General features: G+C 54.6%; 7 protein-coding genes, 1 long non-coding RNA gene and 2 other non-coding genes across 24 annotated transcripts; 6 read left to right on the forward strand and 4 right to left on the reverse strand.

The window, feature by feature from the left end:
* Positions 1–259: 259 nt before the first annotated feature.
* DHRS7B (dehydrogenase/reductase 7B) lies at positions 260–43198 on the forward strand. Of its 7 annotated transcripts, none has more exons than XM_059908562.1 (9): positions 260–275; positions 10831–10940; positions 14524–14659; positions 22276–22454; positions 27096–27205; positions 32255–32471; positions 32891–32983; positions 36307–36561; positions 40977–43198. In XM_059908562.1, the coding sequence occupies exons 3-8, from the start codon at positions 14538–14540 to the stop codon at positions 36510–36512; spliced, it is 927 nt and encodes a 308-aa protein (XP_059764545.1). In that variant the 5' UTR covers positions 260–275; positions 10831–10940; positions 14524–14537; the 3' UTR covers positions 36513–36561; positions 40977–43198. The 7 variants fall into 7 exon arrangements, with proteins under 7 accessions (XP_059764545.1, XP_059764543.1, XP_059764539.1 ...); XM_059908555.1 differs by lacking the exon at positions 260–275 and adding an exon at positions 35655–35807 and having other exon boundaries at positions 10834–10940; XM_059908560.1 differs by lacking the exons at positions 260–275; positions 10831–10940; positions 14524–14659 and adding exons at positions 294–371; positions 35655–35807.
* TRNAS-CGA (transfer RNA serine (anticodon CGA)) lies at positions 19058–19130 on the reverse strand. Its single transcript has one exon. It is a non-coding gene; the product is annotated as a tRNA-Ser (tRNA).
* TRNAW-CCA (transfer RNA tryptophan (anticodon CCA)) lies at positions 28761–28833 on the reverse strand. The gene has a single exon. It is a non-coding gene; the product is annotated as a tRNA-Trp (tRNA).
* Positions 37849–48279, reverse strand: TMEM11 (transmembrane protein 11). The gene is made up of 2 exons (XM_059908563.1): positions 48179–48279; positions 37849–38693 (listed from the first exon to the last, which is right to left on the reverse strand). The coding sequence occupies exons 1-2, from the start codon at positions 48241–48243 to the stop codon at positions 38177–38179; spliced, it is 582 nt and encodes a 193-aa protein (XP_059764546.1). The 5' UTR covers positions 48244–48279; the 3' UTR covers positions 37849–38176.
* Positions 48280–52385: 4106 nt separating this feature from the next.
* Positions 52386–62538, reverse strand: NATD1 (N-acetyltransferase domain containing 1). Its single transcript, XM_059907397.1, has 3 exons — positions 62312–62538; positions 56171–56289; positions 52386–54941 (listed from the first exon to the last, which is right to left on the reverse strand). Exons 1-3 carry the CDS (start codon positions 62415–62417, stop codon positions 54825–54827), a joined length of 342 nt encoding a protein of 113 aa, XP_059763380.1. The 5' UTR covers positions 62418–62538; the 3' UTR covers positions 52386–54824.
* An 18506-nt stretch (positions 62539–81044) lies between these two features.
* MAP2K3 (mitogen-activated protein kinase kinase 3) lies at positions 81045–103008 on the forward strand. Its single transcript, XM_059906584.1, has 12 exons — positions 81045–81236; positions 93037–93103; positions 93425–93473; positions 94230–94343; positions 94439–94558; positions 95176–95292; positions 96211–96262; positions 97423–97550; positions 97997–98074; positions 100237–100376; positions 101454–101499; positions 101980–103008. The coding sequence occupies exons 1-12, from the start codon at positions 81188–81190 to the stop codon at positions 102061–102063; spliced, it is 1044 nt and encodes a 347-aa protein (XP_059762567.1). The 5' UTR covers positions 81045–81187; the 3' UTR covers positions 102064–103008.
* Positions 103009–106132: 3124 nt separating this feature from the next.
* Positions 106133–121767, forward strand: LOC132355519 (uncharacterized). Its single transcript, XR_009499642.1, has 3 exons — positions 106133–106342; positions 108107–108321; positions 121553–121767. It is a non-coding gene; the product is annotated as an uncharacterized LOC132355519 (long non-coding RNA).
* A 34747-nt stretch (positions 121768–156514) lies between these two features.
* On the forward strand, positions 156515–205092 carry KCNJ12 (potassium inwardly rectifying channel subfamily J member 12). 3 transcript variants are annotated; one of them, XM_059907082.1, is made up of 3 exons: positions 156516–156800; positions 182757–182878; positions 189262–205092. In XM_059907082.1, the coding sequence occupies exon 3, from the start codon at positions 189324–189326 to the stop codon at positions 190605–190607; it is 1284 nt and encodes a 427-aa protein (XP_059763065.1). In that variant the 5' UTR covers positions 156516–156800; positions 182757–182878; positions 189262–189323; the 3' UTR covers positions 190608–205092. The 3 variants fall into 3 exon arrangements, with proteins under 3 accessions (XP_059763067.1, XP_059763065.1, XP_059763066.1); XM_059907084.1 differs by lacking the exon at positions 182757–182878 and having other exon boundaries at positions 156515–156800; XM_059907083.1 differs by lacking the exons at positions 156516–156800; positions 182757–182878 and adding an exon at positions 186012–186174.
* An 8483-nt stretch (positions 205093–213575) lies between these two features.
* On the forward strand, positions 213576–236619 carry LOC132354937 (disintegrin and metalloproteinase domain-containing protein 21-like). Of its 7 annotated transcripts, none has more exons than XM_059907078.1 (4): positions 213576–213804; positions 229522–229735; positions 231383–231499; positions 234101–236619. In XM_059907078.1, the coding sequence occupies exon 4, from the start codon at positions 234166–234168 to the stop codon at positions 236383–236385; it is 2220 nt and encodes a 739-aa protein (XP_059763061.1). In that variant the 5' UTR covers positions 213576–213804; positions 229522–229735; positions 231383–231499; positions 234101–234165; the 3' UTR covers positions 236386–236619. The 7 variants fall into 7 exon arrangements, 5 of the variants coding, with proteins under 5 accessions (XP_059763061.1, XP_059763060.1, XP_059763063.1 ...); XM_059907077.1 differs by having other exon boundaries at positions 229555–229735; XM_059907079.1 differs by lacking the exon at positions 213576–213804 and adding an exon at positions 223238–223329 and having other exon boundaries at positions 229555–229735.
* Positions 236620–257440: 20821 nt separating this feature from the next.
* On the forward strand, positions 257441–259969 carry LOC132355167 (RNA exonuclease 5-like). The gene is given in 3 exon segments (XM_059907398.1): positions 257441–258206; positions 258209–259144; positions 259183–259969. Coding segments are annotated over 3 exon segments (2319 nt in total). The 3' UTR covers positions 259800–259969.
* Positions 259970–279653: the final 19684 nt, after the last annotated feature.

A 279653-nucleotide genomic window follows, 5' to 3' on the forward strand; every position in this document is an offset into this window, starting at 1 on the left:
ATGGGGTTGATTCGCCATGGCCTCCGCAGCGAGCAGGTAGGGCGGCGGGCGGGGGAGCCTCGGTGGCTAGGGGCGTGAGGCCCCGCCCCGAGCTGAGGCGCGCGGCAGGTCCCGGCTCGAGCTCGTCTCGCCCGCTGAGGGGAGAGAAGTGGTGTGGAAGCCGAGCGGAGGCCGCGGACCCGGAGGGGCGCCCGCGCCGGAGTCCGGGCTCAGCGTTTTCTGGATGGGGAGCCGCGCCTTCGCTGAGCTTTGAACCTCGGTTTGCGCGGCTGCAAGTGGGTGTAGGCAGGCGGCGGACCCGATTTCCCCGATTCCGCGCCGTGCGCGGGCGAGACTGGCGGCACCTGGCCGGTGCAGAGTTAGCGCAGCAGGTACCTTTGTTCGGAGGCAGGGCGGGGTGCTGCCTGCTGCGTACCCGCGGGGTTGCCACGGCATCTCTTGCTCCTCCTGCCCTTGCTCTGCTGTTCCCAAGCTGTGCGGCTTGGACCAGTGTCCTCAACTGTAACTTTGGGAATAAAACGCCCCCCCCCCCCCCCCGCCCAATGAGGTTGTCGAGAAGCGTGGTGAGATTGCGCATGGGTGGTACTGAGCTAGCGTTTGGCACAGAATAGGTGCTCAACAAATGGTACCCGTACAACCCTCTTTTCAGTTTCCATTGCTATGGTGATTTGAGAATTGACGAGTTACTTTTGTTACGAAATAGTTAACGAAATAATTTTTGATCTTCCTATACACGTGTTTAGTGAACATAATACTTGCTTCTCTTAATGGAATTACCAGGAAGTGCTTTTCACGTCTTCCAACCTGTGTGTGGGGAAAACAGAGGAAGTCAGTTTCTAGAAAAGTGGCAGATAGAAAAAGGGATCCTCAACTTGGTGATACAGGGATAGAATTAGCAAAAGTGATCTAATTCTTAAGGATAGGCAGGGAACTAACTTTTTTGAGCACCCACCAAAATGACTGTTGTAGACATCTCTTATTCCTCAGCACGAGAGAGTATAGTGAGTGGTATCACCATATTCTCCAGCCCAGTTTTGGTTGCTGAGAGCACCCACAGCAAATAAGTGAGGGAAGCAGGCTTTTAAAACTAGGCTTCTGTATAAAACAAACTCATTCTAGTACAGGGGTTGCTTCTGAAGAGGTCCTTGCTCAAGAATTTATTTTTTTAAAATATTTTTTAAAAGTTTATTTATTTATTTTTGGCTGCGTTGGGTCTTCGTTGCTGTGCGTGGGCTTTCTCTAGTTGTGTCCAGAGGGGACTACTCTTCATTGTGCTCGGGCTTCTCATGGCGGTGGCTTCTCTTGTTGCGGAGCACGGACTGTAGGTGCGCGGGCTTCAGTAGTTGCAGTACGCAGGCTCAGTAGTTGTGGCTCACGGGCTCTAGAGCGCAGGCTCAGTAGTTGTGGCGCACGGGCTTAGTTGCTCCGCGGCATGTGGGATCTTCCCGGACCAGGGCTCGAACCCGTGTCCCCTGCGTTGGCAGGTGGATTCTCAACCACTGCGCCACCAGGGAAGTCCTGTCTTCATTTATAGTGGAAGAAATGGACTCAGAGATGGGAAGAAATTTAGCACTGAACTAGTAAGGGCAGAGCCAATTCCATGTCACTCCAAAAGCTAGTGCTTGTCTATGTATTTCATTCATTCCTTCACTTCAGAGATATTTATTGAACAGCTGGTCTGTACCAGCAGGTGCTAGGTGTTGGGGATACACTGATGGCCAAAGCAGACACAGCCCCTGTCTTCAGGTAGCAACTTGAGTTGAAGTAGCAACTCATAAGCAATGAGTCTAGCAAGGGAGACACACAGAAAATAGAAAATGACCAACTAAATATTGGCTGTGGTCGTGGTACCCGCCATAGGAGACAGTAGAGGGCGCTGTAAGAATATATAATGGGGTCAGTGGCAGCAGGCGGGGTGAGGAGGGACAGGTTCGCCTTTCCTGAGGCGATAGTATTGAGCTGAGACCTTAAGGACTGAGTTGGAGCTAAATTGGGCAAAGAGAAGAGTGAAGAGAAGGAGGGACGCACGTGAGGCCTCGAGGGTCGGAGGGGCTGTGTCTGGTAGTTTCCGAGCGACCCACGTGGCCGGCACTGGAGAGTGCTTCCAAGGCAGAAGCGGACACAGGTTGGATCCCATCCGAGCAGTGCTGCGCCCCAGGGTTTATTTGCTTCCCAGGACATATAATCAACTACACAAACCGTGTCTGTGTTCCAACTCCTGGCCTCCTTCTTCAGACGTGGTTAGGTCTCTGGTTGCCCTGGGTGGGGACGGATGTGCGAAGGGGCATAGACCTCAGTGTGACACTTGCTCAGTGTTGGTTACTTGCGTGGCAAAGCTGAATAGACAGGAGTGCCAGTATTGTATTTCACCCTATTTGTCTCTGCTTTGCAAAATTATTTAACAATTTTTGCAATGGTCCAAGTCCTGTGTTAGCTACCTAGGATACAAACGTGTAAGGATAGTTACTAATTTAATTCATGTTTTATTTGCTTTCCATTTAAGATGCTACAGTTGTTTTACCAATATTATTCTTCAGATGTGTTTGTTTACCATCTGCTATGTGCTAGGCACTGTGCTAGGGACATAGCGTGAGCAAATAGGCATGGTCTGTGTCCTCCTGGAGCTTAAGCTCCCAGCTGGGGCTGGAGGACGGAGAGGGAGGGGGAGCGAGTCAGGGAGATGGGGTTGGAGAGGTAGGCAGGGGTCGGACCATGCAGGCCTCACAGGTCATGCCAAGTATCTGGAGCTTCTCCTAAGGATGGTGGGAGGCCACTGAAGAGTCTCAGTCAGGGAGTAGAACCAGCAGTGTGTGTTTGTGAAAGATCACTCTGGCTTCTCCCTCGGCGGAGGCGGAAGTCGATGGGTGTGAGGGCTATTTAAAAGGTAGGATCAGTGGGACTTGGTAATAGGTTCACTCTGGGGTAAGATGGAAGAGGGAGGTTCAGGGCTGATTCATTTTCTGGCCTGTGTATCTGAGATCGGAACTCAGAGGAAGGACATGAGTTCAGTTTTGAGTAAGACGTCTTTGAAATGATCCAGGTGGGGTGTCACAAAGGCAGGGATGTAGGAGGGTCTGGCACTCACATGACCAGAATGGCTGAGTCTCTAAAGCTCTTGTCAGAGAAGAACACCTTTCCCATTTTTTTTTTGGGGGGGGGGCTGTGCTGTGGGGCATGTAGGATTTTAGTTCCCTGACCAGGGATCGAACCCGTGAAGCGTGGAGTATTAACCACTGGACCGCCAGGCAAGTCCCCACCTTTCCTTACTGAGGGAGCTGTCAAGGTGGGACCTGTGAGGTGGTCCAATGAGAGTAGAATTTCTCCACATTTATGTTGGGGAAAGGTAAAAATAAAATCTTCTGCCAACCTAGGAAATGCTCTCCACAAATGCGGAAAGAAAAGAATTCTGTTATTCAAGCATTAACCGAAAGTGGGATACAACACAGGTAATCTGCAAATGAGACTACAAAAACAGAAAAAAAAAAACCCACCATTTACAGCCCATTACATACGTAATCTCAAGATTAACGGTAATTTGTCCTCTTGTAAAAAGACTAGACAACACCATTTGCTGTATGTGTTTTCATCCTAAATTTACCTGGTGATTGGGGTGGCCGTCTGTGCTAGTCAGTTGCCTTTCTCTGAAAGAAAAATAAAACATCCTTAATTTCTGTGAGCAGGTAGTCGAGGTGCCTAGGCTAAACTCCCGTGATGTTACCTTAAGAGAGATGGCTCCCAGGCCCTTCAGAAAAAAACTCTTGGGTTTTACTTGTGGCTGGAGCTAGCTTATTTAGCCTTTAAAAAGGTTTGCTTACATACCAAAGGGGCAGAGGAAGGATTTACAAACTCTAGGTTTTTCAAAGAAATGCTCTAAGAAAAAGGAGAGAAAAATCTCTTTCCCTTTTTGCAACAGGGAAAAGTCAGTTTAAAAAATTTACTTAAACAGTGCAGTAAAATGTTGGACTGGAGCTCTCTCAGTATGGGAATTGTTCTGGAGATGATCTTTAAGTGAGTTCCATGTAGTTGTGCATAGCTAGGATGCCTGCAGGTGGTCAAATCTAGCCCATAATTTCTTGTACATTGATTGAAAGAAAAATATAGATCCAGATCCTGCTGGTTTCCAGCCAGAACTCTTGTCTATGGTAGTTAACCCTTCCAGGACTTGTCCCCTTTAATGTCAATAGTGTCATTTCTCACTCCTACTCATTGTTAAAAACATAAAATTCAACTGAGTAAATTTTTTTAAAATTAATTAATTAATATATATATTTTTGGCTGTGTTGGGTCTTCATTGCTGCGCGTGGGCTTTCTCTGGTTGCGGCGAGCGGGGGCTACTCTTCGTTGTGGTTCACGGGCTTCTCATTGCAGTGGCTTCTCTTGTTGCAGAGCATGGGCTCTAGGGCATGCGGGCTTCAGTAGTTGTGGCACGCAGGCTCAGTAGCTGTGGCACACGGGTTTAGTTGCTCCGCAGCATGTGGGATCTTCCCGGACCAGAGCTTGAACCCGTGTCCCCTGCACTGGCAGGCGGAGTCTTAACCACTGCGCCACCAGGGAAGTCCCTAACTGAGTACGTTTTAAAGATCTTACTGGCTTTCTTTGAGTCGTGTATCGGGCAGCCTCCCATCTAGCAGATAGAGAGGAGCTCCGAGGAGCTGTACAAAGTGAAAGACTTTTACAGGCAGAAGGAGCGGGAACAGGAAGCTCTACCTGGGAAAAAGCGGGTTGGTTGTGGCGAGGTCACCCCCCTTTAAGGGATGCAGGGGTCCGCCAGGCATATGACCTCACTGTGCTGACCAGGCGATTCCTGATTCCCTGGTTTAAGATTCCATTTCTGGGAGAGGCTGAAACTAAATAAGTGAAGTTTGGTGATGTGGGGCTCAGCATCGGTGACTCCACTTTGAGCATATTTTCTTGTTTTTAACACCAGTTCTTCATATATGAGATATTTGGTAGATAAAGTTAGGATTTTAATGCAGAAATGAACTCTCCACTAATCTATTCTGGAAGGTCATAAATGTGGGGATGGAAATTGAGATTGAATGGCATGTAAATTTAGCTTGGAAGCTGCTTTCCACTCACCGAGGTAGGAAATTCAACAAACTCTCTTTTAGATTCTACCTGAGCTATCCCTTCCATCTTCTTAAGTTCACAGTAACCTGAGACTTGGCCACTAAACTGCTTACTGGAGGGAGAGACCGCTGATGGCAGCTGAAGTGATTGAACATTGCTTACCAGTAGTTTGAACTTGTTTGCTGTAATCAGCCTTTTTTCATCATTAGTGTACAGGAATGCAAGAGATTTCTGTGCATTAATTTTGTATCCTGCAACTTTACCAAATTCATTGATTAGCTCTAGTAGTTTTCTGGTGGCATCTTTAGGATTCTCTATGTATAGTATCATGTCATCTGCAAACAGTGACAGTTTTACTTCTTCTTTTCCAATTTGTATTCCTTTTATTTCTTTTTCTTCTCTGATTGCCGTGGCTAGGACTTCCAAAACTATGTTGAATAGTAGTGGTGAGAGTGGACATCCTTGTCTTGTTCCTGATCTTAGAGGAAATGCTTTCAGTTTTTCACCTAGTATATCTTCTTTGGAAAAGAAAGTTTAGAGAAGAAACAGCTCATTTTTTATCTGGATTATCTTTTATTCTTGTGTTGCAAGAGTTCTTTTTATATTCTGGACACTTGACCCTTATGAGATACATGATGTGCAAATATTTTCTCCCATTCTGTTGGTTGTCTTCACTTTTTTGATAGTTTTCTTTGAAGCACAGAAGTTTTAAATTTTGATGTTCAATTTATTTTTTTCTTTTGTTGCTTTTGCTGTAGTGTCATAGCTAAGAAATCATTGCTTAATCCAAGATCATGAAGATTTACACTTAAATATTCTTTAAAGTATTTTATAATTTTAGCTCTTACATTTAGGTCTTTGATCATTTTGAGTTAATTTTTATATATTGTGTTCTGTAAGGTTCCAACTTTATTCTTTAGTTTGTGGATATCCAGTTGTTTCAGCATCATTTATTGAAAAGACTGTTCTTTGCCCATTAATTTACCATAATGTAAAAGTCAAAGCCATTCTTTAAAAACTCACTTGTTTGCTAAAAGATTTCTATTTCATTTATGGGAAATGGCTTATGAGCAGTCCTTTTTTAGGTAACTGCCTAATTCTCCTTGAGTGTTTTTTTTCCTTTTGTTTCAAAGAAAATAAAATGAGCAAGTGGGATGTATTCCATGAATGCAAGGTTGGTTCAATATTGGGAAATTGATTAGTATCTTATACAGCATTATTAAGTATTATGAACAATGATATGATTATTTCTCTAGGTGCCGAAAAGCCTGTCAAAAAATTCAATACCCATTATAATAAAAGCACTTAGAAAATAGAAAAAAAAAAAAGCCTTTATGCTGTTACATACCCTAGCAATAAACATGGTGAATGTACAAAATATGTTTTCGATTTAAGGTATTTTTCTTCTTTTAATATGGGCTCTGGAATTTGCCAAGTAATTTTTTTTCAATTCTGAAAAGGCTCTGAGAGAGAAGTAAGGAGGGGAATATGTATGGGGAAAAGTAAATCTGCCAACAGTGTTTGGTGAAATAAACAAATTGTTTGATGGCTTACTGTGGACATGTCCTGAGGCGCCGTGGCCGTGTCCTTAGGGAGCTATTTGGTGGGGTGCTGGGAAAAAGTGATAGGTCACCGGCTAGGCTATTTTTAAATGAAAGCTTAGAAGTTGGCTCTGGAAAACCCTCTCAGGTTATTATGCTTCCCTCCTCCTTTAGTCCTCCAGAACGTGAGATTCCTTTCCATGTGTTTTCTGGCATTAAAGTCAGGACACTCTAAGTTTTAAGTGGAAGCATTATTAAAAACTGCTTCAGAGTAAAGGGCATTTCCTAGTTAAATTTCACAATTATGTTTTCCAGTTCCAAAAATAACTTGGGGGACTTCCCTGGTGGTCCAGTGGCTAGGACTCCGCACTCCCAATGCAGGGGGCCTGGGTTTGATCCCTGGTCAGGAACTAGATCCCACATGCCACAACTAAGAGTTTGCATGCCTCCATTAAAGATCCCGAATGCCGTAACGAAGATCCCGAATGCTGAAACTAAGACCCGGCACAGCCAAATAAGTTAATAAATAAATTAATAATTTAAAAAAAGCCTTGGAGCTCAGAGTGAACCATCATCCTAAATAAACTGTCTAAGAGAGATAACAGTGGGCAGAGGCAAATAATTTATCCAAATTCATGAGGAAACTAATTTGTTAGAATTTTAAAATAATCTGATTTCAACCATGAGCCTAGTTGAAGTTAGACAGCATTTAATGTTTAATCCTTTATGAATGACACACTTAAAAATTTTTTTATGGTAATAAAATATACATAATTTGAATTTACCATCGTAACCATTTTTAAGTGTATAGTTCAGAAGTGTTAAATACATTTATAATGTTGTGCCACCATCACCACCATCTGTCTCCAGAATTCTTTTCATCTTGCAAAACTGAAATTCTGTACCCATTAAAAAATAACTCCCCATTTCCTTCCCTGCTCCCAGCCCCTGGCAACTCCCATTCTGCTTTCTGTCTCTAAGAATTTGACTACTCCAAGTATCTCATGTAAGTGGACTCAGACAGTATTTGCTTTTGTGTCTGGCTTATTTCACTGAGCATAGTGTCCTCAAGGTTCATCCATATTGTAGCACGTGTCAGAGTTTCCTTCCTTTTTAAAGCTGAGTGATATCTCATTGTATGTACATATCACATTTAGCTTATCCATGCATTGGTTGGTGGACGCTTGGGTTGTTTCTGTGTTTTATCTATTGTGAACATGGGTGTACAGATATCTCTTCAAGACCCTGCATTCAATTCTTTTGAGTATATACCCAGCAGCGGGATTGCTGGATCATATGATAATTCTATTTTTAATTTTATTGAGGAACCTCCATACTTTTTTTTCAGTGGCCATACTGTTTTACATTCTCACCCGCAGTGCATAGGGTTCTAATTTCTCCATATCCTCCCACTTATCATTTTCTGGTTTTTTGATAGTAGTCATTCTAATGGGTGTGAGGTGGTATCTCATTATAGTTTTTATTTGCATTTCACTAATGACTAGTGATATTGAGCATCTTTTCATATACTTATTGGCTGTTTTTATGTCTTCTTTTGAGAAATGTCTGTTCAAGTCTGTTGCCTATTTTTTTTTTTTTTAATTTATTGGGTCTTCGTTGCTGCATGCGGGCTTTCTCTAGTTGCGGCGAGCGGGGGCTACTCTTCGTTGTGGTGCGCGGGCTTCTCATTGTGGTGGCTTCTCTTGTTGTGGAGCTCGGGCTCTAGGCGCGCGGGCTTCAGTAGTTGTAGCACATGGGCTCAGTAGTTGTGGCTCGCAGGCTCTAGAGTGCAGGCTCAGTAGTTGTGGCGCACGGGCTTAGCTGCTCCGTGGCATGTGGGATCTTCCCGGACCAGGGTTCGAACCCGTGTCCCCTGCGTTGGCAGGCAGATTCTTAACCAGTGTGCCAGCAGGGAAGCCCCCTTTGCCCATTTTTGAATCAGGTTGTTTTTGTTTTGTTTTAAATTTTAGAAGTTCTCTATTTTAGATATTGCTCCCTTATCAGGTATATGATTTGAAAATATTTTCTGCTACCCTGTGGGTTATCTTTTTACTCTGTGAATAGTGTCTTTTACTGCACAACATTTAAAATTTTTCATGAACCAATTTATCTAGTTTTTCTTTTGCTACCTGTGCATTTATAGAGTCTTATCCAAGAAATCATCACCAAATCCAATGTCATGAAGCTTTTGCCTATGATTTCTTGTAAGAAATATGTTTTAGGTCTTACATTTACATCCTTGATCCATTTTGAGTTAATTTTTGTATAAGGGTCCAATTTTGTTCTTTTGCAAGTGGATATCCAGGTTTTTAAAATTTATTTATTTATTTATTTTTGGCTGTGTTGGGTCTTCATTTCTGTGCGAGGGCTTTCTCTAGTTGCGGCGAGCGGGGGCCACTCTTCATCGCGGTGCGCGGGCCTCTCACTATCGCTGCCTCTCTTGTTGGGAGCACAGGCTCCAGACGCGCAGGCTCAGTAGTTGTGGCTCACGGGCCTAGTTGCTCCGCGGCATGTGGGATCTTCCCAGACCAGGGCTCGAACCCGTGTCCCCTGCATTGGCAGGCAGACTCTCAACCACTGCGCCACCAGGGAAGCCCCTCCAGTTTTTTTTAAAATTAAGTTAAATTAAATTAAATTATTTATTTTTTGGCTGTGCCATGTGGAATGTGGGATATTATTTCCCCAACCAGTGATCAAACCCATGCCCCACGCAGTGAAAGCACAGTCTTAACCGCTGGACTGCCAGGTAAGTCACTGGATATCCAGTTTTCTTAGCATCATTTGTTTGAAAGACTCTCTTTTCCCCATTGAATGATTTTGACATTCCTGTCAAAAATTATTTGACCATATATGCAAAGATTTATTTCTGGGCTCTATATTCCATTGGTCTATGTCTGTCTTTGTGCCAACACCACACTGTTTTGATTACTCTAGCTTTATAGTAAGTTTTGGTATCAGGAAGTGGTTCTTCCAGCTTCTTTGTTCTTTTCCAAGATTCTTTTGACTATTCAGGGACCTTTGAGATTCCATGTGAATTTTAGGATGAGTTTTTCTCTTTCTGCAAAAGGCATTGTTGGGATTTTGATAGGGATTGAATTGAATCTGCAGGTTGCTTTGATTGGTATTGACATTTTAATAGTAATAAGTGTTCCACTCCATGAACATGGGATGTATTTCCATTCATTTATGTCTTGTTTAATTTCTTTCAGCAATATTTTGCAGTTTTCATTGTACAAGTCTTCACCTCCTTGGTTAAGTTAGTTCTTAAGTATTTAATTCTTTTAGTTGTTATTGTAAATGGAATTGCTTTTGCATGTATAGAGATACAACTGATTTTTCTGTGTTGACTTCGTGTCCTGCTACTTTGCTGAATAAATTTATTCTAACACATTTTAAACACATTTTTGTGGAGTCCTTAGGGTTTCCTACATACAAGATCATATCACCTGCAAACAGATAATTTTACTTCTTCCTTTCCAATTTAGATGCCTATTATTTCTTTTTCTTTCCTGATTGCTCTGGCTAGAATTTTCAGTACTATGTTGAATAGAGGTGGTGAAAGTTGGCATCCTTGCTTTGTTCCTGATCTTGGAGGAAAAGCTTTCAGTCTTTTACCATTGAGTCTGATGTTTGATGTAGGTTTTTAATGTATGGCTCTTACTGTGTTGAGTAGTTTCCTTGTATTCCTATTTGTTGAGTGCTTTTGTCATGAAAGGGTGTTAAATTTTATCAAATGCTTTTTCTGCGTCAATTGAGTTGATCGTGTGGTTTTTTCCTTCAGTTGACGTGGCATATTGTTGATCATCTTCATATGTTGTAGGATCCTTGCATTCCAGGAACAAATCCCACGTGGTCAGGATGTATAATCCTTTTACTATGCTGCTAAATTCAGTTTGTTAGTTTTTTTTGTTGAGGAGTTTGGTGTCACTCTTCAAAAGGGATATTGTTCTGTAGTTTTCTTACAGTGTTTTTTCTTGGTATCAGGGTAATGCTGGTCTCATGGAATGGGTTAGAAAGTGTTCTCTCCTAAAACGGAGGAGTCACTAGCTAGGGCTGCCCTGGGCTGGTTGTGTGCCATGTGGCCAGCACACCAGCTTGGGTGGTTTTGACTTTGAATCAAAGCTTCAGGTGAGGCTCGTCCTCTAGACAGGCCATCTTATCACAATTCCAGTCGTTTAATTTTTGTGTTTCTTTGTTTATCGCCACTCTGTCTGTCTAGGCGGTGAGCTTCATGAGGTCAGAACCCACGTCTCCTTGGTCCATCGCCCTGCAACCCCGGCCCCGCCAGCACCCGGTGTGAGTGGCACCTCCTGTGCCTTAGGTGAACAGGTGAGCGAGAGCCATCCTGGAGCTGAGAGGACGCTCGGCACGTGAGGTGTGGATGTAAAGTAGGGAGCTTGGTCTTTTTACGAAACGCCATTAAAGCTGCCTGTCTGGGGACTTACCTGGTGGTCCAGTGGTTAAGACTCCATGCTTCCAATGAAGGGGACGCAGGTTTGATCCCTGGTCAGGAAACTAAGATCCCACATGCCGCATGGTGCAGCCAAAAAAACCCAGCTGCCTGCCTGGCTGCCTTTGCTCAGTTCCTGCCTGAAATCCTCTCTGGAAATGCTTTATTGCTTTTTTTCAGTTAGCTTATGAGTCGGCAGGACCTTAGCATTTACAAAGTGCTTCCCATGTGGTTTCTCATTGGAATAATCACCCCCATTTTGAAGTTAGGACACTTAGTTGCAGAGAATAAACCTGCTTGCGTCACACAGCAGGGACATGACAGGGTGAACTTGAACCCTGCTCCCCAGTGCCAGCTTGGTGCTTTTTCTGCTGTACACCCACAGTGAGCGCCTTGTGTGGTTTCTGTCGAGGGGTCTGGGCCTCTTGTGTGCTCTGGGAAAGAGGGCAAGATCACTCAGGCATCTTCCAGTAACACTAAATTCATTTTATAAAGCACATTAGAAACCAAAATTGTGGGACTTGCCTGGTGGCGCAGTGGTTGAGAGTCCACCTGGCAATGCAGGGGACACGGGTTTGAGCCCTGGTCTGGGAAGATCCCACATGCTGCGGAGCAGCTAAGCCCTTGCACCACAACTACTGAGCCTGAGCTCTAGAGCCCGCGAGCCACAACTACTGAGCCCGCGAGCCACAACTACTGAAGCCCGCGTGCCTAGAGCCCGTGTTCCGCAACAAGAGAAGCCACTGCAACGAGAAGCCCGTGCACCACAATGAAGAGTAGCCCCCGCTCGCCACAACTAGAGAAAGCCTGTGTGCAGCAACAAAGACCCAACACAGCCAATAATAAATAATAAACTAAAAAAAAAAAAAAAAAAGAAACCAAAATTGTTTTTTGTGACAAGGTGTCTAGGTAGCTATCATAAGTGTTGTTTTTAAAAACTGAACAAAGACTCTGGCCCGTAATAAACGGCTAGCCTCCAGCGCCCTGTCCTCGTGTCAGGAGCCCGCGCTGCAGGGTCTGGTCTCAGCACCTCTCATCCCACCCTCCCAGGCTGGGCATGTTGTGCAGCGGGGGCCCAGCATCTTACTGGAGAGCAGTGCTCGCTTCTCCAGGACTGGGTGCTCAGGACCTGGTCTGAAGTACTCGCAGGCCTTCCTCTTGGTTCTGTCTTCACTAATGCCAGCCTGCACTCCTTTAAACTGGCGGCCCTAAGGCTGGCATCCCAAAGTACACCCCATAGGCCACTCGTTCATGGCTCGTTCCAGCACTCCAGGGAGGGCCTGCTCACCTGAAGGTATCCCCTGGCCTCTGGTCCAAGTTACTCTGCCCTGGGTTAAAAGACTAGAGTAGACATGGGTGCTGGAAACTGCCACTGGTGAAGTATCTGCTGTCTGAGGTAGGATGCTATCTTTTCTTTTCAGTCAGAGACGGCCTTAGCTGCTGCTTCTCATACGCTTGAGACCAAGAAAGAGTGGCTTTACTCTGCTTTTACTTTCTGGAATTAGATACGTATTTTCAGATATGGGTCATAAGCGTGACCTGTAGCTTGCGTCACCTTTGATAGAACAGCTGGCTGTCAGCGCTAACACACAAGAGTGGATGTGGGCTGTGGGGACTGAGCCTGACTGCTTTTGCTGCCAAGCCCTTCCTTGCCCTGTGGCCTCGGTGTCCTGCCGTCCAGTTGGAACCCCTCTCTGCCCTTTAGCCTGATTTTCTTGTGCATAACATGGCAACTTGTTTCATGACTAATCCTTCCAGACCTGAACTCATTATCATTTTTAAAAATTAATTAATTAATTAATTAATTTTATCTTTGGCTGCACTGGGTCTTCGTTGCTGTGCGCGGGCTTTCTCTAGTTGCGGCGAGCGGGGGCTACTCTTGGTTGCGGTGCGCGTGCTTCTCATTGCGGTGGCTTGTCTTGTTGCGGAGCATGGGCTCTAGGGGCGTAGGCTTCAGTAGTTGTGGCACACAGGCTCAGTAGTTGTGGCTTGTGGGCTCTAGAGCGCATGCTCATTAGTTGTGGCGCACAGGCTTAGTTGCTCCGCGGCACATGGGATCTTCCTGGACCAGGGATCGAACCTGTGTCCCCTGCATTGGCAGGCAGATTCTTAACCACCGCGCCACCAGGGAAGTCCCTCATTATCATTTTTCACTTTGGAGGGTTTTCAGATCCCCTCCTTTGGTTTTCAGATATAGCTCTTAATGGTTTAATTTCTATGTGTGGTTTCTGAGTAGATTCTAACAACTTGTTTTTATTGACGGTTCAATTTATTTTATTTTTGTAACTGAGAGAAGAAAGGAATCTTAGGAACAGATTCCACCTGTGAAATGCAATGTAGAATTTTGGCTAAAGGGTGGAGAATGGAACAGATGGCATAAGAGGTGACGTGCCTGCTCCGAGTTGGTTTCTCGGTGACGGTCTTGTTTCTAGTTTGAGGTTCCGAAAGCCTCAGTAGAAAGTAGGAGAGTAATGCAGACCCACAAACTTTCCGGCCGCCTGGCCCAAGTAACAGGCACCTGTGAAGGGGCTTTTCCACCTTCACACTCTTTTGACTGAGGTCTGGAGCTCCGTTGTGTGTGCTGCGAGAAAACACAAGCAGACACCTGGGCTCGTGACTTCCTCTCTCTGGTCACTTCCTGTGTGGGGGTGAGTGGGCGTGGCTGGTGCGGGTGGGCGGAGCCTGCCTCCCCTCTCTCCACGTGCCTGTCCTGCTTTTGGCTCTGGCTCACAGCACTGCTGGTCTGACTGTCCCTCTGTGCTATAAGCTCATCTCCAAATGCTGGGAATCGTGAGCAAGATTTTTTTCCCACTCCCTTTTTTTACCACCAGTCTTGTCTTCCAGTTATATCTGAAACTAGCAGTTTTAAGAAGCATTTTGGTATAAAATGCAAAATTTATAAGCATGTTATATGCCATTTGCAAAAAAAACCAGGCCCCTTTTGACCTTGCTTTACATAGGAGATTTATTTCCTGATCTGGAAATGTGGCCAGCCAAGACTTAGTTCCTCTCTTCCACTTGGGAGCTGTCTCTTTTGCTCAGAGCAGGCCCCCAGACACCACAGCAAGTCAGTGGGTCTGAGTTACTTCTTTGTCTAGCTCTCTTGGCCGTCATAACTGCGGAGGGTGAGACAGGAAGGCGTTGGCACAGCTACCTCTGAGAGTCTGGGAGACGCAGGGCCCATCGGTGTGGCCACGTGTACTGCAGAACAGAATGACAGGTGGGAGATCTTTAAGAATTTGAAAAACTCCCAGAAAGAGTTGAGATTGTCTATATTAGCAGCTTCACCTGGTCAGGGGAGTTATGCTGAAGTTGAACCTGACTCTAAAATTAGTGGCTTGCTCTGGGGTGTCTTTTCCCACCATCATCCTGAGTTACTGGGCAAAGCTGCACTGGTTTCTAGTTTACGTTCTGATTCTGTGAGAATTTGCCAGACTGAATGCAGATGCACTCTTCTTACAGAAAGTGGGCTGAGGATGGACCCCCTTAACCTGGTGCCGTATTTGCCTCGGGCAGAATGGTCCCTGGGGCCAGGAGACCAAGGCTGGCTTACGATGTTGGGTCAGGTGCTCAAGGAATACCAGACATGTACAAGACGGTGTGTGGTTTCTCTCTTTTCTTCATGTCAAGGGTTGCCAGCTTGGGCTTTGAACAGGTGCATGGAGCTGTGATTGTCTCAGTGGGGCGCCTTGCTGGGTGGGTTTATCTTCATCCTCTTCCTCCCCTGGGTATGAGAAAGGGGTGGACAGGACATTGTGGCCCTTGTCTGCTCTCTCTTTGCTGTGTTGGCCGCATTTTGTTTGTTTGTTTGTTTCTTTTTTATTTTTTTTAAGTTTATTGAATTGTAGTTGGTTTACAATGTTGTGTTAACTTGTGCTGTACAGCAAAGTGACTCAGTTATAGATACACGTATTGTTTTTCATATTCTTTTCCATTATGGTTTATCAAAGGATATTGAATGTAGTTCCCTGTGCCATACAGTAGGACTTGTTATTTATCCATCCTATATATACTAGCTTGCATCTGCTAATCACAAACTCCCACTCCTTCCCTCCCCTACCCTTCCTCCCTCTTGGCAACCACAAGTCTGTTCTCTATATCTGTGAGTCTGTTTCGTAGATATGTTCATTTGTGTCGTATTTTAGGTTCTACATATAAGTGATATCATAAGGGTATTTGTTTTTCTCTTTCTGACTTACTTCACTTAGTATGATAATCTCTAGGTCCGTCCATGTTGCTGCAAATGACATTATTTCATTCTTTTTTATGGCTGAGTAACATTCCACTGTTTGTGTGTGTGTGTGTGTGTGTTTGTGTGTGTGTGTATACCACATCTTCTTCATCCATTCATCCATCGATGGACATTTAGGTTGTTTCCACGTCCTGGCTATTGTAAATAGTGCTGCCGTGAACATAGGAGTGCACGTATCTTTTCAAATTATAGCTTTGTCTGGGTATATGCCTAGGAGTGAGATTGCTGGATCATATGGTAGCTCTATTTTTAGTTTTTTGAGAAACCCCCATACTGTTTTTTGTAGTGGCTGCCAATTTACATTCCCACCAACAGTGTAAGAGGGTTCCCTTTTCTCCACACCCTCTCCAATATTTATTATTTGTATACTTTTTAATGATGGCCATTCTGACCAGAGTGAGCTGGTGCCTCATTGTAGTTTTCATTTGCATTTCTCTAATAATTAGCAATGATGAGCATCTTTCCATGTGCCTGTTGGCCGTCTATATGTCTTTGGAGAAATGTCTATTTAGGTCTTCTGCCCATTTTTCGATTGGGTTGTTGGTTTTTTTGTTACTGAATTGTATGAGCTGTTTGTATATTTTGGAAATTAAGCCCTTGTTGGTCACATCATTTGCAGATATTTTCTCCCAGTCTTTTCATTTTGTTTATGGTTTCCTTTGCTGTGCAAAAGCTTATAAGCTTGATTAGATCCCATTTGTTTATTTTTGCTTTTATTTCAATTGCTTTGGGATACTGACCTAAGAAAACGGTACAATTTGTGTCAGAGAATGTTTTGCTTATGTTCCCTTCTAGGAGTTGTATGGTGTCATGTCTTATATTTAAGTCTTTATAGCCATTTCGAGTTTATTTTTGTGTATGGTGTGAGGGTGTGTTCTAACTTCATTGATTTACATGAGGCTGTCCAACTTTTCCAACACCACTTGCTGAAGAGACTGTTTTTTTCCTTATTGTATGTTGTTGCCTCCTTTGTCGAAGATTAATTGTCCATAGGTCTGTGGGTTTATTTCTGGGCTCTCGATTATGTTCCACTGATCCATATGTCTGTTTTTATGCCAGTACCACACTGTTCTGATTACTGTAGCTTTGTAGCATTGTCTGAAGTCTGGGAGGGTTATGCCTACTGCTTGGTTCTTTTTCTTCAGGGTTGCTTTGGCAATTCTGTGTCTTTTATGGGTCCATATAAGTTTTAGGATTATTTGTTTTAGTTCTGTGAAAAATGTCATGGGTAATTTGATAAGAAAAGCATTAAGTATGTATATTGCTTTGGGTAGTATGGCCATTTTAACAGTATTCATTCTTCCAGTCAAAGAGCATAGCATGTCTTTCCATTTCTTTAAATCATCTTCAGTTTCCTTTACTAATGTTTTGTAGTTCTCAGCATGTAAGTCTTTCACCTCCTTGGTGAGGTTTATTCCTAAGTATTTTATTATTATTTTTGTTTCGATGGGATTTTAAAAGGGATTGTTTGTTTACATTCCCTTTCTGTTATCTCATTGATGGTGTAAAACAATGCAACCAATTTCTTTTTCTTTTTTTTTTTAAATTAATTAATTAATTAATTAATTATTTTTGGCTGCGCTGGGTCTTCGTTGCTGCCACAGGCTTTCTCTAGCTGTGGTGAGCGGGGGCTACTCTTCGTTGCAATGAGTGGGCTTCTCATTGTGGTGGCTTCTCTTGTTGTGGAGCACGGGCTCTAGGTGCACGGGCTTCAGTAGTTGTGGCACATGGGCTCGGTAGTTGTGGCTCGCGGGCTCTAGAGCGCAGGCTCAGTAGTTGTGGCGCACGGCCTTAGTTGCTCCACGGCATGTGGGACCTTCCCAGACCAGGGCTCGAACCCGTGTCCCCTACATTGGCAGGAGGATTCTTAACCACTGCGCCACCAGGGAAGTCCCAATGCAACCAATTTCTGTACATTAATCTTGTATCCTGCTACCTTGCTGAATTTGTTTATCAGTTCTAGTATTTTTTGTGTGGAGTCTTTAGGGATTTCTATTGGGTTGGCCAAAAAGTTCGTTCGGGTTTTCCCATAACATGAAAAACCCGAATGAACTTTTTGGCCAGCCCAATATATATAGTATCATGTCATTTGCATATAATGACAGTTTTACCTCTTCCCTACCAGTTTTTTTAAAAAAATATTTATTTATTTGGTTGCACCCGGTCTTAGTTGCAGCAGGCAGGCTTCTTAGTTGTGGCTTGCAGGCTCCTTGTGACATGCGAACTCTTAGTTGCGGCATGCGTGTGGGATCTAGTTCCCTGGCCAGGGATCAAACCCAGGCCCCCTGTGTTGGGAGCACAGAGTCTTATCCACTGTGCCACCAGGGAAGACCCTCTTCCCTACCAGTTTGAATACCTTTTATTTCTTTTTTTTTTAATAAAAAATGTATTTATTTATTTTGACTGCACTGGGTCTTAGTTGTGGCATGCAGGATCTTCGTTGCGGCATGTGGGATCTTTAGTTACGGCATGTGAACTCTTAGTTGAGGCATGCAGAATCTAGTTCCCTGACCAGGGATCGAACCCAGGCCCCCTGCATTGGGAGCATGGAGTCGTAGCCACTGGACCACCAGGGGAGTCCCTTTTATTTATTTTTCTTGTCTGATTGCTGTGGCTAGGACTTCCAATACTATGTTGAAGAGAAGTGGTGAGAGTGGGCATCCTTGTCATGTTTCAGATTCTAGCGAGAAGGCTTTCAGCTTTTCACCATTGAGTATTATATTGGCTGTGGGTTTGTCATAAATAACTTTTATTATGTTGAGATATGTTCCCTCTATACCCACTTTGGTAAAAGAGTTTTTGTCATGAATGGATCTGGAATTTTATCAAATGCTTTTTCTGCATCTGTTGAGATGATCCTGTGGTTTTTGTCTTCTTTTGTTGTTGATGTGGTGTATCACATTGATTGATTTGCGTATGTTGAACCATCCTTGTGACCCTGGGATGAATCCACCTTGGTCCTGGTGTATGATCTTTTTTATGTGCTGTTGGATTCGGTTTGCTAATATCTTCTTGAGGATTTTTGCATCTATATTCATCAAAGATATTGGCCTATAATTTTCTTTTTTGATAGTATCTTTGTCTGGTTTTGGTATCAGGGTGCTTGTGGCTTTATAGAATGTCTTTGGGAGTGTTTCTTCCTCTTCAATCTTTTGGAAGAGTTTGAGCAGGATCAGTATAAGTTCTTCCTTGTATGTTTGGTAGAATTTGCCTGTGAAGCCATCTGGCCCTGGACTTTGTTTGTAGGGAGTTTTGTTTGTTTGTTCGTTTGTTTTTACAGATTTTATTTCACTTCTAGTGATCGGTCTGTTCAAGTTATCTATTTCTTCTTGATTCAGTTTTGGTGGGCTGTATGTTTCTAGAAAGTTGTCCATTTCTTCTAGGTTGTCAAATTTATTGGCATATAATTGTTCATAGTATTCTCTCATGGTGTTTTTTGTATTTCTGTGGTATCAGTTGTGATTTCTCCTCTTTCATTTCGTATTTTGTTTATTTGGGTCTTCTCTCTTTCCTTCTTAGGGAGCCCGGCCATTGGTGTGTTAATTTTTGTTTACCCTTTCAAAGAACCAGCTCTGGGTTTTACTGATTTTTTTTCTATTTTTTTTTAATCTCTATTTTATTTATTTCTTCTCTGGTCTTTATTATCTCCTTCTTTCTGCTGACTTTAGGTTTTCTTTGGCCACATTTCCTTTTCTTTCATTCTTTCTTTTTCTTGGCCATGCCGTGTGGCTTGTGGGATTTTATTTTCCCAACCAGGGATCGAACCTGGGCCCTTGGCACTGAGAGCACGGAGTCCTAACCACTGGACCATCAGGGAATTCCCATGTTTGGCCACATCTTCTGTTACAAAACTTGGGATATGGGATTCTGATTCCTGACAAAGTTGGGGTCTCTTTCTTCCTAGTTGTTCATTTAATTAAACCAGAGGGCTTATGAAGCCATAAAAATTAAATTATAGTGAACTATATGTTTAATGAGTATGCTTTGCGTCATAAACCAGGGCCCCTTTCAGACAACCTTGGAAATCCGATTGCTGGCTTTCAGTTAGTGATGGGTCGTGATGATGCTGGTGCCAGCCGTGTTTACTGACCTCTTACCCTGAGCCAGGGACTGCACACACACTTGTATGTGCTAATTCATCAGACCACAACAAACCTGTTTTTTTTTTTTTTTTTTAATTTATTTTTGATTGTGTTGGGTCTTCGTTGCTGTGAGCAGGCATTCTCTAGTTGCAGTGAGTGGGGGCTACTCTTCGTTGCAGTGCACAGGCTTCTCATCGCAGTGGCTTCTCTTGTTGCGGAACACAGGCTCTAGGCACGCAGGCTTCAGTAGTTGTGGCTCGCGGGCTCAGTAGTTGTGGCTCGCGGGCTCTAGAGCGCAGGCTCAGTGGTTGTGGCGCATGGGCTTAGTTGCTCTGCGGCATGTGGGATTTTCCCGGACCAGGGCTCGAATCCGTGTCCCCTGCACTGGCAGGCGGATTCTTAACCACTGCGCCACCAGGGAAGTCCAGTGAACCTGTTTTACAGACAGAGGTGCCGAGGCCTCAGTGTTGCGGCCCTGACCCAGGCTGGTGAGTAGCTGAGCCAGGATGTGAACCCGGCCAGGAGGCGAGGGCTCATCTTTGCAACCCCTGTGCTGCCACTGCCATTAGTTGGTGTTTTCCACGTGGTCTCTGAAACCTCTGAATTTTTAGAGGCAACAGGGCTGCGTATTGGGGCTTGACCCCTTGTAGCCTTCAGTGAAGTTCTGGCTCTGCCCCAGGTTATGGGTCTGAGACAGGGAGGCTCCACAGGGCTGTGGTCTCCATGGGCCTGTGTCCACCCACAGACCCAGAGGCTGAGCCGGTTGTCCTTTCCTGAGCAGTGTCCCCACCTCCCTGGGCTTCCTGGGCATTGTCTGGGCCCCGGGTGATTTGAGCCAAGCAAGGTGGTCCACCTTGGGACCTACGTGGTATAAGGATCTGGGATTGCCCTGGGGATAAAGCTCTTCCCGCACAGCCGTCCCGCTGGGCTGAAATGTATCCCGCAGTCTGCCGTCTTCAGGGGCTGTGCCCTGTGAAGACCCCTAGGCAGCACCCACAGACCCACGGAATGGCGGAGGTGCTCCTGCCTGCTCTAAACCTCTCTGAGTACTACCAGGTGCCAAACAAAGGATCTTTGTTTTTGTTTTTGTTTTTTAAATTAATTAATTAGTTTGTCTGCGTCGGGTCTTAGATGCGGCATGCGGGATCTTCCTTGCGGCACGTGGGCTTCTCTCTAGTTGTAGTACACAGGCTTCAGGGTGCGTGGGCTCAGTAGTTGTGGCCCACGGGCTCTCTAGTTGTGGTGCACGGGCTCTAGAGCGCAGGCTTAGTTGCCTCACGGCGTGTGGGATCTTAGTTCCATGACCAGGGATCGAACTCGCGTCCCCTGCTTTGGAAGGCAGACTCTTAACCACTGGACCACCAGGGGAGTCCCCAAACAAAGGGTCTTTGGGTCCTCATCTGTCCCCTGGGCCTCGGCCCTGCCTGAACGTCCAGGTGAGGGCAGGGCTTGGTGCCAGCGGTGCCGGGTAAAGAGCTCGGCGCTTCAGAATCCACTTGGATTGCCACGGCACCCACGTGCGGGCTTGGCACCGTGTAGGGCAAGAGGGAAATGTGTCCACTTAGCAGACAGTAGCGGCGTCTTTCAGAAGTAGATTAAGTGGAGGTTGATAGGAAAGCGTCATTTTTGCAGATGTTCGTCTAAGGATGTTAATTTTTTATAGTGATCAAGAATTTGGGTGTATTTGGAAGGGGAGGTGAAAACTTAAGCTAAATACTGAACTAGCTTAGTTGGTCAAACTGGAGCAGAACCTTTTAGCTTAGATCGGGACGGCCCCTCCCAAACCTGGACTTCAGAGTCAAAGCAGCTCAGGGCACAGGCGGATCCGTGCTGGGACCTGTGTGTTCTTGGCTTCGTGGTATCCACAGAGTGGGTGCTGTCTTGGGAAGGGAGCAGAGATATGTTTTTAAATATGCGGAGTTGAGGGCTTGGGAGGTGGGCGAGGGCTTTACGCAGTCACCGCAGTGTGATGAATGATTGAAGGCTGCAGGCTTGTTCGCGGGAGCTGTGCGCTTACTCCCAGCCCCTTCCTCCCCTGGAAGCTGACGTGCTTCTAACATCATAGTCCTGGAGGGCCGGGGGGGCATCTCAAGGCGGCATGCGTGGTGCTGCTCCCCCGTAGCTCCTCCTCAGCGTTCCTTTAACCCCGTGTCTCCCCTCTTGGCTGCTGCTCTGGGCCCGGGGCGTGGGGGGTGGGAATGAGGAAGGGAGGGGCAGCTGTAGAAGGAACGGGTGTTTCCTAAGCATGGACCCCGCGTGGTAGCGCTCACCACGCTCCCGTGGGCTCCTGATTGGTCAGGCTGACGCAGCTCGCCAGTGGCACTTGGTGGGCACAGGCCACAGTGCAGCAGGGCCTCCACTCCACAGCCTGAGTCTGCGCCCGCTTGGCAGAGGGCTGCTTGCCCTGCCATGAGTCCCCCAGGCATCCAGAGGCCCGTGGCCGTGGAGGAGACTGTCCAGGGAGGAGTGTAAGAATCGATGGGTATGGCTCCTTTTTCCTTTTAAAAAATGTTTTTAGAAAAGCCTCTCTAGTTTCACAAATACCAGGAATTGAAAATGATAGTGGGTGATATTAAGTTCCTCAAAACAGATTGCTGCAGGAGACTTGGGGCCTCCTTGACGCACTTCAGGAGCTGGTCCTCAGCTGCCTGGGCGACGTGCGTCTGCGCCCTGCCACCCGCTCGTGTCCGTGCAGAGAGGAAACTGGTTCCACCACGCTGAACGGTCCACACGGGGCGCAGGGCCTGGGGAGACACTGACGGGCTCAGAGCTGAGGTCCGCACGAGAGATCTGGGGTCTGTGTCAGACTTGGGGGAGGAGGATTGGTGAGTCCCTGGCGTCCTCCCACCTTGTCACTAATTTATCTGGTTTGTCTTCCAGAAGGAGTCTGCTGAGGGCGAGGGTCATGGACTTCGTCACCTCCACGGCCATCCTGCCCCTGCTGCTGGGCTGCGTGGGCGTCTGCAGCCTCTTCAAGCTGCTGCGGTGGCTGCGCACGAGAGCCTGCGTCCGGAACGCCGTGGTGGTCATCACCGGCGCCACGTCGGGCCTGGGCCGAGGTGGGTGGTGGGGCAGTGCTGGGGGGTGGGCAGCGGCGTGGCTGCGGACGCGCGAGGCGGGCCGGCAGCTGGGCAGCAAGGGCGGCACTGCCCTTGGTCCAGATGGAGACGGAGAGCTTAAGCGCAGTGAGAGACGGACCTGACCTTCGGCACCAGGGCCGGAGGCGGAAGCCAGGGAGGAGGCCGCGTGTGCACGTGGGGCGGCCTCAGCGCCGGTCGGTGTGGAAACAGGCACTTGTACGTGGAGGCTTTCAAAAATGGACACTAACTTAGGGCCAAACAAAACGTTCCTTTTCCTGGCTTAGCGAGCATCCCAGGTTTACGGCTTTGGTGTCACCTGCAACTTGCCGTCCCCTCACGGGGCCGTGCCTTCAGCCGTGCCCTGGCACCTTGGCAGGTGGGGACAGGATCGGTGAGGCCTCAGCTGTTCCTCAGCTGGGTTCTCCAGTTGAGCTCAGATCTAACCTAGTGGCCACGTGGAGCTTCTGGGTCCAGGCCCACCCCACGCGCCTGTGCTAACCGTGGCAGCGTACCAGGGCAGGTGCAGGTGTGTCAACATCTGTACATGCGCCACGCCACCCCTGCGCGCCCCCCATGCTCGTGCTCAGTTCCATGGAACGAGGCCGAGAGGCGCCCTGAGTTGGGGTACACCCAGCGCCCCTGCGTCTCCTGGCCGGTGAGAGTACAGCCAGTGTGGCCCTGGGCCACGTGCTGGCCCCTAGGCCAGGTGCTGCAACAGACGGATGTGAGGCAGGGTCCCTTCCCTCCGGGAGCCCGTGGTCTGTGCAGAGAGGAAGGACTTCTCTCCGTGTGCTGCCCTTTCAGGACGGGTGTTCCCAGCGGGCTGGCAGGGGAGGCACCTAGGTGCGTGCTGGCTTGGGCTCATCTCCCTGAGTCCTCACAGCTGACGCTCAGAGAAGGTGTGACTTGCCCTGGGACTTGTAGGCAGGAGCGCGAAGCCAGGACTCAAGCCCTCGTCTTGTCTCCCTGGGGGAGGGGGCAGGGTGGGCCGCGAGCAGTAGGGTCACGCAGGGGCTGCTGGCGCTTGAGAGCTGCGGGAACACAGAGGAGCAGATGGGGAGTGGCATGCAGGCGGCCAGGGGACCTGGGCAGACGGCAGGGAGCGGGGGTCCGTGCGTGCACCAGCATGGTGTTCAGGTGAGCTCTCGGGGGTGACCCAGGGTCTGTCATCAGATCTCAGGCCCCGAGCCATAGCCGGGCCTCTGACCTTACTCAGCAGCTAAATATAGGGTGTCAGCAGCCGCTGCTCTACCACAGAGAGAAGCCTTTTTTTTAACGTCCTTGAAGCGTGCCTGGGGGTTGGCTGTGAGGTCCGGGCACACTGCGGCGCCGATGCGCACACGCGTCACGGAGATGCTGTTCTCTCTTCACCCGCGCTTCCTCCTGTGACCCCAGGGCCGGGAAGGGGATGGAGGACAGAGCCGCGTGTCTGCGTGCGTCTGTGCTCTTCCCTCCGTCTCCTGGATTCCATCGGAGGGCCAGGAGGGTGTGTATCCCTCCCCCTCTGGCTGTCTCGGTACAAACACCCCTCAGCGACTGCCCAGGAGGCGTGGGGAGGAGACCCCGGCCACCCTCATGGCTCTGCCCACCCTGTTGGCCGCCCTGGAGGCCTGGCTGACGTGCTGAGTGTTCGGACAGCTCTCGTGTTTCTCCTGCCTTGTCTCCTGGCTTGTCCTTGCGGCCTGGCAGGACGCTGGGTGAAGGGACGTGTCTCGGCCCCGAGGCCACGAGCAGCTAGTGGACTTATAAGCCGGTAGTGCTGGTGGCCTGGGGACCGGCTGGCAGCCCAAGATAAATGTATTCCTTTTTCTCTCCACCCTCCCACCTCTTTGTATCAGCTTTTTCAAGAAATGAAAATGGAATTTTCTCAGCTTGTTGGCGTTTCTGTCATTCTCTACGCGAACTTTAATTTCCTCCCTTGGCTTTCCTTGGGAAGCAAAGCTTAAGCAGAACGCGGGTGACCAGTTTCCAGAGCTGTTCAGACACTTGCGTGTCCCCCACCTTGGATCTTGGTGGCACCTCACAGAATGTCCATCGTGGTGGCCAGGTCGGGACAAAATGGGGTGAGGAAGCCAGCAGGGCTTCGGGAGTGATTGGAAACGGACCTCAGGCACGCCTGCCCCCAGCCCCACCCCCGAGGAGGCTCCGCAGGGCAGGTGGGATGGGGGCCGTGACCCAAGCAGACCCCGGGGCCAGAGCGGGGGCTGTGGCTCTGTCTGGGTTTGTGCCCTCGGTCAGGGTGAGCTTCAAAGAAGACAACACCGCCCGCCTGGAAGTGCACCGGTTTAGTTGACTTGAACCTCCTTCCAGAAAGCTCCATCTGGGTCAGGCTGGGAGGCGCCGGCCCTGGGATAGCAAGTGAAGCTGCAGGAGGCGCAGCGTCTGGAAAGAAGGCTTTGCCCCCAGGGAGCCTCCTGCCTCCCTCCCTGAGGGACGCTGGCATTCTCCCCGCTTCGCTTTCAACGCGCTGGTGGGGGAAGGACCCCGCCTGGACCCCGGAGCCTCCTCCCTTCCTGGATCCCTGACCCTCCGGTGGGCTCCTGGGGCCGGCCTTGCCCTCCTAGCAGCCCGCGGCACCAAGACTCCGCTTGACCACCTGGCCCCTGAGACTCAGTCTGGGACCCGGGGGTGGCCGCATGGTCAGCTGGGGCCACGGGGGCTGCACACACCTGCTGTTGGGCACCTGAGGGAGACTAGGCCTCTAGTGAGGACAGACTGTGCCCCTTTAAGCCGCACGTTTCCATCTTCACTAACAGCCAGTCTTTAGAACATTTTAAAAAGGCAGCTTAGAAACACAAACGCAGCACTTGTGTAGCGCCTTCTCTCTGCGCGGTGCTGACCGTGGCCGCTGTAACTCGCTCAGTCCTGGTGCTGCTGACCTGCATCTACAGAAGAGGAAAGTGGGGACAAAGAGGTCGAAACTGCCCGCATCACAGGGCCAGTCAGGGTTGGGAGTCTGAGTCGGACACAGGAAGTCTCGCTCACGTCCGTCCTCTTGACCGCGGGGCTGTGCTGCTCTCCGTGGGCTGTGAGCTGCGGGGCACTGAATGCTCGGCTGTGTTTGGGGGCAGGGCGAGAGGACCTCACCCCCTGCTTCCTCCCTCTCCCTGGCCCCCCCGTTGTGGCCTTGGGATTCACTCATGACCCTGGCTGGCCCAGTCCTAGGGATGCTGCCCCCACCAGGGCTGATCTGGTCCCTCCCAAGGATTCTGCCACCAGAGCTTGGAGGGAACGGGCCAAGGGCACCCTTGTCTGGCCGGGGAGTGGTGTCCACGGGAACGCAGAGCTGTCTGCAGCCCCGGCCCCATCTGGTGGAGAGGCCAGGCTGGGAATGAAGTGGGGAAGGGACCTGCTAGCATTCAGAGAGCCTGGTTCCTGCTACCCAGGACCCTGGGCCGCCACCACTCCTGTTCTTCCCATCTGAACCATTCAGCTCCTTCCCTTAATGCTTGAGCTACCCTGGAATCCTCCTGATAAATCCTCTTTTTGCTTTGCCCCGGGTGACTTGAGTCTCTTTTCTTGCCACCAAAGAATATTGACTAAGAGGTGCCCAGATAGTTCTGGACTCCCCCGCCATGGTCTTCGTCAGTTGTCACCTGGATGCTGTAGTGACTCAGAGGAACCCCCAGCAGGAGGGAACCTTTTAACATGATGCCACCCTTGGGCTTCCCTGGCGGCGCAGCGGTTGAGAATCTGCCTGCTGATGCAGGGCACACGGGTTCAGGCCCTGGTCCGGGAAGATCCCACATGCCGCGGAGCAACTAAGCCCGCGAGCCACAACTACTGAGCCCACGTGCCACAACTACTGGAGCCCGTGCTCCGCACCAAGAGAAGCCACCGCCATGAGAAGCCCATGCGCCGCAATGAAGAGTAGGCCCCGCTCACTGCAACTAGAGAAGGCCTGCGCGCGGCAGCAACAAAGACCCAACGCAGCCAAAAAAAAAAAAAAAAATGATGCCACCCTTAATGCCGCCCTGCTGCGTGGGCGCTCGGCATACTTTAGCTCTTTAACCTCCTCGCAAGGCTGTCAGCCTCCCCACTTTCTGTCCCCGCTGCGTGTGTCCACGAGCCCTCGGGCCTGTGTACTCTCGGGAGGAACAGCCTGCAGGCTTCAGGCCTGGGGGGAGCCTCTCCACCCCTTCTCACCAGAGTCCTGTGGCCCCCGTGCGTCCACAGAACCACAGAAGCGGCCCCGGCAGGTGTGTGCCTGCTGCGTCGAGGTGACGGCATCCCCGAGCTGGCGCTGCCTGACCGTCGGGCACATCCCTGGCCTCACTGAGCTCCTCGCCATGCAGGTGGGGATACTGCTGTCAGGGTGGATCAGAACTGAAGGTTATGCTGGAAAGTTCTGAGCCTGGTACCTAACAGTCTGTCCCCCAGCTGCTGCCTTCCTCCTGCCCGTGGACGTCTGTCACAGCCCCGAACGTGGGCTCTGCAGTGGTGACAGCAGAGCTCCCTGTGCCGGGGCCCTAACCCTGCCCCACAGCCTTCCCACGGCGGGCCGGTGCCGATGGCTGGGGAAGAAGTAGCCCTATGGTCTGGGGCTGGGGAGCTGGGAGCTGAGCTGACGGTGAAGGCCTGGGCCTCCCCAGCTGCCACGCTGCTTTCTTCTTCCTCTAGAATGTGCCAGAGTTTTCCACGCTGCGGGCGCTAAGCTGGTGCTCTGTGGCCGGAACGCCGAGGCCCTGGCGGAGCTCACCCGAGAACTTGCTGCTTCCCGGGCTGCCAAGGTGAGCCCAGGCAGGGGTGTTTTTCGTGGGGAAGAGGTGCAGCCCCGGTCGGCCAGCTGGGCTCAAATCCACCACTTTCGCAGCGCCGCGAGGTTAGGGAGGCCCCTCTGTGAGTGCTTTCTTCCTCCCCCATGTCTCCGCTAATACCTGTGCACCTCTTGGCGGTGGGAGCCGGGAGGTTGGCGATGACTTTTAACATTTTAAGTTAAGATGACATTTAACATTTCCTTTCCAATTGAGGTGCCTTTTATCCTTTTTCTTGTCTAACTGCTCCGATTAGAACAAGCTATGCTGAATAGCTGCAGTGAAAGCAGACATCCTTGTCTTGTTCTGGAGCAGAGAGGAACACTTTCAGTCTTACACCAGTGGACGTGATGTTAGTTGTAAGTTTTTCATAAATACCTTGGGGAATTTCCCCTCTATTCCTAGTTTTCTGAGAGTTTTTATCATGAAAGGGTGTTGGATTATGTCAGATCTCTTTTCTGCGTCACTTGCGATGGTTACGTGGTCCTTCCCCCTTCATTCTATTAATGTGGTGGGTCATACTGATTGATTTCCTTATGGTAAACTACCCTTGCGTTGCTAGGATAAATTCAGCGTGTTCGTGATGAATAATCCTTTTAATATGCTGTTGAATTTGATTTGTTAGTGTTCTGTTGAGGATTTTAGCATCTATATTCATAAAGGATTTTGGTCTGTAATTTTCTTGTGGTGTCTTTATCTGGCCTTGGTATCAGAGTAATGCTGGCCTCACAGAATGAATCAGTAAGTGTTTTCTCCTCTTCGGGTTTCTTTTGTTTTTGTTTTTAATATTTATTTATTTATTTGGCTGCGCCAGATCTTAGTCGTGTAATGCGGGATCTTTTGTTGCATCGCGTGGGCTCCAGAGCGTGCGGGCTTAGTTGCCCCGCGGCACGTGGGAACTTAGTTCCCTGACCAGGGATCAAACCCGCGTCCCCTGCATCGGAAGGCAGATTCTTAACCACTTCACCACCAGGGAAGTCCCTCCTCTTCAGTTTTTTGGAAGAGTATAAGTATTGGTGTTAATTCTTCTTTAAAATTTGATAAAATTCACCAGAGAATTTGGTTCAGGATATTTTTTGTTGGGAGGTTTTAGGTCACTGATTCAGTTTCTACCTGTCACATGTCTGCTGAGATTTTCTGTTTCTTCTTGAGTCAGTTTAGGTAATTTGTGTGTTTCCGGGAATTTGTCCATTTCTTCTAGGTTATCTAATTTGTTGGCATACAGTTGTTCATAGTATTCTTTTATAATCTTTTTTATCTGTGTAAGGTCCCACTTTCAGTTCCAATTTTAGTTATTTGCATCTTTTCTTTTTTCTTTGGTCTAGCTAATGGTTTCTCAATTTTGTTGATCTTTTCAGAACACCAACTTGTGATTTCATTCATTTTCTTTGTTTTCTATTCTCTCTCTATATATTTTTGTTTTAAAATATTTTATTTATTTATCTATTTGGCTGCGGCGAGTCTTTAGTTGAGGCACTCGGGATCTTTATTGCCGTGTGTGGAATCTTTAGTTGCAGCATGTGGGATCTAGTTCCCTGACCAGGGATCGAACCTGGGCCCCCTGCATTGGGAGCGTGGAGTCTTAACCACTGGACCACCAGGGAAATCCCCTATATTTTATCTTCTTTCTAATCTGCTTTCCTTCCTCTGCTAGCTTTGAATTTAGTTTGCTCTGTTTCCCTAAGATGCACAGATATGTTAAAGATATGTTATTGATTTGAGATCTTTTTTTTTTTTTTTTTTTTCCCCAGCCATGCTGCACGGCACGTGGGATCATAGCTCCCCAACTAGGGATCGAACCTGCACCCCCTGCACTGGGGGCGCAGTCTTAACCACTGGACTGCCAGGGAAATCCCCTTCTTTTTTAATATAGTCATTTATAGTTACGTTTCCCTCTTAGCACAGCCTTCACTGCGTCCTGTAAGTTTTGGTATGTTATGTTTCCATTTTCATTTTCTTCTAAATATTCTCTAATGTCCCTTGTGATTTCTTTTTTGAGTCAGTGGTTGTTTAATGTCCCCTTGTTTCCAGTTTGCGTGGTGTTATTGGTTTCTAGTTTCATCACTCTGTGGTTGCAGAAGATAATTTTTATGATATTTATCTTTTAAAATCTGTTGAGACTTGTTTGCGACCTAACATGTGGTCTGTCCTGGAGAATGTTCCATGTGGGCTTGTGAAGAGTTATGTATTACACTGTTGCTCGGTGGAGCGTTCTAAATATGTCTGTTAGGTCCAATTTGTTTACAGTGTTTTTCAGGTCATCTATTTCCTAATTGATTTGTCTGGTTGTTCTATCCATTATTGAAAGTGGGGTATTGAAATATCAAAATATTATTGTAGAACTGTCTATTTCTCCCTTCAATTCTGTTGATTTTTGCTTCCTATGTTTTGAGGGTCTGTTATTAGGTACATAAGTGTTTATAACTGTTATACCTTCTTGTTGTAATGTACCTTTTAACATTATTATATAATGTCCTTCTTTGTCTCTTGTAACCTTTTTTGATTTAAAGTATTTTTTTGTCTGATATTAGTTTAGGCACCCTAGCTCTCTATTTGGTTACTATTTAAATAGAATATCTCTTTTCATCCTTTTCCTGTCAATGTGTCTTTGGATCTAAAGTTAGTCTCTTAAAGACAGCATATAGTTAGGTGTTTTTTTTTTTTTAATCCATTCTGCCAATCAGTCTTTTGATTAGAGGGTTTAAACTATTTACATTTAAAGTAATTACTATTTAGGAGGGACTTCTGCCATTTCGCTATTTGTTTTCTATATGTCTTGTAGCTTTTTTGTCCCTCATTTCCTGCATTACTCTCTTGTGTTTAGTTGATTTTTTTGGAGTGAAATGCTTTGATTCCCTTCTCATTTCCTTACACGTATATTCTATAGCTATTTTCTATGTGATTATCATGGAGATTACATTGAATATCCTGAAGTTGTAACAATCTAATTGGAATTTATACCAACTTAATGTCAATAGCACACAAAAACTCCACTCTGTCCTCCCCCATTTCTGCTATTCATGTCATAGATTACATCTTTATACATTGTTTGCCCAGTAACATAGATTAATAATAGTTTTTAAATGCATTTGTCAAATTATGTAGAAAATAAAGAGTAGAGTTACAATCCAAAGTTACAATACTACTAGGTTTTATAATTCCCCATGTATTTATATTCCTGGAGATCTTTATTTCTTCAAATGGCTTTGAGTTACACTGTATAGCTTCCTTTCATTTCAAACCTGAAGGACTTCATTTAGCACTTCTTGCAGGGCATGTCTAGTGGTAACAAACTGCCTCAGCTTTTATTTATATGGGAACTTTAATTTCTCCCTCATTTTTGACGTTATAGAACACAGATATAGAATTCTTGGTTGACATTTTTCTTCTTTCAGCACTTTGAATATATCAACCCACTGTCTTCAGGCCTCCAAGGTTTCTAATGAGAAATCAGCTGATAGTAAGGATTTCTTTTATGTGAGGAGTAGTTTCTCTCTTGCAGTTTTCAGATTCTCTGTCACTTGGCTGTGATTGTGATGTGTCATAGTGCGGGTCTCTGAGTTTATCCTACTTGGTGTTGAATTTCTTGGATGTGTAGATTCATGTCCTTCATTAAATTTGGGACTTTTTCAGCAGTTATTTCTTCCAGTGTTTTCTCTGCCCCTTTCTCTCTCTCTCCTCCTTCTCAGATTCCCACTATGAGTGTGTTGGTCCACTTGGTGGTGTCCCACAGATCCCTTAGGCTCTGCTCACTTTTCTTCATTTTTCTTGTTCTCAGATTTGAGAATTTTAGTTGTCCCCTCTTCAGGTTCATGGATTCTCTCTTCTACTTGCTCAGATCTGCCTTTGGACCCCTGTAGTGTATTTTTCATTTCAGTTATTGTACTTTTGAGCTCCAGAATTTTTTAATAATTTCTGTTTCTAGTGATATTCTCATTTTGTTATACATCAGTTTCCTGCCTTTGTCCACATCTTCCTTTAGCACTTTGAGCATCTTTAAGACAGTTGTTTTAGTCAGTTCATTGTCTGGGCTTCCTGAGGAATGTTTTTCTGGGGATTTATCTACATTTTTGAATACCAGAAGGCAAGTGCAACTCCATTAAACCTACTGGAAGCCACTTCAGCAGGTGGTGGTTAAAAGAGTGCAGCCTGCTTCCATGCTGCAGCTCGGCGATCAGAACAGCATCCACCATCAGAATGCAGTCCTGATATGTGGAAGACAAGGTCCTTATTGTCTACCTTGGCTCCTTCAAGCTGCAAGAGAAATGTGGGTTGCCTTTCCCACAGCTGCCCACCACAGGGGTGGGGCCACCATGGAGCTAATGGTTGAAATTGACCGAAATTGTCTATACTTTGCCAGCCGAGCACTCCCCTGGAAGCTGCAGGCGTTCAAACAGACTCCAGAGTCATGACGTCATTTCACTCCAGAGAGTTGCTGCCAGTGCAGCTGTCCAGGCAGAGGCAGGGCTCCAGGCACTTCGTTCTCGTGCTCCCTCTGACTCCACGTCCCCTCCCTCATCTTCTTAGGTTCTGCGACGGCCCCGAGTTAGACTGCTTGGCTCGTCATTCTCTTCAGTTACAGAATTTGTCTGTCTCCCCCCCCGAGACTGCATGCTTTAGGAGGACAGAAGCACGTCTATCTTGCTTTCTGCCGTGTCCCCAGTGTTGAGCATATAGGGGCATATAAGAATGTTCTGTGAATGAGGAATGAAACTGCGCTGGCCTGAGAAGGATCGCAGCTCTGTGGCGTAGGACAGTGCAGTGCCAGGCTGGCACCGGGCGGCCAGGGCAGCCATGCTTCCATCATACGTGACCCCTGCCCCGTGGCAGTTACAGGCAGTGAAGGAGAAACGCTGCCCAGGCCAGGTGCGACAGGGTTGGCAGGCTCCTCCAGGTCACATCCTTCAGAGGAGAAGTGTTGTGACCTGTCCCTTCACGGCCAGGCCCTCCCAGCGCCGAGAAGCAGGGCCTGTGGCTCCCACGCCCGTCGCTCTGAAGCTACGTTTGGCTTCTGTCCTCGCCCAGGTGCAGACTCACAAGCCTTACACGGTGACCTTTGACCTCACGGACCCTGGGGCCATAGTGGGGGCCGCTGCGGAGATCCTGCAGTGCTTTGGCTATGTGGACGTGCTCATCAACAACGCTGGGATCAGCTACCGCGGCACCATTGTGGACACCAGCCTGGACGTGGACAGGAGAGTCATGGAGACAAACTACTTTGGTCCAGTTGCTCTGACAAAAGGTAACCGTCTTGGGTGGAAAGGAAGACGAGCACAGGCACGTCGGCATTCTTTGTATTTCCCTTGGTTCCTTCTTCCTAGACCTGGCCTGTCCCATCCATTTGACCCTGGAGTCAGTGCTGTCCTTACAGCCTGCGTGTTGGCTTTTCTGGGCTTTTATTTGCATTTTCGTCAACTGCTTTACGGTCTTACGTCGAGATGTTCTCCTCAGCAACAGCCTCATCTGCACAGTGTTGGCTCCATGTCTTTCCACTGTGTCTGCACACCTACAGAGTGGGGCCTTCTGACGTCCAGCCACGGCTCTCACTCCAGGGAGAGGCCCTCCCTCCCCTCCTGGGCGCAGGGGGCTAAGAGTTCCAGCAGACAGTCCCCCCCTAGGCTCTCAGCATGAGCTGCAGTGACCTCTGCCCTCTCCCCACAGCGCTCCTGCCCTCTATGATCAGAAGGCGCCAGGGCCACATTGTCGCCATCAGCAGTATCCAGGGCAAAATCAGCGTTCCTTTCCGATCCGCGTGTGAGTACTTCCTTCTTCCTACGTTTCCTTTAGTGTTTTCTCCCTATTATAAAAACAACACGTTTACTGTCCAGAATTCAGACGTTAGAGAAACACTCAGCACAGAACGTGCAGGGATAAAATCAGCGTGTGCTCCTGAGCAGAGGCCTGGGCTCAGCCCCAGCTCTGCTCCTCGTGCCACGTGTGACCTCGTGCCGTGGCCCCCGTGCTGTGCCCCCCGAGTGTTGGCCCCTCTCAGTGCCACCACCGTTGGCCCACAGGTGCTGCCTTGCCACCACTTTACCGCATGTGCCTCCAGAATTCTTCTACATGGGATCAAATGTGCAAAACTGGGGCACGTTGTATGTAGTTTTGTGGTTCGCTTATTCCATTTGACAGTGTATCTTTCTGCATCAGCACATATGGATTTACCTAGTTCCTTTAGGTGGATATACAGTCATTAATCGAATGGATGTGGCATAATTTCCTTAGTAGTTTTCGTGACACGTGAGGATTTGCGTCCCTTCAGTCGGTGACCAGTAGCAGTGATGTGCTGTGTACACCATCCTTCAGTATTTTTATCTCTGGGCGCTCATGGGAGGGTTTCAGTAAGATTAGTTCCAAAAAGCGGACATAGGACCAAAAAATTAACGCTGCCAGCTTGACTTCAGTTCCGACTCTCACCCCCCTGCATGAATGGCTACGCCAGAATGTTGAGATTGCGCCATCACGAGCACCAGCAAGCAGATTCTACTTTTGTTAAAAGATTTGAAAGGTGATTTCACAAACTGTCCTGGGAACTGCATTCTTTGCTTCACCGTCTGCAAGGAAACACTCAGCTGTAACAGTCTCCCCCTCTCCAGATGCTCAACGTAGCCACGGGAAGGGAGGGGAGGGGCGAAGCCGCCTCTGCACCGTGAAAGGACGGCCACGCACACCCAGCTCACGACTGGGAACCACCTGTCAGCCCGAACGCAGCGCGGCCATCCTCCTGGTGCCGGCCGTGTGTCTGGGTCAGCCGTGGGACTTGTCTGAGCCCGCACTGCCCCCTCATGTCATCAGACAGTCTCCACGGCCGTGCTCAAGACAACGCGAGACACCCGCCGTATCCGTGCTTGTTTCTGGGGTGGTTATTTCCCTTTGCCAGTCTTCTGTTTCACTTCGCTGGCACAGGACAGCCGCCTGAGGAATAGATATGCAGGCATCACATGTGACAGAGCAGATGAGGCAATAACAGGGAGAAGGATATACAGGGTCAAGGAGTTCTTTGTACTGAATTATTTCCAAACTTCACTTGGATTTAGTCCCACTGAGTTTTGTCCTCCTCTTGGCCGTGACTGCGTAGGTCACACTTGGTTGTTCTGGGTGCTTTATAACCACCAGGCCGGACAAGGTGGCGCCTCCTGGGCACGTCAGCCAACCCAACGGGCAGCAGTCTCCCCACTCGTGAAGTGGGGGTGGCTTCGTGCACCTCTCGGGGCTGTTGTGAGGCTGAGTGGGAGGATCCAGGAGGTGTGTGGCGCACGTGGAGCCCTGGGGAGCACAATCACGGCGTTTAGGTTAGCACAGCCTGGCCGAGGACCTACATACGGCCCGAGAGCCGTGGAGACCGGGGGTCAGGGAGGCCCCCAGGTGGCTCAGTCCTCTCGGGCCTCGGCCTGGGCCGTGCCTCTGGAATCACGGCTGGTAGGAGCATGTCTCGAGCCGCCCACCCGCAGAGCGTTCGTTCAGCCAGGCCGCTCCTCCAGTGGCTCTGCGGGGTCCGGACGCTGTTGGGCTGCTCACAGGACCTGCAATTGTGTGGCTGATGGGTGCCCTTTCCTCAGGCTCGAACGTGTGGACTCCAAATCTGGAAACCGTCAGTGGAGATGCCGTTTCCCAGCAGTGCCATCGTAGGGTTCCTCTGTCCCCTCAGAGCACCTGACGCCGTGCAGTGAGGCCGTTGCTGGGGAGCGGAGGGGGCCCGGACAGCTCTTCCAGGTGAAAGGCCATCCTGTTCAGAAGCTGTCAGACAGAGACGTGAGGCGGCCAGAGGTGGTGTGTACACACGCTCCTGCACGCGCAGGGAGCCCCCCTGGACGCACTGTCGCAACGTGGCCTGTGACCACAAGGAGCATGGCCGCCGCCCCGTCCGTCCCCCGCTGGAGAGAGCTACGTGCAGGAATGGCACGGAAGCAGGCACAGCGTGAGGCCACGTCCGCACACACGGGCCTTCTGTGTCGCATCCCGTGTAGGTACCTGGTGACGTGAGAAGTGAATACTGAGGCACCGGCAGCCTGGCTTCCTCTGGGGAACCGTATGGAAGGCACAAGGAGGACCTTCGCTTGGTGACTCTGTTTCCTCCTGAGCTACTTGAATATTTTACCCAGTAGGCATTAAGTGTTTTTTTTTTTAAACTTTTAATTTAGATGAATTTCACACTTAAACCTTGCAGGAACAGTACAAAGAACGCCCACGCACCCTTCCTGCACATTGCCGGTGGTTCACGTTTGACCACGTGCGCTGTGTCGTGTTGTGTGTGAGCGTACCTGTATGTGAGTGTATCACGTACAGTGTTTTCCCTGAACCACACGAGGGCAGGAGACCTGACACCCCCGCGCCTGTCCAGGGCCCAGACCGGGCACCTCTGACTCAGGGAACGAATGCGTCCCGCCCCTCACTCACCTGCCTCTCTGGCCACCGACCTTTGCAGACGCGGCCTCCAAACACGCGACCCAGGCCTTCTTCGACTGCCTGCGGGCCGAGGTGGAGCGGCATGACATCGAGGTGACCGTCGTCAGCCCCGGGTACATCCAGACCAGCCTCTCCCTCAACGCCGTCACGGCCGACGGGTCCAAGTATGGAGGTTAGGCCCTGGTGTCGCTTTTTTTCTATGCAGAGCTACCTGATGATTCTGTGGTCGTTTTCATTTTCTTTCAGAAAATAAGTTTAATTTTTATTTATTTATTTATTTTTGGCTGTGTTGGGTCTTCGTTTCTGTGCGAGGGCTTTCTCTAGTTGCGGCAAGTGGAGGCCACTCTTCATCGCGGTGCGCGGGCCTCTCACTGTCGCGGCCTCTCTTGTTGCGGAGCACAGGCTCCAGACGCGCAGGCTCAGTAGTTGTGGCTCACGGGCCTGAGTTGTGGCTCATGTTGCTCCGCGGCATGTGGGATCTTCCCAGACCAGGGCTCGAACCCGTGTCCCCTGCATCGGCAGGCAGATTCTCAACCACTGCGCCACCAAGGAAGCCCCAGAAAATAAGTTTAAACCTAAACCACTTGACGTGTGGGTGTTGGTCGTATATACTGACGACTGACCTCACTCGGCATGAACCCGAGCTCAGCGAGTCTCCCGTTTCGTTTCAGTGATGGACGAGACCACGGCCCAGGGCCGAAGCCCCTCGCAGGTGGCCCGAGACGTGCTGGCTGCCGTGGGGAGGAAGAAGAAGGAGGTGGTCCTGGCCGGCGTGGCGCCTGCCCTGGCTGTTTACCTGCGCACTCTGGCCCCCCGGCTCTTCTTCAGCCTCATGGCCTCCCGGGCCAGGAAGGAGCGGAAGCCCAAGCGCTGCTAGTGCCTGTGCGGGCAGGTGGCGCGGCAGCACCGCTGCTGCACGGCGACAGGTGTGTCTGCGTGGCCTGTACTGGATTCTTGCCCCCCGGGGAGGGGAGGGGAGGGGAGGGGGGGAGTCACGCCTCTCCCGCAGACCCCCAGCCTGTCCTGCTGGAGGAGGACAGGCTTCCTCCGGGGGAGGGGTAAAATGCAGCTGGGTCTAAACTCTAGGACATGAAGGAAAGGGTTGAGCTGTGGAGCCGTGATCCCCGAGGGCAGGCAGAACCACGCCTCCTTTGAATTTGGGTCTTGAGATCAAAGACATCCTGTCATCTGAGCCAGTTCTCGTACTTGACTCACCTAGCGCTGGGGGCAGAGCCCATCCCTGGGGCTCGGGGAGAAGGCTGCTGCTGCCTTCACACCGTTCACAGGGTCCCCCAGCATCTTGTTGAGCGCGGCCAACAGTCAGCATGGGACTGGCTTCTCGACGTGTCCCGTCGTTCAGTGTGCTGGAGCCGCCCATCCGCACCTGGCTTGTTTCTGGTGACAGCTTCTGCTCAGCTGCCCCAAGGTGGCCACAGCTTGTCCGTCTCCAGCCGCCTCACCCATGAATCTGATCTGCAGGCAGATCACAGGCTCCCTTTCCAAATCTGGCCTGTTTATTACAGAAACACCTCCCAGTCCCACCCAGCAGGCTCAGGAGGGTGGTGGGCACCGCACGGTCAAGACAGGTCTGTTTAGGATCACTGCCAGTTTACCCTTGTTCCAGACCATTTGCCACCCAGCACCCAACTGAGGGACCAAAGTTTCTCACTCTTCTAAAATTTCTGGCTCTCCCCCTATAAACAGATGGCCCCATCACCCCCATACACCCTTTTGACACCTTCCCTGCACCCCTTGTTACTCTCTGGTGTCTGATCTTCCTGAGGGATCCTTTAAAACTACGTGAACATCAGTCTGGTTGCCGCTTAGAAAGGTGCCCTTTAGGGATGACTGAGCAGAGTCTCGGGCCGGCATGGTCCCCTTGTCTGTGGAACACGAGGGGGGCAGCAGGTTGAACTCAGGACACATCAGGACAGCTTCAGTGCTTTAAGAAAAATACAGATGTTAGTTTGTGTTCTCCTAAATCAGAATCTGTACAAGAGGTCCCAGGCCCCAGCTCTCCAGGGGAACCCAGTGGAGACCCAGTGACCGCCAGGCCTCGCCACCTACCTGTCCTGCCACACCCCCGAGCGGCACTGAGCTGCGCCGCCTTGGGCCAAGGCCAAGGCGAGGCGTGAGGCTGCTCTGGGAGGGGCTGGCCCTGCCTGTCGAGAGGCCTGTTCGCGGACCGTCACGGAGAGAGCGGACACCTGGAGTTGAAATTCTCATAATTTTAATGGTCAATAGCTTCTGGTTGGCTCTGGATGGTACAGTTAAACAACATACTTAACAACCCCCCAAGCGTGTTCACATCCCCTCAGTAGCGTTGCTTCCATCACATCCAGCTGCCTGGTCGGCCTTCCACAGCCTCAGGCCCCCGTGGGTTACGGGAATCCACATCTTAGTGTGATGAGCTGAAAAAACCCCTGGTACACTTGCGATGTGTTATTTCTTTAAAATAACAAACGTGCAGCCAGATGCCTTCCCGGGCTCCCTTCCGCCACCTCGCGGGCCGGGCTGCCTGCTCGCCCTACTCCGCCCCGATCATACGGCGCAGAGCTCGTAGATCTTCTTTACACAGTACACCAGGGCCGCCAGTGCTATCGTGTTGTGCAGTCTCTTTCTGTGCAAGTCGTCCTTCCGGACCAGCACCACCGGGGAGGAGGAGGTGAGTGTGTGCAGGGGCAGCCGGGACAGTCTGTAGGCGTCGTACTCCACCTGGTACTTGCAGCAGGGGTCGAACTGCCAGGAGATGCCGTAGAGGGTGCAGCAGGCCAGGCTCAGCACGCCCGCGGGCAGGGAGATATAGTGGGAGTAATCCAGGGGCAGCGCCAGCGGGGTGAAGAGGCAGGCGGTGCCCGCCAGCACGGTGGTCTTGTGCAGGCAGTTGCCCACGGTGATCCAGCGGGCTGTCTCGTCACCGATGCGGGTGGGCTCGATCACGATGTACTTGTACTGGGCTTCCAGGGCCTGCTCCAGCTCGTACTCAAACTGGTCTTGGGCATTCTCCCCGTTGTAGATCTCATGCACAATGTAACAGTCTGTGGCCGACAGGCTCGCCCTTAGGAGGGAGGGGTGGGGAAAAAGAAGAGCAGGTTAGAGGCTGCTGCTCTGCGGAGATGCCATCCCCCGCGTGGAGGCCCCTGCCCTGCGCACGCCAGGCGGCTGCTGGGAGCGGGGCTCGGAGCTGCCTGGTCAGCGGCCGCACAAGGGGCCGCGCGCGTAGGGACCAGGGAAGGCTTGTGAAGCGAGGTCACCCCAGAGCCTCCAGGGTCAGCATTTCCTTCAAAGAGGAAAGCTGTTACGCGTTCAAAGCAGCGGAGACCGGACTGTTGGGCAAACTCCTGGGAGGACAGACAGGCGAGGGAGAGCCGGCCACTGGTGCCCGCCCTTTCGTGCTCCCAGGGGGATTTTTTTTGGGGGGCCGTGCTGCATGGCATGTGGGATCTTAGCTCCCCAACCAGGGATCGAACCCGTGCCCCCTGCATTGGAAGCATGGCGTCTTAGCCACTGGACCGCCAGGGAAGTCCCCCTCCCCATTTGGTTTTTTTTTAAAGAATTTTTTTTTTTTTAAGGCATTGTTTACTTTGTTTATTTATTTATTTTTGGCTGTGTTGGGTCTTCGTTTCTCTGCGAGGGCTTTCTCTAGTTGTGGCAAGCGGGGGCCACTCTTCATCGCGGTGCGCGGGCCTCTCACCATCGCGGCCCCTCCCGTTGCGGGGCACAGGCTCCAGACGCGCAGGCTCAGTAATTGTGGCTCACGGGCCTAGTTGCTCCGTGGCATGTGGGATCTTCCCAGACCAGGGCTCGAACCCGTGTGCCCTGCATTGGCAAGCAGATTCTCAACCACTGCGCCACCAGGGAAGCCCTCCCCATTTGGTTTTAACTCAGAAAGGAGACAGGCTCCCAGGTGGGATCCAGCACCTTACGAGGCACCTTAGCAGACAAGCAAACCTAGGAGGCGGGCCTCACTCCCGGCAGCAGCAGCAGCCCTGGCGCAGAGATTTCCTTTGTGTTCTCCAGTTCATCAGCCAAGACAGGCACAGGGAGAGAAGCACGGGAAAAGGGAGGGTCTGTGCCGCCCCGCTGACCGTCAGAGTGAGGCCAGGGGACGATGCCTCCCTCTCGGCGTCCAGGGTGAGCTTTCGGGCCACAGAGTCCCTCTGGAACGCTCAGAGCAAGACGCGGGTGTCAAGGCTGGGATTAGAGAACATTCTTGCCCAAACCCTAACCTACCTGAGTGCAGTGACAAAACAGGCCCAACAAGAAAGTGCCAGTTGAAGCCCCAGCGTCCAAACAGACTGCTCCATCTCGGGGCCACGTCATGGGCAGACCCCACCCTCACCTGGTGCTCACCCAGGCCTTCCTGTCTGCCCCGCCCTCGCCTCTGCCGGCGCGCTGGCGCCCACCCCAGGGGCGGGCTCCCGGTTCCTCCCACAGCGTGCTGGGCGAGCCCATCTCCACAAGTTGGTGGCTGTGCCCACAAGTCCCTCCAGGCTGCTGGCTCAGCCCTGATGGCACGGGGGCAACTACCAGTGGACACGGGCAGTCGGGACAGCACAGCTGAGGGTGTGTGGATGGGGAGCTCACCCACCAAGGCCACCTGGAGCCCCAAGTCTTACGGTGGGCCGGTCACCCCACTCCTGTCCGTCACCGCCAACCAGTGAACAACCTTCCACAGCGCGGAGAACCCTCCCAGGCGCCTTCCAACACACTTAGGCTCAGGAGCCAGCCCAGCGGGCACACCACCCTGGGCTCACCACCAGTTCTGCTTTAGAGGCCAAACCTGCTTTACCTGCTCAGGAAAAGATGGACCGTGACACACACACAAGCAGATTTCCAGGACTCCACACTGTGCGGGGAAGGGAAGCAGCACAAGGTCCAAAACAGACCCAGACCCACCAGCAGGCGTCCCCTTTGTCAGAGGACCCACCCCGCGGTCAGCACCCACAGCCCCACCCGCTGGGGGGGCCGGGGCACCCTCTGCCCTGCAAATGTAGTTTCAAAGGCTGTCTGGACCACCAGATTCAGTCCTGCAGTTGACAGGGACTGTTGCTTCTCAAGCCAGGTGGCCGAGGACTCGAAAGTGAGCCATGGCCACCACTGCCCAGCTACCCCAGCGCCCACTGCGTGTGGCCTGCTTTGTTTCTGGGTCAGAAGTAACCCAATTAAGGAAAGAACCCAGTCAGAAGGTTGCCTTGAACCATCTCAGAGCACCACCAGCCAACCCCCAACTTGACCCTGTACACAAAAGCAGATTAAAAAAACCCAACAACTAATAGCTAATTGGGATCCTTTGAGTCCTGGGCTTCCTAAGCGACTATATTTTTGCATTTTGTTGCAGGTGTGAAATGACCAGCAAGAGAGCATAGTAAAAAGGGTTCATGTTGAAAAATAAAACTGAGCACGCCAATAACGGAAAGGTCTTTAAAGTGAAAAAGTCAAGTACAGAACAGTGTGTGTAGCCTGTTGATTTCCAGTGCATTTCTGAGAAAGCGTACATTTGCTTTTAGATGCACAGAACGTTTCTGGGCGGATATACAAAGACCCAAGAGTTACGACTGTCTCTGAGGAGGGGAATGGAGGGGCTCCAGAAAGAAAGGGGCCCCTTCTTACCAAATGACTTTAGAACCCTTAGAATTTGGCAGGTTCCATGGAGCTTACGGGACGGAACTGGCCTGCACAGGAGCACAGCCTGCCGGGCCACAGGGGCTGCTGCAGGCGCTGCCTCCGGTCAGGGTCACGGGCTCTCCCTGGGGGCTTGTGAACCTGCCTCCAGCTGGGGTCAGTCTCCTCGTCCGAATCGGCTCCAGCAGCACCCAGGAAATAGTCCTCAAAGGAATCCTGGGGAACCTGGCAGCCAGCACGAAGAGCCCACAGAACAAACCTCATTTTGCCAGCACAGAAGCCGGCCCTGGGGATCCCACGCCATCTTGAAGCCTGTCTTGAACCTGGGATTACAGGAGCCTCAGACACGGGACCCACAGAGTCTGGAGACAGCTCCAAAAGTCAGGGGTGCACAAGAATGTTCAAAGCAGCACTCCGGTGAGAGCAGAGAGAGAGAGACCGTGACTCGGCCACGGGAGGGAAAGCCGTGGAGGCACAGTCACCCAGTGCCTCCCGACCCTGAAGGGGAAGTGGGCGCACAACACCCGTGAACGCCTCACACACACACGCACGCACGCACGGTTCAGAAGCGTGCAGAACCAAGCACGTGCCGTCACGGAGACGGCGGAGGATTCCGGAGTGAGGTGGCCGCTGCCTGCGCTCGGGAGGGCAGTGTGGGCCAGGGAGACGCTAGCGCTTGGTTCATTAATTGTTTTCTAAATTACGGTAAAATACACATAACACAAAATTTACTATCTGTAAATTTTGTGTTATGTGTACAGTTCAGTAAGGTTAAGTACACTAAGACACTGTTGGGCAACCAATCTCCAGAACTTTTTTGTCTTACAAAACTAAAACTCTGTCCCCATTAAACCACAACTCCCACCCCACCCCACCCTTCTACTTTCTGTCTCTATGAATTTGGCTGCTCAGGGAGGGACCTCATGTAAGTGGAGTCACACAGTATCTTTTTTTGTGGCCGGCTTCTTTCACTTAGCATAATGTCCTCAAGGTTCATCCACGTTGTAGCAAGTGTCAGTTTCCTTCCTTTTTAATGCTGAGTAATATTCCCTGTGTGTACAGACCACGTTTCGTTATCCATTCATCCATTGATAGGTTGCTTCCACCTTCTAGCTATTGTGAACGATGCTGCTGTGAACACGGGTGTAAAAATATCTGTTTTAGTCCCTGCTTTTAATTATTTTGGATATATACCTAGAAGTGGGACTGCTGGATCATGTGGTAGTTCTATTTTTAACTTTCTGAGGAACCTCCACGCTTTCCCACAGCGGCTGTACTAATTTACATTCCCACCAACACTGCACAAGGGTTCCCTTTTCTCCGCATCCTTGCCAACACTTTTATTTTCTGTTTTTTCCATAGTAGCCATCCTAGTGGTATGAGGTGGCATCTCGTGGTGGTTTTAACTTGTGCTTCCTAAATGACAGCTTTATTGTGATAGATTCACCCACTTAAACTGCACAAGTCAGTGGCTCGACACTTTCACTGAGTTGTGCAACCAACACCACGATCAATTTTAGAACATCTTCCTCACCTCAAAAAGTAACCCCGTCACTCCCCATTCGCCCCTGACCCCCGTCCCTGGCAATCTCCAGCCAACTTTCTGACTGTGTATCTGCCTCTTCTGGGCGTTCTGCAGGAATGCATCACGGGGCACGTGGGCTTTGGGGCTGATTCCTTCATTTAGCCTCGTGTTCCCAAGGTCGTACATATGGTAGCAAGTGTATAACTTTTCATATGGTAGAGACATACTTTTGATGGATTTAACATATAATTTTTAAAATTCCAAGACAAAATACCCGGTGGGAAGCATCAAAGATGCTCTGCATAAAAAAAGGCCAATAATGGTTTTCTCTGGATGGTGGCCCAACAGGTAACTTTTAAATTTTAGTTTTCTGTATTTTTCAAAAACAAAAAATAAACGTGTTTCTTTTATAATGGGAAAATTAATTATAAATTTTTTCATAAAAAGAAAAATCCTGTCCAATAGCTCTGTATCCCTTGAGGTGGAAGAGACCAGACAGGGCAGGCCCTCCCAGCCGAGGAGAGGGGGCCCCCCTCCTGCTCCAGTGGCTTCCCAGGCCGCAAAGGGGCCGAGGTGGTCTCACACTCCTGCAGTCCGTTTCCCTGTTCCACTCCAGCGGGCACTGGCCCTGCAACCCACCACCTTTTCTGGTCATGCCGGAACCAGAAGAACCGACCCAAACACTGCTTTAAGGCCCCTTCCTGGAGCGGCGCTGGGCTCACAGTCTCAGCTCAAACACAGGAGGAGGTGATGCCAAGCTCCTTGAAGGCAGTGACTGTTTTCATCGCAGTCTGGTCCGCCCCGCCCCACCCTGGGCCTGAATGTGACAGGTTCCCAGCAGACTTAGAGGAAGGACGTTTGAAAGGACTGACAGATGAAAAACAATTAACAGTAATTAAGGGCACCTGTGGCTGAAAATTAAACTAGGTCCATGCATCAGGTTGCCTTCCACCCAATAAGCACAGGGTCACGTGACCAGCTGTGACATGCCAGGTGGTGCCACCCCCGCATCCCCGGTCTAGGGAAACCCACTTCTGGCAAACCCCAAATCACTTCCTTGGGAGCCAAGGAAAGCAGTAAACTCCTATGCTGTGGATTCAAAGGCCAGTTAGGACTGAAAAGCACAGGCTTGTAGCTCCAAATACTGAGGACATTTCCAAACTGGCACCTGACGTTCTCGTTGTTTCAGAGGAAGCCACGTGCCAGGGAACAGGCTCCCCGTGGTGGTCCAGGGACCGGGCAGCTCTGCTTTGGGGACAAGACCACGGTGCACCAAGAGTGGGAGCCGAGAGGCCTGGATTCCGGTTCCTCTCAGTCACTCCCTGGCCTTGTGTCCAAGGACAAAACCCCTTGCTGCTCTGAGCCAGCTTCCCTCATGTCAAATGGTGCAAAGGCCCCGGCTCACAGAGTGAAGATGGGGCGAGATGGGATGGGCCGGGCATGCAAACAAGGTGACAGCTGCAAAGCACCACCCAGTGTAAGACCCAAGCACTGTTTAAACTTAAGTAAAATTGAGTGAAATTTAAAATTCCGTTCCTCAGACACACCAGCCACATTTCCAATGCTTGACAGCCACAGGTGGCCAACGGCTGCCCTAGTGGACAGCCCCGAGCGGAACTGCCGAGACTGGCCGGGCGCCGGTGCAGAGAGGCCCGGCTCGGGACACAAGACCACCCTCCCTCCTTCAGAAAGTCAGGCCTGAAGGACTGAACCACAGAGGCACGAGTTACCGCCGTTGGAACCCGGACGGCTTGAACGAATCAAGGAAAATGGAGATTCACCCCAGGGAACACCTCAGCAGACCCTAACCTACAACATCCAACTTCCAGGATCAGAACCTTCTGGCAGCCAGCTGAGAGGGACCCACACCCTCAGGCCTGCACACCCGTGGACCTGGGTGCAGATGCTCTACTGGCACGACTCATATAGACCAGGAGGAAAGAAACTCAGGAGAAAGAAAACATCCAAACCCCCTGGAGGTCCTCAGCTCTAAAGGAAATGACCAGGTCAAAATGAGGGGAATGTCGCCCTGGGGATGTCAGCCACCTGCCCACAGGGCTTGTGGTCCACCTGTTCTGGGAACGAAACCCTCCAGCAGCCAGCCAGAACCACATCCATCCCGTTCAAAGATTACAGCAAAGCTGTCCAAGAGGAGGGCCCAGTCCCCGGGCATGAAGTGTAGCACAGAAGATGCGGAAGGAATCCCACAGAACTGGTTGCCTAGAAACGCTGGAGCAGACGCCTGCCCGAGCCGGGGGGGGTGGGGGGGGGAAGGCCACAAAAAGCGGTTTCACCCTAAAACCTGAGCGTTCAGTGCAGCACGCCCGGCCCCCTGAACGCTCCAGGCCTTTCAGCAGTGCTGCCGCCGCACATCGTGATCAGAATCAGATCCCGTGCGCCCTCACGGGCTGCGCTCACGTTCAGCAGTCACGGAGAACTAGGGACACTCGGGGGCCCTCCGGGAGGAGGACAGGCAGCCCACATGGGACGGAGGGGGGACTCTGTGAGCTGGCCCAGGTTGGCACCCAAGCGGCAGAACACACAGATACCTGCACCACGCCTTCCCAGATGGGCAAGTTTGTCTCAAAGAGGCCGACAGGACAAGCGGCCATCTGTTTGCTGTGCTTGCTGCCAGTGTGTGGAGTTTTGGACAAGAATTCAGGTTACGGCTCAGGGTCTGATGTTCTTCATTACAAACACTGTGGGTTCCCTAGATCTAATGGACTGAAGAGAAAAATCAACATGCAAGCAGCTCTCATTTTGCTATTTCCACCCCTCTCCTATTTTGGTCTAGACCAGCGCTGGCCTTTCTGTTCTCTATCTGCGCTGTGCAATATATTAGCCACGAGCCATGCGTTGCTACCAAGCACTTGAAATGTGAATAGTGTGACTGAGGAGCTGAATTTTTCACTTTATTTAATTTTAATTAATTTAAATTTAATTGCTGCAAGTGACTAGTGGGCACTGAATTAACACAGCTCTAGACTCAAGAACCAGGTAAATCAAGAATTCACACACTATGTATTCTAAACTGGACCGTCATTAACACACAGCTGACAACAGTAACTCCTGAGGAAAGTCTGGCACCAAGCAGGGCCTTCAAATACAATGCAGGCTTCAGAGTTTGCAGCCACAGGCAAATCTGGAAAGTCTGCCCAAAGCGTTGCTCTGCTCCAGCCAATGCCCCAAACTAGACGACGTTTCCTTGGGTGTCAGCATGAAGCAGATTCCAACCAAGTGTGTGCAGCAACTCGGGAAAGTGGTCTTAGAGTGTGGAGCTGAAATCTGAGTCAGCACAAACGTGACATGGAACAAAGTCATTTAAGACCACCATAATCAGCCTACTTCGGTCACAGGAGCCACTAGGTATGCTTGGGCCTCAATCTGTGGTGTGGGCATCAATCCAGCCTGCCCACCCGAAAGTCTTCCCACCCACTGAGCAGGAATGGAGGTGTGCCCAGGCTATGTTTCCATCCCCTACTCGGCATGGAGGATCTCAGGGAACAGCCCTGGCAAACACTCCTCCAAAAGAGCCCAGCTAGGGCCTCATGGCAGAGGCAAACAAAGGGGTACGCCCCCCCCAGCCACTCCATGTTATCTGGAAGGATGACAGATGGTGCCACCCAAACCACAAAAGCAGACGCCCCATCCCTGGCTGACACACGACATATGCATGTGCAAGCAGAGCCTGCCGTTCAGGCCAAAGGGTGCAACCTGAACACCTAAGGAGACCAGGCAGGTAACTGCAATGAGTCAAGCTGTCAGGTGAGGAATGATGAGCACCTGCCCTGACCAAAAAGAGCCACCACGCAGCTTTTCAAGGGGAGTTTTATGTGAAATCTTTCCATTTATAACCATTGGCAACTAACTTAAATTCTCTTAAAAACTGAGGATCACAGTCAAGGACTAGTTTCAGCCTTTGGGATCCTGGTTTGCAAACTCAGTTTCGAATTAACACTTGTCTTAAACCAAAGAGAGAGAAAAAAAAAAAAACAATATCTAATTTCTTAGATCAGTAAAAGCGTAACTTTTGCTGGCACGGCCCCTGTATGGTGTCTGGGGCGTCCTCATTTGGCCCTTTTTGTTGTTTTTATCCAGTAAGGAGGAATGCTTTTCTCTCTGCAACTGAGTCTTCTAAACCAGTTATTTCCTATTACTAAAGGATTAATGTTTGCATTAAAGATCTTGAAAATGTTTGCTAGTTTTTAAGGCCATCTGGAAACCATCGAGATCACTTCTTTAACTTTTTATGGTCCCATCTAAGAAAAAACCAGGTGGGAGGTGGAAAAACAAAAATACTTGCTGGCCATTCACTGCTGCTTCTCCACGAAGAGGAAGTGCAGCAGGGACAAGGCTGGGTAACTCCGAGCTCGAGAATAAAATGCAACCTGGAGGGGTCTATCAGCACAGCTAACCAAACAGCAAGGCGACCACAATGAGTATGTGATGCAATCAAAGAAAGAGAATAACGCAGAATAGTCGAGAGAAAAAGAGAGCGGGGCGGGAGGCGAGGGGAGGAAGGGGGAAGAGGAAAGAAAGAGAACTTTTCTCTTCAACAATCCTCACCAAAAAAAAAAAAAAAAAAAAAAAAAACCCAAACCCGGCGATCCTGCTGACCTATATCTACCGCACCAGCCCACTCGTAACAGAATGGTCAGGACAGTGCAAACCGGATGACTCCACGAATACACATCCTTTCCCAAACTTCTGGTGCCTGAACAGCTTCTAGTGGCTTCCACTAGCTGAAACTGTTTTCCAGAAGCAAAAACTGTAAATTCAACACGAATCACGAAACCGATTCCAATCTCATCTTCTAAAAATGAGTCCTTCAAATCGAAATCCACCTTGTTAGAAACAAGCTCCCGGCTCCCTACTCACGCACCGTTCGTTAGGAAAGGTCGCTGCAAAGGACTTGCACGGCAGGGGCGATCGCGGAGACGCCTCCAAAGTCCCAAAGATCACCCCCGGGGGAAGCGGCCGGCTCCCCGTCCGGAGTCACAGCGCGGAAGGCTGAGGCCCCTCGGTGACCGTGCGAACCTCCCCGCCCGCCCCGCACCGGCCCGCGCTGGGAAGGCTTCCCCTTCCTCCTCCGTCCCAGGAGCCGCTCCTCGCTACGGCTGAGAGGACCACGCGCGCGACCAGACGGCCGGGGGCTCCGGCGCCGCTCGGCCCGCGGCATCCAGGTGGGTCCCGCAGCGGCCCGGCCGTGCCCAGCCCGCCATCGCCCCTTCCTGAGTCCTCCGCGGAGGCCGCGTCGGCCAAGACCGGGACCCCGCGCGCCCGGCGGCTGACCGGGGCGGGCCGCGGGGCGGAGGCGGGGACGGCGCTGCAGCCTGAGGAGCCCCGCCGGCTCCCAGCCCCGACTCGCTCGCAGGGAGCAGCCCGCGCCTCACCTCTCTCGGGCGCCGCCGCCGCCGCCGCCGCCCGGGCCAAGACGCCTCCTTCCCCACGCGGCCATCTTGGAGACTCCCCGCTCGCGAACGCCTCACGCCGGGCGGCCTCGCGACACCGCGCGGGCGGGAGGGAGTTGTAGTCCGGCCGCCGCCCCGGACGGCGCGCCGGCTGGGGATCGGGCCACGTGGGACTATAAGGTCCACAATACACTGCGCGCCGGAAGCCCACCCCGAGGCCGCCTGGGAAAGGCGGGCCCAGACAGGAGGAGCTGAGGGCCCACTTCCGGACTAGCCGCCGCTAGGCCTCCTGCGCTTCGAGAGCTTCGACCGCCGAGGTCACCGAGGGGCCACTCTCGCTCATCCCCCAAATTCTCGGGAGGCGAGACGGACGCGGTTCCCGCCGCCAGGGGGTCCCTGCTGGCAGGCTGTTGGCAGAGAGTGTCTGGAAGCGGAGAAAGGGGAGAATTTAACGTGTGATGACTGCTGGGAGAGACAGGGGCCCGCGCACGTCGCACCCTCGTCCGGCCGTGGTGGCGAGGACGCAGCCCCGCACTCGGGCGTCTTCGAAGGCGGGTGCTAGCCCCTCACCCCGCCGGCGGGAGCCCTGCCTGGACCCTGCCGAGTCGGGAGGGCGGACGGAGCCCAGTGACTCCTGCCCCCTGTCGCCTCCGAGCAGGGGCTGATCCGGGGGACCCCTCGCAGCTCTGAACTTGTAGTCCCTCCCCTGCTTCTGACCGACAGCGTTGCTAGACATATTAATTGGTCCCATAAGCATTTGAGCAACTCTCATGACGAAATCAGCTCCGTGTTCAGAGAGGGGAGAAGCACGGCGCCTGCTCTCAGCCCCCGGGAGGCGCTCAGCCCCCGGGTCTGGCGTAGCCGGGTGAACCAGGGCCCGAGGGCTATTGGGTGTAGTTGCGGCTCCCATTGTTGAGGATTCCTCAGGATTTCCTTCCGGCTCACAGTCTACAATAGTCTTAATAGTCTGTCACGGGCCCTCAGTACCTACAAGATGCAACTCAAGCTCCTTAACGCAACCCAGAAGCCCCTCCATAATGTGGAGGTTGCTCCCCTCTCCAGCTTCAACTGCCTCCCTTCCCTGCCCAGAGCCAGGTTAGCAGATTCGGAGGGTTCGGGGGTCCCCAGACGGTCCATGCTGTGCCTAAAATGCCTTTCTCTCCCTGCCAACCATCCTTCAGCAGTACCTGCTCTTCCTGTTGGGTCACGATCCCGCCTCCAGGTTAACAGTGTGCGGCACTGCTAGAGACCTCCGAACAATGACCATCTCGCCTTGTGATTATCTGTTTTCTCTGGACCAGTTTGCTGATTCAGAGGGTTTCTAGGGATTCTACAACAGTTGGGTTTGAAGCATGGATCTGGATCTGGGGCTGCTTGTATAACCTCTGTTTCTCAGCCTCCCAGTTTGTAACCTGGGCGTGATACTAGCACCTCTCCTCAGAGGACCAGTATGAGCATTACACAAGGTGACACCTGTAGGAACTCAGAACAGCACACAAGGTAACAATCAACTGACATTTAAGTCAGGCCAAGCCCTGTTCTAATTATTTTAAGTGATTAACTCTTAATTCTTCACAACAGCCCTGTGAAAGTGATACTGTTTTTATCCACATTCTCATTTTGCAAATGAGGAGGACCTACCTGAGTGACTCGCTAAAGTCATGCGCCAGGATTTGAGCCCAAGCTGTCTGGTTGCCGAGATTTCGCTAGGCTATGGTGTCTCTCAGGAAGGCCAGGATCTAGTGCACAGAGGAAAGTGCTCAAGCAACTGTGGGCCTGGGACCATCTCCCCATCTCCCTGCTCTTGCACTTAACTTCTAACAGGCCATCTGCCACGCTAAAAGAGGTCTTTTTAGGGTGAAGTCTGCTGACTTGAGTGGAGACGCCCAGAATGTCACCTGTTCATCACTGCTAGTGCACAGACACCTTCTGGAAGATTCATGGGCAGGTTGATTCCCTCAGCGTGTAGTAACTGAGCTCCCACTGAGGGCACAACCTGAATGGTGGGAGTTGAAATTCCTGTGGGCGCCCAGAGAGCCCTGATTGCTGGCGGAGAAGCAGCCAGCAGGAAAGGTGGGTCCTAGCTGGTGCTCGGAAATCTCTGCCGCTTCCCTTACTACTCTTTTCATTCATTTTTATAGCAAATAATTGTGTGCACAGTCAGTACCAGGTACTCTCAGGCACCAGAGGCACAGCATTTAGTAAGACAAACACTTCCTGGTCTCATGGAGTTTCCAGTCCAGTGGAATAAACAACTAAGTAACTAAGTATTTTCAGTGAATGATAAATACTGACAAGAAACTAAGCAGGATGATGTAATAGATGACTCGGAGATGACACCTGGCTAGAGGTCTTTTCAAGAGGTGGCATCTGCATGGGGCCTGGATGAAGAGTGTGCAAGGAAGAGCTGGGGACAGCATTGTGACCCAGTAATGGGACCAGGGTGACAGAGGAGAGGTACTGGGTTTGCCTTTGGTTAGTCGTTTCCTCTCTTTGAATGTCACTTTTCTCAACTGTAAAATGGGGGTAGTTTTATCTATATTAATCAGTGTCTAATTAGGAAAAGAAATCCACCCGAGGTATTTCAAACAGAAGGGATTTAATACAGGGCATTGTTTGTGGAGGTGCTGGGCAGGCTGGCTGAATCACTATCTTCAACACCTGAAACTTATTTAATATTGTACATCAACTATACCTCAATTAAAAAAAAAAAAGAAACTACTTTCTTTTACCCAAAGGCTGCATGCTGTGCCTGCAGCTCTGTCCTGCCATCTAACTCCAGGCTTTGAACCTCCCAGGACCACCTTGCCAGCCAGGCTGCCTTGAGGGGACCCTGCCCCATGCTGTGAGCAAAGAGCCCTCCCCCAATCCAGATCCCAGTGGGGGTGCGTTTTCCTCTCTCCCCATCCAGGCCTCAGAACGCAGGCTCCTTGTTTGTATGGCTGGAACTCACCCGCAGCCTGCCCTACAGCAGTGCTGGGGACATGAGGGGGCCCTGGGCCCCGTCCTGCCCGTTCCACAGCTGGATGTGGTCGGCTTTGGGGATGGGGACTCTGCAGGCTGGAGGGGACATGGGCCCCCGAGTTGCTGCTCAGAGGAAAGCCTAGTCACACCCACGTGGTCAGGAAAGAGCCGCAGAAAGTGTGCCGACGACTCCTGAGAGGTGGCCACGGGGAAGCAGGATGAGGAGGGCTGGGTGGGCAGGGGTCACTCAGCACCCACGACTCCTGCCCCAGCTGCCGGCTCCTGCCCTCCCTCCTCCTGGTAGGACCTTTACTGGGTCTGTCCTGTCCCTGCCCCGCCGTTTCATTCTGGTTCAGGGTAGACTGAACCTTGGTTTTACTTCTAGACCCCAGGCTGCTGCAGGGCAGTTGCTGGGGGTGTCCCGGGGAATTGCCATGTGAAGTCTCCGCCACGGGATGTGGACGTGGAGGGGCAAGAACTGGGCGTGGGTCCTGGTCCCCTCGCCTTCCTGCAGCCTTGTGACACCCCCCCCCCGCCCCCAGGCTCTGGTTCCCAATACCTGGTGTCTCATGGAGCTGCTGTGGGAGCTGAGCTGGCCACGATGGAGGGCTGGCGACCTGGTGACCGCAGAGCCCCTTCCTCTCCGTCGGGGCAGAGATGTGACCCCCGCCCCCCCCCCCCCCCCCGCCAGGTGGACCTAGAGGAACACGCCCCATCCAGGAGTCCTCAGGCTCCAGACACCATGCCGGAGGCTCTCCATCATCTGTGTTCTGAGTCACGCTTGCCCCTGGCCTGTGCCCCCTGGGCCAGGAGCTCCAAGGGAAGGCTTCCTGGGGAGAGAGGGACAGGGCTAAGAGCAGCAGCTGATGTGACCTGATGGCCTCTTCCTGGTCACCCCGTCCAGCTGCTCCCAGCGAGGGGAGCCAGTGCCCGGGGCATGACTGTGGCCTCAGAGGGGCCCGTACCTGGGAGGAGGCACGGGCCGGGCCAGCAAAGCCCCCAGATCCTGACGCCACCTGCGCCTCTCAGAGCCTCGCTTCCCCTGCTGCCAGTTAGGATGCGGGAACGCAGAGCACCTGCCAGGTCTGCCCTCTTACTCCTCCCTCACACCTGAGGGCTCCCCCACACACACACCTGGGTGGAGCCCGACTGTCATGGGGGTGGGGCAGAGGCAGGGGTGGGGGGTGGGGAAGTGCCCCTGCCCTTCCAGAAGCAGTCCTGGAGCTGCACTGGGTCACACCTTTTATTGAAATGTATGTCATGCAATCCGTCTGGAGACCAGCCCTGGCCCAGACGCCACCTGCAGCAGGTCCTGAGTGGGAAAGGCACGTGAGTGACCACCTGTCTCGACCGGGCGAGAAAGAGAGACCCACAAAGTCAGCTGTGGCAGGAGGGCACGGGGCCTCGGGGGTGATCTGCCTGGGGGGCCTGGGTGGGTCTCTTGAGTGTCCCCCTGCCCTGCCAGTGGCACACAAACTGGCCCACGTGACCTGCCTCCTGAGCAAGAGTTCCCCAGGTGTCCTGGGATGGGTGGGGTTGGGGGCCGAGGCTGGGATGCCAGTCAGTCAGGGTAGCACCGGGGTGGGGGTGGGGCGGCCAGCCACAGCGGGATGGGGTTGGGCATGCTGGCAGAGGGGGCTGGGGCTCCGGGGCAGGGGTCTGCAGTGGACCCGGCCCGACCTGGGAGAGTTGGCCGTTGCTGCCGCCGAGGGCTCTAGCGGGAGCAGCGGCACTTTAAGGCAGCCCAAGGCAAGGAGGCCCGGGTCGCACCTGCAGAAACTGGGGACAAGCTGTCCCTGGGTCCAGCGCTGCAGGGGCCCTGGAGACCCCGCACATCCCCTGGTTCAAGTACTAAGTGTTTTGTCTGTGTGCCGGCTGGGCACCAGAGTCACCTGCTGTTAGAACACAGGTGCAGGCTGGGCCGGGGGTTGGCGAGCCCTGGTGCCACCCAGCCCTCCGCTCCTCCACAAGCTGCTTGCCCTGGGGTCCCCTGCGCCACCGCTGCGACACCCTCCCAGGGACAGCGCCTCCTGGAACGGGGCCACCTTGCCCCAAAGGCTGCAGAGGGATCAGCACCAGCTCGCTGAGCTACTGGAGAGAAGTTCTCATGACAGAGTCTGTGCTTGAACTTGGGGAGGGATGTGTGGACGGGGAGGGGGTGGTGCTGGAGAGGGAAACGGCTCAGAGCCTGGGCTGCCCATCAGTCCGCTCTCAGGCCTACAACCCACTCTTTCCTTATGCTGGACCGGGAAGGGGACACCCCCGGGCTCGGAGGGGACCCAGCAGCCGAGCCCACCTCCTGCCAGCACAGTAGAGGCTCAGGGGCCTCCCTGACTCCCCCAAAAGCCCTTTGCAAACAGAGCTGGGAGTGCGGTGGGTGCCCTTGGCCCTCTCAGGAATTCCTGGAGGCCAGAGGGGGGCTGGGACCTGGGGGCTGGGGCCTGGGGGCTGGGGCCTGGGGGCTGGGGCCTGGGAAGGGTGGGGGTGCCGAGGACGGTGACTCTGGGGCTGCCAAGCCTTCAGGCACGCAGACGGAGATGTTCCCGCCACCAGGTGAGAAGGCATTTGGGCACAGGTGTTTGGGGGCCCCAGGCCACTGCAGTGGAGGAGTGGGGCTTGGTGCAACACTGGAGCGGACGAGTGGAAAGAGGACACAGGCTAATGCCTGCCGAGGTCAGGCAAGGGAGGCGTCACGGGGGCAACCAGCCCACCCTAGCCAGAGGCCTGGAGGGGCCACGTCACTCACGTCTCAGCCCCAGAGGAACCGGACTCCTGGGCTCCCCTCCAGCCCCACAGAAGAGCAGGCGTGGATTCAGCCCTTGTGGGGAGCACGGCAGAGGAGGCTGGTACACTGAGCCCTAACCAGCCCCCAAGAGGAAGCCCCCAGAAAGGCTGGCCCCACAGGACAAAGGGTGCTGGGGTGCTTGCTCCCCAGACTGTTCCCAGGAAGGCCGTTCCGGGCGGGGCCCCAGGACTCCTGACGGGCCACGAGCTCGCAGGAAGGCAAAGACGCTCCGATGTCTGGCGGCTGCACAGGAAATCCCTCTGCAGAACTGCTTCTTCCTCTTGGGTGGTGCGGATGGTTCGTGGAGGACGGTTTTCTCCCTCCCACCCCAGCTCTGAAGGGCCCTCTCTGAGAAAGCTCAGCCACAGCGAGGGGTGGGGATCCCCAAGATACTCGGGCTGGAAGGGGGAGGGCAGCCACGGGGGGCCTGCCTCTTGGAGAGCTGTGGGGGCGTTGCAAGGAGTAAGGAGACGTGTGCGCGCATGCGCGCTTGGCCCTACGCCCCCAGCAGTTGGCATACAAGGTTCCTCGTGGCTCCTCATCTGCGCAGAGGACCCGGCCTGGGCATGTCGGCAGGGCCCCAGATCAGCCCCCCTGCCCATCACGGAGCGGGGAGCAGCAGGTGGGACCCAGAAAGGCCAGAGGGCCGCCCCTGTCCGCGTTCCAGTCCTGACTGCGGGCCCTCACGGTGTCTGCAGAGCAGGAACAGCCGGGCCCCGTTCGCCACGGCAGCTGGACCATGGCCACAGATGAGCGTCCTTACAAAAATAACTCTGAGTCTGTCCCCGTGGGGACCAGGGTTCCTGAGAGCACGCAGAGGCCGGGGCGAGGCCCGGAGGGAGGGTCCGGTGGGCGGGCTCGGGCCCCGCGGGGCCGGGGCTACGGCTGCAGGCGCTCCAGGTACTGCGGCAGGGGGTTTTCCTTGACGAACTTCTGGATGTACCAGCACGTGACATGGGCCCTCAGGTCCTCCTCCACTACGAAGTCCAGAGCGGCCTGGCAGCCGGGCAGAGAGAAGAGCGGTCAGGGCCCCCAGCGGCACCTCGGCTCGGAGGCCCAGCCCCTCAGGCCCCGGGCTTTCCCTCGGGTCTGCGTGGAGCCAGGGGTGCTGCCGCCACCGCCGTTACAGTCGGGAAGCCGGGGCAGGAAGCTCTGGTGAATTGCCGGAGGAACAAGGCAGGGAAGAGAGGGGCCAGGATCGGATCCGCCCCGGGAGAACCCCGCCCGCCCGTCTCCACAGCGAGCCGGGGTGCCCACCAAACTCCTCCGCTAATTCTTCACTGGATGCTCCTTCAGGAGCCTCCCCTATGGGCTGGGTCAGGGCGCCCGGGGCTCCCTCCGCCCCTGGCAGAGGTCACTCAGTTTTCACAGGGATCCCAAGAGCAGCAGCCGGGGGCGGGGGTGTCAGCGTGCAGTTGTCGTCCTGGTGGGTCTGGTGACCTCCCTGCCCCAGCGCCCTGCACACACTGGTGCACAATGAACGCTTGCTGAAACAGTACAGCACAGTCTGGGTGTAGCTGGAGGGTCTGATGACAAAGGCCGAGGGCCGACTAGGCGCCTGGGCTCCTGGTCGGCCGTCTGACCGTCCGGCCCCCCCCCCAGTGGCCCACACCTGACCCCGGGTTTCAACCCGAGAGCCTCTAGTGACAGGATTCCAGGCTCTTCTCCCATTTTGCGGATAAGCGCCCTCACCCCTGGCAGATCCCTTCTCCTGTTACCCAGGTAGCAACTCTGGGTTCCTCGCTTGTAACGGGGTGGGCCCACAGACCAGCTCGGTGGGCCCACAGACCAGCTCGAGCTGCTGCTGAAAGACACCTGTCCCCGGCCCGGGCCAGGGGGGAGGGGGCGGAGGGAGCAGCGGGGCAGCAGGGGGAGGGGCTGGGCCCCAGCAGCCGTCAGGGGAACGCAAGGCCGAGCTCTGCTCCAGGTCAAAGCCCCTTGTAGCCCAAGCTGCTCTCCTAGCGGCTGGGGACGCAGGGGCAAGAGCCAAGTCACTCCAATGTCCGTCTGTCCACCTGTTCAGCAAGGGTTCATGGAGCACCAGACACGGGGTCCCGGCAGTGAGCTCCCGGCACCAGGCAGGTGTGTGCGTGTGGTGGTGGGGGGGGCCGAGGCCCGGCCCGAGAGGAGGGGAAGGGGGTGAGGCAGCCGCAGCCCCGGGAGGGCGGGGCCCGGCCCCCAGGGCGTGGTCTCCTCTGAGTGGGGGGCAGCCCCCACGCCCCTACCTTGGCCAGGTGCTTGGCGATGCCGCGCCCGCGGTAGGCGTCGGGGACCTCCGTGTGCTGCAGGTCCACAATCCGCTTGCCCACGTACTCGTAGAGCAGGACAGCCCGGTCGTGACACCCTGTGGGGAGGGTGGTGGGCGGGTGAGGCCCGAGCCGGCACGGAGGCCTGGGCCTTGGAGGCGCAGGCGTTTGGAGCCCGGCTGGGGAGCTGGGTCTGGAACAGCCTCTCTGCGCCTCAGTTCCGCGTCCATAAAGTATGGATGTAACAGAACGTTCCTCATTAGAGTGTGTGGAGGGTTAAATGAGGCAATTTCCATACAATGCTTAGAACAGCGCCCGAACACACCGAGCCCCGCGTGGGCCTTTCCTGCTACCCTCCAGCCAGCATCCCAGGGCCCCCGGCGCCCCCCAAAGCCCAGCTCTCTGCATCCCCAGCGGAGCACCTGCCCGAGGGTCTGGGAGCCCCAGGCCCAGCGCTGGATGAAGAGCAGAGCTCAGCAAGGCGCCAACTAAACCAGAGCCAGAAGAGACAAGAGAGCAGAACCGCCCACCGGACCCTGGGGAAGGGCAGGAGGAGGGCACACAGGACAGCCACGCCAGGCACGGGAGGCAGAGCAAGCTGGCCTTCATGCCCTCTCAGGCCTGGAGCTCTGGTCCACCCTGGTTTCCTGCTGGAAAAACATTTAACTGGAGTTCCTCCAACCAAAGTCCTCAGTTCCTCATCCGCCTGTCTGTCCATCCAACCACACACCCATCCACCCATCTGGCCCCCATCTGCCTGCCCATCTACCTGCCCAGGCACCCCATCCACCCATCTGGCCACCTGTTCCCCTTGACAAAAGTTCACTGAGCCCCAGACACTGTTTCAGGAGCTGAGGACAACGCCACGGGTTACTATTTCAGGAAGTTTCAAGTGTATGAAGGAAAAAATAATCTGGGCCAGGGGAGGCGGGCATTTAGCCAGGGTAGTCAGGGGAGACCTCCCAGGAGGAAACCTCTGAGCTGAGGGGTAACTGGGGAGCAGGAGGCGTCTGAGGGAAGAGCAGGGGAGGGGTGGGCAGAGGGCACAGCCAGCGCAAAGGCCCCGAGGCGAATGTTTACGCAGGGGAGCAGGCCACGTCGGGGGCTTCACGGGCACTGAGCAGACCTCCGCTTCTGCCCTGTGGCCAGCCCTGCGGAGAGGGGGCGGGGGTCTGGAGCCCTTGTCGGCCTGCTCCCGGCCCCTGTTTACTCGCTCACCCAGCGCCTCCGTCAGCATTCCTGCGTGACCACTGGGGCCACAGATGGACCAGATCCCACGATGGCCTGGGGGGTTCTCTGCCCCTCCCACCCCGCCAGCTCCTGGTGGTCCCAGGGGCTCGGCCACCACCACATCCCCAGTGCCCAGCCCGGGGCAGATGCCCAAGAAATACCTGCCCCACAAACTCCTGCTGTTCTCTGGGCCAGACGCACAGCAGGAGTTGGAGGCCGGCTCGTGGCTCCTGCACGCCCGGTACCTCCCCGGAGCCCGACCCCACGCCCTTGGGGACACCAGGACAGGACAGCTGCAGCGCACACCGGTGGGGTGCACTCAGCCCCTGCGCACACCAATCCTCACGAGAACCTTACAAAATGGGCAGGGTTCTCACAGCCCCGTCGACAAACAGGGAAACCGAGGCTCTGAGAGGCTATCGCGCAGCTCGGCACGTGTGGAGCTGTCTGGGGACCCCGGGTCTCGCGGCCGAGAGGAGCAGAAGGGCATCGGGCCGCGGGGCGGACGTGGGCTGCGTGTGAGGGAAAGGGCGCGACGCTGACCCCTCTCCCCGCCCCACACCTTCCCGGGCTGCGGAGGAGCCGGACGCCAGCGGACAGCCCTGCAACACCTGGGCCTCAGGGTGACCGCAGAGGCCACCCAGCCCCAACTGCCCCACGCTGCCTGGAGACGGCCACCCCCCGAGGCCCTTCTCATAGGTCTCTCAGCCTCTGCTCTGACCTCTGGCAGGCCTGTGGGCACAGCTTTCAAAACATGCCCGGAATCTGGCCACTTCATACCTCCGCCGGCCCCTGCACCCCCCCGTGGAAGCCGCGTCACATCCTGTCCGTCCTCTGCTCAGGGGCCTCCTCGTGGCCCCTCACGTCCACCCAGCCTCAGTCGGGTGCTCCCTCTGCCTGGCGCCTCCCGCCGGAGACCACCCTGACCTGCCCCCCTGGGCACCACGGCCACCCCATCCCCGGCATCTGGGTCCGTGGATCCCACAGTCTCCGCTCATGGCAGCCTGGCTGGACCCCAGGCCCTCTCCGGGCTGGGCCAGTACTTGCCACCTGCGGGCCACGGAGCCAGCCAGGGCCCCGGCTTCCGGTCCCAGCTCTGCCAGGAGACCTCAGACCTCACCAGGTCTGGGACAACCGCTACTTCCCTCCTGGGCCTGAGAGTCGCGTCGAGATCATGGGCTGTGACTGGTTTTGAGAAAAGTTAAAGCAACTTGGCAAATGAGGAGCCCTTCCCTCGGTCTCCGCCCTGCCTGCACCAGTTCCGAGAGCAGGCCCAGCAGATCAAAACGCCTGTTATACAGACGATGAGGCTGAGGCAGAGGCAAAGCCAGAACCCAGGCCCTCTGCGCCCTCTGGGAGGTAGCTGGCCAAGGACAAGTGGGCGAGGGAGCCCAGGGCGGGCGGCACCGCCTGGCTTCTCTGGGCCTCTCCACCTGCAGAGCCTGGTGTGGGCAGGGGCCACGTGCTGGTGGCTCAGAGCTGGGAAGCGTGAGAGGGCAGACCCTGGGGGCCGCCCAGGAAGCCCACCCACAGGCCCAGCTGGTCCCATCCCCCCCCAGGCACCCTGCCCAGGGACCCGCTCTAGCATGCATCCCAGGACGTGAAGGGCATGAGGGTGCCCTGGGGGCACAACGTGTCTCGTGCAGGGGCCTCCTGCCCGGGAACTGGGATCCGAATGTAGGAGGCCTCTGCTGCCCAGGGCCTCAGTCTTCCCATCTGCAAAGTGGGGGCTGGGGAGGATGTGGAAGGCGCTGGGTTCCAGGACCCCCAAATGACCCTTCTTGGAGCAAGTGGGACGCTCGGCACTGGCTGGGAGGGGAAAGCAAAGGCCAAGGGTGGGGCCGCCCAGGGGTGGGAGCTCAGTTCTGGCTTTGCGCTTTCACCCCACTGGTGATACAAGCTAGCTTTTCAGACCCTGGATCTGGGGACCAGACAAGCCTGGGCACCTGCGCTCTCTCACAGCCCACATCAGCAAGACCCAACCACGCTTCTTTCAACAACCATCCAGGAGCTGGGATTTCTCCCCTCCTCTCACACCGCCTGCTCCAGAGCAGTAGCCATCCTTGCTCCTGTCTTGCCCCAGAGCAGCCAGAGGGAGCCCAGGACATCCCACCCGCCCTCTGCTCAGGACCCTCCCAGGCACCCACCTCACCCGGAGTCAAGGCCAAGTCCTCACGATGCCTTCCACGGCCCCGCACCACCTGCCCCCAAGACCTCTTGACGTCCTCTGCTATGAAGCCTCTCCGTCCCCCGTCCCTGCTGCTCCCGATACACACCAGGCATCCTAGGGCCTTTGCACTTGCCGCGCCTTCCACGTGGAGTGCCCTTCCCACCGTAGCTCCCTTCCTTGCCTCCTTCGCAGGGCGGCCCTCCCAGACACCTGACTCTAAACAACAGCCCTTGGGACTTCCCTGGCGGTCCAGTGTTTAAGACTCTGCGCTTCCAATGCAGGGGCCACGGATTCGATCCCTGGTGGGGGAACTAAGATCCCACATGACGCTCAGCGCAGCCGAAATAAACAAACAAACAAAGAAGAGCCCTCTCCTGACACCTGACCTTATTTCTCACCAGTCTTGCTCTCTAGGACGCTCTACACTTTATCGTCCACTGCCCCCCAGACGGTCTGTCCCAGGAGCCCCCAGCACCTACAACAACGTTTCGCAACACACAGTAGGTGTTCAATAAGCACTTGTGGAATGAATCCTAGTTCTTCTACCTCCAAGGTGCGAGCCCCTGGGCACGTCAGTCACTTTCCCTGCCTCAGCTTCCTCCTCTGTAAAATGGGCAGAGCAGTTCGGACAACACCGCCACCCCCCACCAACAAGGCTGAGGATAAAGCGACTCCGCGTGCGTGGGGCCTCCTGAGGACTGAATGCACACAGCCGCTCAAACCTCTTCCCTCCCCAGACCTGGAGCCCGCTGGAGGCGCATCAGCCCAGCTCTGCCAGGGGATGGCCGGTACACACCCGCACCTGGAGCCCCAGGGCCGCTCTGCCTCTCGGCCTCAGTGTCCACATCTCTCAGTGTCCGCGTGCAGTGAGCTGGCCTCCGGGGCCTGCCTGCAGGTCAGGCGACACCACGGCAGGCCGTTCCCCTCCCTAGCTGGGGCGGGGTGGGGTGGGGGCTTGGGCACAGATGACTCCCCGCCCCCCATATACACCCAGACCAGGTCCGGCCCGGCCGCACAGCCCCCGCCTCGCGGGTGGGCGAGGAGCTACTCCCGGGCTTGGCTGGGGACCCCGGTCCACTTTACAGTTAGCCATCCGAGCAGCAGGCAACAGAGGGGCAAGTTTAGAAAGACGGCGGGTCACGTCCAGCTCTGACCACAGCCGAGTCTAGAGGGGTGTCCTTTGGCTGTACTCACTAGGGAAAGAAAGAAGGAAAACCCCAAACATTCCCTTTTTCTTCTTCCTCTGAGTGTCTAGGGTCTCCTGAGCCCCCCCAAGGGAATCTAAGGCCTCTCTGGAGCCTCAAAAAGAGGATTTGAAAAGCCATGGGGCCTCGTCCAACGACAGCAGCGGGGCCCGGAGAGTCACGGCCGGCCAGCCAGCCGGGCCACTGCAGGCAGCACGGAGGAGGAAGGACATGCCTCCAGGTGGAAAGACACGTGTTTGAGTTCTGGCCTGAGCTCCTCCCCTGCGCTGGCCTCGGCTTACTCCCCTGAGCTGCGGTGGTGATGCCCAGGTCACAAGGGTGTTGTGACAGCGATGTGCTGGGCCCAGCTCAATGCACAGCACAGCCCAAAGGGGGAGTCTGAGGACGGTCCGCGCTCCAGGCCCCAGCCCCTCCCGGGCGTCCAAGTGCAGGTGGGAGGAGTGGGCCCAGGTAGGACCCCATCCAGGCTCTGCACATCCCCCCCACCTCAGGAAGCCTTTCTCTTCCCTCCTCACAAATGGGCCCCGTGGCCCATAAGGGCCCTTCCAGCTTGGACACTGCCACAGGGGGCCCAGCTGGGAGGGAAGAAAAAGTTACTAAGGCAGAAGGGGTGGGACACAGGGATGAAAGTTCACTCCTCCATTTCATAATTCCACTTTCCATCCCCAGACCTCTTAGGCGGAGGGAGTGTGGGCTAGTAAGTGGTGGAACCTTTCTTTACAGGAAATGAGGACTTCACTTTGCTTCTGGTTTAAAAAGTAATGCCCAGGGACTTTCCTGGCGGTCCAGTGGTTAAGACTCCGCACTTCCAGTGCCTCCACTTCAGGGGGCACGCGTTCAATCCCTGGTGGGGGAACTAAGATCCCGCATGCTGCGCCTCTTGGCCAAAGTAATAATAATAATAATGCCCAGTCAATGCTCACCAACATTTACTACCTGCCGCAGGCGCTCTTCTGAACCTTACTCTTACTGGGGCATCTGGTCCTTACCACCAGCCAGGAGTTATGCGCTGGTGTTAACCCCATTGCAGAGACGGAGAAACTGGGGCGCACAGAGATGAGGCAACTTAGCCAAAGTCCCAGAGCCTCTGGGGTCTGATGGCGACACCATCCCTCTACACCCCCCGCCCCTCCCAGGCAGAAGCCCCTCTGTCTGTCAGCCCCGGGTCGGCCCAGAGGATTCTTCCAATCCCCTTGGTGCAGAAAAGCTAAGGTTCCCAGGGGCAGCCAGAAGCCATTCAACACCGGAGAAAGGGGAGGTGGTGGCTCACCACGCTCCCCAGGACCTCGGCAGCAGCCCGGAAAACAGCCAGGCCGAGCAGGTGCGGGTTCCCCGGGGCCGAGGCGGGATCGGAGCTGCCCGGCGCCTGCCTCCGCCTCCCCGGGGCCCTCTCCACCCCGGGCGCCCGGCGCGGGCTCGACTCTCCCGGCAGCCCGCCTCCACCCGGCCCGCGAGTGCGCCCCCAGCCCCGCGTCGCGCAGACAAAAGGCGGGGGCGGGCCGGGCCCCGCGTTACCGTTAAGCCGGACGGTGAACTGGCGGCGCCTACGGTCGTGCTCCACGCGGATGGGGCAGCCCTGCTCCGGCGCGCCCGGCGGCACGGCGGCCGGCGAGTGCGCCATGGACGCTGGGACCCGGGCTGCGGGCGCACGGCGGGCTCCGCGAGAGGCGCGCTGACCCGCACCGTGGGCCGACCGCAGGCGGCGGCGCAGAAACTGACACTCGGCGGCGGCAGCAACAAAAAGGGGGGGCAGGAAATCAGCTGTGCGGTCACGTGCAGCGCGCGGCCAGTGAGCGCGCGGCCGCTCTGTTTTGGTGCATTCCGTTTGGCTCTTAAAGGCGCCGCGCCGCTCACAGCTTCGCGCCAGGGCCCTTGGGCCTCTGGCCTCAGCCGGCAGGAGACTCTGGGGCCCCCACGGACCCCTTCTCAAAGACACGTGACGACCTGTAGGGCAATTCTCACCGTCCCCTCGCAGCCACCACTTGTTTTTTTAAAAATTTATTTAGTTTTGGCTGCGTTGGGTCTTCGTTGCTGCCCGCGGGCTTTCTCTAGTTGTGGCGAGCGGGGGCTACTTTTGGGGTGCGCGGGTTTCTCATAGCGGTGGCTTCTCTTGCTGCGGAGCATGGGCTCTAGGCACGCGGGCTTCAGTAGTTGTGGCTCACAGGCTCAGTAGTTGTGGCTCACGGGCTCTAGAGCACAGGCTCAGTAGTTGTGGCTCACGGGCTTAGTTGCTCCACGGCATGTGGGATCTTCCCGGACCAGGGCTTGAACCCGTGTCCCCTGCATTGGCAGGCAGATTCTTAACCACTGCGCCAGCAGGGAAGTTCCTCGCAGCCACCACTTATTAAGCGCTTGCTGTGTGCCTGCGCTCAGCAAAGCCCTAGCGAAGCCTGGGAAGTAGGTGCGCTTAACCCCTTGTCACCGGGAGGACAGGGGGCTGCGTCTTACAGTCAGTGTACCTTGAGTTTTATGAGGACTTGCCAGGCCTTTTTCCAAAGTGGTTGTACCATTTTTACACTCCTGCCAACAATTTTGAGAGTTATGTTTGGTGCTGTCAGTCCCTTTAGTTCTAGCCATCTGATGAGTGTGATGTCGTCACTCACTGGCTTAAGTTTGCTTTCACCAGATGACCCATGACGTTGAACCTTTTTCATCCACTCCTTGACCGTTTGGATATCTACTTTTGTGAAGTGCCTGTTTAAGGTTTTTTTTTTTTTTTTTGGAGTTCTTTTTATTGTCTGGTTATTAGTCTTTTGTCAGATATATTTATTGAGAATATCCTATCCTAGCAGATTTTAAAAAAAATAAGTGTGTATTGTGTCACAGAGTTTGGAAACGAAACAAGGCTGAGGAGTGAGTCATCACATACAAGGAGATAAAAAAGGATCCTGGGGTCAGAGGGGGTCTTGACTTGAGCTGAGTCAGGGCTGGCTGCAATCCTGAGCAAGACGTTAACCTTGTGTGTGTCTCAGGTGATTTCTTTGTCTCCAAAGAACTTGAGCGCTGTGGGGAAGCCAGAACAAGTTTCTGGAAATTCCATCAACTGGCTCTGCTGTTTCCCATGCTGGGCCTTGGCATGCGCTGCTGTGCAAGCATCACCTGCCTTGGAAGGCCCTCATCGAAGCTCCTCAGCCCTCCTGGGCCCAGGGGAGATTCCTGGCAGGGCCGAGGGCACACCGGGTCCACCATAAGAGCCCAGGGTCCTCCCTGTTTTTGATTCCCTTCTTTCTGTCCTAGTTTAAAATGTCTATTATCTTGTTGGGGTCTTTAAACCTTGCGGAAATCCTTTGTGGAACAGGCAGTGGATCAATCAAAGAATAAAGCAAGCAATCAGTCTTTACAGAGTTGAAAGGACTTGCCTCTACCTTTCAACCCCAAAGCATGCTGGTCATGGAGGAGCCTTGGGGAGGGTCTCCTGAATGAACCTGTGACCACCCCCCACCAAAGTTAGAAAGCAAAGCTGGGTCCCAGCAGTCCTGGGGAGATGGGCCCTGGGTCATGAAAGCCCCAATGGCCAAGCCTTGGTGGGGCCACACAGAGACCGGGTCCCATGTATTGTGTATAGGGTATCATTTATTCAGTCAGCCATTAATTCATTTAGCAAATATTTATTGAGCACCTACTACGTGCCAGTCACTATTCTAGGGGCACCCAGGGAACAAACAGACCAAACTCCTTGCCCTTCAGGAGCTGACATTCTAGGGGAGGGAGAGGCACCAAGAAGGAAATAAATCCGTGATCCGTCTCACTGAGACAAGGGCCCAGGGAGACTCAGTGGGGGGGAGGGGAGGAGGTGCCTTTGGAGAGGTTTCAGAGGGGGTATCGAGGACAGACCTCTACAGACCGGGCTTTTTTAATGAAAGACTTGAAGGAGGTGAGGGAGCCTGGTCCAGTCAGTGAGAACAGCCAGTGCAAAGACCCTGAGGTGGATTTAAAGAACTGAGGCCATGTGGCGTCTTCAGCTTTTATTCTGAGCCAGGAGGGGCCGTGAGAGGGTTCTGAGCAGACCAGGGATCTTAGGTTTTTTGTTTGTTTGTTTGTTTGTTTGTTTTGCAAGTGTCTGAGCCGAGTCCCGGGTGCACGTCCCACAGCTCAGGGAAGCGCACCGCGCGCGGGGACCGGCTCCTGTTTGTTTGTTTTTTAATATTGGAAAATTTCAAACACATATGTAAGTAGAGAGAATTATAAAATGAAGCCCAGCGTACCCATCGTGGCTGTGGTGTTTGTTTCTGTGTTTTTTTCTTTTATCAAAAAACATTTTAGGTAGTGTTTACATATAGCAAAAATTACCCCTTTTTATAGTTTTGACAAATGTGTACCCCGTGCAGCTGCCATCACAACCCAGTTGTAAAGCACTTTTATGACCCCCGACCCCGTGCTGCTCACCAGCCCCTCATGCTCCCCGGGGAGCTCACCGTCCCCTCCCCGCCTCCACCCTGGGACGGAGCCTCTCCTGTCCTTCCTGCCTGAGTGGATGCACGAGGGACCTGACTTACAATCTTCCGAATAATCAGGAAAATATCCAGGAGACCGAGCCCCTCCGAGGTCCACGGCCGGCGTGGCGTGTCCTCCTGGGTGACTTCTCCTCCTGCGACGTCATTCCTTCCTTCCTCGTATGGAGCAAGTGCCCCGGTTCTAGAGTCTGGGAAATCGGCAAATAAGGCACCAGAACTGTTCATGTGAGCTCTTTACACACAGGTAGAGTGTTTCCTCCAGCACAAGTGGACTCATATTCACTGTTTTGTAGTCTTTTTTCCCATTTAACAGTATACTGTGAGCAAGTTCCTTTGTTAATATATAGGAAACCACAGAATCATTCTTTAAGAATACTCTTATATTTAATTTTTGATTATGTAATATATTCACACGTTTCCAAAACTAAAACAAAATGTACACAAGCCCCAGGGGACACTCAACCTCCCTCTCCCACCTTCCCCATCCTCCCCCGCCTCACAGAGGGAAGCATTCTCACTTGTTATGAATTTTTCCAGTTTTCCACACATAAACCCAAGTAAATACAAATGTATATTCTTTCTTCCCATTTGAACCCCAAAGTTAGCATATAAACCCACAGTGAAGCCTGTCACTGAACCATAGGCCCTGCAGCCAGGTCGGCGCCAGCACATGCCAAGGACCCGCCCTCCGCCCAGTGTGTGGTCATCCTCTGAGTGGACACCATGACGTCAGTAGCAGATGACAAGGCCCTGGCAGCCCCCCCCCCCCCCGCCCCACGGCCCTTTATTGTCGGGCACTTGAGTCATTTCTAAATACAGCTTCTGTCGCAACTGCGGCTCTTCCATCTTAAGGAGACAGTGATCCTCTGAACGGCCCCCTGTCACTGGGCCGTTGGCTCAGGCGCCAAGCTCTCACTGCACTGAGTGTGCGCTGGGTGCTTCCCGGGCAAGGCCTCATTTTCTCTCTCCCCCCCCGTGTGGAGCCAGGATCCATCGAGCGAGAGCAGTGTGCTGCTGAAGCTCTCTGGGGGGAGGCGGTGGAGCCAGGGCTCAAACCCGGGGAGGCTGAGTCCAGGGCTGACATTCCAGGCGGAGGACGGGACGGGCCGCCGGGCAGGCCTGACCAAGGAGCCTCCCGAGACGGCCCGAGGTCCTGAGGCCCTTGGGGTAGATCGGGGTCGACAGTGCAATGGGGGCGGGCCCAGGCCTGCTATGGTGCAGGGACTGGGAAGGCAGGCGGGTGCTAGGCAAAAGGGGGCAGTGCGGAGTGTGGCAAAGTGGGGCTTCCTGCCCTGCCTCCCCGACTGGGGCTGACAGCTCACGTGGGAAACCTGGCCGGGTCTTCTGATGTTTCAGTAGGAGCTGGAAAGAAAAAAATGAAGTGAGGCCCCCTAATGCTTAAATGATGGCAACTGATTAACTGCACAATTACACGCGGCTGCTGCTTACTCTTAAATGGTTAGCGGAGAGAGACAGAGGATCTGGCAAATAAAGTCTGTCTGCATGCTCATTGCAGGAGTCAGGCCATTTTTCTGGAGATGTAAATTTTTTTAAATTAAAAATGTGGGGACTTCCTTGGCGGTCCAGTGGTTAGGACTCCGTGCTTCCACTGCAGTGGAAGCACGGTTCGATCCCTGGTCGGGGAACTAAGATCCCACATGCCACTCAGCGCGGCCAAAAAACAAATTGTGGGAAAAAAGAGATAAAACCAAGTAGAATATGTGAATCTTGTCAGATCCTGGCTTGAAAAAAAAATCAGCCATAAAAAACATGCGGGGTTAATGGGGTTCTTGGATGTGGCCTGTATATTAGGTGTCTGTGGCATGATGGCTTTTTTCTTAGGTGGGATAATCGTGTTGTGGTTATGAGGAGAATGTATTTGTCCTCCAGGGACACACGCTGAAGGGCTCAGAGAAAGGTTATGCCAGCGAGAGAGCCCAGCGGCTCCGCGGGAACATGGCTGGCCCAGGCTGCTACTTCCTGTGTGCTTTAAACTTTGCATAATACAAATTGGAGGGGAAAGGGGGGAAAAGGCAGGCATGGAGGTAAAGCAGAATGTGTGCCGGTGCTAACTGCGGCCCCCAGTTTTCCACCTGTCATTTAGCCAGTTTGCTCCCATGAGCCGGGGAAACTGAGGCCCAGGGAGGAGGGAGTGTCCCCTCCGGCCACTGACCTACCTTCCTGATTGGTTTCCCCACCCAGCGTGAGAGCAGGTGTCGGCCACGTGGGGACGGGGCCCAGGCAGCGCTTTCCAGGCCTTCGTCTCTCTCCCCCCACTTCATGGAGGTGGGAGCTGTGGCCCAGAGAGAAGTGAACGGACTGGGCTGTTCATCAAAGGCCTCAGGCCTCCCGTTTTCCCTCTGTCCCCAGAGCAAGGACACTAGCTTTGGAGTCAGCAGGTCCGGCTCTGTCACCGGCTTTGCTGTGTGACCTGGGGGACTCACCTGACCTCTCTGAGCCACAGCTTCGGGTGAGAAGGCTCCTGCCCGCTGCCCTGTGCACACTGGTGCTGTCACATGTCCCTCTGCCCTGCGTCCTTGAAATCTCAGTATCTCCAGCAGCCTTCCCACAGGCTGCGCTGGGCCTGAGCCCTTCCCTCCACAGCCTCGGCTCCCGCAGCCCTGGCTCCACCTGAGGCTTTCCCAGCGGCCTCTCTGCCGGCCTATCCACACCCCCTCAGGTCAGCGTTCGCCACAAGCCTCGGAGCCACCCCGGCACCTTCTGAGCCCCGGTTTCCTCATCTGAAACAGAGCAGGGACGGCCCAACAGGAAGGGAAGACAGGCTTCCCTCCACCCCACTCCAGCTTTAATAAGGTATAATTTGCATACAACAAAATTCACCATTTAAGTGTGTTTGACAGTTTTTGGCAAATGTATACAGTTACGCAACGACCACCACAAGCATCATTTCCTTTATCACAAGTTCCCTTGAGCTCCTTTGCGGTTAACCCACCCCCCCCCCCACCCCGCCCTGGCAGCCACGGCTCTGTCTTGTGTCTAGTTTTGCCTTTTCCACAATGGCATTCAAAGGGAATCCTGCCGAGTGTCACCTTTTAGGTCTGGCGTCTTGGACTCAACGCCCTTGGGACGCACCGTGTTGTTCCCATATCTGGAGTTCGTTTCTTTGTTTCTGAGGAGTCGCCCATTGACGGATTGACCACATTCGTCTGTCCATTCGCAAGTTCTATGGGCATTTGGGGTCTTTCCAGGATTTAGTTATAATGAATAAAGCTGCTATTAATACTTACATACAAGTTTTTTGTGTGTGTCTGTGTAGGTTTTCATTTCTCTTAGGAGTAGAACGGCTGGGTTGTAGGTAGGTATAGATTTGATTTTATGGGAGATTGCCAACATGTTTGTAGCAGATGTAAGCTTTTATATATAGGATGGATAAACAACAAGGTCCTACTGTATAGCACAGAGAACTATATTCAATATCCTATGAAAAACCATAATGGCAAAGAGTATGAAAAAATATATATAAATGTGTAAGTGTATCACTTTGCTGTACAGCAGTAATTAACACAACATTGTAAATCAACTAGACTTCAATTTTTAAAAATCTTTGTATAAAACAAAATCTTAGCCGTCCTAACAGGGGTGCAATGGACTCTTTCCGTGGTCTCAGTTTGCATCCCTGGTGACTGGTGGTGAAAGCATCTTGTTTGCTGTCTGGATAGCTTCCTTGGTCAGGCGTCTGTTCAGGCCTTTTGCACATTTTTTATTGGGTTGTTTGTTTTCTTATGATTGACTTGTAAGAATTCTTTGTATATTCTGGCTACAAGCCCTTTATCAGAGATGTGTTTTGCAAATATTTTCTCTCAGGGTTGTTTTGAGGATTAAATAACACCATAAACACTAAGTAAGGGGGTACTCTTATCATTATTATTCTTTTTACTACTGTTATTTATCACTCTGTTTTGTCCCATGGATAGAATAAGACCTCACACCTCTCCGCCCAAACTCCTCGTGGCACCTGCAACAAGGCTACCCGAACCCCATCCCCTCAGGTCCCCTTTGCTGGAACTCCCTGAGGGGGCCCAGCCTCCACTGGAGCCCAGGACATCTGTGTTGTTTGTTGTTTACATGTTCACTTATCAAAACTATCCAGCTGGCCCTGGCCGCTTGGCTGGGCCCAGAGGAGCCTGCACAGATGGCCTCGCCCCACCTCTGCCCCACTCTGCCCGCAGGACAGAGCCACATCCCTCCCATCTCCAGCCCGCACTCCTCGTGCCGGCATGCACAGACACGCCCCTCATTCGAGCCTCATCACAGCACCCAGGGTCCGAGTCCCATGTGCCAGACGAGACAGGGGAGGCTCGAGGAGCCAGTGTGGCTGCCCAGGGTCCAGAGCCCGGAAGGGGTGCTGCGGAGACCCTGGCTCTCGTGCCCTGAGCGTGTCATCGGCAGCAGTGTCACTTGGCAGATGTCCCCCCAGGCTGAGCGGAGGGCCAGCGGAAGCAGACAGGGACTACTGAGCACCTGTCTCTGCGTGAGTGATCTCCCTCCAGGGAGTAGCTGTTATGGTCCCATTTTACAGATGAGGAAACTGAGGCTGAGAGAGACCAAGTGACTCAATAAATCAGTGGCAGAGTAGGATTTGAGCCCAGGTACCCTGTCCCCTCAGCCTGAGTGCTTGACTGCTGGGCCAGGCTGAACCCATGGCCTCTTGTCCCTTCTGTGGGGCCTGCCCCAACTGGGTGAGGGTGGCGTGCACCTCATTGACCGTCACGATACCCGTGGGAAGTCAGTCACGCCACCCCCACTTCACCCATGACTCCCCACTTCCCTTCTCCCTTCAAGCTCATTGTGACCCCCCTCCCCGTCTCTGTACCCTTGTCTGGGCCGGGCTGCTTCCCGACTGCCCTCCCGACCCGAGCACCCCCTATTCAGTAGACCCTTCCCCGTGGACATGGCTGGCTCAGAGCCTCTGCTGGCCCCAGAGTGCGGAGGGCAAGGTAGCCACATCTGGCTACATGAGGAGCGTGTGCCCTTTCCAGCCGCCCCCTCGGGACTGTCTTCCTCGGATACGCTCATGCGGGTGGGAAATGGTGTTTGCACGAAGACATTCATTGTCAGCGCAGAAGACCGGAAGGCACCCGAATGCCTGTCAGCAGGGGACTACTGAGTGCCTTGAGGGGGGAGTCACCCTGTGGACACTCTGTCGGCCGCTGTGACGAGGACGGGTGCTCTCCCCACGCTGAGCTGAAAGGACACTCGGGGCCTTGGGACGTTGAGTCACAAAGGGACAGTGTGTGGAGAACAGAGGCTGCCTTGCCCCGCAAAGATGCACACGGGCTACATCCCCGGGGGGCACCCGGGCGTCGGGGAACAGAGCCGGGGACACTTTTCACTCTATGTCTTATCACTGCTTGAATTTCGAACTGAAATTTCTCCCTCCTCGGGAGGCCACCTCTGATTCCACCCCCTGAAGTGTCCCCACCTCAGTGCTGTTTTGAGTAACTTGGGGATCAGGTGACGAACCCCCCTTTTCTAAATCTGCTGCCTGCCCACGAGTTCTTGGGGAGCGCCTCCCACCAGCCCTTCCCTTGTGGCCTTTGGGTTACACCGGGCACCCCTGAGGGAGGGGCCTGGCATCCAGCTCAAGACCCTAGGTGGCCACTGAGTTGGCCCAGATCCTAGGCCTGTTCCTGCCTGACCTCAGGAGGGGGCTGGCTTCTGAGCCCAGCCTCGCTGAAGCGCTGATTGTGTGCTGGGCACATTCTAATCCTCACCCTGACTCTTAAGAGTGAAGACCATTAACATACCCACTTTACAGAGGAGGAAACTGAGGCTCAGAGCAGTTCAGAGATCCCTTCACTCGCCTGGGGTCACACACTAGTGAGGGAAGAGCCGGAATTCCACCCTAGCGAGGCTTCTGGCAGCCCTTTGAGAGATATTGCTCTTCCTGGTGCTGCGAGGTCCCTCAGCCTGTAGGTGCCTTTCTCCTGCCCTGGATGCAGCTGGGGCCCCAAAGATGCACCGTCCTGGGACTGAGGACTCCGAGCCAGTGTGATGAGGGCAGAACAGGGCTTTCGGGAGCCCAGAGGAGGGAGCAGTAATTCCACCTGGAGCAGCGGGGAGGGCTTCCTGGGGAAGGTGGTGCTGGCGCTCAGCCTGCAAAGATGAGGTGGCCGTCAAATCTTCAGTCCAAGGTGTTCCCACCAGACTCACTATCTTCTCTTCCCACACCTACTGCCCCACCCCATTTTATTTGATGACTGACACCCTCCTCCAGGCCCTGGAGGAGGCTTCGAGCCTCCCTGTAACCCTGGCCTCCTCCCTTGGCCTCTACCCTCTTCCTACCAGCCACTAAGGCTTCCGGGTCTTTCTCAGATCCCTTCCGCACCTTCCAGCCCCACTCCTGTCCCACATGGACTTGCTCCAGCCTCCTCACTGGAGGAGGAAGTCCCCCTGGGGCCCTGCCCTATGAGTCACGCTGTCACACTGGGAAGTGCAGTAGGTAGCTCTGTGAATGGTACTGCCCATGATGAACTGCAGAAGGGGTGTGGAGGTTTTGAAAAATGGCTGCAAGTTCTCTGTCATTCCACTCATGGTGGGGCAGGGTCGATGTCTCCGCCCCTTAAAACTGGGCGGGTTGCTTTGGCCCATAGAGTCAGGCAGCAGCAACACCAGCAGAAAGGATTATGCAGCTTCCACCCTTCGTCCACCCCGTGTGAGGAAGCCCTGGCCAGAGACGGAGGCTGCGTGGAGGCGCTCCAGCCCTGGAGTCCTTCCAGCCCAAGTGCCAGACTTGGAAATGAATGGAAATGAAGGGCCTCCGGATGAATCCAGCGGAGGCCCCAGACAGGAGGCCCCAGACATCGTGGGACAGAGACAGCATCGTAAAATAGTTGTTTAACACCAGTGAGTTTAGGGAGGTTGGAATGCAGCAGGAGATAAGCAGAGGGGGATTTTGTGACTTTCCCCATCTCTGATGTTATTCCTTTCTCAACACATTTCTGCTGGGACCTCTGAGGGGCTGGGGGCTGTGGAGGTGGTGCTGTCTTGGAACTCGGCCCAGGGTCCAACCCTAGAGCCACTGTTTACCCCTTCCCTGTGAAACTACGGGGCTGGATTAGAATCAGGGGACATTGGCCATGACCATCTGCTTCCCCCAAACCACTACATACACCCAGCCCCTGACAGCACTGGAGTAGAGTCTTGGGTCATTAGGTGGTGTCAAGTCTCATGAGGATCAATTTGGGTAATCCAGGAAGGCTGCATGTAAGAGGCAGGATTTAGTTGTAAAGAACAGAGTCAAAAATAATGATGCCATTTTGCTTGTTTACATTAAAATATCAAAATAATATAATTACATTAACTGACTTTTTAAACATATTAAAATACTATATATTTAATTTATATTAAAAATAACAAATAATTCTTGGGACTTCCCTGCTGGCACAGTGGTTAAGAATCCGCCTGCCAGTGCAGGAGACACGGGTTCGAGCCCTGGTCCAGGAAGATCCCACATGCCACGGAGCAACTAAGCCCATGCACCACAACTACTGAGCCTGTGCTGTAGAGCCCACAAGCCACAACTACTGAGCCCGTGAGCCACAACTACTGAAGCCCGCGTGCTACAACTACTGAAGCCCATGCACTTAGAGCCCGTGCTCCGCACCAAGAGAAGCCACCACAATGAGAAGCCCGTGCACCGCAACGAAGAGTAGCCCCCGCTCGCCGCAGCTAGAGAAAGCCCACGCGCAGCAACAAAGACCCAACACACCCAAAATTAAAAATAAATAAATAAATAAATTTATTAAAAAAAACAACAAATAATTCTTGCAGAAATGTTTGACAAGAAAAGCATAATGAAGATAAACACATTCCTTGTGAACTTAGGCCCAGATATCATTATGGCTGGCCTGGTGGAGTATTTCCTACCTTCCCCCCTTGCAACTGGGACCAGGCTGCAACTTTGGGCAAACTTTCCCGGTGGTTCAAACAAGGCACAAACCAGCTGGCAGAAGCGGGTGCTCCCACCAGCAGCAGAGGAAGCCAGGCTTGGGGCATGTGGTCCCGGCCGGCGTGGAGCCCTCCTCCCCCGCCCCTGCCCGGCCACCAACAAAAAGGTCATCATGCAGCTGGTGCCCTGGTCATTCACAGAACAGCCCTGTGGAGGGACACCTCCGAGTGTGCCAGACCCGGCATCCTTCCTGCCACCTCTGGGCTCTCTAAGCCCCAAGCACAATAACCCCCAGACCCAGGGCAGTGGAAGCCACTTGTCAGAGGAGCTGGGGCATCCTGGGGGCCGCTCAGCAGGTGTCAGAATCAGTCTGAGTCCTGGGCCTGGGGAGGAAATGAATTCCTTCCTCTGGGCATCAAGGCACCCTGCCCCCAGCAGCCCGAGGGGGGAGGGGGGGAAACTCTTCTTTCTACCCGAGGGTGTTTGTGACCCTCCAAGGTCAAGCACTTGAACTTGTACTGTCTCTGGCTTTTCAGAGGACGACGTGTCGGCCGCTGGAGAGGGTCTGGGAGCAGGACGTTCCTCGCAGTGGGGCTCCGCGGTCTCAGGGCGCCAGGCCGCGCCCTCGCCCTAGGCCTGGGCAGCCGGAGGGAGACACTGGTGGAAAAAAGTCGACATTTATAGCATTTTCTGCTGCAAAGCGCTGGTCACAGTGCCCCGTGGGGTACTACGCAGGACGGATCTGGGGCTCGACTCGGGGTCTGATGGATGGTCGGCCCGGATTCCTCTCCGGTGGGCCCCTCGCGGGCCCCGTGCCCACACGACCAGCTCCGCACTCGGGCTCCGCTGGAAACCAGGCTGAGGGCAGAAGGGCGGCGCCGGGCGGGGTCGCAGGGCCACCACTGCCGAGGCTGTGGGAGGGTGTCTGGCCCGCAGGGCTCTGGGGAGACTTGTGTCTTTGTTCTTGAGCGGGTGGCTGGCAGGCCGGACAGCCCAGATCTTCTAAAAATATTCCATTTTTGGCTTTCCACGCCCCGGGCCTGCTGACCTCATAGCCTCAGGCCCTCACTCTGCGGTCCTCCCCTCCTGCTTGGGCTGTACTCTAGACACGCTGGCCTTTAAGTGTTCCTTCAAGTGACTTCTAATTCTTATTAGATCGATGCAGGCACATAGTGTTAGAAGTCAGACAGCACTGCAAGGCCTATGGGAACAGGAACAGAAAACCAGCAGCCACCTGCTTGCACCCATTGACAAACAGGAACTGAGCACCTACTGTGTACTGGGCTCTAGGCACTGGGGACGCAGCAGAGACCCAAACGGACCCTCCCTCAGCTGACATTCTGGTGCGACTGCTTCCAACCCTTGTAGTTCCCCCTTACTTCTCAATCACATGCTTGCATTGCTATTTCTTTTCTCTCTTTTCAGTGTTAGACAGTATCTGATGCTTCCTACTGCAGACAAGGACTTAGTCCCTTACACACGGATCCCTGCACTTCCCCTGCCCCAGCGCTCACTCTCTTTTCGTCACAATTTTTGGATATATCAGCATTTGATGTTTTGGTTTACATATTGTGATTATGTAAATATTGTTCCCAGCTGAGCTGTGCAGTACTTTATGACTACATTTTCTTTAAAATAATTAATTAATTAATTAATTAATTTTTGCTGTGTTGGGTCTTCGTTGCTGCACTCAGGCTTTCTCTAGTTGTGTCAAGCGGAGGCTACTCTTCGTTGCGGTGCGTGGGCTTCTCATTGCGGTGGCTTCTGTTCTTGCAGAGCATGGGCTCTAGGCACGCGGGCTTCATTAGTTGTGGCACGGGGGCTCAGTAGCTGTGGCTGGCAGGCTCTAGAACGCAGGCTCAGTAGTTGTGGCGCACGGGCTTAGTTGCTCCGCGGCATGTGGGATCTTCCCGGACCAGGGCTCAAACCTGTGTCCCCTGCATTGGCAGGCAGATTCTTAACCACTGCGCCACCAAGGAAGTCCCAATGACTACATTTTCTATTTTGTGTTATTTGTTTTTCCAGGAGTTGATAATTGCCTTGTTTTCTTCTTACATCCAGCTGGGCATTGAGGGGGGTCCTTTCAATCTGGGAACTCATGACCTTCGTTCTGGGAAGTTGGAAGGCATAACTCCTCCTTTCACAAACTCTTAGCTTATTTTCTTTTCATCCCTGCCTGCCCTTCCACCTCCAGAGGGACCTGGTGTCTCCCAGGCTGCTGTTTCTAGGTGCTGTCTGTAGGTGGTCTGGCCGCAGATTGGCTTCCTTCCCTGTAGACTTTCATTTCACTTTCCTCTACTCTACTAAGTTGGTTACCATTTTTCTATTCATTTAACAGCTTCAAAAGTTTTATAGATTCTGTCCCTGTCATTGACTTTCCTGTTCTCTTTGTCCTTGTGAGTTTGTGCCTTAAAGTTTTCTTATTTTACTTTTATTTTAGTGGAGTTTTGGGAGAGAAGGGAGAAAAATACCCCTGTTCAGTTCATGGTTAATTAGGAGTCCCCCTCACCTTCTCTTTGACCACCTGCTGTGTGCTGTGGACTATTTAAAGTCAGCTCCTACACCCAGTTTCACATAGCTCTTTTTCTGTCACCCAAGTTTGAGCTCAGAAGAAACCTCCTCCAGGTAGGCCTCCTTGGCCACCCATCTAATGGAGCCAGCCCAGTGCTTCTCTATCATGTTGCCCTGCTTTACTTGTTTTTAGCCCTTATCATTATTTGAAATTAATTTATAGATTTACTTTCATTGATATATTTGTCTTCTTTTTCAACTTCCCCCAGAAGGCTTGCTCCATAAAGGCAGGGACCCTGTCTGTCTTGTTCTTCACTGCCCCCTCAGCATGTAGCATGGTGTCAGGCAAAAACAGATGTTCAGGAAAAATGCGTTGAATGGATGGATGGATTTGAGCCTGGGATCTTCAAGAGGCAACTTCAGCATAACTTAAGGAAGAAGCTGGTAATGGGCAGAGTTTCCTGGGAATGGAAGGTACTGCCAGTGAGAGGGTGAACCCCTCATCAGGGAAGGGATGTAAGCCCAGGCTTGGGGATGGCTGAAAGGGGACACAAACTCTAGTGAGAATGGATGTGATCACCTCCAAGACCTGGCGGAGACAGGTGATTGGCTTCAGGTCACTCATTTCCATCCTGGTGGAGCCAGGACTCCCCTCAGATTGGAAAACAGCCCTTTGCAGGCAGATATTGGCATGTGTCTGGGTCGTGGAGTCAGCCCGGTCTGGACACAGTTCTTTCTCTCTTCTCCCTGGTCCTGTGGTCTTGGGAACGTGGCCTGTCTCTGTGTTTGCAGTACTTCTCCCCCAGTCCACAGTGACGAGGACAATTCTCACGTCCTGGATCCTGGGTGACAGGCTTGAGCCTCTGCTAGTGAAGTGCCTGATACATTGCAGGCTGTTCCTGATCAGGGCTAAAAGCCTGGCTTTGTTCTACCTGGCAGTGGGACCTGGGCCAGCTGCTTGAAGACTTGGGCCTCAGTTTCCTCGTCTGTGAGATGAAGGTCTAACCACACTGGCCTTGCCGGGTCACGTCAAGTCTTGGGCTTGGAGTGTAACGCGTGTCAGTGAACCCCTGGCCCTGCCTCCCGGGCATGAAGTGCTATGTGCGAGCGCCTGGGGACAGACAGGCTCCGGGCCAGGGCTCCTGGGATGCCCTGAGCCCGTGGCTGCCTGGAAGATGTCCTGGGGGAAGCCTCAGGGTTTCTGTGCAGCCGTGAAGCTCCTGGGCAGGACAGACCCGAGGGCTCAGTCAGAAGCGAAGCGCTTGGCATCTTCCCAGAAAGCGGTGGAGGGAGTTCAAGGGCGATGTGATTTGCCCAGAAGGAGGCTGTCGCAAACTACTTTAATTAATGGAAGCTTGCGCAGGGAAAACTCTGTCTCCATCTGACCGTTCCAGCAACAGCTCTGCCATTGCCAGCAGCCTTCAGCCCCTCTCTGAGCCTCCGCTTCTCAGCTATTCCACTGGGATGACGATAACAGCTGCCCCTTGCTGCAGTACTGTGAGCCTTCCTCCTTTCCACAGCTGTTCACTGCACACCTGCAGTGTGTGGGGACACTGCGGTGACCGGAGCAAAGTCACGGCCCCCATGCAGCTTGATTATAGTGAGTCCACAGAACCATGAGCTTCAAGGGACTAGCGCATAGTAGGTGCTCTAACAATGGCACTTGCTGTTTTGCTCCTGGAGCCACCTAACTGGTGTGAATTCACCCTTTGATATTCAAGACTGATGGCGGCTTAGATAGAGCAGGTGAGCTCCCGCCCTCCCTTGAGGTTTCCTTCTTTGTAAACTGCAATGTCAGGGCCTGACCCTGAGGGAGGCTCCCACCTCCCTCCAAGCTCAAGGACAATTACTTACTGCACTAAAGCACCACCTCCAGCCGGCCTGATGCTGGGCCAGAAAGAACTCAGCCCCTGCCTCGGAGCAGCTTGATTCTGCAGGAGACGCAGGTGGGGTTTCCGCCGCTGGCAGAGATGGGGTCCCTGGGGGCAGTGTCAGGGAGAGCCTCCCCTCCATGTTTCAGAAGTGGGCCTTGAGGGGTAGGAATGAGTCAGGTGGAGAAGGCAGGGAAGGGCATTCCAAGCTGAGGGAACAGCCTTTGCAAAGAAAGGTTCAGGGAGGAGAGCTGGGGTTGGGAGTCGCTGGACTGGGGAGAGCCTGGGGAGGTTCTCCGCTGAGTGACCTCAGCAGGGTTTGAGCTTGGCCGGCCGTGTTCTGGAAGGCCCTCTGGCTGCTGTGGAGGAACTGGGGGCAGGAAGCACGGGGAGGGGGAGGGGGAGCAGACGAGGTCCCGGAAGTGCCCAGGGCTCCGTAGTGACCAGCTCATGTCCAGCCGCCATGCCAGGGCTGGCCACCAGAGGGCACTGTGGGCGCAAGCTGAGGGGGCCCTTGCGGAGTCAGGGCCGTGTGTGTGTGTGTGTGTGTGTGTGTGTGTGTGTGTGTGGTATCTGTGCACGTGCCTGAGCCTCCGTGGCCGCTCCGCGGGCAGGTCCATGCTTGTGCACCCCGCCGTGCTCACGAGCGTGTGCATGTGCATCAGGGGTGTGTGAACTTGGGTGTGAGCTGGGGGGTGGGGGCGAGGGCGTGAGTGAGCACGGGCAGGGGTGCACATAGGTGAGAGCAGGGCCCTCATCCCCCGCTGCTCCCGCCTGTTCCTCCCCCACCAGCCGCCCACCTCAAGGCCTTTGCACACGCTGTTTCCTCCCCCTGGAGTGCTCTTCCCCCCACCCTCATGACACCTCCCTCACCTGCTCAGGTCTTTGCTTGCATGTCACCTGCTGGTGAGGCTTGTCCTCCCTTTTTAAAATTACAGCCCCACCCTCAGACGCACGCCAGTCCCCTTCCCTCCTTTCCCGGTAGCAGATCCTCCGGCGACTATAATTTAATTCGGGCATTTCGCTTGTGTGTTTCGTCCACCAGTCACCCCCCCGAGGGCAGGGCCTTGTGTCCGTCTCTTCAACGTCGTGCCCTCAGCGCCAGGCACACAGTCAGTGCTCACTACGGAGCTGTCGAGTGAATGAAGGGATGAGCTCCCGCCATCCCGGGCGCCGACATCCTCTCTCCAGCCCTCCGTAACCCCAGGCCCCGCCCACCTCAGCTCACACCCAGATCCTGATCTGACCACACCCCTTTCCCTGAGTCCACGAAGGGTGTTGGGGACTTATCTTCTAGGAGTCAGGGCAAGAAGCAGCTTGTTACAGGGACCCTGTCCAATGTCCCTTCTGGTTTCTGAGTGGTCATGGAGCTGCAACAAGCGAGGAAGGGCCGACGGAGCCCTGCCTCCCCGCCGGGCCCTCACACGGGGCCCCTTGCACAACACCAACCCTCTACAGGGAGACTGATTCTCGCTTCTCTGCCTGACGAGCTCACGAGCTCCTACTGGTCCTTAAAGGTCCAGTCTCAAAGTCACCTCCTCTGAGGAGCCTTCCCGACCTCACGCAGGTGGAGCCTGGCACCGTCCTGGGACTCTTGCTCATGCATCTATTTATAGCAGCCCACATGGAGTTCTGTGATTCTTGGGCTGTCTGTCAGGCTCCCTGACTAACCGTCACCTCCTCCAACGGCAGGGCCTCGTCTGAGTCATAGGAGCAGGCCAGCATGGGACTAGAGTTGCTTCCAATGTCTGTGGCATGCTTTCTGTCTGTCCTTTGCTCATTCCTCAAGCATTTTTCCTGGCCTACTATGTGCCAGGCCCTGGGCTGTGCATCAGGAATGCCCCTCAGGGAGTGAGTTGGCCAGATTCCTGCCCAGGAGGCACTGACGGTCCAGATTAAGAGTCAGATTAAAAGCAGAGGAAATAGGAAAGGCACTGGTGGCACGAATGCTGTGCAGAGAATTACAACTGATTTGGGGGTATGGCCGGAAAGCCTCTTAGGGGAGTTCATTTAAGAGGAGGCCTGCAGGATGAAAGGGACCAGCCCCAGCAGCCACGGTGGGAGGGTGGGGGAGGAAGATGTTTCAGGCAGAGGGAACAGCAGAGGCACAGGCCGTGAGGCAGGACCGGTATTGGCGTGTACAAGGGGCGGCACTGAGAACCCTTGCATATGGCATGGAGCGGAGGGGGCGACGGGGAGCACGGGAGGAGCAGGAGTCCGAGTGGTTGGCAGGGGCCTGAACCCAGAAAACCCACCAGACCAGGCCTGCAGTCCCACTAGGGAGGTATCTGCTGCTGGTGCCCATTTTGCAGATAGATAAGCAGCAGGACCCATTTTGGACCGAGCGCCCTGGGCCACTCCAGACACCCAGGTGTGGTGAGGCCGGGTCAGCTTCCTGTAGGAATTTTAGAAACATTTGCTGGGCACCTAGTGAGTGCCAGGACCTAAGCCAGGCACTTCCAAGCTTGCACTTGTGAACCGATTTCAGAGAGGGCGCCCTGTCCCCGTGGCACAGGTACGTCAACAGGCACGGAGCGGCTCAGGACGTCTCTGAGTGGCAGGGTTGGCATTTGAACCTGTAACCTGCTGAGTTCATAGCTCATGCCTTTCCTCCCACTGCCTGGGGACGCAGGAGGAAATAATGACAATTAGCAGGCCTCCCCTTATCTCATCTGGCCCCCCCATCACGGTGTGGATAGGCCCAGCTGTCACCCCATCTTACAAGTGAGAGAGCTCCAAGCCTTTCCAGCAGGTGGTGGAACCTGCTTCCCTCATGTGAGGCTCCTGGCAGGTCACACACTCACGCCCGCGTGAAGCGAGGGGCTGACCCCGTGACCTTTGCTAGGCTGTCCATCCTAGTGACCTGGTCCCACTGCCAGATTGGTCAGTGGCTCCTGAAATCCTCCAAGGCTCCACGTGGGAGCAGAAGGGCTGGCCCGTCCGGACTGAATAGTCAACAAACACCTCCTGAGTGTCCGCGGTAGCCCAGGTCCCTTTCCACCAGCTGCGACCGGAGGCGCGGACGCGAAAACAAGCTCCGGGGTGACCTGAGTTGCCCACGTCACCCCGCTAGGAAGTAGTCGAAGCGGGATCTGACGCTGGCCCCACCCGGGGGGCGCACTTTGGCCCCCGCAGCACCCGCCTTCCCGCTCCCCGGGGCCGCAGCTGGACGGGCCAGGGGTACCCGCGGTTTCTGCGCACGGGAGCCAGCGCGCGCGAGGCGGGGCCCGGGGGTGGGCGGGGCTTGCGGGAGGGACCCGCCGAGGCCTGGGGGGGCGGGGCCTGACGGGTTTCCCGGTGGTGGGCGGGCTTGACAGGCGGTGGGAGGAGCCGTACCCCGGGCCAATGGAGAGCGAGGCTTGAGCTTGACGGGCAGGCCCCGGCCGGCGGTTGATAGGCAGGGGCCGGGCCCGGAGACCGGCGGGCCAATGGGTGCGCGGGGCGGGGCCTGCGTCGGCGCCGTCCGGCCGGGGCCCCAGTCGCACTGCCCAGTCTGGCCCCGCCGCCGCCCGCCGCGGACGCGTACCAGCCGACGCCCTGCTAGCCGCCCGGGCCGCCCGCCCGCAGCCATGAGCGTGCTCCGCCCGGGCCGAGCTCGCCGCCCCCTGGACTAGTCCCGCCGCCGCCCCGACCCGCCTGCACCATGGAATCTCCTGCCGCGAACCAGCCCGCCGGGGTGCCCGCGTCCAAAGGTAGGAACGCCCGGGCTGCGGACCCGACCTCTGCGCGGTCCCCCGGCCCCGACCTCTGCGCGGTCCCCCGGCCCGGCCCGCACCCGGGCAGCTCCCCTGCCCGGAACGCCTCCCTTAGGTCCCGGGCCCAGCCGGACCCCAGTTTAGGCCTTGGGGCTGCACCCAGGCCCGAAGTCGGGAGAGGGTCTCGTTCTGATCACCCCGCTCCAGGTCAGGAACCTTGCTTGGACCTCCCCCTTTGGGCCTTAACTGCACCTTGGACAGGAACTCTCCCAGTCTGGGTCTCTCAGCTGGACCCAGGCGGGATTCACTCTGATCTTGCACCCAGCCTCCTTCCACTCCCGGGTCCCAGGGCTGTATCCAGTCTGGGCCCCCAGTGGTGCTCCCCTGCTGCGGATCTCTCTGTAAACGCCCCCTCCCGTGTGGCTGCCCTGGCTACGGTCCAGCTCAGAACTCCCCGTCCTCTCCCCCAAGGCTCTCCACCCTCCTAGGTCCCACATTGCCCCATCCCTGGCAGCTGCACCCCGTCCTGCAGCTCTGTCTGCAGCCCTGTCTTCCGGAGAACCTCTCTTGGCCTCCCACCCCACCCTACTGCATGGCCTCTCCATCGGCTCCCTCATCTGGACTTGCAAGCTTCTCTGTGCACGGGGGCGGGCGGGGGGGGGGCGGTGCTCACCTCCGACGCTGCCTGTGGGTCCTGGGCTGTCTGCCCGGTGGGTGCTGGCCGTGCGATGGGCTCGCTCTTGTTTTCTCCAGGCAGCCGGCCTTCCTGGAAATGTTTGTGAGGTGGCGGCTGCGGCAGCAGGGTTTGTCATGCAGAGGGGGAGGATGAGACTTGGAGGGCGAAAGGGGGATTTTTTTGGCAGGAAGAGGAAAGGGTGTTTTTGGCATGTCGGAGTCTCAGCGGGCTGGGCTGGGTGAGAGAGTTACAAACCGGACGCAGCCGTAGTGAATGGGCTGCCCGCGGCTCCCTAGCTTGCTGTCTCTGGGCCTCGGTTTCCCTTATCACACCTACCTTCCGTGGACTCCTGGCGTAGGATGTGAGACGGTGAGTACTAAAGAGCTCTAGGCAAGTGCGGGTGATGAGATGAAGAGCCCAGAGGTGCTGGGGAAGGGGCACTTGCTCCGTTTTATTACTGTTACCATTCTTGCTGGAAAGGCCTCAGCCATGTGGGATCCAGGCCTTGCCTCTGTTGGGCTGTAGCTGCAGAGTGAGGGGGAGAAAGGTAGCAGCTGGCACTTAGGGGGCCCCTAATCAGGGGTTGCCTCTGCCTCTTTTTCTCTGCGCTGGGGGGGAGCCCAGGCAGCTGGAGGGCTTGTGGGGTCCCGGGGAGGGTGTGGGTCCTTCGCTGCCCCTGCTCCTGGCGGCTGCTGTGGCTGGGGCCAGAGCCCAGCCGGCCGGGTGGGCAGGGTAATTATGTCTTACATAAGTGGGAGGCCGGATCCCTGACCGTTGCCCAACCACTGTGAGTAACCCAGGAGGCACTCGAGGGGGAAGACGGCTGGGGAGGGACTTGGACTGCGCAGACCTCGTGGAGCTTGGGAACCGGGAAATCAGACACTTCTTTTCCCCAGCTCCAGGTGTAGGCCTGGCCTGGCCAGTGCTGTGAGACCTCGGGCAGGTCCATCAACCTCTCTGGGCCACAGTGTTTTCATGGGTGGAAAAAAGAGGTTGGAAGCAGTGTTTGTTTTTGAAGGCCCTTGAGCTCTTCCAGGCAGGGAATGCCTCATCAAAATAAAAATTACAGTTGCAGGGTTGGGAAGGGAGAAGGGTCATGGGTGTGAAGGAGTAAAGCACTTTGGGGAAACACTCATATGCTGTGTGACCTGAGTCCTGGCATTGCCTTCTCTGAGCCTCTCTGCAGAGAGAGGGCCAGGATGCATTTCCAGTCTGTGGGTCCAGGTAACAGATGATGTTGGGTGGGGACGCTGTCAGCCTCTTTGGGGTCTGTGGCAGCATGTGGTGGGGAAGCCACAATGACCTCTTGCCAGAAATCCCAAGAGCTCCCACTTACCAAGGTTTTTCCATGTGCCATGCGCTAGCCCATTTATTGCTCACAGCCCCATTCACAGACGAGGAAGCTGAGGCTCAGAGGCGCTCATTGCCTTGCTTGAGGTCACACGGCTGTGACAGATGGAGCTGCTGTTCTAGTGCTCAGTGCTCCTCTGTGTCCCATTTCTGTGATGGGTGCTTGGGCTGAGCTGGTGGGATACTCCCTCCTCCCGCATCACACCTCTGTTCTGAGGCATCTCCTCTAGCCCATGCCTGACCTGGAGGACGGACTGAGCAGAGATGATGTCTCCTGTGTGCAGAGCCCTTTACAGCTGGCACATTTCATACTCACTGCGGTCCGGCCCATTTGTCAGGTGACAAAACTGAGGTCAGAGGGGAGGAGTGGCTTGACCCAGCCCTCCGTGTCCTGGGCACAGGCCACAGTGTTGTCCTTCTCGCCACCTTCTCGAGGAATTTGGACCAAGCAGGATGTGGTTGGCACTTGACCTTAGGGAGCTTCACCTCTAAGCTTCCCGCCCTGCAGGGGTGCCCTGCCCCGTCCTCCATGCCACAGCCCTTGGGAGTTTTCCGGGAGTGCGCGAGGCTCCGGGCCCTACAGCCCTGCTGTTTTCCCCGCTTCCTCGCCCACATGCCATCTCTGCCTGGGATCAGAGGCCGAGGGCAGCTGCGGCCAGAGGGCAGGGGCGCGTTTGGTCGGCACAGTCGGGGTCTGCTGCCTCCGGCCACGTTTGTCCTTGGGGTGCCCCCACTGCCCCGTGAGTGCTGCCCCCGTGGGCACTTCCTGGTTGATCCTCAAGTGGCTCCTGGATGCCTGACGGGGACACTGAGGCTGCAGGAGCCCCGTGTCCCGGCCCTTCCTGCTGTGCAGCTGCCCTCCCCTGACCTGTCCCGTCCTGTCCCGGCTCTCGGAAAGATTGGAAGGTGGCACTTGGGGACTTCCCCACCCCTGGCGTGACGCACAGGAAACTATCCGCCAACCTGTGGCTCAGGGCCTGAAGGGAGCAAAGTTCTCAGTCGCTTGTGTGGGGAGAGGGCCGGGGCAGCGGAAGGCTTCCGGCGTGAGTCAGCGGGCACTGGGCGCTGACTCACCCGTGGGGCACGCCAGCCGGCTGGCTGCAGCTTAAAGGGCCAGTGCCTGGCCGCTGGTGGGCGGGAGGGGGCTGGGAGTCCCCACCTCTCGGGCGGCCTGTGGCCCGGAGCTGGGCACGGAGGTGGCCCCCCTCCTGGACCTGGGATGGAGCCCGGAGCCCGCTCCTGGCCCTGCGCCCATCCCCGCAGGAACTTCCCCTGTTAGGCAAGGGCCCTGCTTCCTCTGTTCAGGGAGCAGGAGCGGGAGCAGGTGACGGCGGCTGTTTACCGCCCTTGGCCTAGGGCCGCCTCCGGCTCCGATGTGCTCCCGGGGGCCGCGGGAGGCCGAGGAGCAGAGGTGGGGCGGGGTCCCCTGGGCTCCCAGGAGACAGGGCTGTGCAGAGGTGAAGACTCTGCTGTCAGATCCCAGCTCAGCCCCTTCGCTGTGACATTGGACGTCCGCTGCCTGCTGTAAATGCTTTCAGTCCCCTGGCACTGCCCGGCTCTTGGATGTGAGGCCTCGGTTTCTTCACCTGCAAAATGGGAGTGGGAACCCTGCGTGCCGTCTTGCCGGCAGCCACGAGGACAGGTGTAGACAGCCTCATTCCACTCTTGCTAAGTGTCAGGTCCTGGGAACAGCGAGACTGCCCTCTGCCCACGGGGAACGGAGAGGACGGCGTGCCTGCCTCGGCCTGCACATCCGCGTCCCCTGCAGCATGGGGGCGTGTGGGACCGGGAGTTGGGAGGGTGGGAGCCTCCTAGGCCAGCCCCTCAGTGGGTGGAGCTCCGTCAGGGCCAGGCAGGGCACCTGCTGCAGGAGCGCAGGGCTGGGCGGAGAGCGCCCCAACCGTGGAGCGGAAGGAGGCCGCGGGGGAGGTGGTTCTGAGGGTCCAGCTCCGAGGCCTCCGGGTCGGTGGGCGGCAGGGCTGAGCTGAGTGGGAGCAGCTGGGCGGGGCCTAGGCCGCTGTGGGGAGCATCGTCCGCGTCCTGGGAGGGGTCACTGTTGGGTCCCAGAAGAAGAACGCCCCGCAGGGCCCCGTCCCAGCCGGGTGCGGCGACGGGGCGGGCCTCCCTGAGCTCAGCTCCCCATGCTGGGGCTCATCGCCCTCCCGGGACTGGCCGGGCCTCTCGGTGTGGCCCCTGTGGTCCGGCCTGCTTCCCCAGCAGTGGCCGTGGGAAGCCCCCCGAAGCCTCGTATAAAGGGCGTGAAGAGCAGGCAGGGCTGGGAGGCAGCCCCTCTGCAGCTCAGACCCCACGCTTGGGCCCACGTCCCACCCCAGAGGGGGTCACCAGGCTCACCCTGACAGGGCTTCCCCCTGCCCCATCCCCCCAGTCCTGGGCACAGGTCCCTGTCACCCTCCCCCTGTCCTGAGGTCCTCTCTGGGGTGTCCTTGCAGGCTGAGCTGGCACCCAGGGGCTGCCCTGGCTTCTCTGGGAGGCCGTGTCCAGTCGGCCCTCTCCCCCGGTGCTCGCCCTGGCCGCTCTGCACTGGCCCTTCTGCCCTGTCAGGGCAGACAGCGGAAGGATATGTAGAACGCACCTCTACGTTTTAAAGAACAAAGAAAAGTGAATTCTGTACACCCGATACCCAGCTGAAGAAGTCTCACCTTGCTGTGCCCCCGCAGCTCTGCGGCGCTGCCTCTCCCTGACAACCTTCCTGACGCGTGTGCACGTCATTTCTGTATTACTGTTTCAAATCGGGCCCTAACGTACGTGTGGTGTAGTTAAGCTCCCCGGCCTGCAGGAGCCCCGGGCCAGTGTCCACACCATGGTCCGTGGCACCAGCACCGGTGTGTAGCGCTGTTGGGGGAAAGGCTAGAGCTGGCTGGCGATCAGGAGCTGCACTGCGGGGGTGATACCGGGACCTACGTGGAGGAGTCAGCGTGTTAACACGTGGCAGCACCAAGTACGGGGCCTCAGGGTTAGCGTGTCTGAGTGTCTGCAGCTGTTATTACTGTTGCTTCAAGTGAACGTAAGCCCAAGTGGTGCAGTGCTCGGACCGCGCAGCTGTACCACAGCCCTGAGTTTCCTCGTCTGCGTCGCTGGGCAGCTTCGAGGGTTCGTCTTAAGGTTTGCACGAGCCAGTGGGCACGAAGGGACAAGTGAAGGGCCTCGAATGTCAGCGGAGGTGTTTGGGTACCACCGGGGAGTAAAAAGGGGGCCAAGGGGCATTGCTGTGCCTCCAGTAAGTCGGTGCTTCCTCGGTGTTGGCGGTCAGCGGCTGCTGAGGCCTGGGTGGGAGGCCTGCGCGAGACCGCTCTGGGCGCGGGGGCTGGAGAATGTTTCCTGCCCTCTTTGTTCTTCTGTGCACCTGGGTCTGGGCCTCTGGCCCACCCCATCCCCTCTGACTCCCGCCCAGCTCGTCCCGTCCCGAGTTGCCCTGCGCAGACCCGGATAGTGTGGTGGGACCCTTGCTGGGGGAACCCGTGGGCACTTCCAGCCCGAGCCCCCTGCCTGGATTCCCCTGCTGCAGAGCTTCCCAGGTTGCCTCCTCTTCCCCGTCCGCCTCAGCTCGGATCTCCCCTCCGCAGGGTCCCCTGCTTCCTTTTTCTTCAGAGCACTTAGCGCTGTGGAAATCTACGTGAACGGTGTGTACCCGGGCTTTGTCTGCTAGCTGGCTTTGTCTGTGGCCCTGTCTCTCCCCGGCCCCGAGCGTCTAGGGCCGGATCGTTCTGGCTTGTGGGGCAGCGCCTCTGGCCTCTACCCACCAGGTACCAGTAGCACCCCAAGCTGTGACAAGCAGAGTGTCTTCAGGCTTTGCCACGTGGCTGCGGTTAGAGGGAGGTCCTGGGAGGGCAGGGCCCTGTCCGCTCACTGCTGAAGGGGCGGGTGCTGTGAGCTGGGTGGGCTCGGGACCCTCCCCACGGGCTCTGCAGATGAGAAGGGCCCTGGAGGTGGGGGGGACGAGGGATGCCGAAGGCCTCTGAGGCCAGGGCCTGGCCCGGGGGCCACTGTGCCGCTGGGGGGGCACAGGGCAGGGCTGCTGAGTTGAGCAGCCCCCCGCCCCGCCTGTCACTCCCCTGTGGGCTCGGTGCTAAGGGCACCGTGGCGGGTGCGGGCCCGGCCCGTGGAGGCTCCCGGGAAACGGAGCGCCCTCCCCTCTGCGGGACCCTGGGGAGAGGCCACTGCAGAGCTGGGGAGCCGGTGTGAAGGTGAGGGGGCGTCCCTGCTGTGCCTGCCTCTCCGTGTCCTCGCCCGGACACGCCCTCAGAGCGGTAACGGGGGGGTCATGATATCAGGGGGTGGGGGTGGGCCTTGGCTTGGCTTGGCGATAGACATTGACTGTGCAGGTGAATCTGCTGCCCCCCCGAAAGCCTCCCCTTCTCGGGGCCTCAGTTTGCCCACCTGAGCAGTGGGAGTGGGTTGGCCTAGTTGGTCTCTCTCTGTGGGACCCCCACAGGATAGAGGTGGCCAGCTGGGGGCAGGGCCAGGCGGGGGCGGGGGCGTCCTCGGACATCTGGCCTCCGACACCTCCGTGGTGGCACGCGCTGCCTTACCTGATGGGCACGGACCCGGGGGACCCAGGACATCTCCAGCAGGATTGGAAAGCACGAGAAGCACCCCAAATATCCAAAAGTAGGAGGCGGGAATAACAAAGTGGGAGCCGGAGTTGCTTTTATCGGGGAGGCCGCGGATGAGACAGAACGTGGCGGGGTGTGCGGCTCCCGTGTGAGCGAGGCCCGGCGGGGTCCGTGGTGCGGGGTTGTCGGCCCTGCGCCCCACCCCCCCGGACGGAGCCTGAGAGCCGGGCACAGCCGGTTTGTTGGAATCTCCCCAGGCCCCACTCAGGGTCTGCTCCCCACCAGATGCTCACTGTGACCTCGCCTGGCGCCTCCTCTCTGACCCTCTTGGTGCAGCAGACCCGTGAAGACACTTCCGGGGCTGCTGAGGGTGTTGACAGAGTGACCGTCTGGGCTGCGGGCCCGGTGTTAGCTTGGGTCCCACGCGTTTCCAGATGGCTCAGTCTAATCTTCCTCGCGCCAGGACCACTAAGGCAGGGCACTGGCCCGCACTGGATGCGCTGATACCCATGTGAGGTCAGTCCGTTGTCCCCACGTCACAGCTGAGGCCGTGATGACCAGAGAGGTGAAGTCGTTTGCCTGAGGGCACCCAGCTGGGAAGCGGCAGCCTTGCGGTCCGAGCCCAGGCTTCCTGGCTCGAGTCAGAGCTGCCTCTGAGATGTAACTACAGGGCCGTGGCTTGTGAGGAGCCGGCTGGACACGGGAGAGCCAGTTAACAAGGGCGCTTAGCTGCACGACCGGGAGGGCCTCTCTGGACAGGCAGGAGCTGAGGCTCACGCATCAGCTGGGACAGAGTTGCAGGGAAGGGCGTTCTAGGCAGAGGGAACAGACCCGGCAAAGGCCCTGAGCTGGGAACAACGGTGGCTCATTCAGGTCATGGCTGGAGTCCTCGTTGCCTCCTGTGGCTCCCCTGGAAGGCCGGAGCCGACGAGGACACAGACACCCGGTACTGTGCCCTCCTGCACCGGGAGCCCCGCAAGCCGAGGCTGGCGGGCTCGTCGTGCTTTGCCGGGGGCAGCCCACAAAGTCTGTTTGTCGTGGTGACAGTCGCCACAGTGGCCTGCACCTGGGCAGCCCCGGCCCGGCGCTGATGGCTCCGGTAGACGGTGGGAGGGGCCGGCAGCCTGTTTCTGGCCGCCCCGCAGACCCAGTTGTGTCACCCTAGACGTAGGCCTGGGGACCCTGACAGGCAGGGGGTCCTCGCCCTCTTCCCCTCCTCCCACCACCACCGCTGCAGCCACAGGCAGGGAGACTGAGGCTTGTCAGGGGGACGTTCCCAAAGCCCAGGGCGGGCCGTGGGTGTGCAGGCTGAGCCCAAGAAAGGTGGAAAGGGGGCTGAGAGCAGAGAAGGTGCAGGAGGGCCTGCGGCTGTGAGCCCCAGAGACCCCCACGTGGATTGTTACCTTTTAACTTAAAATGTTTTATTTTCTGGTTACAAAATAGCATCAAGTCAAGAATAAAAGCCACCCACATTTCTCATTACTGAGGACGGATTTTTTCACCTGTGCAGAGGCGCTGATGGTCACTGTGGTGTCCGCTTGGGGGCCGTTAGAGGGCCACCTGCTGTGTGCCAGACCCTCGGCCTTGCCTTTTAGGGCGGCAGGTGCACCTCCGAGCGGGTGAGAAGTAGAGGTGCGGGCAGGAGGGCGCTGTGCTGGGCTCCAGCCAGGCTGCAGAGCTGGGCTTCCTTTGGCCTGGCCTGTGGCCTCCACACGCCGTGGACCCCTGCGCCACCTTGGGGCCTGGTGGTGACTTAGTCTGATCCGGGGGCAGCACAGAAGTGGCCTCAGGAACTGAAGCCCCGGCTTTTCTGTTTTCCTCTTGGCGTGTGGAATGTGCTGGCTTCCCTTGGGGGGGGGCGCGGCAGGCCTGTCCCCTCCTCCCTGCCGGAGGGGTGCTGTGAGCCGCTGGCCTGGCCTGTTGGGGTCTCCAGGTGTGACTCCTGGCCAGACCTTTGACTAACGTGCAGTGACTCCACCTCCGAGCCTCGGTTTCCCCCAGTAAAATGAGGCTAAGAGCTCCTCCTCCAGGGTCGTCGGGGCGTCTGGAGGAGATGGGAAGGGCCCGTGTGTGAGTGGCAGGTTGCCTCTCTCATGGGCGAAAGGACTTTGGAGGGAGACCCCCCACCCTGGCCTCTGACAACCAGCCACCTTGCCTCGTCTGTAAAACGGGATGAAATCTCTCCACACACGAGGGCATGACTGGGCAGCTGGCACAGCCCCGTGCTGGGGGCAGGCGGTGGCGCCGGTCAGGTCCTGGACAGGCCCCTGGGGGTTCAGAGGTGGTGAAGTAGCTCGATGCAGGCTGAGCGCTGTTCTAAGTGCTTTATCTGATAACTCTACAGGGAGGTGCTGTTTTTTGTTTTTGTTTTTAAATTTGGTTGTGCTGGGTCTTAGTTGTGGCACGCAGGCTCCTTAGTTGTGGCACGCAGGCTCCTTAGTTGTGGCATACGAACTCTTAGTTGTGGCATGAATGTGGGATCTAGTTCCCTGACCAGGGATTGAACCCGGGCCCCCTGCATTGGGAGCGTGGAGTCTTAACCACTGTGCCAGCAGGGAATTCACAGGAGGTGCTGTTTTTGTCCTCATTGTATGGACGAGAACGCTGAGGCTCAGAGAGGTGTGGGCACTTGCCCAAGATCACCCAGCCTGTAAGGGGCAAAGGGGATTTGACCTTGTGGCAGAGAGAGCCCATGCTTTTGGCGACAGGGTTGCACGAGAGCCGAGCCTGGTGTGGACTGAGCGGGGGCCCCGGCTCTGGGGCTGTGGACTGTGCCTTCGGAGCGCTGACTCGGCTGCAGGCCCAGGGCCGCCTGGGTCAGGGCCTTTGGCCAGGACTGAGACTCTCCTGCTGGCCGCCAGGGCACAGACGGATGCACCTCAAGCCTGGCATCTGGGGGCCCCTGGGGGTGCTTCTATGGAGAGGCTGCAAGTGTCTGCCCACGTCACCCACCCTGGGGTAGATGCTGGGACCCCACCCCCACCGGACTTTTCCTGGTGGTTCACCCAGCCCTCAGGACGGCTGGGCCCGGGCCTCGTCTTCCCGGGGGCGCTGAGAACCCCTCCTATCATGGACAGTGGTGCCGGGGCCCCCCCCGCTGCTGGGCCCGAGCGCACGGGCCTGTCTGGATTCACAGACGAGGCGCTGAGTCTGCACAGCAGGGTGTGCTGGAGGCTTGACCCGAACCCGGCTCGGAGGTGACTTCAGGAGGGTGTGCACAGGGTCTCCTGGTGCCCTGCGCACCCCTGCGGCACGAGGCACGGGGCCTTGGGCGGGAGGCGGGAGGACGTGCCCGCAGGAGAGGCACATGGGCACCGTTTCTGCTCTGGGTGGTTTCGGGACGTCCTGGTCGAGTCCCAGGTCCGCCCAGCGCTCTCGATGCCGATTCTTCTTTAGCACCGACCGTGTGCCGGGCACCGGGTCGCGCTCTTAGCTGGCCAGAGAGGCTTGGAGAGGAGACACTTCTTGTCAGTCCCTGGGGGTGAGGGGTGAGGGAGGCGTTGCCTCGGGACTCAGGCCCACCCAGCACCCTGTGGGGTGGGAGTGGGCTTCCTGGGGCTGCGTGGTGAGAATGTGCGCAGGCTCCGGCCTCCAGGGTGAGTGGGCCCAGCCAGAGCTGGCCCTGCCCGCGCCTCGGGTGGTCCTCCTCCCGTGGGACGTGGACCCCGCCGGGCCCCTCTCACCTCCCACCCTGTTGGCTAGAGCTGGGGGTGGGGCTCCTCACAGATGGGGATACTGCAGCCCAGGGACACTGCAGTGTGCCCGGGGCAGTGGGCAGGGGTGAGATGAGGCCGTGGGTCCGTCCTCCAGGCCTGGGTCTGCCCTGCTTTGGCCCCTGCAGGCCTGCTGGGCTTACTTCCCGCTTCCCCAGGAAGGTGGGCCCCCAGGAACCTCCCCCGCTCCCAGCCTGGCGTGAGCCTGGGCGGGGAAGCCGACAGCATCAGGTGTAGCTGTGGGTACAGGCACCCCTGTCTCGCCGCCTGTCCGCGGGGAGGGCTGTGGGGAGGGCTGGGGAGCCGGCCCCGGGCACAGGCGGGCTTGGCGGCGGTGGGAGCCCAGCCGGTCCAGCGCCCTCACTCCACAGGGGACGTCCTGCCCTGCCCTGCACACCCCCGGCTGTGGAACCAGCAGACCTGGCTGCACATGTGGTCCTTTCCCGACTCACCTTCCTGCCCTTGGCCCTGCCCCCGTTTTCCAACCTGAGCCGGGGGCCGATGCCCTGGCAGGTGGTCCTTGTCCTCGTACTTTGTCCACCCGGGGCCCCTTCTGGGGAAGCTGAGGCTGAGAGAGGCGGGGTGCCTGCACACAGGGTCCCGGCCCATGGGCCTGGCTGTGGACATCCCTGGCCGGGTTGCATGTGATGCCTGCCGGCAGGGCCCCCAGCCTACGTCTGCGTTCCAGCATGACGGGTGCGGACGTCGAGGCTCAGAGGCGGGTGCCCCCCCACCGAGGTTAGCACTGCATGGGGGTGGGGTGGGTAGAGGCCCTGCTACCTTCCCAGGCTGCGGGACAGAGCCCCACACGCTGCGCGGCTTCAACACCGGAACCTCCTGTCCCCCGTCTGGAGGCCGGAGCCCATCCAGGTGTTGCAGGGCTGGTCCTGCTGTGGCCACGATGGGAGGAGCCGCCCCGGCCTCGTCCCCGGGACTGCAGACGGCCGTCTTCCCTTGATGCGTGTCTGTCTCTGTGTCCAAATTTCCCCTTTTTTAAGGACACTTGTTGTGTTGGATTAGGGCCTCACCTTAATGACCTCATTTTAACCTGATCATCTCTGTAAATCTCCAAATAGGGTCATGCTCGGAGGTACTCGGGGTTAGGACTTCAGCTTTCAGGGGTTAGGACACAATGCAGGCCTTCAGGGCAACTTGGGACATAGGACTCTGCGTGGGTGGGAGCGCGGGGGCCTGATGGGGGCCGTGGGGGCCGGTCTGTGACGGTGCGTCCTCCTCGGAGGCGCCGACTTTTCTCAGGTGGCTGTGGGGCGACTGTTGCAGGAGGACCGGCGGGGCTCAGGCCCTCCAGCCCAGGCTGGGCACGTCCTCTGGGCTCCCGGAGGCCCCGGGGCCCCGTCACGGCGCCGACCACGCTGACCCTCGGCGTCTGTGTCTGTGCCGGGCCCCTGGGGGCCCTGCCTGTCCCGGGAGACGCTGACTGAGCAGTGGCTGAGCGGACGCTCCTTTCTCTCCCTCCCATTTAGGAAAGTCCAGGAGGAAGAAGGATTTACGAATCTCCTGCGTGTCCAAGCCGCCGGCGCCCAGCCCCACGTGAGTTGGCCTCGGGTTTCCCCCGGCGCCGCCCAGACGGCCTCCCGAAGGGGCCGCCGTTGAGAGCCAGGCCCCTGCCTGGGCAGCACCTCCTCTGGGCAGCTGCGGGGGCCATGGGCCTCGCATGTCCGCTCAGGGCCCTGCTCTCCCGTCGAGGACGGAAGGCGAGGCCCCGGCCGTGTCCGCGTGCTGTACCGCGTGCTGCCCCGCAGACGCTCGGTGGCTGGGGGGTGGGCGCTCCCGGGCAGGATGTGCGCCAGGCTGGGCTGCCCGCTCAGGAGGGCGTGCCCCCCGGGCTCACGGCCCCGCTCCTCCCTGCAGGCCCCCCCGGAACCTAGACTCCCGGGCCTTCATCACCATCGGGGACAGGGTAGGTGTCGTCGGGCCCTGGGAGGTGGCTGTGGGTGGTGGACGGAGCTGGGCTGGGGCGGAGCGCTGGCTCCCTGCTGCTGACCAGTGGCCCGTCTGGGGCAGAGGTGGTGGTTGCCTCCTGGGGCCCTGGTGAGCCGGAGCCGGCGTGGAGCTTCCCGACCTCAGAGGAGTGGTGCTGAGCGCGCGGATCCCTGGCCCTGCCCTCAGGGCCAGTGCCCGGGGGCCTGCATTTCACTCGCGCTTCCTGATGGCTTGGGAAGCCCGGCTCGGGGCCCGTGTGTCCACCACAGGACACGCCGAGGGGGCCCTGTTCGTCCCCCTGTGCGCTCCCTTTTTTGGCTGCTCCCTGTGAGGCGAGGCCTTTCCGTTGTCCTCTCTGTGTCCCCGGTGCCTGAAACAGGGACTTGTGCACAGTAGGTGCCGAGTGAGTGATTCAGTCTGGCCACCTGAGTGGGGCGGGGCGGGAGGGAAGGAGCATCTCTCAAGGGCCCCACGCCGCTGGGAGCACTTCCCAGACCGGCCTGCTGACACCTCGCAGCAGCCCTTGGAAGTAGGTGCTGTGCCTGCTCTATAGAAGGTGAGGGGAGGCTCAGAGAGGTTAAGTGAGTTGCCCCAGGGCACACAGCAGAAGTGGTTGGGGCAAGATTTGAGCACAGGTCTGACCGGCTGGCGGTCCTCTCTTCCTGCTGCCCCAGCGTCTCCACTGGCGCCTGACTTGGCCCCCGTGAACCCTCTCTCTTTTGTGTCCCCCGAGAACTTTGAGGTGGAGGCGGATGACCTGGTCACCATCTCGGAGCTGGGCCGAGGCGCCTACGGGGTAGTGGAGAAGGTGCGGCACGCCCAGAGTGGCACCATCATGGCCGTGAAGGTGAGCGGGGCCCCCAGCCCAGGGCTGTCGGGGCCGGGGGCGCCGGGGGCCGCGGCCCTGCCTCCCAGCCCCTGACCGCAGCCCTCGCCCCGCAGCGCATCCGGGCCACCGTGAACTCGCAGGAGCAGAAACGCCTGCTCATGGACTTGGACGTGAACATGCGCACGGTCGACTGCTTCTACACCGTCACCTTCTACGGGGCCCTCTTCAGAGAGGTGGGCCCTCGGGGGGCGGGCCCGGGGCTGGGGGCTCAGCCAGGCCCAGGCCGTGGCAGGGGAGACACTCCAGCCTCACCACAGGCCGGGTCAGAGCTGGCAGGGGCCCAGGGGCTTGGGGGTACCCCAGGGGGTGCTGCACCCGGCCTTCTCGGAAGGCTGTCTTGGGTAGGGGTGGGCGGTGGGGGCCTGGTGGAGGAAGGACCCGTCTGCCAGGTTCAGAGCTGGGACGAGCCACGGGGTGGCGGTGGCGGGGGCGGGTATGGGGCTGAGGCAGGAGGGGTCTCAGGGCTGGGGCATGGAGCTGAGCTGGCACAGGCGAGTCCCAGAAGCCCCCACTGGAGGGACTCAGTCACTTCTCTCTGGAACCTGCCGTGGAATTAGGGGTCAGATAGGGGAGAGCAGAGGTGACAGCGGGGGGAGGCTGCCGTGTGGGCCCAGCAGAGTGGGCACGCCTCGGGGGAAGGGGGCGGAGCTGGGAGGTCGGGGCATCCGCAAAGGCTGAGGGGTGGACGTGTGTCGGGGGCGCCGGCCGGCTCCGGGGAGGTGGGCACGGGAGGACGCCGGGCCGGGCAGTCCTGGGCGGGCGTGGCTGAGTTCCGGACGCCCACGTGCAGGGAGACGTGTGGATCTGCATGGAGCTCATGGACACATCCCTGGACAAGTTCTACCGGAAGGTGCTGGACAAGGACATGACGATCCCGGAGGACATTCTCGGGGAAATCGCTGTATCTGTAAGTGGCTCAGGCCCTGCTGGGGTGGGGGTCCCGATGGTGTTGTCTTGGGCAGAGTCGGGCTCCCAGTGTGGCCCCCAGCTGCGGCCCTGAACCTGGGCAGCTGCCCCTCGGAGCCCAGCTGCCGCCACCCTGGACCAGAGCCTCCCTGCTGAGGAGACCGGGGCTCCTGGAGCCGCGCAGCTTCCGCAGAGCCAGGCCCTCTGGGCCTTTCTGTGCAGCTCCTGAGCTTCTAGGCCACGAAAGAGGACTTAGTGTTTACAGCTCCCGCATGCCGAGGACGCTCTGGGGCAGCTCACGGAGGCACAGTGTCGGGGGAGGGGTTCGCATCTGTGCTCGCCTCCTGAGCTTGCATGTGTCTAGGGCAGGGCGGCAGCTCTGGGCTTGAGCACCCCAGCAGACAAAGCAGAAAGGGAAATGGAGTCAGCGAACCAGCGGTCCTGCCTCCTGACCGCACCTGCGAACGTGTGAACATCCCCCCTGGCGTTGAATCAGGATCTTTGGGGTCATTCCTGTGGGGAATGGCTCCGAGCATGTAGCCCACTGACTGGTGAGGGAGGGAGAGGAAGCAGGGAGGCTGCAGAGGGCTGGGTTCTACCAGGAGCCTGGCAGGGGGAAGGGACAGCACCCTGGGGGCTCATAAGTCTGGGACTCTGCAGGGTCCTGGGCATATCACCTGAGACCCTTGCCCACTCAGAGCAATGCAGGAACCGAGTGCGTCTGCACCAAGGTTGCTGGGACCCCACAGCAAAGGCTGGGATGTGGGCGGGAGCCTAGGGTAGTGAAGGGTTGGGTGTGTACCTGGGAGAGGGCGACGGATGGCCCTGGGTGGGGTGTCTTGCAGCTCTGTCATTGTTGATGCAACCGGGAATCACAGCCATCCGGTCTCTTCCCCCCTCTTCCTGTTCCAAATGCCAGATTGTGAGGGCCCTGGAGCACCTGCACAGCAAGCTGTCCGTGATCCACAGAGGTCAGTGCCCAGGCCGGCCGGCGGGGAGGGGCCTGGGTGCCCGCACACGCGCTCTTGCCCAGGCCTGCTGGGCCCGCACCACCGGGGCTCAGAGGCAGCCGGCTCTGACGTGCCTGTTGGGTCAGGAGCTGAGCCTGTTGGCCGGTCCGGCCCACTGTGCACTCCTCCCAACCATGCTCCTCAGCCCCCAGACCCAGTCCCAGTTCCCTTCGCTGGTGCTGAGAGCACGGATGGGGTGGACCGTTGTCCTGGGGGGGCTGAGCCATCTTGTTCTGATGTGTTGTTTATGTGTTGCAAGACACGCAGGGGGTGTGTGTGCCACTGCGTGGATGTGATCGTTGTTTACGCTGTGTAAGCCCCGCCCATCGAGGTGAAGGTGTTTCCAGCCTCCCGCTCCCTCCCAGCACGGTCTCAGCCCGTCCTGCTCAGTCCCGCCCCCGCCCCCCGCCCCCCACGCCCTGGAGCCACACTCCTCTGATTTTCCCGCAGTGGGTTGGTTTTGCTTGGTCTCAGCCTCCCGCTTGGCCCGATGATTCTGAGACTCACCCAGGCAGTGTACGTCCTGCCTCTTCGTCTGTGTTCTGGGTGCTCTGCTTTTCCAGACCAAGTTCATTAGGCCAAGCCCCCTTGACCACTCAGGGGCAGGTTGTCACGGAACCTTCGGTCCTTTTTCTGTGCATCTGTATCCACACAGAAGTCCCCATAGAAGGCGGGAGAGATGCGTGTGTGTCCTGTGTGTGTGATCGCTGGATGGTCCCTGCTGTGCCCTCCAGCCCATTCCACATCCACCTCGAGTCCTGGGGCTCTGGGTTCTCCCGCAGACCCATCTCCTGTGTTTTAGCTGCTGCCCTGCGCTTCCTGGGCAAATCTGCCGACCCCTCTGGGTGGACACGGGGTGGTTTCCAGTGCCCACACTGTCAGTGATGTGTCCCCCTGGAGCCTGGGTGGGCCGCAGAGCTAGAGGTTGTGCCTGGGAAGTGGCGGCCCAGTCCCGGCTGGTTGGCTGCAAAGACGTGGTCCCGGGCGAAGCCCCAGAGCCCTAACTTCCTCCCCTACCTGTGGCTGGAGCCCGGGGCTCCTGGCTGTGTGGCCACCAGCTCTGACCTGGGCAGTGGGGGCCCCACAACCAGGAGCTAAAAGGCGTGTCCTGCCCCTGGCAGACGTGAAGCCGTCCAACGTCCTCATCAACAAGGAGGGCCACGTGAAGATGTGCGACTTTGGGATCAGTGGCTACCTGGTGGATTCCGTGGCCAAGACGATGGATGCCGGCTGCAAGCCCTACATGGCTGTGAGTGGCTCCTGGGCCACCCCAGGAGAAAACAGCCGGGCTTGGCCACCCCGGCCGTGTCCTGTGTCCATCAGGGATGAGGCCTCCCCAGACCCCGAATTTCCTGCCGTTGCGGGCAGAGGGCTCTGCTGCCCGGCCCTCTCCACCCCTTTCTGACTGGCCCCGTGGTGCCCATTTGGGTAATAAGTCTCACCTCAGGGAGGTGGCTGGTGGGGCCTGCGGGGTCCCACCCCTCCCCCAGTGTCCCGAAGGTGGGACCCCCAGGCAGGGCAGCTGCGTGGCAAGACTCGGGCCTCCACCTTGAGACCCTGGCCCTCGCTGGCCTCAGCTTCCTCATTTGCCCCGGGGGAGGTAGGGTGGGTGAGCCCTGGCCCCTCGGTTTGGGGTTGGGGAGGCCAGACCCAGCTGAGGATGCCTGGGCGACCCTGCTCTGGTCCCTCTTACAGCCTGAGAGGATCAACCCGGAGCTGAACCAGAAAGGCTACAATGTGAAGTCCGACGTCTGGAGCCTCGGCATCACCATGGTACTGCCTGGGGCTCCCTTGCTATTTGGGAGGGGCTGTACCAGGTCCTCGAGCTTCCGGGGCCTGTGAAATAGTTTAGCCTGGGACAGAAATGTTGGTTGGCTTCACAAACTGAGGAGAGACTGTATCATCAAAAATTACGGTGTCTTAAGGGGAGCATCTGCAGGTGCCTTATGCCCGCCGTGGGGTGAGGGGCAGCTTTACATAGTTCTCGACGTCTCTGATGACTCGTCCATTGGACTTTACCCAGCGCTCACGGTGCTTGTCGAGAAATCACAGTCAACCCCAAATTAGGTGAGTTCCTTGTACACGTGGCCCTCACGATCGCAGTGAGACTCAGCCCTGGCGCTGGACGGTCGACGTTTACTATCACAGATGACATCGTACTGTGCATCTCTGTGCCCAGAGGCTGTTTGTATTTTTCTTTTTTTGAGCTCTTTAGAAAAAATTACCAGGAAAGGAATTGCGAGGTCCAGGGTTTGGACACTTCTCTGTTTTCCTACTTGTAAACTCTGGTGGTCCTTTGCTGCTGCCCAGGCAGGGTCCTCACTTCTGTGTGTCGGAGTCATTGGAAACTCCAGGAAAAAAAGCAGGCTGACTTTGTCCTGTGAAGATCCAGGGTCACACCCACACCCACCGCACTGTGCCACCTCCATCTGTGGCCTGGAGTCTTGCATTTGTGTCTTGTGATGCATTTGTGTCTTGGCTGGAAAGGGGCCTTTAGCCTAACGGGAAGGTGCTTTCTTAGCACAATGACTAGCGATCTGTTTGGGTGCCAGTCACCACCAACAAGAAGCGTTCGCTTGAGCTGAGGTCTCTTCTGTTCATTACGGTGATCACTTGTCAGGGAAAGGGGCCTGGGTGGCCCTGATTTGTGTTTTCATCTCAGCAGTCAAAATCGGAACCCAGAGTTTGCTGTGAGCTGCCAGTCTTTTTTAAAAAATTAATTAATTAATTAATTAATTAACGGCTGCATTGGGTCTTCGTTGCTCTGTGTGGGCTTTCTCTAGTTGCGGTGAGCGGGGGCTATTTTCGTTTTGGTGTGCGGGCTTCTCATTGTGGCGGCTTCTCTCGTTGCAGAGCACGGGCTCTAGGTGCGCAGGTTTCAGTAGTTGTGGCGCATGGGCTCAGTAGTTGTGGCTCGCGGGCTCTAGAGCGCCGGCTCAGTAGTTGTGGCGCATGGGCTTAGTTGCTCTGCGGCATGTGGGATCTTCCGGGACCAGGGCTCGAATTCGTGTCCCCTGCATTGGCAGGCGGATTCCTAACCACTGCACCACCAGGGAAGTCCCGAGCTGTCAGTCTTTCCCACAGATGACTCCTGCCAACTGCAAGTGAGGCACCCAGGGCATAGGGAGGTCTGGGTCTAGTAGGAGAGATGAGGCCATGGTAGCCTTGTGTCCAGGGAGTCAGGGAGACACAGTGATGAGGTCAGAGCCAGAAGGCTTCCCGGAGGGGGAGGCATTGGAGATGCGCCTTACAGGTATTGATGGCTGGGCAGTGGGGGCTCTGTGGAGGAGGAAGGGCCTGTAATGTAAACTTCATTTCCTAATGGAGTCTGGTGGATTGTTGCACAGTCCAGGAGATGAAACTCACGGTCAAAGGCGGACCTCACAGTCTAACATTCCTTCTGCAAACACATGAGAGTCATTTCATTTCCTGTTTGCCCTTTCAGTAATAACAACAGCCCAAATAAATGGCAGCAGACGCTTAAGTCATTGTTGAGACATTAGGGAGTGGGGAGTGGCCTGTGGCAAAGGAAAGGGAAACTGGTTGCCTATCCGAGTTCCTTTGCTGGCGGCGGCCTGTGGGAAAGCATCCCCAGGTTGCCAGCTCCTCTGATTTTTCCAGATTAGCTGAAACCTGGGTTTTCATGTACAATCTTCTGAATTCAGATTGTTTGAAAACCTGATGATAGCTAAGCCAGTCAAAACTCAGGGTTGGATTTGCTGAGCTATGAGCCATAGCTGCTGGTTGGGTCAGAAGAACTAACTACTGGTGTCCCCTTGGCTTTCATCTTTGGTATGATGTCACCTATCAGCCCCTTGACCTGCCTCACAATCCAGCTCTGGGTGCTGGACCAGGACAGGCAGGATCTGTGAAGGCCCTGCTTCCACGTGCAGAGTGTGGGTGCATCTGACCCAGTGCCGCTGTTTCCACTGTAGATCGAGATGGCCATCCTGCGGTTTCCTTATGAGTCCTGGGGGACCCCGTTCCAGCAGCTGAAGCAGGTGGTGGAGGAGCCGTCCCCGCAGCTCCCAGCCGACCGCTTCTCCCCCGAGTTTGTGGACTTCACTGCACAGTGGTGAGTCTCAGCCCTGCCCGGACCTCTGGGCCTCCCCAAGCCCAGTCAGTACCCCTCCCTGTCCTGGCCAGATCCCAGCTCCTCCCTGGGCCTGGTCTCCTCCTCCTTTAGCAAATAACCCCCAAACAACATAGCATCAAAATAAGTAAGGCAGAAATAGTTTGAGTACAAGGAAAATTTGACAAACTATGGTCCTAGTGGGGAGATTTTAATATAGTCCCTCTAGAAATGGACAGATCCTGAAGATGGAAAAAGAAAACAAAAAGCATATGGAGGATTTTAATGCATAACAAATTTGCTTTCACTGATGTTTAGAACTTCGTATCAAATTAAAGAATGCCCACAGGATCCTTATAAAAATTAATTATGTTTGAGATTACAAAGGAAATAGGGGAAGAGGCAGAAGGCAAAGCCATATAGGCCATGTTCTCTGACTGTAATTAGCTGGAACAGGAAATCCATAACTGAAGAGAAAAAAGCTACATGCAAATTAAAAGTAAATTCTTCTAATGCACTCTTGGGTTATGAGAGAGATTTAAACAATAAAATTATGAACTAGTCAGAAGTGAAGACAATGAGAATATAACATGTCAACATCTATGTGTTGTGGCCAAAGAGATATGCAGAGGAAAATTCATAGCCTTTATTTCTTTTATTGGAAAATAAGAAAGACTGGAGACAAGTGAGCCTGGCAGACAGAGTCATTTTCTCCCAAGACCCGTGGTAGGGGTATCCCGATTAAGGATACCAAGTATGTGATTGTTAATGGTAGCATTTTGGTATTGGGATCATTGCAAATTCCCTAGATCACTATAGAGACAAGAAAGCTGACACCCCAAGAGGCAAAGAAACTTGGTCCAAATCTCTGTAGTTTGCACCATGGATCCCACTCCGCCCTTGGAAGCCCCCCAGAACAGTCCAGCCCCTTCTTCCCTGAGCCCGAGGAGCATGTGTGTCCCCTTGCTTCCCGGGCAGGGCTGAACCCAGACTGGCTTGGCTGGCCTGGATGGGCTGGACTCACTTCTTCCCTGCCAGTCTGGCCCCAGCCTGCCCTCAGCCTGCCCTGTTCTGTCCTAGCCTGAGAAAGAACCCTGCGGAACGCATGAGCTACCTGGAGCTGATGGTGAGTGTGGGCGGGACTCTCTGGGAGAGGGCTGCACCTGTGCACAGCGGTGGGCAGCTCCTCTGGCTTGCCTGTGCATTCATTCACTCCTAGGAACTCCGTCACTCATTCACTCACATGTACCCTGGCTCCCTCCTCCCCCCTCCATGCCAGGCCCTGGGGAGGGAGGCAAAGGGCAAGGGGGCCAGGTGGACCATTTTCTTTGGAGGCATCAGGGAAGGCTTTGCAGGGGAACTGGGCCTAGAAGGGTGAATAAGGATTTACCCGCTGAGGGACAGAGGCCTAGCGTGCACGGGGAAGAGTGAGTTGAGGGCGGCTGCGGGAGGGCTGAGGAGGAGGCCACGAACGCTGCCTCTAACAGGAGGGCTTCTGGGGGGCAGAGGTCCTGGAAGGATGACTAGGGATTTGCTGGGCAGGAGGAGCATGTGGGGGCACCTCCACCTCGCCCCCTCCAAGGTGACTGCCTTCTGTCCCCATCAGGAACACCCTTTCTTCACCTCGCACAAAACCAAGAAGACCGACATCGCTGCCTTTGTGAAGGAGATCCTGGGAGAGGACTCGTAGGCGGCGGGGCCTTGGACCCACTCTGGCCCCGCGGCGCCCCGCAGCCCTCTGCTGCGGCAGTGCTTGCCCACACCCATAAGCTACTGCCAACCTGGCCTTGGGCACCCGGGAGAAGTCCGGGGGGCTGCTCCTGCCTGACAGGCTGTTGGTCCCAAGTGCCAAAGAACCAGACCATCGGGGCCCTGCAGTGCCTCTGCCCCTGCTGCTCCAAGGACTCTGAGACTCTGGACTTGGGGGGGGCCAGACGCCCCTCACAGAGAAGGCAGTGGTGCCTTGTACAGGCCGCTGCCTTGGCCCGGCCCTGGATGCCACCCAAGTTGTATATTTTTTTATCTCTCGACTGAATGGACTTTGCACACTTGGCCCAGGCTGGCCACACCTCTGTCCCGGCATCGGTAGGGGGACCCAGTAGGGGGATGAGCCATGTGAATCCCCTGGAGCCCCCATGAGGCAGATGCCAGAGCCACCGAGGCCTTCACCCCAGCACTGGCAGACAGGGCTCTAAGGGCACCGGGGCCACCTCGCCCCTGCCTGCCGCCTCTAGGGGTGTTGTTTCACTTTTATTTTTTTAATTTATCCTCTTGATTTTTTTCTTTCGCTTTGTGGGTTTGGCTGGTTTTTCTTGCATGGTTTGGAGCCGATCACTTTTCTGTCACCTGCTAGGGGACCAGCAGGCTAAGACCTGCCCTCTCTGCTCAGGCTGGGGTCTAGGGGGATGGGCCCAAGGTCTCTGCTCAGAGAGGTGCTAGGGGAGCCATCCAACTCACTCTCCTTGGGGACCGGCTCGACGGGCTGTGGATTTGCTTTTGGTATTGTTTTAAAAAAAAAAAAAAGAAAATATATTTTTTTGAAGAAAGGACTGCCCGTCCAGGGTCCTGTCCCTGATTGGTTGGGGCAGTTGCCTGATTGCTGTTTTAATTTAAAAAAAAAAAAAGTGGGACAAAAGGTCGTGTGAGACTGTGTGTCATAGCGGCGAGCCCTCCTCCTGCTCAGTGACGGCTGGTGGCCCTGGAGGGGGGACCCCTTGCCCCCGGGACAGGGACACGGCAGTGTGATCAGGGGAGTGGGGGCCTCTCACCTGCCGGGACCCTGCACTTCCACATGTGAGGACACGAGGCTGCCCCCAAGGGCCGTGACGAGCTGCCAGGCCCTTGCTGAACACTGGACAGAGCGGCAACACAAGCCCAGTCCCCTGAGGGGCCACCTGTCCCCCGGGCACTGACGAGTTCATCGCCAGGTGCAGCACCTGGGCCTGGGCCGTCACCTCACTGAGGGGTAATGTCATTATTCCCAGCTCACAGGTGAGAAAACAGGCCCAGAGAGCCGAAGTCACTTGCCCGAAGCCACATGGCTTGTGAGATGGAGAAACAGGCTTGGAGACAGGTAGTAGCCCCTACGGAGGGAGTGGGGCAGCTGGAGGAAGGCATCCGTGGCAGGATCCGGTCTTGCTCTGTCATCCTTGGGGCCTGGGCTGGGGCAGAATCGGGTAGAAGCCCTCTTCCATCAGACTGAAGCAGAAGGGGATTTAATTGCTCATGTAAGCAGAACTGTGTCTGGCTTCAGGCATAGTGGGATCCAGGAGCCAGGTTAATATCCTGTGGAACTTAAGTCTGCCTTAGCTGTTTTCTCTGTCTCAGTTACACACTCCCCACATGGGGCCATGTCAGGACTCAGTGGCTCCCACCAGCTTAGCAGAGGGGCCCAGAGCTCCCACTGAAGTCCCAGGGCTGGCTCTTCTCAGCTAGGAAGCATCATATGCTCATCCCCAAGCCCATCTCAGGCTAAAAGGACCCAACACAGGAAGAGTCAGCCTCCCTACATCCCAAGGTCTGAGGACTAGCCTTGCTAGTCCTCCAAGGGAAATGGGTGTGTTCCCACAAGGAGACACGGATCCCTCTGGGGTCCATCTCCCCTCTGCCTCGTCCACGAGTCCTCCCAGCCTCAGTTCAGCCAGAGGCAGAGTCCGATTCTCGTCCCCAGGTAGCCTCAGTCTGGGACAGCCTCTGCCTAGAACCCTCCCTGGCACAGCATTTAACAGCCCCAACCTCCTTCCCACGTGAAGGCTGTTCTCACCTCGGGGCCTTTGCACTGATTGTGGCCTCTGTGTGGAACGCTCCTCCCCATCTCCTTGTGGCCCCCTGCTCACCGGTTCCTGGCTCCCCTGTCACTTCCCCAGGGAGGCCCGGCACCTGGTCCCATCGGTGTACTAACCTCTCTCTGATTTATCTGGGCCGATCGGACCCGCCACCATCGTGTGCTCAGTGCCCGCATCCGGGGAGCGCTCAACCTGTGTTCAATGAAAACACTAGTGAATGAACACACGAAAGGATGAGGGCGTGAGTCCTGAAGGTGCGCGCGTGGATGTGTGCGTGGGCGGATCGCCCTGCGTGCGAATGTGGCTCCGTGTGCACACACGGCCTCACACACACACGCCCACGAACGCACGCACGCACGCACGCACCCGTGTCCTCCGCGCGCGCGCAGGACCAGCCGACCCAAGTCCCGGCCGCGGCCCCGGTCCTTCCTCCCTCCGCGGCCACCAGGAGGCGGCAGAGCCCGGGCTTCGACCCCGCGGCCCCGGAGCGCCCGCCCCCAGCCCCACCCGCGCTTGGGCTTGGAGACGGCGGTGTCTGGGTTGCGGGGAAGGGGTCGGGGGGACCCTCGCCGCCCAGCTCTGCGCCCCGGACCGGAGCCCAGGCGGCGGCCCGCGCGCGTCCGTCCTCAGCGTGGAGGCCCGGAGGGGAGCCCGGGGCCGAGGGAAGGCGACTCCTGACTCACGTTCTCCTGGGCGCACAGCGCTCTACAGCTGGCAAGTCATCTGCAGTGTCCAAAGGACTTTGCGGTTTACAAAGCCCAGAGCTGTTTACAAAACACAGCTTACAAAGTAATTTATCGTGCACAGGGCCTCCGCAGGATTATGAGGCGCTTTATAGCTCAGCAAGTGGTTCCCAGTTTGCCAAGCCCTGGCCATATTAGAACGTTAGCGTTTGTAGATTTCCTCTTGGCATTAGTGCAAACACGGTTGTTTAGAGGTTCAGGTACTATTTAGGGGACGCTTCAGCTTTTACACAGGGTGTCCAGGCATCCAAGTGGGAGAAGCCAGTGTGCAGGTCACTGACATTTACAAAGCACATGCCGGTGCCCAGGCCCTTGACAGTTTATTCAGCCCGTGATTGCCCCAAGTGGCAGGGCCCCCTTCCCTGTCCCTAGGCTGTGGGGTGGCGGTCATGGGCACAGGGACCAGATGGGCAGGCAGGGGCCTATCCCAGACCTGGGGTGAATGAGTCTCTCTGGACTGACGGACAGATGGTGGAGGTTCCTGGACTTTCTGTTTCAGTTACAGCCACGAGAGCCTCCTCAATCGCCAGCTTTAAAAATACAGCATCTGGGCCTGGTTGGGAGCAGGAGGTGGCCTCTGAGGGAGAATTTGGCGAACTCCCTTCTGGAGGCCAGGAAAGGCAGCTTTGCTTGTTAGACACGAGCTCGGCCTCCCCTCTCCTCAGAGCCCTGCTGTGGCTCCCGCCTCCCTGTGTCCAAGCCTCCCCATGGCCCCCACCAGCCAGCCCTCCCACCCCACCCCCCTCCCCTGCCCACACTCTCCCTTGCTCCCTGTGCTGCAGCCGTGCCGTGCTCACCTGCCTCAGGTCCTTTGCACTAGCTGTCCTCTGCTGCCCAGAACGCTCTCCCCCAAGACATCCTCCTGGCTGGCTCGGGACACCTCTGCTCACCCCCTCAGAGATGCCATCTCCTCAGTGAGGCCTCCCTGACCACCCTGTCTCTCTCTGTCCCTTTGCCCTGCTGTATTTTCCTCAACCTATTTATTCACACTCCTGTCTGCTGGGCAGCTCCCTCACTAGACTGGGAGCTCTTCTAGGGCTGAGATGGTCTGTCTTGCTCAGAGCCTGGCATGGACGAGGGTCAGGCAATGACAGAGGAAACAGGGCAAGTGCAGGGCAGGTGCCCTCCGGCCCCAAGAACGATCCCAGAACCAATGCAATGGGGCCCAGGGAGCAGGGCCCTGCCAGATCTGTGCGAAGGCTTGGGCTGGGGGTGGGGGTGGGCACTGCAGTTCTATTTATTTGGGGCTGTGGGTCCCAGGAGGGCTCTCTAGGACCCAGGCAACCCCCTGGTTGTACTGAACGGGGACGCTGTGCGTCAGAGAAGGGAAGCGATGAGCTCGAGACCACACGGCGAGCAGCACCAAAGCTGGGACCACGTCGGGGTCTGAGGCAGGGCTGCCTGCGTCACTGCGGATGTCAGCACAGCAGTCCCGGGAGCGGTAAGGCTTACCCACCCATCCCCCCACCCTTGCTCCAGTTTTCAAGTCCGTTGGGATAACTCTGGCTCAGGAAAAGGGGAAGGGGCCAGCACCTGGCTCCTACCACCAGCCCTACCTCCGGCTGCATCCCTGACTGCTTTGTGGGCAGGGGCAGTGGCTGAGAAAGCGGGGCTGGTGCCCTCTTCTCTCCCAGCAGGGACTTAGCATCTGGCCAAGCCTCTATCCGTTGCAGGGATCCCTCCCCACTCACACCCCCGCCAGGGGCTGAGGCCTCTGCTTGCACACCTCCTCTGATGGGGAGCTCATTCTCATTCAGACGTGCTTCTTGGAGGGATCTGAGATTCTTCTTGTCCTGGTTCTACTCCCCGAGGCTTGTGACGTGGGAGCCTCATGTGTAAACTCTGGCACGCTCTAAATGTTCATTTCTTTGCCTCTTGTGAAAGCCGTTTTGGATCCTTTTGGAAACCAAGTGGGAGGGTCTATATATACATCAGCTGTGCTATTTTTAGTGTAGCTCGTTCATCCTCAGGCCCAGGGCGGTCAGGCTCTCCTGGAGGCCACAAAGCCTCTGTGAGGGTCCAGGCTTGCCTGAGCCCCACCAGAGAGTGCGCCAGTAACCCAGGAGTCCTGCCCTACCCCCAACTCCCACCCTGAGTGAGCCACCTGCCGAGCTGCGTTTAGCTGCATCCACCCGCTCCAGCCTTGCAGAAGACGTGGGCTGCTCTATTTCTGTCCTGGGCTGGCCTGGTGGCGGGACTTGGGTGGCGAGAGGCTTGGGAGGCAGCAGCAGCTGCCAGCTCTGGTTGGGGATGCACCAGCCCAAGAAGTTCTCCTTTCCTGGCTCCCGAACCCTCCATGGCTCCCTGTTGCCCACGGAATCCAGGGAGGGGAGGCCCAGCACCACCTTTCTACGGCAGAGCCTTGTCTGGATTATTCTCTGCAGGGCTTGGCACATGGAAGGTGTTACCTGAGCACCTACTGTGTGCCAGCAGCGTTCTCAAACTGGAGCTATAGCAGGACCTAGACAGACCTGGCCTACCCTCCTTGAGCTCAGAGGGCATCAGACAGAGCATAAGCAAACTCATAAATGCTTACAGCAACGTTTCCCACTTTTTTTTCCCATTATCATTCCCTAAGGAGAAACATTGACTTATTAAATTAAATCATTTAATTAAACTTGATTACAATTGAGTAACTCAATTTAATTAAGTAAATTATTTAATTTCTCCCTAATGAGAGATACAATACTAATGAATGAGATTTTGTCATGTGGGGCCACAAATAATTGTAACATCTATTTTTTCAGTCCCCCAAGAACCAAATTTTGCCTCCCTTGAAAATGCACGGCTCAGAGGATTATAATCTGTGCTCAGTGGGGTGAAAAGGAGACACACGAGGTGGGGGGAGCCCTTACTGGGTGCTTGTCTTGGGGGGCGGCCCACAGCCTCACAAGACTCCCAGTGAGCGGGTAGGGCAGCGGCAGGAGGACTGGGAATCATGTAGGTGAGGGGTGGAGAGAGCAGATCAGGAACAGCCTGTGTAAAGGCCCTGGGGTGGGAGGGGACGTGGTGCCACCGAAGAGAATCGGGTGGGGGGCAGATCACGCAGAGCCATGGCAAAGACTCTGGACTTTATTTTCAGGGGGTAAGGGAAGTCGTGGTAGGGTTTTAGGCAGGGGAGAGATGCAACTGGATTTACGTGAAGAACAACAATAACGAGAGGATCACCTTTCTGAAATGTCCTCATGTCTTTTTGCCTTCCAAGCCCTGTTCCATGCCTCCCACCCCCAGCTCTTGGGTCAGACAGCCCTGAGCCTGGCTCTGTCACCCCAGGCAGTGTGACCTTGAAGACATCATAGCGTCTCTCAGACTCAGTGTCCTCTTCTGCACATTGAGGGTACTAATGCTGACCTTACAGGATAGCAGGTGGCTTCCACGAAATGCTGGAGTGCGCAAGGCCCATCACGATCCTGGCACACGGTAGGTGCCCAGTTCATGAACCTGTCCCTCCAGTTCCTGGGCCACCCCTTGGGCCAGGCCCAGAGTGTGAATCATGAGCTTCAGTCACTGTATTCCACGGCTCCAAATTCATTCTCCGCCTCACAGTTGCCTTTAAAACAAAGCTTCCTTCCTCCTTGTGCCCCTAGGATGTACGGCTGTGGCCGAGATGGGCTTGCCTTTTAAACCTTGGTCTCAAGGTCTTTCCTTGGGACTGTAGGATTTCAGCCTGCTGTGGCAGGTGGGGACGGACCTGCCCATCTCGGGGTGCTGGAGCCCCTGACTGGAACAAGGGCAGAGCCTGGCCGGCATCTAACCCTCTGTGGGCGACCTTCAGCAAGTCACCACTTTTCTCAGGGTTCAGCGTTGTTGGTTGTGAAATGGATCGGAGAGGCCGACCCCCGTCCAGCCTGCCCCCGTGTGATCGCGATGGTCTCAATAAGGGAAGCTTGGGGGAGGAGGGCAGGGCTCGGGAGCAGGGCCTGGGGGCCAGGATCACTCATGCAATCGCTCCCTTCCATTTCTTGCTTATCTGGTCTTTCTGCCAGGATTTCCCTACAGAGTTCTTGGCTGCGAGCAACACAAAGCAACTCTGTCCGCCATAAGTAAAGGGGGGCATTTCTTGGCTCAGTCTCAGGGCTTACAGAGCGGACAAGAGAACTTTCAGGGGCTAAGGGGGCTACAGGGTCCTGGGCATCAAGGCCAATATGGTCAGGACTCCCGTGTCACCATTGCCCCAGATATTAAGCTTCAAAGTCCCAGGCAGGAGTGGCCTCCTGACCAGACCAAAGTCTGGCCCTTTCAGCTTCTGCAATGGGAAATAGGACCCTGCCCACTGGGGGCTGTACACAGAAGGATCCCTCCCAGCTAAGAAGGGGTTTGGGTGCTGGAGAGCCACCCCACCCCAACACACATATCCCCTACACCCCCCTTTTTTGCTGGTGAACTCCTTCCTACTCATCCCTCAAAACTCACTTCCACAGGTACTGGTCACCTCCTTTGCAGGGTTCCCCCCAGCCCCCTGCTTGCCTCCATCCAGCCCCAGTCACACAGGTGGCCATGTCCATGTCCGAGTCTGCTTCCCACACTGGATCTGCTGCCTTGAACCAGAGGTTGGTCAGCATGTTTCCAGCACTCGTTCTGTGCCAGGCTCATCCCCAACCCATGCTCTTTGCAGGAGTTATGCATTGAACCCTTAGGAGGTGGCTTCTGTTACCTTTCCCATTTTACAGATGGAGAAACCAAAGCACAGAGAAGCTAGGCAACTGTCCAAGATCACACAGCTGGTAGGGGGAAGACCTGGGATCCAAATCCAGCAAGCCTGGCCCGAAGGGCTGGGGAGTGAGTGGCTGTCCAGTCCCCCAGGGCTGACTCCATCCGGGTGGGATCTGGCACTTTGCTGCTCCTCCCCTCTCAGGTGTTTGAAGACAGTGACCTTCCTCCCCCAGAGTGGGTTAATCAAGTGAGTAGATAAAATGCCAATGTTCAAATGAAAAGCTCTACGTCACTCAATTCTTGAAGTTGTTCAGATAAAGAAGGCACACAGGTCTCAAACATTGGCATGCTTTATTTATTCATTTATTGGCTGCTGGGCTTGTGGCATCTTAGTTCCCAGGCGAGGGATGGAACCAGGGCCCTTGGCAGTAAAAGCGCGGAGTCCTAACCACTGGACCGCCAGGGAATTCCTGCTATTTCTAGAACTTAGAGGGAGAAAGTGCTGGAAGGAGTGGAAGGATTTTTGTGCCCAGGGCCAGAGGGGCCACAGGAAGCCCCTCGCCTCTGTGAAAAAGAAAGTAGGAGCCTCAGCTGGTGCAGGAGTGTCGGCCCCGCCCCGGCCCCAGGCTCCGCCCCTGTTACCCGGCCGCGCCCCGGCCCGCCCCGGTGCCAGGCCCCGCCCACGCCCGGCCCCGCCCACAGGTCCCGGCCCCGCCTCGCAGACCCCGCCTTGGTGCCGGTGCCGGCGCGGCCGCCGCCGCAGCGCCTGCCCCCGAGCTTTCTAGGGCCCGCACGGCCCCCAGCTGCCCCAGCTGGATGCAGCTCCAGGCGCTCAGGGGAACTGTGTTGAGAACACGCCCTGTCTCGCTTTCCTGTGGGCCTTTCCCAGGATTTCCTTGCACCTAAATCCTCCTCAGTGTCTGCTACCTGAGAGGGAGCACCTCTGCGAATGAGGGTGGGGACGCAGGCGCTAACCGAGGTCAGGTTTTCAGTCCGTAGATGTGCTCGGTAAGTGACACCTGCAGTCATTACAGGGATCCTCCCGCGGCGCTGTCCCCTCCCCATCAGCTCTCCTGGCTCTGCACAGACTCTGGGGTCTACTTCTCCCGGGTTCTCTCAGGGCTTTTCTGTTACACTGCCCCTCCCCTGGCCCACCCACCTCAGTCCCTCCACTTCAGCTGTGTGGCCATGGGCAAGTCGCTGCGCCTCTCTGATTCTCTCTGTGCTGGGACTTGTTGCCTTTTCAGGGCAAACGCCAGCATGGCTTACTGGGCAACCAAATCCCCGGTGTCGTGGCATCTGCCAGCACTCTTGGCTGAGGGTCCCAGGGAGGTGTCTGTGGGGCCGTTACCTCGTCTGGGGCCACAGTGTGAGGAGGGTGGAGAGGCGGACAGGATGGGAATCGCAAAAGGTCTGGGGGGCTTCCTTCTGTGTGTGGAGCCCTGTCGGCGCCTTGCCAGAGCCTGCAAGGGAACCTCATACCTGGTCCCCCCACTGTTCTGGGCCTGGCAGCTGGCCACTCACGCCTCAGACCTGCTTCAGAGAGTGGCCCTCAGGCCCCCGGAGCTGCATTGCCCTGAACAGCTGGCACGCCTGGGGGTTGACACCTGCCTCCCTGGGCACCTCCAGCCCAGCTGCTGCAGCGGGAGAGCCCAGCCCCTTGCCTGGAGCAGCACAAACTCAGAGGTGTGATGGCCACTGCAGAGCTCCCTGGGGTCGGGCCATGGCCAGGACAGAAGTGCACCCTTGGTGGGCTTCTGCTGCTCTCTCCTGTTCCCCTTGCTCCGTACTGGATTCTGCTGGGAGAACTTCCTTCCTGAAGCTCGGGCACCTGAATCCTTGCCTCAGGTTCTGCTTCTGGGAGAATCTGACTAGACAGCCTGCTGGCACTGGGTGCCTTGGGGGCATTTTAATCAGGCGAGTTTATTGGTTAGGATCGAGGTTTGGCGGCTTATTAAAAACACCAACAAAACCAAGCTAATGTTGGTTTAAACCAGATAGACGATCATCTCTCTCTCCTGTAACAGTTTGAGGGTCAGTGGTCTGTAGCAAAAGGGCCGTTTCATGGAGCAGGGCCTAGGTTCCTTCTGTCCTGGGTGTTTGATGCCGTCATCCACATGACCCGAGATGGTCCCCGGCACCAGCCCACGTACTGGGCGGCAGGACGGCGGGAGAGGTGGAGAGGTGGCACATCCCTTCCCTTGAAAGGCACACGCATCGTTGGCTCACATCCTGTTTCAGTCACATGGTCACCACGCTGCAAGGGAGGCTGGGAACTGTAGTCCATACAGGCAGCCCAGCACCCACCTAAGCTTCAGGGGCTCTATGGCCTGGGAAGAGGGGGATAGAAATGGGGGAAGTCTGTTTATTCTCAGCACACGTAAGGAGGACAGGATATTACTCTAAAGCTGGAACAAAATTCTTCCTTCAGAGATAATGGTCTCTGTTTAAGGAAATATGCTTAGGTTTCTGTGGCAGTAAAGGGGCTCCTGTTCGGGAGGGCCCGTGGGTGCAGGGGAGGTTAGGGCTTGTGCGGTGCAGCTGGGGCTGGGCAGGCAGAGACAGGAGGGGGCCAGGAGGAGTGGCCTGTGGGAGGGGCCCCTCCCTGTGTAACCCACCAGCGTCCACTCTTGGGTGGAAGTGTGCCCTACTGCAGCCTGGGCGGGGCTTGTCCGCGGGCAGAGGGGAGAGTTGCAAAAGACAAAGCTGACCTGGGGATGTGAGAGACACAGGCCAGAGCAGGCTGGGTTTGAGGGCTTCTGGAGGATCTCAGGGAAAGCCGATTCCCCATGAGGGGCCAGGGTCAGGGCATCTTAACACGCTTCATACTCACGGCGTGTCCCATGAAGCTGATAAGGGCTCTGCTCATTTTCCACGTATGTTTGCAAAACTGGACTCCTGACAGACGTACAGACGTGCATCCTCGGTGCACCCAGCGTTAAGTCCACCAATTTCCGTTTTGGTGGCAGCCCAGCGGTCCATCGCCATGATGTCCGTGCTTCGCCGACACGACCCCTGTCGCGGGATGTGGCCCCCAACGCCAAGCTTTCACCCCAGTAACTGAGCCGACGTGGACACCCTCGAGCAGGCAGGTCGGCTGGCGTTTCGGGTTTAGATGCTTTCCCCGGGCACGATTCCCAGAAGAGAAGTGAGGCGGAGGGAACCACATTTGCCTGTAAGGGCACGGCTTGGGCAGCCAAATGGCTTCCTGGCTGGGTCTTGCCAAGGGGCCCACCCGCCTGCAGAGCCCCGGGGAGAGGGAGCCAGTTTGGTTTAATCTTTCTTTACCAGATTTTTAAAGTGCTATGTGTTCATTGTAGAAATTTTAGAAGATATTGAGCAATTTAAAAAGAAAATTTATCTATAATCCCATCTGCCAGAAGTATTTATGGCTAGCATTTTTTAGAGTTCATTTTCACTGAGATACAATTGACATAGAACATTGTGTGAGTTTAAGGTGTACAGCTAGTATTTTGATTTCTATCCTTCCAGCCTTTTTTTCTATATATAAGTTTTTATTGTGCAAAAATTTACATACATAAAGCTTTTATTATGAAAGGGTCAAACGTATACAACATTAGGTTGAGTAATGAGCCTTCAGGCACCCAGCACCCTGTTTCAACGGTGATCAGCACACACCAGTCTGGTCTCATCTCTGCCCTCGCCACTTTTTCCCTCCCAAATTGTTGGGACAGTCGTCCTGTTCATCCCAGACATTGTGTAGTTTCATCCACAAATATTTCAGAGTGTATTTCTGAAAGGTTATGACTTAAAAGACAATATCATTGTTTAGAACTTCATATGTAACAACGATTCCTTAATATCAGCAAATATCCAGTCTAATTTTACAATTGTCTGCTAAATGTCAAAATGAACAAAACATGGTTTGAATCAGGACCTGAAAAAGGTCCCCATGTCACACTGCCTGATGTAGCTCCCAAGTATCTTTCATCTAAAGGCTCAGCCCCTGTTTTCTTCCTTGTAACTTACTTGTTGGGGAAGCTATATTCCCCCAGTGGGAGGCGTGGCGTCCTACCGTCTCTGCTGTGTTAGCAGCTGATTCTCAGCGCCTGGATTCACTACTTTATTAGTGGTTGCAAACTGGTGACATTCGAATTCTACCATTCCTGCCTCATTTGTTAGCTGAAATGTTTCTTGGAGAGAAAGTTGCCCTCCCCAGTGTTTGGCTACCTGGTGGTGCAGTTTTTTTAAAAAATTTTTTTAAAAAATTTATTTATTTATTTATGGCTGTGCTAGGTCTTCATTTCTGTGCGAGAGCTTTCTCTAGTTGCGGCAAGCGGGGGCCACTCTTCATCGCGGTGCGCAGGCCTCTCACTATCGCGGCCTCTCTTGTTGCGGAGCACAGGCTCCAGACGCGCAGGCTCAGTAGTTGTGGCTCACGGGCCCAGTTGCTCCGCGGCATGTGGGATCCTCCCAGACCAGGGCTCGAACCCGTGTCCCCTGCATTGACAGGCAGACGCTCAACCACTGCGCCACCAGGGAAGCCCCAAGTGGTGCAGTTTTATAGAGGAAAGGCAGGATATATGCTTGCCTTGTCCCTGTAACAGTTTTCTGATTAAGTTGGTCTTCCAGTGGTGATCAGGTAGGGATTAAAAAAACAATTAGGAACACATGGATTTAAAGATATTTTATGTGTTTCAGCTGATTGTGATAATCACCCTTATTGAGGGTCTCTCCCCTGTATGTAACCATTAAAAAAAATGGTTTATCCTTGGTGGCCATTGTAGTTGTGAAACACAACTACGAGTTCTTGGACACACGTCTCATTGAGAAGTGTGGTCTCTGTCCCCGCCTTGACTCTGGGGAACTTGGGCCTGCTCCAGCCACCGGCAGCGTGTGGCTGACAGGCGCTGGGGGCCCGCAGGGCTGGGTGTACACGCCGCAGAGCCGCGCTCCGCGGAGACCCTGTGCTGGAGAGCCAGGTGTAGACACACCAGTCCAGAGTCCCCGCGAGCCCAGCCTCCAGGCCAGCCTGCCCTCCAGCTGGATGCCAGTGAGGGACATCCGTCAACGCCGCGTGGAAGAGGACCCACGCGGCAGGCCCGCCTGGGCTCCTGACCACGAAATCGTTTACACAGTGAACTGATCGTCTGAGCCAGCCATGGGGTGGCGGTGGGGCAACAGGTCATCGGAACTCTCTCCCCCGAGCTTCGAACATTGGAACACGAGCTGACACCTACCGCGTGCGTCCCCCCCTACGGCACAGCCGCTCCCTCCGCCTCACTTTCCCTGGATGGCGGGCTCTGGCGGTCACTCCAGCTGTGGGGCTTCCTTTCTCAGCCAACCTGAAAATCTGTTTTCTATTAATAGGTGAGTTAAGACCGATCGATCAATATGTTTAGCCTCAGTTCTGCATGGTGTTTTATGTTACATTTATACCTACCTGTGCAAGACTTTTAAACAATTTGTCTTTCAGTGTGGTTTTGATTTTCTCTCTCTCTCACTGGACTTTATCTTTTTGGTACTTAGGAAAGGTTCCTATTTTTGTTGCAACTGTTACTTTTACAGTAATATCTGTATGCAGTATTGGTCCTCTCTTTTATTTGTCTGTTGGTTTCCTACTATGAGCGATATTGAAACTTGCTACAATCCTCTGCGCACAGCATCTGATTTGAATTAATATCCTTTTACTCTCAGACTTCAACTACAAGGCAGTCAGTAAGCTTATTCTGTTTTTTCCACGTTCTTCCCACTTTCCCTCAAATATACTCTATCTGGTGTGTCCATCACTGGTCTTAACTGTGTAAGTTCCCATGTGTTCTACCCATTTAGTACTCACAGTCAGACCTTAGGATTATGTTTCTCTGGTTGTCTTGGTTGTTTGAGACCTGTTTTCTGGTGGGTCCTCAGAGGGCATGTGGAAATAACGTCCTGGAGTTCTTGCCTGTTGATAACTGTTTACGACCTTTGTACTTGAAAGTCAGTTTGGCTGGACCTGCCCCACTCTGCTCCTGCCCTTGGTGTCTAGATGTGCCCCTGGGGCTTCTGGCAGGAAGGGCTCATGTCGGAGAGTCTGACGACAACCTGATTTTCCTGGAAGTGACTTCAGTATTTTTTGCCTGAATTCCCAAAGGCAGCCGTAGAATATGTTGTAGAATATGTCTCTCTGTTGGCTATTCTGGATCAGTTTTTCCAGATACCCGATGCTGTTTCAAGTTTTTGTATATTTCAGGAAAGTTTTTTTCTTTTTTTTAATTACAGTGTTCAGCGTTTGACTAAACACTTGGACTCCTTCTTCGTGACTGGTGTTATACACGTTAGATCTTTGCCTGCTCTCTACGTAGTCACTTTCTCTTGAATCCTACTTCTCTCTCCCATTTTTTTATTGTTTAAAGATGTCCCTCCATTCTAACTTCTGATTCTCTTAGGCATTATCTCATAGTGTTTCGTTGTGTTGTACTCCTTCTACTGCAGTTGTCGTTCTGAAATGCGTTTTTTTCTTTTCTTCCTAATTCTTTCCTCAGTTCTAGCACATCTTTTCTGAGGTCTTCTCATGTTGATTTGTTATTTTTTTGTATCTTTTCTTACTTTTTTTGTTGACTCATGCAAAAATTTTAGGATACGTTCTTTTGTTTGTTTCTGGCTGTGGTCTGTGGTGTGTGTCTCTGGAACGCCTTCATTATCCGTAGGGGCACTGCTTAGTTTTCTCATTTCTCCAGTAACTTGGTATGGGACTTAACCGTAATCTTTTCTGTTGTTCATTTTTATCTGAAATGCCTTTCGGAACTTTCAAGAGGAGGACTGGGTCAGCGTCATAATCTTTAGTTTCCTTTTCTGCTGTTTTCATGAAACGTTAAAAAAAATGGTCTTGTATTCCCTCCTTCCTCCCTCCCTCCATCCCTTCCTTTCTTCCTGCTCTCCCCACTCCCGCACCTTTCAGTTCTAGTTTTTGGCCCCTCTTGTGTCTGTTCTGCCCATTTTGGACTCTGTTCTCAGCACCTCCTTCTCAGTGTAGGGCCCTGCCCTGGAAGGGAGTTTAGTTTGTGTTGAGAGTTGCAGGCCCGCCGTAGCTCCTTCATACATTGCCCGCTTACAAGCACACACACCTGGGCGTGTGCAGCGAGCCCCCCCGGTTCCCAGGCTGCGTACACGGTCTCTCCACCTCCGTCACTGCTGTGTTCTTCTTGGGAGGCAGAGCTGCGTCGGGAGGGCCCGGACCCCCCATCAGGCCACACCAGACCACGTGGGAGCCAACAGTGAACTTTTAGAGTGGGAAGCCTTTGAACTCTAGGGCTCATTCCACAGCCTTCCCCGTTCTGACTCACAGAGAAACCAGCACGGAGGAGAAATGCTGGCACTGCAGACCCGTGGCGGGGGGCGCCGGCCTAGCTGAGTGTGGCCAGGCGGCCAGGACACCGACATCCGGGGCTGGAAAGACAGAGCCGCGTCCGCAGAGGCAAACCATTTGCAGACCAGCCTCCTATGAGGGTTGGGAAGGTGCACGGAACGGCTCCTGAGTTCCTAGTTCCCGGGGAGAAGTTGGAAAAGAAGGGGTTGGTAATGTTTCTTTGCTGCCCTCAGCTGCATTTGGCAAGGGTTACAGGAAGGAAATCAGCTCAGAAGGAATGGAAAGGTGTTGGGGTGAGTCAGAGGTTCAGGACAGAGCAGGGCTGGGACACTCGGGGGCCTCCTGGTTCCTGACAGTCAAGTGGGGTTTAAAAAGGCTTTGGGCCAGAAACCCAGCAACATCTCTTGCTGGGTAAATGTTAGAGTGAGGAGTTGGCTTTCCCAGCTCTGTTTCAGATAGATTCAACCAGTAACTAGAGAAAGAGGCCCATAGATGATAAAGTGAAATTGTGTAGGTGAGAATTGTTTTCTTGTGAAGAAGAAGTTCAGGTGTAGTCACTGGCACGTGGGGCAGACCTGAGGCGAGTAGGTCAGAACCTGCTAGGTTTCCAAAGGGAGTGGAATTCCAATGAAATCCCATGCCTGGCCCGCAGAAGCCTCGGTGGCTGGAGACTTGAAATGGGATGAGGTGGCCTGGGGACTTTCACTCTCCCTGGAGACGGGGAGAGGGCTGAGCAGTGAGGAAAGTCACTCCGGATGCGGCCAAGAAGGGAAACGAGATAGGAGAGAAAGAGGAGCACCCCAAAAGGCAGAGCGAGGGGCCACAAGGACGCGGCTTGCGGCGCAGAGAGGGCTCAGGGCTTAACGCCTCAAGACGGGGCTGCACAAAGTGTGCCTGGTGGCTTTGAACTTGGGAGTGTCTTGATGGGCTCCAAATGGGAACCTTACTGTTGTTGTCTGATGCCTGTATCTCGTGTGTGCGTGTGGAGAGGGTCGATAACCCACTGTTTTAGTTCACGAGGCTCTGGAGTAAGAGGGGCCGCCCAGACAGTGGCCACTGCACGTCCCCAGAGATCCCTTGCTCTGAGCTGGAGGCCGTGCTGGACGGGACGAGGGGTGTGGTCTCTGTGTAGGAAGGAGGGAGCAGGCGTGTTCGGAGGATTACAGCAGAGGCCACGAGCGTTCCCTGGAGGCCCGTGTTTCCGGTCTCCCTGGCCATTGGGTTGGGGCCACGTGACTTGCTTCGCCCACGGGCTCTGAGCAGACGTGACACGTGTTAGTTTCAGGATGACACGGGTGGGAGCTGGCGCGCCTCCCTCCTCCACCTTTTGGACAGAAACCCTGCAGGTCCTGAACGAGACGGTGGAGGCTGCCCGGACACCAGCTGTAGTCAGCGCGCAGCGGAGAGCAGCCGCGGCCATCCGCCAGCTTGTTCTAGGCTGGGACGTGAGTTTGAGAAGCGTAGTTTGGCTCACCCACCAAGACTGTGGGGTTTTGTCACCCAGCGTATCCTAGTCTGCCCTAACCAACACAGATGTGTACTGTTTTTTTTCACACAAAATTGAGGCCCTACCAACCATGTTATTTTTTTTTAGTTAATCAATTAATTAATTTATTTTTAGCTGCATCGGGTCTTCGTTGTTGGGTCTTCGCTGCTGTGCACGGGCTTTCTCTAGTTGCAGTGAGCGGGGGCTAGTCTTCGTTGCGGTGTGTGGGCTTCTCATTGCGGTGGCTTCTATTGTTGCGCAGCATGGGCTCTAGGTGCACAGGCTTCAGTAGTTGTGGTGCGTGGGCTTCAGTAGTTGTGGCTCTGGGGCTCTAGAGCGCAGGCTCAGTAGTTGTGGCACACGGGCTTAGTTGCTCCGCAGCATGTGGGATCTTCTCGGACCCGGGCTCGAACCCGTGTCCCCTGCACTGGCAGGCGGATTCTTAACCGCTGCGCCACCAGGGAAGTCCCCAGCCGTGTTATTTTATAACATTCTTTCCAAAAAGGCTGTTAACAGTCTGCTTTATTGAGGCATAATTTATAGATAATAAAATCCACCAATTTTAAGTGACACCCTGATGAGATGGATAAGTGTCGGCAGCTGTATAATCGCCGCCTCGATCAAGGTAAGGAACAGCACTTCCTTCGTTCCCGAAATTCTCTCTGACCAACTGGCAGTCGACCTCCTGTCCCACCCCCGGCTCCTGGCAAACACTGGTTAGTTTCCTGACACTGTGGTTTTGCCTTTTCCAGAATGCTGTGTAAATGGAATCCCACTGTATGTGGCCTGTTATGTCTAGCTTCATTCACTTAACGTGGTGCTTTTGAGATTTACCCGAAAGTCTGTTCCTTTTTGTTGCCAAGCAGCCCTCCACAGTTTGCGTGACTGCTCCCCTGCGGACAGGCAACTGGGTTCCTTCCAGTTTGGGCTGCTGGGAGGAAAGCTGTTATGAACATTTGTGCCCAAGTTTTGTGTGGTTGTGTTTTCCTTTCTCGTGGGTAAATACCTAAGGGTAGAATTGCTGGGTGGTGTGGCAAATGCATATTTGACCCTAGAAGAAGCTGCCAGGCTGTGTTCCAAAGCGGCTGCACCACATTGTTTCCCAATCAGCCGTCTATAAGAGCATAACCTGCTTCTAAAGTTAACTCATATATCAGCAATATTTCCCTGAAATAGGATTTCAATGGCTTTGATAATTCAAACCATCCCCTGTTGTTTAGCATTTAGGGCACTTGCATTTTTCCTCATTACAGATATGGTTGTGAAGGACCTCTGTGTGATGTTGGTACACATCTCTGGTTATTTTCTAAGGCAAAAATTCCTAAAAGTGGGATTACTAGGTTAAAGGGTCTAAACTTTTCTTTCGACTTTTGGTATATATCAATGCGTATCGCCTTCTTAAACCGTGGGACCAACTTCTATCAAGACCAGCAGTGTGAGAGCGTGTTCATCTTTTCTTAGCTGATTTGGAAGGGCCCTTCACATAGTGGTGATGTTAATCTCTTCTGCCTTACGTTGTGAATACTTTTCACAGTTTTTGTTTTGCCGTTATGACTCTGCTTCGGGCATATTTTATCCACAGACGTTTTTAACTGTTTTGTCATCCGGCATGTCAGCCTATTCCTTTGGGGCTCTGTCTTTGGTGTGATGCTTGGAAAGTCCTTCCTCAGCTGAGGATTATAAAAACAGTTACCTAGATTCCCTTATTTATTTTTTTTAAGAACTCCAATCTTTACATTTAGCACTGTATGTATTTATTTTTAACTGTGAAACCTATGAGACATACCAAAGAGTCTATGACACGAATGCAAGTTTAACAAATAATGGTAATAAAAATGCCTACCCCAAAAATAACCAGGAGAAAAAGAAGTGTCAGAAGAGATATCGCATTTGCTTTATTTATTTTAGTTATGCAGAGGTTATAACTGAACAAAGCTGAACTGTCTGTTGTTTAAGAACATGCCTGGCAAAAGTGTAAAGGAAAGCAAGGACGTGGTGAACACAGCGTCTAAAGGGTGGTTTCTTCTAAGGGATGGGGTGAAATCAGGCAGGGACGCTCAGGGCTTCACAGGGACTATGGGTCTCTATTTCTTCAGATGGTTTGGGCCCACGGGGGCTCATCCTTGCATTCTGGTTTAACCTGGACAGTCATTTTATGTACCCTTCTGTATGTGTATATCCCACGTATCATTTAAAAGCTTTAAAATTGTGGTAAAATACATGTAACGTAATGTTGAGTATCTTAACCACTTTTAAGTGCATTTTTGAGTTCATTCCTGCTCAGTACATTCACTTGTCACGCAACCAGTCCCCGGAACTCTTTTCATGTTGCGAAGCTGAACTCTGTCCCCAGCATAAAACAACCCCTCAACCCCCGCCCCAGGCCCCGGCATCTGCCTTTCTGCTTCCTATCTCTGAGTACAAGTATGATATTTGTATTTTTGTGATTGGCTTAATTTCATTTAGCATAATGTCCTCGAGATTCACCCATGTTGTAGCAGGATTTGCTTCCTTTTTTTTTTTTTTTTAAGATTTGTTTGGTGTGGACTGTTTTTAAAGTCTTTATTGAATTTGTTACAACACGGGTCCACAACCCCCGGACCATGGACCGGTACCGGTTTGTGGCCTGTTGGGAACCGGGCCACATAGCAGGAGGTGAGTGGTGGGCGAGTGAGCGAAGCTTTGTCTGTGTTTACATCCGCTCCCAATCGCTCACATTACCGCCTGAGCTCCGCCTCCTGTCAAATCAGCGTTGGCATTAGATTCTCATAGGAGCACAAACCCTACTGTGAACTGCACGTGCGAGGGATCTAGGTTGCACACTCCTTAGGAGAATCTAACACCTGATGATCTGAGGTGGAGCTGAGGTGGTGATGTTGGCACTGGGGAGAGGCTGCAAATACAGATTATCATTAGCAGAGAGGTCTCAGGGCTCCCACTGATTCTGCATTATGGGGAGTTGTATAATTATTTCATTATATATTACAATGTAATAATAATAGAAATAAAATGCACAATACATGTAATGTGCTTGAATCATCCCGAAACCACCCCCCTCCCCTCCACCACTCCCCCCACCCCCAAACCCAGCCCCGGTCCGTGGAAAAACTGTCTTCCACGAAACTGGTCCCTGGTGCCAAAAATGCTGGGGACTGCTGTGTTACAATATTGATTCAGTTTTATGTTTTGGTTTTTTGGTCAAGAGGCATGTGGGATCCTAGCTCCCCAACCAGAGATCGAACCTGCACCCCCTGCACTGGAAGGGGAAGTCTTCACCACTGGACCACCAGGGAAGTCCCAGGATTTGCTTCCTTTTTAAGGCTGAATAATATTCTGTTGTATGCATATACTACATTCTGTTGATCCATTCATTCGTCAATGGGCTCCACATAGAATTTTAAAGAAATAAATAAAAATATGAACCGTTTGCTTCTGCATTTGACCCTTTAATTGACCAGGACTGTATTTGGGTAGATGGTATCAGGTAGGGGTAGACAGCTCACTTGGAATTTCTCCACTTCTTCACAAACTTTAGTGTAAACATACACCACGTGTAGGGCATGGTGGAGATGCTAAGATAAAGCATCTATTCTTTTTTTTTTTTGCCACACCAAGTGGCATGCGAGATCTTAGTTCCCCGACCAGGGATTGAACCCATGCCCCCAGCAGTGGAAGTGCGGAGTCTTAACTACCGGACCACCAGGGAAGTCCCAAAGCATCTATTCTTTCTTCACCAAATATTAATTGAGTGCCTACTACTCGCCAGGCACTTTTGTAGGGTCTGGGGGTACAGCTCCATGAGGATGGATAGTGACCCTGTCCTTGCTCTGCCGTGGGTTGGTGCCAAGTGCTGAAAGATGGGGACCAACCTATGGGTTACAGGAAGAAGGGGTCACTTCCTGCTTTGTGGGGGATGTTAAGAGAAGGTGGCCCTTGATCTGGGCCCTAAAACATGGCTGGGATTTGGAGAGAGTTGAGAAGAGGGACCTTTCACTTAGAAGGAACAACTTAGAGGCCTGGAAGTCGAATGCAGGTATTGTTTCATAGTTTATCAGTTAGAAAGTACTCAGCTGCAGGTGACAGAAATCCCCAACTACAGCTGCTTGAATAATAAATACATTGAATTATCTCATACAAAGAAAAGTTCAGAGGCAGCTAGTTCCAGTGGTCAGTGGAGGCCCAGTCTCCTTCCATCCTTCTGTTTTGCCCCCTGCTGTGTGTTGGCTTTTGTTCTGAGACTTGTTGCCTTATAGCTGCAAGAAGGCTGCCTCAGCTCCAGCCTTCACATCCTTTTACTACAGTCTTCAAAGGCTGCAGGCAAGGGGTGGGTAACCAATGTGTAAAGTGTCTGCTTCTCCCATGTCCATCCCTTTGTACCAGGAGGATCATCTTTCTCGGCCTTCCCTTCTGTCTCCCTGTTCAGTAGAAGAGACCAGCCACTGGCTCTGGGGAATGGGATGCTATGACTGGTTTAGACCCATCAGGATTCATCCTCTAGAGCTGAGGACTTTCTGGGAAGGTGGAAATGCTCTGGATCTGTGCTGCCCGGTGTGGCCGTGGCCGCACGTCGCCACTGAGCACTAAACTATGTAGCTAGTGAGACTGTGGAACTGAATTTTTATTAAATTTAACTTTAATTAATTTAACTTTAAAAAGCTACGTGTGGCTAGACGCTCCTGTAACGGCCAGCACAGCCGGAGTAAAGTCTGGGTTCAGGGATCCGGGGAGAAGGCGCTGAGAGGGTCAGCGAGGGGACTGCTCGGGACGGCCTGTGAGCAGATGAGGATCAGGTGTGTGTGTGAAGGGTGAGGCCCCGTGGCGGCAGGCGCTTCCGTCTCCCCCCAGGCGGGGAGCTGGGGAAAACTCACCCGTGGGTGGGTTGGCCGGTGCACTGGGCTCACGGCTTCCGGAACCTCCGGTCCCACCTCGAGCGCTGTAGAAAGTGCAGCTTCCCATCTGGCGTCTCCTCTGGCTCGGACTTGCAGCTTCTGGTCGATGTCCTGACCCCTCTTCAGGCGTCCAGCTGAGGCCCTGCTGCAGAGCACACGCATTGACTCGGCAGCACAGTGCCCACGGCCCTCATCCTCTGCTGGATCACGCTCTGAATCTGTGTCACCGCAGGCCACGGTGTGGGGACCAGAGGAGCCGGGCGCACATGCGTCCAGGGAAAGGCCACGTGGACCCGCGGGGGCGGGGCGACGCGAGCCCATTTCTTGGGGAGGAGAGGTGAGGTGGTCCCACTGGGCTGAAAGGCGGGGTGTCACCCGGCCTGGCTCCTCCAGAGCCTGCAGGGCCTCTGGAGTCAGAGCTGGAAGCAGCTGCAGACCCCAGCCCGTAAGCCAGGGAAAGTCAGTGGGAACATTGTGTGGGTGTGTTTTCAGCCTTGCTGGCCAGAGCCAGAGGTTGGCGTCTGCCCAGCCGTCAGGGAGGATGCATGGGCTCGGCGGTGGGCAGAGGCCTCGGGCTGCTGGGCCTCCCGAGAGAGTCGGGGGGCGGGGCGGCGTGCTGAGCCCAGAGGGTGGTGACGTGGCCAAGGTCGCGCTGTGTGTGGGGCGGAGCTGGGACGTAAAGCACCTGGGGGGTGGAGTCCTGGGCTCTGGAGTGAGGACTCAGCTCCAATCCCGGCTCTGCCTCGGGCTGGTTGCTTTACCTCCCTGGGCCTCAGTTTCCTCATCTGCAAAATGGTGTCACAGCACTGCCTCGGGGGTGGACGCGAGCCGGCCACGGCCCACGGCAAATACTCAAAAGCACTAACATTTGTGCAGCCAGTTCTGATCTGAGCACCTTCCGTGCCAGCCTGCGCAGGACAGCTCCCTTCCGGGGGGCGCGGCGCGGACGTCTGACCCCCGGTGGGCGGCTCCAGGCTGCGCTCCTTGCCGCGACCCTGCAGGCAAGGCTGGTTCCGGGGCCATTAGGGCAGCGCCGTTCTCCTCAGTCCTGAAGCCCACGGCTCCCGTTCTCCGCTGGGGCCCGGCCCCACCCCCTCGTCCCGCCCCGCCGATCACTGCCTCCGCTCCCTGGAGACCTCCCGGCCTGCCTGTGGTCTCGGGAGATGCTGAGTTTGGCTGCACGTGCACTGATTCACTGTCTTGTCCACTCACTCATCCAGCACGCGTCCACCAGCCCCCGCTGAGAGCAGGCTGTCGGTGGATGTGGTCCCGAACTCGACCTGCCCCGGGGGCTCAGGCCGGGAGGGCGAATAGATGGCAGAGAAACAAGTCATCCTAATCACAGCCACAGGAGGAGTGAGGCAGGGGCAGCTTTCCCAGGGTTTGCTGAGCCATCTGGGGCCCCCCAGGGGAGGTGACATGAAGTGGGCGGAGATGTGGACAGCAGTCCTGGCAGGGCAGGTGCAAAGCGCCTGTGGTGAGGAACAAGCAAGGTCTGTTGGAGGAATGGAGAGCGCAGCCCTCTGGACGTCCAGGCTGGCAGGGCCGGGGGTGACTGTGGTTAGAGTGCAGCAACAGGGCCTGGGGGTCCCCTCGGAGGACGGTGGTGTCCCTTTCCAATGGCTGACTTGGCTTGACCTGGGCCTGCAGTCTCTGTGGGGTCAGAGGGAGGCCCGAGGCTGCGTGGCTGGGAAGGGGCAGAGCCAGAGTGAGCCCAGGTCTGAAAGCCGCTGGGGCAGGTGTCTCTACAACACCAGGGTTAAGTGGACTCATTTTGTCAACCTTTTCTTCGTGGTTCTGCTTAAATGAAGTGTGTGAGTGTGTTCACGAGTCCGCCACGTGGCCACCGCCCGGCTCAGGCCCCGGCACCCCACAGGCAGCCCCACTCCGACGGCATCGCCGAGAACCGACTGGCCCGTTTGGAGGCATGTGTGCGGCTCTGCATCTGGGCCCCTCGCTGGGAACGCGTCTGCAGTGCTGGTCCACGTGACGGGTCCGCGTCGCCGCTGCGCTGTGTGCCGCCGTGTGGATGTGCACGGCGTGTTCATCCTTCCTCTTCTTGATGGGTTGCTTCCAGTTTAGGGTGATTCCGAATAAAGCAGCAAGAACGCTCTGCTGTGTACCTTCTAGTGGATTCATTTCCTGTGGGTTCACACCCAAGAGTGGATCTGCTGGGTCACAGGCGATGGGCATCTTTAGCAGATGCTGTCAGATGGCTTCCAAGGTGCTTATCCTAATTACACTGGTACCCACACTGCATGGAAGTTAACAAACCCATTGAGAAAGAAAGAAAGAACGTGCTCCAAGCCCCGATATGTAAAACAGATTGGAAGCTGGAGCAGGGTTCAAGGTGGAGGGGGCCTGTACCTCGTGTGCCCGGCACCCCTGTGGATCCGAGGGTGCTCTGGGACCCAGTTTAAACCCCGGTTCCAGCCCGGCCCTTCCCAGCCCTGGCCGTGGGTAGGAGTCATGGGCACAGGCAAAGAGGGCAAGGCGTGTTAAAATACAGGTTCCAGAGCCCCATCCACACCGTGTTTGATTTGCAGTCTGAGGCGGGACCCCCCCCCCCAACCCCCCAGCGCCCCTGGACCTTACCCAGTGACTCACAATCTTGACCGGGTTTCAGATGGCTGGAATGAGTGGACACAGTGCCTGGGAAATGCATTTTCCTGGAGAAGTGTAGTCAGAGCTGGTGCCTGAGTTTTACTTCCTCTAACTTACCTTAATTCAGGTCAAATCCCTGCTGGGACCTGGCCTGTGCGGGGCTGGAGGACAGGGTGTGGACAGAGTGGCTTCCGCCCTCGAGAGGCTTCTATGCTGGCGGGAAAGATGCTGCTGAACTGACCATTTCAGCTCAGGGCCCGGGCCTGGGGGTAGGACACAGAGAGATGGATCCTGCCTGGAATCAGGGCCAAAGAGGACATTAACGTGGCTGGGCTTTGAGGGTTGCACACAAGTTGGCCGTGGTCTGACAAGGAAAGAGGAAAGGGCGCACCAGGCAGAGGAAGCGACAGCTGCAGAGGTGTGGCAGGTGCAGAAAGTGTGGTCAGCCTGGTGCGGTCGGGGCTGCAGGTGCATGGGAGACCCTGCCCGCCAGCGGGAAGCAAGGCAGGCTCTGAGCTCCCCTCCTCCCCTTCCCGTTGCCCCCACGCAGGCCACAGCAACTCTCAGATGGAGGAGAAGACCCCTCCTCGCGGGCCCAAAATCAGTGGGGAGGGGACTGATGCTGGTCCTTGTACCCTTGTCTGCTGGGCCAAGCTGCCCCTTGACCAATGAACAGCCGGTGCAAAACGTCAGGAGGGCTGAGAAGGCGCCCTTGGCGTGAGCTTTATCTGCAACAACACATCTTTATCAGTGAGCAGCCAAACTGCTGGCAGAACTGTCACAGCCGTCCATTCCCAGGGTGTGCACTCTTCATTCACTGCGGCTGCATCCCCTCAGTTCCTCGTGATGGGACAGTGGTTAGAATGCCCCCTTGCAGATGGAGATGAGGCCTGGAGATTTGGCCCATTGAAACCTCAGATCTCCTCACCTGAGAAATGAGGATATGATGTGTAGCAATCAGCTATTGCACTGTAACATACATCCCCTAAACGCAGGGGTACAAAACGACAGTGCTTTTATTTTGCTCACCATCTGTGGGTTGGTGATTTGCGTTGGGCTCGGCTGTCCTCCACTGGGCTTAGCTCACTGTTGGCCAACTCAGGTGGGGTGCCTGGACCTCACTTCCAAGAGGCCTCCCGCCCTCCAGCAGGCCAGCCCGGGCCAGCTGACCAGAGGCAGAAAGCTGCAGGCCCTTGGGAGACCTAGCCTTAGTCCCGGCCCGGTCTCACCTCTGCCTGTCCTACAGCTACTGTAAAGCTCACGATTCAAAGCGACGGGAGACAGAGTCCATCTCCTGATGGCAGTCACTGCGAAGAATGTGTGGCCATATTTGCAATTTACATGTGGTGAAAAGCCATCATGCATTCAGTCAGTAAACGTGTTCTGAGCTCTCAGGCCTTATGTTGGGTGTTGCTGGGGCCACAGAGAAATCAAACTCAGTTTCTGCTCTCCAGAAGGTCTGGTTTGATGGAAGAGGCAGACACAATCAGATGGGGGACTAGAAGTTAGGGTGCTAGAAGCTGATGGAAGTTTTGACCTGACAGAAATGAGGTCATGGAGGTGGGATGTGGGGAATAAGCTCTAATGGGCTTTATAAGATAAAAAGTGCTGATTTTGTGCTTGTTATTCACCACAGGTGTTCGTGAAGTTCTTATTGGCTCAGGGCTATTAGCTGAGGCCCAGGCAGCTGAGGTCACTTAGCCTGAGGTCGGTCCTGGCCCAACCGGCTTTGACCCCAGTGATTCAGTAGGTGAGCCACTGAGCTCAGGTCCCAACACGCAGGTGTGTGTGCCTGGACTGGACCCCCTCAGAGCCCCCAAGCCAGGCACGGTGAGGGCCTCCAGCCAGGCCTGCTCCCTAGCCCCGCTTGCTCTGGCTTTGCTGCTGACCTCTCCAGCCGACTCACAGCCTTCCTTTCCCTTCTGCTATGTTTGTCGTGTCAGTCGTGCCGGGAAGGGGGTGAGGGAAGGTTCTCCCTGAGGACAGCTGCAGGCCCTTGGACAGGATACTGGCGTCCCCTGCATGGAGGGGCCCCGCCAGCCGCGGCAGCAGCAGTGATGGCGCCAGCGTCATTTGCTGGGTGCTGCCCTGGTCTCACCTCCCTTCCTGCTCACGACAGCATCCCACGCTAGGCGTTATTAAGCCCGTTTTGTGGATGAGGAGACCGAGGCAGAAAGGCAAAGAGCTTGCCCAAGGTCACACAGTGAGTCAAGGTGTGGCCCTAGGAATGTCCGACTCGGCGGCCCTGCTCACCTCACTGACTGGCCTCAGAGGCCGGGACGTCAGGCCCAGCCAGACGCATCGTCTGTGTCACGGCCCTGAGCTTCCACGACAAGCTCTGCTGTGGGGCCGATGCCGCCAGCCACAGGGGGGACGGGAAGGCCACCCGTCACAGTCGTGTGGCTAGAAGCGGGGGGCCGGGGTGAGCCCCGAGTCCAAGCTGCCTGGCGGGGAAGCGTCTGGGCCCCAGGGCCTGTGGCTGGCGGGTGCTCGGGGAGCGGGGTCTCCGGGGCTGGAGAAGCCATGTTTCTCCTTGGGGAGGGTCCCCCCCCCGAACCTCTGCTCCCTGGGGTCTCCTCTGCCTGGCCGGCAGGGCTCTGGCAGACACGAGACGGTGGGGGCAGAGCCCCAGATGCGCCTGCTCAGAGGGCCCCGAGGGCCCTGGCTCTGTGGACCCCCGTCCTCCGCTCGGTCTCAGAGACGACTGTCGTCAGCTGGGCTCTTGCGAAGGGCTCCGCGCACTTTGCCTCACTCGGTCCTGGAGCGGGAGCTGCTGCCCCACGTCCCGTGGAGGAGAGAAGAGGCGCAGGACCCGCCTCCCCAGCCGGCGAGAGGCCGGGCCGGGCGGGACCTGGGCCTTGCTCTTTTCCCCTCGGAGCCGTCGCTGCTGAGGCGCGGAGGCCTGGGGAGAGGACGGGTCTCACCCTGGTCCCCCGGTGCCTGAACGAGGAGCCGGGACCCGGCACGGTGACGGAGCGATGAGGACGAGCCCACGTCCTGGGCAAGCCCTCCGCCTCCCCGGGGACTCGGTTTCCCCACCTGTCAGACGGGACGCGCGGGGCATCTCCTCAGGATGCAGAGCGGTTTGAAGGTGAGGTGAGTTAAGACACATCAAGCATCTCAACAGCACCTGGCACGTGTGACGCCGGGTGAAGCCACTGTCACGGGCGTGTTCGTAACTGGCCTGGCTGTGGTGCTGGGTGTCGGTTCCCACGGAAACCCGACGAGGCAGGTTACACCCTTCAGTTTACAAGCCTGCTCCCAGGAGCAGGGTCGAGGCGATGGCCTGAGGCCCCTGAACCAGGAACGCGGGGATGTGGCCCCGTCACCCCAGCCCCGCCAGCGGCGGGCGTCCCCTCACCGCATTCCCTGGCCTCAACCGGCGCCGGCCCGGCGGGGACCGGACGTGTGCCTCGGACACTTTGGGGTGACACCCTGGTGGCCAGTGGGGCTGCCCAGCGGTGAGGGGCCCCCTCACGTTTCGCTGACCAGAAAACTAACAGCGGTGATAAACACGCGCGTGGCCCTAACGCTGCACCAGGCTCGTTCTCACAAGCACATGGGGCTGCTCTGCAGGGGGACAGTTCCACGGCTGGTGGGCAGCAGGGGCTGGGCTTGAACCCTGGGCAGGGGGCTTGGAGGCTGTACCTCAACCACCCCCTGTGGGGCAGGTAGTTTTATCATCACACATTTACTATTGGGGAAACTGAGGCACAGAGAGGTCTTGCGTCTTTCCCAAGGCTCCCAGCCATGAAGTGGCTGGTGGAGGTTGCCCCGGGCCCCGGCCAGCCCCCTCGAGCCTGTCCGCTCACCCCTCCCTATCAGCTCGCTGGCCACTTCATGCGTTCACCTCAGGACCAGGCCAGCGTGTGTGACCTTCGGTGGAGGGTAACCTCCCCAGGCCTCAGTGTGCCCGCCTGAGAAGTGGCCTTGCAGCCCCACAGGGGAGGACGGGGTCTCCAGGCCTCCCGCTGCACCCTCCCGGGCCCAGACACACCTGGCCCTTCCCGTCCTGCGGCTCCCTTGCCCCCCTCCTCCCCCCGCCCCCCGCCCCCCACTGCAAGCCCTTCTCTTCCCTTTGAACTGTCTGTCTTGCTGTGGAGGAAGCTATTCATAGCTGAGATGATGCAAAATTTATAAAGCATGGTTGGTAGGGCTGAATCCGCCCCCGGCACAGGCCACGCTGCCCGTCCCCTCCGGGCAGCTCTTTCTGCGTGTGTCTGTGTGTGAGCGTGTGTGTGTGTCCGTGTGTGCGCGTGAGGGCCGGCTCCCTCCCCCGCCCTCTCCCCCCAGCCCCCTTCCTTCCTGGCCTCCCCTCTCCGCCCAGCCCACCTGAGTCTCCACTCTGGCGGGGACTTGGGCTTAGCACAGCCAGTCTGCCTGGCGTGGAGCAGCCCAGCCTGTGGCCCCCATTGCACGTTCCAGCCTGACCCTCTGTCTCTTCACCTGAAGAACAGGGGTTGTGAGACTTAGACGTTTGACCCACACCTGTGGAGCTAGTGCCATGAGGCAGGACTCATGCAGGCCTCCTTGCACCCCACAGAGTGACTGCAATTATTACCCACATTTACAGGTGGGGAGACTGAGGCAGGGAGCCACTGACTGTGGCAACTGGGTCCCGAGGGCGGAGGGCTGGGCAGTGGGGGAGCTGGGATTTGAGCCCTCCCCTCTTGCGTCATCCCCGCTGCTGACCCCGTGAGGCTCCGGGAACAGAAAGGTCCTGGGGCTGGGAGCTCCACAGATGGCTGGTATCGGGTCCCTTCACAGACAGGTGGGCAAAGCCCCAGACGAGTGGGCAAAGCCCAGGGACGAGACGCCAGCTGACCAAGGACGCCGAGGGATGGCCGCTGTGGCTCAGATCTTGGCCACTGGGGGCGGGGTGCCCGTGGCCGCAGACATGGTCTGGGGCAGCTGGGGGCCTCGCCCCCCCAGGGCAGCCAGGCTCAGGTGCTGTGGCCCGTGCTGGTGGCGGTAACGTGGCAGCAGGCCTGCTCCAGACACGCACACTTGTCCTCCCCGCAGTCCTGGAGCTGGTGTGTTCTCCTCTCCCCACAGGTGGAGAAACGGGGGCTCAGAGAGGGAAGGAACGTGCCCAAGGTCACACAGCCGGCAGGTGGCAGGAGGCACTTGCACCCCGGCGTCTGCTCACCGTGTCACCTGCTGTTGCTGCCACGGTCCTGCCGTGGCCCTGGTGGTTCCCCCCTTTTTATTGAGGTAAAAGTTACATGACATGAAATTACCCAAAGTGTACAGTTCAGTGGCATCGAGTATATATTCAGTGTCGTGCAAACGTCTCCACGCTCTAGTTGCAGAGCATTTTCACTCTCCAGAAGGAGCAGCCTGTGCCCGCCAGCAGTCACCCAGCCCCGGGCAGCCTCTAGGCTGCTTTCTGTCTGTGGATTTGCCTGGTCTGGTTGCTGCGTGTAAGGGGTCATGGTCTTTGTCCTTTGCGCTGTCTCAGTTGGCATAATGACCTTCAGGTTCATCCACATTGCAGCCTGGCCAGAACTTCATTCTTTCCGGGATGGAGTAATATTCCACCGTGTGGACAGACCACCTTTTGTGTGTCCGTTCATCTGCTGACAGACACTTGGTTTGTGACCCACTTTGGCCATTGTGGGCAGTGCCGTTCTCAACCTTCTCAGATGGTTTTTTTTTAAAAAAATTTATTTATTTATTTTTGGCTGCATTGGGTCTCCGTTGCTGCGTGCGGGCTTTCTCTAGTTGTGGTGAGCGGGGGCTACTCTTTGTTTCAGTGCGCGGGCTTCAGTAGTTGTGGCATGCGAGCTCAGCAGTTGTGGCTCACGGGCTCTAGAGCGCAGGCTCAGTACTTGTGGCGCACGGGCTTAGTTGCTCCGCAGCATGTGGGATCTTCCCGGACCGGGGCTCGAACCCGTGTCCCCTGCATTGGCAGGCGGATTCTTAACCGCTGCGCCACCAGGGACGTCCCTCCCAGATGGTTTTGTGTGAACACAGGATTCAGTTCTTTCGGGCAGAGACCTTGGAGGGGCGTTGCTGGGTCACGGTCCCTGGTGTTTGGAGGGTTCAACCTCCTTCTGTCCCCAGCAGGCTGCACTCTGCTCCTTCCTCCCTTATCCGGGGGACTGCGGCCGGGGACCCAGGGCTCTGAGGGACCAGGTCACAGACAGAGAGGTCGGGGACCACAGGGGCACAGGGTGCGGCCCAGTAACCAGGGCCCACGGGCCGCCCGAGTCCTGGCTCTCCCGCTGTCACTGTGTGTCACGGGCGGCCTTACCCCGGAGAAAGCCAAGCTGCAGGGCACTCAACGGCCCATCTTCTTGGGGCATCGGCTTTCCTCGAAAATCCAGGGCAGGACGTGACACTTCCTGTGAGAACAAACCTCGGGCAGATTCTGCAGCGGAATGCCAGCCTCGCGTGGGTTTTTCATCATCAGTCAGAGGCATCCAAGAAACGTCAAGACACACGAGGGACAGGGCCCTGGCTGCTCAGTGGCCGGGGTGTGATTGACACTCCGGACGGGCTCCCGGGATGCGCGTGTGGGTGGGGTCTCTGCATCCCCTTCCTCCTCCAAAGAGAGGCGTTGCCCGAGCTCACCTGGCCTCCCTGAAGCCTCAAGGTGGCAGGGCAGGAGACCCGCCGGCACGGGCACAGCCCCCCGCCTGCGGCGCCAGCGCGGTTGGGACCGTGGCGGTGACGTTCCTTCTTCCAGATCCCGGGCCCCACGCAGTGTGCAGCTCCCCCGACCCTTCTGATCAGCCGTGGACACTTGGTAAACATCGAGCTGACCAATGAGTCTGTCCCCCTGGCCTGGCCAAGGGAGCCCCTGAGTGCCCCCGAGGGGCTGTATTTACCACTCCCCTCGCTGTGCAGGTGGGGAAACTGAGGCCTCCAGTGGGGTTACCCACTAAGGCTGAGGGGTGGGGATGGGCCTGGTGAGCGGCTCAGGATTCCGGGCAGGGGTTGTCCGCCCCGTGCTCGGTGGCCGTGAGCTGGTGTTCTCACTGGGGAGACAGACACAGTGAAACGCCAGGCAGAGGCGAGCACCGCGGGAGTAACACCGGGAAACGGGAAGGCGAATAACACAGGGAAGGAAGGCCTCTCAGAGGAGGTACCACCTGAGTGGATACCCGAACACGGCGAGAGGTCTGGAGGAAGAGCTTTCCAGGAAGGGGAGGGCGAGTGCAAAGGCCCTGAGGTGGGCATGGTTGAGGAAGTTGCCCACGACCCGGCCCCGTGGCAGGGACGGGTGAGAACGAGGGCTCCAGGTGGTTTGCGGCCCAACTTCCAGGCCTGGGGGGTCCGCCCTGCTGGTGTCCTCCATCTCGTGGACACCAGAGCCCTGCCCAGTGGGGCAGAGAGGGGCCTGCTGCACCCATGGCTCCAGGCTCACCTCGACGGTCCTGGCGTTCCAGGGGTGACCCTACCTCAGAGAGGAGAGAACCAGCTTTGTGGAGGGCACGCACTCTCTCAGGGCCACCAGTGAGGGGGTCAGGGCTGCAGACACCAGCTGCCAGACCTCTGATGATGTCACACCTGGTGGTGTCACTTCCGGTCTCTCCTGGAGGGGCTGGGACCAGGGCAAGTTCAGCAGGCAGGCTCAAGGGCGTCAGGAGGAGCCAGCCCCCGCCCCCTGCCCTGAGCGCGGCGCCCGGAGGCCCCTCGGTGGCGCCTCATGCGTGCAGGGTGCATCCTGCAGCCCCAGCAGACACCCCCGAGGTCCGGTGTCCAGGGCTGGGCGCTGCCCACCCAGCAGCTCGGCGGCTGGGAGGGAGACCCCGGCCCTCCAGTCTCTGGGCAAGAAGACTGGCCCAGCCAGCAGCCCTGCCTTGACCTCGTTCTCCTGCCCTCTGGGAAGCAGGCGTGCGGGTCTCCGGGCCCTGGACCCGGCACCCCTCCTCACTCTTGACGGACTCGGAGACTCGCAGCCCTCAGGCCTAACTTACTCCCTGAGCCCCGCGCGTTTTTAGGGCCAGGTGTGTGGGGCTCAGAGGGTCTGTTTCGTGGCCTCAACTCTGCGTCCCAGGGCTTGTAACTGAGGCCAGCCCTCACTGGCAGGGACTTCTCACCCCAGCAGCTCCGGGAACCCTGAAGGGCCTGGCCCCTGAGCTCACAGGGTCCTGTCACGCGCCCTGAGCAAGTCTGCCCAGAGAGGCTGAGCCACTTGCCTGGGGTCACGTGGCACCTGCCCGTGCTGTGCTCTGCCTCCAGCCCCTCCCAGCCCCCACTCCTCTCCTCTCCTCCTCTTTGCCCGGAAGCTCGGGTCTGGGGGGCCAAGTGGGTCCCAAGCGCTCAAATTGAATGTGCCCATTCTGCCTGGGGTCGCCCGGCAGGTGGGACCCCAGAGGCCGCGAGTCCGCCACCTCTGCGGGGCTGGGTCCTCAGAGGGCAGCGGCGGGACCCCGTCTGTGGAAGGAGGGGCGCGGTGTGGCGTGTGTGGGTGACTAGCCTTTCAAAGCTCCTCGCAGCCCCCGTCTGTCCCCCCACCAATTTCTCCGTGTGGTTGTGAGACTGGGAGATGTGGTGGGAGTGTGTTTCTGTGGGGCCGATTTGGTTGTGCGGGGATGGGGGGGCCGTCTCTGAGCCCAGAGCGGGGGCCGCTAACGTGCGTGGAGCGACCGGCTTCAGGGACGGCAGCCTGGACGGTGGGCCAGTGGTGGGGCCTGAGCTGGGTCTTTCCCTGGTGCCCAGCCCCCTGGTAGGGACAGTGACGGCCAGATGTGGCCTTGTCCTGGAGGAGCCCGCAGGAGGGGCCTGTGTGCAGGGTCACGCACAGGACAGCACGTGACGCTGCTGGTGGCCCCTGCCCACGAAGCCCAGGCTGTGCTAGGGTAAGCTCGGGGGTGCCGTGGGGGCCCGGCTCAGCCTGGGGGGCCGTGAGCCTGCGGTAGGGCCTTTTTTTTTAAAATTAATTAATTAATTAATTTATTTTTGGCTGTGTTGGGTCCTCGCTTCTGTGCGAGGGCTTTCTCTAGTTGTGGCAAGTGGGGGCCACTCTTCATCGCGGTGCGCGGGCCTCTCACTATCGCGGCCTCTCTCGTTGCGGTGCACAGGCTCCAGACGCGCAGGCTCAGTAGTTGTGGCTCATGGGCCCAGTCGCTCCGCGGCATGTGGGATCCTCCCAGACCAGGGCTCGAACCTGTGTCCCCTGCATCGGCAGGCGGACTCTCAACCACTGCGCCACCAGGGAAGCCCCGGGCCTTTTTTTTTTAACATCTTTATTGGAGTACAATTGCTTTACGTTGTTGTGTTAGTTTCTGCTGTATAACTAAGTGAATCAGCTGTACATATACATATATCCCCATATCCCCTCCCTCTTGCGTCTCCCTCCCACCCTCCCTACCCCACCCCTCCAGATGGTCACAAAGCACCGAGCTGCTCTCCCCGTGCTGCGCGGCTGCTTCCCGCTAGCTCTCTGTTTTACGTTTGGTCGTGTATATGTGTCCACGCCCCTCGCTGGTGTAGGTCCTTTTACCCCCACCAGCCGTACACGTTCTCAAAGACACAGAGAAAACAAAGGGAAGATACCAAAGATCTGGGCCCAGGGCTAAGCTTGCCCTCCAGACACTTCTCTCTGCACCTGAGCACATCTTACTCTCCTCCTTCTGTGGTACCTGCAGTCTGCCTTCCTGCTCACTGCCTGTGCGGGGCGCCGTCTACGCCGCTGGGTCCTTCTGTGCGGATGGCGGTCAGGGCTGCCACAGCCCTGCCGCACACATGCCAGACACTGTCCCCTCCTTCTGGACGTCGGGCCCTTTCCACCTCTTAGCCATTAAAACAAACCCCGAGTTTACAACTCCACGTGTCTTAATTATTTCTAGAGGGTTTGTGCACTGTTGTAAAATCCCTGGGTCAGTGGGTCAGCAGGTTTCATTTTTACACCGAGTTTGCAATGGACACATGGGGACGGAGTCTGCGGGAACAGCGTGGATGCCTCCTGCAGCCCCCCACTTCTCCCTTCTAGAAGCAGCCACTGGGTTTCTCGTGTGTACTTCCGGAGGCTCCCATACACACGCAGCACTGATACAAAATCTTTTTTGTGGTTCTTATCTTGAACAGAAAAATAGCGTGTGTGAATGCTGTTCCGCGCCTTATATTTTTCTTCACTTGTTACCTCTGGAAGCGTCTCCTGTCCCGGGCGATCGGCTCTGTAACATTCTGTGTCTGAGGGCACCAGTGTTTGTCCCATCAGTGCCCTGCAGTGGATCCTGGCTGTCCAACCTTCTGTTCTTGCAAACACGCTGCAGCAAGCATCTTTGCTCAGGTGTTTCGCACATGTGCAAGGAAATTCATGAGCTGAAGTCTTCAGTGGGTCGGTGGTTTCTGGTGAGCTTGCCTAAATGGCCCTCTGTGGCGGCCGTTTGACCAGCGATGAGTGTGGTGCCCACTTCCCCGTGCCCTGCTGAGGTCTTCGGAAATCTGCTGGTGAAAATGGCACCTCCAGGTAGACTGCATTTGGCTTGCACCTCTTAGAGCTGCCAGAGTGGAAGGGGGTGGAGGGAGGGACCCCTGGGCGAGGCAGCCAGCTGTCACACGGGGTGGCCCTCTGTGTCAGGGGCAGGCAAATCTTCCTGAAAGACTGACTTCATCGGGCCCTTGAGATGGGGGGTTATTGCCCCAGGTGAAACAGAGGCGGGGCCTCCCAACAGGTGAATCACTGCGGGCAAGGCAGCGAGGTGTGAATGGGAGGGTGGGTTTAGGGGGCAGTGAGGCTGTCAGCTGGGCAGCAGGGGACAAGGACAGCCCTGTGACAGCCTCGGTGTGGACGCGTGTCCTCTGGGCGCTGGCGAGTCAAACAGGAGAGGGAGAAGGGAGGACCCAGGAAGAGCGGGCGGGGCGACCCTAGCCTACGAGGCCTTCGCAAACACTGGGCCCAGGGCGGAGGAAGGCAGATGTTTTATTCACGCCGGTGCAGAGCCATCCATCACCGCCAAGCCGCCCAGCCCCGCCACCTCCATCATCCTGCCACCTCAGGCTATTTTGGGCTTGGCCTTGGCCTCGCCTTCCCCGTCATCGAGTCCCCTCTCCCTGCCTGGGGTGGGGGCACTCGTCCTGGCTCGAGGTGACAGGCCAGAAGCGTGGGTCCACTCCCGCCTAGCACTTGGGTAAACTGAGGTTCAGAGAGGCGTGAGGCGTCCACTAGTGCAGCCAAGGACCAGGGCCCTCATCTCCCCGCACAGCCCCCGAGGCAGATGGGGCTCGCTCTTCCCATTTGACGGGGGAACTGGGGGACCTCAGGTGCTGTGCGACAGCCACAGATCACACGGGGCATCAAGAGCGAGAGACGAAGCTGGCGCTGTCCCCAGCCGTCACCGCTTTTCCCAGGCTCTGTGTGCCCAGCAAACTCCCTCTGGGAGGGTCCCGCTCCAGGGCTGCTCCCTCATTCGTTCCATAAACGCCCCCAAAGTTCTCCTCTGTGCTAGCCCTGTGCCGGCTGGCCACTGAGGCCACGGAGAGGGGCAGCTCTGGGGCACTGCTGGGGGCTGCACAACGTCCCACCCCATCTGCTCGCCACAATTGGTGAAATCCTAGAATCTCAGGGATCCTGGCCGAGCTCCCTCTAAGGACCAACTAGCTCCAGGCTCAGAGAGGGAGGAAATCCACCCAAGGTCACACAGCATGGCGCTGGCAGGGAGGGGAGAGAGCACATGCAATCTGTTCTTACTCTGTGCCCATGGTGTTGAGGCCACACGGCTGCCTGAACCTTGGTCGATCCTCACAGCAACCCCGGAGATCTCAGGGATGAGCCTGAGCCACCGCCAGAGCAGGGCACCCGGCCCTCCCGGCCTGGGGCTGAGGGGCCGGAAGAAGCAGAGACAAATGTACGTGCACTTGCTGCCGCTTGGAGATGCCGTGAGCGGGCGGAGCGGCAGGAGCCACGGAGCTGGCTGCGTTGCTGGGGCCACAGGCTTCCCACAGCGGGTCCCCCGGCTCCCAGGGTGGCCGGGGCAGTTACTGCACTCCAGCCGTGGGCGCACCACATTCCCACATGGCTGGGGAAACGTCGGGAGCGCTCCCCCAGTGAGGTCCAGGGCCGAGACAGCCCCTGAAGTACCTCGGCTCAAGGGCTATGTCTCATCTGGGCAACTCAGGAGGCCAGTAAGGCTGGAGCCAAGTGGATAGCAGATGAGGGGTGGCAGCGAGGTGGCCAGAGGGCTTGGGGCTGGCTCGTCAGGGTCTTGTCACCACACGTACGCCAGCTCCTGAGCGAGCCCAGGCAGAGGACAGGCGGGGTCCACCCTGCACCGACCCCGGTGTGCCAGGCCTGGGGCATCAGCCAGCACCCCGTGTTCTGCTTCTTTCCTTCCCGGCCCTGAGCACGCCTAAGCCGTCCCATTTTTCATGGCCACACTGGCATGTTTATGTCTCGTCTTCCCTGGGGAGTGTTGCTTCCAGGACGACAGGGACTTTGTCCGATGTGCTCACCCCTCCATGCCCAGAGCAGTGCCTGGCACATGGTAGGCGCTGGATAAACGCTGTCGAATGAAGGAATTGGATGAATGAATGATTGTCAGTTCTGTGCTCACTGACTTCTGCCCCCCAAACCCATTCCCTGTCTGTCTTCCTGAGTCTGTGACACTTACTGGGCATCTATGGTGTGCCAGTCCCTGTGCAAGGGGCTAGGGACCAAGTGGTGACAGAACAGCAGCCCCGCCCTCATGGAGTTGACATTCAAGTTGGGGATTAATAAATACCAGGAGGAGACAGTGCCTTGGAAAGAAAAAGGCAGGAGAGAGGGGCCCATACTGCTGGGGTGGAGGGACTGCAGGTTAAAATCAAGCAGTCTGGGAAGGCCTCCCTGAGCAGGTCACAGCCGAGCAAAGACTAACAGGCGAAGGACTGAAGGAGAATCCATCTGGGGAAGAGCATTCCTGGCAGCGGGAACAGCAGGTGCAAAGGCCCTGAGGTGGGATTTCACCGCTTGCTTCCGCTCGCCCCATGCCCCGCCCCTCAGGAAACCCCGCAGTTCCACCTGCTAAATTCCAATCCTCCTGCCACCGTCGCTTGACTGGATGTGGCCAGTGGCTGCCTCGTGGCCTCCCTGGGCCACACTTGTCCGCTAACCTCCTCTTTGCATGGCAACTGGGCACATGACCAGTGTCTGGGAAATGTTGGGGTAACAGGGGCTATTTCCTGTCCTCAGGCCTCTGGCCCTGAGGAGAGATCACGGCGCCCAGGGCTCACGTCTGGGTGGAGACTGTTTCAAACACAAGACCAAGGGTCTGTGGGAGCCCAGATGAGGTGCTGAGCCAACCCTGAAGGACTTCCTGGAGGAGGAGAGGGTGAGTGGTACAGGTTCTGGAAAGGGTGTCCCCTGCAGAAGAAACCACCTGAGCATGGCCCTGGAGGCGGGGGAATGGAGACCTGAAGGCTGAGCCAGGCTGGAGGGAGGTGGGGAAGAAAACAGGGCCCCCAGTGAGTCATCAGGCCTTCCTCTGGGGCCCCATTATGACTTTTAAGCACCCCAGGCACTTTTGCCTTCATGAGCCCCGTCCTCCATGAAAAACAATGAAAATTACATTCTATGACTGAATGGGTATAAAGATGAATATTAATCTGTTCATTGTCTACTCACCTGTTCATCCCTCCCTCCCTCCCTCCCTCCCTCTTGACCCACCTGCTCACCCCATCCAGTTGTCCATCCTTCCCTTACATACACTCACCTATCTGTTCGCTCATCCGTCCACATGTCCATCTGTTTTATCTCTCCATCATTTACTGTGTCAGTCTCTACATTCCTCTCTTGTCTCTAGAGATTTTTCCAGCATCCGACCCCAACCTTCCCAGCACAAACCCCCTGTTCACCTCCTACTGCCGACAGATCCAACCCAGACTTCAAGCTTAGCTGGGCTTCAAGGCCCTGCCAAGTTACCTCTTCTCTTCTCTCACTGCTCCCACCGTTGATCCTAGAAGCTTGGGGGCCCGAGGCACCGCAGCTACTGTGCCCAAGGGGTAAGCTGTCCTCAGATGTCCCCCTCTGGCCTGGGTTGGAAGCTGTTCCTGAGGGTCTGTGGCTGGTCTCCTGCAGCCCAGAGAGGAGGCGTGAGCCATGATCACAGGGGCTGGAGGGGAGGGGATGAATGGAAACAGGTTCGTGCACTGGGCCTCGGGTTTCTCACTTGTAATGAGGGGGAGAAGGGCAGTGTCGTCCCCGCACATTCTAAGCTGGTTTCTAGACTCCCTAGGCCGCCTGAGTACCAGGGTGGTGGAGGAGGGGGGGCTTGCTCTTCCCTTCCCTCCCTGCCACTTATCCACTTAACAGCCCAGGAGGGGAAGGCCTGCTTCTGGAGGGGGCATCTCAGCCCCATTAACACTCTTAACAGCCCCAGGGGAAGCAGCGGCCACCAGGTCGCAGTTGCTTGGCCATTAGCCCCATCCCAACCCTCACTCCAGCCTTAGGACCTGCACTTCCTGGCAGGGCTTCTGGCCCCTGACACCAGAGGGGCCTGCAGGCCTCAGAGGCCCGCACCTCTGGTCAAGGACCGGTCGGCCTGTACAGGGCTGTGGAGGACAAAGGCAAGCGAGAGCCTGGCAGGTGTGAGCCGGTGGCTGGACCCACGGAGCAGGTGGTGATGGCAGGTAGAGAGGTGTGGGTCGTGGGGCCAGCGACCCAGCACAAAGCCCCCTCTGTCCCTTTGCCAAGTAGGAGTTGTACGCTGTTCTCTGCTTTCTCCCCTCCAGCGTATGTGAAGTGCCTTTTATTCAGGAGCAGCTGTGCCAGGTCAGGCAGTCAGTCAACAAACGCCCATTGAGCTAACAGCCAACAAAGTTCTATCGCACCCTGCATGTGAGGACAAGACTTAGGCCCCCCTAATTACAGAATTCATTCATTCACCAACACATATTTATTGAGCACCCACTGTATGTCAGGCCCTGAGCACAGGGCCTGTGAAAGAGACAAATATTCTGGGCCTGGGGGATGAAAAATGAACATGTGAAGCAACAAATGGGACAATTTTTGAGAGGAAAGTGCCATGCAGAATATAAAACGTGGTTTCACGTGAGACAAAAACGGGTGTCTTCTGTGGTCTGAGGACTTGTGGGGAGGCTCTTGAGAAGGACATCTTGGAGCTGAGGCCTGGGTGGTGCGGAGCCTGGTGAGCGGAGAGCTAGGGGAAGAGTGCTACAGGCAGCAGCAACAGCACGTGCAAAGGTCCTGAGGTGGGGACGGAAACAAGGAAGCCAGTGAGAGGGAGAGAGAGAGGTGGGAGAGGGCACGGGGAGGACTGAGGGGACCCAGGAGTCTGGCTTCCTGTTACGCACAGGACAGCTGCTGGCCAGCTCAGAGCACGGGGGACACGCTCCAGCTCAGGTTTCCTGGGACCCGTCTGGCTGTACGTGGCTGGAAGGGGGCCTGCAGGGAGGCTGGGGGGTGGCTTCTGCCTGTGTCTTGGTGAGCCTCACGGGCTCCAGCCAGCAGGGAGAGCGGAGGGTGGGGATTGCTTGGACTTGCTTGGGCTCCCAGTCGTCAGGAATTAGAAGCCTCAGGAATCTTAGAATTAGACTCTCCCACTTAGGGCTAGAATGGGAAGCCCCGCAGCATCTTGGCCTTAGACGCTGGCAGGAAGCTCAGGGGGACCTGGTCCCTTGCCTTGTGGCCTCCGCCCCCTGGGCCCACCCCGACCAGCGTCCCTCACGGCGGGGGACGGGGGGGCGGCCCGTGGACCCGTGTCCCTCACGGCGGGGGGGCGGCCCGTGACCAGCGTCCCTCGTGGGAGGGCGGCCAGTGGCCCAGGCTGCCCGCGCTGAGCGCTTCGTTAATATTCCTTCAGTGGCTCCTCGTGAGGTCCTGGCGAGGTGCGGGCCGCTCTCCTGCCGGCTTCGTGGAGGAAGGAGCCGAGGCTCAGCGAGGGTCCGGATCCGGCCTCCGCCTGCCCGGCCGACCTCAGGGGACGGGCGGCGGAGCAGCGTGAGTGGGCTCGGCGGGAGGGTGGCCGCGTGCCTGCCCTGCCTGCGGGGTTGCGGGGGGCGGCAAGACGGTCTTGAAGGGAGGAGGAACGTCACGCGGTGTCTAATTGGGATGCTCGAGGAGAAAAACTGTTACAAGTGCTCAATTATTTCACACCGAGCCCGCCGGTGCGAGCAGAGAGCCCCGGACGGTGGCAAAGCTGATGTGTGTGTGTGTGTGTGTGTGTGGGGGGGGGGCACGCTGGTGTTTGGGGCGGGAGGGATGGAGGTCCTTCCTTCTGGTTGCGAAGCCAGGAGGGTCTTCCTGCCCCACAGTTCACTCCCTCATGAGCCTCTGATGCAGGAATTTCAGGCGTCACGGGGGACACTTTGGTGAGGATTCCAGACCCCTCTCTCCTTGACGGCGCTGGGTGGAAAGGGGGGCACCCTGGGGAGGACAGACTCCCGTTTATCTCTGTCTGGGTCACTACCAGCTTAACACCGTCCATGGCCCCCCAGCGCCCTCCCGATAAGGTCGCGGCTGCACCGGCCTGGGTGGTCCTCACAGCCTCGCTCGGGCCCTGCCCACTCCCTGCTCTGAGCCACTCTGATGCTTAACCAGGCCTGGGGGGTTCCTGCTGCCTGGACCTCCACCTGCCTTTTGTTCGTAGCTGGAGAACTTGACGTCTTCCTTCCTGGCTTGGTTCAACTTTTCTCCTCAGTAAACCGTCTTGTGTATTTCACCTGCTGGCAGGAGTCCCTGGTGTGTCCTTGGGTAAATCAGCCCCTGCCAGGGCCTCACTTACCTCATCTATTCAACTGGGGCGGGGGTTGGACTGAAAATTCGGAATACTGAAGTGCCTGTGCTGGGAAAGACAGGATCTCCAACCCACAGGCCCCGAGAAGGTTTCCACAGCGGTTGGCCAGAGCTCAGGCACCCTCAGGGGCTCTGCCCCCAACAGAGCCTGGCCCTTGGCAGGTGGTCAGGATGAGTGAGGCAAAGCTGAACATTATGGTTCCCATTTTACAATTAAATTTTAAATTTCAAACCAAGTTTTTAAAACATGATTTTGCCTTCACAAATATGTCTGGGAATGGAACAGTGGCTGGGAAATGGGAACCTGATGGAGAATCATTGCTGGGGGCTCTCAGGAGCTAGCCCCAGGGACCTCCACTTCTCCATCTGTGAAATGGGAACACCGATTGTCTCCTTAGTCCTGGGGCCAAGATGAGGCCTCCAGGGACCGCTGAGCTCTATTAAAGAGGCTCAGTGCTTCTGACGGTAGCTGTAACGGTCTGGGGGCAGAATGTGTGAACAGCCCTGTGCCTCAGAGGCAGGGCTGGGGGCTCCTTGGAGTCCTTCCTCATATCCCTCCCTGGTCCACGATCCGCAGCCTGGGTGCAGCTGCTGGAGCAGCAGGAAAGGGGCGGGAGTAGGGTGCTGCTGGAGGAAAGCACACGCCCCCAGGGGCCCATGCAAGCTAACGGCTGCAGCGTGAGGCTGCCGGGGGCCCTGAGACCTGCAGCCCCGGGTGGGGGCATTGTGCCATGTTACAGGTGAGCAGTGGGGACCTCCGCTGTCAGGGAAGAGGAGGAGGGCAAAGAGGAAGAGCAGAGACCTTTATGCTCTCCCTTCCCTCCTTCCCTCCCTCCTTCCTTCCCTCCTTCCCTCCCTCCCTCCCTCCTTCCTTCCCTCCTTCCCTCCTTCCCTCCCTCCTTCCTTCCTTCCTTCCTTCCCTCCTTCCTTCCTTCCCTCCCTCCCTCCCTCCTTCCTTCCTTCCCTCCTTCCCTCCCTCCCTCCCTTCCCCCTTCCTTCCTTCCTTCCCTCCCTCCGTCCTTCCTTCTCTCCTTCCTTCCCTCCCTCCCTCCCTTCCCCCTTCCCTCCCTCCTTCCTTCCCTCCCTCCCTCCCTTCCCCCTTCCTTCCTTCCCTCCTTCCTTCCTTCCCTCCTCCCTCCCTCCTTCCTTCCCTCCCTTCCCCCTTCCTTCTCTCCTTCCTTCCTTCCCTCCTTCCTTCCCTCCCTCCCTCCCTCCCGCCCTCCTTCCTTCCTTCCTTTCTTGTCTTGTTCACATCACCCCTTCTTCCCTCCCTTCTTTATTTCAGTAAACGTTCCCCAGCTCCTACTGTGCACCAGACAGCTTGCTGAGTGTTGGGGACAACTGGACAGACACAGGCTCTGCCCTTAGGGCCCTGCAGCTGGGTGGGGGGGAATGGGGAGAGGCAGATTCTCCAGCACCTTCCAGGAACTGTGGATGACAATCCACAGTCACAGCCACCAGCCCCCGTGAGTGTCCTGGGGGAGGAGCCAAGGGGCCTTGCCCGGCAGGCTCACTTGTTTGCTCCAGAGGCTTCTCCTGCCGCCCTCTTGGAACCTAAGTCAGCTCAGGTCACCCCTCAGCTCAAGACCTTCCCATAGCTCCGCCTCCCTCGGAGACAAAGGCAGAGGTTTCTCAAGGGTCCAGAGGAGCCCCTCCCGAGCCCCCGCCCCTCTCGGCCCCTCTGCTCAGCCCCTGGGCTTCTGGAGCTCGCCTGGCGGGTCGCACCTCAGGGCCTTTGAACATGCTGCTCTCTCTCTGGTTATCCTCACGGCTCCTCCCTCACCTCCTTCTCAGTGAAACTTTTGTGGCCCAACCTAAAATTGCACCCCCGGCCCTGCTCTCTTTTTCTCCATAACGCTTGACATTCTAAGTCCTCACGCAGCTTGTTTATTCCCTGTCTCCTGCACTAGAGCCCCAGCTGCTCAAGGACAGGGGTTCTGTTTGTTTTGTTATTGCTCTGTCCCCAGCAGGTGACACAGTGCCTGACACACCATGGGTGCCCAACAACTGTGACTTGAATGAATGGATGGTTGATTGATTGATTGACTGATTGCCTCCAGGGCACCCTGCCTGCTCTAGTTGCCAGTCTGGGCTTAGCTGGAGAAGAGTGTGAAGGGCTGAGGGTGGGCAGTGGCCCTCCCTCCCCCTCTGCCCTCTTCCACCGTGTCAGCCCCAAGGCCTCCACTGGGTCCAGAAGGTGGAGACTCAGGTAAGTTTGAAGTGTGGGTCTGACTATGTCAGCAGTGAGTGGCAGAGAAAGGGTTTGTACTGGGAAGGTTGAGGTCAGATGGAGGTGAGAGATGAGTGAAAAAACTGATGCTCTAAATGATGAAGAAAGGAAACCGATGGAAAGGTAGGTGAATGAGGGGGCAGATGGATGGACAGATGGATGGGTAAATGGATAGATGAATGGATCAATAGGTGGCTGGATAGACGGATGGATGGATAGATGGACAAATGAGTTGATGGATGGACGGGCAAATGAATGGATGGATGGGTCGATCGATGAGTGGTTGGGTGGGTGAACAGATGGCTAGGAGAAGGGTGCGTATGATGAAGATGAGAAGCAGCTGTCATGTACCGAGGGCTTCCTGTGTGCCCTGCCTGCATTTCACACAATCAGTCTCATTTAATTCCCATTACAACCTTGTGAGGGAGGCATTTATGTCCCCATGTTACAGACGAAAATAACCGAGCCTCAGAGATGTGAAATGACTTACTAAGACCTCACAGCTGAGGAGAAGTTGAGGCCAGATTGGTACCCAGGTTAGCTTAGCCTTAAGGGCCGCCTTGCTCTCGATGGGGTCACCACCACACAAGCGGGCACCCTCTGGGGACAGGCAGCCCATCTGGGCATCTCTGAAGCTCCCTCCAGCTGGCCTCTGGGGGGGGAAGTCTCTGTGAAGACCTGTTGGCTCCAGTCTGATGTTTACAGCGTCGTTTGGCCCCAAAGGAGTGAGGTAGTGAGAGCAGCCCACCCGCAGCCAGGTTGTCACCCAGCGCCCTGCCTACAGGAAAGGGGGTGTGGGTGGGGGGGCAACAGGCGTGGTTCGCGGCAGACAAAGGGAGCCTGTTCCATCCGGCCCCGCCACCCCAGGGCCTGTGCTTCAGGCAGCCCCACAGCCTCGGAGCCCCGAGCCCCAGTGCCCAGTGGGTACAACAGACATCCTACTGCCCAGCTTGCTCCCTGGGACGTTGGGAACGTACTGTGAGCCGATGAACGTGAAGCGTGTGGTACGCAGTCGGTGCTCAGCTTCCACTGACGATGATTCCAACCAGTTCTGCCGTGTCCTTGCCGGGACCTCTGGCCCAGTCACTTCTCCCTGAGCCTGTTTCCTTCTCTTTAAAACAGGGGTGTGGATGCCTACTTTGCAGCTTTATTAAGAAGATTCTATTCGTTGAACAAAGCTTTATTTCCCCAGGTAACTCTAGGTGCTGGGAATGCAGCAGTGGATAGAACAGACAAACGTTCTTGCCTTTGGGGCGAGATAACATAACAAATAAGTAAATTACATACCATATCATGTGGGGTTTAGTGGTATAGAGAAAAGGAAAAGGAAAAGGGGTGGATGGAGCTGGGAGGGGTACAGTTTTAAGTAAACATCCAGAAAGGCATATCCCTGAGAAGAGACACGTGAACAGAGACCTGAGGCTGGTGAAAAAGTGAGCCATGCGGAGATGTGGGGGAAGAGCATTCTGGTGAAGGAAGCAGCAAGTGCAAAGGCCTGGGGTGGGCAGGACCTGGTGTGTTCTAGGAATAGCAAGGAGGTGTGAGAGGAGGGGATAGGAAATAAGATCCGAGAGGTAGTGGAGGTCTTGAGGCCGTGGCTGAGATGGGAGACGTGGGAGGGTCTTGAACAGAGGGTTTCACAGGCTGCCAAGTCTGTGATGTGTGAGGAAAGGGCCATTTCTCCCCAGCAGAAGAGCCCCTCTCCGGGGCCTTTCAGAGGCTCAGCCCTGCCCTCCCGGCTCTCACCCCATCCTCTCACCCCCGGTGACCCCTGTGGAGGCCGCAGGAAGCTGGAGGCTGCCCCTGACCAGGGCTCAGGCGAGGGCTGGCGTTAAGAGCCCACGAGCCCCGGGAGCCAGGTGGAGACAGCGCCTACATCAGCCCCTCACCTGAGACCCCAAGCCTGCAAGGAGGAGACTGCAGATGGGCAGGAGGGCAGGTGCCTGGAAGTGGCTGCCCAGCTCCACGCCTAACCCACGTAACCCAGTGTCCCCTTCAGGAACTCTATCTTTTCCATTTGGAAATGGTTCGTGGTCCAGGTTTTTCCCGAGACAGAAACCCCTAAGGATGTGCCTGTCACAGCCAGGCATAAACCGAAACGGTTTCTAAAGCAAAACGACAGAAATCCTTTCTCAGTCTCCCTCTGCCCTCCTCAGATGATGCTGGGGGTAGGGGTGTGCCCAACCTTCAGAGCCCCGGAGACTGGCGAGGCTGAAAGGGGCCCCAGCCAGGCGGGGGGGCCCGGGTGGGGAGCAGTGCCTGCTTCGGCCAGTGTGAGCTATGTGCTGACACAAAGCCCTGAATTCCGCATCTTGCTTCCCTCAGTGCTCCCATTTTGTGCCTAAGCCCTGGCTCGACTGAAGGCCCAGGAGGGATCCCAGGACAATGGTGCCCCGGCTCTGGGCACTGACCTCGTGGCCATGCATGGGCAGGCTCAATCTCTGCACGCCCCACATCCCGCTACACACACACACACACACACACACACAGACACACACAGACACACACACACACACACACAGACACACACACACACACACACACACACACACATGAGACAAGTTGACCAGAGTCCCCGCCCAGACGTCTGAAGCCTGATGCTCGAGGACAGAAGGGTTCTGGCTACTTGCACACCTCTTGTAATAGCGGCACTCACTACCCCTCGCGGCAGCCGTGTTCGGCTTTGAGCTGCTAGGGTCGCAGGAAGGCTTGCTCGCTCTTCTGCAGAAAGAACTCAGCAGAAAGAGGCTGAGCTTTGGCCTCCAAGAGACCCTGATTCCACACACACTGCCTGGCCCCACCACCAACCCTTTGTCCTTACTGTTCTCTCTGCCCCCAGTGCCCTCCCCGCTCCCGTTCATACTGTAATGCTGGACCTTTAGGCACCCGAGGACTGGGGGGAACTCGGACCCTGAAACTTCATTCCTCGGGGAAGCGAGCAGTGCGGCTGTTCTGAGCATCGAGTCTGGAGTCAGCTACTTCGTGGCTGTGTGACGTTGGACTTCACTTCTCTGTGCCTCGGTTTCCCTCAGCGTAAGATGGCCAAGATGCTCCAAGTGGGAGAATGGAGATGTGGGTGGAGAGGCTGCCTGGAGAATTCAGTGTATGGGACCCAGGGATGAGCTGAAACACCCTGAGGTCTCGGGGCGTCCCCAAGAGGCAGGGGTTTTGGGTCTCCATGTTCAGCTGAGCCGCCTGCGTTGGGAATTCGAGGAGAGGGCTGCTTTCTCCCCACAGTCCACCTGCTCCCTTCCAGAGCCCCTTATTGTGGACGGCTCCTGCATCTTCCCGGCCTCCGGATTGGGAGGGGCTCCCCCGCCCAGACCCTCTCGTCACTCTCCCTGCCTCGTCTTCTGAGAGCCAGTTTCCGGTGCTGGAGATGCTGGCTTTCCAGGCGCTTCTGGAGTAGCCAGAGGCATCAGGAGCCTCGGCCCAGATGCCGGGGAGGGACTGAGACCCGCAGCTGGGGAGGAGGGCTCCCTGGCGGCCTCGGAAATGGCGAGGCCAGGAGTGAATGCGTGAGGCCTCTTAGGCACCCCCAGTGACAACACCCCCGCCCGGCCCCCGGCCCCAGGGCTCAGACATCCCCTTCTTGGTCTGACCCCCTGCAGGGGCGTAGGGACACTGGAGCTTGTGCAGATAGGTGTGCAAGGCCCAGATCAAGGAAGGGTGAGCTTGGGGCTCTGAGGCAGGTGGCCACAGGCCTAGGACTGGAGTTGTGCAGTCTCGGCAGGAGTGTGGTCGGTGGGCCCAGCACCATCGTGGTGCCGTCCCTCTGGGGGCTTCTGGCCCATTCCTGTGCCTCGGCCCCCTCCTCCGAATCTTGGCCTTAAATGCATCAAGTAACACCCAGGATTCCAAAGGAGCCAGTTGTCACAGTGGCTAAAAAGCACATATGTGATATGGTACGATGTGTGCTTTTTCGTGAACGCATCGATGATAATGTTGAGTGGCAGATTTAATCCCAACCATAATTTGGGGCCAGAGATGAATGTAAATGACATTTGCAGAGGTCTGTAACACCAAGAGTGGGATATGAACGCATCTGTGACTTTTCTTGGTGATGAAGTCCTAGGCGCTGCTGCTGATACCAGCGTTTGCTGCCTCAATTTACAGTTGAAGGGAATGGTAAATTTCAGCTGTGCCTGGCAAAAATAGTGATACTCTTCCCATTCAAACACACGGGCCCCGAGTTCCATCCCTGACATTTCGCCTGCTCCCGCCCTCCCTGCCGGGAAGAGCAGCACCACCAGTAATGCCGCAGTCAGTGATGGGCGGCGACAATTGATGACCACTGGTCTTTATGGGGGCTTTGCACTGTGCCAGACACCGGGTGAGTGCTTTCCTGCATCTTATCCTCACCACAGCCCTGCAGGGCAGGCACTAGTATAGTCCCCATTGTGCAGAGGAAGAAACTGAGGCACAGAGAAGTTAAGTGACTCGCCCAAGGTCACACAGCTTGTAAGTGATGGTGTCAGGATTTTAACCCAAGCCTGTCTGACCCCGGGACCTGTGGTCGTTACTGAATCCTCTGTGTTCAGAGGGACATTCCCTGGGGCTGGGCTGGGCTCCGTGGATATGCAGCTGATTCTGTGTTTGTCCTCCCCATCCCTAGGCAGGCTAATGGACTTCAGACGGAGGCGATACGATTGTCCCCGTGCTGTGGATGGGCCGGCCTGCTGGGAGGGATTCCTCCAGCTCTGAACAGAGACCTGCACTGAACCTACTGCCAAGATGCCAGTAGGGGTGGCGCCCCGGGCCAAGGGAACAGGGGGGCAAAGGTGTGTCAGGACCCTATAGACCACCGGGGGACCGTGCACGTCCCTCAGACCAGCAGGTCCTCCTGGCCCCTGGCACTAGGCGAGGCTGTCCCCGAGGAGCTTCTGTGAGATTCAGGTCATCACAGAGTGCTTATTAATCCCACAGACAGGATGGGGTCGGGCAGCTCCTCAGGGAGTCTGGAGCAGAAGAAGCCGGTCATGGGAAGGAGTGAGGGGGCGGGTTCAAGACAGCTTTCTGGACCAGCCTCCTGGGCAGCTGAGAGCCCCAGCGTGGGGAGTCTCCCTCTCCCCTCAGCTCTGGGCTATTTTTTAACTGAATTAATGTGGCGGGGAGGCGCACGGAACCCTTGAAGGTGGTGTAAAGGCACAACGAACTCACAGAGAGCAGTTCGCCTCCCTCCTGTCCCCTAACCTCCCAATTCTCTTCTTGGGAGCCAGTTTCTGGTGTCTTTCCAGAAGATTCTATCCAACACCCTAGGGGGTGTGTGTGTGTGTACATATCCTGCTTAAATAAAATCCCAATGATGGCATTCAATCCCCTCTCTTCCGCATTGTGCTTTTTCACTATATCTTAAAGAATTTGCCTCGTTAGATCCATTTAACAAATATTTATTGAGCAGCTACTAAGTGCTGTCTTGTGGCCGACAGACCAGACCTCTGTCCTCATGGAGCCCAGTCGTCACTCCCCACAGCTGTGTGCCCGCCGCACCGGTGCCATGGTGTCCTCACCTCTCCAGGGAGCAGTGCAGAGTGCTGCTACTACAAGCGGGAACTTCTGAGGTACGTCTCGGTACCCGTGTGCAAGCACGTCGGTGGGATGAATTCCCAGCATCAAGGGATGTGTCTTCTTAACTTGGCCAGCTGTGGCCAGATCGTGGTTGAAATGTCAGGGCCTGGGCTGAGGCAGGGAGGTGACCCAGGCTGGAGGTGATGCCGATTCCGGCGGAGAGGGAGATACGGAAGCTGGAAGTGGGACGTGTTGGGGGAGGGAAGAAGCCCCCTCTGGCCTCAAGGAGCCCCCGGTGTGAGGGGTAGGCGGGCTTGGAGGCTGTGGGTGCCCAGAGTAGGTGTGGGACCCGGCCTGGGAGGGCGGGGCGCCAGGGAGGCCGCAGGAGCCCCCACTGTGCTGGGCGTGTCCGGGCACTGTCCCCGGGAGAGCTGCGTCCTCTGTCCCCTCGTCCAGTGAATCCCCCAAGGGCCTCCCAAGCACCAGGCACCGTACTCGGGCAGCACTGTACCCATTCTACAGCAGAGGAAACGGAGGCTTGGACGGGGAAGGCAGGAGCCGAGGCCCCAGAAACCCAGTCTCCTCCTTCCCCCCACTCCGCCCCCCATCCCTGAGAAGAGCCCAGGCTGTGGGTGCTCCTTAAATAGGAGCTTCCACCCAGACTGATCCCTGGAGCTGGACCTCAGGACACCAGGGAGCTTTGTCCACCCCGTCGCTTTATTACATTTACAAGATCACCTGAGTTAAAAAATGCTGACGTGATCAATGCTTTCTGCACAAAGTTAAAAAACAAATCAAAACCAGCCCTGAAGCCCACCTGTCCTAAGTGTGCAAACTACTCTCGCTACTCGGAGTGGAGGTTGAGCCCCTGCTGAGGTGTCCAGCGGGGAGAGCACAGGGGCAGGGACCCACCAGGTGGGCCTGAACCCAGAGCACTCAGGAAGCAGGTGTAGACATTTGCTTCCACACAGAAGTGAATGAGGGGAAAAGTCTCCAAACCTCCAGGTTTTTGGCTTTGCTGATGCAAATATATCTGTAGTTTTTCTTAACATAAATAGGATCGTGTAATAGGCCCTATTCTGCCTCTTGATTCTTTGCGAGGGGCTGCGAGGAAGGGGAGACAGGGTGTCTTGGCCAATTCACTCCCCGTTGTCAGGCCTTACAGATCTATATCGGAGTCAGGCCCAATTCAGAGAAGAGACTGAGGTAGACGGCTCCAGCCCTGCCCCCTTGTAGGATGGAGAGGGGAGGGGCTGGTCCTGGGAACAGAGGCCCCATCCGTGGCGATCTCGATGGGCAGGCCACGGAAGAGGCGGGCAGTGCCCACCTGGGGTGGAGGGGCTGGTGATTGGCTGGATTATCCCAGCGGGGAGGCCTCCTTGGGGAAAGCTATTTTTAACTCTGAGAGCTGAAGCGACTTCCCTCTCTCCCTCTGTTGCCCTTTATTCCTGTCATCCTGGGGCCTGCAGGCCATCCCCGTCCCTCTGGAGGAAGGGAGAAGGTGAACGGGAAGGGCAGCAGGTGGCCTTACCTGCACCAAGTCCTTTACCCCCACGGTTCTGCCAAGGAAGAGGAAAGAGAGGTTGGGGAAGTTTGCGGGGCTTTGTGGAGGCCTTGCTGGTCTTCTTACATCCACCAGCAACCCCTCGAGGGCATGGAGAGGAGTCTTAGAACCTACCTCAAAAATCTCTCAAGTTACAAAAGGGATTATTGCCATTGCAAAACTCGAAGTTCAGGGGTGGATCTAAAGGGCCCCATAGGCCATGTCTGGAGTCTGTTTCTTGCACCCTCACCTCTGCTTTCCTCTGGGTGGGGGTCCTCTCAGGTGGGCTCAGCCCACGTTGGGGCAAAGGTGTCCCCAGCAGCCCCTGGGCACAGAGTTCCTTTCCCAGCTGATCCAGCCAAAGTCTTAGGGCTGGTTCTCCTTGGCTGGCTTCGATCACATGTCCACACCCCCAACCAATCACAGTAAAGCTCACAGCCAGGCCTGGGTCACCTGCCTTCTGGGCCGGCTGTGGTCCCAGCCATCCCTCCAGCAAGCAGATGGTAGAGGGCATGGGTAGGTGTGGGTAAGGTTCTCAGGAGAGGGGCTTAAACAGTGGGAGAATGTGGACCACTGATGCCTCCAAAGTGGCCCAGCCAGGACAGCACCCGCCCAACGCACAGAAGGTATTGGATCGAGCGGCCTTCACCCCGGTGCTGCCCCCTGGCCTCCAGACAGCTGCAGCTCCAGGGGCGCGGGGAGGAGGCCGCGTGCAGAGCCTGTGCAGGAGGGAAGCGTCAGCGGGCCAGCTCCAGGCTGAGATCGATGCCTGCTTCCTGACGGGGTGGGCGGGACTCAGTGTCCTGTTTCCAGGGCTGCCCTCCATTCCTGAAGTTCTGCTCTCCTCAGATCGATGCCGTAGGGTCAGCCCGGGGCCTGCAGGTGCCTGGGGACGGGGGAGCGCAGGGCCGGGAGCTCGCAGGCTGTCACTTTCTTGACCTCTCCCTGCCATCATGTCTCCACAGCACCCCTGACAAAGGGCCTCGGCCTGCACACCTGTCATGTCTTCCCCAGGCAATCCCTTCCCACTATTCTGGGGGCCCTGGGCTGTGAGCATGCTGGGCGGACGTTGCCCCTGCCCTCGTACAGCTGACAGACCTTGGAGGAGACAGACAGTAAACGAGATGCCGCAGCAAGTGGCCAGCTGGGAAGAAAGTGAAACGGGGGATGGGAGACTGTGTGCAGGCCTCTCCAAGAGGGGCCCTGAGCTGCCCCCGAAGGAAGAACAGTCTGGGGAGAGATCCCAGCAGCAGAACCAAGCTGGTGGTGTCTGAGGCCTGGCTGGCTGGCCGGTGTGTCGGGAACAGGGGGGCTGAGGAGGGGGCACACTGGGACTTTGGTTCTCAGTCGTGCCCTGGGAGGCCATGAGCCCATTTTATGTTGCGAGGGTCTCCTGCTGAGGAGGGAGAAACCCGGGCAGGCTCCTGGGAGGAGGCAGCCCTCGGGGCTGTGGAGCTGGGAGGGGTCTTGGGGGCATTGAGGCAGCAGCCTGACGGGTGGGGTGCGCAGTTTTCACATCTCAGTCAATGGTTAATTTATGCTGGTGTCATCATATTAAGATATAAGTATTACAGGAGCCGACAGCTCCGAGCGTGTGGCCACTCAGACCAGTGAACCCCAGCCTGCGGGGGCCCCCTACCCACCCCACCCCTGCTCCTCATGGCTTTGTGGCCTTGGGAGCAGCCTCCCCTCTCTGGGCCTCACGTTCCTCAAATGAAGGAGTGGTTCCAAATGGACCAGGGGCCCTTTGCCTCCTGGCCTGTGGCTCTGAGAATGCCCAGCTCAGCAAACGTTTTCTTGAACAGCTACTGTGTGCTCCGCCCAGGGCTGGGAGGGCCTGGGCCCCACCCTGGAGAGGAGGAGAGAATTTCAGGGTACGGGAAAGCTGGGCACATTCACAGGGTGCTGGGAAGGGCCGTCTGTAGCCAGAACTCCTGCTGTGTGCAGGGCACCTACCTCCTCTGTCTCGCTGGCTTCTCATGCAGTCCTGGGAGGGGGGATATTTTACAGAGGAGGAAGTGGGACCTCACAGGGAACATGTCCAAGGTCCCTCTACCGGCCCTGCTTGGCCTTCCTCCACACCACAGGGAGGTGTGATGCCCCCCACTGCTCTGGGCAGTGCCCTGGGAGGGCCGAGAGCCCTCTGCCCACAGACTGGAAGCCCTGGGCCCCTCTGTGCTCCAGTTCCTGCACTGGGACGAGGGAGAGTCCCCCGCCCCCCCCCCCCCCCCCCCGGGAAGCTGGTTCCCCTTGTTGTCCAGCCAAGGACTGTGTGTCCAGGGAACATAGCGCCTGCTGGTGGGGTGCGTTCAGGGTTAGGAATTGAGTCCCCGCCCAGCTGGTGGGTCAGGAGGGAGGGATGCAGAGCCTGAAGGCCAGCAGCCGAAGGAGTTAGGCTCACACCTCTGTGGGACCTTCTTGCTGGGTGACCTTGGGGAAGATACTCGCTGTCTCTGTGAAATGGGTCTGATAGTGGCTCTGGGGGAGGCTTGGGGCCCAGGGGGATGACCAGCTTGCCTCACGCTGGCCCTCTTGGTGAGCAGCTGGGTGAGGGCTCTGTGTGTGTGGGGGGTGTTCTGGGGCTGAGGATGCCCTGGGTACACCCCCTTGTCCCAAGAGCTGCCAGAATCCTAGACCCAGTGTTGCCCCAAGGTACTCCCGTCCATTCCCCAGCTGAGACCATTTGCTGGAACCATCTCCCAGCTGAGGGGCATCCCGGATCCCCTGGGGACCCTGGGTGGGGTCTCACAGGGTGGGTGTCTTGGGGCCCCTTCCTCCTACGGTGGAACCGTGTCCTCTGTCTTCTGGGGAACGGGGCAGGGGAGGGTGGGGAGCTGAGCCACTGCCCTCCTCGGTCACTGTGAGGGAGAGGGAGGAAAAGTTTCCTGAGAGCTTTTGGTCCCCTGGGAGCTGGTCTCTGAGGAGGAGAAAACCAGGACACCGTGTACCAGTCGGGCAGGACAGGTTGGGGGCATGGGGCTGGAATCTACTGGGATGCCCCTTCTCTCCGCCGCAGCCCCTCGCAGCCGTCAAGGCAAGGGGCAGGGGCTCTCATACTGGGGACAGATATGCTCCTGAACTTGTGAAATAGGGCCACTGTGGTGGTGACAATGAAGTGTCTTCGCGAGCGAGCGCCTGGCCAGCGTTCGGCATCTACCCAGCCGTGAGCCTGCCGAGGGCGTTAGGTGTGCTCTGTCCTCAGTTCTCACTGCAGCTGCAGGACGAAGGCGAGGAAAGTGAGGCACGGAGAGGCGAGGCGATCTGCCTCCACAGCTGGACAGAGGACCTGGTGTGGCTCCAGCCCTGGACAGCCTGGGGTGAGTTTTCCGGGTGGCCTCGGCCAGGCCGAACCCACCAGCTGCCTGGGGCCGGGAGCCTGGGGCCGGTGGGGACTGCAGGCCGCTCTGTCTGAGCCGTCAGCGATCTGGGCGGTGGCCAGAAAGCCATCCTCCTTGGTTAGAACCCTGCATCCAGTCTCCCTGCTGTGCAGACACATAATTATATTTCACATTAAAGGGGAAGCTGGAGGCTGAGGGGGCCAGGGAGCCCTTTGAGGCTTGCGCTCTGAGCACAAACCTGCCTCCTTGGCCGAAATCCGTGGCCCCAGAGCTGAGCAAGGGGTCAGACTGGTGATAAAATGGGGTCTCCCTAGGCCAAGGCCCAGCTGGGCAGGTCTGTCTGCCGGGATGAAAGGCCTGGGCCCTGCCCAAGGCTGAGAGATCTGAGGCCCAGACAATAGGCCCCAGGAGGCTTGGAGGGCAGGGCTTGTGGGGACAGGCTGGGAAGAGGCAGAGGCAGGGGTGGCAAGAGAAGAGGGTCACATGGGGGTCAGGTCTGCAGAGAAAGAGGGCAGGGGGAGGAGCAGAAAGAGAAAGCAAGAGAGGAAAAAGCCAAGCAGAGCACAAGATGAGGAGAGAGATGCTATTGAAGAGGGGGAAACGCTTGTGTCCGAGTGTGCATGCCTGGGGTGCAACGGGAAAGGAGTCCATGGGAATGTACAACCTGGGACCTGTGTGCACATGTGCCCTCCTGCAGCTATCCCCCTTGCACGTGCATGTATGAGTGTGTATTGCACCTGCAACCATCATGCACGTCACGGCATGCATTTTGCATGTGTGGATCCAGACGCCTGAGCTTGTGTACTCGGCTGTGTGCACACGTGTGTGTGCAAGATTTCCTTTCCTGTGTGTGCGCTCGCCATGCACCTGTGTGGGTCTCTGGGAGGACATGCCTCCCTGTGTGTGTGTGTGTGTGTGTGTGTAGTGTGTGCACGCGCGCGCGCGCTCCAGTGCGCAAGTGGCTGGCCGTGTGTCTGTGTGTGGAGGGGGGCCGGGGCCGGGGACGCCGGGCCAGGCCTGGGCTGGGTGGGCGGGGGCAGCGGCGGCGCGGCGCGGGGCGGGCGTTCTCTCGGCGGAGAGTTAGAGTTGTTGCCGAGCTGGGTTCTGGTGACAGCCGGGCGCGGAGCTGGGTGCGCGCCGAGCCTCAGCTTCCCGCCGCCTCCTCGCCCTCCATTCCGCTCTCCCCGCCTTCTCCGGGCCTTGCCGCTGCCACCGCCTTCCCGGGAACAGCAGCCGAGGGCGAGGGCGACGGGCCGGAGGGGCCGGAGGGGCCGGAGGGGCCGGAGCGGGCGTGGAGACGCGGGGCGCCTGGGCGTGGGGGAGCGCGCCCGGCCCAGCCCGGGATCAGATAACAGCCGGCGGGGGAGGGGGTGGGTCGGTCGCACGCGCCGCGGGACGGAGGGACGGACGCCAGCCGCGCCGACCGGAGCGTGCGCCCCGCGACCGGGGGCGCCGTCCAGGCGCGCGCCCCCGACCCGCGACCGGACCGGGGCGATTGGCGCCCCGCACCGACGCGCCCCTCAGCATGGAGCGCCCCCGGGGGCTGCCCTGAGGCGGCGGCGGCGATGCAGGCAGCGCGGCGGCTGCCGGGGCCAGAAACGGCCGCCCGGAGCTCGGAGGACGCGGAGCGCGCCGCGCCCGGGGCACTGACCGAGGTAAGCACCGGGGGGCCCGGCTCCGGCTCCTCGCGGGCCCCCTTCCCGGCCGAGCGGGCACGAGGAGGTGCAGCAATTGGGAAGGTGGGGCGGCTGGGTCTGTTCGTCCTCTCGTTTTCTGCTTTTTTTTTTTTTTTTCCCCCTCCCTGGTGAGCGTTAGGAGGAAATGCTGACTGCGAGCTTTTCTCCTCTGCCATGTCTCCAAACCACCGCCGCCAGGGAACTTTGCTCCTTGCTAACCTTCGTCCTGGGGGCGCTCCGGGAAACTTTGAGGCGCCCTCGGCCCCCCTCTGGACGCCTCGCACGAGGGGGCTCGGGAGGGAGCGTGGGGAGGCGCTTCCGCAGGCGGCGTCAGTCTTACGAGTGACCTTCCTCGGAGACCCCCCGACCGGGGCGGGGGTGCCGAGCGGGGCGCGGACTGCGGGCGGCCCGGAGAATGCCCCCAGGCCCAAGGGCTGCGGGTCCTTGGAGTCGTCGGTCTTTCCCACCTCCTGCGCTCTATTGGAGTAAAGATATTCTGGAAACGGTGTGGTCCTCTGGCGAGTGAGCCAGCCGAGGAGTCCAGCCGCACCTTTTTTCGCTTGTAGAACTCGGCCTTGATCGCTCAGGGGTGGTCGCTTGGCTGAGAGGCCCCGCGGGTTTCAGGGCCGGGGTCCCCTCACAGTGCTGACGTCTGCTCTGGATGTCCTGGGGCGCGGGGAGGGGCGCGGGGCGGGGGAACCAGCGGCAACTGGGTGGGGAGTTCCTGCGGGGCTTCAGATGGGATTTGAGGCCCCAGTGGGTGTCTGTGCTGCCTGTTCCGATGGAGTGTGCACATGTCACGTGAACATTTTAAAACCTGTGTTCAGAACCGGAGGTCACAGGCAAGTGTCTCTTTGGAGGTGGTCTTTGGTTCTGGGAGGTTCTCCTGCCTCCGCGCGGCCTGGATCTGCTGGGACCGGGGCCACCCCGCTCCCCGTTTCCCCAGCAGCTCTTCATCCGGGAGCCCTGCACCTCCTGGGACCTTTGCTCCTTTCTCCTGTGCTTCCCGTGCCCAGGACGGACCCTGGAATAAAGTGCTGGGGACCTCCAGCCCCCCATATCCGCGTCGCGGAGCCCGGGTCCGCAGGCTCCGTCTCCGGGGAGCGCAGAGGCGCCCACACGCCGCTGAAATCAGCAGCCGCCTCCTCGAAGGTGCGAACCCAGAAGGCGGTAGCCTCCAGCCTCCCCCTCGCCCGCTCCCGAGGTGCAGAGGACGGCCAGGCCCCGGCTGCCGCCCCGTTCGGACCTCAGCCTCCGCTTGTGCTTCTCCGCAGCCCCTCGTCGCAGGTCTCCGCCCTGGACCGCCACCACGTGGCTGGAGAGCGCCAGGGAGGGGAGAACCCGACGAGCGGTGGGGGCGTGTGGTCTTTTTGCGGCCAACCCCTCCCCCCGTTGTGAGAAGAGCACCCTCCCCGCTCGCTGGGACCCCCAAAGAAACGCCTCGGCATGATCCGCCCCTCAGCTTTCTGGCGGCCCCTCCCCTCCAGCTAGGGGGCCGGGTGTCGGCAGCTCCAGGAGGGGGCCTCGGAACGGCTCCAGTCATGTGGGCCCCAGACCCCTGAGGGAGAGCAGGGTGCAAGGGGGCAGGGGCTTGCTTGGGCACCCTTGGGGACAAGAAGGGGGCTCCAGTGTGCTGGACAACAGGGGAGGTCCCTCCTCTCTACGGGTGTACCGCTGAGCGCATATATTGGGCAGTCTATAGATGTTGGGTGTTGGCACACACCTGGCAGACCTGAATTTCCAGTCCCGGACTCTCTCCTTGTGCCCCCCTCTCCAGGTGAGGGCACAGCAGAGCCCCCTCCCAGCCCTGAAGGGGATGGACCTTCCCTCGGGCAAAGGGGCAGAGCCTAAGTTTGTCGGTCTATCCCTGGACCCCCTCCCATGCCCAACTGCCATGTCAGACCCCCATCAGGCTTCAGGTTGCTTAGGAGGAGACCCCCTCCTCGAGGTATGTGCCTGGTGGACGGATGTTCAGTGAACTGTGCTGTGCTGTGAGGAAAAGGTGCCCAGAGAGGGGCAGGATCTTGCCCAAAGCCACACAGCAAGTCAGGGGTTTGAGAAGACACCTCCACCTAGCTCTCGCCAGGCCAGAGGGCTGCCCTGACAGGTTTCCTGCTACAGGGCCATGGTGTCCCTCCTCTCAAGTCTGCCCAGAGCAGGACAAGGTAACCCTGGTGGCCCTGAGGCAGTGCAATAATAGTGACAGCAGTGGTAACAGTAACAACACTAACAGTGACAGCAGCGCCCTGCAGTTATGCCGCACTGGGACCAGCTCTGCCTGTGGGCAGTTTCCTCTGGCCTGGCGAGGCCTCTGGTGCCCTGGGCCACGGCTGGCAGCACCAAGCCCGGCACCAGGAGGCCTTGGCACAGCGTCTAGGGTGGAAGCAACTGCACTGTCACTCCCAGCAACCTCAGTGGCCCTTGTCTGGCTCCAGGCCGGAGGCTGCTGGAGCCCCCTCGGGGCCCACCTGATGTCTCAAGCTCGCTGCTCCCAGCTCGGGCCGGGCCGTCCCTCCGACAGGTGCAACTGGCGCCTGTTGCTGGGTCCCTGCCGGGGCTTTTGCTGTGAGTGATGCCTGGGCACACCTGCCCCTGCCCTGGGGCTGCGGCTGGAGCCCTGTCTCGGGCTGGCATGGAGGAGAGGCTGGGAGAGAGGCAGCTCGTGAGCAGCAAGAGGGATAGAGGCTGGCTGGCCACTGGGAAGGTGTGTGGGGTGTGGGCTCGGTCCACGGGATGGCTGCTCCAGGGGAGTTGGCAGTGTGGCAGGGAGACAGCCAGGGGAAGGCCAGAGATGAAAGAAGGCCAGCCTGAAACTGGGCCGCAGGCAGGGCAGGAGGCCCGGAGGCTTCAGAGGAGCCGTGGGGCTGGGGCTGGGGGTGGGGCTGGGCAGGCAGGAGGGTTTTCCAGAGGATCTGGGGCCGAGGGCAGAACTGGAGCCCTCGCTGGGCACTGGCTGAGGGCCCAGCACTCTGCCAGCTGATTTAATTTCCTAATGGTCTGCTAGTGCAGAGGATGGCAGTAGCTCCGCGAGGCCCAGGGAGGCTCTGGGAGAGACGGGAACGCGGCTCGGACCCAGAGCCCACCTTCCTGCATCCCACAGACAGCCTGCGCAGAGTGCATCCGCCTGCCAGGCTGTCTGTGGGGGCTGCCGCCCCACCAGGGCTGGTCCCCTACAGGCCCTGGTGCCTGCCTGCCATCGCAGCTTCCAGGTTGCTGTGTCCTCGGGACCTGGTTAAGGCCTGGCATGTAGTAGGTGCTCAGTAAATAACTGGTGGGTCTGTGTCTGGGCTGTTTTCTCTGCTGCTGAGGCCTCACTGGGGGCTGTGGTGGGCTGTGAGCTCCTGGGGTGGAGGCCCTGGTGCCCCGCTGCTCAGCTGTGGCCCCAGAGCAGTGTCTGGCATACAGAAGGTGCTTAATAAGTGGGTGTTGAGTAAATGGAGACCTGGCCCTTGACCTAGCGCCTTCTCGCATTCTTTCGGGGGAGACTTTAGGGCAGACAGCTAGGGTGAGCGAGGCCGGGGGTCTGACTGTGGCCCAGTCACTTCTTCTCTTGGGTCTCAGTTTATCATCTGTGAAGTGGGATCAGAGCGCCAGGTGGGGAGGCTTCTGAGAGCACCCAGGATGGGAGAGTGGAAATGTGAGCCTCTGTGTGTGCCTTTGGGGGAGTCTCAACAGAAATGGGGTGCGGCAAGGAGGGGCTCCATGAAGGAGGGCATGTGAGCCTCTGCGATGCCAGAGCCTTGATATCTGCCATTCAGTCCAGCCTTCCCTTGGACAGGGGGGAAACTGAGGCCCAGAGAGGGTAGGCGAGGGTTCTATGGGAGAAGAGGGCCTCCCCCTCCTAGTGTGTCAGCTCTACCCCCTCCCCAACCCACTTCCTCCTCTCACCCCACCGATGTTCTGCATCTCGAGGCTTCCTGCCCAGCTGCTGAAGTGGCAGCTGCAAAGGCCGCGTGAGGCTGTGGGCGCCCTGGGGACCCTGGTCCAGCCCCTGCTTAGCCTTCAGCCCTGCAGCGCCGGCCATGTTTCCCTTGGCGTGGCCTCTAGGGTCTTGGGGTCTGGGCCCTCCTCACCCTGGTCCGCGGAGCCCGCAGTTTGGCCCTGTTGCCGCCTTCACTCCCCACTTCCGCCCAGGCCACCGGCCTCCCTCCCGCGGTGCCTCCGATGCGCCAGGCCTCCTCCGTCGGGCCTCTGCCCCGTCTGCCCCCAGCTGCCCTCTCCAGAGCTCCGCAGGGCCCTCCCCCATCGCTCTCAGCTCTTGCCCGAACGCCGCCTACTCCCCACGCCTCTCCTGGCTCCCTGGGCAACACGGCAGCCTCCCTTTCCCCACTTCCTTCTCCTGCTTTTCTCTCCGTGGAACTTAACGCCGTCTGCCACGTTATGTTTTCTCTTGTTTGTTGTCGGTCTCCCTTGGGTGCAGGGCAGGCTGTGTCTCCTGAGCTCCCCTCTGGGGCGGAGCCGGGCCCCCTCCAGCTCGCCTGGGGCTGTGGCCCCCACGTTGTGAGGGACGCCCCCGCTGTGGGAGGGGGCAGCCTGCGGCCCAAGAGGGACAGCCCCAGCCAGAGGTGGCAGCAAGGCGGGGGACAGCGGTGGGGACCCTCTGCCCCCGAAGCCTCCTCACAGCTGCTCGCTGGCTTCCCCAGGAGAGCTGGGCCGGTGCGGGGAGGGGGGGGGGTTGGCATGTGGAGGTACCGAGCTCTGTGTGTGTGTGCACGCACGCGCGCGTGTGTGTGTGTGCGTGTGCGTGAACGGCCGAGGTCACGGAGGGGCTGTGTGTCCCCCACCCTGCCCACCTCCCTCTCCTTCCAGCTGCAGCCCAAGCCCCCTGAGCTGGCGGCTCCAGCCCTGCAATTCTCCGGCACTTAAGGCAAAAATAAATCGCTGCCAGCAGCTGGCGTTCTGGGAGGTAGCAGCCGCGCCACCCCCCTGCCCCCGACCCTGTGCCTGTGGGCTCTTGGTTCCAGGCCAAGCCGGGCCAGGGGGGGCCGAGGAGGACTGGGGGCCCCGCGGGGAGCTGGCTCCACCCGGCCCCTTCGCAGGGCGAGAGGTTGGCCAGGCCCAGAGAGCGCGGGGCCTGGCTGGGTCGCGCGGAGAGCAGAGGTAGATAGACGCCGGCAACTCCCGAGGGGGGCCGGGATCCGGGGCAGGTGAGGGGGCTCAAAGGTGGGGCTTCTCAGGGGCCTGGCCCGTGGCCTTGTGGAAGCAGGGTGTGGGCAGGGCCCTGGACCCCCTTGCACAGCGCCCTCGGGACCAGCCCCTGGACATGTCTTTTCTTGCTGGCCTCTCCCTACCCTTCTCAGAGAGCCCTAGAGGTCTCTGCCTGGTGAATCTTAGTGACACTGGCCCTGAGGAGGTCAGAATTCAGCATTATTCATGCTTTTGACTATTGAGTCTGGAGCAGGTACCTTTGCTTTACCCTGTGCCTGGGGCTGGGGGCTGGGAACTGATGTCTGGATTGGGGGAGGGTAAAGAAACCAGTGAACAGACACTTAAGGAAGCATAGACTTTGTCATATTCTCTTGCTAATTATCACAGTTTTTAATGACAGGAGTGTTACAGGCTCACGGTAAAGCATCACACGATTGTAAGGACAGAAAATGAATTTCTTTTTCTCAAACCTTGTCTCCCGCTCACCCCCGCCCCAAAGCTTTATGCTTTTGAGGGGACTGTCATTAGAGAACCTTTTAGATTGTCTGAGTGCTTAACAAACATGTGGATGCGGTTGTGCACACCTGCTAGCAGCTGCAGTGCCCTCTCTGTCTCTCTCCCCCTCCCTGTTTCCGTGTTTTCTCATCTTCCCGTCCCTGCCGTCCCTGCTGGTGCCCCAGGCCCCATACTCAGGGGCTTCGTCCTCTCTCCTTGGATTGACTTGAGGGCTGAGTCAGAGTCTTGGGACCACAGCATCTTAGCTGTGGAGTCTAGGAAAGCACTCAGCCACCCAAGTTCCTGGGCGATGGGCTCTGAGTCATGGAGTTGTGGCCTCTTTGGGACAGAGAACCTGGAATTGCAGAATTGGCGTGTCTTAGTCCCGGGAGAGCTGCTGGATCTTTGCTGGGGTACCTCCTTCCTCAGACCCCTCGGGAAGCAGTTGGAGAATCCAGATCTCCTGGCTCTGTCCCCAGAAATTCTGGTTCCGAGGGCCTGGGGTGGGGCCTGGGGTGGGGCCCGGGGTGGAGCCTGGGAACCTGCACTTTTCAGTCTCCCCAGCAGTGTAGCCACCGCGGGGAGCTCACCCTGCTGCAGCCCAGCCCTTGACCCTGGGCTGGCCCCGTCCCCTCTGGCCTCAGGGACCGCCCGGCCCAGCATGGACACATATGAGGCTGAGGCCAGCGCTGTGCTTGAGCCCCGCAGGGAAGGCACTGGCCAGGCTGCTCGTCCGAGGTCCTCGGCAGGGGCAGGCCTCTGCTGGGGACTCGGTGCCCCCCGACCCACCTCTGAGCTTCCTGTCGGGTGCCAGCACCGCCACACCTGTCACCTGGTTTGAGAGGCATCGGAAGGACCGTCCCCTCAGGCTCCACTGAGGGCCCCTGTGGAAAGGGTCTGAGAGGCTAAGTTTGAGAGGGTGTTAGTCACCCCTGTGCTGGTCCCGAGCCTCGGTCTCCGCATGTGTGAAGTGGACGTGAACATCATGCCCCGCCTGGGCATCTGTTTTCTCATCCCTTTTCCACTTCAGCTCTGCGGTCAGGGCGGCCAGGGCAGCCTCCGCTCTCCCTGCCCCCGGCCCCTCTGCCACACAGGCCGGAGGCTAACCCGCGCCCATCACCTCGGCCTGCTGTGCCTCAAGCTGTCGGGAGCACCTGCCCGGCTGGGGCAGCCAAGTTCCCCCCACCCCCACCCCGGGCCCCGGGAGCCTTCAGGACCACTGGAGGGGGTGCCCCCAAAAGTCCCCGGACAGCCACGGAACGGCCCAGCCCCTCCCTTGGGGCTTCACAGCAGAGGAGACCCGAGCCACCCTCTTCCTTTCCTCTGCCGGCCCTGCCAGCTAGAGCCTTGCGGCACCTGTGGGGTCTGGCCCCAATCCTACAGCAGATGCCCCAGCCCTGAGGCTCCAGAGCCAGGTGACCTGGCTCTGGGTCCTGTCCTGACCCAGCTGCCCTCCTGGTGGGCCTCAGGGGTCCCCCACTCACTCTGCCACGGATCAAGCACTGGTGGGTGGGGATTGACGGGGAGCAGCCCCCCCCTGGGAGCTGTGACCCGAGCCTCTGGTCTCAGTCTCCTCCTCTGGGAACTGGGAACCCGAGGGGAGGTGGTTGAACAAACCCACACCCCCGACACGTCTGCACTGCCCTGCCAGGGGCAGCCGTCCTATGGGATGGTCCATCAGCCAGGTCCAGAGGAGGAAACAGAAGCGGGATGATTGGGAGCCGGTGGGGTCTGTACTACTTTCTTTCATACCAAGTCACCACAAACTGGGGGGCTTAAAACAAAACAGATTGTTGTCTCTCAGTTCTGGGGGCCAGAGTCCGAAATCAAGGTGTCGGCAGGGTTGCTTCCTCCGAGAATCCTCCCCGGGCCTCTCTCCCGGCCCCCGTGGCTGCTGTGACCCTTGGGGTTCCTTGGCATCCGTCCAGTCTGCACCTCTGTCTTCACGTGGCCTTCTCTCCCTGTGTCTTCTCTCCTCTCATGAGGACACTTGTCATTGGATTCAGGGCATCCTTATCCAGGATGGTCTCATCTCCACATCCTTAGTTATACCTGCAAAGACCCTTTATCTAAATAAACTCACATTCAGAGGTACTGGGTGGACATATATTTTGGGCGAGCCATCACTCAACCCATTACACATGGTCAACCTGGATATGCTGCCCTGTGTCTTGACTTTTTTAAGAAAAAAAAATTTTGTAGCAACATATCTTGGAGACACAAGCATATACGGTATGCTTGGTCTGTGCTACTTACCAGCTGTGTGTCCTTGAGCAGATTGCTTGACTGTTCTGTGTCTCAGTTTGCTCATCTGCAAAATGGAGGCATTAACGGTTCTTCCCCCCATGAGGCTGCTGGGAGCGATCAAAGGAAATGCACAGGAGAGGTGTAGTAGATGACCCCTTTGATTAGTACATCAATGAGCAGAACGGTTTTAAGGTCTGCCCAGTATTCCCTTCACTGGGCTGGATTTCTGTTTCGTGAGCCTGCTTCGTTCTGGGGCACCTCCAGCCCTTGGCTGTTATCGCATGTAACGCTGCTATGATCACCTGGGTACTGAGGTCCTCGTGCCAGCTCTGTCCAAGCAAAAAGTCCAGAAGCGGCCCTGCTGGGTCGGAGGACTCGTGCCTTTGTAGCTTTTTTTTTTTTTTTTTTAAATGGTACCTCCTTATTACTTTAAATTTTATTTATTTATTTATTTATTTATTTATAGTTGTGTTGGGTCTTCGTTTCTGTGCGAGGGCTCTCTCCAGTTGCGGCAAGCGGGGGCCACTCTTCATCACGGTGCGCGGGCCTCTCATTATCGCGGCCTCTCTTGTTGCGGGGCACAGGCTCCAGACGCGCAGGCTCAGTAGTTGTGGCTCACGGGCCTAGTTGCTCCGCGGCATGTGGGATCTTCCCAGACCAGGGCTCGAACCCGTGTCCCCTTCATTGGCAGGCAGATTCTCAACCACTGCGCCACCAGGGAAGCCCGCCTTTGTAGCTTTTAGAGCTGCCACCGCTGTGCCCTCCGGGGGTGGTCCCCGTCCCTTGGAGAGTTGAGCGTGCCTGGATCCCACCGTGGCCTCCACTGCCTCTGTTTTAGAGCCAGTGGAGTGTTTCTTCCTGCTGAAACACCTTTCTGTCATTCCCTTCCCGGCAGCTGCCAGCTCCTGCAGAACGGTTATTTCCCTGACCTTTGCCCTCCCCCAGGTTGAGGTCTTTGGGAGTTGGGTGGTGCTCCTGCCATATGCGGGGCCCTTTCTCATCCTGTTGGGCCCTCATGGCTAGCCCCAGGGATGGGGAGCAGCTGCCCTATTTCCAGATGCCAACACTGAACCTCAGAGAGATCGCATGGCCCCAGCTCATCGCCAGCAGTCCGTCTGCGCCTGGAGCCCGAGAGGCCTCCTCGGGTGTTGTGGTTTCCCTGCAAGCTTCCCTAGTGGCGCAGTGGTTAAGAATCTTCCTGTCAAGGTAGGGGACACTGGTTCGACCCCTGGTCCGGGATGATCCCACATGCCGCAGAGCAACTAAGCCCGTGCGCCACAACTACTCAGCCTGCGCTCTAGAGGCCGCGAGCCACAGCTACTGAGCCCACGTGCCACAACTACTGAAGCCCGTGCGCCTAGAGCCGGTGCTCTGCAACAGGAGAAGCCACCGCAATGAGAAGCCCGCGCACCGCAACGAAGAGTAGCCACCCCGCTCGCCGCAACTAGAGAAAACCTGTGGGCAGGAACGAAGACCCAGTGCAGCCAAAAAGAAATAAATAAATAAATTTATTAAAAAAGCAAAAAGAAACCCAGCCTTCTCCTCACTGGAGGGAGAGGGCTGGGTTTCACTCCTGCTGGCCCCCCTGCCCTGGCCCCATCCCTGGGCCGCCAGGCAGAGTCCCTCTGGAGATGGCTGGTGTGCTGACAAACCACTGTGGTACCCTGGCCTGAGGCCACGTGCCCCGGGGGCCTGGGTGTCCTCGGCCCCCTCCCTTGGCTCCTGGCAACCGTCAGGATATTTTGGGGGCTTCAGCAAAATGCCCGCCTTGGTGGTGAATTCAGCAGCCCGTGGTGTCACTGGGTGCCTTTATTTCTCAGGAAGTGCCACGATGTTTCACTGAGACTTGGCACCCAAAACAATAATGAAAACGACTGTTTACTCGGTGTCTTCTGGTGCCAGGCGCTGCGCTCAGTGCTTTGCCGAACATCATCTCATTTAATTCTCAAAACGTACTGGCCGGGAGCGGAGCAGGGATTGAGAGATGATGGGGTCCTGAGGGAGGCAGGCGGCCAGACCGAGGAGCCCCACGGCTGGGCCCCCGGTGCCTCCAAAGGCACGGAGGCCTTTAAGAAGGGCTCTCCCTTGAGGGCAGGCCGAGACCTGGGCTGAGGATCTGGGAGGTGCGGTGTTGGGCATGAGCCAGGTTAGCGTGCATTTAAATGGGGCGCCCCCCGTGCCCCCCTGCTGTGTGACTCCAGGAAACCAGCTTCACCTCTCTGAGCCTCACTTCCCTACTCTGAGAAATGGGGCCAAGTCTGTCCCGTTCAAACTGTGATTGTGTGTGCCCGGTGTTAGAACGGTTTCAGAAGTCTAGATGATGGAGGAGGGTTCTCAGAGTCCCGTCCACTTTACAGGTGGAGAGACTGAGGCCCCAAGGGGGGAGGGACTGAATGACCTGCCACCCTCCATCCCCTGTGACCTCAGCCACAGGACGCGGGGCTGGTCCAGTCTCCCTCGTTTTTACCCTCACAGGACTAGGATAGAAAGACCATTATCTGAGTGCCCACTCTGTACTGGGAGGCTCATGCAAGGGAAAGATTTAGGCCAAGGCCCTGCTAAAGTTCTCAGCGTGTGGGTCATGCCCCCTCTGTCCATTTCTTAGGCAGTGGTGGGGCTCACATCTGTCCGGGAGCCACCCCTCCCCCCCCGTAGCTGCGTTGTGGGCACGCTGGGCTTTCCACAGACCTGCATGCGAACCTTTGCTGCTTGGGGAGACAGCAGGGCGGCCGATTCACTCACCACTCGACTTTGGACGCGGGGGAAGTGCATCCACATGGCCTGAGCGAAGTCTCTGCAGAAGTGGGGATGCCGGGGCTTGTGGAGCAGAGAAGGTGCCCCAGGGGAGGGGCTCTGGCCTGGCCCCGCAGGAGGCCTCCCAGGGTGAGTGTCCAGCCAGTGGACCTTAGAGAGCCCTTCAGAACCACCCCTGGTGCCCTGGTCCCCCACCACCTGCCTCCTGAGCCCACCCTATCCCTCCTGGACATGCAGGAAACCAGACTTAAAGGATGTGAGCTCCTGAGTCCAGTTGCAGCCTGCACTGCCCTGGGGCCTCATGGACCCCTCTCTTGCTTCCAAGCTTGGGGCTCTGGCCCCAGACCTCCTCCCTTTCCACCCAGAACCTGCCCTCTTGGTCCCGGGGCCCTGCCTCCTGAGACTCTCCAGGGTCCTGGAGTCTCAGCCGACTGTGTGGCCTCCTCATTACTGAGAAAGTCAAAGGAGAACCTTGCAGCTCCCACCTCCCGCCACCTGCATCCCCTCACCATGCCTCCATCCCTTTCCTGTGGATGGATTGTTGTCCCCCACGGCCACTTGGCCCCTCTGCCTTCACCTACCCAAGGCCATTGCTGTGGTGTCTCCCTCTCCCTGCTAGCCCCTTCCCTGCACCCTGCACCTGTTCCTTCCAAAGGAGATCACGGAGGGCCTGCCATGGGCTGGCACTTCCTCCAAGCACCAGGACACACCAGGCGACAAAACAAAGCCCTGCCGGCATCCGTTTGCAGTAAAAACTCTCAGTAAACTAGGAATAGAGGGAAACTTTCTCAACTTGATAAAGGCACCTACAAAAATCCTGGAGCTGACATCATACTTAATGATGAGAAACTTGGCTTTCCCACTAGGATCAGGAACAAGGGAAAGAAGTCCTCTCTCACCAGTGCTTTTCAACATCGTACTGGAAATCCTGGCTAATGAGATAAGACAAGAAAAGGAAATAAAAGGTATACATATTGGGGAGGAAGACACAAAACTGTCTCTATTCACGAATGACATGATCATCTATGTAGAAAATATGAAAAAATCGACAAGAAAACTCCAGGAACTAATAAGCAGTTATAGCAAGGTTGCAGGATACAAGATTAATGTACAAAAGTCAATCACTTTCCTATATACCAGCAGTAAACAAGTGAAAAGTGAAATCTAAAATTAAAATCACAATACCATTTCTATTAGCACCCCCCCCCCAATAAACCACCGACGTATAAATCCAACAAAACCCTGATGAATGAAATCAAAGAAAAACTAAATAAATGGAGAGATAGTCCATGTACATGGATAGGAAGACTCAATATTGTTAGACATCAGTTATTCCCAACTTGATCTATAGATTCAATGCATTCCCAATCAAAATCCCAGAAAGTTATTTTATGGATATTGACAAACTAATTCTAAAGTTTATACGGAGAGGCAAAGGACCCGAAACAGCCAACACAGTACTGAAGGAGAAGAACAAATACACTAACTGACTTAAAGACTTACTATAGGGACTTCCCCGGTGGTGCAGTGGTTAAGAATCCACCTGCCAATACAAAGGACACGGGTTTGAGCCCTGGTCCAGGAAGATCCCACATGCCGTGGAGCAAATAAGCCCATGCACCACAACTACTGAGCCTGCATGCCACAACTACTGAGCCCACATGCCACAACTGCTGAAGCCCATGCGCCTAGAGCCCGTGCTCCGCAACAAGAGAAGCCACCGCAATGAGAAGCCCGCGCACTGCAACGAAGAGTAGCCCCCGCTCGCCGCAACTAGAGAAAGCCCGCGCACAGCAACGAAGACCCAACACAGCCAAAAATAAATAAATTTTAAAAATAATAAATAAATTTATTTCTAAAAAAAGACTTACGATAAAACTACAGAAATCAAGACGGTGTGGGGTTGGCAACAGAACAGACAGATCAATGGAGCAAAGTAGAGAGCCCAGAAATAGACATGCACAAATATAGTCAACAGATTGCTGACAAAGGAGCAAAGGCAACACAGTGGAGCAAGGATAGTCTTTCAACAAATGGTGCTGGAAGAACTGGACGTCCACACGCAAAGAGGTTAATCTAGACACAGACCACACACCCTTCACAGGAATTAACTCAAAATGGATCATAAATGTAAATGTAAAACACAAAGCTATGAAATTCCTAGAAGATAGAGTAGGAGAAAACCTCGATGACCTTGGGTATGGTTATGCCTTTTTAGATACAATATCAAAGGCATGATCCATGAGAGAAATAAGTGACAAGCTGGACTTCATTAAAATTAAAAACTTCTGCTCTGGGAAAGACAATGTTGAGAGAATTAGAAGACAAGCTACAGACAGGGAGAAAATATTTGCAAAAGGCACATCTGATCAAGGGCTCTTATCCAAAATAAAGAACTCTTGAAACTCAACAATAGAGAACAAATGACAAACAGACAATAGGAAAAAACGGGCCAAAGATGTGAACAGACACCTCAGCAAAGAAGATATACAGATGGCAAGTAAACATATGAAAAGATGCTCTAGGGACTTCCCTGGTGGGCCAGTGGTAAAGAATCCGCCTTCCAGTGCAGGGAACGTGGGTTTGATCCCTGGTCAGGGAACTAAGATCCCACATGCCACAACTACTGAGCTGCTTGTGCACATCAACGAGAGAGCCCGCGTGCCGCAAACTACAGAGCCTACGTGCTCTGGAGCCCGCGTGCCACAACTAGAGAGAGAAAAACCTGCACGCCACAACTAGAGAGAAGCCTACGTGCCACAAAGAGAGACCCTGCGTGCCCCAACGAAGATCCCGTGTGCCTCAACTAAGACCCAGTGTGGCCAAATAAATAAATATTAAAAAAAAAAAGAAAAGATGCTCCACATCATTTGTCAGCAGGGAAATGTAAGTTAAAACAACAGTAAGATACCACTGCATTCCTTTAGAATGGCTGATGAGGACGTGGAGCCGCAGGAACTCTCATCACAGCTGATGGGAATGCAAAATGGTGCAGTCGCTTTGGAAGACAGTTTGGCAGTTTCTTACAAGACTAAACATACTTTACCGTATGACCCAGCAACCCTAACTCTAACCCTTGGTATTTACCCAAGGAAGCTGAAAACTTATATCCACACCAAACGCTGCACGCAGATGTTTATAGCGGCTTTATTAGTTATTGCCAAAACTTGGAAGCAACCAAGATGTCCTTCAGTAGGTGATGGATAAATAAACCGTGGTCCGTCCTGACAATGCAGTGTCTTTCAGCACTAAAAAGAAATGAGCTGTCAAGCCATGGAAACACATGGAAGAACCCTAAATGCATATGACTAAGTGAAAGAAGCCAGTCCTAAAGGGCTACCTGCTGTGTGATTCCAGCTATATGATATTCTGGAAAAGGCAGAACTATGGAAACAGCAGGCAGATCAGTGGTTGCCAGGGGTGGAGAACGGGAGATGGACAGGCGGAGCCCGGCATATTTAGGGCAGTGAGCTGTTCTGTGTGGCACCGCCGTGGTGGATACAAGTCTTTGTACATTTGTCCAAACCCACAGAAAGTGCAGCACCACGAGTGAGCCCTGAGATAAACTGTGGACTTCGGGTGGTGTTGACCTGTCGACGCAGGTTCACTGATGGCAGCAAAGGTCCCGCTGTATTGACGGATGTTGCCAATGCGGAGGCTGTGCACGTGCGGGGTCGGGGTACGTGGGAACTCTGTGCCCTCCCCTCAGTTTTGTTGTAAACCTAAAACTGCTCTAAAAACCACTCTTGAGAAAAAAAGAGAATCCCTGCCCTCACATGTCCATGGGCAACTGAGCATAGATTCCTGAATTAGTGAGCAGGGAACATGTGAGAGGGTCGGGCCGTCTGAGCAGAGACCCTCACGGGATTGGGGAGGAGCTGGGAGGGGGCCTGGGGGAGAGGCCGGGGTGGACGCGGCTCACTGGGCTCGAGGAACAGCAGCACGAGGGCAGCAGCGTGAGCCCGGAGGAGCTGGCCGGGGTCTGGCAGGCTGCACTTGGGCTCATGTCTCTTTCACGTGTCTCCTCATAAAAGTGGATCGCAGTGAACCAAGGTGATCTGTGTCGAGGGGCTGAGCCCCCCGGGCCCCGGGTCCCTGGGCGTGCCGTGGGAGTCACGCCACCCACTCGGGGTCCCGCAGGCCTGGCACACAGTAGGTGCTCAGTGTGTGCTCAGTGGAGGGGCACAGATGTGGACGTGTGTGTGCCCAGCAGGCATGGGCTCTCCGGGGAAGGGTGGGTCTGCCTGCTGCTGGGAGGACAGAAAGGCCGGCAGCGGACAGGAGCCCCCCCCCCTGCACCCCACAAAGGCTGCAGCTGCTCCGGGTGGGAGGCGGGGGCCCAGCTGACCCCCCCACCCCCCCCCCCACCCCCCGTCAGCCTGTCAGCGCCGAGGAGCCTGCAGGAGCTCCCATCAGGGCTGTGCCGGTGGCTGGATTCAGAGGGAGTCCCAGCCACCTGGCTCCCCGTGGTCTGGGGGCTGGTGCTGCAGGAGTGGAGGGTCTCGTGGACCCCCACCCTCCTTTCTGTGCCCCTCCTTACAGCACAGCATGCTCGGGGGTGGAGCCCAAGCACGTGGGTTCAGAGGGTGGGCCTGGGGCCAGCCGGGTAGGCGGGGTCAGGCCGTCTGAACGGCAGACTGTGTAGAGCGGTGTGGACGGTGCGGGGTGCTTGGCTGTGTGCGCTGCGGCCGTGCAGGACCCTGACTGTGTGGCGGGCGCGTGTCTGAGTGTGTAAGCGGGCATGAGGAGCGCGTGTGCTGTGACCAGTGAGGCGGGTATGACCGATGGCACAGGTGGGCAGGGCCGTGCCGCCGTGCGTGGGCAGCGCGGGTGGGTTTGGCCCCCACCGCCCCGTGCTCTGTGTTTTGACCCTCGGTAACTTTTAGGTCCCCGTGTCTTCCGTTGTCTCCTGTCCCATCGCTCTGCTCCCAGCGTCTCCCCGGCTCGTGGGATCTATGGCTCTCCTGTCGCGCCCCCCTGGCTGGAGGGAGAGTGTGGGCTCCGGGGTCTCAGGAAAGGACGTTCCTGGAAGCTCGTGCTGCTTCGGACTTCGGTGGGTGTTGACACATTGCTTTCCTGTGGTGACCCCGGAAGGCGCCAGTACTCTCTACCCCCGTTTACAGAGGAAGGCATGAGGCTCAGAAAGGTTAAGGGATTTTCTGAGGCCCAAGGTGCTCCTCTGAGCCTCAGTCTAGGAGTCTGGCTGTGGCTGATGGGGCAGCCGTCAGAAGCCCAGCTTCAGGGCCCCATGCGGTCTGCCCCCGCGTCGCTGGCTACTCTCAGGGCTGGCCCTGCTCACCCCCGCCCCTGTGCCGCCCTTCCTTGTGGGCACAGAGTCTCTGCAACTCCCTGCCTTTGTGCAAGGCCTGGGGTGCCTTTTCTTCCTTGCTTATGGGGCCATCACTGTCTGATGGCCATCAATCTGGTGCTGGGACCTTGAATGCCCCTCTGGGGGTCTCAGACCCCTGTCTGGGTTGACCTGCCAGTAGGAGGTGGAGGCCTGAGTGGCGGGAGACTGGTGGACCCTGGGCCGTTAGGGGCCCTTCAGCCCTCCCTTCCATAGCTGATGGCTGAGTGCCCACTTGGCCAGGTGCCAGGCTTGTCCCTACCACCCATTATACAGATGAGGCTGCAGAGGCCGGGAGTGCAGCCCCCATGCACCTACTACTCCACCTTCCAGCTGCCACGCCGAGCACTGAGGGCCCTGCGTTTGGGCCAGGACGTGGCTTCCCAAAGCTCGGGGCCGGGGGTGCCACCGAGGGTCAAGGGGACCATCCCCACAGAGTCAAGGGAGCCGTCCCCACTGCAGCATTGCCGGTCACTAGTGCTGGCCTCTCCTGCCACCCCACAGGCGGAACAGAGAAGGGGGTGGGGTCTGGGCTGCAGCCCACATGGTCTCCAATGTTCAGAGGCCGTCTTCCTGTGCCTCGGTTTCCTCCGATGTCAAAGCAGGACTCTCATGAGGCTTAAATGAGAGCATCCAGGTAAAGTCCCCGGGTTCCAGGTAGGCGTGTGGTAGGTGCCCAGAGAGCTTGCGCACTCCTTACCGACATCTGCCCTTGCTCGTGCCCGGCCCTGTGCTGGGTGACAGTCAGATCTAGAAGCTCAGGACTCCAGGCTGGGGGTGAGGAGATACGTCGTGTAGTCGCTCTTTGGGCCCCCGCGGCCAGGCCCGGGCCGAGGTGTCGCTCAGAGGTGCCAGCTGCCCTGGCCTTGGAGTCGGGTGGGGTGAGGGGCTATTTGGCTCTCAAGTGCTCGCTGAGGCCGGAGCACACCTGGACAGGCCCTTGGGGAAGGCAGGGACACCAGGGCTCAGAGGGGGGCTGCCAGGTGCGTGAGACACACAACCAAGGAGTCAGAGTTGGAATTTGAACTCAGAACTGGCACCCCGCGAAGCCCGTGCAGCTCTGTGGTTCAGCGGGTAGGCTGCTTCGTGCTTTGCCAACGACGTGAAAGCCAACGGCATGACCACTTGCTGAGGGGTTCTTGTGTGAAGGCCTTGTGCTGGGTACCACGTCTGGAATGCCCCCCCCCCCCCCCCCGAGGGCCTGTTAGTGCCTGTCTCACAGATGAGGGCGCTCGGGAGCCGAGAGGTGGCCGCACCGCCCTCCGGAGCTCTAGCTGGCTCGGTTCCCAGGGTCTCAGGAGGAGCCAGGGTCGCGGGATGCCCAGGGGGTGGAGGTCGGCAGCGGGTTTCCAGCGTCCCCTGCTCGAATGCTGATGTGGCCGGGCGAGGGGCCCCTGCTCTGTGACGGTGATGACCAGAGGTCAGCACTAGGATTCGAGGGCCCTTCACACTCGTCCCTGTGCTGGTAGCTGGGTCCTTGGAGGTACCAGGACCAGGCAAGCTGCCCTCCACTGGTGTCTGGAAGGAGGGCTGGGCGTTGAGGCAGGGCCGCCTCACAACGTGAAGGGGCCCCACGTGGCTTCTGCTTCAGGTAGCCGCGGGGACAGACTGCTCTGAGCCATTCTCATCCCCCTGGGGCTGTTCCCTGCACGCGTCCGGGGGTCACGCAGGGCGTGGATTGGGGCGCGTTATCAGTCAGGGTCACACATCTGGCTTCCGTTCCCGGCTGTGTGACCCTGGGCAAGTCACTTCACCTCTCTGAGCCTCAGTTTCCTCTTCTGTAAAACAGGAATCATAATGATGCCCCCCTCAGAGGGCTGCTCTGGGACTCAGTTAGGGAGGTCAAATGCTGTGCAGTACAGGCCCAGGCTTTGGGGCGGCTTGGCTGGGTGTGGTCCCCAGCTCTGCATCCTACAGACTGTGTGGCCTTGGCTAAGTCACTTCAGCTCTCCAAACCTCAGTTTCCTCATCTGTCAGATGGGGACAACAGCAGACTCTTCCTTACAGGGCTTTCTCAGGACACAGGGAGGCAGGTAGGGCAAAGCCCCTGTAGGTGTGAGCGCAGGTCCGGCGGCCCAGGCTCTTGAGCAAGGGTGTGAGCACCTCGCACTTCTGCCTGATGCAGCCCGTGTCGGGGTTTCAGCTCCTGGCTGCTCGCGGGGCGCGGAGCACCGGCGGTTTCATCCCCGTGCACGCTGTCTGATGAGATATAAATAGCGTGCAATGTTTGCGAGCGAGATAGGGAAGCGTCTGGCCGGGCCCTCCCTCCCCACCCAGCAGAGGCAGCGAGGCTGCCGAGCTGGCCTCGGGGATGGGAAGGGGATAGGAGCTCGTGAATCAATCATCACATGATCTGGGCTAATGCACTGGCCACGGGGCAGCGCATGCAGTTAGTGCGTTCATTGTCCAGAGAGGGTGACTGTGGGCGGCTCGGCCCAGCGTCCCCTGGTTTGCAAAGCGCCTGGTGTCTAGGGTGCCCTCTTCCGGGGCTCGGTGAGTCTGCAGAGTGGGGCCCGCCCAGTCCCTGACTGCTGCCATCCCGGTGGGCTCCCCGGGACTCTGAAGGGACCCCCCCACACCAGGGACTGTCCGCCCGCTGCTTCCTGGGACCTGTGTCCTGGCTGTGGCGGCCCTCGCTGGGTCAGGACAGGTGGGTGGGTTGCGGTGGGAGCCGTGAGCGGAGCCTGGGGCTGAGCCTCACCCTCACAACCCTCCAGCTCCTTCTCCTCTTTGTGTTCAGTGGTTTGATTTTTTTTTTTTTCTTTTGAAGCAAGGCTGCCCAGCTTAGCCAGTTACCAAGGTGACCAGACCATCTCCACCACCCCACGGCCACGGCCAGGGTTGGGTGAGGGACTTCGGTGCGTGCACATGCACGTAGCCTGAACATGTGTGCATGCCTGTGCCATACCTTGTGCACACGTGTGCGCACACACAGCTCCCACATACGCATACACATGTGCAAGAGCAGGCGCACGGAGACTCACCCCATGTGTCCAGCCTCGGCGTGACGTAGGCACAGATGCATTCCTGTGAGGACACAGCCCACGTGCCTTTGCGTGTGTTCCCGCGGGGGAGCAGGGACGCACAGACGTGCGCTGCCCGGTGTGAGCAGCGGGCCGCCGGCTTCGTACCTCGTGCCCTGGTCCCTGTGTGAGTGCCGCCTGCGGCTGCACAGCTGTGGGATGAAACGCAGCATCCAGACTCCAGGCCGCTGCAGCCCCGCCTCCCATGGCACTCCCTTCCCGCTGCTGCCCTTCCCTGGTCACCTCTCTGGGTCCACCTCCCAAGTAAACTACCTGCCCCCAAATACTAGACGCAGAACCTGTTTCTGGGGAAACAAAGTGAGACCAGGTGTGTACGTACCACGACGCTCCTGGAATAACACGTACCCACACCCCAGGCCGTGTGTCCATGCAGGATGTGTGCACCCACGAGCATGTTTGTGTGCTGGACCCGACCCTGCGCCCTGTGCGTAGACTAACAGCTGTACTAGGCAGGCAGTAGAATTGGGCCCCTTTTACAGATGTGGAAACTGAGGCAGGCATTAGTCATGTAAACACGTGCCTTAGAGGTGGAGGAGGGCAAGGTGGAGCTGGCGGAGGTCGGGACCAGGTGTGGGGGGGTCCCACAGGCCCCCAGCCGCTGGTGGTGCTGGCGTGAAGGTGAAGGCCGGAGCAGCCTCACCATTCCCCCGGCTTCTGGCCACGCACCCCGGCCACTGGGTGCACACAACCTCTCCAGGACTCCCTGCCTGAGGACGGCGCAGCCCCAGGCACTGACTGGCCTGTGGCCTTGGGGCACTGCATTCTCTCTCTGACCCTGTTGCTTCCTCTTCGGGCAGTGTCTCATAGGATTGTTGAGAGGCGCACACAGTTGGTGCTAAATAAAAGCTCCAGGTGTGAGGAAGCTTTTCCTGGGGCTCTCAGTGGCCACCCTTCCTGCTCTTGGGGCAGAGACCTGCTGCTCACACCCCCTGCACCAGGAACCGCGCCCCCCCGCCCCCGCCCCGCCGCAAATCTACCTCCTCTTCCTGGGCGCAGGCTCAGAGAGGGCTGGTGGCTCAAGCCAAGGTCACACAGCACATCAGGGCCTAATAGGATCCAGACACCAGGCCCTGCCCCACCAGTCTTGGGCTCTCAGCGGCCCCTGCCTTCCCACAGCACCAGTTGGCCATGAGGGGGAGGCAGCCAGACAGAAGGCTTCCTGTAGGAGGCGGTCCTGAGCCCCTTGGAGAGACTGTGGTTTCTCCTGGAGACACCAGGGCCAGACATGTGTGGTCAGTTCCCGGGTCTCTGTTCCCATGGCCCTGAATCTGGGTTCAGATGATTCCCACCCAGCTCTGGGTGGACCAGCTGTGTGGCCCTGGGCATGGCGCTCACCCTCTCTGAGCCCCGGTCTGTTGCGACTGTCTGAAGGAACCGCAGTGTGAGCTGAGGTAGCACGTGTCACAGTGTTCACGTGTACAGTTCAAGTTGTGGGGTTGGAAAAGCGTGTGTGGCATTGAGGCCACAAGCGTGGGAGGCCGCGGTGGGTCAGAAGGTCGGGCGCCCTCCAGCTTGGTGCTGTCCCACGCTGAGCCTCGGTCTCGTGCAAGGCAGGAGGCGGAAGCGTTTCCTCTGAAAGCCATTTCTGGGATGTGGATTGTAATTGCCGCTGGCAGATGAGAAAGAGGCGGCTCGGCTGCCCCCATCGGCCTGATGGCCGTGTGTCCCAGGCAGGGCGGTGCTCCCTCTGAGCGCTCCCTCCCGCGTCACCTTCTCTCCCTTCTGGCACCCTCGGCTCCAGCCCCACTGCCCCCCCTTGAGTCCCTTGAACACATGGAGCAGTGTTCCAGCCTCAGGGCCTTTGTCCTTGCTGTTCCCACTTCTGGGAACACTGTTCCCACATTCTGTCCTCCTGAGGCCTCGAGTCAAATGTCACCTCCTCGGAAAGGTCTTCCTATGCCCACGCTGCCTCTGGAGTGACGCGGGTTCTTTTCTCCCCAGCGTGTTTTTTGTCTGCCTTGTCCCACTTGGATCTCGGCCCTGAGCACCGTGTGTGCACATAGCGGAGGCCCAGCAGGTGTCTGCAGAGCGAGTGAGTGCCGAGTGCGGGTCCGGTAAGCAGGTGGAGGCCCAGGCCTTGGCAGTGCCCCCGGGGCCGAGCTGTCAAGGGGACCCTGGGTGGAGTGGTGGGTTGTCCGGAAGCCCACCCTGTTTTCCCAGACTCCTGATCTCCGAGCACAGCCTCCAGCCCATGCCAGGGTGAACCCCAGCGCTCAGAGGTCTGTCAGGCCCTCCCAACGAATCTTCTGTTCCCAAAATAAAGCCAGACTTACACAGTGAGGAGGGGAAGAGGAGGGAAGCTGAGAAAACAGCTGTCCCTGTGCTCCCCCAGCAAGCGGCGGGGGGTCAGGCCGTGTTCTGCCTGCCTTTGCCTGGAAGGCCTCATGCTGGGCCCAGCCTGCTGTGAAGCTAGGCAGCCCCTGGCTGGGAGGGCCCCTTAGGAAGGAGGTGGCTGGACGCAGAGGGACAGAGGCAGGACCCCTGGATGCTGGGCTTGGAACCGTGGCTCATAGCCTGGTGACTGTGGACACAGTGCTCTTTTCCGTGACTTACTTCCTCCTTGGTCAGAGACGCTTGGGCCTTCTCACCTGGAACATTCTCAGATGCAATGCCAGGCACTCGGCAGAAGCTAGGCGTTTGGTGCCAGGGGTCCAAGAAAGATGTTGTGGGGACCTGGCAAGGAGCGGGAGGAGCTCCAGGGAAATCTTGGAAGGCTTCGTAGAGGAGGCATGCTTTGAGCTTGAAAGATGGAAGGCAGAGCGGGGCCTTCCATGGTGAGGGGCCAGCTCACGCTGAGGCTCTAGGTGTGGACATTCCTGAGACGTCACCCACTGAGGATCGCGGGATCACATGATCATTCCTACTGTGTCCTTTTTTCTTGTTGATTTATAAGAACCCTTTATATATTAAGTACATCAATCCTTTTTATAACAAACATCTATCATTTACCTTTTATTTTGCTTATAATGGGTTTTGATAAGCAATGTCATAAATATTTTTATGTTGGCAAATTTTCCAGCCTTTTCTTTCATGGTCTTTCTTGTCCCAGGCTGTTTCTTGCCACTATCTCAGGTCCATGCTCTCCTCTGCACACTTAGAAAATGTCTGAGGCTTGAATTAAGTTGAAGCTTGAAAAATTACAGCTGTAAGAAAAATAGACACCGTGGTGCCTTTGCTCACTGGGTCCCTCCCATCCTCTCCATCTGGTCTCTCCTTCCTGCTTGGAGGTAAGGTCCAGTCCAGGCCCTCCAGGGACCTGTGGCCCCTCTTCAGAGTGAGTCAGGGGCTCAGAGATGTGATGAGGGGAGGGCGTGGGGGACCAGGACATTTCCAGCTCCTTGTACTAACTTGATGAAACCCCATGATGAACCCATAGACAGATAACATTATTAATCCCATCTCACAGGTGAGAAAACTGGACTCAGAGGGGTTATATGACTTGCCCAGGGTCACCCAGGAAGGGACAGAGACAAGATTTGAACGCAAGCCGTATTGCCCCAGAATTTATACTTTCTCTGGCACCCCAGTGCCCTTGGGGTCAAGTCCAAGCTCATTAAAATGACTCACAGGGCCTCTCCGAGCCTCCGTTTCTGCAGGCGTCAGTGCAATGCCTGTGCCCACAGGCACTCAGCACACCTCCGCCCTCACTGGTATTAGGGTGACAAGGGGTGCCCCTGCCTGTCTCGCTATACCCGCCTCAGACCCAAATCCTTAGGATCCTGAGTGCTGGGACCGGAAGGGCCAGCCCCCTCGTTTGCAGGTAGCAACAGGGAGGCTCGGAGTTGGGCGGGGCTTGCCCGGGGCCCAGTGTGGGAAGAGCAGAGCCGATGTGCACCCTGACCCGTGGGACCCGGAGTGCCCTGCGCCGCGCTGTGGTCGGTCTCAGCCGGGCTCTCTCCAGGGAGGCCCTGCCCCCGACTGGGTCACACACCTCCCCTGGGCTCCAAGGGCTCTGACCGCGGCCCTGATCCTGCCTGTTGTGTCTGCTGCGTAACTCGCTGTCTTCCTGCTCGGTGGGGGCGCCCCTTGCAGGCGGGCACTACTGGTCCATCGCCAAGTCCCTGGTGCCCTCAGGAAAGCTTGCCTGCCAGAGAGAGGCCCAGAGAGGGACAGGGGCCTACCCTAGGTCACACAGTGAGTTTGAGCAGAGCTGGGAACCCCAAGAAAACCCCAAGACCCTCCAGGTCCCACTTGCTCCTGGGACCCAAGGAAGCCCAGGGATGGGGCACTGTGTGTAATGGCCACTCTAGCAAAGGGCACCAGGGGTCTATGTCCTCTGCTGCTTCCAGGGGCCTGGGGCCAAGGACACCCTGTCTCTCTCCTGCCCCTACCCCCCAGGGAAGGATGTTCTCAAGATAAAAATACCCTCGGAAACATTCCCTGGTGCCTGGCATGACCTGTCATCCGCCGTGGGGGCCAGAACTTCCTGCCCTGGCTTCACCTCGGGGCTCAGAGGGTGGACACCTGTCCCTCCCGGCCGCTTGGTGCAGCCTATCCTTGTGGTCAGTGCGTGCAGCCTGTCTCCAGGCCATGGAATCTGAGGGGCCTGAGGGGCCGTGGTCACCGTGGTTGCTGTGGCCAGCGTTTACTGGGCACCCCTGCCGGCGATGACACCCGTGGCACAGAGGCGCGGGACAGCCAGGCCCCTGCACCCGCAGAGCTCAGGCTCTCCTGCTTCGTTGCCTGTTGGACGCGTCCTGAGAGCATCACACCAGGCCGCACGGCGGGGGGGGGGGGGGGGGGGGGTCCGGGATGCCCCAGCTTCCCGTCGTGTCGGGCATCTGGATGGTTGTCAGAGCAGGAAGACCCCTCAGAGAACACTGGGAGGGCTGGTGCTTACCGCGTGTCTGCTGCGCACCGGACGCTGGGGCAGGGCCTCGGTCTACCTTCTTCACGGCCTCCCCAAGCAGGTGGGATCTACCCATTTTGCAGATGAGAAGCCTGAGGCCCAGGGAAGTTCCCACTGGGAGCTGGGGAGCGATCAGGCCTCGAATGCAGGGCTGGGAGCTCACTGGACCCTGGGCCCCGCCGCTCCAAGGGAGGCTGTGATGGTGGTGACGGAGCCACGTGGTGCCGGGCCTGTGCTCAGCGCACACCTCCCCCCCAAGTTGAATTTCACAGGCACATCCGTGGGGAGGCCGGGCAGGAAAGGGAAGTGCCTCGCCCCTGGCTGACAGGATGGCCCTGGGGGAGGAGCAGGGGCCCCCCTCCCTTGCTGGGAGGCTGAGGGATGGTCTCACTGTCACATCCGGTCACCCCTGTCACCTGCAGACCTTGCCCCTGCTCCGGCCTCCCCTGTCCAGGACTGTGACCGCCACCCAGGAAAGCGTTTGGTGAACTCCAGAGGGTTGGGGTCACGTCTCATGGGCCATGGCCACTGCAGGGGCAGGGGGAGCGCTGGACGGGGTGTCGGATCCTGGGCTCTTGTCTCCAAGCTGCCACTCACTCCGTGGCTTTGTGACCTTGGGCAAGGCCCTTCTCTGATCTGAGCCTCCGTTTCCTCCTGTGTAGGATGGAGCTGGTTTTGCTTCCCTCACAGGAGAAAGCCCCTTCCCGGAAGCAGGGAGCCAGAGGCTGAGAGGGCTTGGGGCAGGCGGGCTGAGTGACCACGGGAAGTGGGGAGGGCAGGTGCTCTACCTGCTTACCGCCCCCTTCCCTCCCCACGGCCCTGTGACACCTCCTCTGCTCAGAGTTCCAGCTCTCGGTGACCCGGCGCGAGTCACCTCACCTCCCTCAGCCTCAGTTTCCCTGTCTGTCCCTCAGGGTGGGCTGCAAAGGTTGGAATGACTGAAGCCGAGAGCCCAGCACACAGGGCCGGGCACAGTGGGCGTCCACTCCAGGGGAAGGATGAGAGTCAGTGACCTGGGAACAGGTCCTCGCCGTCGGGAGTCCAGCTGCATGGTGGGGGTCTGGGATGGAGCCTCCATTGGCTTTAGAAGGAAACAGCTGAGAGGGGCTACGGCAGGGCCGCTGGCTGCTGCTCTAGGAACAGTGAGGGTGGGGAAGCAGGGGCTGAGGACTGGGCGTCTTGAGGTGGGAGCCTGGAGTGAAGCGGGACCAGCTAGGCCACCGCTACCAGAGCGAGCAGAAGCCCTGAGCCGGGGAGGGACGCACCCACGGTCACACAGCCCGTGCGGGGCGGAGCTGCGACTGGAGCCCAGGTCTGTGCGCTTCTAAACCCACGGCTGGCACTGCCCCAGGAGGCTTGTGCTGTGGGCTGACTCACAGCAGTTCCCTTAGTCCCAGCCGGGAAATCCAGTGCCACTGTGGACCCCCGCCGGCGTCGGCTGCGAGAGGGCGGCCTGCATGGGGGCCGTGGCTGGGGGGGCAGGGGTGGCGGGGCATCTTGGGCTGGCTCACCTCCAAGGCTCCCGAGCCCCTTCCCGCTGCTCTCTGCCCCGACCTCGCGGCGCACTGCCGTGGAAGGCGGGGGCCGTCCGCCCACAGCGGGGCCCGTGGGGGGCGTGGGGAAGGCTCTGCAGGTGGCCAGGCGCGCAGGCTGGGCCCCGAGGTCCTCCGTGACCTGAGGAGAGTCCCCGCGTTGCCCATGCCTCTGCAACGGGAACAGCAGGGGGTCCAACTTCTTGGGGCTGTCGTGAGGCTTACCTGAGTTGACGTCCGTGAAGCAACTACCAAGTGTCTGGCATGCAGAGGGCACTCAGTAGCTACCAGCGGTCGTTTTCTCTGGGGGCCCGCCTTGTTCCGCCCTTCTCTGGGTCCGAGGGGTTGTTGTGGACAGGCTCACGGGCTGTGAAGCTTTGGGGCATTGGGATGGGCTGGAGGCCCCCTCTACCTCCCCTGGGGTCCTGGGCAAAGCAAGCAGAAATGGGGGTTTGTGTGGAGGTTTGTGACCGATGAGCTCCCCCAAGGAGAATGGTAATTGTGCTGTGTTAACTTCAGGGCCTTCCAGCCGTTGAGTCCTCTCCAGCTGCTGCCTGGGAAATGGCAGCTGCTGCTCGTGCAGCCTTGAAGACAGTCACTTGCCTGGTGAGCACCGTCACTTAGGAGACAGGATTCCAGAGGTAAGATTAAGGTCGCGGATATGCACCTGTCCACGCAGTCATCCGTCCAGCCGGACGCTCATCTGTGCCCCCTCCCACCCACTCATCTCTGTGTCCACCTACCCACCCACCCATCCACCCGCCCGTTTGACCTCTCACTCACCCATTATCCATCCATTAGTTCCACACATCCCCCCATCCATCTAACTATCCACCCACCCACCCACCCACCCAACCCAGCCAGCCATCTTTCCATCCATTCATCCCCCCAGCCATGCAGCCACCCACCTACCCATCCATCTATTCATCTGTCCATCCACCCACCCATCCATCCGTCCACTCAGTCTATCCATCCATCCATCCATCCACTCATCCGTCCATTCACTCACCCGTCCGTCCGTCCGTCCATCCGTCCATCCATGCATCCATCCATCCACTCAGTCTATCCATGCATCCATCCATCCACTCATCCGTCCATTCACTCACCCGTCCGTCCATCCATCCATCCGTCCATCCGTCCGTCCATCCGTCCATCCATCCATCCATCCATCCATCCACTCAATCCGTCCATCCATCCATCCATTCATCCATCCATCCATCCATCCACTCAATCCATCCATCCATTCACTCATCCATCCATCTATTCATCCATTCACTAATCCACTCGCCCAACTCATCTAACCATTTTTCACCCACCTAAACGAACCATCCCTCTACTCACCCTCTATCCATCCATCCCCGTCCGTCAGCCCTGTTTATCCATCCACACGCTTGACCACCCACCTGTACATGTAACTGTCTCCCCATTCATTGATTCTTCCACCTCCTCATCCATCCCTCTGTTCAGCAGCTTAATCCCTCGTCTTTGTCTGAACAGTGAGCATTTCCTGGGTGCCCCCACTGTGCCAGGCCTGCACCAGCCTCTCTGGACCTCTGAGGTTGGCCAGAGATGGGGCCCAGGCAAGGCCAACTCTCACACAAGGTGGAAAGTAGCTTCTGGTCCTAACAGGAGAAGCCCAGGGCCAGAGAATGTAAAAGGGCTTCATGAAAGCGGGGGGCTTCTGCTGATTCCTGACTGATGGGAGGATTTCCAGCATTCCCATTAGCTGTGACTTGGAGGTTGGCCCGCACGGGGCAAGGCTCACCACGGGAAAACCCTCAGGAGCCTCTTGCTGTGTAGATAGGAGTGGCCTGCACAGGACGTGTCTGTGGGCGAGGAGTGGGCGGGCAGCTTTGATCATTCCGGAGATAAAATACACAGGACCTGGGAAGGGAGTGGACTTGCTTGTGGCTGGGGTAACTGGGGAAGTGGTTGGACTGCCCAGTGACCCCCTAGGGGTGGAGGAGGAGGGGGAGGGAGAAAGAAGGAGACTCGGTGGGGAGGAGTGGAGGGAAGGGGGAGGAAGCTTTGGAGAAAAGGAGAAGCATGCCGGCCACGTGGTGCTGTGGGACACAGCCGGGGAGCTCGGGTTCAGGAGTCTGCGCTGTGGAGGCGCCCCCGAGGCCTATGAGGAGGGCCCAGGAGCTCAGGGGCCTTGGGAGGCCGAGAAGAGCAGGTGCCCCGAATATGCCTGTCGTGGTAGGGAGCTGCTCCTGGGGCATTAACTCCCTGGCATGCCGGTGCATGGGCAGAGCAAGCTTTTGGGTGGGAAGACTGGTGTTGGTGGTTGGAAACCGGGCAGGTGGGCCTCGAAGTGGTGAGGGCCCGGGGCCAGCCAAGCACCGGCCATTCCCATCCCCAGCACAATGTGACACGTCTCTCCTCAGGCCTCCCAGGGGCCTCGCAGGGGCCTGGCCCAGAAGGCCTGCACAGTGTTGACCCCAAACGTTTGCAGGCCGTGGGTGACCGAGGCCGGCTGAATGTTTGGGGGAGGGGGAGGGAATGTGTCTGGGAAAGGTGGGCGGGCACAGGAGATGGCCGTTGTCTCCCCAGAGTGTGAGAACGGACGTGTCGGCCCCCTAACCCTCCACCTCGTGTCCAGGCCAGCTCTTGGCTCTCCCCAGCCGGCCTCAGCCTCCTCACTGGACCCTGAGGGGCCAGCCTGTTCTCCCCTCCCCACCGGGAGTGCCCCCCCGCCTCTGTGCCACAGTCCTTGGAGCCTGCCGCCCCGGAGCTGCCCGGTCTCGCTGCAGAGCACCTCCAGGCCTGGCCCGTGCCCCTCACTTCCTGTGCGACTGAGCAAGGGCGCCCTTCTCGGAGCCTCCGTCTTCCCGCCTGCAGATGAAGGATTGGATTTTGCAAGCTCTCGTGCTAAGTCTGCTGGGTAGTGGCTGGATAAGATGCCGAGGCCACCACAGGGTGCAGTGAGGAAACGCCCTGTGAGGGATCAGTACGTCTGCCTTGGGCACGGGCTGGGGAGGAGTTGTAGGCGGCTGCACGCTGGCTTTCCCTGAAACAAGTGATTTTTAAGGATTCTTCCGAGAGACCATGGACTTGGAAGGACTTGACCATGAGTAGTGAGTGCCCTGTCCCTGGATGTTCCAAGCAGGGCCTGAATGGCCACAGATCAGGGGTGCTGGTGAGGGTCTTACCTCTGCTTTCATGTGCTCAGATTGGGGTTATTTGTGTCTTATCACCACGTGGCATTGCAGGGACCCTGAGGACTGAGGCTTGGAATACAGTGTCATGTCCACAGTCTGGCCTTGGGGCCTAGGGGAATGGGGGGTTGAGTTCTCTCCTACCCCCCAGACTAGGAGCTCACTCCTGAAAGGCTGTGTGACCCTGGGTAAGTGACTCAAGCTTTCTGAGCTTCAGTTTCCTCATCCAGAAAGTCATAATAAGGGATTGCGTGAGCTACTTGAGCTCTCAGTGCCTGGCAGGTGCTAAGCACTTGATAAACACTGGTTACTCTGCTCATTCATCCCTATGAAGGGGTCCTGCCACCTGGGAGGCCCCCCGAGGGAGGGGGACATTGAGCTCCTCCTCGGTGCCCCCTCCATTGATCCGACTAGCCAGTGCTTTCTTGGCCTTGCCCTGGTCTCCTCCGGACGTTGCTGAAACCTGAGGCCCAGAGCCTTGGGGGACCTGGCATGGGGTGTCCCGCTCCATCCGGGGGCACTTCGCGATGACTCTTGGCCCGCAGGTCATGTGTTAGCTGCCTCCCTAAAAGCTCCCAGCCCAGGCCCTGCTGGTGCGCCAAGCCTGCCAGGTGCCGGGAGGCTGTGTGCACAAGCGCTGTGGTCGGCGGGGCAGGGACGCGGGCCCTGGAGACGCCGGGCTCGGGACAGCTCCCCCTCCCCTCGGAGTCTCTGGGTCCAGCCTGCTGGGCCTGCCTCACTCCCAGTCTCCAGTGCTGAAGTCGCCTAGGCTGGCTCAGGTAGGGGACCTTAGTGCCTCGCTCCCCTTTCCCTCCCAGCAACGCCTGGGACCCCCACTGGCCAACCTGGGCGTCCGACCAACGTAGTCTTAATTATTGTCTTTACCATCTATCTCATCCTGGCCCACAAGGTGTTTTGTGACCTGGGACAAGTCTCAGCCTCAGTTTTCCCATCTATAAAATGGGGAGCCGGCCTCCTTGCTTGCTAAAGCCTCTTCCAGCAAAGCAGATCTAATTTCCTCTCTATCTGATCTAACTGTATACGCCCGTTGAGCAGGAGCCACATGGGACCGCACGTTGCTGGTTGAGAATCTTGTCCGTCATTTCTTTTTCTCTCTTTCTTTTTTTTGGTCATGCTACACGGCTTGCGGGATCTTAGTTCCCCGACCAGGGATCACACCCAGGCCCCCTGCAGTGGAAGCGCAGAGCCCTAACCACTGGACCGCCAGGGAAGTCCCCACATTTCTTCAACCGAGCCCTTAAAGACCACAGAGCCCTGTAGCCTTCTTGCCTCGGGTGTGTGGAGGGTCCCTGGACGTTTGGCGGGTTTGTGGTGCCGGGGCTGCTACCGTGGCTCCTCTTCTCGGCCTTCCTCTGTGGTGGTGTGTCCACCAAGCGCCCACGAGGTACCCCCCCCCCCACCCTTGGCATCTCATGCACGCATACGTATGCACACACGCGTGCACACGGAGCCGCCCGCTGTGTCTCTGCTCCTTGGCTTCAGGGGACTTTGCACAGGTGACTTTGCTCCGAGTACCAGTTTCCAGCTCTGAGAAGTGGGGGAGTGGCTGCGAATGTGATCTGTTGATTTCCGCTGTGGCTTTAGGAGGAAGACCAGTAGAAGAGGGGTTCCCAGGACCGTGTAGCACAGTCTGGGTGCGGCCCCGGCGCCCAGCCCAGGCAGAGGTGCCAGTGGTCACTGTGGCACGCCCACCTGTCTGCGAGCTGCCCAGCTGCTGGGAGCAGTGTGCCAGGCTGGGCTCCTCTGGCCTTTGAGTCTTGCGATTCTGTCCCCCGCAGGCCTCGAGCTGCTCAGAGCCCCACCTGGAGCAGCCATGACCCGCTGGATGTCCCTCAAGGCCTCCCGGCCACACAGACCTGCCCCGGCGATCCAGTGGCCTGCTGCTGGCATCTGCGTGCCCCTGGAAGGCCCAGGAGTCTAGGGCTGAGCTGTCCTCCTGGCACAGTCTACGGGGTTCCCACCCCCACCGGCTCCTGGACCAGGCAGGGGCCGTGTCCACCACTACGGCCTGAGGCCTCAGCGCCTCAGACCCAGGGGGAGGCTGTTGGCTGGAGCAGCCGTGGGGGAAGGATGGCAGCCTGAGCGGAGGCCGCCGCAGAGCCTGGGGTCCCCGCGGTGGGAGACCTTGTGTTAGACAGCAGTGGCCCTGAGCCCAGCTCTCCTGCCTCGTGGTTGTGTGGCTTTGCGGAAGCCGCTTGACCTCTCCAAGCCGCCATCCAGAGGGTCGAAGTAGCCATGGTAGCTGCCTCCTGGGCTTCTGAGAGGGTGACACAGGAGCGTTTGCTGCCATGTCTGGCCTGCTGTCCCTGTGGGTGGGTAAGCTGGTCCAGGCAGCAGGGAGCGCCCTGTGCCTGCCAGACCCGGGGACCCAGTGACACACCCTGGGAGGGGTCTGCAGCCTGGCTGGCCGTGAGTGTTTGGAATGGAGGTCAGAGGTCACCCCGTCCCACAGACCAGGGCGGGTCCCAGTGCCTCCGCCTCCTCTCTCCTGGCCGGGCCGCCCTGGACCTTCTCTGGGGCCTCGGCGTCGCATCACACGTGAGCACTCTGACCTCGTCGTGCCACTGGTGGGGGTTGGGGGGCGTGGGGTCCATCCGTAGGGGGCGCAGGCCCACCTCTTCAGCGCCCTGCCACGCCATTCCCGCGGGACACCCGACGCGGACGGCCAGACGGCCTCAGTGCCCACGGGGCCAAGTGGTGTCGGGGTCTCCGGTCTGCAGATGCCTCAGCCGGGCACTGACAGGCCAGCCCAGAGCCAGCGGGGCACCGGGGGAGGGGTGGCCACCGGCCTGCGCGTCTGGGGCCTGGGTGCCTGCCCCCAGCCGTGAGACCGGGCAGCGGTGTCGTGGAGCGTGCCCTGGGACCGCCCCGTGTGTGAGTGTGTGTGCCAGCCCGGTGCTCTGGCGAGTGGGCTGAGGACAGGGGTCTTCCGAGTGCTCCCCACCTGCTCTTGTTTAGCGCTGAGGAAGGCGGGGTGGCGGAGGCCCCCGGGCTGAGGTCCGTAGTCAGTGAGCCCCCTGGGTGCTGACTCATGGGCCGCCTCCTAGCCACGTCTGGTGATGGGGTGGCCACGAGCATAGCACATGGGCAGCGAGAGTGGGCACCTGCGGGGAGAGCGTGAGCCTCAGGAGGATGGGTGGGGCCCGGCTTGAGGTGTCTGTCATGCCCAGGTCTAGGCCCTGGGGGTGAGACAGCAGCGAACAAACAGCAAGCCCCCTGCGCTCAGGGACTCATGGTCTCGTGCTGGGACGGTGGGTGCAGCCCCAGCGAGCCATTGCTGTTGTTATTACTACCGCTACGAGGTCAGAGGTCGGTGCAGTGGGATTACCGTGGGGTCCTGGGTGGGGTGCACAGTTTTCCCAGACGCAGGGAGGCCCTGAGACACCCTTGTGGCATAGAAGCCAGGGCCTGGGGGGAGGGTGTCCAGGTGGGCCTGGGGGCGAGCAAGGGCGAGACTGGAGGGATCTGAGGGGCCCCAGCGGAGGATGGACTGACTCCTGGTGGCCGCCGTGGGCACTGGCACCGGGGTGGGAGTGGGGAGGCTGGCGAGGTGGCCATCATGCTGCTCTCGGCGGGTGATGCCAGGGGCCCAGGCCGGGAGGTAGAAGAAGGGCCTGGATCCTGAATATCTTTGCAAGCAGAGCCCTTGGTGGGAGAAAGGGAAACTGAGGAAGAACCCAGGCTTCTCGTCTGGAGCAGCCGGGAGAGTGGAGGTGGCCGAGGAGCTGGCTGGGGTGGAAGGGAGGGCCAGGAGCTGCTTGTGGGTGAGGCCGGGTCGGGGCGGAGGCGCAGGCGGGGTGGCCGCTGCCGGCCTCACTGCCAGCCCGCTGTCCCCTCTGTTGCAGGAGCTGTCCCGCCTGGAGCTGGCCCGGGGGCGAGCTGGGGTCCCACCGCCCCCGCCCCCGGGATGACCGCATCTGGCCGTGCCAACCCCTACAGCATCGTGTCGTCCGAGGAGGACGGGCTGCACCTGGTCACCATGTCGGGCGCCAACGGCTTCGGCAATGGCAAGGTGCACACTCGGCGCAGGTGCCGGAACCGCTTCGTCAAGAAGAACGGCCAGTGCAACATCGAGTTCGCCAACATGGACGAGAAGTCGCAGCGCTACCTGGCCGACATGTTCACCACCTGCGTGGACATCCGCTGGCGCTACATGCTGCTCATCTTCTCGCTGGCCTTCCTTGCCTCCTGGCTGCTGTTCGGCGTCATCTTCTGGGTCATCGCCGTGGCCCATGGGGACCTGGAGCCGGCCGAGGGCCGCGGCCGCACGCCCTGCGTGCTGCAGGTGCACGGCTTCATGGCGGCCTTCCTCTTCTCCATTGAGACGCAGACCACCATTGGCTACGGGCTGCGCTGCGTGACCGAGGAGTGCCCGGTGGCCGTGTTCATGGTGGTGGCACAGTCCATCGTGGGCTGCATCATCGACTCCTTCATGATCGGCGCCATCATGGCCAAGATGGCGCGGCCCAAGAAGCGCGCGCAGACGTTGCTGTTCAGCCACAACGCGGTAGTGGCGCTGCGCGACGGCAAGCTCTGCCTCATGTGGCGCGTGGGCAACCTGCGCAAGAGCCACATCGTGGAGGCCCACGTGCGGGCCCAGCTCATCAAGCCCCGGGTCACGGAGGAGGGCGAGTACATCCCGCTGGACCAGATCGACATCGACGTCGGCTTCGACAAGGGCCTGGACCGCATCTTCCTGGTGTCGCCCATCACCATCCTGCACGAGATCGACGAGGCCAGCCCGCTGTTTGGCATCAGCCGGCAGGACCTGGAGACGGACGACTTTGAGATTGTGGTCATCCTGGAGGGCATGGTGGAGGCTACGGCCATGACCACACAGGCCCGCAGCTCCTACCTGGCCAACGAGATCCTGTGGGGCCACCGCTTTGAGCCTGTCCTCTTCGAGGAGAAGAACCAGTACAAGATCGACTACTCGCACTTCCACAAGACATATGAGGTGCCGTCCACGCCCCGCTGCAGCGCCAAGGACCTGGTGGAGAACAAGTTCCTGCTGCCCAGCGCCAACTCCTTCTGCTACGAGAACGAGCTGGCCTTCCTGAGCCGCGATGAGGAGGACGAGGCGGACGGAGAGCAGGACGGCCACGGCCCCCAGGCCAGGCGCGACTTTGACAGACCCCAGGCCGGCACCGCCCTCGATCAGCGGCCCTACAGACGGGAGTCCGAGATCTGAGCCGCCAGCGGCCAAGGTGCAGCATCCGCCCCGCCGGGGAAAGGCCCCGAGTCCCGCGAGGGCCCCGGGCCAGAGCGGCATGGGCTTGGGCCCTGATTGCAGACTCAGTAGCGTTTTAGATGTTTTACATTTCTTCACAGTGGCCTGGGAATGTTGGTGGGAGAGCGGGTGGCCTGAGTGGCCTCTGAGGCCAGAGCAGGCCTGGGGGCGGGGAGGTGGCCTCCAGGGGAGGGGGGGGAGGTGGCCGGGCCACAGGAGCTGGGGGCTTCTGCCTCAGGGGGGAGCCACAGCCTCTCCAGAAACGGCTCACCAGCTGCCCGGCCTCTGTGGGCGAAGGCCCGCAGGCTGCAGTGCACCTCGCTGGTTTTTAACTTGGGGAGAAACACCGGGTTTTGGCTTTCTCAACCTTAGTTTAAGACTGTTTACAAAAAAAAATTAACATGTGATTGAAAAAAAGTTTTATAATTTGAGGGGGGGTGGGAAAGGACAATTAGAATTCCATTAGTCTGCCAGGATGCAAGTAGCTGGGTGGGGTTTCCAGAAGGTTCCCGAGGCTGGGCTGGCCTCTCTTCCATGAAGGCCGGGCACGTGGCCTGAGGGCAAGCACGGAGGTCAACCCCGCCTCCCCACCCCGTTGTGCTCTGTGCTCACGGGGTGAACTGGATTTCCTTTGTGATGGCAAAACCAAGACCTTGTTAATGATCATAACAAAAGCTTTTCAGTGTCACTGGGGTGGGAGTCAGGGCCGGGAAGAATCCAGTCTGAGCTTTTTAAGTTTGACTCTGTACCTCCTTTGAGGTGCATCTCAGGGCCAGGATGGGACCTGCCTGCGGTGGAAGGTCTGCTCCCCCCCCACCCAGCCCCACCCACCCTCCATGACCCCAGCCCGCCGGATTCTCCCTCCTTTTCTGCCCCGTGGCCTCCACCCCCTTCCCCAGAGAGGGCCAGCTGGGGAACGTAGGGGTGGATGTCTCCACGGGAAGGGGGGCCAGCTTCCCCGACTCCAAGGAAGTGTTTCAGCCCGTCCCCGCGGGGCCCCAGCATGAGTCGTGCCTTAGAGACCCTGGGGGGTCTGGCTCCAGTTGTCACTGTTTTTATTGGACTCACCCATCCTCCCTGCTGCCCCCGGCTCCACCATGGCCCTCTGTCTGCGGAGGCCAGGCCGAGCCGGCACCCATCCCGCCAAGGTGGGCAGCAGAGGTGAGCCTGGGTGGGGCCCAGCCAGGCTGTGCCCTGGTGCCGAACGCACAGGAACGTCCTAGGAGAGCTGTGGGCTGGTCAGCAGCCACATCTGGGCACCTTGGTCAGGGAGCGGCTCGGGCCCCCTGATTTGTCACTGGCTCTTGCCTCTGCCAACCCAAGAGCTGCCCAACGCAGGCTCGTTCCTGGCGAAGGAAACAGCTGTCAGGGCGGAGCCTGGGCCCCTCCCAGGACTACTGAGAGCGCTGTCCTCACAAATGACCAAGCCGGTCAGTCATTAGAGAGCCCCAGCCTGCCTATCCAGGCCGCCGCGGGCCAGCTCACCACCCGGAGATGCCAGGGCTCCGGCCCAAGTTAGGAGACAGAGGCCGAGTGCAGATGGGCGAGGGGCAAGGAGGGGCCGGGGGCTGCAGTGGGGGCTTCTGCCTCTCCCCTCCTCCAGCCCCTGCAACAGCGGGAGGCCTGGCCCTGAAGTCAGGGGCCGTGGAGGGTCCGGGCCCCGGCTGTGTATTCCCACCCAGAAAGCCCTGCCCGGGCCTCAGATGCCACCCTAACTTCCGGTCAGGAAGAGTCGGAAGGGTCAGCCCGAGGCAGGCAGAGGCCTTGTTCCTCTCAGGATCTGCTGGACAGGCCTCTGCCCTTCCTGGCCTGAGCCCCTGCCTCCTCAGCCTTAGTCCTGGGCGGTGATGTGGAGTCCCTGTGGTTGCCAGGTGGGTGGCAGCTGGCCCTGGTCGCTCGGGGCTGGCACATGGTCCTGTTGGGCCAGCCCTCCACTCACCCCACCAGGGCAGAGCCCCGGGGGCCCTGGGTCCCCCAAGGCCCTAGCTGTCTCGGGTGGCCCGGGGCGCCTCCTCTCGGGCCTGTCCCCCTCCCAGGCCCACGCTGGACGGCTCAGGTCGCAGACCCTGCAGGAGGGCCTCCCCGAGCTGCCTTTCATCTCTCACCAAAGGCAGATGCTGCGTTTTCAAACTCCGCTGCCCTCTTTTTGCCTCCTCTGTGTTTATTTATTTATTTATTTATTTATTTATTTATTGCTTGTGCTGAAGACCAAAATAGCCTCCCTCTTCAGTGCCCTTGAAGCGGGAGGGTGGATGGGGGGAGCCGTGTGTGCGGAGGCAGGCTCACGTGGTCCCTGGGGTGCGTGTGCCCGTGTGTGGGGCGTGGAACGTGCGAACCCGGTGAGTGTGCGCTGTGCCGTGTGTTGTGTGTGCGCCGAGCACGCGTGTCTGCTACGTGTGGCCTGTGTGCTGAGCGGGTGGGTGTACAAACCTGCTCCTGAGCCCGCCGCCCCCGGCAGTGGTATTTCCGGGAAGTTCCTCGACAGCCTGGACCCAGTGGTGCAGAGGCTGGAGCTGGCTGAGGCGCCCTCCGCCCTGAGACGCTGAGCTGCTTACGTGGGGCGGGGCCTGGGGACAAAATACGTGTGTGAGCACCGAGGCGTGAATTCCCGTGTGGAATCATCTCATCCATGTGCCGGTAAAACGTGTCCAATTATGGCTTTTCCTGTAAGTGCCCGAGTGTACATGGGAGTGCTGTGCAGATGTGTGCCCGCGACGAGCTCCGTACGTGTGTGAACCTGGGCTGATGGTGTCTATACGTGATGTATACATGTGTGTAAACGGACACAGGCTCACACAGTTATGTGTGTATCTACCCAGAGGTCTGTTTGTGTGCTCGTTGTATACGCAGGCATTGGTTTAAATGTTCACCAGGCTGTGGGGCTGGGCACACAGTACTCAGGACGGACACCGGCCGTGGTCCCACCAGCCCTCTGCCCCGATTCTGTCCACGTGGGCAGGCGTGGAGCACGTGTGACAGGGTGAGGCTTCTGTGTACCCGGGCACAAGGTGACAGCTACACGTGTATGTGAGGACTTGGCCTCCAAAGGTGAGCGTTTGCACGCAGTTGCATGTAGGAGGCCCGTGTGCATTTGTCCACGAACGCACGTCCGTGTGTGTGCCGGGCTCCGTCAGCAGGGCTGTGCCTGCCTGCTGGGGGGGGCGTGTGTGCGTTCGCGGACCCGCCTGGGTCCCGGAGGTCGTGTGTCGAGACGGGCGAGTGTCTCAGAGCACGGCGCCCCCTGCCCCCCCGTACCTGCTGGTGCTGTGCCACCCTAGGGTCCTGGCGGGGGCAGGGGGCCTGGCGGGAAGGAGGCCCCTGCACAGGTCAAATCGATGTCAAATCTATCTTAAATGGTGAAACTGGAGAATTTTCATGTTATTTTCAATACACAGCAGTATCTAAAGACGTAGGCCACAAGACTAGACCGCATTAAACCATTTTGATCTCTCGGAGTGCCACCGTGTGCAGACGTGTGTTTGAAAGGCCCCGCCTGGCGCGGCGGGTGCTGGTGCTCGTGCGGCCTTCACCCCCCCGGCCGTGTCCTGGGCTGGGGGGGCTCCCCAGAGGCCGGCGGGGGAGGGGAGAGAGGACAGAACTGGCCTCCTCGAGGACCCCCGCGTTCTTTTCAGGCCGTCGCACACGCCCTCACCCTCCCGCCCCCCGCCACCACCGTCCTCTCCACGCGGCCCGAGTGTGCCAGACCGCCCGCCTTGCCTGGACTCGCGCCCCTGCCTTGCCCCTCCCCGGGCCCGTGCTCCCCTTTCCTTTCTTCTGCAAGGGTTTGATGAAGGCAGGGCAGGCGCGGTCTGGGCCCCCAGCTCGAGGCAGCCCTGCTTCTCACCGGCGGACAGGAAGCCGGGTGGCGTGCGGGCGCTGGGGTGGTTGAGGCTGGGGCGATGGGGCCGGAGGGCAGGCAGGTGCCGCCGTCGCGGAGAGCAGCGTGCACGTGCACAGCCCGTTCCGGGCAAAGGAGAGCGTCGTCGCCCCGAGGGCTCCGGTGGCTTCTGGAAGTAGCCCCCAGGGAGAGAGTCCTTCCCTTTGCCCAAACATTCCCTGAGTGGAGACCTCCTCTGTGTCAGTGAAGGACCGGGGCCCTCATGCCGTGGGGTCCAGATGACATTCCAGACCACAGGATAAGAAGCCGGGTGATGGGAGGGGCTGGGGTGGTTGCGAGGACTTCCTGGCAGATGTCCCATGAGTCGGACCTGGAGATGGTTGGCTTTATGTGGGGTGGGGGCTTTCCTCCCCTGGCCCTGAAGCTTTCCCTGCGACCCCAATACCGGAGTCTAAGCCAGTTGTGGCCTCCCCCGCTCCCCTGAGAGCTATTTCCACAGCACTGACAGGTCCGGCCTCTGGGCAGGAGGACCTGGCCCCAGCCGGAGCTCAGGAGTCCCTCGGGGCCCGTCCTGGCTGGGACCCCGGGTCAGACGCCAGGCCACGCGCTTGCTCAGTGATCTGGAGTAGTGGCTTCCTTTCTCCTCCGGCCTCAGTCTCTCCATCAGTGGAAAAGGGTGTTCCTAACAACGGCCAGCTCCCAGATTTCTTGAAAAGAATGGAGGAAGAGAAGAGAAGCCCTTCGTGCAGCGAGTGCTTTGGACCCGTGCCCTCCTGTTTGAACACAGGTCTTCGGGTAGGGGTGACGCAGCCAGGACCCCCTCTGTGTGTGGCCATCACCACTGGCTGCCTCTGCTCTCTCCTGCCTCCCTGAGGATGAGAGAATCCGCCTGAAAACCGGTACACGTGGGGTGGGCGGGGAATCAGGATCAGGGCCCGGGCTTCCTGTTCCGGAGGAAGTCGGTTCAGGGTCAGTGAGGGACTTGCCCAAGAGCAATGGGAGGGTGGTTATCTGAGCTGGGGTCAGAGCTAGGCCTCAAGCCCCCAGCCCCCGCTGCGGACTTCACGGACTTCACGTCTGCTCCTTTGACCCAGATGCCTCCGCCCTCCCGGGCCGGAGGGATAACCTGGCCAGAGGGTCTGCCCCGGTTTATCCCCAGGTCCACCTCCTGCGACTTGGGAGGACGTCGGAAGTGGGCTTCTCTTCAGTGTCAAGGGGCCAAGGTCAGAGCGGTGGGGCCTCGAAGGACACCCCCATCCCCCCACAGCCCACCCTCCACCCAGGACCAGAGGGGTCTCAAAACGAGAATTAGGCCTTTTGGCCCCGCTGCCTGAAACCCTCCCTGTCTTCCTTCCACACTGGAACTGGAGTCCCCGCTGTTTCTCCAGCCCTGGAATCTGCCCATCCTGCCCCCTCCCCTGCTCCAGGCACCCTGCCTCGCTTCAGCTCCTTGAGAGCACGTTTTGCCCCTACCCCAGGACCTTTGCAGGGGCTGGTCCCTCTGCCTGGATCCCTCTTCCCCCAGACCCGCCTCCCACCCTTCCCGGCCCCCGTGCTGAGGCTCCCCAAGGGCAGGGATGGCCGTGTCTCTCGTCCACCCCTGCGTGCCCAGTGCCAAGAGCCGGGCTAGGATGTGCTCCCTGTGTATTCGTCTAACGGATGGTGGGTGGATGGAGGGCAGGCCCTGTGGGCTTCACCACCCAGAGGAGTGTCTTCAGGCCTCACCACCCTGCAGCCCCCCTTCACCTTCCCACTGACCCAGCTGGGCCAGAGCCCGGCCACCAGCCACGCTGAGGAGCGAGCAGCTCGGCCTGGGGCAGGAAGGGTGGAGAGCTTGCTGCTACAGGGGATTTGAGCCCACCGAGGGCTCTGGGCCCTACTTTCTTCCCTCTCAGTGCTGCCGAGAAAGCACAGAAGTGGGCCGTCCTTACCCAAGCCTGGACTGGGGTCTCGACGGCCTTCTGCCTCCTAAATGCTCATGACCGGCCATCTCTGGGCCTCAGTTTCCCTACGTGAGAAACGGGAGCTCCACCCATTCCTTCAACAAGTGTTTACGAATTGCCACTGTGTGCCAGGCAGGCATTGGCGCTCTGGGAGGAAGCAGGGCAGGCCCAGCCCCTGACGTCAGTCTAGGGGCTCAGGGGACAGGCGTTCAACATGTGAGTCCCCAGAAGTAGAGCCTGCAACAGGGATTCGTGTGCGCGTGATTCGCTGGGGGGTTGGGGGCGGGAAGCAGCAGAAGCAGGAGAGGAGCTGAAGGGCCCGGGTGGGTCCAGCTGACGGCCAGCTGGCCTGAGCCTGGGCTCGGGAATGTGAGCTGTCCCACTTGCCGGCGGGGGCTGGGCTTTTGTACCCTCAGCAGCCAGCCTCTGGCTACTGCCACCCTGCCGGGCGGGGAGGTCCAGCCTCTCAGCCATTTCGGGCCAAGGTGGCTCCTGTTGGCCCAGAATGGTTCTCCAGGGAGGGGGCAGCTGAGAGCCATTAGCAAATGACACAGCACCTGGGTGCCCGGCTCATCCTGGTAAAGGGGTTCAGGTGGCGCACAAGCCAGGCCTGCTGCAGCAGTAGCGATGCAGTGCGGTCCCTGAGTGAGGGACACGAAAGGGTGCCATGGGTAAAGCAAGGGGAGGCCTTGTTGCAGGGACCAAGGCGGGGGGGTCCTCCAAGGAAGTGACATTTCCTCTGAGATCTGAAGGGTGGGTAGAGGTTTGCCAGGTATGTGGGGAGGAGCTTCCCAGAGAGAGAGAGAGAGACCAGCACTAGCAAAGGCCCTGGAGTAGGAGAGCTCAGGAAGAAGCAAAAGGAGCCGCTTGGCTGGGGCAGGGAAGGCCACCCAGGGCCCGTGGACCCCACGCAGGGCCCGGCCTCCTTCCCCAGCACCCAGCACCCCTCAGGCCTCCCTGGCAGCCTTGCTGCATTGCCCTCCTCCTCCTGGAAAGCCAGCCTCTCCGGAGCGGGAGCTTTGGTTCTATCTTGTTCACGACGGAGCCCCAGCACCCAGAACAGCCGGTGCCTGGCACCCCGTAGGGGCTCAGCTTTGGCTGCTCCCGCAAGATGTGAAAGAACCGCAGGAAGTAAGATGTCCGTATTTGTTCTTGGCCTGTCCTGCGAGGGGCCGGGGGCCTTGCCGCAGGGCTGGCCGGGGTGGGAGGGTCCAGGAGGCCTCCTCCGTGTCGGCCAGGCTGTGAGGTGCCCGGGAGCCACTGCCTGCAGACTTTAACATTTTTCTATGCTGTGGTCTTCTTCTCAGAATAACATTTTGAAATGCACAAAATGAAATACCTCTGGTTGCAGAGGAAACCCATCCTCGTGCAAAGCAGTTACCAAAATACAAACGAAAAAATTTGTGGGATATTAATAACCACATTTCCTCACTAACCGCTGATGCCAGCTTCCTGGTGGTGAGCACAGCCTCACTGTCGGGGGTCCCAGAAAGTCACTGACGAAGAAACCCCCCCCCCCCCTCATTCTGCAGTCAGCAGAATCGCCTCCATCCATAAATGAAGAGGACGGCAAATTTCCATTTGAGGTGAGCAACACGGAGATGGACATGTTTCTCGTCCCAGTACATATGCCCTCGGGTTTTCCCCTGAGCCCTGGTGGGCGTGCGGGCCCGGGTTCAGGCCCTGCAGGCCCAGTGGTTTGGAGACAGGCTTGCTGCTGTCAGGCAGGACAGGGGAACTTTGCCGGCAGAGGCCCGAGAATAAATACCGTAGGCTTTGTGGCCGTGAGGTCTCTGGAAGCGGCGTGGCTCTGTTGTAGCATGAAAGCAAACCCGTTAGTTATTAGTTACTGTGTTCAAATAAAACCTCATTTATGGACACTGACATCCGAATTTCATATATTTTTCACATGGCGCAAACTATGACTCTTCCTTTGATTCTGCCCCCACCCCACAATCATTAAAAAAATGCAAAAACCATTCTTAGCTAAAGGGCCATACAGAAACAGGCTGTGGGCTACATCAGAACCTCCCAGAGGGCTTCTTTAAACTCACAGCACCATGAGTTCTGATTCATCTGGCCGGTGGCAGTCCCCAAATGTGCATTTCTAACAAGTTCCCAGGTGATGTTAAGCAGTTATGGGGGCCTCACCTTGAGAACTGCTGTTTTTCTGCCTGGGGGAAGGAGCCCCAGAGGTTTGTGTGTTGACCCCCTGCTCTGGCTCTCTCACACGGTTATAACCCATTCCGGGTGTGAGTTTAGGTGGCCGGCGTTCCCTACAGAGGTGTCGAGCCGAGGTAGCCCCTCTCTGATGTAGGAGAGGAAAAAGATTGTTTTCCCGTCTATCCTCCTAGGTCCTTCAGCTGGTACCCTGCAAAGTGGACTGACAAAAGACAGATGAACAAGGGAAAAACAAGCAGAAGTTTATCAACATATCCATAGCACATACACATGGGAGAACTCAGTGATGAGTGGCTGACAAGGATGGTTAGAACTTAGAATGTCAACAGCGCTTTACGCGTGAGGAAACTGACGCGTGAGGAAACTGAGGCTCACGGAGAGGAAGGAGCGGGCCGGCCTCTCAGTGCTCAAGCCAGACCTCTGCACCTCGTTTCTGATGCACCCTTTCTCTCCCTCACCTCCCACTCTAGTGCAATACCCTGACCTTTAAATTTTTAAAATTTGTTTTCAGCCCCAATACGTTTCTCCATCCCGCTGCCACCACCCGTTCCAGGCCACTGTCCTCACTGACTTGGATGATTGCAGTTATCTCCTCTCTGGTCCCCTGGGCCCCCTCGCCCTTCTCTACCTGCACAAAACTTTAGAGTCCCCTGGGCTTTGGGTCTGGGTGACCTGGGCTCCCTGACCCTGATGGGTCCACTGGGGTGCTGCATGAAGGCTCCTCCAGCAGGCAGAGAGTTTGGCTGCACCAAAAGGAGCACACCAGTTGCCTGGGTCCTGGCACCAACCTCTCTGAGTGACCTGCCGGCCCCAGGCCCTCCTTGAAACCTCAGTTTCCGACACATGAGGAATGAGGCTCTCTGAGGCCCTGGGTCAGGCCTGCATGCTGAAGGGCTCTTCCTTTCCCTTCCCGGATCGATGCTTCTTCAGTGCTGAGGCCTGGGGTTGTTCTTATTCCCTAGTGAGGCCCAGTGCAGAAAGTGAGCTGGAGCTTGGAGACCACAGCTCTGGGCCAGGGCAGGGCCCGAGGTTGTGTACTGTACAACCCCAGGATGCCATTCACAACCTACTCAGCCGTGCACAGCAATGGCAACTGCTGAGGCCTCTTGCCTCTCCTTGCTGCCTGCGGGCTCCGTGGGGAGGGATCTGCAGCATGTATGGCAAGTATGGTTTGGGATGCCCGGGGCCCAGATGGGAGCTGCTCCTGCAGACACCAGCAACGTTTTTTTGTGAACCTACTGGCCAGCTGGAAAGTGTTTGAAAGGGTGGTGCGGCCTCCTTCCATCACACACACATAACCACATACAGACCCACACATACACATGCACACACACCTAATATGTACACAAACACATACACGCCCTAAACACACACACAACAGTGTACGTCGTATTACACAGTAGTGCAAAAGAGCAGCCCCTGATGCGTGCACCAATGTGAAGGGGCCTCACAGTCACAAATGGAGACGTGCTCGAGTTCTAGGATAGACATGACTCTGTGGGGATAGAAGTCAGGCTAGGGGTTGCCTGTGGGAGCAGGTGGGCCAGTAACTGAGTGTTGGGGGTAGAACTGGGCGGATTTGGACTCAGAGAACAGGCAGCACCTGGATCTGGAGGGACGGCCCGACGAGGAGAGAGGTTTTGGGTCCACGTGTCCTGCCCAGCAAAGAACAGGTTTTTATCAATGTATGCATTGCACACACGGGACAGCTCAGTGAGGAAAAAAGATAGATAGATATGTACATAGATAGATAGACAGACAGAAAAAGCAGACACAGACACAGATAGGTAAAGTGACAGAACAAAAAACATACAGCCTGATAGATGGACCAAGAGATAGCATCAGAAGGACGGACACATAAACAGATATATTAACAAAAGGACAGAAAGACAGATGGACAACACGTAGAGAAAGATGGGCAGGAATATGGATCGAGAGATACAGGTGGACTAACAGACAAGTGAGGCAGACAGACAGACAGTAAAACAGACGGACAGGTAGACATGTACACACACATCTGTACATAGAGTCATACACACACACATGTAGAGACAGAGAGAGATGCACAGCCAGTGGAACAGAGGGGCAGACAGCATTTTTTTCCTCTTTTTTTTTTTCTGCCTTTGAATAGAGTTCCTCTACTGGGGCCTCTGGGGACGAGGCCCTGTGTGGGGCACGGGCCCGAGAAAGCCACTCCCACAAGAGGCGCCATTATAAGCTGACTGTTAACTGGGAGCCTTGGATTCTGGGTGAAACGTTTTGATGACTTCGAATGATGTGAAGGGCAAAACAGGGTAGATCTGACATCTCGTATGGCATCAGAATGCTTTCTGCTCTTTGAATATTTGACTAAGGATATACATCAAGAATTGTCATATTTTTATTTTATTTGTGCTTGTTTTTTGTTTAAGAGGAAACATCCAGAAAAATTCTACCCTGAAGCCTTTTTCCTGGAATATATCTACTGGAACCAGCAGAGGGCAGGAAATCATTAGTCACTAGATGGTGTTGCTTGGTCTGTGGACAGTAAAGTCAAGGGTTTCTTGAGCACTTGGTTAATTAACTCTAGGAGCTGTGCACAGCCATCTACCCTTAATGAACGTGCCGAGTCGCCAGTATTTATAGCGCTCAGCGTTTGTGCTCTTTCTCAGCAATGAGATATCAGAGGACACAGCTGTTCTTCAGAGCAGGGTGGAAAATCAACAAATATCCACTCAGTATTAACTTTATGGATGGTCCAATGGGGTTATATTGGATAGAATAAAGAACAACCCAGAATGAATATCCTACTGAGATTACCAACTTTAAGCTTATTCTTTTTCCTTTATATTGCATTACTTACTAAACTCTGCATTCACAGAAATAAGTTGGCTGTTCAGAAAGAACGACTTTTGGAAGATAAGGAATCAAAGTGTATCTGAGCTCCTTACAATTGACGGCCCCCCAGCAATGTGGTCTCTTCATCCAATTGCTGGCAACAATTAGACAGGTACTCATCAGTATTTACAGGTGACCCCTCACCCCTCCACCGCCAACCCCCCCCCCCCCCCCGCCGTCATCTCTAATGTAATTTGCAATTATAAATGCATCCTTAAGTTTTTACGACTTTGGAATAAGTAGGGATAGGCTGATCTTATCATACGAATAAGATCAAGCATGTTTCTCTTTGAACACGGAAATTACGAAACAGAAGTATTCCCGTTAAAATTAGCTTAGAGTCAATAAAGTCTGCTGGAATACTGATGAATGTGAAGAGTTAAGAAACAAACAGGAGGACTCAAGCTAGAACAACGAGCAGACAATACGGTGCTTCAGGTAAAGGAAGGCACTCCGTGCCCTCTTAATGAACCTCACCCTGTCCCAAAGCTAGCCACACTTGCATTCTCTATTGGGCTTTGCCAGTTTCTGGACCTCCAAGCAATGCAAACACACATTAGGTACTTTTTTATATCTAGCTTTTCCACTCAAGGTTATGTCTGTGAAACTCATCCATATTATTTCGTGCAGCAATCATTCATTTCATCATTGCTATGCACTATTGTTTGAATATATCAAAATATATGTGTCTGTTCGATTACTGGCATAAAATTTTTAATTGTCTAATTTTTCTAGCTTTTGCGTACTTGCACGTCTTTTCTTGGACATAAGCCATAATCTCTGTCGGGCTGTGTCAGAGGGGGTACGTTTGTATGCTCAGCTGTATAAATACTGCCAAGCAGTTTTCCAAAGTTGCTGTACTAATTTACACTCCCATCAGCGATGCTTATCTTGCCAGTTTTAAAATATTTTATTTAGTCTGTTTAATTTTAGTCATTCTGATGTGTGTGCTGTGTATGACATATTCATTTGAATTTCCTGAACAGTAATGTTGTAGGATTGGCTGTCCGAGGCTTCTAAGCCATTTGGTATCATCTTTTCTGAAGGGCTTGTTGAAACTTTTGATTATTTTTAATTGGGCTCTCTTTAAAAAGAAAATTGATTTGTAGCAGTTCTTTAGACGTTCTGGGTATGAATCCTCTATGGGATAAATGCATTGCAAATGCATCGTTCCCGTTTGTGTCTATTGTTTTTACCTAAAGTTCTTAATCTTAACAAAGTCCAATTTAGCAATCTTTTACTTTATGGTTGTTGCATTTTTTGGGGTCCCATTGGAGAACGCTTTTCTGACACCAAATTCACAGATGCTGTAACAGAAAGAAGACGCACTCCTATGTTTTCTTCGAGAACCTCTGTAATCCCACCTTTCGCCTGGGCAGGACCTTCTCCAAGGTCTGCGTCCCGGCTCTGCCAGGTGACGGCCCTTCCCCAAGGGCATGGGCTCTGCGAGCCCGAGCCCTGTCCTTTGTTTCTGCGGCCTCGCAGGCGGCGCCAGCTCCCCGAGTGTGGTCTTTCTTGTCTCGGGTCCCCGCTGCGTGCTTCTCCAGCTCCCTACGTGCCCTGGTCTCTGTTAGACTAACTGGTACGGTTTCCGTTTTCCCAACTGGACAATGACGAAACGATTACTAACCTGGAAAATGTAAACTAAAGCTACTTGCACTTCTCGTTACCTGTCTGATGGGTAACAACTGAGAAGGTCAGCAATATCCAGGGGTGGTCAAACCATGGGTAAATATATATACTTCTACGCTATTTTGAGTACATATGAGTGCTAATTTTTGAGGAGCCATTTGGCGGTACATAGTAATATTACAATGTGTATGGATTTGACCCGTGAATTTTCCTTCATGCCACCCCTGCCTCTAGAGAAAGACGCTCACCTGAGTAGGAAGACTCTTACTGGCATGATCACCTACACGTGGTTTGGATGTAAATCGTCATAACAGGACAGTTGTCATACTGGCACCTCCGATGTACAACATGAGGTCGATCTATGCGGCCCGAACAGGGCAGATAGGGTATGAAAGTGTTGATCTGTACAGAGAAGCATCTGGTATAGTTGTATAAAATTATGGCCCACAAATGATCTTGTTCTGCTGAGGGTTCCAGGCACTAAACTCTCAGTTCAGTAGATGAGTGGTGCCCTAGGTCATCTGATGTTTGTAGGGGACCGGGGCTCTCGTGGGGGTGCTGCTGGACCAGGGGACCACCCAGCTGTGAGGCCCCTGAAGCACGGACGCTGGCCAAGCCCGTAAATTCAACACTGCTCAGAATCTTTACTTGGTTGTTCTGGTCGTCCTAATCATGCCGTGAGCAAGTATGTCCCCGGGCAGTCTGAGGGCTGGGGCACAGGATAAGGGGGCTGCTGAAGGCCCAGCAGGTCGTGCACAGCGGCCTGCGTGGATAGCTGGCAACACGGAGAGGTTTGCCTCCCAGCGTGGTTGCCCCGCTGCCGCTTCTGTGATTATGTCATTTTACAGAGCGAAGGGATTTTGCGGATGTCACTAAAGTTCCTGATCAATGACCTTTGGAGGGATAAGACCCCAGTGGGCCTAATCTCATCACACGAGCCCTTGCGAACTGACTGCTTTCTCTGGCTACAGGCACAAGGGCAAGTCCGGGGCGTCCGGAGCTCAGCTGAGAGGGAGCTGAGCTGTTAGGTGTAAGTGATGAAAGCCACAAGCCACAAATGGAAGCGCTAAAGCTTTAATCACTTACTGTGATGAACGACGCAAGCATCTACAGCTGTTCCATTTTCCCCCAGGAAGTGGTGCGCCTGTTGAGGGCTAGGTAGAGCAGAGCCGCGTGGGGGTCGTCTTACTGCAGGGGGGAGCTCAGCAAAAGGCTCTGTCGGTTCTACGGACCCAAGGCTGAGGGTGGGTGTGAGGGGGTGGGCTCGGAGTGGAAACGTCCTGGGTACCAAGTCAGAGTGGGGAAAGTGCCTTCAAGGTTTCCCCTCCTCCCCGAAGGAGGCCTCATAGAGGCGCCTGGAGAAGACCCCTGTCCGAGGCTTCAGATAAAGGGACCTGGGAATGGAGGTGCTGGGGCTAGAAATGTACATTTGTGAGGAGCACTGCCAGCCAGGGGGCCTGAGCTCCTTGACTGTGGAGGGGAGCAAAATCTGTCATCCCAGAATGTGTCTCTCTGGCATGAGGATTCATTTAGGCTGATTATTTTAAGAAACAGAAGACTCAGGAAGTGTTTTGTTTTTGTTTTGTTTTTTTTTTTTTACCTCCCTCTTAGCTGCCTGTAGAATTTAGATAAAGGGTCTGTTCCTGGAACAGAGCTGTCACCAGAGAAATCTGCAAAGAACGTGGGTTATGTGTGGTGGGGAAACTCAGCAGAGCCTGGAGACCAGAGTCCAGTCTGCGTCCCACTTTCTCTGCAGGGCCCAGGAAACGGCGATTTACCAAACATCTGCATGTCTGCCACGGGGTGAACTGTCTGCGTTCCCTTTGAAGCCCCAAATCCCTACCCAACATCCTCTATGGTCTTAAGCTGAAGATGGTATTTAAGGTGAAGGTTTGGCCATTGGCGAGTTACTCAGTTTCCCTGGGTCTCTTCCATGTATACATGTTATTAAAGTTTGTCTGATTTTCTCTTGTTAGTCTGCCTCATGTCAATTTAATTCTTATACCAACCAGAAGAATCTAGAAGCGTAAAGGAAAATCTTCCTCTCGGACGGCTGAGTATTTCATTATATTTCTATATATATGTATATATACATATCTCACGTTTTCTTTATCCACTCATCCATCGATGGACACAGGTTGTTTCCATATCTTGGCTTTTGCGAGTAACGCGGCCATGAACATGGGGCACAGATATCTCTTTGAGATACTGATTTCATTTCCTTTGGATACATACCCAGAAGTGGGATTGCTGGGTCATATGGTAGGTCTATTTCTAATTTTTTAAGGTACCTTCCTACTGTTTTCCACAGTGGCTTCACCAATTTACACTTCCACCAACAGTGCACAGGAGTTCCCTTTTCTCCCAAGTGAGCGTTTTCAATCTGGGGAGATCATCAGTGATGCCTCCACAGAACCTCCCTGCTGGTTCCGTCTGGGTCTGAGTACCAGACTTCCCAGCATCGCTGCCTTGGAAGAGACCCGTGGGCGAGAGGGAGCTTGTTCCGCAGAGAGAAGCAAAGGCTGTGGGGATGGGGTGCAGGACCCGTGTGGGGAGGGGCACGGAGGCAGCATCAGCTCCTTCAGCTGCAGCTCCTCGAAGGGCCCTGGAGGGTGCAGACACGGCCTGGTGCTGTCTTGAGAGCCGCATCTGAAGAGTCTGCCTTGAGGGGTTTACTCCATGCGGGTGGCTGGGGTCTCAGTGAAGTCTTGGGGACACTGGCGTCCATTGCAGGCCACTGGGAGAGCAGCCCTATGTCCCCCCTGCCCTGGGCCTATCTCCTCCATGCTGGTGGACACCCACCCTGGTCCCAGATGCACACCTACTCTGAAAACACCTGCTTCACATGCTTTCAAACTGGAAAACATCTGATTTGGACTTTCCTGGGTAAGTCAAAGTTCCTCTTTCATTTTTACCTACATTAGCCATTATTTCAACGAAGCATGTCCCTGTGGCTGGGGGACTGAGGTCTCTAAGAATAAAGGACCATAGTTTAAAGTTTTTTCCTCTTCTTCCCGTGCCCCCACCATGTGATCATGAACTTCTAGAAATAAGTTGGCAACTCATGTTGTGTGTCTTTTGCTGCATCCAGAGAGATGGTTGTATCCATGCTCTAGCACGTGAGTAGATATGCATGTGTAGAACATTGCTTCCGGCTGTCACCTGCTAATAATTAACATCTAGTAAATGCTAGCTTTTTATTAAGTGGCTACAATGCACATGAGTCGATCTTTAGGATAATGAACGTGACAGGTGTTGTATGTTCTTTATCAAGACACTTTGCAACGCCTTTTAACATAAATGTGTTAAATTCTATAATTAATCTACCTAGACCTCGTTAGCGGGCTGACATTTTCAGTCAATAAAGGGCAGTGAGATGTGTCAGATCCCTTACTCGGACCCCACTTAGGAGCAGCTCCATTAATTCAACGGTTCTTTATTGAGCACCTACTGTGTGGCAGCTTCTGTGTTTGGCTCTGGCCCTGGTTAGCTCCTGTTTAATAGATGCTTAGATCTGTGGCTGGAGGACAAAGGACAAGTGGTCTTGGGGATGTTGAGCCCATGAATGAGTTCTTTTGTCTCCTACACTACCTTCCTGTGTTCACTGCTCTCAGGAAGCACATCTAGGTTTGGGGGGAGATGGGCGTTCCCCATGGAAACCTGGCCCCTACTTGAGGTCACCGTTGCCTGACATCAGAACCCCTGGCCCGTCCCCAGACTTGGTCCGCAATTGTCACGTAACTTGTCCTGCACGTGCAGAACCAGGCACCTCTTCACATCTATTCTACAGTCTTTGTGTTCTTCTCATCTCAGTAGCACCGTTACGTGAGCATCTTCTCTTTGTGTGCAAAGGTTCCAGAGCGTTCCTTTATTCGTGCCATGCTGCTGGCTATTCCATTTTTTAAGCTATGATAAATAACATTAACCTTCTAAAAAATACATTCGGGTGGTATTCGGGATGAAGATATCATCTTAATAGGTATCAAATTGCTTCACCTGATTTTGCTTATCTTCTCCAAATAAAGGGTCCGTCGTGTGGGCTCCTCTCCTTGTGGAAGAGCACACGCCCGGTCCAGGCAGGGAGGCGGGATGTCCTGCCCTCAGGGAGCCTGCAGTGTTGGAGGCGTCGGCTCTCTCTCTGACTCAGACACAAGGCCCCAGTGGCATCTGTCCCTCTCGGTTGTGAACCTCAGGAGATGGTCACCTGGCGTACAGGTGTGCAGCCTCCCTGAGATCAGACGCTTTGTCTGATGAGACAAACGAGGGCAAGGAACAGCAGGCCCTCGCCTACGTGCACGTGACCAGGTGATGCCCGTGTGCAGCCGGCCCAGACATCCAGGAAGCCCTAAGGAGCCACACCACATCCCGAGGGTCACAGTAAGGCCGCCGCTTTGCTCACAATGCGCTCACCAGGCACTTGTTCACTGTGCTCTGTTATAAAAAGTTCAGCTGCAGCACGGCTTGAAGCACAGAGAATGGAAGGCAGGAGGCATCTGCTGTTGTAGGAGAGGCATGCTGGCAGCGGTGACCAGAGGAAGAGACCGGGAAACTGTGAGCAGAGGATCTGAGAAATCAAAAAGCCCAGCAGACAGGCCAGGTGGTGTCAGGGCTGCTTCCTTGGGTCCGAGAGCCGTTCTGGCACTGTTGTTCAGTGAGCTGTGGCCGCATCTTGCAGACATGCGTGCCATGGCCCCGGTGGGCAAGGGATTTCCCAGGCTCCGTGCCAGGTGCTTGGCAGCCGTGACTCAAGCTGGTGTCCTTCTCACTGTCCGAGGAACAAGGGCATCGGTGGTCTCTGCAAACTGCACCCCGGGTCTCCAGGTCTCCGGGGGCTTCGGCAGAGACGAGGCCTCCAATGCAGCGCTTTCACGGGGCCCCCTCCTCGGCAACCTTTGTGCACTTTGGAAATGGGCCTGACGTTAGCTAATTCAGCCTCATCAACGTTAATAAGATCAAATTGGGTTCTATCATATTACGTTATTTGGCAGCAAATCAAAGTAGACATTTTTGAAAATCTGAGTTGACAGAGAAGGCTGCCCCCACAAGTAAGTTTTCCAGAAAATAAAGCCACGACTTACGGAGCAGCAAATCACAGCCCAGCGACTTGGCCTGTAGCCGAGAACCTCCTATAAACTCCCCTCCACGGCTCGGGTCACACTTCCTGCTGCCAGGTGGCGATCAACCCCAGGGCTGGCCTCCGTCCATGGCACGTACGCGGCCTGAGCGCAACCAGATGGGTCACTGGCATGGAAGCTGGAATGGAGAACTAACAATCTCTGAGCCCAGATGTAATTTCTAAGGGGATCCAGCCCGCAGAGCAGAGCTACCTGGGTGTGTGGCTCTGACACAAAGAGACATCCGTGGTGCTGAAATGACCCCCTTGGCCTCCCGCTACCCCACCTCCTCCTGTCATAAACCGATGACTAGAAATTCCAGTTCTAGGTGAGTGAGGGGGTATTAACCCCGGGAGGTGGAGGGCAGCAAACTGCCCCAGGTCCGACTTCTCCCCGCTCTGGCCCATCCCTGGCAACATCAAGTCATCTTTGGCCCCAACCTTCTGCTTCAGGACCAGAGGGAAGGAAACCACTTGAAAAAGCCAATCTCACAGAATCAGCATTTCTTTCCGAGACTCCAAGTCATGTCTGAGAAAGGAAAGATCACCTACAAGGCAAAGAGGAGCTCTCAGCTAGTGCTTCTCACCAGCCCTGGCTGGTGCTCCAGGGCTCCAGGTCCAGGCGGGAGGACTCATGGGGTTGGGGAGTGTAACCGAGCAGGATCCTATGGGGCCTTCCTGGGACGGACCCCTCCCCATGTCCTCTGCTGTATCTCCTCCCTGAAGTACCTAGATGATAGCATCTGAGGCACATTCCTGAGTTGTTTTACAGATGCTGAAACCCCCACCAAATGGAAGAAGTTAACTACTGATGACCATGAGCATGTAGCCCCCAGACCTACTGGAGTCTGAGAATCGATAATGTTCACCCCTGTGAGCCCGCCCTGCGACCTCATCATCAACCAATCAGAACTGTGCACAAGCTGATCCCATACCCTGTGACTCCCCTCCCTCACTTGGCCTTTAAAAATGCCTCCCTGGGACTTCTCTGGTGGCGCAGTGGTTAAGAATACGCCTGCTAATGCAGGGGACACAGGTTCGAGTCCTGAGCCGGGAAGATCGCACATGACACGGAGCAACTAAGCCCGTGCGCCACAACTGCTGAGCCTGCGCTCTGGAGCCCACGAGCCACAACTACTGAAGCCCGTGCACCTAGAGCCGGTGCTCCGCAATGAGAGAAGCCACCGCAATGAGAAGCTCACGCAACAAAACGAAGAGTAGCCCCCGCTCACGGTAACTAGAGAAAGCCCGTGCACAGCAATGAAGACCCAACGCAGCCAATAAATAAATAAATAAATAAATAAATAAATAAATTTATAAAAACATAAAAATAAAAATAAAAAAATTTAAAAAAGTAAAAATGCCTCCCTGAAACCCACTGGGGAGTTCCGGCGTTTTGAGCATTGGCTGCCTTGGCCTCCTGATCTGCTGCCTTACAATAAACACTGCAGGTTCCTTCACCACGACCTGGTGTCACTAGATTGGCTTTATTCCTGCACGGGTGAGCAGACACAAGTTTGGTTCGGTAACAGGAAGACAGCTGCCCCCAAAGGTCTGGGGCGTCTTCTGGTCGTTTCCACCACTGGCTGATATTTTCTCAGCCCGTCACCCATCCAGGGTGCCAGCCTGTTCACTAGAACGTGTGGGGTCGCTGGGCACTTTGGGACTGCGAGGGGGTGGTGTGGGAAGGGCACTCCCAGGCCTGTGTTCCTTAGAAAAGGTGTCTGCATGGTTATGGACCCCAGTCCTGGGTGCTCTGGGGCTGGGCTGGCTCTGGGTGTGGTCAGAGGTCTGGGTCAGTGCTCAGCGCTCTGGTCAGTGCTGGGTCTGGGGTCAGTGGTCCCCTTCAATCCCCCTCCCAGGCACTCCTCTGTCCGATCACAGAGACTGGGGGTTTTCTGTCTCCCCAGTGACTGGCCCAGGGCTTGATCCCTGATGCCTGCTCGGCTCCACACACCTGGAGGACCAGGGCCTGGGCAGAGCCTGTGCCCCTGGGTGGTCAACGAGAATTCCTTGATCTACTGATGCATTAAGGAACTTCCCTTATCCTGGTGTGGAGGCTGAGGAGACACTTGCTGGGGGAGAAGGTCAGGCAAGCAGGGGAGGGTTGGAGTCCAGCAGCTGGAAACGTCTGAGTCCTTGACACTTGGAGGGGCCCAGAGATGGCATCCCTCCCGGTAAGACCTGCATCCTCTCCTTCCAGCCCACTTTACCCCGCTTGGACCCACCTCTCAGAGGTCTTCATGGGAGGGTCCCCTTGGAGGTGGCCTTTGATGTATCACATGACCAGAGTGTCCCCTGGAGACACACTTGCTGGGTGAGGGGTCCCCCACCCCAACCCCAAACCAGGAGATGCGTGTGGTTCTTGGGACCGCCCTCCTCCAGGAGGGCATACTCAGTCAGGAACGAGGTCCTCTGTGGTCCAAAATGGCCCACGTGCAAGGGAGGTGCTTGGTGGGGGCTGCCGTCCACCAGTTCCCTGCTTTTCCATCCCTGCCTCTCCCAACAGGGGCCCTTATAGGAAAAGCGTCTCGGATTCTTCTCTTTCAATTTCACTCTTCTCTCCCTCATTTTGGAAGGTTCCGAAGCACATTCTCTTATTTCCTTGTAAAGCTGTTGTGTCAGAGTTTGAGACACCACCAGGAGACTTCTGGGCCCAGTGTTGCTGTGGCTTCATCAAAAGGGGCTGGGTGGAAAATAGAACCACTGCAGGCCCTGCAGATGTCCCCACTGGGAATGAATCCCATCAGGGCACCAGGGCTCACAGGCTTCAGGGAACCCCTGCCCTCAGGACTGGCCTCCTTTCTTCCAACCAGCTGCTGGTCAGAGGCCCAGGCACCCCCAACCTGGCTCCACCCCCCAGGGCCTGGATTCTTGGACAGCCTAGGGGTAATTCAAGACCCTCACGCTCCTTTATCTGGGGGCGAGAATGTCTTAAAAGCTGCGTTTGGCTGATTTCGGAGGTCTGATTGTTTCTAGCCCATGGGGGTGGAAAGATGGGGTGTGATGTTCCTACCTCTGCAGGACCTTCCCAGCATGAAGATCTGTGCATTTCCCCAGCCAGTAAACTCTCGACACCATCCTCCCAGGAAGCCCAGATCCAGGATTACGAGGGCAGAGGCTCTCCCCTTGCTTCCCACTCCCACAGTGAGGAGCCTGGCTCCCACCATCTGCCATTTATCTATGCATTGTTCCTTTCTAGGTTACATATGCAGAGGTTTCAGAATTGTTAGCTACTACACCCTGGAAAGAACTTCGTAAAATAAAGCCCACTGCTTATGTCCGGTCCATTTTGCCTTTAGTCTACAGATTCCATTCATTTCCACAGGTAACTTAGGTCAGCACCTTTGCCCCCACCCTTGACAGTTTTTTCCATACATTTCTAATACAGTTAGATTCTGTCACATCGTGTATCCCATCCTGCAACACTCCTACACCCCAAATACTAAATTTGAATAGATTATGATTGACCCCTTGAGCTATACAAATCTATGGATTTGGACAAATGCTTAGCAACAAGTATCCGTCCTAAAGTGTCACATGGAACACTTCAAACCCCCCAACACATGGTCTGCTTATCATCTATGTAGCTTTGCCTTTCCTAGAGTGTCTTAAATGGGGTCATACTCCGTGCAGCTTCTTCAGACTGGATTCTTTCACTTAGCAATATGCACTTAATTAAGATTCATCCATGTCTTTCCGTGGGTTGATGGCTCATTTCTTTCTATTGCTGCGTCGTGTTCCATTGCATGTGCCTGGGAGGAAAAACAATTTTCCCTCTACCTTTCTAGGTTCTTGGTTGAGATCCTCCATGTAATAAAAGATTAATAGGAGAAAAACAAACAGAATTTTAATAACACTCATACCTCTTGTATATATAGGAGATACCCAGGAAAACTGAGTAACTCCTTGAAATGGACCAAGCCATCACCTTAAATACCATCTTCAGCTAAAAACAAACAAAACAAGACTTTGGGGGAAGGGGAGAAGCCGGTTATGACAGGTTATCATGCAATGCACAGTAAACAAGGGTATGGTTACTATGCAGATTTAACTCAGGACTTCTCCATTGATGAGGGTTTCTTGAGATTTAATCATCCTTCTATTCTATTCTATTTAATCATCCTTCTATATAATCATCTTTCTACAGAGAGGGACACACCCTTGAAATGGAGATTTCCCTTATAAATGTAAATGTCCCTCAAAAAGGGCAAACTCTACTCAGTTTTCTGAAATTCTTCAGGGTCATTTTATTATAAAAAACCAATCAGATCAAAATAATACCTATGCCTAAGAGCATTTTGGGGTGGCATATTCTGTTCCCCATGACATGGATGTACCCCCAGTTTGCTTATGCATTTATCTATTGAAGGACATCCTGATTTCTTCCAGTTTTTAGCCATTATGAGTAGAGCTGTTATGCATAATTCCATCCTTGTTTGTGTTTAGATATAGTTTTTCAAAGCAGTTGCCTAAATACTGGAAGCACGATTGTTGGATCCCAAGGTAAGACTTGTTTAGTTTTGGAAAAAACTGCCAAACAGTCTTACAAATTAGCTGAACATGCATTCCACCAGTAAGCAGGGAGAGTTCCTGTTGTTCCTCACCCTGCAGTAACTGGTATTGTCATTTTCTTGGGGTTCAGCAGTTCTAATAGATGTACAGTTATATCTCATTGTATTAATTCGTAATTCCCTAATGGTGTATGATATTGAGCATTTTTAAAATACTATCTGTATATCTTCTTTGTCCAGGTGTCTGTTCATATCTTTACCTATTTTTAGTGGGGTTGTTTGTGTTAGAGGTCTTTGTATATTTGAGACAAATCCTTTATTAGATATGTGTTTTCAAATATTTTTCTCCCAGCTTCTGGCTTGTCTTTTGATTTTCTCAATAAGGTCTTTCACAGAGTAGAAATCTTTAAGTTTATAAAGCCCATGCTATTACTTTCCCTTTTTTTGTCGATTTCCTTTTCGTGTTGTGTGTTAAAACTCAAAGCTCATGATCTACCTAACCAAACACAAGTTCATGTAGATTTTCTCCTATGTTTTCTTCTATAATTTTGAAGTTGTGCCTTTTAAATGTGTCTAAGAATAATTTTGAATGAGTTGGCATAAGTTGTGAAGTTCGTGTCTACCTCCATTTCATGTCATACGGTTTCCAGTTAACGGTTCCTTAACTATTTTTGGAGAAGTTATGGGACACAGTCTCCATTTCAGTGAACGCCCAAAGTTGAATGGGTTCCGCGGCTCTGCCTGCAGGGAGCGCTGTGTCCCGTGAACTGTGAGGGACGCACGGCCTGCAGTTCCTGCACTGACCACACGGTGGCGCTGAGCTGGCCTCTCTGACCCAGAGCGCATGCGTGTTCCCCCTCCCTGCCTGCAGCTGAGAGCAGTTGTGTCTAGTCAGGCACCGCCGAGGCTTCGGCTGGGACGCCCGGCTCAGCGTCTCTGCTGACAGGAACTCAGTCTCCTTAGGACTCGCTGGGCTTTCGGTTTCAGGACGACGCAGGGCTGTGTCCACGCTGACGGAAGCTGGGTTTCCTGAGGACCCAGGCGACGCCGGGAGGAAAGGGTGAGAAGAAGTGGGGAGAAGCTTCCTGTGGGCGGCGGACGGCTGAGGGGGTCCGTCTTCCTGCGACCCAGGAAGGGCTTGGTGTGGAAAGCTGGGTTTTTAGTCACTTCGGTGTGCTGTGTAGCCAGCATGTGGTATGGGGTGTCCAGTTTTCCCAGCACCATTTATTGTGGGGCCTGTCCTTCCCCTCGGTGTGTCCGTGGCCCCCTTGTCGTAACTTAACGGACCCCCCCACCCCCCCCGTGTGGGTTGGATTCTGGGCTCTCTGTCCCGTCCCTCTGGACCGTGTGCCTGTTTTTGTGCCAGTTCTGCCCTGTTTGGGGACTGTAGCTTCTCAGCAGAGTGTGAGGTCAGGGAGCGAGATGCCTCCAGCCCGGTCTCCTTCCTCAGGGTCGCTCTGGCCCTTCGGGGTCCTCTGTGGTTCCACACAAAGGTTAGGAGGATTTGCTCTGTTTCTGTGAAAAATACCCTTGGAATTTCGGTAGGAGTTACGCTCACTGTGTACATTGCTTTGGGAAGCATGGACATTTTAACAGTATGAATTCTTGCGTTCCATGAGCGCGGGATATTTTCCCGTTGATTTGTGTCTTCAGTTTCTTCACCAATGCCTTAAAGTTTTCAGTGTGCGGGTCTTTCACGTCCTTCGTTAAATTTATTCTAGGTATTTTGTTCTTTCTGATGGAATTGTAAATAGCTTTTGTTTGTTTTCTCCCTCTTTCTGATGGTTCATGATTAGTGTTTAGAAATGCAGTTGATTTTCTGTGTATTGATTTTGTAACTTTACTGAGTTCATTTATTATTTCTAATAGCTTTTTGGTAGAATGAGGTAGAAAACTGGAACTCGAAAATCCCACTGTTTCTATCATATTTAGGTCATCCGCAACACCAAAGACGCAGTGTCTCCTACTAGAATCTTCCCACAGTGCCTGTCAATCCCGTGTGGACTCCTATAAGGGCAGTTAGGTTCCTGACTTTGTGGGAAGTGGATCTGGGTTAAGGCTTGGCCTCTATAAGAAAGTGTGATATTTTCTCTGCCTTCCTGGTGTGGTCTTGACGTGGTGTTTTGGAAAGTTATTGACTTTGCAGTAACTCCAAACCTACAGAAACTTGTAATAGCAGAACAAGGTACTGTGTATCTGCACACTCAGATTACCCAGCCTTCCTTGCTTTACTGCTTTAGCCACTGAACACAGAATACTCCAGTGCATTTTACCCAAAACGGGGGCGCTCTTCCAGGGAACCAACACGTAACCTCCAAATGAGGAAATTATGATGGTTTCCGCATTGCGGTCCAGTCCATAGGCCCACTTCAACTTTCACCAGCTGCTCCAGCTCTAGGGCAATGTCTTTTCCCATTCTGATCCAGGTTTCTTTTTCTGGAACAATTACTGATACTTTCCCTCATTTTCACAACCTTGATGGATTTAAAGCACACAAGATGAGTATGATCTGGGTGGCTTTTCTGCATTGTAACATGTATCAGTACTTCATTTATTTTGTGTGTGTGTGATTAGATGTACCGATCATTTACCATTTAAACTATTTTAAGTACACCGTTCTGTGGCATTAACCACGCTCACATTGTTGTACAAATATCCTCACCATCCACATTCAGATCTTTTCAGTTTTCACCGGTGAAGCTCTGTAGCCATTAAACACGAATTCCCCTCAGCCGCTGGCAACCACATTCTACTTTCTCTCTCTGAATTTGACTTTTCTGGGTACCTCATATAAGTGGAATCATATCATTTTTGTCCTTTTGTGACGGAGTTATTTCACTTATCTTAATGACTTCAAGGTTCATATATGTTGTAGCACGTGTCAGAAGTTCCTTAATTTTTAAGGCCGAATGACATTCTTTTGTGTGTATACCACATTTAGTTTATCCACTCATCCATCAATGGACACTTGGATTGCTTCCACCTTTTGCTATTGTGATTAATGCTGCTGTGAGTATAGGTGTACCCGTATCTCTTCCAATCCCTGCTTTTAGTCTTTTGGGTATATACCCTGATGTGGAATTGATGGATCATATGTTAATTCTGTGTTTACCTTTTTGAGGAGCTGCCATACTATCTTCCACAGGGGCTGCACCATTTCACTTTATTCCTTTCACGGCAGAATAACATGGCGGTTTATGGATCAACCCCATTATGTTTATCCATTTACCCACTGGTGGACGTTTGCATTGTTCCTTCCTTTTGGCTCTTGTGAACAGTGCGGCTATCAATATATATGTACACCTGTTTTCAGTTCTTTGGGGTCTCTATCTAGAAGTGGAGGTGTTGAACTATATGGTAATTGTACATTCATATTGTAAACATAGGCTGCACCCTTTTCCATTGCCACAAGCCATGTTTAAAGGTTCCAATTTCTCTGCATTGTTGGCAACATTTGTTATTTTTAATTCTCTTGATTATAACCATTTTAGAGTGTGCGAAGGAGTTATTGCGTTGCGGTTTTAATTTGCATTTCCCTCCTGTCTTGTCATCGGCTTGTTGACCATTTTCATGTCTTGTGCAAAGAAGGGTCTATTTAAGTCCTTTGTCCATATTTAAAATTGGGTTGTTTGTTTTCGTTGATGAGTTATGAGAGTTCTTGATATACACTGGATAAATAAAGACTCATCAGATATATAATGTGGAAATATTTTCTTCCATTATGTGGGCTGTCTTTTTACTTTCTGTATTGCATCTGGTCATTGTCAAGCCACGGAGAGAGGCTTGACAGACAGGGCTGTGAGGGACAATTATGTTTGACTTGGCCAACACGTCAAATCGACTTGGCCGACACGTCACATTTCCTTCAAGCCTCCAGATCTGTGAGATAATAAATTTCTATTGCATATAGCTGCTCAGTGTGTGATATTTCATATGGCAGCCCTAGAAAATAATAAAGATTTTGGTATCAGGAAGAGGAAGGCCCTTAACACTTACCTACACATGTGGAAATATTTTTAGATTTGGGTAATGAAAAGAGGCTGGTGTTGGTGTGCTTAATAGGAAAAGCTCAGATAGACTGGAAGACCTGTTGGTAGAAAATGTACATTGATGGAGATTATGGTGAGGGATCAGAAATGAAAGAGGAAAGCTGAGAGAAAGCTTCTGTAATCTTAGAAATATATATACAAGCATAAACAAATGAATGTTGGTGATATCTCAGATGGAAATGGAGAACATGCCACTGAAAACATGTGGAAAGGTGAATCTTGTAATGAAGTGGCAGAAAACTTTTCTGAATAGTATTAGGTTGCGTGTACAAATTAGAACTTGAGGGTGATGATTTTGGATGTTTAGCTGTAGAGATTTCTAAGCAAAGTATTGAAGGAGGTATGGCCTGATTTCTTCTTCTTTTTTTTTTTTTTAATAAATTTATTTATTTATTTATTTATTTATTTATTTATTTTTGGCTGCATTGGGTCTTCGTTGCTGTGCACGGGCTTCCTCTAGTTGTGGTGAGCAGGACCTACTCTTTGTTGTGGTGCACGGGCTTCCCATTGCGGTGGCTTCTGTTGTTGCAGAGCACAGGCTCTAGGCACGTGGGCTGCAGTAGTTGTGGCTCGCGGGCTCTAGAGTGCAGGCTCTAGTTGTGGCACACGGGCTTAGTTGCTCCGCGGCATTTGGGATCTTCCCGGACCAGGGCTCGAACCCGTGTCCCCTGCATTGGCAGGTGGATTCTTAACCACTGCGCCACCAGGGAAGTCCCTGATTTCTTCTTGATGCTTGCAGTTATGAGAAGAGAAAGTAAACTGAAGAGAAAATTGTTAAGAAAAGCAGAAAGAAATCCTGAAGTTTTGGAAACATCTCAGTCTATCCAGATAACCTGCTTTTGAAATAGAGCCAAGGGTGTGCCTGGAAAAACTTTTGCTAAAGGGTTGATGCATGTGATTCATACAGTCAACCATCTCAGCAGAACCAGGAATAGCTATGTGGTCATACAGGAAAGGCCTGTGGAGGATCCTCTTGTCTGAAGACCTGAATCTCATGAATTGCATAGAAGGCCAAGAAGGGTTTTGAGAGTCTGACAGTAGCAGACACAATGCTGCTCTGGACTGAAATAACCAAATCGGATGAAGTAGAGAAAGATTGATTTGAGGACAGGGACAGACGGAGTGGCTCGCTTGGTTGCTACTGCCACCAGGTGTTCAGAGGGCACAGGCTGAGGTACCAGGGTCACAGACAGGTGGGCCCAGAGGACAGAGCATGCAGATGAAAGGGAGCAAAATTTGCCACCCCGGTGTGTCTCATTATCTTGAGGAGTAAATTAAGGTCATTCTTTTTAAGAACAGAAGAGTCAGGAAGAAATTTTGACCTCCCCCTTAGCTACCTATAGAATTTAGATAGAGGACCTGTTACCAAAATAGAGCTGTCAGCAGAAATATGTGCAGAAAACATGGGCTAGGTGTGGTGGTGTGGGGGCCAGGAGACTCAGCAGGGCCTATAGATCAGAGTCCACTCTGTGTCCCATTGTCTCCACTGGCCCAGCAAATATTTATTTATCAAACATCTGCTTTTCCATTTTCATGTGAATTGCCTTCTTCCCCTTTGAAGTCCCAAACCACTAACCCCAACCTCCTCTTTTGTCTTTAGCTTAAGATGATATTTAAGGTGAGTTACTCAGGTTTCCTGGGTCTCTCCCATGTATACATATTATTAAGTGTTTATTGGAATTTTTCCTTTTAATCTGTCTCATGTCAATTTAATTTTTAGACCAGCCAGAAGGACCTGGAAACGTAGAGGGAAATTTCTTCCTCCTTGATAGAGCCAGTACATTTTTTTTCTTATCTTAAAATCCAATAGAATTTGCTCTGTTTCTTTCTGACTTGCTTGACACCTTGTTTACATCATTTTGCTTTTTTACTTTGGGAATGGGAAACTCTATCCTATGCCTGCCCCACCAGTGTAATTTGAAAGCAAAGAACTTGGGTTAAAGAACAACAAATTGTAAATCTTATAAAAATAGCAAGTGAGACTTTATTCAATACTACTGCAACACGAGGCAGACTGGACTAAACTCCAAATACAACAGGGACAAGTGGGGATTTATACCAACTGGCAGAGTGATGAGATGGAAACTCACTTACAGGAGGTAACAGAGGTCAGAGGATCTTCTTAAACCGGCCTAAGAGGTTCTTGCTAAATGCAGTCAAGGTCTTGTATCTCAAAGGTGGAAGGTCAGGAATTTGATCACATGTCAAGGGTGGAGAAATTCTCAGTAAATTGACTTAGCAGGAGTCTCACTAAAGGCAGGCCAAGGTTGAGGTCTCCTCAAGAAGAGAGCTCAGAGGAGCCTCACTAAAGTTCGATCAAGGATGGAGTCTTTGTCCATCCACCTTTCTGGCTCAAGATAAGAAGAGGCATTCTTCTTTCCTCTGTACAATAGAAGTCCATTTCTTGTTCAGTGGTCTTTTGATTGTTAAGGGCCTCCTGCACTGTGTGTTGAGAGTTTATAGTAGAGGATATTGTTTGTATGGTGTGAGCCTTTAAACCTGCAATAAAGGGGATTATCAAGAGAGTAAAATAAAAGCAAAGATTAATGGTTGAGGCAGACTGAAATGACAATTTCTGAGTCCAGAGTGCAGCTAATCAAGAAAATTTCTAGACATTTGGCACAAAATATCTTTAGATGGTGGAGTGACAACATCAGTGCCAGTCTGATGGATTTCTTGGATGGATTTACTGAATGTTCCAGGTGGTGGCATAGACATCAGAGAGATTTTGATAAGATTGTCTACAGTCATGGTATTTCCTGGAGCAGAGACTAAAAGGTGCAGAAATTAGGTGAACTTCCTGAGGGGCCTACACAGCAGCAGCTCCAGGCACCAAGATTATTTGCATACCATCTTCTGAAGTTTCTTTGAAGTTTTTGTCAAGTTGTCCTGCATCAGCTCACACGGCTTCATTAGGTACCAGGTCGGGGGGGCAGTGGGAAGATCAGCTATAGACAACTTAGAGTCACAGTGAGGATCTGGGTAGTCACGTTTTGGTTCTTCATGATGTGAATTCTGGAGGGTGGGATAAAATTCGGAACATTACTTTGGAGAGACGTAGCCAGATAGTGAAGGAAGCTACAAGAGGTGAGAATTTGTTAAGGACCAACTAAATATGAGAAATGGCAGGATCAAGACAAATTTACAGGTAGATAAATACCTTCTAAGAAAATTATCTGGGCTAGAATCTGATAACCCAAAAGGATTGGCTGTAGTTTTCTACTGAAACATAAAATTTCTCCATATAGTCACCCTACTTGTGATCAAACCTGAACAAAGTAAGGTTATCCTTTTTTACAAAATTCATCTGTTCTAATTAGATTTGCCTGATATTCACACATGTTCAGCAAGAATGATTACTGACCACATGAACATTTTAGTTTGTTTTGGTTGAATTTTTCATAAGGAATCTCAGGTTGTAGTCTTAAAAGCCTCTTGAGGTTTGGAAGACATGCCAAGAACTTACCACCAGACCTCATATGCAGTAGCTATAGATTTGGGTGAATTCCTCTCTTCTCTCATTATTATCTCTTCTATAAAATATTCTAAGGTTCCTGGTCCTATCAAGAAGTGCCTTTCCTTACTTTCCTGTAAGGCTGGATACCACATGAGCCAGGATGCAGGCCAGTTACCCTGAGATGTCTTTGTAACCATTGGCAATAAAAATCAACCTTAGTGTCTTGAACTCTCAGGACACATCTGATTTTATACACATCACTCTAAAATATGACAGTCCAGTCAAAGCCTTGGTTACATGGCCAATATTTCCAAGTATGTTCTGTTATAAGGAGGGTAGATTCTGAATAAACCCATGCAAAAAATCAAATTCTGGCAAAAGTGGAGCATTACGAACTTGGAAGACATTTTAACAGTTTCTTATGGAGTTAAACATACACCTACCATGTGATTGAGGAGTGGGCTACAAAGTACTTACCCAACTGATTTAAAATTTTATGTTTGGACTTTTCTGGTGGCACAGTGGTTAAGAATCCGCCTGTCAATGCAGGGGACACGGGTTTGAGCCCTGGGCCGGGAGGATCCCACGTGCTGCGAAGCAACTAAGCCTGTGCGCCACAGCTACTGAGCCTGCGCTCTAGAGCCCGCGTGCCACAACTGCTGAGCCCGCGTGTCACAACTGCTGAAGCCTGCGTGCCTAGAGCCCGTGCTCCGCAACAAGAGAAGCCACTGCAATGAGAAGCCCACGCACCGCAACGAGGAGTAGCCCTCACTCGCCTCAACTAGAGAAAGCCTGCACACAGCAACGAAGACCCATCGTAGCCAATAAATAAATAAATAAATAAAATGAAATTTTATGTTCACACAAATGCCTTCATGGGAATGCTTATATCAGCTTTATTTATTTGAACCATTTTCTAGTCTCTGAATTTTGCTCCTATGGTGATTTGTTTATGGAAAATTTCCAAAATAATTAGTGAATACTCATATCTATTGTGTAATTTCAATTACATAAACTCATTTTCTGAGGCACCTTCAACCTAAACATCTCTGTCACCTCCTCAGCCCCAGCACAGCCAACCTCTCCCTCGGGGTTTCTGACATACTCAGGAGGAGGTTTATCGCACTATGTGTCTTGCACAGTAATAGCACATGACTGTGACCTCAGATCTCAGACTGCTCAGCTCCATGTAGGCTGTGGATGTGTCCACACTCATGGTGATTGCCCTGGAACTTCTGGCCATACCTTGTTTCACCATCTTTGGGGTCAATATGTGCCATTCACTAAAGCCCTTGTCCAGAGGCCTTTTGAACCAAGCGCATAAAGCAGCTGGTGAAGGTGTGTCTGAAAGCCTTGCAGGAGACATTCACTGATGCCTTGGGCTTCTTTGCCTTAGTGCCAGACTGCAGCAGCTGGATGTGGGAGTGGACACCTGTGGAGAGGGGTCAGGAGTGGATGAAATCCACTTGACTTGTCCTGATTCCCTCCCCAGCCCAGGGACTGGGAAGTTCCTTACATGTAGCCATTGCCACCAGGAAGAGGATCCTCCCGGTCCAGTCTGTGGCGAGGACTATGAGACTTCCGTAGAGGACGCTGTATGGTTGTTGGATGATGCTCTTAGGGCAAGACATACCCATATTTAACCTAGGATATCTCAACTTATTTGCCCATTGACGAGGCAGAATATTTCATATTCAGTGCCTGTCTAGCCAGGAAAAGATGGACATCCCATGGACCACGCTCAGTGGGATGCCAAAGGCCCAAGTCCTAATCCTTGTCTGAGAATATGTGTCCCCCATCACATCCTTGACCTCTGTGCAGACAGAGTTCTTCAAACTGAGAAAGAAGCCCCACACAACATGCCCCTCTTTTTGAGCCCACCTTTGAATGACAGGGAAACAACCTGAACATGTTCTGAGCTTTGATAACTAAATGTTACTCCTAGGGTCAGACTGTCTCCCCAAACTCTGCAACCATTGGATTAAAAAAATCCTGTTTTCCACTTCTAAGAATTAGGATATCTAGAAGGCCTACACATTTACCTGTTAAACACAGTTCTCATTGCCTCATTGAGTTGGGTATGTGTTCCCAATAGAATCCAATATTAATCACACAGGAGTAAGCAGTCCTTAACAACTCTTAATTTAGGTTTGTTTTAGCTGAAAAGAGAAGACTCAGTGCCTGAGAGGAAACCACTCCCCAGTTCCTTCTGCATCTTCTCCTGGGGCTGCAATCCTGTGCTGGGTGGGTCCTGAGCACCCCCAGTACCACCCTGCAGGGAAGGGTCCTGCCTGGTCTCACATTGTATCTACCTCAGTATCTCTAGTCCAGTATTCAATGGCTGTGCCCTGCCTTCAGAATCCTTTTACAGTGACACCATATTCTTTCTACATCATCTCTTGAAATAGTGAATCGGCCTTACTAAACCCACATACTTTACAGGGAGACCCCAAGCAAGGATTTTATGAAACCACAAGGGAGCCCTTTCCCTGGAGGTGCCAGATGCATTGATGCAGTTGACAGTCATGTGAGTCCAGAGTCTATCAGGGGCTTTGGGGGTTCCTCTCATTTCTTTTGGGCTCCTCTGGTTTAATATTCTGTCAGAGAACACCTGCACATAGAAGCCATGGATCTCAATGCACACATAACATCTAATATTCCAATAATACAGACACACACACACACACACACAGTGGCTAATTATCATAGTAATGTACTTGAAATTTCTTCTTTTCTATACCTAGCACATGGGCAGTGCCCTCCGTGCCCTGACATACACTGACCCTAGGCTTGAGTGTGTGACTTGCTTTGACAAACAAAAGCAAACACAGTAAAGTGGAGACTGGAGTGTGCAAGCACGTTGGGTTTGCCTGTTCTTGAAGAATCTGGACACTGCAGTTGCCCCATGGGAAGGGTACAGGCTTGCCCCACATTGTCAGAAGTGGGGCACAGTCACAACATTTCTCACTCATAGTGCCTGCACCTGAGGGACCCCAGAGACCCCACCTGCAGGAAGGAAGACCTGAGAAGTCTGAGGAGGAAGAGGAGGATGAGGCAGCATTGTTGTCAACTGACTCAGGTGACGCTGTTCTACTGGGTCACCAGGTGGGTGGGGCAGTAGCAGGAAGATGAGCTGGGTCAGCTCCATGAGGGATGCCCTGGCCTTTGCAGGGCACCTCGTCACCAGAAGTTTCTCCGTCCTCGGGCTCAATCCTGCTGGTCATCTTTCCTCTTGACCGCCTGCCCTGTGGACCTAGGACCCCAGCATCTGACAGGTAGATAGACCCACTGCTTAATCACCCACAACTGCGCCAACTGTGGGAAACCTGCGTCGTCTTCTACGTCTGGTGGAACCCGGATTGTGATTACACCTGGATCCACCAAAAACTCCTGGAGGAGGAGGGAAACTTTGTCATAGAACACTAAGGAAAGAGAGAAAAACAGCCTGAGGCTGATGAGTGAGGATCCTGAGTTTGGTCTGTAAGCTGCAGGTGTCAGAGGCTTCGACCTGATCTCCTTTTCTGGACTTTGTCTCACTGTGGTCTCTGGGCATCCCTCAGTTCTCCTCCTTGGAGAGTCTGCGTCTTGTAGCACTTGTTACAGCTTTCATCCACTAGTGTTATCCTGGAGCCTCATTACTGTGGTAGCCGTCTGGGGGAGAGGGGTCTTATATATTCTTATGATTAAATCTCAGTGAGGCAGTTATCCCGTGTCTCTAATCTGTGATTCTCACAGGGTTTCCGCAGTGGTGTCAGGGTGGGACTTGTTCCCTTCTGATTACCCACCTGATTCACAAAAAATTATGACCAGGGAGCTTGACATTATTAGTTGCACAAAAATGTTTCCTAATTTTAGGGAGAAAGAAAATAGAGATATGTGACTCATGAATACTTAAAAAACTTAAAAGAAAGGCATTTCATAAATATAAACAGTATCAGAAATTCTCTTTCAAAAAGAAAATGAAACATTATGCATCTGTTATTTTTTTAACTTGTCAAAGTATGTTTTCTGCTAAAATATACGTAAAAACCTGTGTGTGTATGTGTGTGTGTGTTAAAATGTAGCCAGATTTGTTTTCATCAGGTATGGTGAGACACACAGACGTGGAAGTGATTGTCAGTTTACACTCACAGACCCCTAGAAACAGGGGGCACACACCACACAGGGGCCACTCAGGGAGGCACTGGGGTTGGTCAGGAGACAGAAGAGGGGGCAGGACATGCACCAGAGACCTGATTGGGGTTTTGGGATGGATGAGGCAGGGTAGGTATGCTGAGTAAAATTAGCACTGGATAACTTGAACAATTTTGTCAGGCTCTTGGGCATGTGTGGTCCCTGGTTGTCAGAGACCTGGCCCTGGGGTGACCCAGGTCAGGAGGAATATGGAAAGGTGTGTGAGAGCTTGTAAGAGAGATAGAAAATAGAGATGTGCTCTGGATTGGTGGCTTGTACATCAGAGGTACACCTACAGGAAGGTGTCTGATATCTGCAGGAATTTGCAGCCCAGGAAGGGGCAGTCTGTGCAAGATCAAGGCCCCCCATATCAGAACATTGAGAATACAGAAATAGGAAAATATAGTTGCTTCAATTGTCCCTGTGGTGCTCTGGCTTCAAATTAAGGGAACTTTGGGTGAGTGACTTTCAGAGAATATGGCAGAAGTCACTCTAAATGGAATAAAACATTTTACTGTGAGAATAGGAAGAACAAACACAAGTAAAAGTATGAAGATTCCTTGTAAACTGGCTCGTCACCAAGTCCCCACTTGTATGGCATTAGCCAGGAAAACAGATTTGAAGTTTGGGGGCTCTCTAAAAATACCTGGGCGGAGTTGTGAAGAGTATTAGAATATGCTCAGGTCAAGGAGACGGGTCCAGAAGTTACGCCCTTTGAGAGTATGAACTGTAAGTAAGTTTATGCAAAGACAGTAGTATTTGTGTATAGCCAAGGCTGTAGTAGGAGCGGGTGGTCCTACTCCATAGGGGTCAAGGTGTTGACTGAAAGGAGGCCGGTGCTTCCTGGAGACAACATTTATGTACATTATTTTCTTTCCTTTTTAAACTTCTGCTCCCTGCATTCATTCATTCATTCATTCATTTATTTATATTTTTGGCTGCATTGGGTCTTCGTTGCAGCGAGCGGGGGCTACTCTTTGCTGCGGTGCGCAGGCTTCTCATTGCGGTGGCTTCTCTTGTTGCAGAGCACGGGCTCTAGGTGCGCAGGCTTCAGTAGTTGTGGCTCGTGGGCTCTAGAGTGCAGCCTCATCCGTTATTTTCTTTAAATTAAGACTTTACTTTTTTGAGAGCAGTTTTAGGTTTACAGCATAATGGGGGGGGCAGTACAGAGCTATCCCATATACGTACTGACCCCCCACATGCACAGCCTCCGCCATCATCAGTACCCTCAGATGGCACATTTGTTACAGCTGATAAACTGTCATGACACATGGCAATTACCCAAAGTCCATAGCTTACCTTAGGGTTCACCCTTGTACATTTCACGGGACTTTACAAATGTATGACGTGTGTCCAGTATTAAGGAATCATGAGGAGTATTTCTCTGCCCTAAAAGTCCTCTGACTTCACCTGTTCATCCATCTTCCTCTTCCCGAACTCCACACAATCACTGATCTTTTTACTGTCTCCATAGTTTTGTGTTTTCCAGAATATCACAAAGTTAAAAGCATACAATATGAAGCCTTTTCGGATTGGCTTCTTTTACTTAGTAATATGCATGCCTCTTCCATGTCTTTTCATTCTTTTATTGCCAGATAATATTCTATTGTTTGGATGCACCACAGTTTATTTATCTGTTCACTTACTGTAGGACATCTTGGTTGCTTCCAAGTTTTGTCAACCATGAATAAAGCTGATATAAACATTTGTGTGCAGGTTGTCACGTGGACCTATGTTTTCTATGTCTTTGGGTAAATACCAAGGTGTATGATTGCTGGGTCATATGGTAAGAGCATGTTTCCTTTCATAGAAACTGCTGAAATGTCTCCCAAAGTGGATGCACCGTCTTGCGTTACAACAAGCGGTGAATGAGTTCCTTTCCTTCTACAGCCTTGCTGGCATGTGGCGGGTAATTGCGATGTGTCATGACAGTTTATCAGCCTTGCCGGCATGTAGTGTGGTCCATGTTCCAGATTTTGGCTGTTTGAATAACTGTGTATAGTCATCACATCATGGTTTTACTTTGTATTTCCCTGATCACATGTGAAGCAGAGCTTCTTCTCATATGCTCATTTGCTACCTGTTTATCTCCGTTGGTGAAGTTTCTATTCAGGTCTTTGGCCCCTTTTTTTTTAAAAAAATAAATTTATTTATTTTTTAAATTTTTGGCTGTGTTGGGTCTTTGTTGCTGTGCGCGGGCTTTCTCTGGTTGCGGTGAGGGGGGCTACTCTTCGATGCAGTGCGCAGGCTTCTCATTGCAGTGGCTTCTCTTGTTGCAGAGCACAGGCTCTGGGCGTATGGGCTTCAGTAGTTGTGGCACACGGGCTCAGTAGTTGTGGCACGCGAGCTCTAGAGCGCAGGCTTAGTAGTTGTGGCGCAGGGGCTTAGTTGCTCCGCGGCACCAGGGCTTGAACCCGTGTCCCCTGCATTGGCAGGTGGATTCTTAACCACTGCGCCACCAGGGAAGTCCCTTTGGCCCATTTTTTAATCAGGTTTTCTGTTTTCATGTTGTTGAGTTTCAAGTGTTCTTTGTATAATTGGGTAACAGTATTTTACCAGATGAATCTGTTACAAATAATTTATCCTAGGCTGTGGCTTGTATTCTCATTGTCTTGACATTGTCTTCCACAGAGCAGAAGTTTTAAAATTTAATAGAATCCAGCTTATCAAAGATTTATTTTATGGATCCTAAAAAGTCATCATTCATTCTACCCCAAATCATCTAGTTTTTCTCCTGTGTTATCTCCTGGAGGTTTCAGAGTTTTGAATTTTACATTCAACTCTGTGAACCATTTTCAGTAAAGTTCTGTGAAGACTATAAGGTCTTTGCCAAGACCTATGCACTTTTTTGCATGTGGATATCCAGTTGTTCCATTTGCTAAAAAGCCCCATTAATTTTCGGAATGGCACAGATAGGAGTAATCTCTTCCAGACTTTGCTTTAATCTTGGGAAAACGGGGGTGTACATTTCGGCAGAGAGCAAGGATTATACCAGGATTGTGGTCTAAGCAGAGGGTGAGCCCAGACACATAATAGAAATACCAATATCAAAAGAAGAAAGGCAGTAAAAGTTATGTGTTCATCATTTGTGTTTTAAGAGGGACCATCCACAGGCTTTACTGGGGCTCAGGATTTAGCATCCAGGATGAAGTCATCACCAATGGGAAGGTCTTGAGTTGGACGGGTATCATCTGGGATGTGGACTGGAGAACCTCCAAGTGAGTTCCTGCTGCAGTGGATGTGGGTCTCAGCATTTGCCATGTTGTCTGAAGTAATGTCTCTGTGGCAGAGTGGGCTTCCAATTATAATTTAATGAAAACAACTAGACCATTACTAATTAGATCAGCCATCATCAGGATGATGTGAGCTGTGCCTGACCAGTCTCTGTTATTGTTGTTGTTTGCGGGCATATAGGGTCCTGTATCAAATGAGCCACCTGCCCTGTAGGACAGGTTATGGTTAGTGCTTCCAGGAGAGTATGTGCCCTAGATCTGGTGTCCAACCCTTTTGGTATGGGGGAAAGATAGTAAAATATATTAAAAAATAAATCAAGCCATGGGGAAAGGGAGAGAAACATTCAGGGGATTATGTGCCAGACTGGAATTTGGAAAGGAATTATTTGAGAAGAGCATTATGTTTCTAATAGCAAACATCTGTCTAGGACCTATCAGGGACATGATGGTTCTACTGAATGATATTCCAAGACCCTACATTGTGTGTATTGAAAATGAAATGTGTAGTTTAGTTACTATTAGTAAAGTCTATAACTCCAAAGGAAATAAGTAGTGCTCTAGTAAGGCATTGTAGGTCTTAGCATACATGGAAATATGTGTCATTTTGATTTACGTTTTAGGTATCTTTGAGGCAAGGGATTCCCAGATACTTTTACACCAAAGGGGACAGTTTTTGGACAGTGGCCCAGTAGTTTATTCTAAATGAGAAGATGGGGTTATTTGTTGTCCAGGGTATCCACTGCTAAGGCCACTGCCCCTGCCCTGTCCCTGGGACTTGACCTCGTGCTCCTGAGTCCAGAGCACTCCTTGGTGTCCCGATTACACCCTGCAGCCCAGCCCCTCCTGTCTCCCTGCAGGGAGGTTTGTGTCTGGGCTCACACTGATCTCCGTTTATTGTGTCTCTTACACAGTAATGCATGGTCCTGTCCACGGCTCTCAGGCTGTCCATTTGCAGATACAGCATGTTCCTGGCATTGTCTCTGGAGATCACAAGTCAGCCCTTCACAGAGTCTGCGTAGCTAGTGCTACCAGTACCAGTATTCATGGATGAGACCCACTCCGGCCCCTTCCCTGGAGGCTGGCACACCCAGCTCATCCAGTAGCTACTGAAGGTGACGCCAGAGGCTGCACAGGAGAGTGTCAGAGACCTCTCAGGCTACACCAAGCCTCCCCCAGACTCCACCAGCTGGACCTCTGCAAACACAGAGACATCCTGGTCAGGAGACTGTCACACGTCCACTGATTCCCTCACTCATATCCCCTCACATCCTCAGTATCTCTTGTTCTCCATCAGTTACCTTGTAAAACAGCAACAAAGGCAAAGCAGCTCAGCCCGGACTCCATGGTGAGTTGTCTGTATTCAGTCCTTGCACAGCTGATGCCGAGGCAGGACCGTAACAGTGAGGTGTGGGGGTCCTCTGAAGGACGACTTGGGCTCGAAGATGCCCCAGCTGGTCCCTCCTTGGACTGAAGGACACTTGATGTCCCATCCGATCTTACTTCTCTCTCTATCACTCAGGGTCAGAGCTGCATCAGCACTGACATCACTCAGCATCACAAACATACTTTCCTAAAAACAAATTCCATGCAAATGGAATCCATTTTCGATGACCGCTTTTTAGGTGACCTGAAATAACTGAAAAAATACCTTAGCATAGTTATTGATAATATGAACCTGCTTCTTTAGGCAAATATAAAATATAAAATAACAACGGCAATGGTCAGTTTTATGTGTCAGCTAGCCTGGGCTCCCTCTCCAGTTATTCTGGAGATCAATCCCTAATCCAGGTGTTACCCCGAAGCTATTTTGTAGATGCTGTTAAATTCTATCATCATTTTACTCTAATCTAGCAATATTATCCTAGATAACCTGGTTGGGCTTGATTCAATCACAACAGACCTGAAGAAGATGCAGTTCCACAGTGGACAGCAGCTTCATCTACTACTCGAGATTTCCAGCCTGGCCTTCCTGACGTCTGGCCCCATGAAGGTTGTATGTCTCCAACCGGCCACACAGCCTCCATCCTCCAGAGCTCGCAGCACAGCGCGGTGTCCATCAGGCTCTGCTGGAAGCCACAGGTCAGGGTGGTGACCCCACAATAGTTTGATCAGGACAAGTTCAAACTCCACATCCCGTTGTGTCTAAACAAACATCACTCCCTTGAGTACTTGTGTCCACTTACCTTCCCCAGTGAGTGCACGTGCAGAGGACAGCAGGCACATCCTGGTCCACAGCAAGTCTAAAAGTCCCATCACACCTTCCCAGGTGCCTGCAGGAGCCACAGCCTGGGCCACACCTGAGCTCCAGGTAAAGGGTCTGCCCCTGGGGTTTAGACCACAGAAGGGGCATGACCCCTTTTCAGAGAGTGGAAGGAGAAAGGGTTTGGGGACAAAAAGATGAAGGAGAAAGAAAGCTGATTCACAGAAGAGACAGCCTGATCAGTGGTCACTGTACAGCGTTGAGTCTGGTGAGAGGAGGGTTAGATTTAAAATCCATCAGCTTCTCTCAGGGACTGGCCCAGCCTTAGGCTCCATCTGGCTGGGACCGGGACAGCAAAGACTGTCCTTGTGTAGGATTTCTGTTGAGGTTTGCTCTTCCAGTATGATGGGAAACCAGCAACCAGCTCCCTCAGGCTCCCTCACATCCCTGCTCCTGGTGACCATCAGCAGTCATTACTGGCTCTGTAGGTGGGACTCTGCATTGGTGCACGTGAGACTGTATGCTCGTGTTAGAGCAGAAGTTTCTAATCAGAAATCTGTAGTTGACAAACAATTACAAACGTAGAGAGGGTCTACGAGAAATGGTGAGACGCAGAGGGAACCACAGGCTCTGGCAGGAAACCTCTACCTTCATCCGCACCTGCTCGTGTGGCTGGTCTCTGTGCTCAGTGGGTCCTGAGCATCCCCTGGTGGCCTCAGTCCTGCCTCATGGTCCTCAGTGAAACCTGCAGCCCAGCCCCTCCTGTCTCCCTGCAGGGAAGTTTCTGTCTGGGCTCACCCTGACCTCCCCTCCCTGTGTCCCTCAAACAGTCCACAGCCATGCCCTGGGTGGTCGCAGAGCTCAGCTGCAGGGAGAACTGGCTCCTGGACGTGTCTCTGGAGATGGGGAGTTAACTCCTAGGGGCTGGGGCTGGGGCTGAGTCGTCATTCTAGCATATTCCTGATGACCAGTGCAGCCCCTGCCCCAAGGGCTGATGGATCCCAGCTCCAGCAATAACCACTGGTTGGGATGAGGAATCCAGAGACAGCACAGGTGAGGGAGAGGGTCTGCAAGGTGTAGTCCTGGGCCCAACTCCTGTACCTGCACCTGGGACAGGACACCTGGGCACAAGGAGAATCAGTCGCCGTCAGTCACCTGTGGCCACAACCATCCCCGCAGACCCGTGTCTGACACCTGCGACCCTCACTTTGGGGAGGTGTCACCAGGCGGAGGAGAAGAACCCACAGCCTCCTCTTCCTCCGGACCACAGCTCTGCCTTCCCCAGAGACCTCAGCCCTGTCTGCGGAGGGAGCTGTGAGCTCCCGCAGCCCAGGGGTGGACTTTACCCTCGAGCTTGAAGAGGAATTTTCATATTGGAAGCCTTGTCCTTAGAAGTGGGGAGGGACTGAAGAACTCCTTTTCTGTTATTTCTTATTATTGCTAACCAACATATAATCATTCTCCCCACTTTCTAAGGACTCAGATTGTTTTCTATCCATAATGGCCCTTTTCTCCTTTTTTTTCAGTTAGTTTTTGCAGGTGTTAAGTGGAAGAAATAGTCCTACTCTATTTTCTGATGTTTGAGAGCTGGCACCTTAAAGTTCACTCCTCTCTTCTTCCTCTGCCCACTGCTGGGAAATTTGGTAAGAAGCACAGCTTCTCCCTCCTTCGATGCAGGTGGGAGATCAAAACCACATGAGCCCCGCCCGTGAGCACAACACTTACCCTCCCACACCCAGGAACCACATTAAAAACCCTAATCCGTCTCCATTGCTGGTGCTATCAAACCATTTCTGATGTGCTTGAGAGGTCTGCCCTGCTCTCAACAGACACCTCAATAATGGAGATGATACATTTTTCAAATTCCTTTCACGTGTGCCTGTGGCATCATCAGACTGAGCTTCTATATCGAGCTTTGGTCGGGGATAGGTGTCACTGTGCATTGCCTTGATGTCCACTATTAGTACTGCTGGTGCTGTGAGTGTGGTGTCGGGTGAGTAACCGCCACCACCAGGGCCTTCCTCCTCTCGCTTTGGGTGTGTGATGCCGGTGTTGCCTGATACCCATTATGCGCTTTAAGGCGCTGCTTGCTGGCTCGTTGTGCTCTGAGCTGTGCCGTGCACTGCCGCGTTGCTGACTGCAGCAGAGCCTCTTGTATGGACTCAGCCAACTTCCTTCAGAAGTTTTGATAATTAATTGGTATTTATGGACAGGAGTAAACAGTCGTAAGGGACTCTGCCTTCTGTGCATGGGAGTGTTTTCCTCGTATGGCAGCACATCTTCCTAATTCAGAGGTTTCAGGGTTAAGCATAGAATCATGAGGCAGAGATGGGCTGGGGGAGACTGCTCTAAGGAGAGGAAGCCCCAGACCCCGGCAGGGAACAGCCCTGAACCTCCATCTGCGCCTGCTCCCACGATCAGCCTTGTGTTGGCAGCGCTGACCTCCCTCTGAGGCCCTGAGATCTCCTGGGAGACCCTGGCTGTTACCCGCAGCCCCCACACCTGCCCCTGCGAGGCTTGTGTCTGGCTCACCACGCACTCGGACTGCAGTGTCTCGGGCACAGCCGTACCTGCCTGCACTCCTGGCCTTGGAACTGCACAGCTGTGAGAACACTTGCTTCTCGGTTGTGTCCTTGGAGATGCTGACTCAGGACTGGAGGTCATGCTGTCCTGAGTGTGCCCCTGAGCCCAGGCCACAGCAGCCGCTCCAGCCCCTTCCCTGGGTGAATGTGGATCCACCACAGGGAATATTCTGAACCTGGGAACATGTAGATGACACAGGTGAGGCTGAGCCTCTCCATGGAGACCACCTCTCCCTCATGCCTTTGTACGATGTGGTTCTCAGCCTGGGTACCTGAGAAGAGAGAAAACTCCTGAGTCACCCAGGCACATGGCCTCATCCCATCATCCCATTTCTGAAGGAAAAGTCTGATTCTCTTCAAGTGGTTTAAGATACGCAGTTAAGTCAGACTTCTCATCATGATGTGTAGGCGGACAGAAGGGCTTGTGGCCTCCGGATTCTGAGGGGGGAATTAGTGCAAGTCTGTAGTACTGTACCTATGAAACTGGGCCTTAAGAAGGCATTTCATGCTGAAGAAAGCACCTTAATGGAAGACATAGGATGAAAAAACAAGTTAGAGTGCATTGTCAGCTAACAGGCACCGAAGGAGATTGTGAGATGTAATTTTACAGTAGAATGAAAACAGGCCCAGATAGAAGATGGGAGAAGAAGAAAGAAATGAGAAGCAAAAACGTAAAAGCCATATGTGTAAGCATAATTAAATGGTGAGTAGAGGGAAAAGAGTACATCATCTTGTACAGGGTATAAATTAAAAGTGTAGAATTAGCATTCAGAAGGTCAGTGGGAACTCGTTTGAGAGAGCAGAATGGTGAGGACTCAGAGTGAAGCCCTGGGGCTGCACGGGGGGTAAGGGGAGCATCATTAGATTTTATGAGTCAGGTATCCTCATCCTATGCTCTGCGAAAGCCCTACTGTGGGAGTGAAAGAGCGTCTAACTCTCGCCCTATCAGGGGGGAAGATTGGCCGATGTGTTAGGTCCATCAGGGAGGAGCAGGCCCAGTTGGGATGGGGAGGAATACAGAAGAGCAGGCAGACGGCAAGGAGTAAATGTCCTACCTTGGAAGTTCATCCCCGATCACATTCGGTTTAAATGGCAGGACTGTGTTTGTAAATTAAAAGGGAAATATTCATAGTCTGGAGGACAATGAAATTTTTCTTCTGATCATGACCTGGTACTAGATTTTTTTCCTCCTCTCAAAACAAGTACAAAATTTCACAAGAGTGAAATATTTGTTCTCTCACATTGGGCACCAACAGAGAGAAGGGATCAGCACATGCATAGGAGGAACCTACCATGTCCAGGAAAGAACCACGGAAAAGGACAGAGGGAACGCCCCTGGGGCTCTCACGTGGTCAGGAGTGGTGTCTCTTCTCACCCACTGGGGCAAGGAAAATAAAATCTGATGATTAAGGGAGCATTAGATGGTGCACTCTGAAAGGTTTCACAGAGCACTGAGGAACAATGACTCCTACTCTAGATGCTGACCCAGTAAGCCCTCAATTCCATGGTAGCACTCATGGACATAGCCCTCCGCTCTCTCACCTCAGCCCTGGCTGAGTTCATATCCAGACCCATCCACTGCCACGCCCTGGGACTGTTACCTAATCCCATTAGGAGACCCACCCAGCAACCTCTTTTTCTCTGTCACTGTCTCCTTTGTAGGAGGTGGCCACAGCAGATGGTGTAGACCTGGCTCCTCTGGGATCCTGCTTTTAACTCATTGGTAGATGTCCCTGAGCAAGGCCCCAAGGCTGGCAGAGGGCCAGGTCACCCTGGGGGCAGCTGTCTTGCTGCTTGGACTCTGGGCAGTACTGGCTCCAGTCCAGTGCTCTCAAGGCCGCCCTTCATGGCGCTACATCTCTTCGGAGTTGGTGATACCCAGGAAGGAGTTGCACCGAGGCAAGGGTGTTCAGACGCCAGGCTGGCTCTCCTACAGCCTGCATTTTGGGGGCCAGAGGCACGTTATCCACATGCGGCGCAAGAAGTTATTTTGGCCCGGACACCTGCTGCTGATGACTCAGGATGACCAAGGAGCCTTGCAGATGGACTACCCCTTCGTCCCTTCAGATTGTTACTACCTTGGCTACCTGGAGGAGATTCCTTTTTCCATGGTCACCGTGGACACGTGCTATGGGGGTCTTGAAGGTATTATGAAGTTGGATGACCTTGCATATGAAATCAAACCCCTCAAGGATTCGGAAAGGTTTGAACATGTGGTTTCTCAGATAGTGGCAGATGCCAGTGCAACAGGACCTGCATATGGACCGGGACACAAGGAGGTTAGACACCCACTGTTCCCTGAAGCAGATGTCAGTGTAGCCCCCAGGAGTGGTGCTAGGGTGTTTGCAGCACATAAGGGAATTATGAAAGGATTTGTTCAATATTCTAATTCAATGTATCATGTATACAACAATGTGTCTAAGTGTGTAGAAACCCTGGTACACATGTGTAGTATAGTGGACTCCTTTCAACAAGGTCTTGCTGTAAGGTTCTATCTAGTTGCAGTGGTACTATTTAATGAAAGAGATCCAACTGTCATGAATGACTATAGAGTACCAGGTGGTGCATATGCTCGTTATCATGCAAACAATTTCAGACTAGTTACAGAAACCACCTCATCCTTGATAGTAATTCGTGATGGACCACGACCAGGTCAATTTGAGCCAGAGACCTATACTATGTGTACAACTGATCGTAGTCTACTCTTCGTTGGTTATCTAGGCAGACATTATTTAATATTAGCTATTGTATCAACCCAACTCATTGGGAGAAGCTTTGGTCTGTGGTATGATGGTGATAACTGCTATTGCATGAGAAGGAGCACCTGCCTTATGGCAAAATACCCAGCCTTGACAGATGCCTTCAGTGACTGTTCCATTGGGCATTGGTGGAACATAGTAGGACTACGGGGCAGTTGTATATTTAACACAACGGTGAGCTATTTTAATGAAAGCCTGATAAAGATGCGTTGTGGAAACTATATAGTGGAGGATTGGGAGCAATGTGACTGTGGCTCCTTTAAGCAGTGTTACAGCAACAAATGCTGTGAGTATGACTGCATGTTGGAGGAAGGGGCTACTTGTAATGAAGGACTATGCTGTACAAACTGTACCTACTCTGAACCTGGGACACTCTGCAGACCAATCCAGAATCCATGTGATCTTCCAGAGTACTGTTTTGGAACAACCAGTCAATGCCCAGAAGATTTTTATATGCAGGATGGAACGCCCTGTACTGAAGAAGGCTACTGCTATCATGGAAACTGCACTGACCGCACAATGCACTGCAGAGAAATCTTTGGAAGACATGCTATTAACGCTCATGACGTCTGCTATACAATAAATAGAAAAGCCAATCGATTTGGACACTGTACAAGAAATGATAGGGTGTTGAACTATGCTGCTTGTGGAGAAGAAGACATAAAATGTGGAAGGCTGCAGTGTAGCAATGTCACTCATGTTCCCCGGTTGCAGGAACATGTTTCATTCCATCAGTCAAAGATCTCAGGGGTCTGGTGTTGGGGAGTAGGCAGTCACTATTCCCCAGAAACAACTGATGTTGGTCATGTGAGAAGTGGTACCCCCTGCGCTCCTGAGAGGTTCTGTCTCAATAGCGCCTGCAATGCTCGTATAGATGCAATAACTTATGACTGTCCCCCTAAGAAATGCAATCATAGAGGAATTTGCAACAATAGAAGGAATTGCCATTGCCATGTAGGCTGGGAGCCTCCACTGTGCTTAAAGAGAGGTCCTGGAGGGAGCATGGACAGCGGACCCAGTTCAAGAAGAATTCGCTCAGTAAAAACAAGCCAAGCATCGATCCTATATTTGAAACTGGTCTTTGGTCGCATTTATACCTTCATAGCTGCACTCCTCTTTGGTGTGGCCACCAATGTTAAAAATGTCAAGACCTCCAGAGTTAAGGAAGTGATAGTAGGTGATAAATAAATTATAAACCAGCCTCCTGACCCCTGTACAACCATTGGTAATATAGAAGTAATATCGATATATATGATGAAATCAGTAATAAGATGGCGAAGCTGAATATCATGTTCTAGAAGTCTGCAGGAGATGACAGGGGATTTCCGTACATCAGGGGCAGTCAAGAGGCATCGATGTTCTCACATCAGGTCTCTTTGATAGGTCACTGATCAGGGCTGTGAAATAAATCTTGAAAAACCACTTGTTGGTGCCCTCTAATATTTTGTAAACTCTAAGAGAGCAAATTGAGCTTGAGACTTTGGCCTGGAGAGAGACCTGAGTCAGCAGCTGGGTCTTGACCTGAGTTCACTGGTCCCAGTAATAACAAAAATTTTCATGGGCTTCTTTAGGGGCAGATTCATAACATTTCTCCAAATTAGTGCTCTTGAACACTGGGGTTTTCTGCTTCCTCTATTTAATCTCTTCTTCTCTAAACCCAAAGTGGGTTCAGGGTAATAGAGGGCCCCTCCCAACCAGCACTGTCTGTCTCCTTCTGGGGTGGCTGTGGTCTGTGGGGTGAGAGTGATGTGGGCTCAGTTCCCACCTAGCATAAACTAGGACACTCTGGAGAGCATATTTCCCAAGGTGGGACACGGAGATCAGGAGGCTGAATGTAGCATTCACTGAAATTCCGTCAGAAAGTTAGGTAGAAATGCCTATCAGTGACTCTGGCATTCAGAGGGAGTCCTGTGAATGTTAATCCCTCCCTTCCTTCTTGCATCTACATTTCAGTGCACTTTCAGTGAATGTAAGCTGAGTAATTCCTGATGAATAACAGACACTAGTCTTTATTTTATTTTATTTTTTATTTAACACCTTTGTTGGGGTATAATTGCTTCACAATGTTGTGTTAGTTTCTGCTGTATAACAAAGTGAATCAGCTGTATGTATACATATATCCCCATATCCCCTCCCTCTTGTGTCTCCCTCCCACCCTCCCTATCCCACCCCTCTAAGTGGTCACAAAGCACCGAGCTGATCTCCCTGTGCTATGCGGCTGCTTCCCACTAGCTAGCTATTTTACATTTGGTAGTGTATATATGTCCATGCCACTCTCTCACTTCATCCCAGCTTACCCTTCCCCCTCCCCGTGTCCTCAAGTCCATTCTCTACGTCTGCGTCTTTATTCCTGTCCTGCCCCTAGGTTCTTCAGAACCATTTTTTTTTTTAGATTCCATATAAATGCAGACACCAGTCTTTACCCCTGTGAGGAAGGAAAACCAGTCTCCTTCTGTATCTAAATAATGTTCAACGAACTAAATATTATTTTATAATATGATGTAAAATTAATACAGTAAAATGTATAAGTAAAAAGAAGCATTTTTATTATAAATTAACACAAAATTATATTGACTTTTCCCCATGTAATACAGGTACATGACATAGAATTAAAAAGCCAAAAATCTCCCACCAGCCGAAGGACTTACACTTCCCACATAGTCCACAGAAAACCACTTTTGGTCATAACATTTGTTTCCAGGGTTTTCCTAAATGCACTCAGTTATAGCTGTGCTGCTTCTACAAACACTTTTGAAACCCTACCCTCTCATCTTCAAGTGCATCTTGATGGCCTGTCTTTGAAACTCCTTCCAATTTCCAACGTTCAGTCTGCACTGAAGTCCTCCATTGTTCTGCCGCTGCCAGTGCATTCCATTCTTTTATCGGTGAACATTAAAGAGAAATTTAAATGAGAGATCAGATGAATTCAGTACCCACCCACTTCCACACCCTTGATGTTAATTGTGTTGTTGATGCAGCACCACCCTCCTCCTGCCTTTTGCTCCTGCAGCCTTCGGAGCAGACCTCCCCACTGGCTTGTGTGTGTGTGTGTGTGTGGGGTCTCCCTACCGGGGATCATCTGCCCTCTCCCTGGGGCTCTTTTGCATTTCAAGCTCAGTGTTGGATGAACACCAAGTCCTGATCTCCTTTGAACTCTTTCCGTTGTCCTCTTTTCTTCTCTTTCTGACTTTTGGTCCTCACATCATGTCTCATGGTTTGGCTAACAGATTCAGACTGAAGTCCAGAGATGTGTCTGAAAATTTATGGAGGTTCTGAGTAATGTGACTTTCCTCCAGAGAGGAGTGACCCCACCAACACCCGTAGATCACCTTGCTCCAGTTAGGGACTGAGCTACTTCAGGCTGGGTTCCAGGGTGTTTGAGGGCTGCTCTGTTGATGGTTTTCTCTCATTCACAGCCCAGCCTTCTAGGGGCTCCAGTGAGAGTCTCGGCCTTTTCTCCTCAGGAGGCAGTAAAGTCCAACGTCTGACCTAAACTCTAACCAGACTATAGAGCATTTGGCTTGGGCTGGCTTTTTACTTCCCTTTGAACCTCCTTTTATTTAAACTTTATTTATTTAAAATTAATTTTTATTGAGATAGAATTGACATATAACATCATATAAATGTTGGTGTACAAAGTGGTGATTGCATACATTTATACATTGTAACATGATTACCACCATAGCTTTAGCTAACACCTCTATCACCTCACATAATTATAATTTCTATTTTGTGGTGATAACATGATTTAGTCTCTTAGAAACTTTTAAGTTTACAATACAGTGTTGTTGACTATAATCACTGTTCTTGCCTTAGATCTCCAGGACTTGTGTACCTACAAGTTGCAAATTGTACCCTAAAAAAAAAAAAAAAAATTGTACCCTAAAACCTGTCTCCCCAATTCCCCCACCCCCTAGCCTCTCTTAGTCATAATTCTACTCTCTGTTTTTACATTTCATCTTTCTTTTACATTTCACATAGAAGTGGTATCATACAGGACTTCCATGGTGGTGCAGTGGTTAAGAATCTGCCTGCCAATGCAGGTGACACGGGTTCGAGGCCTGGTCCGGGAAGATCCCACATGCTGCGGAGCAACTAAGCCCATGTGCCATAACTACTGAGCCTGCGCTCTAGAGCCCGTGAACCACAGCTACTGAGCCCACGTGCCGCAACTACAGAAGCCAGTGTGCCTGGAGCCTGTGCTCTGCAACAAGAGAAGCCACTGCAATGAGAAGCCCGTGCAGTGCAACGAAGAGTAACCCCCGCTCGCTGCAACTAGAGAGAAAGCCTGCATGCAGCAACAAAGACCCAACACAGCCAAAAAAAAAAAAAAAAAGAAAAAGAAGTGGTATCATACAGTATTTGTCTTTCTCTCCACATCCTCACCAACACTTGTCATCACTTGTCTTCTTGATGGTGGCCATTCTAACGGGTGTGAGGTGATAGCTCCTTATGATTTTGAGTTACAATTCTCTGATGATTAGTGTCATGGAGCATTTTTATGCACCTGTTGGCCTTATGGATGTCTTCTTTGGAAACATGTCCATTCTGTTCCTCTGCCCTTTTTATAATTAATTGGTTTTGTGATTGAGTGCATGAGTCCCTTATATAATTTTGATATTAACTCCTTATCTGATATATGGTGTACAGATAATTTCTCACATTCCATAAGTTGCCTTTTCATATTCCTGATTGTTTCTTTGGCTGTGCAGAAGCTTTTTAGTTTGATGTAGTTTCCCTTGATCCTTTTGCTTTCATTGCTTATGCTTTTGGTGTCATAGCTAAAAAATCATTGGCAAGACCACTGTCAGAAGCTTCTTCCTTAGGTTGTCTTTTAGGAGTTTCATGGTGTCAGGGCTTATGTTCAAGTCTTTAATCCATTTGAGTTAATTTTTGTAAGTGATGTAAGTAGGGGTCCAATTTCCTTTTTCTACATGTGGTTATCTAGTTATCTCAACACCATATGTTTTTTTTTTTTTTTTAATTTATTTATTTATTTTTGGCTGTGCTGGGTCTTCGGTTCGTGCGAGGGCTTTCTCCAGTTGCGGCAAGTGGGGGCCACTCTTCATCGCGGTGCGGGGACCGCTCTTCATCGCGATGCGCGGGCCTTTCACTATCGCGGCCCCTCCCGTTGCGGGGCACAGGCTCCAGACGCGCAGGCTCAGTAGCCGTGGCTCACGGGCCCAGCCGCTCCACGGCATGTGGGATCTTCCCAGACCAGGGCTCGAACCCGTGTCCCCTGCATTAGCAGGCAGATTCTCAACCACTGCGCCACCAGGGAAGCCCAACACCATATGTTTTTTAAAAAATATTTTATTTATTTATTTATTTTTATTTTTGGCTGCGTTGGGTCTTCATTGCTGCATGGGGCTTTCTATAGTCGCGGCGAGCGGGGGCTACTCTTCATTGCGGTGCACAGGCTTCTCATTGCAGTGGTTTCTCTTCTTGCGGAGCACGGGCTCTAGGCACGCGGGCTTCCATAGTTGTGGCTGGTGGGCCCTAGAGCACAGCTCAGTAGTTGTGGCGCACAGGCTTAGTTGCTCCGTGGCACGTGGGATCTTCCTCGACCAGGGCTCCAACCCTGTGTCCCCTGCATTGGCAGGCATATCCTTAACCACTGTGCCACCAGGGAAGCCCCTCTCAACACCATATGTTGAAGAGACTATTCCTTCCCCATGGATTGTTCTTGGCTCCCTTGACAAATGTTAGTTGACCGTATACCTGAGGGTGTGCTACTGGGCTCTCTTTTCTGACCCATTGGTCTATGTGTCAACTTGTATGCCATTACCATACTGTTTTAATTACTATAGCTTGGTAGTATATATTGAAATCAGTAATGCAGTGCCTCTGGCTTTATTTTTCTTTCTCATGATTGCAATGGCTATTTGTGGTCTTTTGTGGTACTGTACAAATTTGAGGGTTGTTTGTTCAATTTCTGTTTAAAAAAGGGATTGCATTGCATTTCTAAATTGCTTTGGGTAGTATGGACATCTTCATAATATTAACTTTTCCAATCCATGAGCACAAAATAACTTTTCATTTATTTGGGTCTTCAATTTCTTTCATCAATGTCTAATAGTATTTCAATGCACAGATCTTTCATGTACTTGGTTAACTTTATTCCTAGGTATTTTATTCTTTCTGATGAAATTGTAAAGGCATTATTTTCTTTTTTAATAAATAAATTTAATTAATTAATTTATTATTATTTTTGGCTGTGTTGGGTCTTTGTTGCTGCGCACGGGCTTTCTCTAGTTGTAGTGAGCAGGGGTTACTCTTCGTTGCGGTGCACGGGCTTCTCATTGTGGTGGCTTCTCTTGTTGCAGAGCACGGGCTCTAGGTACACGGACTTAGTTGCTCTGCGGGATGTGGGATCTTCCCAGACCAGGGCTAGAACCCATGTCCCCTGCATTGGCAGGAGGATTCTTAACCACTGAGCCACCAGGGAAGCCCCAAAAGCATTGTTTTCTTAATTTTTAGTTCTAAAAGTTTGTTGTAAATGTATAAAAGTACAATTGACTTTTGTATATTAATTTTGTATTCTGCAAGTTCCCTGAAATTGTTATTAGTTTTCACAACTTTTTGATGGGGCCTTCAGGGTTTTCTATAAATAATATCATGTCTTCTGCAAACAGAGACAGTCTTTCTTTTTCCTTTCTGATTTGGATATATTTTGTTTATTTTCTTGCCTAATTGCTCTGACTAAAACATCTGGTGCCCTGTCAAATAAAAGTGGTGAGACTGGGAATCCTTGTCTTGTTCCTCATCTTAGGAGAAACACTTTTAGCTTTTAGCTGTGGAGTATGATGTTAGCTTTGAGTTTATCAAATGTGCCTTGGTTATGTTGTGAAATATTCTCTCTGTACCCATTTTTAAAAATATTTATTTATTTATTTTTATTTTTTGGCCATGCTGTGCAGCTTGTGGGATCTCAGTTCCCCAACCCCAGGCCCTGGCAGTGAAAGCCCGGAATCCTAACCACTAGGCCACCAGGGAACTCCCTCTCTGTTCCCATTTTTAAAAGAGAGTTTACCCTGAGTGGATGTTGAGTTTTGTCAAATGCTGTTTCTGCATCTATTGAAATGATCATATGGAATCACCGTCCCTGGAATAAATCCCACGTGATCATGGTGGATGGTCCATGCAATGACTTGGTGAATTCAGTTAGCTGAGAATTCATGCATCCATATTCATCAGCTTTATTGGTCTGTACTCTTTTTTTCTCAAGTAGTGTCCTTTGTGGTTTTGGTGTCAGAATAATGCTGCCCTCATAAAATTAGTAGAAATCATTCCCTCTTCTAGTTTTTAGAAGAGTTTGTGAAAAATTGGTATTAATTCTTTTTTAACTGTCAGGTAGAATTCATTAGTGAAGCCATCTGGTCATAAAATTTTATTTGTTTTAAGGTTTTTGATCACTGATTCAATCTCTTCACTCATTATTGGTCTTTTCAGATTTTCTATTCCTTCATGAACCAATCTGGGTTGGGCCGAAAGTCAAGGAGTTTGTCAATTACTTTTTCTAGGGTATCCGCTCTGTTGGTGAGTTATTGTTGATAGTAACCTCTCATGATCTTTTGTATATCTGTGATATCAGTTGTAGTGTCTCCCCTTTTATGTCTACTTTATTTATTTTGAGTCCTCACTCTTGGTGGGTCTACCTAAAGGTTTGTCTATCTTCATTACCTTTTCCAAAAATACAGCGTTTAATTTCATTGTCTTTTTATCTCGATTTCATTTATTTCCACTCAAATCTTTGTTACTTCCTTCCTTTTACTAATTTTGGGCTTAGTTTGCTCTTCTCTTTCTAGGCCTTGATGTGTAAAATTAGTTTGTTTCTTGAAGATCTTTCTTGTTTCCTAAAGTGGGTATTTATTGTTATAAACTTTCCTCTTAGAACTGCTTTTGCTGTGTCCCACAAGTTTTGGTATACTGAATTCCCATTTTTATTTGTCTGTAGATATTTTATAATCTCTCTTTTGCTGTCTTCTTTGACCCACTGGTGTTGTTCAATAGCATGTGTTTTAATCTCGAATATTTATGAATTTTCTACTTTTCTCTTTCTAGTTGATTTCTAGTTTTGTACATTGTGGTCAGAAAAAAATGCTTGATGTCATTTCAGTCTTCTTAAGTTTATTAGGACTTGTTTTGTAGTCTAACATATGGTTATTCATCTTGGAGAATGTTCTTTGTGTGCCTGAGAAGAAAGCACATCCTGCGGTTTTGGGGTGCAGTGTTCTGTAAGGGTCTGTTACGTCCATCTGGTTTCACGTGTAGTTTAAGAGCATTGCTTTTTAAATTGATTTTCTGTCTAGATGATCTGTCCATTCTTGAAGGTGGGGTATTGAAGTTCCCTACTGTTATTGTGTTGCTGCCAATTTCTCTTTTGAGGTCTGTTAATATTTGCTTAATATCCTATGTTGGGTGCCTAAGTATTTACAAATGTTATATCATCTTTTTGGGTTGAGCCTTTTTTCATTATAGGCTGAACAGTCTCTTATTATAGTTTTAGGTGTAAAGCTTTTTTTTGGCCTGAAATAAACATGGCTACCCCTGCTTTCTTTTGGTTTCCATTTGCACAAAAGGAAATGCAAATGGAAATTCCTTCACTTTCAGTTTGTTTGTGTCTTTAGAGCTGAAGTGAGACTTTTATTGGCAGTGTATAGCCAGGTCTTGTTTTTAATCCATTCTGCCACTCAGTATCTTTGCATGAGAATTTAGCCCAAGTAAATTTAAAGTAATTATTGACAGGTAAAAACTTATATGGCCATTTCATTCACTGCTTTCTGGCTCTTTTGTACTGCCTTTCTTTCTTTCTTTCTTTTTTAATCTATCTATCTGTCTATCTATCTATCTATCCATCTATGTATCTATCTATCTATTGGCTGCACCACCTGGCTTGCGGGATCTTAGTTCCCCAAGCAGGGATTGAACCTGCGCCCTCGGCAGTGAAAATGCCAAGTCCTAACCACTGGACTGCCAGGGAATTCCCGTGTTTCTATCTTCCTTATTCTCTTCTGTTGTGATTTGATGATTTTTCTGTAGTGATATGCTTTGAGTTCTTTCTCTTTCTCTTCTGTGTATCGATTATAAGTTTTTGCTTCATGGTTCCTATCAGGCTTGTATAAAATAACTTACAACACTCTATTTTAAACTGACAACTTCCTAAATTCGAATGCATACTAGAGCTCTCCTTTTTTATTCTCTCTCCTACATTTTATGTTCTTTATATCAGAATTTACATCTTTCATCATGTATATTCACTAGTAGTTTATGCAATTATAGTTAATCTTATCACTTTTGTCTACAACCTCCACGCTAGATTTATAGGTGATTTAGCCACCAGCATTATAACATTAGAGTATTCTGAATTTATACATTTTCCTTTGCTGGTGAGATTTATATTTTTATGTTTTTCTGTTACTAATTAGCACCTTTTGTTTTGGCTTGAAGCATTTTCTTTAAGAATTTTTGTAAAACTTCTCTGGTGCTGATGAGCTCTTTTATATTTTGCTTGTCTCCAAAGCTCTTACTTCTGTTTCTAAGCTGAAGGACTACTTTTCTGGGTGGAGTATTCTTGGTTGGCAGGGTTTTTTTCTTTCATCACTTTGACTATATCATGCCACTCCTTTCAGGCCTTCAAACTTTCTGCTGAGTAATCTGCTGATTGTCTTATGGGGGTTCCCATGTACATAACATCTTGCTCTTCTCTTGTTGCTTTTAAATTTTGACAATTTAATTATAATTTGCTTCAGTGTGGGTCTCTTTGGATTCATCTTATTTGGAACTATCTGGGCTTCCTGGATCTAGATATCCCTTTTTTCTCCAGGTTAGGTAAGTTTTCAGCCAATTAAAAAAAAAAACTTTCTGCCCTCTTCTCCCTCTGTTCCCCTCTGGAACCTGTATAATGTGATTATTGCTCCACCTGATGATGGCTGTATGTCCCTCTAGCTAGCGTCACTCTTTCATATATTTTGCACCTCTAATTGAGTATAATCCACTGCCCTGACTTTGAGTTCACTGATTTTTTCTTATGCTTCATCTAGTCTGTTGTTGAACCTCTTTACTGAATTCTTCAGTACAGTTATTGCGTTCTATAGCTCTGTAGTTTTTGTTTGGTACTTTCTTATATTTTCTATCTCTTTGTTGAAATTCTCACTTTGTTCACACATTGTTCTCCTGACCTCAGTGAGCATCTTTATGACCATCATTTGGAACACTATCAGGTAAATCACCGATCTCCATTTTTTTAAGGTCTGTGTCTGGACTTTTATCCTGATCTTTCTTTTCTTTGGTACACAATCCTCTGTTTCTTCATTTTCCTTGACTCTCTGTGTTAGTCTGTGCAGTAGGTAAAACCCACCTTCCTGTCTTGAAGGAGTGGCCTTGTGGAGGAGACAGAGCTTATTGTTCAACCTGCCCTAGTTCATGGTAAACTCTCAAACCTGTGTGATTGTCCAAGCTGTCATCTGTGTTCTCGGAGGCTCCTAGTAGTTGACAGTGTGCTAAGACTTGTCATTATCCCAGAGTGATGGATCTCAGTCATCACTTAAAAGCAGACTTCTTGGCAGATGTATCTCTCTTCGTGGTATGGAGGCATCTTTACAACACAATTTTCTCCTATGCTTATAAATTTCTTTGCAAAAGGGGAAATGTATACTTTATTTTTAGTCAGGGTGAGTTCCCTGCATCAGTCTGTCCTCAAGCAGCTTCAGCTCAAAGTAAGCATCGTGCCAGAGCAGCATATTGTGGGATGGCATCCTCTGAATTCCTTTATTTCCCCCACATCAAACTTCCCAGGATGTTTCACACAGTAAAGTTTTAGTTGGTGTCTGTGGAGAGAAGAATCAGGTTAGTTGCTGAGAGTCAGAGGTCAGCAAAGGGAGGTAAGTATTTCGATTTGAATGAGAATAAATAAGAAGAAAAGAACAACTCTAAATACATTTTCCACATCCTCTTAAACCAAGCTCCTAGCCCTGGGAGTAGGTCCATACAATAAAATGTTTGACATTTATTTATCTTATGGAGACTTTTCATCTCTTTTCAAACATGTAAAGTAGACACGATTCGTCTTGTCTGATTCACATAGAAACAGTATTTATTGCCAGTTGTGACTGTTAATCTTATGTGTCAAATTGATTGGGCTGAAGGAGGCCCTGATAGATGGTAAAAGACTATTTTTTGGTGTGGTGTGAGCATGTTTCCAGGAGAAAGTAGCATTGAATTAGCTGACTGAGTAATGATGATCAAAAACACCCGTGTGTGTGGTCACTGTCAACTGATGTAGGCCTCGAAGAACAAAACAGGAGAGAAACGGAAAATCCTTTCTCTCTCCTGCTCCCAGACATTAGTACTCCTGGTTCTTGGACCTCCATATTCAGACTAGGACTTACACATTTGGCTCCCCTCGTTCTCTCCTGGAACTGAAACAGTTTTCCAGCTTGCAAATGGCAGATTTTAGGGCTCCAGCCTCCATAATTGCATGAACCAATGCCGGTCTGTCTATCTGTCTGTCTATCTATCTATCTATCTATCTATCTATCTATCTATCTATCAATCATCACCATTATCTATCATATGTATGTATGTGTGTATAAGCTGTGTATGTATATATGTATTAATATGTATGTATGTGTGTATCTGTATGTATGTAAGATCTATTATCTGTATGTATGTATCTATCATCTATGTATGTATGTATGTATCATCTGTATATCTGTATCTGTGTATTTATGTATGCATGTATGCATCTACCTATCTATCTACATTGGTTCTGTTTCTCTGGAGAACCCTGACTAATACATCAACAACTGCACAAGCTTGTCCTTACTGGGTAGGTAATGTATCTAGGGGACCGTGATTTTGGAGTATGACAGAAACTAAACAATTAAGTTCTAATTGGAGTGCTTCCAGTGTTTACATAGTGATATTGAACTTTTTTTCTGTTACCATAGAGATATTTAGGATCACTTTTTCCAAGTCGTAATCTCCCAAACTTGGAAATAAGGTTCTAAATCCTGAGGAGAGCTTGAAGTGGTGATACAGAGGTTGGTTTCTATGGAGTTGTCTTGTCTGAGACTTTTATGTGGCACCACTTTATTCAGGAAGAAGCCCAAGCTTATAATTGGCTGGCATTTAAGGTGGAGTATCTGGTGACAGAAGGAGCCCAGTATCCGATTCTACATTGTCCTGACATTTAGGGAATTCTTTATACCCCTTGTCTCCACATAAGATGAAAAGACTGGTGTAAGATCAAAGTGGAAACTGAAATTCCCCAGGTCCGGGGCAATTCAGCCCTTTGTCACTGGCCATACTGGCATCCGCACACCTCCACTCCTATGTGCTCCCGCCAGTTTGTAAGGGCAGAGCAAGTTGTGAAGCTCTGATCTGGAAGGACTGAAGTCCAGCTTTGGCAGCTCTCTTTCCCTCTCATACGCTTTCTGTCTCTCTTCATCTCTGTCTGTCTGTCTGTCTGTCTGTCTCTCTCTCTCTCTCTCTCTCTCTCTCTCTCTCTATATATATATATATATATATACATATATGAATGCCACAGCCACTTTGACCTTCACCCCATATCTTAAATTCTCTTAAAGAAAATGATGGGGGCTTCCCTGGTGGCGCAGTGGTTGAGAATCTGCCTGCCAATGCAGGGGACACGGGTTCGAGCCCTGGTCTGGGATGATCCCACATGCCGCGGAGCAACTAGGCCCGTGAGTCACAGCTACTGAGCCTGCGCGTCTGGAGCCTGTGCTCCGCAACAAGAGAGGCCGCGATAGTGAGAGGCCCGCGCACCGCGATGAAGTGGCCCCTGCTCACCACAACTAGAGAAAGCCCTCGCACAGAAACGAAGACCCAACACAGCCAAAAATAAATAAATAAACAAACAAACAAATAAAAAAAATTAATTAAAAAAAAAAGAAAATGATGACTCTTTTTTTTTCTTGGTATTGGGTCTGGAGTTCAGGCTTAATTATTGTTACCTGTATAGTTGGATAAATAATACTTAAAAATAATTATCTCCAAACTAGATTGTGACATAAATGGAGGGGAAATGGCATTAGTATTAAGTGTCTACCATGGGCATTTACATGTATTGACTCATTCAGTCCACCCCCAAAACTTTGTAAGTTATGTGTCACTGTTTCCATTTTATAACTGAAGGAACTGAACTTCAGAGGGGTTAATTAACTCACCAAAGGAAAAACGATAAATATGGTGCTGAGAATCCAAACCAAGATTAACATCTAGGCTTCTGTGGCTCTAGAACTCATGTATTTTCTACCAAAATGTTAAAAAAAAAGAAAAAGGGAGGAAGGGAGGGAAGGGAGAGGGAGAAGGGGAAAGAGAGAGAAAAAAAGAAAGACGGAAAAAGAGGGAGAGAGAGAGAAGGAAAGAGAAAAAATATGGGTCCCCTGATAAGCTAATCAATTATGAAATTTTTAATTTCTTGTAGACTGCAGAATTAGCATGTGTTTTCAGCATAATTAAAGGTGAAGGCTGAAACATTTTTGTTTAGCAGTAGGCCAAAAAAGACATAAGAGCTGCAAAACCTACATTTTGAAATCCTTTTTTTTTTCAGTATCCCCCATTTGGACCTGACAAGTATAATAAAAAATATGGTTTAGATGACAGTTTGTTTGGAACCATATTGAAAAACATTTTATGTGAAAGAAATAAAAACAGGCCTCTCGGGAATTCCCTGGTGGTCCAGTGTTTAGGACTCCAGGCTTCCTCTGTGGGGGGCCGCAGGTTTGATCCCTGGTGGGAGAACTAAGATCCTGCATACCGTGTGGCAGCATGGCAAAAAAAAACAAAAACAAAAACAAAGCCTCTGTCTTTTTAAAAATTTATTTATTTATTTATTTATTTATTTATTTATTTATTTATTTATGCTGTGCTGGGTCCTAGTTGTGGCACGCGGGATCTTTAATTGCAGCATGAGAACTCTCAGTTGTGGCATGGGGGATCTAGTTCCCTGACCAGGGATTGAACCCGGCCCCCCTGCATTGGGATCACGGAGTCAGTCACTGCACCACCAGGGAAGCCCTTCGTTCATTCTGATTGCTGTGTGACCCTGTGTGGCCAGAACCCCACGCAGCCTCCTTCCCTTTTCCATTCTCCCACCGGCCATCTTTGTGAGTGTTTCCATGTCTTTACTGTTCTGGGTGAGGTTGCTGCAAACACCCCAGTGAACATACCCTGATGCTCACCACACTCTTGGGTTTATATTCGAGAGGATTGACCAGGAGTTCCTGCTAGTTTCCTGAAGAGTTGCACCATTCTGCACTCCCACCAGCAAAATGTAAAGTATCTTGTGGATCTAGAGGCCCACATGTGGTATGTTTTCTGGTGTTTTTGTCTTGCTGTTGTTGAACAGTGCAGAGTATTTTCTCGTGTCATCTTTTTTTGTTTGTTTGTTTTTTTTTTTTGGGCTGCGTTACGCTGCTTGTGAGACCTTAGTTGCGAGATCTTAGGGATCAATCCTGGAAGTCCATGGCAGTGAAAGCGCCAAGTCCTAACCACTGGACCGCCAGGGAATTCCCTTTCTCATGTCGTTTTTTTTGATGTGGACTATTTTTTAAAGTCTTTACTGAATTTGTTACAGTATTGCTTCTGCTTTATGTTTTGGTTGTTTGGCCGGGAGGCATGTGGGATGTTAGCTCCCTGACCAGGGAATGAACCTGCACACCCTGCACAGGAAGGTGAAGTCCTAACCACTGGACCACCAGGGAAGTCCCTCTCACCTCATCTTTTTTTTTCTTTTTTTTTAAACATCTTTATTGGGGTATAATTGCTTTACAATGGTGTGTTAGTTTCTGCTTTATAACAAAGTAAATCAGCTATACGTATACATATATCCCCATATCCCCTCCCTCTTGCGTCTCCCTCCCACCCTCCCTATCCCACCCCTCTAGGTGGTCACAAATCACCGAGCTGATCTCCCTGTGCTATGCGGCTGCTTCCCACTAGCTAGCTGTTTTACATTTGGTAGTGTATATATGTCCATGCCACTCTCTCACTTCATCCCAGCTTACCCTTCCCCCTCCCCGTGTCCTCAAGTCCATTCTCTACGTCTGCATCTTTATTCCTGTCCTGCCCCTAGGTTCTTCAGAACCTTTTTTTTTTTAGATTCCATATATATGTGTTAGCATATGGTATTTGTTTTTCTCTTTCTGACTTACTTCACTCTGTATAACAGACTCTAGGTCCATCCACCTCACTACAAATAACTCCGTGGCCTTGCTGTCCTCTCTTAGGGACTGTGGCATCGTCTCTGTAGAAAGAGGTGGGTCAGCTTGAAGCCTGGTTCCCTCTTCTGCACGTTTCTTCTTTCTCTCCCAGTGATGGTGCCGGCCGAGCTGTGCCAGAGCAACCAAGGCAAAAGGGTCATGCACGGAATGACTGAGAACTTTGACCAGGTGCCGTGGGCTCCTCAGAGACAGTGACCCAGGACTGAGGTCCCAGAGCCTCCTTCTGAGTGTTGTGGCCCCGGTGCCCCTCTCGCGGGAGTTGTTGTCAGGCTTGATGGTTGAAGCAGCCATGGTATCGAGATTTCACTGGTAGAAACTATTCCTTTTCTTCCCTGGGAGAAGCAGGTCTCCTTCTACTTTGTTGGGGGACCCCCTTTTTAATAAACAAAAATGATGAGCTGTAAGTACATATTAAGGATTAGGTTATATACATGTAAAGAATAATCATAAAGATCAAGAAACAGAACATGATGAGTGGACACCCAGGAGTGCCCTTCCCTCGTCCCAGCCTCCTCCCCACCATGAGGTAGCTGTTCTCCTGATTTTGTGTCAGTGACTTGTCCTCATAGTTTACGCCCGGGCACGCATCCCTAAATAAGGCAGCCCAGCTTTGCCTAGTTCCAAAGTCTGTAAGTGGGTGTACCATGCTTGCTGCTTTATTGCTCTTGATGGCTCAGCATTGTGTCCGTGAGATTCTTTCATCTTGTGAATATAGTCTTTTTTAAAAAATAATTTTTATAGTTTTACTAACTTTAAACAAAATGTACTCCATTGCTGTGGAATATTCCTTCATAGGAGCGTGCATGGTTCATTTCTGCATCCGCCTGTGTTGGCCTTCAGGTTCTTTCAGGTTTGGCTCCTGTGGCTGCAGAGTCCATGTCCGTGTGTCCCGGTGCAGGGCTGGTGGGTTTGTGTTCAACTGGGAGGAGCACTGTGGGTCTGTGTGCACGGACTTTGCTATCTGAGGCCCGATTGTTTCAGAAGTGGTTGCATCCCCCCGTTGCGTACCAGGCTTTCCATTGCTCCACATCCTGCTGATATTTGATACTGTGTCTTTCATGTCTGCCATTCTGGTAGGTGTATGCACAGTATTTTTCTTATGGCTTTAATCCCTCGGTTGTTAGTGAAGTTGTTCATCTTGTGGTATTCATGGACTATTTCCTGTTGTTTTTAAAAAAGTTTTAAAAATTGTGGTCAAATACACATAACATAAACTTTACTATCTTAACCATTTTTAAGTGCACATTTCAGGGTCAAGAAGTAATTCCCACTGTTGTGCAAACTTGACCGCCATCTCCCTCCAGAACTTTTTCATCTTGCAAAATTGAAACAGTCCCCATTAAACGCTCACTCCCCATTGTCCCTCCCTCAGCCCCTGGCACTCAACATCCTACTTTCTGTCTCTATGCTTCTGACTGCTCTAGGGGCCTTGTATGAGTGGATCAAGCACTGTTTGTTTTTTTGTGTCTAGCTTACATCACTGAGCATAATGCCCTCAAGGTTCATCCCTGCTGCAGCCTGTGTCAGAATTGCCTTCCTTTTTAGGCTGAATAACATTCCCTTGTATTGATGGACCGTGTTTTTCTTCTCCTTTCATCCATTAGTGGACACATGTAATATCTACATTCATTTCTCCTGTCATAATATTTGTGGAATAATGTCAGAAAGTCCTATGAATCAAAAGTCATTTGCCATTAACTTTTTTCTTAAACTTTTTATTGTGAAAAACATCAAAGCTAAGAAAAAGGGAAGAATACATGTGAGCTTCACTTGTGTTCAGGAATTAATGCTTTACGGATTCCCTTTATTCCCTGTGCGTGTGCTGTGCGTGTGCATGTGCCTGTTTGCATACATATGCCGTGCACGTGGATAGGTATGTGCACTTGCACACGTTAGTGTGTGCATGGGCATATGCATGCGTGTGTGTTCACATGCTAGTTGTGTGAATGTATTTGTGCTGTGCACGTGCGTATGTTTGTGTGCTGTGCTTGCCTGTGTGCACACCTGTGTGTTTGCTGGAACCACTTGCAAGTTGGCTGCAGACTGAATTGTGCCCCAGATATGTCTGCACGCACCTGCTCTAACAATCCTGCGTAGCCACGTAAAGGTCACAGATCTCAGGGATTTAAATGGATGGAGCAGGATGTCCTGACACAGAGTCTGTCTTCCAATGACTGTCACTGTCTCAGTAACATCCTTCACACCTCCTTTAAGCCCCATTCAGGGTCCAGCTTAGGCCCCCATTACATTCAGTCACCTGCCCCAGGTCCCCTGTAAGCTACAATGTCACAATGGGAGAGCCCGGCCAGGGCCTGGGGTGTCCCTCCTGTTGGCCCGGCCTCCAGGCCCTGCACTTGGCTCCTGTGTTCCCATCTCTCAGCCAGGCCCCGACTTGGATGGGGCCGCCACCTCTTTCCTCACAGGGGCCCATCGCCCAGTCAAGGGGGTGCATTCTCCCAAACTCAGCATCAGGAGTGGGGGGGTGACTGCCCCCACTGGGTCTCCTTCATGTGAGACCCTGTGCTTTTGAAAGAGCAGGCGCCCTGCCCTCGGGGGTGGGGGGCTGGGAGGTGGCATGGGGCCCACGATGGGCAGGCGGGTCCCCGGGTGGGGCGAGCCAGCGTGCAAGGAGTTCCGCGGTGGGTTCTCCTCTCCAACGGCTTGTGTGCCCCAACCTCTCCCCGTGCCTCCCCTCGAAGACAGCGCGGCGCCCTGCTGAGTGTCAGCCCCAGGGCATGAGGTCACCTGACCGGGAGCCATAGGAGCCGTCAGCCATCGCCCCCTCTACACACACGCGCACAAGCACACGCACGCACACACGCACGCACACGCACACGCTGCAGGGAAGCAGGACCTGAGTGCAGGGCTCTCAGCGGCCCTGAGCGCCCCACCCGGAATCGGCCAGCGGAATGGACAGACCGGATCTCCCGGCCCGGACCATGCAGGACTGTCCTGCCTGGGCTTCCAGTGTGGCCGCCTCCTTCTGGAAGCCTGGGAGGCTGGAATCAGGCCACTTCTTGTCTGTCCTGGCAGCAGACTGGGCTGCACTCTAAGAAGTCCGTGGCTCGCCCGTGGATCCTGACCATCAGCTGGCCAGAGAAATTGGGAACATTTCTGTTTTGCCTGTTGAAATGTTTAATGACAAAGATTTTGTTCAGTTTCCTGATGTGGGTGTCCAAAGATGAGAGACCCATGTGTGTGACCTGTACCTCCTATGAGATCAGCCCTAAGCTAGTTTAAACATGATCAAGTTCTGTCTACATGGTAGATTTAGACCTCTCCATGTCCTGTCTACTGATTATATTTAGAGCTGACCATGTGCTGTCTATAATAAGAACATTTAGACCTGACCATGTTCTGTGTACGCTAGGACTATGGGGACCTGGGTAGAGACCCGGCCTGGCCTCAGTACTGGGAAGCTCCGTGCCTGCATCTGAAGGTCAGTGCTTAGATGTCTGGGGTCTGGAGCTGAGGTGGGCTTGTCTACGTAACAGCCTCTCTTCTGAGTGTGGTGACCTGGTCCTCCCAAGGGTCAGTGCTATGGTCGGGGCCTTAGTCTTAATCCCTGCAAGGTTCACCTTCCCTGGGGCTCGTGGAGAATCCTCAGGAGGGCTACCTGGCAATAATTCCAATTTACCAGCACGTGCATGGTGCGTAGGGAGGCAGGGTTAGCTGGTGAATTGATTGCAGGGCACGCAGATCGGGCAAAAGGCCGATGGGTGACAGCTGAGGCTGCTGCTGAGCTCTCCTTCCAGTCTACCGTCCCTACTCAGCAGAGTCCAGAGCTGCCCCTCGGCTTTCAGTCCTGCTGTCCTGTGAGTTTTCTCAACATGTAAGCGAGACAAGAAAGGACTGAGCCTGCCAGCACCAAGGTTATGGGTTCAACTCTAGCATGAAAGCTTTAAAAACAGTTAAAATCACACAGAACCAAAGTGAGAAGAGGAGGACTTCTCTGGGACAAGTATGGGGAGAGGAGACCCACCTTACACTTCTTTTGCCATCCCAGGAGGTCCCAGGAACCCAGCTTGTTTCCACATTAGGGGAGCAACCAGCAGAGCCATGGTGTCCTGACCAAGGAGACGTGTGACCCCAGGTGCAGGGTCTGGGGAGGTGAGGTCATCCTGGTGAGTGTGGACCTGTGACCCCAGGTGGGGGGGGGGTCTGGGGAGGTGGGGTCACCTGTTGAGTGAGAACGTGTGACTTTAGGTGCAGGGTCTGGGGAGGTGGGTCACCCTGGTGAGTGTGGATGTGTGACCCCAGGTATAGGGTGCGGGGACTGTGTGGGTCTCACCACACCTGCATGGGTCAGGATCACATGTACGGGGAGACCGCATATGCGCTCTTTGCCTGCAGTGTGTCCTGTCCCCTTTGAGATTTCCAACCTCTGCATTAAGGGTGTTGCCCTGATTAACCTGTGGTTCCTTTTCTTCTCTTAATCTTGTCACAATCATTTGAGGTCAGACATGTTTGAGTGGGTTACTGCTCTGTGTTCTGGTGAGTGACAACACTTGGTGGTATCATATTAATATCATACCATATCATATGTCTAATATATGGGGGTTACCACTGCCTGGGTCCCCCTGGACAGAGGTCAGGTGAGCACAGACTAGCCCCCCCCTAAGAATGGTCTCCCACGTGCTCCGTGAGGGTACCATGATGGCCCGTCAGGTGGGGGACTATGTTTGGGCCTCCGACAATTGTGATGAAAGGGAGTCGAAATGGAATCTCAATTAACAAGACATCATTTTAAGAATTTATTTTAAGTGAAATAAAACACTCGTCACATACCCTTTACCGTCATCACCATTTTAAGCTCACGTTTCTGAGGCATCAGATATACTCACCTTCTCGTGGAGCCATCACCACCATCCCTAGAGCTTTTCATCTTGTAAAACCAAACTTCCACAACCATGAAAGTCTCACTCCCCATTCCCTCCCACTGCCCCTGGCACCGATACCCACTTCAGTCACTGAGTTGTCGACTCCAGGGCACCCACTGGAGTGGAATCCTGCAGTGTTTGCTGATGGGTCATTTTGGAAGAGCTGACTTCCAGTCTGAAGCTCTGCCTGTTTGCCTCTGAAGAATCTGCATTTAAGGAGAGGGTGTATGAGGAAGGGGGTGTATGAGGGACAAAGGTGTCCGGGGTGCAGGTGAGCCAGGACCTGACCAGCTGCCTGTTGGGTCCTCTGGTCCCATCTCTTGGTCTGTGCCTCATCTGCATCCTCACTGTCCCCGCTGGCACCCCTGGGGTGTTGTTGTCTGAGTGGGATTCCCCTGGTGCCCCTGCTCTCCTCCCCTCCTCCTGCTGGTTGGGGAGGGAACTGCTTGCTGTGTGCTCTCTACTCCTGAGGCAGGAAGGACCCTGTAGCATGGACCTGCAGAGTGTGGGGTGTGGTCCCAAGAGCATGGGGCCCACATAGGACCCAACATCGGGGCGTGACAAGCGCTAGGGCTGCCTCATCACTGACAAGCAATGTTGCCCAGATCCTGCTCGGGAGGGTGTGGTGGGTGGTCTGGGACCCTAGAGGCCCCATTCCTATCCTGGAGCTTGGAGAGTGCATCCCCATGGGCTCCAGATTCACCCCATATCTCAGCCATATCCCTCTGTCCTGTCTTTGAACTCAGGAAAACGAGCTCTCTTGTCCACAACATAGGCCTGGTCCTGTTGGTATTAGGATTCTTTAAGTTAGGCGTCCTAGGATAGCAGCTCTTTTTAGGCCTAAGAAGGAACAGCTCAGGAGTGTACAACAATTTCAGATGAAACTAATATTCAATGACTATCTCTAACTACTCGGTTGTTGACTTCTATTAGTCATTATTCTCCTGGTTTTAGCTCTGATGTGGGGATTACAGAGGAGTCAACATTTAAATCTTCATAATCTGTGTATTTGTAGCTTCAGTATCATTACTGACCCATAGTTTTTTATGGTTTGGGAAGAGTTATTGATTTCATGTATCATGTAAAGGATTCACAATGATGATAGGGCAATTAAGATTACAATAGTGGCTGGTAAATTGTTCAAATTTTCTCTACCTGTGCATCTATTGTATGTATATGAGGTAGTTTAGTTGTCAATATTAGTGAAATAATATAGAGGACTAGAGAACTTATTTTAAAAATAACTATTAATGTGTGATGATGAAAATGTAAAAGTTCTTCCATAATCGGTGATGTTGCATCTTGAGAGCCTAGAAGAAATTGATACGCCTTTTGATAGACAGGAATTTAGCCTATGATTTAACTGTGACAAAGTTACATCACTTTTAAATTTTATCTCATTTATTGAGAAAGACATAATTGTTATGGTGTTGGCTTGAAACTGGTTGAAAAGGACTTGAGTCCTTCCTTATTTTACATTTACATAGGTAGGGTCTTGAAACATAGGATATGGTGAAGGACATTCGTGTAACCATTCTAGGTTAGGAGTAGCAGTTTCCACTGTTAAGACTTCTTGTTTAGACGCAAATGCTTTTCAAAGTATGAAGATTATTAGCATTACTGCTGCTACTGAGTTGAATGAGCCTGAAGACAAAATATTTCATGTTGTGTGTGCCTCAGGGTGCTCAGACTAACGTAGTGACATCCCTGAGAGGCCACGAAAGTGCTGCAGGAAGTCATATTTACTACTACAGATATACTTGTGAAGTGAATGTTTGCTCATGCTGAGTTAACTGTATAACCTGAGAATAGTGGGAATCAGTGTAGGAAGCCTCCTATAATAGTGAAGACTGCTCCCATGGACATTAGGTCATGGAAGTGTGCTACTACATAGTATGTATCCTGGAGGACAATGTCTGGGGATGAGTTGGCTAAGATGATTCCTGTCAAACCACCTACTGTAAAAAGAAAAACTAAAGCCTAAAACTCATAATATAGTGGGAGGTCATATAATATTACCTCCATGAACAGATGCTAACCAGGGACTTCCCTGGTGACGCAGTGGTTAAGAATTCGCTTGCCGGCCCAAGGCTGAGGCAGCTGCTGGGGTTGCTCATGGAGCCAGAGAAGGAAAGGAGTGGGAGGACCCCCAAGAAGGGCAGGAAGAGGAGGCGAGTCCCGAATAAGCTGGTCGGGGCGTCTGAGGTGATGAGAGACCGTTGGGATCTTGAGGAGAGGCAGCAGCCCGAGGCCAAGAAAGCCCGCTTATCTACCATTTTATTTGCTGGAAACCGTGAAATAACTCATGGTCAGCTATGTGAATTGCTGAAGCGTGCAGTTCTGGGCAAATTCAGTGTTCCTAAACCTAGCGGGTGCCAGCTTTTTCACCAAAACCACCTGAACAACGTGGTGGTTTTTATACTGCAGGGAATGAGTCAGCTACACTTTTACAGGTTCTATTTGGAGTTTGGGTTTCTCCAAAAGGCATTCAGACACAAGTTCTGCTTGCCTCCCCCATCATCTGATTTCCTAGCTGATATCATTGGGCTGCAAAAGAAACAAATAATTGGGGATCTGCCTAAAGAAATGGAAGGGTCTTTACCTTCTTCCAGCTCAAAAGTCAGCATCAACCTGCAGAATGACCCCATCGTTCAAAAGTATGGCTCTAAGAAAGTAAGCTTGACCAGATGCCTTCTCACAAAGGAGGAAATGAAAACATATCACTTTCCATTACAAGGTTTTCCTGACTGTGAAAACTTTGTGCCTACAAAATGTTGTGGTTCTATAACCGACAACAGTCCTCTCTTTGGGCTTGACTGTGAAGTGTGCCTGACATCCAAGGGACGAGAACTAACACGCATCTCATTGGTTGCTGAAGGAGGCGCTGTGTTATGGATGAACTTGTTAAACCTGACAACAAGATTGTGGACTACCTCACCAGTTTCTCAGGAATCACAAAGAAGATTCTTAACCCAGTGACAACCACACTCAAAGATGTACAGAGACAGTTAAAAGCACTGCTTTCTCCCGATGCTGTGTTAGTGGGCCACTCCTTAGACTTAGATCTCAGAGCACTGAAAATGATACATCCGTATGTTATTGATACATCATTGCTTTATGTCAGAGAGCAGGGCAGAAGATTTAAGCTCAAGTTCTTAGCCAAAGTTATTTTGGGGAAGGGTATACAGTGTCCAGATAGGTTTGGTCATGATGCCACAGAAGATGCTAGAACAGCCCTTGAATTGGCTCGGTATTTCCTCAAATATGGCCCAAAGAAGATTGCAGAACTAAATCTGGAGGCACTAGCTAGTCACCAAGAACTAGAAGCAGCAGGCCTAGAGACGAAAAATACAGCAGAAGTAGTTCAGCAGCTAAACACAAGTGTTTTAGAATGCTGGGACTCAATGGGCCAGAAGCCCTTTACTCGGGAGGCAGATGCTACTGAACTTTCTTCTTCCAAAAACTGTCAAACTATTAAGTGCCTTTCAAATAAAGAGGTTCTTGAGCAGGCTAGAGTGGAAATCCCCCTGTTTACCTTCAGCATCGTGCAGTTCTCTTTTGAACCCTTTCCACCCAACCTCACTGAGGAGATGAGCAAAAGAATGAGGATCAAGTGGATGGAGATGTCAACTGTCTATGCTGGGCCATTTAGCAAAAATTGAAACCTTAGAGCTCTGAAGAGGCTGTTTAAGAGTTTTGGTCCAGTCCAGTCAGTGACTCTTATTCTTGAAACCCATCAGCCACATCTCTGTATACAATACGAAATCCTGGAAGGTGCCCAGCTGGCCATAGAGTCTTTGGATGGCATCCTGGTAGAAGGTACCTGCATCAAGAAGGTACCTGCATCCTGGTAGAAGGTACCTGCATCAAGGTGCAGAGGCCTGTGACAGAGCTCACCCTTGATTGTGACATCCTTGTGAATGAGCTGGAACAAGATTCTGAGAACCAAGCTACTATATACCTGTCTGGAGTGAGTGAAACCTTCAAGGAACACCTGTTGCAACAGTCCAGCCTCTTCCTGGGCCTGGAAGCTGTGATCTTGCCTAAAGATCTTAAAAATGGAAAGCAGAAAAAATACTGTTTCTTGAGATTCAAAACTTTTGGCAGTGCCCAGAGGGCCCTTGGCATTCTCACAGGCAAGAACTGGAAGCTGAAAGGCAGGCATGCCCTAACCCCCAGGCACCTCCATTCATGGCTCAGGGGCTTACCTCCTGAATCAAGGCCCCCAGGGCTTTGTGTCATACCTCCCCCCTCGGAGCAGGAGACCTTGCAGATGGTGAAGGTGGACCACCCAAAGATAGCAGCCTGGCGCTGGGGCAGGAAGATAGGAAAGCTCTACCACAGCCTGTGCCCAGGCACCCTCTGCCTCATCCTGCTGCCAGGAACTGAGAGCACTCATGGATCGCTCTCTGGCCTAGGACTGATGGGAATAAAAGATGAAGAGGAAAGCAACAGCCCAAACAAGTGTTTGTGAGTCTGCCCACCATTTTCCATGTGCCATTTCTTAATCCCTCGTGGGCAATAGCAGAGAATTTGGTCAGGCTGCAGGCACTCCAGAGGCTGCCAGACCTCTATATAGTAGACAGTCTGTGGAAACATTGTACCAGCTTAAGGAGTCTAGTCCATTTATATGAAATGTACAAATTTTCAATAAATGTCTAAAATTCACACAGTAGTTGCGCCACAACTACTGAGCCTGCCCTCTAGAGCCCGTGTGCCACAACTACTGAGCCTGCCCTCTAGAGCCCGCGAGCCACAACTACTGAAGCCCACGCACCTAGAGGCCGTGTTCTGCAGCAAGAGAAGCCACCTCAATGAGCAGCCCGCACACCACGACGAAGGTAGCTCCTGCTCACCACAACCAGAGAAAGCTGGCGCGCAGCAACGAAGACCCAACGCAACCAAAAAAAAAAAAAAAATTAAAAAAGAGTCGCTAATCAGCTAGATACTTTTACTCCTGTAGGGATAGAAGTAATTACGGTAGCTGAAGCAAAGTATGCTCCTGAGTCGACAGCTATCCCTATGGTAAACCTATGATGGGCCCACAAGAGAACTCCTAAAAAGCCAGTGGACATGACTCAAACTATTCCCAAATAGCTGAAAGGCAGTTTTTGTCCTAAATAGTATGTAATGATATGTGAGATTATAACAAACCCTGGTAGGCCATGAATACAGACTTCAGGGTGACCAAAGAATCAAAACAGGTGTTGGTATAGGATTCGGTCTCCTCCTGCAGGGTCAAAGAAAGTAGTGTTTAGATTTCTATCTCTTAACAGTATGGCAATTCTGGCTGCTCGGGCTGAGATTGGTAATTATAGTAATATGGCTATAGTTGGGGAAGATTAAACAAATAATGGTGTTTGGTATTGGGATATGACTGCTGGTTTTGGATTAAAGACTATAGTAATACAAGAAATAGCACGAAGAACTGAAGAGACACCTGCTAAATGTAAGGAGAAAACGGTTAGGTCGACAGAGGCTCCTGCATGGGCCAGATTGCAGGCTAGAGCTGAATATACGGTTCCACTTGTACCAGAACCAGCTTCTACTATTGGTGATATGAGTAGGAGTAAGAATGATGGGGGAAGTAGTCAAAAGTTTATATGATTTATTTGGGGAAATGTTACCTCAGGTGCCCCAGTTATTAGTGGCCCAAGTCAGTTTTCAAACCCTGCAATCATAGTGGGTACAACTATAAAGAAAATTATTACAAGTGCAGGGACTGTTATGACTACCTTACAGATTTGGGCATCTCCAAGTAGCGCTCCAGGTCAGCATAGCTCAGCCAGGATTAATATACTCAAGGTGCTGCCTGCTACTCCAGCTCAAGCACCGAACAGTAAATATAAAATGCCGATATCTTTGTGATTTGTTGAAAATAATCAGCAGTGTATGAACAGAGGTAAAGTGACTGAGCTAGCATTTGACTGTAAACCTCAAGACAGAGATTGAGACCTCTGCTCTTGTCCCGTCCAGCTGCGGATCTAGATGGGGCCAATGCAGGTTTCATGACAGCCCCTGAACGCATTTTGTAACAGTTTCTCCCTGTGTGTTGCTTTTGTAGTTTATGTTTATAATGGGGTGCAGCTGCTTTTCAGTGCTGTCTTTCTTGCTGCTGCACATCCACTCGATTCACTTACAGAGAGACATCCATAAATTCTTTTTCAGATTCTTACTGGTCGTATATATTCTTTGCCGGTGACTAGAGTGTGCTGAGTCCAGTTCTTTGAGCTACAGAGTAGGTCTTGTCGATTGCTTATTTGGTCTTTGGAACAGTATCTGTGTTAATTTCAACCCTCTGGTTTATGCCTCACCCCACCCCACCTTTCCCCTTTAGCAGCCATAAGTTTGTTTTCTAAATGTGTGACTCTGTTTGTTTTGTAACTTAGTTCATGTGTAGCCATTTTTAGATTCCACCTGTAAGTGATATCTTATGCTAAGTGTCTTTTTGTGTCTGACTTATGTCACTTAGAATGATCGTACCTGAGTCCACCTGAGTTGCTGCAACTGGCCTTATTTCATTGATTTCATGGCTGAGTAATATTCCATTGTACATATCTTCTTTATCCATTTTTTCCTTCCAAGGACTTTTATATTGTTTCCAAGTCGAGGCTCCTGCAAAAGGGCTGCATTAATAGTTGAAGTGCCTGTGTCCTATGGATTTATGGTTATCCCGAGATATACACCCAGGAGTGGAAGTGCCGTATGCTCTGTAGCTCTGTCTTTTTTAATTAATGTTTTTTGCCTGCGTTGGGTCTTTGTTATTGCTCGTGGGCTTTCTCTAGTTGCAGCAAGTTGGGGCTACTCTTTGTTGAAGTGCATGGGCTTCTCATTGCAGTGGCTTCTCTTCTTGCAGAGCACGGGCCCTAGGTGTCGGGCTTCAGTAGTTGTGGCTCATGGGCTCTAGAGCACAGGCTCAGTAGTTGTGGCGCATGGGCTTAGCTGCTCCACGGCATGTGTTATCTTTCCGGACCAGGGCTCGAACCCGTGTCCTCTGCATTGGCAGTTGGATTCTTAACCACTGCGCCACCAGGTAAGTCACTATAGCTCTATTTTTTAGAATTTTTAGGAAACATCATACCCTTCTCCAGTGTGGCTGTTAGCAATTGACATTCCCACCATCAGCGTAGCAGGGTTCCATTTTCTCCACATCATCTCCTCCATTTCTTGTTTTTACACTTTGTGAGGATGGCCATTCTGACTGGGGCAAAGTGATACATCTTTGTAGTGTTGATTTGTATTTCCCGCATGTTTGGTTGGCACAAGGGCGTATGGATTTCACCTGTACGCCCTTTTTGGCAAACTGAATTGTAGGCAATGTTGAGCAGCTTTCATGTGCTTTAACGGCGAGTCCAATCTACCTCTTGCAATCCGGTTCCTGCAATTTTGCCTTGTTTCCAAGTCCTTTTCAATTACTTACCCCAAGACATTTTCCCACCATAGTTGTCATTCACAACCCTGCAGGCGTTGTGGATTTCAGTCCCCCTGAACACCTGTCTTCAACTTGTTTCTGGAACTGGCCACAGAGTGGCAGGATTGCTTTAAGTCCCATTCTGGTTACAGGGGCAGCCTGAGCCTTTGGGAAATTCCTCTTCCTGATTGGAAATTAGAGTGTCATGTGTTGTCCAAATACATAGAGCTTATTTCTCATTCCTTCCCCCCTTTTCCCTTTCATCCTCCCGACGAATTCCAAGCCTTGCACGACCGGCTGTTGAGTGTGCTGACTTCCCCAGGTGGGGAGACTCTAAGGAAAGCGGCTGGAGCGGGGACCCCTCCCCCAGGACATGTGGAGATAAGGTGACTTTTCCAAACTCTTCCCGCCCATCCGGGCCCCCATCCTCTGGGGTTCTGTCCGGACACCGCGGGGTTTCCAGCGGTGCGGGGCTCTGGCGTCGCCCTGCAGGGAGCAGCCCTGCTACCCGCGCCTGCAGCGCCGCCTGCTGGTCTCTCCGTCCTCCCATCAGGCACAGTCTTCACCTTCCCCGCTGCCTCGGATGGTCCCTCTCCACAGTCCTGTGATCAGCCCCTCCTCCCCACCGCCATCACCCCCAGCTCCACAGCCCTCGTCCAGCCTCAGGGATGACCCAGGACTGGGCTCCCCGGCTGCCCACCCTTGGTCTGTGGCCTCAGTCCACCTGTGCAGACAGGTGAGGATCCCCTCCAGATGCTCCCAGCGCTTCACCCCTACATCCTCCGCGGGGTCGGCCCATGTCCTGTCAGGATGTTCCACCCTCACCAAGCCCCCAAGTACATGCCAAGGGCAGGCATCAGGCCTGCTGCATGCACTGCTGTGCGTCCTGCTGTATACACAGGCATGACCCTGCCCCAGGGGGCAGGAAAGGCAGCTCTACCTCGGGACGTGGGGAGAGGGGCTGACCACAGGATGGACGTCAGCTCTCGGCTCACCAGGCAAGGGCAGCCGGGTTCTCATTCCTTGGACCCTTTCTCACCTAGCCGGACCATGACCTGGCTTTGTTCCCACCCACATTGTCCCTCCATTGGCCTCGCTCTTGGGAGCAGAGCAGGACAGTGTGGTCAGCGGTCACAGGCTGGGACACACACATACTGGCTGACCCGCGTGCACCCATGCTGACCACACGGAATGGGCACTGCACCAGGGCCTGTGCAGTGTGGGTTCACCTGCCCACAGAGAGGCCGGGCCACTGTCCTGGCTCCAGAGGTCACCTTGAGTCTGACGGGAGTGTCCGTGCTCCGTGGGCCTCGCTCCAGGCTGGCCTGTGCTCACGGCGTGATACACGGTGGGGCTTCCTGAGTCGCCCCCGGGGGCTGGAGGCCAAGGTCAGGCACATGGTGGTCCCCACATTGACGTGACAGACCCCAATAAACCCTGCACTTCAGGACTCAGGTGGGCTTCCCTGGGCTGCCACAGCCGAGGAGGCTGGACCCTGCTCATCCCCTCTGTCCTCGCTGATTTTAACTTGCATCCTTCACCATAATAAACCCTGGGTATAACAGCTTCAGGGAATTCTGGGAGCCTCCAAGAAAAAAGAAGCCGGGGAGGGGGTCTCTGGGTCCCCGACTCTGCAGGTGGGGTCAGAAGTCGGTGGGGAGGATCTTGGGGCCCTGGAATCTGAAGGGCCCCTCTACCAGGGGAGGGGTAGGAGACCCTGGGTGGTAGTTAAGCTGAGTCCAAGGCCCTCCTGCGTAGGAGGCATCCTAGCCCCGGGGATCCTGAAGAGGCCGGCTCCCTCCTCCCCTCCGCCTCCAGGCCTGGTCCCTGCTCTTGAGAAATTCCCTAGGGTGGAGTCCTGGTGCTGGAGGTGCCCCGATGCTGTGGCCTCCTGAGCCTCCAGGGAGGATAACGGGAGTGGGGGAAGACTTGTTCACAGAAAGGGAGCTTCTGCCAGAACAAAGCCTGGGTCTGCTGCCCCCAACCCCAGGTGCACTGGGGCAGGAATGTGAGAGCGAGGCTCCGTCCCCTCCCGAGACACCCAGGACACATGGGCGCTGGTCACTGGACTCCCACACAATATTAAAATCTCCCACGCAGGCCTGTTGGGTGAGAGACACTATTTAAAGACTATTAATGGGGCCAGGGGGGCCCAGGGGGTGAAGCTGGGTGTGGGAAGAGTTGGAAAATCACCCAAGGACACGCTCTCCCTGCAGCAACCCCCCAGGTGAGCTGAGGTGGAGGTGGACCCATCAAGTGAGAGCCCACATTCGGGGTCTTTGGGGGACAAATAGCCAAGCACCCCCAGTCCTTGCCTTCACCTGCTGCAGTTAGGGCCTGCCCTGTCTGCTTCATGGCCAAATTCTCACCCCTCCCAGAAGCCCTCTTGGGGGTTAATGCGATGGGGGTGTCCATGGCAGGACCAGAGGGTCTGTGGTGGGCTGGAGGCCACGTGGCAGGCAGGAGGGCTCCCACCGGCCCTGCCGGTCCCCACCTCCTGGTCACAGGCCCACACAGAGTCCACCAGGCTGTTGATGTGGTAGAAGGTGCAGAGGTCCGGGGACCGGTCCAGCCCATGCAGGTGTCTGACCACCGAGCGGTCAGTGTGGAGTGTTCACAGGGAGCCCTGGCCGTGCTCACACTCTCCCGGGAAGGACACGTCAGTGTGGTCCCTGGAATGACTGGGAGGTCAGCCAGAAGCGCTCCCCACCCAACCTCACTGTTACCACGAGAAACAAGAGGCAACTCTGCAGAAAGACAGAACATCACCAGCCTGATGCTGTCCTGAGGAAGGTCGTCTGGCATCTGGGAACTGGGTACTACAGTGGGTTGAATGGGTGGGGGTCCCCCCAAGAGTTATGTCCATGTCATGCCCCCCAGAATCTGAGAATGGAACATTATTTGGAAGTAGGGTCTTTGCAGGTATAATTAGTTACGGATCTGAAGATGAGATCATCCTGGATCAGGGTGGCCCTAAATCAGGGACAGTGTCCTTCTAAGAGACGAGGAGAGACACAGACACACAGGAGACACTATGTGAAGACGGAGGTAGAGATGGGAGGGATGCGGCCACAAGCCCAGGTATGCCTGGAGCCCCCAGAAGCTGGAAGAGGCAGGCAGGACCCTCCCCTGGAGCCTCCGGAGGGACCGCGGCCCTGGGACACCTTGACCTCAGACGTCTGGTCTCCAGGACTGAGAGAGGACAGGTTTCTGTTGCTCTGAGCCTCGGTTTGTGGTCGTTTGTCACAGCTGCCCCGGGAAGCTAATGCAGCTGGTGAGCAGCTCCCTGCCCTGATCTAAACCCTCCTGCCTCCCGTTAGGGGCAGCCCCCTGCGCCTGTGCTGTTTGCACAAACCATGTGGTTCATGCTGAGCCCTGGCTCCCCTTCTGGGCACTGGCATTTTGGAGGGTGAGGGCAGACAACACCACGTGACCAGCCCCCAACCAGGTGCCAAGTCTCTAATGAGCCTCCCTGGGGGGACGGGGGTGGGGGTAACTGTCATGGTTCTGCCCTTCGTCGCTGGGGGAAGAGACACCCTAGAGACCCTCGAGGGAAGGAGAGGGCATGAAGGGTCATGAGGTGACCGGAGCAGGGGCCCTCCCTCCCGTGCATCCCTACTGCGTGCTGTGACCCATCTCAGCTGTGAGCACACAAGCCACAAGCATGTGCTGGGTCCTGTGAGCCTCCCAGCCAGTCCCTGAAGGTGAGGGTGGCCCTGCAGACCCCAGTCCTTTCCTCCACGTCTAGTAGGTGGAAGACCCACTTCTCCTTGCCATTCCAGAAGCGGTTCTGGGGCTGTTCTGGGAGGGCTTCTGGGGTTATGCGGGCTGAGCCCCTGTTGCTAAGTCCCCACTTCCCCACAAGAACGTCCAGAGTAAGCTGTTTGCCCTGTTGCCTGAATAGCCCCCCACCAGTTTTCTCAGGAAAGAATCAGGGGGTTCTGTAGCAGCGTCTGCAGGCAGCTCTGCAACTGGGTCCACGTTCACATCTTCTGTGTAAACACCGAGAACCTTCCCTGACACGTGCCCCAGCTGACCACCTCCGCATGCTGACCACAGGCCCCAGTGCGGGCGTCAGACTGACCGCCCGTCTCAGCCTCCTCCTCTTGTTGTCAGAGCCGCTCCAGGCCCTGCTCAGAACCCGTGGACCCACCTTTCACAGGGCTGTCCTCCACTCCCCAACTTCAGCAGGAGTTCACCTAAGTATTTAAGTTAAGGTGTCCAGAGATAAGAAAGGAAGCTACAAACAAGCAAACAGATGGAACCAGCTGGGACCAAGATGGCAACGAATGTGACCTCCAACAGACCCTGAGTCTCATCACAGGTTGAATTTACTATATCAGCATATTAAGTGGCACACCTACCAGTGGCCATGACTGGACATGAAGGACCAAAGATGGGTGAAAGGAGGTGGTACCCCACTCGCTTGGGAAAAGCCCTGCCCCTTCCCCGGAAGGCCTCTTCATCCCCATCATTAGCTGCACTCCTCCTCCCTTTGTCTTTACTCTTTAAAATTAAACCACTCTCTCCAGGTGGGCGAGAAGTTGATCTGTGAACTTCATTCCCGCTTCTCCATTCTTTGGTCACTGAACAGAGCCTGTGCTGTGGTGGTCTCAGCTTTGGTTTTGTTATTTGCCTACTTGAACCCACATGGAAAAAGGAAACGTTCCCCGCTGAGGCAGAGCGCCTCGCCAGGCGAGGGCCTGAGCAGGGTCCATGTGACTTCACTTAGTAACAGGCTGTAAGGGGATGGTGGTCTCTGCCCGGGGGTGGGGGGAGGGGACACCTAGAGCCACAGCACCGGCTCCGTGGACGGCACGGCCCCTCGTGGGCCTGGACCGTGTGCTCTCGTCCCCCCACGCCTGACACCCCCTGACAGTCATGACGCGGTGACACTGGCTGCTGGGCGTCCAGTCAGGAGGGACCAGAGGCAGCACCCGGGGCCAGATCAGACGTGCCTTTTCACGGGCAGGGGACATAGGAGATATTAGGACTTTGTGTGTAGAAAACAAACAAAGCGGCTAGAAGGTGATCTGAGCTGTGGACGTGAAACCCACGTGCAAGGTGAGAGCTCCCACTGGACACTGGCTCGGAAGCTTCCGCACAGGGGATGACCACACCAGTGCTTCCCGCCCGACCCCTCCAGGCCTCCCTGGCGGGCACGGCTGGACCTGCGCTCCTCAGGCTCCCCGACCCCGAGCCTGAAGGTCTGATGCTGGCAGGGCCTGGGGACGCGAGTGGTCACCCCACCAACGCTGCTCGGCTCCTTCTCCCCAGTGACCAGGGGAGGGAAGCCCCGTGGAGGCTGAGGCCTGGCACAGGCAAAGCTCACACACCCCCTCCTCGGGACCCCCGGCCCCACCCTGCTTCCTCAGCTCACCGTCTGCCCCTCCCGGTGCCCACGTCACACCGACCCACATTCCTGGTGTGGACGTCCACGTACACAAGCTGCTCCGTGTTCTCTTCCCACATGGGACACCCCCATCCCTGCTTCTCCCTAATGACGGCCTGGACCTCGAATGTTCTGGGCAGGAAGAGGGCCGAGGAGGAGGCCGGCGTATCCCGTCTGCCTCCTGGGGGCCGAGACACAGGGCTCGGGGGCTGCTGGTCCTTGAGGTTTGGATGTTTCCAGGTGTGGGATGAAACTGCCACTGCCCACTGGAGCTGCTCCTTCCGAGATTCAGGAAACTGGGGGACCCACCAAACGGAGCCCATCCCCAGGCTTTGCTGCAAGTCTGCTCGGATTTGCTCTCCTGATCCTGAAAACAGACCTGCGGGAAACAGGACCTGCGATTCCCATACTGATGGTGTTCCGTAGAATTTCCACTAGACCCCTTTCTACCCTGTTCTGAGAAAATTACTAGTCAATCCATGCTACCCTCACCCCACGAGCAGACCAGGAAGCTGAGGCTCCGAGAGGCCAAGTAATCCAGCCGGAAGCAAGCTGTGGGACCACGGAGTGGGGTCTGCACCCGCCGCCCGCCCAGGGGGACTTCCCACTCCCCACAGCTTCCACACCTGTTCCCTTCGCCCCCCTCCCGGGACCAGCTCACAAAGCCTCCTCTTGAGGGGATTCACTTACCTTCTTCTAACAGGATCCGTCTCACTATCCTGTTCTGGGATCACCCGGAAAGCTTGTCACTCTGAAGCAGGTTCAGCCTCACGTCACCACGGCAGCTTTCCTAGATCACACTCACCACCTGCACGTCTCCCCAGCTCAGACCCAGAAAAGCCCCCTCGGCCCCGAGCCCCATGGCTCTGCCTGGGCTCCCACTCCCTCCTGCCTGGTCCGTCCCTCTCATGTCCCCTGCAGCATCACCAGGAGCTCCCACCTGCCCCAGGCAGGCTGTCTGCTCTGTCCTGGGGAGACCTCCATGGTGTAAGGCGGAAGACACAGGGGGTACCGTGGGGCCTCCCTCATGCAGCACAGTGGCCAGCACCCACCTACTGACCTCATCACTCTGGATGGACAGGGGTTCATGGGGCCTGCAGCATCTTCTGCTTCTTATTTCATCCCAACACCACCCACAGGGAAGTTGCTAAGCAACTCTGTGCCGGCTGCACAGAGAGGACGCTCATACACACGCCCCCCTCCCAGCACCCGGGGCTCTCGTGGGCAGGCCCCTCCCAGGATATGGAGCTCACCTGGGCAGGTACCCAGCAGCCCACGGGGCTCTCGTAGTCAGGCCCCTCCCAGGATATGGAGCTCACCTGGGCAGGTACCCAGCAGCCCACAGGACTCTCGTAGTCAGGCCCCTCCCAGGATATGGAGCTCACCTGGACAGGTACCCAGCAGCCCACAGGACTCTCGTGGTCAGGCCCCTCCCAGGATGTGGAGCTCACCTGGGCAGGTACCCAGCAGCCCACGGGGCTCTCGTAGTCAGGCCCCTCCCAGGACATGGAGCTCACTTGAGCCGGTACCCAGCAGCCCATGGCGCTCTCGTGGTCAGGCCCCTCCCAGGATATGGCACTCACCTGGGCAGGCACCCGGCAGCCCCCGGGGCTCTCGTAGTCAGGCCCCTCCCAGGATATGGAGCTCACCTGGGCAGGTACCCAGCAGCCCACGGGGCTCTCGTAGTCAGGCCCCTCCCAGGATATGGAGCTCACCTGAGCAGGTACCCAGCAGCCCACGGGGCTCTCGTAGTCAGGCCCCTCCCAGGGTATGGAGCTCACCTGAGCAGGTACCCAGCAGCCCACGGGGCTCTCGTAGTCAGGCCCCTCCCAGGATATGGAGCTCACCTGGGCAGGTACCCAGCAGCCCACGGGGCTCTCGTGGGCAGGCCCCTCCCAGGATATGGAGCTCACCTGGGCAGGTACCCAGCAGCCCACAGGACTCTCGTAGTCAGGCCCCTCCCAGGATATGGAGCTCACCTGGACAGGTACCCAGCAGCCCACGGGACTCTCGTGGTCAGGCCCCTCCCAGGATGTGGAGCTCACCTGAGCAGGTACCCAGCAGCCCACGGGGCTCTCGTAGTCAGGCCCCTCCCAGGACATGGAGCTCACTTGAGCCGGTACCCAGCAGCCCATGGCGCTCTCGTGGTCAGGCCCCTCCCAGGATATGGCACTCACCTGGGCAGGCACCCGGCAGCCCACGGGGCTCTCGTAGTCAGGCCCCTCCCAGGATATGGAGCTCACCTGGGCAGGTACCCAGCAGCCCACGGGGCTCTCGTGGGCAGGCCCCTCCCAGGATATGGAGCTCACCTGGGCAGGTACCCAGCAGCCCACGGGGCTCTCGTGGGCAGGCCCCTCCCAGGATATGGAGCTCACCTGGGCAGGTACCCAGCAACCCACGGGACTCTCGTAGTCAGGCCCCTCCCAGGATATGGAGCTCACCTGAGCAGGTACCCAGCAGCCCACAGGACTCTCGTGGTCAGGCCCCTCCCAGGATATGGAGCTCACCTGAGCAGGTTCCCAGCAGCCCACGGGGCTCTCGTAGTCAGGCCCCTCCCAGGATATGGAGCTCACCTGAGCAGGTTCCCAGCAGCCCACGGGGCTCTCGTAGTCAGGCCCCTCCCAGGATATGGAGCTCACCTGGGCAGGTACCCAGCAGCCCACGGGACTCTCGTGGTCAGGCCCCTCCCAGGATATGGAGCTCCCCTGGGCAGGTACCCCGGCAGGGCTGGGCACACAGGAACCGTGCACGTGGCCCTCATTGCAGAGCACCCCCAGCTCACCTGTCACTCAGAGCTGACACAGAGAACCTCAGAGCAGGGCTTGAACTAACAAACAGCAGCTCCAACAGGTCTGTGACCCTAGGCTTCACTCTGTGCGGCCTCCCTCCGCCTGGTCTTCCGGGGGTTTCCACTGCAGCCCGGCACCAGGCCTCTGTCTCCACCCACCACCGCTCCTCTCCCTGACTCCTGGGTTCCTCTCATTAGCAGAGGGTCTTCTTGAAGTTGTCTCCCACTCATGGACCAGATAAAATGATTAGAAAACAAGCCAGGGCTGCCGCCCCTTGTCTATCCTGACTCTCGGGACCCTACACCTGTTCCTTGGATCTGGCCGGTGCAGCAAGACCCATTTTCTGCAACTCTGAGCCCCTGAGGGGCGAGGATTGGCTGACCTGGGCAGCCTGACCTGGCCGGCCAGCCCTTCCCAGGTGTGCCTGGGTTGAGGTCAATATAACCACCCCTCCAGGCAGCAAAAGCCCCTGCAGCTGTGCCTGACGCCATATTCTGTGCCCCGTCAGCAGTCTCGGGGTTGGGCTGGTGGGAGGGAGTAGGGCCCACGGCTCTATGGGTGGCCCGGTGTGAGTGGGGCTCTGCTGGACTTTCTGCAGGAGTTGCCGGGCTGCCACCTGCTAAAGAAGAGGATGTGTCACCCATACTTGCTGCTGGAATTTCTCCCCGGGCAGAGGTGAGGAAGGAAAAAAGCAGTGGGGGCTGGGACAGGAGGGGTACCTCAGGCAGGGAAATGGAACGCTTCCAGAAGAGTGCCTGGGGCCAGGACCATCCTGGCTGGCCTGCAGGCACCAAGTCGGCCTGCGTGTTGTCACTGGTGTGATTCCAAGCCCCTTCCTCTAGGCTTTCAAGTCCTTGCACACATTCAGGTGTTTTACCTGGGAAGGGTGGGAAAAGTTCAGCAGCAGCTGGCCTGGGGCTCAGCTCATGTTTACTCAGAAACGCTTCCTCACGGTCCCCCAGCTTTGCAATGAGGACGCTCCTGGCGGGGGGTCTGCTGGCTGCATGGGAGACGATTCCCCAGCTGTGACCAACTTCAGAATTGTTTACCACTGGAGCAAGTGTCCTGATAGGGTTTTCATCGGTGTAACTAGTGGGTTCTTAATTAGCAACGTGAACGGTGACATCAGAGGTCCTGAATCAGGATGGAAATACTTATTTTACGCATGTACAGGCGTAAAAACCTGGGGAGGCCGTGTGCAGCCGGCACCCTTAGGGATGGGCTTCCGACTGACCCCTCAACGTTCTGGTGTCCAGCCACTGCTTTAGGATTTCTGGGGCCCAATGCTGACTCTCAGGGCTCTGCGATCCAGCCTTTGTTGGCCTTTAATGAGACCCGCACTTCCAGGATCCTACAGAGCAGGGTCTGTGTGACTGTTCTGTGGCTTCTGTAACAAATGACCACAAGCTGGGTGGTTTAAAACAACAGGAATTCATCCTCCCCCAGTCCTGGAGACCAGACATCTGAGATCAGGGTGTTGCAGGACGGAAGTCTCTCCAAAGGCTCCAGGATAGGGTTCTTCCTGCCTTTTCCAGCTTCTGGGGGCTCCAGGCGTCCCCAGGCTTGAGGCTGCATCCCTCCCGTCTCTGCCTCTGTCTTCACGTGGCTTCTCCTCTATGTCTGTGTTTCTCCTCTGTTGTCTCTCATAAGGACTCTCTCAATCGGATTGAGGGCCACCCTAACCCAAGATGACCTCACCTTGAGATCCTTAACTACATATACAAAGACCCTTTTCCCAGATATGGTCCTGTTCACGTGTTCTCGGGGGGCACATCTTTTGGGGCCAGCATTCAACCCATTACCTGTGTATAAAATAACCCTCATTTTAGGAGATTACCAAGGTCCCGTATAGACTGGCACAGACAGCAGCCCTGTGGGTGAGGGTCTGGGGAGAATGAGGGCCCTGGAATCACCTGGAAGGGATGAAGTCCTGGCTTCATTAGGTGAACTCTTCCACCACAGGGTCCGTGGAAACGGCCACTCCACTCTGTCCGTGGAAAGGGACCCAGTGCCGAGTCCAGAAGTGGTTACCTTGCAAAGCTGGCTCTTTTGGGATTTCGTCATCAATAGCATCATGTAACCAGTAACTACGGGCTTGGAGGAGTCACTCTCTGGCACATGATGACAGCACTAGTCACTTTAGGCTCATCAAGCCTAGAATAGGAATGTTTGAAGGAGAAGAGTTTGGGAGATTGTGAAGCTTGGTTGTCAAGGAAACCGAGCAGGTTTGTCAAGGTTGTCAAGGAAACGTCTCCCTTAAACTGAAGGCAGGGCTGGGAGAGCTGAACTCCAGGGATCTTGTAAAGGGGCTGCTCTGAAGCACCATCACCTGAGAGGTGGTCTCAGCGTGAGCTGGGGTTTGAGAAAAGTGTGATGAGATTAAGCCTGACTTTCTGTGACAGCTGGGGAGGGGTTTGTAAAGCACCTTGGCTTTTAAGGCAGAAGTTTGTTGCTGGACAAAGTGTCTCCCAAAACTGGGCTGAAGCTCAAGCTGTCTCTTTCCCCTTCTTGTGACAGTCCAGGGCAGGTGGGTGTCAGGTCCCAGGCTCTGTCCCCCTTGTTTCTCCTCCCTGCTTCCAGGTGAGGGCTCCAACCAGCAGGGTGGGGTGACCAGGTGGGCATCATGCCCTCCGTCCTAGGATGCAGGCTGGCCAAGCCCTCACCACCTCCCCCCCTTCCCCTTGGTAACACGAGACACTACACCCTAGCTGTAAGGAGTGGGAAGGCTGGGAGGTGCAGGGTAGCTGTGAACAGGAAAAAGGGAAATGGGTCCTGATGGGTAGCTGCGCGGCCCTGCTGTGAGGGTCGCCCGGATGCTAGCGCACAGACTCTGGGTCCTGTGAAGGTTCGATGCTTTGTGGTTCTGGAAATCCTATAGGAGATGGTCCACAGTAGGTGAAGCTAATGCTCTCAGTGGAGGTGGTGAAGCTAAAGATCTGCAGTTCAGACCGAAGGTGCCGATGTACATACAGGACAAGACCATCTCGTGTGAATGGACTTCAGGCACGTTTAACATGAATGCAGTCATGTTAATGCCTAGCACCTTCTATCTTGTGCCTCTCCTCAGGGACCCCCTCCTCAGTTCCTGAGGATCCTGTAACTCCCGTACAGGGGGATGGAGAGTGGGCTCTGTCCAGTCTGAGCCCTGAGTTACCCTGCGTGTGAGTCTGCTCAGGACCGCCGTAACAAATACCACAGACTGGGCCGCTTGAATAACAGACCGATCTCCCAGTCCTGGATGCTGTCTGAGATCAAGGTGTGTGCAGGCTGGCTTCTCCTGAGGCCTCTCTACTTGGTACTTAGACAGCCATCTTCTCCCCAGGTCCTCATGTGGTCTCCCCCTGTGCCTATCTGTGTCCTAATCTCTTCTTGTAGGACACCAATCCTATTGGATTAAGATCCACCCTAGTGACCTCATTTTTACCTTGATCGCCTCTTTAAAAATCCCATCTCCAAATACAGCCACATCCTGGGGTCCTGGGGGTTAGGGATTCAGCATGTGAATTTGGGGGGATGTGACTGAGCCATCCCATCCTCCTTAGGAACCAAGTGTGCCTCGGTCCTTCCTTCCCTCAAGTCACACGAGGTGATGTAGTGGCTCAGGGAGAGGCCACTCGTGCAGAGTCTGTGTCCCAGCTGGGGAGCCCTTCTCGGCTCTCTCTGATCAGGCCGTGGCCGTGCCAGTCCCCTCCTGAGGCGAGCGGTTCTGGGGTCTCCTGCCATGTCGCCTGGCCGGCTGAGGTGCTCATTGTCAGGGAACCCAGGAGCCAGCAGCCTCGTGGGGATGCCGGAGACTCTCAGGGCCTTGGCAGATGTCTCTCCCAGCAGATACCCTAGCGGAAGTGGGGAAACATTTGGGGGATTACAGGTGGAGGAGAGTCACAGTCTCGTTTATGCTTCAGAAAGACCACGTTGGGGTGGGATGTGAGGTGCACCGTGCGGGCAGGGAGCTTTGCCAGGGCCTGATGGAGGAACCAGGCACAGGATCGGGCTTGGGCCAGGGCTGTGGGCGTAGAGGGGAATTAGTGTGGGAACTGGCCACAGACTGCTGTCGAAATCTCGGCTTCCCTGTGCACCGAGGCCGAACAGAAATACGGAGACAGAGATTTTGGAGGAAGAGAGAGATGGCTTTATTCTTCTGCCAGACAACAGGGAAGACACAGCCGGCTAGCGCCTCAAGAACTGGGCACCCCTCCTTGAGAATCAGGGAAGATTTTATACGTGGGGCTCTCGCAGTCCGGGGTATAGGATGAGGATCGAAGTAGTGAAGGTCTTGCATTCCTCCTTTCCTTTGCATTATTTCAAAACAGTCATAGTTGGCATCAGGCCGCGCGGTAATTGGGGTCCAGCAGTCTGGTAATTGCGTCCGTTTGCCTCTGGTTTATAGGCCGGTGACCTTGTTTCTGAAATGCAAAGACTATAGGGGGTGATTTGTTATGAGGGGCATATAGAATGTAAGTGCTGGACATAATAAGGTTAGGGAGTGAGAGGCAGGGGATGTAACTCACACAGAGTTAGGGGTAATGGGTGCCAGAGGTAAATTACGTAGTGTCAGGGGGTAAGATTAGCTTTGTAAAGTACACATCTAGTTATTACAAATTAGTGACAAAGTAAAACAAGGAGTGATGAACTCTTTCAGGCCAGGTTATGTTTCTTCTCTAGCCTATTCACTGTTCCCTTTGTTTTCCTTGTTCTCAGGGGAGGGAAAACTTCATTTCTATTTTTGCTGCAACAAGACTCTGGAGGAGCAGATGACAGTCAGTGGGGCACAAGGAGAGTGGGAGCCTGGGAGACCCCAGTGTTACCGAACGAAACTTGGGGCCGTTTGCCCGAGTGCAGTAAAGCCAGTCTACTGACACCGGGTGTGGTGAAGGGAAGTGCAGCTTTAATTGTAAGAGTGCCAATACAAGGAGGCCAGGTGGCCTGTGCTCTAAAACCCCAAACTCCCTGAAGGATTTCAGCAAAGGAATTTTAAAGGCCAAGTGAAGGAGGGGGGTCGCAGGGTATGCGATCAGCTGGTGCACAATTCTCTGGTTGATGGTGAGGTAACAGGCGGTTAACATTATAAATTCTTAGGCACCAGAAGTTCCGGGGCTACCTGTTCAAGATCATCAGGTAGTTAATTTCTTCCGTTTGGTGGTGGTTTCAGCATCTGTAAAACAACTCAGGAAGCGTGCATCAGATATTGTTATCCAGGTACTTCAGAGGGGAGCTACAGCAGAGGATGTCAGGGAGGGGTCTGTCCTAGGAAGGCCCCGTAGGGTCCTGCTCAGTTACACCCGGTGCCTGGGCTCGGCAACCTGGGAAGGTGGGGCTGCTCCTGGGTGTGGGGAGCTGCAGGATCCCAGTCCTCTGAGGGGCCTGTTAGCCCCCAAGGTGAGGTGGGGGTGCAGTGACTGGACAGAGGCGTCTGGCCTGCGAGAGGGGTCGAGGCTGGAAATGTCATGGGAATCGTCACAGGGAGGGAGAGGAAAGGCCAAAGGGGGCAGGTAGGTCACAGCAGACTATGTGCAGGTGACTGCGGTCCTGTTGGAAGCAACTCAGAGCCAGAAAGGAGTGGCCGTCAGGGGCTCAGCTCCATTCTCTTGTTCCTTTGTAAAACCGCTGTGTCAGAGTTTGAGACACTGCCAGGAGATGTCTGGGCCCAGTGCTGCCATGGCTTCATCAAAGGGGTCCACGGGGAGCACAGAACCACTGTAGACCCCGCCCATGTCCGCACTGGGAATGAATCCCATCGGGGCTCCTGGGCTCACAGACTTGAGGGAACCTCTGTCCTCAGGACTGGTCTTCCTCCTTCCTCTCACCTGCTGGTCAGAGGCCCAGGCACCCCCAACCTGGCTCCACCCCCAGGGCCTGGATTCTGGGACAGCTTAGGGGTAAGCAAGACCCTCATGCTCCTTTATCTGCCTGGGGGCGAGACTGTCTTAAACGCTGCAATTGACTGATGATGGAGGGCTGAGTGTTTCCAGCAGGTATGGGTGGGAAGATGGGGCGTGAAGTTCCTGTGTCTGCAGGGTCTTCCCAGCGTGAAGATCTGTGCGTTTCCCCCGGCCAGTCAGCATCCGCCCAGGAAGCCCAGATCCAGCATTACGAGGGCAGAGGCTCTCCCCTTGCTTATCTGTAACTTCCCGCTCCCCCAGTGAGGAGCCTGGCTCCCACCATCTGCCGTTTATGTATGCATTGCTCCTTTCCAGGTTACATGTGCAGAGGTTTCAGAGTTGTTAGCTACTACACCCTGGAAAGAACTTCGTAAAATAAAGCCCACTGTTTATATAGGGTCCATTTTGCCTTTAATCTACAGATTCCATTCATTTCCAAAGGTAACTTAGGTCAGCACCTTTGATCCCATCCCCTACGGTGAGTTGTTTCCATATATTTCTAATACAGTTAGACTCTGTCACATTACGTATTCCATCCTGCAACACTCCTACATCCTAAATAACTAAATTTGAATAGATTATGATTGACCCCTTGGGCTATACACATCTGTGGGCTTAGACAAATGCATAGTGACAGGTATCCATCCTAGAGTGTCACATGGAATTCTTCAAACCCCCACCCCATGATCTGCTTATCATCTGTGTAGCTTTGCCTTTCCCAGAGTGTCACCAATGGGGTCATACTGTGTGCAGCCTCCTCAGCCTGGATGCTTTCACGTAGCAGTATATACTGAGGATTTATCCATGTCTTTCCATAGGCTGATGGTGCATTCCTTTCTGCTGAGTAGTATTCCACTGCATGTGTATGGGCGGAAAAACAATTTTCCCTCTACTTTTCTAGGTTCTTGGTTGAGGCCCCCCTGCCCCTAAAATAAAAGACAAATTACCAGGAGAAAAGCAGAAGTTTAATTACATGTATACCTTCTGAATACAGGGGGGATAGCAAGGAAAACTGAGTCACTCCCTGAAATGACCAAAACCATCCCCTTAAATACCTCTTCAGCTAAAAACAGAAGAAATATGCTGGGGAAGGGGGGAAGACCACTTATGGCAGGTTATCATGCAAAGCACAGTAAACAAGGGTATGAGTGTTTGCACATTTAAGTCAGGACTTCTCCATTGAAAAGAGTTACTTAAGATTTAATTATCCTTCCATTTTTGGTGCAAAGAGGGACATACCCTTATAAATGGAGACTTCTGTATTGTAAATGTCTTTCATAAAACAGCAATCTCAGTTTTCTGAGATATTTTTATTGGATATATTATTTTATTTTTGGCTGCATTGGGTCTTCGTTGCTGTGTGCAGGCTTTTCTCTGGTTGTGGCGAGCAGGGGCTACTTTTCTTTGCAGTGCATGGGCTTCTCATTGTGGCTTTTCTTGTCGCGGAGCACAGGCTCTAGGTGTGCAGGCTTCAGTAGTTGTGGCACACGGGGTCAATAGTTGTGGCTCGTGGGCTCTAGAGCGCAGGCTCAGTAGTTGTGGAGCACGGGCTTAGTTGCTCTGCAGCATGTGGGATCTTCCCGGACCAGGGCTCGAACCTGTGTCCCCTGCATTGGCAGGCAGACTCTTAACCACTGAGGCTCCAGGGAAGCCCCCCCCCCTTTTTTTTTAAAGCAGACCAATAATCCTTATGCCAGAGAGACATATTTTGGGGTGGCATATTCTACTCACCTTGACATGGATGTACCCCAATTTGCTTATACATTCATCTTTTGAAGGATATCCAGATTTCTTCAAGTTTTTAGCCATTATGAAAGTGCTGCTGTGCATAATTTCATCCTTGTTTGCATTTGGACATAGATTTTCAAAGCAGTTGCCTGAATACTGGAAGCATGATTGTTGGATCCCAACGTGAGACTTGTTTAGCTTTGGAAAAAACTGCCAAATTGTCTTACAAAGTGGCTGCACATGCCTCCCCCCAGCTATGAGGGAGAGCTCCTTTTGTTCCTCACCCTCTAGCAATTGGTATTGTCATATTTTTGGAGCTTAGCAGTGCTAATAGGTGTGCTGTGATATCTCATGATTTTAATTTGTAATTCCCTAATGGTGTATGATGTTGAGCTTGTTTCTGTATGATTTTTACCATCTGTATATCTTTTTATGACGGGATGTCTGTTCAGATCATGCTGTTCACGTTCATGCTTAGAGGAGCCCTGTCTCCTCAGGACCCACTGGGGCTTTGGCTTCTGGGACACGCGGGTTGTGTCCACGCTGATGGCCGGTCTTCAGGACAAGCTGGGGTCGAGTCCACACTAACAGAAGCCGAGTCTCCTCAGGACCCCCTGAGGCTTCAGCTTTGGGACACTGTGGGGTCCAGTTCATGCTGAGAGGAGCCTGGTCTCCTCAGGACCTGCCGGGAGGTGACACCACTGAGGGAAAAGGTGAGGAAATGTGGGGAGAAGGTTCCTGTGCGTTGCTGACCGCTGAGGGTGTCTGTCTTCAGAGGACCCAGGAGAGGAAGGGCTTGATGTGGAAAACTGGGTTTTTGGCCGCTTTTGTGTGTGGTGTAGACAGAGTGCAGTGTTGTTCTTTGGCGAGTGGCGTCCGGTTTTCCCAGCACTGTTCATTGAGGGGACTGTCCTTTCCCTGGTGTATGTTCTTGGCTCCTTGCTTGTGAATTAACTGATCACATACCTGTAGGTTGGTTCCCGGGCTCTCTGCTCTGTTCCTCTGGTCTGTGCGCCTGTTTTTGTGCCAATTCCACACTTTTTGGGGAATGTAGCTTCGTAATGAAGTACGAAGTCAGGGAGCGAGATGCCTCCAGCCCATTCTCCTTCCTCAGGGTGCCTTTGGCTCT

Source organism: Balaenoptera ricei, chromosome 20 (assembly GCF_028023285.1).
Source record: "Balaenoptera ricei isolate mBalRic1 chromosome 20, mBalRic1.hap2, whole genome shotgun sequence".
NCBI lineage: Eukaryota > Metazoa > Chordata > Mammalia > Artiodactyla > Balaenopteridae > Balaenoptera > Balaenoptera ricei.

Coding starts and splice junctions, on each gene's coding strand:
- KCNJ12 (XM_059907084.1), top strand. CDS start 189,324: ATGACCGCATCTGGCCGTGCCAACCCCTACAGCATCGTGTCGTCCGAG.
- DHRS7B (XM_059908555.1), top strand. CDS start 14,538: ATGGACCCCCTTAACCTGGTGCCGTATTTGCCTCGGGCAGAATGGTCC. Junction 27,206..32,254: donor CTGCTTCCCGGGCTGCCAAG/GTGAGCCCAGGC, acceptor GTCCTCGCCCAG/GTGCAGACTCACAAGCCTTA. Junction 35,808..36,306: donor CGACGGGTCCAAGTATGGAG/GTTAGGCCCTGG, acceptor GTTTCGTTTCAG/TGATGGACGAGACCACGGCC.
- LOC132354937 (XM_059907078.1), top strand. CDS start 234,166: ATGTCCCTGAGCAAGGCCCCAAGGCTGGCAGAGGGCCAGGTCACCCTG.
- NATD1 (XM_059907397.1), bottom strand. CDS start 62,417: ATGGCGCACTCGCCGGCCGCCGTGCCGCCGGGCGCGCCGGAGCAGGGC. Junction 56,290..62,311: donor GTTCACCGTCCGGCTTAACG/GTAACGCGGGGC, acceptor CCCTCCCCACAG/GGTGTCACGACCGGGCTGTC. Junction 54,942..56,170: donor TCGCCAAGCACCTGGCCAAG/GTAGGGGCGTGG, acceptor CCCGGCTGCCAG/GCCGCTCTGGACTTCGTAGT.
- MAP2K3 (XM_059906584.1), top strand. CDS start 81,188: ATGGAATCTCCTGCCGCGAACCAGCCCGCCGGGGTGCCCGCGTCCAAA. Junction 96,263..97,422: donor GCTGTCCGTGATCCACAGAG/GTCAGTGCCCAG, acceptor TGCCCCTGGCAG/ACGTGAAGCCGTCCAACGTC. Junction 101,500..101,979: donor TGAGCTACCTGGAGCTGATG/GTGAGTGTGGGC, acceptor TGTCCCCATCAG/GAACACCCTTTCTTCACCTC.
- TMEM11 (XM_059908563.1), bottom strand. CDS start 48,243: ATGGCCGCGTGGGGAAGGAGGCGTCTTGGCCCGGGCGGCGGCGGCGGC. Junction 38,694..48,178: donor GGCGGCGGCGCCCGAGAGAG/GTGAGGCGCGGG, acceptor CTCCCTCCTAAG/GGCGAGCCTGTCGGCCACAG.